Source organism: Mobula hypostoma, chromosome 1 (genome assembly GCF_963921235.1).
Source record: "Mobula hypostoma chromosome 1, sMobHyp1.1, whole genome shotgun sequence".
Lineage (NCBI taxonomy): Eukaryota > Metazoa > Chordata > Chondrichthyes > Myliobatiformes > Myliobatidae > Mobula > Mobula hypostoma.
In genome coordinates this window covers 165563779-165829860 of record NC_086097.1, presented here as the reverse complement: position 1 = coordinate 165829860, position 266082 = coordinate 165563779, and the positions used below count along the sequence as shown (strand labels likewise).

At 41.1% G+C, this 266082-nt stretch overlaps 2 protein-coding genes across 11 annotated transcripts; one reads left to right on the top strand and one right to left on the bottom strand.

Moving 5' to 3' along the window:
- Positions 1-33532: 33532 nt before the first annotated feature.
- rab31 (RAB31, member RAS oncogene family) lies at positions 33533-155406 on the bottom strand. Its single transcript, XM_063040708.1, has 7 exons — positions 155263-155406; positions 126744-126823; positions 126574-126655; positions 90730-90801; positions 82514-82620; positions 81958-82067; positions 33533-37304 (listed from the first exon to the last, which is right to left on the bottom strand). Exons 1-7 carry the CDS (start codon positions 155296-155298, stop codon positions 37207-37209), a joined length of 585 nt encoding a protein of 194 aa, XP_062896778.1. The 5' UTR covers positions 155299-155406; the 3' UTR covers positions 33533-37206.
- Positions 155407-189381: 33975 nt separating this feature from the next.
- LOC134352043 (serine/threonine-protein phosphatase 4 regulatory subunit 1-like) lies at positions 189382-265809 on the top strand. 10 transcript variants are annotated; one of them, XM_063059123.1, is made up of 22 exons: positions 189456-189461; positions 189723-189767; positions 193497-193588; positions 198216-198351; positions 205402-205508; positions 207815-207957; positions 208923-209069; positions 210373-210480; positions 210569-210634; positions 212278-212436; positions 222065-222189; positions 227401-227960; positions 236278-236456; positions 241133-241234; positions 242989-243075; positions 244461-244646; positions 245996-246157; positions 247331-247431; positions 258949-259069; positions 260938-261072; positions 261903-262044; positions 262922-265809. In XM_063059123.1, exons 3-22 carry the CDS (start codon positions 193528-193530, stop codon positions 263083-263085), a joined length of 2991 nt encoding a protein of 996 aa, XP_062915193.1. In that variant the 5' UTR covers positions 189456-189461; positions 189723-189767; positions 193497-193527; the 3' UTR covers positions 263086-265809. The 10 variants fall into 10 exon arrangements, with proteins under 10 accessions (XP_062915200.1, XP_062915263.1, XP_062915193.1 ...); XM_063059113.1 differs by lacking the exon at positions 189456-189461 and adding an exon at positions 189525-189565; XM_063059130.1 differs by lacking the exon at positions 193497-193588 and having other exon boundaries at positions 189382-189461.
- Positions 265810-266082: the final 273 nt, after the last annotated feature.

The following is a 266082-nucleotide window of genomic DNA, read 5'->3' as shown; positions in this document are numbered from 1 at the left end:
GAACTCTCCAGCAGAGGGTTCTGATTAGAGGTCGGCGAGGATCTGAAAAATTAACTTTGTTTCAGCAATAAAATCGGTCAGACAGACCGAATCTGTGAAAAGAACGACAGAACTAACGGGGTCCAGCAAAATCAATGTGAGAAATGGGACTGTCAACGTTTCAGGTCGAAATCCTGCATCATACCTTGGCAACATCTGTTTCTTGATCAAACATTTTCAAAACAATTTACCCTGATTTACTGACGCGATGGAATGATCTGTATATATAGCATACAAAACAGTTTTTTTAACTGTACCTCAGTACCTGTGACAATAATAAACCAATTTACCAATGTAACCTGTCAGAATACTCACCACAGTACCTCTGTACTATAGCTCAGCATTTAATACCATCATTCCCACAATCCTGATTGAGAAGTTGCAGAACCTGGGCCTCTGTACCTCCGTCTGCAATTTGATCCTCAACTTCCTAACCAGAAGACCACAATCGGTGAGGATTGATGATCACATATCCTCCTCGCTGATGATCAACACTGGCGTACCTCAGGGGTGTGTGCTTAACCCACTGCTCTACTCTCTGTATACATATGACTGTGTGACTGGGCATAGTTCAAATACCATCTATAAATTTGTCAATGATACAACCATCGTTGGTAGAATCTCAGGTGTTGACGAGAGGGCGTACAGGAGTGAGATATCCCAACTAGTGGAGAGGTGCCACAGCAACCACTGAACGTCAGTAAGACAAAAGAGCTGATTGTGGACTTCAGGAACGGTAAGATGAAGGAAAACTAGGGTTCCCAACTTTCTCACTCCCAAATTAGGGAAAAAAGTAGCAGTCAAATACGGCACACTTGTGTTTACCCTGAGAAAGACTACCATGACCATGAAGCCTTGTGCGGGCACCTGTGTGTACATGCATGTACGTGCAGATTTTTTTCTACAAATCGGTTTTGGCTTAATCTTCCCAATTCTGTTAAGTGAAACTACACTGTACATACATTATTTCTACTTTATATCATCATCATCATCATCATCATCAGGTGCCATGCCCAGTTTGAGCTTTGACTGCCAAGGCCCACACACTCCTGTTTCGGGCCAAGTGGATCAATTCATTGGTATTCATTTCCAATTCTCTGGCTGCTGTCTCCAGCATCATTTGTCTTTATCTTCCTCTTGCTTTCTTCCCTTCAATCTTTCCCATAATAACCGTACATTCTAACTCCTCTTTCCTAATCACATGTCCAATGAAGTTACGTTGCCTTTTCATGATCTCATACATTATTTCTCTTTTTGCGTTTGCTATGTTCATGACATCCTCGTTAGATATTCGTTTCATCCATGATATTCTTTGCATCCTCCTCAAAAACCACATCTTTGCTGCTACAATTCATTTCCTCATGTTACTAGATATTGTCCAACATTCTGAGCCATATAACATAACTGGATAAACGTAACATTTCAGTACTCTGAGGCGGGTTGTCATGCCTAGTTTAGTATTGGTCAGTATACTCTTCACTCTCGTAAAGGTGTCTTTTGCCATCCCTATTCTTCTTATGATGTCCAAGTCGCACCTGCCATCTAATGTCACCCAGCTTCCTAAGTAGCAAAAGTTCTTTACATGTTTTATGCCTTCTCCATTTATTCTCAGCCTGCAGATAGGACTCTCCTTCTTTTTGGATATCACCACACATTCTGTCTTTTTGCAATTGATAGATAGACTCATTTTTGCACTTTCTTCAACAATTATATCAATTAAGTTTTGTAGTTCTTCTTCCGTACTTGCAATTAACACAGTGTCATTTGCATATCTGAAATTATTGATGTTTTCACCGCCAACTTTGATTGAAAGGAGGGGAGGAGAAGATGGCGGCACGACACAGCGCACGCGGCCGCTCCGAAATGATATTGTATTTCTAAGTAGGATGCCATGCACAATCCTGATTTGATGGAGACAGCGGTAAGAAGCATGGAAGAACATCTGGAGAAACTTCTGAAATGCCCGCTTCGCTGCCACTGCTGTGCAATTGAGAATCTCCGGAGGGGAAGGCCCCAAATCCTCGGCTTTGCCTATTGCATGGTGCTGGGGCCGGGGTCAAAGCACTCGGCAGAGATGATGCTCAGTGCTCGGTGTCAGAGGGCTGGTCGGAGGCTCGAAGTTTTCGGACTGACTCAAGAGTCGGCTGTGGTCGGGTGCTGCATCGGCAAGTTTGTGGCGCTGGAAGCTCATGGCAGGGAGAGTTTTTCTTCCTTCATCTGCGTGAGATGATGGGAGTTTCGAGAGACTTTGAGACTTTTTTTTACCATGCCCATGGTCTGTTCTTATCAAATTACAGTATTGCTTTACACTGTTGTAACTATCTGTTATAATTATGTGGTCTTTGTCAGTTTTTCAGTCTTGTTTGTCTTGTGTTTCTGTGATATCATTCTGGAGGAATATTGTATCATTTCTTAATGCATGCATCACTAAATGACAATAAAAGAGGACTGTGTGTCCTCATAATCTGATCTAAAATAAAAGCTTTGATTCTGAAGATGTCACTTATTTTTTGTAACATTGTTTCACTGTACACATTAAATAAATCAGGGGAGAAAACACACCCTTGTCTAACACCTCTCTTGATTTTTGTAAACTGACTCACTTCTCCATCTATTCTTACAGCAGCAGTTTGTTCCCAGTACAGATTTCTGATTAGGCGAAGGTCTTTCGAATCTAGATCTAGAGTTTTCTGTAGTATTTCAAATAACTTATTGTGCTTCACTTTATCAAATGCTTTTGTGTAGTCGATAAAACAAACAAACAAATCTTTTTGCACTTGAATAGCTCGTTCTGATAGTATCCTTAACATCAATATTGTGTTTCTTGTACCTTTGTCTTTCACAAAACCACATTGTTCTTTGCCTATTTCAGCTTGTAACTTACTTTTAGTTCTTGTCATCAAAATTCTGCGAAGTATCTTGGTGATATGACTCATTAAACTTATGGTCCTGTGTAATTCACATTCTATTGCTCCAGCTTTCTTAGGAAGAGTGATAAATACTGATTTTTTCATCTCTTCTGGTATTATTCCAGTCTCATAATTGTCATTGATTAAATCAGTAAGTTTTTCAATTCCATAATCTTCAAGGACAACATTTTGTTCTATTACTAATTCATCAGGACCTGCTGCCTTTCCTTTCTTCAACTTATTTATTGCATTACAAACTTCAGATTTTAAAATACTTGGACTTACAATGTTTTTCTTAATTCCTGGTTTTTCGCCTGGATCGTCTTCAAACAATTCCTGAATATACTCAGTCCATCTGTTCATAATCTCATCTTTTTTATATAGGCTTCTTCCCCTCTGCTATCCAATTCCTAAATGGACATTGAAACCTTGGGCACTACCTCACTTTTTTAAATATATAGTACTTCTGGTTTTTGCACATTTTTAATCTATTCAATATACGTACACTGTAATTGATTTATTTATTTATTTATTATTAAGGTGTTTTTTTTTCCCCCTCCCTTCTAGATTATGTATTACATTGAATTGCTGCTATATAACTCTACTTCATATACTTTATCATATCATTCCTGCTTTTACTGTATGTTACTGTTATTTTAGGTTTTATGTGTTATTGGTGTGATTTGGTCGATTATTTTTTGGGTCTGAGAACGCACAAAAATTTTTGGCAAATAAATTAATGGTAATTGCTTCTTCGCTTTACGCCATTTCAGCTTACGAATGGCTTCATAGGAACGCTCTACCTTAGCGGGGGAAATACAGGACATGGGCGCTCCCGTATGGGACAAACCAATTTAGCCCAATATACGGGATGTCCCGGCAAATACGGGACAGTTGGCAACCCTAAGGAACACATACCAATTCTCATAGAGGGATCAGAAGTGGAGAGATTGAGCAGTCTCAAGTTCCTGGATGACAAGATCTCTGAGGATCTAGCCTGGTCCAACATATCGATGTAGTTATAAAGAAGGCAAGACAGCAGCTATACTTCATTAGGAGTTTGAAGAGATTTGGCATTTCAACAAACACACTGTAAAACTTCTATAGATGTACCATGGAGAACATTCTGACAGGATGCAGCACTGTCTGGTATGGCGGGGGTGGGGGGGGGAGAAGCGGGGGGCTACTGGACCAAAAGAAGCTGCAGAGGGTTGTAAATCTAGTCAGCTCCATCTTGGGTCCTAGCCTACAAAGTATGCAGGACAACTTCAGGGACCTGTGTCTCAGAAAGGGAGCATCTGTTATTAAGGTCCTCCAGCCCCCAGGGCATGCCCTTTTCTCACTGTACCATCAGGTAGGAGGTACAGAAGCCTGAAGGCACACACTCAGTGATTCAGGAACAACATCTTCCCCTCTGCTATCCGATTCCTAAATGGACATTGAACCCTTGGGCACTATCTCACTTTTTTTTAATATACAGTATTTCTGGTTTTTGCACATTTTTAATCTAGTCAATATACGTATAGTTTAATTGATTTACTTACTTATTTATTTATTTATTTATTATTAAGTTTTTATTTTTTTCTCTCTTCTAGATTATGTATTGCATCGAACTGCTGCTGCTAAGTTAACAATTTCATGTCACATGCCGGTGATAATAGACCTGATTTTGATTCTGTAGAAATTTGCTAGAACTCTTTGGTGACATGCCAGATCCTTAAATGCCTAATGAATTAGAGCCACTGACGTGCCTTCTTCATGATTACATCAATATTCTGGACCTAGAGCAAATCCTCCAAGATGTTGAACCCAGGAACTTAAAGCTGCTCATCCACTGCTGTCCCAACAGTGAGGTCTGGTTTTATCCCAACTTCCCCTTCCAGAAGTCCACAATCAGTTCCTTGGCCTTGCTGACGTAGAGTTTGAGGTTTTTGTTCCAACACTACGCAGCCAGCTAATTGATCACACTCGCATGTCTTTCCTCGTCACCATCTGAGATTTTACCAACAACAGAAGAATCATCAGCAAATTTATAAATGGTGTTTGAGACCACCTGGGTGAAGCAGACATTCACATGCATCTCCTCCAACACGTTTATTTCGTCCAATGCTTTCAATATGTCCTCCTCTACATAGGTGAGACCAGGTGCAGACAAGGCAACCACTTTGCCTTACCACCTGGGCTCAATCTGCTATAGTCTTCAGGTGACCCCAATGAAAAGGCATTTAAATTCTCCACCCTATTTCCACACCCACCTGTCTATCCACAGCCCCTGCCACTGCTTAGATGTGACTAAACACAAATTAGAGGAACCACACCTCATTTTCCATCTGGCTGGTCTACAACCTGACAGCTTGGATTGCTCCCAATCTGTCCAATTTCCCTTCACTCCTGATCTACCCAGTTTCTCTTACAATTACCCAGTTCCCATCACCCTGACTCTTTTCCCTCCTCCACCCTTGCCATTGGTCCATCACACACACATAGTCCTATCACTGGGTCGTCTCAATCTGCTGTTCACAACTATCTAGCTCACTTCCTTTGCTTCCATTCTTCATCTTCCTTTCATATCAGATCCTATCTGCAGCCCTTTGTTGCCTCCACCCCTCACTTCCAAGCTTCTGTCACAATTTCCATTCTTCCCTCTTCCTGTCACCTCTCCTCACCAAAATTCACCTGTTGGTTACTCCACTCCTATTCCTCATCTCTTTATACTAGATATCTCCCCCCTATTTTTCAACCCAGATGAAGGGGCTCAAACTGAAGCATCAACTGATCATTTTCCACCACAGATTCTGCTCAGCCCATTGAGTTCCTCCCTCATCTTGCTTGTTGTCATGGTCTGGGTCGACATTCCCCTTGCTTGTTGCCACAGATTCCAGTATCTTCAGTTTCTTGTGGCTCCATAAGTACTTCATCAGGTGTAAAAAGGCAGCTCTAGAGATAAGGAATCCCCAGCAGGTTCAACAGATTAGAAAATAGCAAAAATAACACCTTTGGTCAAGAAAGGAGGGATCACAGAAGTGGGGAAATGCAGATGAGGATTACGGGGAGAAGGTAGGAGACTGAGGCTGAGAAGAAAAATGGATAATCTGTGATGAAATGGTGGAGCAGAACTCGATGGGCCAAATGGCCTAATGTTCCTATATCTTATGGTCTTATGCAGTTAGCTTAATGTTCATTGTAAGGAAAATACTGAAGTCCATCACTGGATAATGCTAACAAATGACATAATTAAGCATGAAAAGGTATTATGAAAGGAAAACCATACTTGAGAAACTTATACTTGAGACCTGAGAATTTTCAAGGATTTGATTCACAGGGGAAACTGATGGGGATCATTTCAAAAGGCACTCGGTAAGGTGCCACACAAAATGTTGTTACAGAAGATTAAAGCTAATGAGATTGAATGTAATAGCACTATTCTTTAATGAACAAAATAGAATTAAACATCATGTTCAAGTCAGCAATCTGTGAATAGGTTTGTATTGCCACTAGATATACAGTACACACTGCTGTAAAGAGGGATATTGTCTTACTTTCTACCCCATCTATGCTCCTTATAATTTTGTACCGCTCTTCAGATTTCCCTTAATCTCTGATCCAAAGAAAACAAGTCCAATCTTTTTTCATTGATGAGATGATCCAATCCAAGCTTTTAGGGCATATTCTGGAAGTATGGTATATAGCAAATATTAATTTCAACAACAACCAGTCTTCAGACCTGAACATGGGTTGTAGGTTGAGTTTAAAGTGCAGCCCAGAACAATGGTGTTCTCGCAGTTGCAGACCGGGGTCGATTGCAAACGAGGAAACATTCTATTTGACCTGAAATGCTGGCATATGTATGAAAGCATCCCAGAGTCAGTGGGAAATAACATTCCCTTTTGTGGTCTGGAGGGTTGAAGATGGAGGTGTATGAAAATTATATGTATTTCAAAGGAAGCATTGTGGATGCATTGTAACTATAAAATTGTCCTTCTGTTACCTTTGATCTTTAGCATATAAGAATGTCATGTAATGTTGGGTCAGGGAGATCTCTTTTTCCAAAAGTGTCTCCAGTATGATTCCTGCTTGTTTGGCTGAATAAAGACTTCTGCATCCACCAGCTTCAGTGTCTTTCCGGTGGCTTCATTCACAGTCACAGCATCTGAGGGCTCATCCAGGATAAGTTCATCACGTGGCCAGCTATCTCAGCAGTCTAAGTGGGTGAGTAGTTTTAAGATTAGAACTCACATGGATCTGTTTGAGTCAGTGACCATGGGATTATGAAGTATCATGAGCACGGCAGAGAGCTAACTGGTAGATATACAAGTAGTGTGGTGTGTGTGTGCGTGCTTGTGTATTATGTAAGGGACTAGACATGTTTGTGTAATTTGGTGAGACAAAGCCACCAGTTGCAAAAGGTAGTTACTGACCGGTGAGAATGCCAGTGAGGTGTGTGTATATTCATTCATGGAACTGTATCATAGCAGACTCATTTGCGAGTGTTTTAAGAATAAGTCCATAACCTTGGTGTAACAGTTTTTAAAAGCAAAGGAATACAACAGGTATTTTGAGTTCAGACGTATATAGGCAGCAGATTGCAGAGTACATACTTAGTGGTTTTAGGAGTGTACTGTTTAATTGTTACCCATGATTTATATTTTATGTAGTGTGGAGATATTTGAGGGAGAGGCTATACCAGATATATCTGTCAGGAGGGCACCTATTGAGGTCAGGCAATGTCAGGTTGAGAACCGTGATGACCCTTGACCTTGATTACAACTATCCATAAGAAACAGCTGCACTCACTTAAAGTCACCTGCAAGAGTGCAGAATTCTGCCGCAAGCTCGAAGAAATTAATGAAGTTCATCAGGTGCAACCCAAAGATATACATGGTTGGTAAAAGCAAAGTGCCCGAGGAATACATGGACCAGTAAAGAAGAGGGATATCACCCCTTTAAAGGGAAATTGAGGCAGCCATTGGGGGGAGGTGAGAGTTACAGGGAGTTACAGAGAGTTAATTGTACTCTGTAATGAAGTCTGGTTGCTGAAGAAAGATGATTAGTTGCATGGCATAGAATGGAAAAAATACTGGTGAAAATTGATGGAAAGGGTTCTGCGTTACAGTGGAGACATCAGGTTGCACAACTTGAATGATGTGCAAGCCTGAGAAAGAAAAGAAATTGCACACAGCATCTGAAAGCAGTTACCCAGCCTGAATGGGGAGTGAATACAAATGAGCTGTCCCTTTCAGTGTTTGGGCCAAGGATTGAATGGATAGTTTGGAAGGGGGTGCCACGGGGTGAGGTCCTTGCAGTCATTCAAATCGAGACCTCGCCAACCCCCCCTGTATATCGATGAGAGGGTCCGAGAGACTAGTTGTCAATATTCTGACAATCTTTTTCCATGGCATGGAGTGTGAACTGTTGCCTGTGAACCTGATACATTTAGTTGTTGGTGCCCCTGATACCCACTGATAGCCACTTCTGATTTTTAGCTATTAGAGAATGAGGGGTGAAGATGAAGAAAATGATTAAATCGCAATCAGCTGGCAAGGAAGGGGGCAACAGGCATATGCATGACAAAGCTGCACTTTAAAGACTGTTAGTCAAATTTCTGGAACAATCTCTGCTTAGAGTCTTGTAGGGAGCCATTAGGGATGACAGTGTAGATGTAGATGCACATAGGGATATGATAGGTAATTGGGGAAGGGGGTCTGAAGATCAGGGCATTTTTGCTGCCCTACTTCATTAGATTCTCCTTAAGGTTTGGCTTTTCCTGGATTAAATTTATTTTTGTCCAGAAGGGCCAAGAGGAGGGACAATATTGTGACTGTGAATAAAGTCACCGGAGAGACACTGAAGCTGGTGGATGCAGAAGTCTTTATTCAGCCAAACAAGCAGGAATCATACTGAAACACTCTTGGAAGAAGAGGTCTCCTTGATCCAATATTACATGACATTTTTATATGCTAAAGATAAAAGGTAACAGCAGGACAATTCTATAGTTACAATGTATCCACAATGCAATACACCAAAATGTTGCCTGTGTTAGGGTGTAGCCTGGAGTTATGGTACATAGCAAATATTAATTTGCTGTAAACCATACCTCCAGGACGTGCCCGAACACAGGCAACATTTTGGTGTATCTTCTCTACACTATCTTCAAAACAATCACATCCAGATCACAGTACGGTGACCAGAATATTTAAAGCAGTTTCAAAAGAATTTAGACAGGTTAGGTGACTGGGCAAGAAGGGGAAGAATGCAGTATCATGTGGACAAATATAAGGTTACTTAGTGGTAAGTATGATTTCAGAAGGGATAATTCTTAAGAAAGAGAAATAATTGGATATTAGCATTCAGAAAAATGTTTGTGTCTTCTCACAACATCATAGAATGTAAATTTAAAGTGAGTTGGCTTTAGAGTGTAAGAGAAAAGTTTTCCAACACTGTACTGAAGTTGAAGAATTGAGTATATGTACAGTTTTAGCCTTCTCTGTTGAGGAATATTCTTCCTTCAAAGCAGTGCACTAAGGTTCACTTGATTGATTCCTAGAATAAGAAAATTGATTTATGAGAAAAGATTGAGTGAAGGGATATAATTGAAGTGCTGTACGTAAGATTCTGAAAGTGTTGATGGGTTAAGTGTTGAGAGGTAGCAGATTAGCTGGAATAGGTACTGAGATGATAGATATCTAAGAAACTGGATAATAATTAGGAGGCACGTCTCAGGTAAAGGTCAGCCAATAAGGCCAGAGATCAGGAGGAACTGCTTCATTCAAGTGGTTATTAGTCTTTACAATTTTCTATCCCCAGAAGGCTGTGAATAGTCTATAGGTATGTACATAATACTCAATACTTTATAAGAATTCAGGTGATTGAAGGGATGTAGGGATCAAGTAGGAAGATGGGTTTTAAGGCATACTGTAAGATCAAATGGTGGAGCAAGAATGGCCTACTTGCTTGTATTCCACATGTTCTTTGGCATTTATCTGAAATATCAATAGAAATTATAAGAAAATCTTGACAGGTCAAGCAACATAAATGAAAAGAAGCAGTCCTGCTTTTATTTCCATTGAAGTTGATGACCAGTTAAAGTACTCACAGCATTTTCTGTTTCTACTTAGTCTTGTAATGCCATGTTATGTTAACTGGAACAAAAATAATTTGAATTTTTAATATAATTCTAATGCATTAAAATATCCTAAGGCACTCTATAGGAATGTAACCAAACAAAAAAGTGACATCAGGGTGAGGGAATCTGACCAAAAGCTTGTTCAGGTTTTAAGATACAAGGAGATGCAGTAGCAGAGAGGATTAAGGAGTTAATTCAAAGTTTTAGTACAGAAGGATATTGATGTATTCAGCAAAGCAGGTAAAGGAAATTATAATAATCTTTCTTCTTCTTCTTCTTCTTCTCCATTCTGAGATGGCAAATAAGGCCAATGTGAAAACTAGAAAATCCAAGTACACAACATTAAGGGATTCTCCTAATCTATCCTGCTTGTTATTTCTTCAAAGAATTCCAGCAGATTTGTCAGTCAAGATATTCCCTTAAGGAAACCAAGTTGACTGGTTAATTCTGGTTAAATACACAACACCCGATCCAGAATAGCCAATCCCCTAGTGGGCCCAAACACAAGTTGCTCTAAAAAGCCATCTCATAGACATTCTAGAAACTCCCCCCTTGGGATCCAGCACCAACCTGATTTTCCCAATCTACCTACATATTGAAATCCCTTCGACTATTGTAACATTGCCCTTTTGGCATGCATTTTCTATCTTTTGTTGAAATTTGTAAACCACATCCTTACTACTGTTTGGAGGCCTGTAGTGTATATAACTCCCATCAGGGTCTTTTTACCCTCACAGTTCCTTTGCTCTACCAGCAATGACTCAACACCTTCCAAACCTATGTCACCTCTTTCTAATGATTTGATTTCATTTTTTTACTAACAGAGCTACACCACCATGGTCAACTGTTTCTGATTCATGGCTTTGAGGTTCACAATAACTTTCCAAACACTCATTCTTTACTTTGAACACCCATGGACTAAAGATTCCCAGAAGGAAATGGGGATGTTGCATTTCTTCAAGGAAGCCTTGAGGATGTCCTGAATGTCTTTCTTCTATTTACATGGTATTTTTTTTCCCAGAACAGAGCTCTGAACAAAGATTCCTTTTCAGAAATTCAATGAGAACAACATGTGAACAACATGTAATGTGCAAAAGAATCAGGAAGTGTGCAATCAGGGCCTGAATTCTAGGGATGTTGGTTTGGGAGAGGACACTAACATTGGTTTGTTTAATCTTCCAGTGAATTTGGATGGTTTTGCAAAGGCAACATTGGTAGTATTTGTGGACAGGTCCCTGAGATTCCTATCCAGGTCTCAGAAGCAGATTGGAGGTTGCAGATCACTGCTGCCTGCTAGATTGTAGATTGTATGCCAATTGTGAGATTTTGATTTTCAAACACCCAAAACTATGCTAGCATATTGAAGCTGGTGATGAACTTTATTATCGGCCTGCCTTTGACAAAAGGTGATTCTTGAAGTGTGACAAAAGGTCCACATTTTCCAAGGTGTCACATGTGGCTATTGGTGAATGATGTGCTACAGCAGGAGCAGATTGACAAAGAGCCTTTATCTCACAGGCAGGGTAACTGGCTTTGAGAATAAGACTCAACGTCTTCTAGCTTCAGCAAAAGCCCAGATATTTCACCTCAAACAAACTTCCAAGGCAAGGAACAAATCTTCAGAACTAAAGGGATGCGTTCAACCTACAACAACTGCACCCAGAACCAATGTTACCTAAACCTAAATTTGGGATGGAAAATATCTATCTGTTTTGTCATCCTGAAAAAATGATTTTAACAAAGTGCATTGATGAACTGGATGCCTTGTTACAGAGGGCTGGTAGTTTTTAAGTCATCTTTGCAAGCACTCTCATTTCTAAAACAAAAATCCAGAATATTTAATGAATGGACTTTAAATCTCCACGTTCTCATAGTAGAATTATTGACTACTCTGCATTGTTAGTCTAGGACTCCACATTACTGGTTCAACAATCACTAAGTAACCACTCTATGATCCCACTTATTTAATCCCTTTCCAGAGACCTGCTACAATAAATAATATGTCTGTCATAAAACTTTAAAACAAAATGCTAGGTTGTAGTTTGATCATCTGAGTTAGTCATGCAGTCAATTATTCCATTGATCACCCATGCCGCCTATGGAAGATCTGAGCGGTACTGAATAGTGCATGTGACCGTTAGTAGATTATGTTCAATGGGTCAGAGACACTTTCAGAGCCTTAATATTATGGTAGTGATAATTTCTTTCTTTCAGTAATAAGTTGTAATGGCATGTTAACAGATGCAATGTTGAGATTAGACAGAATTGTAAAGAAAAGTGGAATTGGAAAACTCCCATAAAGTAAGGATGTTTCAAAAGTCTCAAAATGACTAGTCTTGCTTTAACTTCTCTACATAATATGTCTAGATACATATATATCTATTTATTTAACTATTTATGGTTCTATTACTATTTATTATTTATGGAGCAACTGTAACGAAAACCAATCTCCCCCGGGATTAATAAAGTATGTCTATGACTATGACTATATATTACCACGCTGTCACTAGCCCAATAGGTTGCTTGATTTTATCAATGTGTTTTCTTTACAAGAGGAATCCATTGCAATGGTATTTATGAATAGTCTGAACAATGGAAGATTCAGAAAAAAATTCTCCAAAGAAATCGGTTGCTGATATCCAACAAATTACTGTCACATTAACCAAAAGAAAAAATGCAATTAGTTTTTAATGCATTGTGTGAGACAAGCTTTTCGCTGTATCTTGGTACATGTGACGGTAAAAAACCAATCGCGATGGCAATCTTTTACATATCTCACGTAACTATTGGAAAACAAAACAATTAATTTCCTTCTTAAGGGATTTCAATGTATATGAGAAGCCAGGTCTTTTAAAACCATGTTCATGTAATAAGATTGATTTCCGTTATTTTATCTGCTGAACATTGCGTAACCAGCCCCAGGTTGTATTGTGCTAAGAATAATGTCCAATGAATATTCAAATAGTTTCATCATTCTGTATATTAATTGTGTATCCAGTTTTCAGTGATTTTCTAGGTTCAAGCCTCAGATGGCTTGAAATTGATTTGATTTGATTTTTGATGTTCTACAACATTGTTGTATTTTGTGCCAAAGCCAAGCTGGTAATTTGTAAAAGAAAAAGAAAAAAATTACCAAAATCTGATCTGAAACAGTTTTATGGTAGTTTATGTATGAAAATAAATTTTAAAACTATGCAATTTGTGATGGAACATCACTCACAGTAGCACAATTCCCAACACTGCAGCAGTCAGAAAAAGCTGTCAGCCTTAAAGGCACATCCCCTGTTGCAGCACACAGTAGTAACACACGTGTTGGCTGCCGTGAAGGAACCAGAGGAGACGGATACAATTCCCACATTCATTCAGAGGGATACGCGTCTAGGTTAACATGCCAGCAAAGAAGCCCTTGGAAACCATTTATTCAACATTTTCATATGATGTAATTTGACCATTCCTAATCCTTCTTACTAACTTAAAATATATGAATACAGGAGCGGAGTTGACAACATTATTGAACGTATTCGATTTAAGATATTGGTCCAGCCTTGTTTTGTTCCGTTTGCTTTTATTCTGGGTTTTATATTTAGTTTTTTTTTGGGAGGTTTTTCTTTGTATTTTTTTTCTTTTTATTTCTTTTTTCTCTATGATTAACTATATTAAAAGTTTGGAAGTCTATTATTTGAAATCTTTTTTGTACATGTTTATCAACAATAAGATTACTGGTTTCCCCCGCCGTCCGAAGGTAGAGCATTCCTATGAAACGGTTCGTAAGCCAGAATATCGTAAAGCGAAGAAGCAATTACCATTAAGTTATATGGGAAAAATTTGTGAGCATTTGCAGACCCAAAAATAACCTACCAAATCATGCCAAATAACACATAAAACCTAAAATAACAGTAACATATAGCAAAAGCAGGAATGATATGATAAATACACAGCCTATATAAAGTAGAAATACTTTTCCACAATCATTGCCTGCACTGTTGTCCATAGCGAAAATCTAACACAAGTGCCATCGGCAGAAACACGGCGCAAGCGCTGTTGGCAAAAACACTCTCTCCAGTAACCTTTAAGCTATGAAGCTGCCAAATCATACCAAATAACATGTAAAAATACACAGCCTGTATAAAGTAGAAATAATGTATGTACAGTGTAGTATCACTTACCGGAATTGGGACAGCGCCGAGCACACTGATGATGGTGTGTTAGACTGAGTCGTCGGAGTTTGGGTGGTGCAGTGGCGCCCACCCTCCAGGCCGCTAACCGATACATTGCCGCAAAGCATGCAGTGGTACAGCGGTAGCCAGGAGGCACACAGCACATCTTTAAGAAAAAAGCCGAAATAAACAAGCTAATTAATTAGGTGCCGCCCAGCATGTAAATGTCGGCCCAGATCAGAGGCGATTGCCGATTGCGTCGCCTCTGATCTGGGCCGACATTTACATGCTGGGCAGCACCTAATTAATTAGCTTGTTTATTTCGGCTTTTTTCTTAAAGATATGCTGTGTGTCTCCCGGCTACTGCTGCATTCTCCGCGAAACGGTATCTGTCCGGGGCCTGGGTGTTGGGGTGGTGGGACACGGGGGTGCCATCTCATCGTCAATCAGGGCAGGCAGCTCATCTCTCCTATGACTGCCCGCCTCGATGTCGAAGGTCTAGGCTCGTCATCTGCTGTGGTTGATGTGGAAGGCTTGCTTGACAGCTGAGCCTCGCGCATTTTTCTATCATTTTTCTACATACCTTTTCAAAATTAAAGTCGTACTTTATCATTGCAGCGAAAATCTCACGCAGTTGCTTCACGTTCAGTTCGCAACTGCATTCGGTTTCGATTGTTATCCTTTCCTCTTCTAATTGCATCAGCTCTTCATATATCAGTTCTTGGTCATGGGATGCAAAAACCTCTTCAACATCATCTTCGTCACCTTCCACAAGCCAAACTCACTTTGTCCTTACTTCGTTCACCACGATCAAAATGCTTAATTATGTCTAGTTTTAACTAAGAGTACCACCCTTACGAGCTCGTTCAGGCTTTTCCGATACCTTAGAACTCATCTTGCTAACGGCTGCTCACAGGCACGTGTCTAAGCAATGCCGGCAAGAATGCCGTTCCGAATCCGGGAGAGAGCGGCTGCTTGGGGCACACGGCGTGCTGCTTTTTTTCGCGTGCTGCCTTTTTTGGTCACAGTGAAAACACTTTCTGTTAGCGAAAACAGGGAACTAATGTAGGTTTTTCGTAACAGCGAGGTTTCGTAAAGCGAAAGTTTGAAAAGCGGGGGACACCTGTATTCCAATCTCTCTGTATCAATATTGTTATTCTGTTTACAATTTTGGAAAATCAATAAAAAGATTTAAAAAGAAAGAAAGAAAGAAAGAAAGAAAGAAAGAAGGCCTGAATGCTCAGGAAGAGCTCAGAGAGAGGCTTTTGGCAGTTTCCCCTAGGAATGAAAATCTCTGCACAAAGCAACAGTGTGAAAAGACAATTCTTCTTATTGTTACTTACACCTTGGGGATCTGCAGACTACTGTTTATACCTGTAGAATGGGGATCCTCACAGAAAAATGTATTTTAAGTGTGGATTAAGTTCCTCAAGTGAAGTGCCCATCATGGGAAAGTACAGAAAATGTAGGCTTATTAAATAATTGGAGCAGAGATCTATGCCCCCAAAAAAAGAGAATGTATGGAATTTTTACTTTCCATCTGTGCTCCTCTGCTGGATTATTCATTTACAATGTCAAAGTCAAAAGTAAAAATTGAGTTTATTGTCGTATGCATGGCTGCAATGAAAATTTTACTTGCTCCAGCATCACAGACATATAACAATAACAGTGGTAGCAATTGAAGTGTGGATAATCTCACTTAGTTATGTTATGCTTTAAATTCTATATAAATCTTTCCAAATCCCATTTTCATTGAAGCTCCAATAGACCCATAGACTCCACTGATTAATCCTGGTCCATTCTTACGTTATGATTTTTGGCTGTACCTTGTGCTTCAAAAATAATAGCATATTCTTTTCTAAGACACAAATAACAGATTTGTGATACATATTGTGCAATAGATGGAAACAAAAAAGAATAGAAGATTGATGCGCGATGTTGCCTGAGTGTGGTGACTGATTGCAAGCTGCTCCCTGCAGATCTACTCACCATTATAATCTTTTCAAAGCATTGTGTAATGATCTGATCTGTATGAACAATATGCAAGGCAAGCTTTTTATTGTATCTTCGCCCATGTGACAATAATAAACCAACACCAATTCCAATAATTTGTGTTGGTGATTCATTCTGCTGCCTCTTTAAGAGAAAGTATCTTTCTGTTATCGAGTTACCTATAGACCACACCAAAAATGATCTCCTCCTCCCCTTAGCTGAGATATGAGACTGTCCAAACTGAGCTGTTGCTGTTTTCTTCATCCTGCCATTCCTCAGACTTAGCCTTATGGCCCTCAAGCTCCATATCTTCACTATGTTCTTCCTCTGGAGCAAGAAATAAACTGCTGGAGGAACTCAGCAGGTCAGGCAGTAACTATGGAGGGAAATTTACAACGATGCTGCTTGGACTTGAGGACCCGAGCTATACTGAATGGTTGAATAGGTTAGGACTTTATTCAGATTCATTTATTTATCACATGGGCCTCGAAGTATAAAGTGAAATGAATCATTTTTGTTAACAACTAGCACAGCCTGAGGATATGTAAGGGGCAGCCCACAAGTGTCGTCACACATCCCGGCACTAACAGAGCATGCCCTCAATGCTCGGCAGAACAACACAAAATATGACAAAACAGAACAGAACAACCAACAAAACAACAATGGCGAAACAAACCCCTTTCCTCCATGACACCCAGCCAACCATGCACACAACACACAGACTTTCCTAGTGGAATTCAGACACATAGACCCAGGCCTTTAGCCATCCCTGAAGCACAGGAGAATGAGGGCAGATCTAATAGTGGTATCCAAAAATTATGAGGGGTATAGATGGGGTGAATGCATGTAGGCTTAACCCCTCAGTCTAGAGGTCATAGGTTTAGGGTGAAAGGTGAAATAGTTAAAGGAATCAGAAGGGAAACATCTTCACTCAGAGGGTGGGGCAAGTGTGGAATCAGTTGCCAGTGGAAGTGGTAGATCTGGGATTTATTGTAACATTTAAAAGAAGTTTGGATAGTTACAATAATAAGAGGTATTTTGAGCCATATGGTCCAGGTTCAGGTAGCTGGGACTAGGCAGAAGATCAGGTCAGCATGGACTAGATGAGCCAAAGAGCCTGTTTCTGTGTTGTGTACTCTATGACTTTATGACTCCATTACAGACAACATATCAGGTCAAGACCCTTCATCTGAGAAGCCACTGCTTCACCTTTTCCATTTCCCTCCAGATGCTGCCTGACCTGTTGAGCCTCTCCTGCCATTTGTGGCTTTTGCTCCAGATTCTAGTATCTGCAATTTTTTGTCTCCTGTTCCTCCTCTGCCATAAGCTACTGGCTTTAGTCTATTGAGTTTGTACAATATTCAGTACACAACAGTGAACTTTCCACATGTACAAGGCCATTTCCCAAAATTATTCTGGCCCTTAAGTAGCTCTTTGTACCTGCACCGAGATCCGGAAATGGAGAGCCTGCTATTGTAAAGAGCCATGGAGTAAAAGTTCAAAGTTCAATGTACATTTTTTATCAAAGTATGTGTACATTATACAACCCTTACAGATTCATCTCCTTACAGGCAGGCACAAGACAAAGAAACCCAAAAGAACCCATTGAAAAAAGACCATCAAACACCCAGTGTGTAGAGAGAGAAAAGAACAATTTGTGCAAACAATAAAAGTAAGCAATTAGCATTCAGAATAAAAGTGAGTCCATAGACACGAAGCCCAGAGCAGGCCACAGTCTCAGCCTCAGTTCAGCGCCGAGCAGAGTAAACACCATGGAACAGCAAGTAGAACCGGCCTGATCCTTGCCTCCTGTCCCAACACAATGCCTTTTCAATCCATCTAGCCCGGTGTTTAAATTGTCCAAACATCTGGTCGCTCCTCACAATAGGACCTAGGCCCTGTTGCATTGATATGCTCTGGGTCTGGACCCCATTGCCATATTTCAGCCTGTGCCCAACATTTCCAAATCAGTCAGTGCTTAGATTGAGCAAATCTTGCTCTCAGTTTAGGTGGACGGGCCTCGAATATGCCTCTTCTCTGCCTCGACTTTGCTCTGCTCCAGTCACCCCAACTTTGCATCAAATATGCCTAGACCTCACCTCGACTTCACCTTGCATTCTCATGCTTTGACCCTCGACTCAGCCTCGCCTTCGCTTGCTTCTCCGTTGTTTGTGGTGATCATTTATCATAAATATTCCAAGAAGAAGTGCTATTAATAAAGTATTTAGTTGTACTCTTTGCTGCCGTAAGTAGTCGCTGGGTTTCACCAGCACCATCTTAAGCCAGCGTTTAAGGGTATCCCTTATTGTTACAGATCCATCGCTGATCTTATAAGCAACTTTCTGGTTAAAGACCCCTAGGGGGTAGTGACTACAATATGATAGAATTCCAAATGCAGTTTGAGAAAGAAAGCACCATTGGTGCATAATCAGTGTCTTCAGTCATAATGGCATGTGAGAGGACTTACCTAAGATGTTCTGGGTAAGTAAGCTAACAGATGTCAGTAGATAAACAATGGCAGATATTCAAACCCTGGTCTATAATGTTCAGCAAGAGTCTATCCCAATCAAAAACAAGGGGGAGTGAATGAGAAAGAGGCACAATTTATAGTTAACAAAGGAAGGACAGAATAATGTAACTTTTTAAAACATCTTATTAGCCTATCCTCCTACCGATAAGGAAATGTGGACAATCACACTATGGTCCACCTCTTCCTCTACTTCACCTGTATTTATTGTATATTTCATTAGTTTGTTGTATTTCCCCAGATGGATTACAAATATGTTGTTTGGGCACCTTCTCAGATTTGCTTCTCAGTGAGCAGCAATTATGCAAAGATCTGCTGTGGGCACTTGGAAAGCTGAAAGTCAACATAGTCTTGACCTCATAATGTGAGCATTCCAAACACAAGAATATAACTGTAGGTTATCTGACTAAATGTCATGTGCTACATTCTGGAATAGTTATGCCTGCAAACACATAACTCATTAGTGGTCGAGACAAAGTGCTATGTCCCTGAGAATTCCCTGAGAGTAAGTTCCTTATTGATGGGCATACTTTTGCATCTTGACCCAATGGCCCAGACCCATCACAAGCTAAAATAAAGCCTCTAGGACTGGAGTGCTGCTCATTGTGACATTATTGAAGTACTTTTTGTAAGAGTACAACAACAGAAAAGCACTCGAGAATACATTCAATGTTAACTTAAGCAACCTTGGTAGACTTTGAAAGGGGATTGAATAAGTTGTGGTCAATTCTGACACTGCTGAGTCAAATCTCCCGGTTTTTTAAACTTCTTAATTTATTTTTGAGATCACAGTGTAAGGGTAGCATTTATGTCCCATCATTGACTGCTCTTCAAATGTAGTTGGAACTTCTTGAACTGCTGCAGTTAGAGGAACAACTAATTCTGCAGACCACAACTTCAGAACTGCACCCTGGATGTTGTCTTCCCTGAAAACTTTTACTATATCTAGTATTGAATGGCAGAGTATTTGCAAGAAGTGAATGGCCTACATTGACCTCTCTTTTCATGTTTTTATATTATAAAATACAGAAGTTGTTGATCAATCTCAGCTGCTTCTTAAGTTTAATTCCTCATTCTGTTCTGTCCCTTCTCTCCCAATTCAATCTTTCATTCCTTGTCTTTATTTTGCTTTTTAAAATTTGAATTTAAATTGAATTAAATATTTTAACTTTCACTTGCTAACTCAGACTCTGTAAGTCTTATGAAAGATTCTCCAATTGATTGAAGAGGCATGCTTTTGCTTGTCCTGTTCCCAGGGGCCTCAAGTTGCCCATTGAGAGCATTGCATAATATCCAACTCCCATTGACACTACTTTGTCATGCACTTGTTCCCGAAGGGCAATGAAAGGATAATAAACTGCCAGTCACACAGTAGCACAATACCACAGCAGCTCAATGGCATAGTGGTTGGTGTAATTGCTTTATAGCCCCATCAATCATCAATTGGGGTTCAATCCCCAAGGCTGTCTGTAAGAAGTGTGTGCATTCTCCCCATGGCTATATGAGTTTTCTCCAAGTGCTCTGATTTCCTCCCACATTCCAAAGATGTATGGTTAGAGTTAGTGAGTTATGGACATGCTACATTGGTACCAGAAGCCGGCAACACTCGTGGGCTGCCCTCAGCACACTCCTCACTGATACGACTTGGTGCAAATGATGCATTTCACTACATGTTTCAATGCATCGATGTACATGTGACAAATAAAGCTAATCTTAATCAGTACCATTCATCCACTATTGAACCCAAACACAGGGTCATTGACATCAGTGCGCAGACCAACTAATTAACACTGTTCTGGATAATCTGTGTTTTAATCATGTGTATCCACTATTCAAAGAGTTGTAGATAAGAACATAGACCATAAGACATAGGAGCAGAATCAGGCCTTTCAGCCCATCGAGTCTGCTCCGCCATTCCATCATGGCTGGTTTATTATCCCCCTCAACCTGATTCTCCTGCCTTCTCCCTATAATCTTTGATGCCTTTACTGATCAAGAACCAATCAACCTCTGCCTTAAATATACTCTGTTATTTGGTCTCCACAGCAATCTGTGGCAATGAATTCCACAGATTCACCACCCTCTGGCTGAAGAAATTCCTCCTCATCTCTGTTCTGAAGGACATCCTTGTATTCTGAGTCTGGGTACTCTGGTGCTGGACTCTCCCACTTTGGGAAACATCCACTCTGTCTAGGCCTTTCAATATTTGATACGTTTCAATGAGATCCCCCACATTCTTCTGAACTCCAGAAAATTCAGGCCCAGAGCCATCAAATGCTACTCATATGTTAACCCTTTCATTCCCAGGATCATTCTTGTGAAGCTCCTCTGGACTCTCTCCAATGCCAGCACATTTTTTCTTAGCTAAGAGGCCCACACTGCACACAATACTCCAAATGCAGACCGAGTAATGCCTTATAAAGCCTCAGCATTATATCCTTGCTCTTAAATTCTAGCCCTTTCAAAATGAATGCTAACATTGCATTTACTTTTCTTACCATTGACTCAACCTGCAGGTTAAACTATAGGAAATCCTGCCCTTGGACTCACAAGTCCATTTACACCTCCGATTTCTGAATTTGCTCCTTGTTTAGAAAATAGTCTACATTTTAGTCCTTCGACCAAAACCTTACACTTCCCTACATTGTATTCCATCTGCTCATTCTCCAACCCTGTTTGAGTGCTTTTGTAGACTCCCTGCTTCTTCAACACTGTCTGCACCTCCACCTATCTTTGTATCATCTGCAAACTTGGCCACAAAGCCAACAAAAAGTCATCCAGATCATTCACAAACTATATAACATGAAAAGAAGTGATCCCAAAACCATTCCAAAATATAGTGGAGAGTCTTTGACATATTAGGAAATGAGATACTTTGCTTCACGTTCTTCAAGAATGTTGATGTTCTGAGACTTTTGGATGCTCATCCTATATAAGATCGTGGTACATTGTTCAGTCTTTCCATGCTGGAGTGAAAATTTCCTCTGACCCATAGATATAAATAGACCTGCTAGTAGTCAGTCTAATCTTCAAACTGTCTAAATCATGTTGTAGATTGTTATATATGCTTCAATAAGTAATCTAAATGGATGTGAACATGAGATGTTTGTGTAATTACCTTGATTCCTGACACAGCAGAAAGAAATCTACTGACAAATCCTATTGGAATAATTCCATATGCCAGAATGAAAATGGCACGCTGCAAAATATGTCATAAAGCAGCTTAATGAAGAGTGTTTGAAATAACTAATTAGGTTTAATTATGTCTACTTCCATAACATGGAGTGTTAATTGTATGTTGAATGTTTGCCTACTTAACAAATTTCACATCACATGCCGGTGATAATAAACCTGATTCTTAATCTGACTGTCCTATAAAACAGGAAGAGTTGACGTTAGCAACATTAGTTTATCTTTCTGAAATGCTAGGAAGGTTGATTCACAAAGGCGCATTCAAAAATTAGCTTGTTTGTAGGCAAAATAGCATTTTAATGAGCTTAAGTAGATGCCCCCATAGTAAACTTACCTAAAACCTGCTAAGGAAAGGATATGCATTCATAAAATCTGGACTCATTTACAATTTTAATGGCCAAATCACATATTATATTTTGGTATGTCACTAAAGACTCTAACAAATTTTTACAGATGTACCGTGGAGAGCATTTTGACTGATTGCATTAAAAAAGCCAAAGTAAAAGCCAATTTATTATCAAATTACGTAAATATCACCAGATACTCACTTGTGATTCATTTTCTTGCAGGGATTCATAGTAGAACTGGGAAATACAATAGAATCAATGAAAACCTAAACACAAAGACTGATAGACAACTGATGTGCAAAAGAAGATAAACTGTGTAAATAGATAAATAAGCAAACAAACAAATAGATAGCAACGCACATCAAAGTTGCTGGTGAACGCAGCAGGCCAGGCAGCATCTGTAGGAAGAGGTGCAGTCGACGTTTCAGGCCGAGACACTTCGTCAGGACTAACAGAAGGAAGAGTGAGTAAGGGATTTGAAAGTTGGAGGGGGAGGGGGAGATCCAAAATGATAGGAGAAGACAGGAGGGGGAGGGATAGAGCCAAGAGCTGGACAGGTGATAGGCAAAAGGGGATACGAGAGGATTATGGGACAGGAGGTCCGGGAAGAAAGACGGGGGGAGGGGGGACCCAGAGGATGGGCAAGAGGTATATTCAGAGGGACAGAGGGAGAAAAAAGAGAGTGAGAGAAAGAATGTGTGCATAAAAATAAGTAACAGATGGGGTACGAGGGAGAGGTGGGGCCTTAGCGGAAGTTAGAGAAGTCGATGTTCATGCCATCAGGTTGGAGGCTACCCAGACGGACTATAAGGTGTTGTTCCTCCAACCTGAGTGTGGCTTCATCTTTACAGTAGAGGAGGCCGTGGATAGACATGTCAGAATGGGAATGGGATGTGGAATTAAAATGTGTGGCCACTGGGAGATCCTGCTTTCTCTGGCGGACAGAGCGTAGATGTTCAGCAAAGCGGTCTCCCAGTCTGCGTCGGGTCTCGCCAATATATAAAAGGCCACATCGGGATCACCAGACGCAGTATATTACCCCAGTCGACTCACAGGTGAAGTGTTGCCTCACCTGGAAGAACTGTTTGGGGCCCTGAATGGTGGTAAGGGAGGAAGTGTAAGGGCATGTGTAGCACTTGTTCCGCTTACACGGATAAGTGCCAGGAGGGAGATCAGTGGGGAGGGATGGGGGGGACGAATGGACAAGGGAGTTGTCCAGTCCTTATATACTTCCATCCCCCATCAGGAAGGTCTCAAAGCTCTACGCTTCTTTTTGGATTCCAGACCTAATCAGTTCCCCTCTACCACCACTCTGCTCCGTCTAGCGGAATTAGTCCTTACTCTTAATAATTTCTCCTTTGGCTCCTCCCACTTCCTCCAAACTAAAGGTGTAGCTATGGGCACCCTTATGGGTCCTAGCTATGCCTGCCTTTTTGTTGGGTTTGTGGAACAACCTATGTTCCGTGCCTATTCTGGTATCTGTCCCCTACTTTTCCTTCGCTACATCGACGACTGCATTGGCGCTACTTCCTGCACGCATGCAGAACTCGTTGACTTTATTAACTTTGCCTCCAACTTTCACCCTGCCCTCAGGTTTACCTGGTCCATTTCCCACACCTCCCTCCCCTTTCTAGATCTTTCTGTCTCTGTCTCTGGAGACAGCTTATCCACTGATGTCTGCTATAAGCCTACTGACTCTCACAGCTATCTGGACTATTCCTCTTCTCACCCTGTCTCTTGCAAAAACGCCATCCCCTTCTCGCAATTCCTCCGTCTCCGCCGCATCTGCTCTCAGGATGAGGCTCTTCATTCTAGGACGAGGGAGATGTCTTCCTTTTTTAAAGAAAGGGGCTTCCCTTCCTCCACTATCAACTCTGCTCTTAAATGCATCTCCCCCATTTCACGTACATCTGCTCTCACTCCATCCTCCCGCCACCCCACTAGGAATAGGGTTCCCCTGGTCCTCACCTACCACCCCACCAACCTCCGGGTCCAACATATTATTCTCCGTAACTTCCGCCACCTCCAACGGGATCCCACCACTAAGCACATCTTTCCCTCCCCACCTCTCTCTGCATTCCGCAGGGATCGCTCCCTACACAACTCCCTTGTCCATTCGTACCCCCCATCCCTCCCCACTGATCTCCCTCCTGGCACTTATCCGTGTAAGCGGAACAATTGCTACACATGCCCTTACACTTCCTCCCTTACCACCATTCAGGGCCCCAAACAGTCCTTCCAGGTGAGGCAACACTTCACCTGTGAGTCGACTGGGGTGATATACTGCGTCCGGTGCTCCCGATGTGGCCTTTTATATATTGGCGAGACCCGACGCAGACTGGGAGACCGCTTTGCTGAACATCTACGCTCTGTCTGCCAGAGAAAGCAGGATCTCCCAGTGGCCACACATTTTAATTCCACATCCCATTCCCATTCTGACATGTCTATCCACGGCCTCCTCTACTGTAAAGATGAAGCCACACTCAGGTTGGAGGAACAACACCTTATATTCCGTCTGGGTAGCCTCCAACCTGATGGTATGAACATCGACTTCTCTAACTTCCGCTAAGGCCCCACCTCCCCCTCGTACTCCATCTGTTACTTATTTTTATGCACACATTCTTTCTCTCACTCTCTTTTTTCTCCCTCTGTCCCTCTGAATATACCTCTTGCCCATCCTCTGGGTCCCCCTCCACCCCCCCGTCTTTCTTCCCGGACCTCCTGTCGCATGATCCTCTCGTATCCCCTTTTGCCTATCACCTGTCCAGCTCTCGGCTCTATCCCTCCCCCTCCTGTCTTCTCCTATCATTTTGGATCTCCCCCTCCTCCTCCAACTTTCAAATCCCTTACTCACTCTTCCTTCTGTTAGTCCTGACGAAGTGTCTCGGCCTGAAACGTCGACTGCACCGCTTCCTACAGATGCTGCCTGGCCTGCTGCGTTCACCAGCAACTTTGATGTGTGTTGCTTGAATTTCCAGCATCTGCAGAATTCCCGTTGTTTGCAAACAAATAGATAGAACTGAGATCATGAATTGCAGAGTCCTTGATTAGAGAGTTAAAGCAGAGATTGATAGGTTCTTAATTAGTAAAGGTGTCAAAGGTTATGAAGAGAAGGCAGGAGAATTGGGTTGAGAGGGATAATAAATCAGCCAAGATTAAATTGTGGCCTAATTCTGCTCCTATGTCTAATGGACTTATGAAAGTGAATCCATAAATTGTGGAATCAGTTCAGAGTTGAGGTGAATGAAATTATCCACACTGGTTCAGAAGCCTGACATTGAAGGGTAGTAACTGTTCCTAAACCTGGTGGGGGGGGGGGGGAACCTAAGGCTCCTGTACATCCTTCCCAATGGCAGTAAGGAGAAGAGAGCATGGCCTGGGTGATGGGGGTCCTTGATGATGGATATGCTTTTTTATGGCAGTGCTCCTTGTAGGTGTGCGCAAAGGTGGTGAGGTCTTCGCCTGTGATGGAGTGGGCTGCATCCACCAATTTTTGTAGGCTTTTCTATTCTTAGGCGCTGGTGTGTCTGTACCAGACTGTGATAGAACTAGTCAGAATATTCTCCATTGTGTATCTATGTAAGTTTGTCATCATTTTGCAAACTCCATACCTCCTGGTACGCAAGCCGCAATGTACAAACTCCATACCTCCTGGTACGCAAGCCGCAATGTACAAACTCCATACCTCCTGGTACGCAAGCCGCAATGTACAAACTCCATACCTCCTGGTACGCAAGCCGCAATGTACAAACTCCATACCTCCTGGTACGCAAGCCGCAATGTACAAACTCCATACCTCCTGGTACGCAAGCCGCAATGTACAAACTCCATACCTCCTGGTACGCAAGCCGCAATGTACAAACTCCATACCTCCTGGTACGCAAGCCGCAATGTACAAACTCCATACCTCCTGGTACGCAAGCCGCAATGTACAAACTCCATACCTCCTGGTACGCAAGCCGCAATGTACAAACTCCATACCTCCTGGTACGCAAGCCGCAATGTACAAACTCCATACCTCCTGGTACGCAAGCCGCAATGTACAAACTCCATACCTCCTGGTACGCAAGCCGCAATGTACAAACTCCATACCTCCTGGTACGCAAGCCGCAATGTACAAACTCCATACCTCCTGGTACGCAAGCCGCAATGTACAAACTCCATACCTCCTGGTACGCAAGCCGCAATGTACAAACTCCATACCTCCTGGTACGCAAGCCGCAATGTACAAACTCCATACCTCCTGGTACGCAAGCCGCAATGTACAAACTCCATACCTCCTGGTACGCAAGCCGCAATGTACAAACTCCATACCTCCTGGTACGCAAGCCGCAATGTACAAACTCCATACCTCCTGGTACGCAAGCCGCAATGTACAAACTCCATACCTCCTGGTATGCAAGCTGCAATGTACAAACTCCATACCTCCTGGTATGCAAGCTGCAATGTACAAACTCCATACCTCCTGGTACGCAAGCCACAATGTACAAACTCCATACCTCCTGGTACGCAAGCCGCAATGTACAAACTCCATACCTCCTGGTATGCAAGCCGCAATGTACAAACTCCATACCTCCTGGTATGCAAGCTGCAATGTACAAACTCCATACCTCCTGGTATGCAAGCCGCAATGTACAAACTCCATACCTCCTGGTATGCAAGCTGCAATGTACAAACTCCATACCTCCTGATATGCAAGCTGCAATGTACAAGATCTAGAGAGGCTGCAGAGGGTTGTAGACTCAGGCAACTCCATCACGGGCATAAGCCTCCCTGCCATTAAGGACATCTTCAAAAGGTGCTGACTCAGGAAGGCAGCATCCATCATTATGGGCCTTCAAGATCCAGGATACACTCTCTTTTCAGTACCATCATCGGGGAAGAGGTACAGAGAAATGAAGACTCACACCGAATGTTTTCTTCTGCTTTGCCATCAGATTTATGAATGGTCTATGAACACTACCATGTTATTCCTCCTGTCACTTATTTTTTATATTATAACTTATTTATGTCTTGCATTGCGCTGCTGCCACAAAACAAGACCAAATATCAGAATGGTTAAGAAATGTGATCTAAGTGATTTTGACAGTGGAATGATTTTTGGTGCCAGACAAGGTGGTTTGAGCGTCTCAGAAACTACTGATCTCTTGGGATTTTTATGCACAAATGTTCTCTGGAGTTTACAGAGAATAGTGAGAAAACCAAAAAAAAAATCATCTGATGAGGGACAGATATGTGGGCATAAAATGCTTTGTTAATGAGTGAGGTCAGAAGAGAATGGCCAGACTGGTTCAAGCTGACAGGAAGGTGATAGAAACTCAAATAACCACTCGTTATAACAGTGGTGTGCAGTAGAGCATCTCTGAATGCACAACACAACAAAACTCGAAGTGGAGGGGATACAGCAGCCAAAGACTGCACTGGGTTCCACTCCTGTACCTACTAAGTGGCCACTGAGTGTCGTTCAGTGATAATAAACCTGATTCTGATTCTGACACATCAGAACCATTTTCAGCAAAGTGTATCACACCAGTGATTAATTGGAAATTAATTCAGGAGCATCCATTGTACCCAATATAACATGTTCTCAGTGTCACATACACCCCCAATGGTGCCATCACTTCTACAGTTGTCTTTTTGTGATTAGCAGAAACTGGATTTCAAAGCTGCAACCTATGGTTTAAGTTTGTTGATTAATGCTTTATATATTTAACTTTGAAGATTTAAGTGTTTAAATACACCACTCTTGTTGGCCGAATCAAAGGTTGTGAAAAATCAGCATATAGATAAGAAGATTGAAAATATGGTTCAATAGTACCACAACAACAACCTCTCACTCAACGTCAGCAAAACCAAAGAGCTGATTATCAACTACAAGAATAAGAAGCTGGATATCCATGAGCCAGTTCTCATTAGGGAATCAGAGGTAGAGAGGGTCATAGCTTCAAGTTTTATTTGGTGTCACATATCAATGCCCAGGAATGGAAAATGCTACAGAAAGTGATTAATACAGTCCAGTCCATCTTGTCCTTCGGATAAGCACATTTTCCCAATTTCCTGATCTCTTTTACGGGTCGCCTAACTTCAGTACACCATACTCAAGGACAACTTCTATCCTGCTGCTTTAAAACTATTCAACAGACATCTTGTATAAGCTGGAGTCCTGAGCTCACGATCAACCCTGTGATGGCTTGGAACTTACTGTCTGTCTGCACAGCACTTGCTGTGTAACTGTGATACTTTATTCTGCATTCTGCTCTTGTTTTCCCTTGTAATCTGTGCCAGGTGCATCGAGATGCAGCTCCTAAGGGACCGCGTTAGGGAACTGGAGCTGCAGCTCGATGACCTTCGTCTGGTCAGGGAGAGTGAGGAGGTGATAGAGAGGAGTTGCAGGCAGGTGGTCACGCCGGGGCCACGGGAGGCAGACAAGTGGGTCACGGTTAGGAGGGGAAAGGGGAAAAGTCAGGTAATAGGGAGTACCCTGGTGGCTGTGCCCCTTAACAATAGGTACTCCTGTTTGAGTACTGTTGGGGGGGACAGCTTACCCGGGGGAAGCGACAGTGGCCATTCCTCCGGCACAGAGTCTGGCCCTGTAGCTCAGAAGGGTAGGGCAAGGAAGAGGAGGGCAGTTGTGATAGGGGACTCAATAGTAAGGGAGTCAGATAGGCGATTCTGTGGACGCAGTCCAGGGACCCGGATGGTAGTTTGCCTCCCTGGTGCCAGGGTCCGAGATATTTCCGATCGTGTCCAGGATATCCTGAAGTGGGAGGATGAGGAGCCAGAGGTCGTGGTACATATAGGTACCAATGACATAGGAAGAAAAAGGGATGAGGTCCTGAAAGGAGAATATAGGGAGCTAGGAAGGGAGTTGAGAAAAAGGACCGCAAAGGTAGTAATCTCGGGATTACTGCCTGTGCCACGCGACAGTGAGAGTAGGAATGCGATGAGGTGGAGGATAAATGCGTGGCTGAGGGATTGGAGCAGGGGGCAGGGGTTCAAGTTTTTGGATTCTTGGGACCTCTTTTGGCACAGGCGTGACCTGTACAAAAAGGACGGGGTACACTTGAATCCTAGGGGGACCAATATCCTGGCAGGGAGATTAGCGGGGGCTACTGAGGTGACTTTAAACTAGAATGATTGGGGGGTGGGAATCAAATTAAAGAGGCTAGGCGTGAGGAGGTTAGTTCACAACAGGGGGATGGGAACCAGTGCAGAGAGACAGAGGGGTGTAAAGTGAGGGTAGAAGCAAAAAGTACTAAGGAGAAAAGTAAAAGTGGCAGGCTGACAAATCCAGGGCAAGCATTAAAAAGGGCCACTTTTCAACATAATTGTATAAGGGCTAAGAGAGTTGTAAAAGAGCGCCTGAAGGCTTTGTGTGTCAATGCAAGGAGCATTCGTAATAAGGTGGATGAATTGAAAGTGCAGATTGTTATTAATGATTATGGTATAGTTGGGATCACAGAGACATGGCTCCAGGGTGACCAGGGATGGGAGCTCAACGTTCAGGGATATTCAATATTCAGAAGGGATAGACATGAAGAAAGGGGAGGTGGGGTGGCGTTGCTGGTTAAAGAAGAGATTAACGCAATAGAAAGGAAGGACATAAGCCGAGAAGATGTGGAATCGATATGGGTAGAGCTGCGTAACACTAAGGGGCAGAAGACGCTGGTGGGAGTTGTGTACAGGCCACCTAACAGCAGTAGTGAGGTCGGAGATGGTATTCAACAGGAAATTAGAAATGTGTGCAATAAAGGAACAGCAGTTATAATGGGTGACTTCAATCTACATGTAGATTGGGTGAACCAAATTGGTAAAGGTGCTGAGGAAGAGGATTTCTTGGAATGTATGCGGGATGGTTTTTTGAACCAACATGTCGAGGAACCAACTAGAGAGCAGGCTATTCTGGACTGGGTTTTGAGCAATGAGGAAGGGTTAATTAGCGATCTTGTCGTGAGAGGCCCCTTGGGTAAGAGTGACCATAATATGGTGGAATTCTTCATTAAGATGGAGAGTGACATAGTTAATTCAGAAACAAAGGTTCTGAACTTAAAAAGGGGTAACTTTGAAGGTATGAGACGTGAATTAGCTAAGATAGACTGGCAAATGACACTTAAAGGATTGACGGTGGATATGCAATGGCAAGCATTTAAAGGTTGCATGGATGAACTACAACAATTGTTCATCCCAGTTTGGCAAAGGAATAAATCAAGGAAGGTAGTGCACCCGTGGCTGACAAGAGAAATTAGGGATAGTATCAATTCCAAAGAAGAAGCATACAAATTAGCCAGAGAAAGTGGCTCACCTGAGGACTGGGAGAAATTCAGAGTTCAGCAGAGGAGGACAAAGGGCTTAATTAGGAAGGGGGAAAAAGATTATGAGAGAAAACTGGCAGGGAACATAAAAACGGACTGTAAAAGCTTTTATAGATGTGTAAAAAGGAAAAGATTGGTAAAGACAAATGTAGGTCCCCTGCAGACAGAAACAGGTGAATTGATTATGGGGAGCAAGGACATGGCAGACCAATTGAATAATTACTTTGGTTCTGTCTTCACTAAGGAGGACATAAATAATCTTCCAGAAATAGTAGGGGACAGAGGGTCCACTGAGATGGAGGAACTGAGCGAAATACATGTTAGTAGGGAAGTGGTGTTAAGTAAATTGAAGGGATTGAAGGCAGATAAATCCCCAGGGCCAGATGGTCTGCATCCTAGAGTGCTTAAGGAAGTAGCCCAAGAAATAGTGGATGCATTAGTGATAATTTTTCAAAACTCGTTAGATTCTGGACTAGTTCCTGAGGATTGGAGGGTGGCTAATGTAACTCCACTTTTTAAAAAAGGGAGAGAGAAACCGGGAAATTATAGACCGGTTAGCCTAACATCAGTGGTGGGGAAACTGTTGGAGTCAGTTATCAAGGATGTGATAACAGCACATTTGGAAAGCGGTGAAATGATCGGACAAAGTCAGCATGGATTTGTGAAAGGAAAATCATGTCTGACGAATCTCATAGAATTTTTTGAGGATGTAACAAGTAGAGTGGATAGGGGAGAACCACTGGATGTGGTATATTTGGATTTTCAAAAGGCTTTTGGCAAGGTCCCACACAGGAGATTAGTGTGCAAACCTAAAGCATACGGTATTGGGGGTAAGGTATTGGTGTGGGTGGAGAATTGGTTAGCAGACAGGAAGCAAAGAGTGGGAATAAACGGGACCTTCTCAGAATGGCAGGCGGTGACTAGTGGGGTACCGCAAGGCTCAGTGCTGGGACCCCGGTTGTTTACAATTTATATTAATGACTTGGATGAGGGAATAAAATGCAGCATCTCCAAGTTTGCGGATGACACGAAGCTGGGTGGCAGTGTTAGCTGTGAGGAGGATGCTAAGAGGATGCAGGGTGACTTGGATAGGTTGGGTGAGTGGGCAAATTCATGGCAGATGCGATTTAATGTGGATAAATGTGAAGTTATCCACTTTGGTGGCAAAAATAGGAAAACAGATTATTATCTGAATGGTGGCCGATTAGGAAAAGGGGAGGTGCAACGAGACCTGGGTGTCATTATACACCAGTCATTGAAAATGGGCATGCAGGTACAGCAGGCGGTGAAAAAGGCGAATGGTATCCTGGCATTTATAGCGAGAGGATTCGAGTACAGGAGCAGGGAGGTACTACTGCAGTTGTACAAGGTCTTGGTGAGACCACACCTGGAGTATTGTGTGCAGTTTTGGTCCCCTAATCTGAGGAAAGACATCCTTGCCATAGAGGGAGTACAAAGAAGGTTCACCAGATTGATTCCTGGGATGGCAGGACTTTCATATGAAGAAAGACTGGATGAACTGGGCTTGTACTCGTTGGAATTTAGAAGATTGAGGGGGGATCTGATTGAAACGTATAAAATCCTAAAGGGATTGGACAGGCTAGATGCAGGAAGATTGTTCCCGATGTTGGGGAAGTCCAGAACGAGGGGCCACAGTTTGAGGATAGAGGGGAAGCCTTTTAGGACCGAGATTAGGAAAAACTTCTTCACACAGAGAGTGGTGAATCTGTGGAATTCTCTGCCACAGGAAACAGTTGAGGCCAGTTCATTGGCTATATTTAAGAGGGAGTTAGATATGGCCCTTGTGGCTACGGAGGTCGGGGGTATGGAGGGAAGGCTGGGGCGGGGTTCTGAGTTGGATGATCAGCCATGATCATAATAAATGGCGGTGCAGGCTCGAAGGGCCGAATGGCCTACTCCTGCACCTATTTTCTATGTTTTCTATGTTTCTATGTAATACCTCAAAGGCAGTGTGTAATGAAATTATCTCTATGGATGCCGTGCAAAACAATGTACAGGTGACAATACTAAAGCAATTGCAATTCTTCTATTTTTCTCCTTCCAAGACAGTCAAGAGTCAGTGTAATCAATCTGTTCCATTATTCCTTTGAATTGCCTCCAACAGACAATCATTTTATTTTGAAATAGGGACTGCATTGTAATCAAGGTATGGTCTGGATTTATAAATATTACAATATTTCAGGTCAGATTCAAATTCATTTATCACATGTACATCAAAACATACAGTGAAATATGCATTGACATTAATAACCATCCAAGATGTGGTGGAGTCACCCCACCAGTGTCGCCACATATACCGGTGCCAACACAGCATGCTCTCAATGTCCAGCAGAACAATACAAGCAGTAACAACAAAACAAGCACCTGTCCCTCCTTCCCATCCACTCCCACACATACAGGCCTACAGCCCAAGGACAGGCTGCCTATGAGCCTCCAGTCCTTGACCCCAGACTCTCAGACATCAGGCCTCCATCCTCAGACATACTGATCATAGGTTTGACCTTCAGGCCTCGACTTCTGGACTCATACGAACCTCCAACCCCGGTGACCTGACACGTCACTGACTTCCGCAAGTACGGATCTCCGACCCGGGAATCGCTGGTCTCCTCAGCACCTGCTGACCCGACCACCTGGATCGCTGACCTTCGACTGTGGAGTGCTCTGGCTTGGACTCTGAACACAGGCTCCTGTCCAGACTCCATGACTCTCCATTTACTGCCCCAGTCTCTAACTCTCCCTCGTCCCTAACCTGATCCTTGTGCTGTCCCCATAACGATCCCTACAAACCTAAAAAGAGACAAAGTATGATCCATGAAACAGTGGAATGATTTGCAATTTTCTTCCCTTACAATAAAGACTCGATTACCTATTGAAGGCAATGAAACAAAATGTACACTTTAGATTGTTATGAAATAATGTTTATTAAAAGGTACATTGAAACTGCTTACTTTGTGAAAAAGGCAGTATTTCTTAAGCCACATCACTATACCTATAGTCACACTATACAGTATTAGTAGAGAGTATAACAGACATTGTACCCATTCAGTTGGCTTGTTCTACATGGGGCCAGCCCAATCTAAAAATATTAAAATATACTTGGCACTAAAATGAGATACACTTGAATGACAAAATATCCAAACTGTTGCCATGGTGTCAATTCATCAAAATCAATGTTGTTCCTGTTGATGTAGATTCATGTTAAAATACACCCATAAATCACAACATTGCTATAAAGATTTTCCTTTACAATGGTAGCTACAATTTCCAATGTCATGTGGACAATATGGATTCATTTGCAGTATTTATATAATTACGATTACATCAAAACCAAAATCTAGTTGGGACATTTTTATACAGAAAGTTACACCAGACACCATAAAATGAAATAATTCAATAATCATTCTCAAAACCTATGTGATAAATGATTATGTGGTTATTAAACCAGGATAATTAAAGAAATCAATGGCAGCAGATGTTCAATAATTGCACAACAAAAGTGCCTCAGAAAAATCACTTTACTGCCCTTGAAATATCTTTGCAATCATTGTTGTAATTTAGGAAATGAGGCAACCAATTTGCATACAGGAAGCGCCTACAAACATCGTTTATAATAAACAAATAATTTGATTTGCATTAATGTTGAATGAGTCATATCAAGGTTTTTGAATAATTATAAAACTTAATTAGTTTATTTTAGCAATCTACTGTTCACCTTTCTGGTTTCTGCAGAGTAATGTTCAGGCAATGCAGGAGCACTGGAACATTTCTGTTGTGCCACTGTGGGGAGTAAAGAGATTTCTTCCTAGGTGAATTCCCAGTCAGGAGTAAGAATAACGTAGAGATATACTGTTCTACAGCTCTTCAGTTGCTAATGGGCAACAACAAATGTCTTTCCCGGAAACCTCACTCACTCATCTCTTACCCTGAAGCTTGCTCAACCTAATGAAAGCAGAAGTTAAAAATATGCTTGTCATAATTTGACAGAGCCTTAAAAGATGCACAAGGCCAAGGTAAGTTAACCATCCTATGTACGATGACAGCAAGCAGAAAAATTAATCTAGTCCCTTAGGAAAGAGCACAACATGAAGGGACTGAGATGTTAATTTGTAGGAAGCTGAGAGAGGAAAATGTAATTTGGCTTTCATTCAGAGGGTGGTAGGAACCCAGAGTTTACTTTCTGAAAGAACGATAAAGACAGAAATCTTTGTCACACTGAACTGGATGAGTAATTACAATGTGAAACTACAGAACAGAGATAATCCCAGATGGCTTGTTTATGTTTGGGTTGGACATGATGGGCTGAATGGCCCCTCTACAGTAGATGACTGATTTTGGGATGCACTGAAACTAAGTAACACAGTGAATGAAACATGTTACATGTATCATAACCAATTGCCGATTGGTTGTGTTGATTAATCTTTTTAAAGAAAGGGATAGAGGTATAGTTGGGAAATATCGAAGATGCAAGGGTATCAAAATACTTGGCCATAATTTACTGTACAAACAACTATGATATTCATAATGCTTTTTGTTATTTAGTACAAATTGAAGGACTACTTTACAAATGTGCAAAAATCTTAAGTTGTTGGCTAAGGTGTAATATTACTTAATAATCTGCACTGAAGTTACAATTGCCGTAAGACACCTTATTCAAAAATGAATAGCATGAAATATTTATCATTGAAACATGGACATAAATTCATCTTAAAAATACTAAGTGTTTTCCAATTTTGGTCTAAATATCCCTGTTAATGGCAGTTATTGCTGCCAAACAATTTCTTGAAGTCATTGAAACATTTTTGTAAGAGTAGTAAATTATTAATTTTTTTTGTTAAAAATTGTAAGTATATTGACAGCTTTTTTTCTATCATTTCCCTCTTTCCCTTCTTTATTTTAATATTAAAACATTAATAACTTCTAATGTGCACTTCCTGGTTTAGGCTTTGTGCAGTTCATTCACAAAGTATCATCAGTAAAAAAGTTCCACAATGGCTCCCAGTGATCAGATATTCTGTAGGTGGTATTACAAGTTTTTCAATCTCTGAATTGCATTGCCTGGTTAGCAAAAGCTGATGTAATTTGCAAAGAAAAGGGAGGAGAGTTTTTGCACCTTACAGTAAATATTGGTCATATATTGTACACAAAGATTTACAAACCGCTAGGTGAATGAAATTTGTTAATGAAATTAATAGATCAAGGAAGAATGATGCAAAAAAAAAGCTTACATAACTATTTGAAAGTTTCATCCAGTTTTAAATACACGTCCACAGCACATAATATCTTCATGGTTAAACACAAATTGGAAGAAAATCAGCAGAAAAACTCCACTGGTCCATAATAATGCCTCATGATGAAAATGGAAGTACAAATATAAAGACTGCCTGAACTTGGAGCATGAATTGGAAAAGCAGTATACATAATGCTTGTATACATACAGTTATTGTTTTGGCTACATTATGTAAATTAAACAGGTAAAAATTTTAATCTTAACTCTTCAGCATTAGAGTGTGCCATGTTTACATAATGATTATTTTAAACCTGAACTATTCTAGTTCTTTCAATTGTATTGTTAATTAAGACCTGGTAATTTCACACATTTGTAGAGGGACTCTTTTCATTAATATTATATTCCACCTACTCCCACCTACCCAACCTCTCTCCTGTACTCATTGATCCTTAACGGGGATTAACTAGTCATTTCTGGGCATAATCAGTGAATATGGTAAACTATTTATCCCTACAACCAGCAGAAAAGACATGGCTTTTCTTTATTCCATGAACAGGAATCAGTCACTAATGAGAAGTAAACATCCTGTCAGATTTCTTCAGTTGGCTACAAAGGTCAGTATGTTTGCTCACTCCCTGGTTGAAATCAGATAGCAGTAAATACCCCTGTTCTGTTTTTGGATCTTTCTGGACTTCATTGTCCACTGCCATAAACAATTTCTTTTTCATAAGTAATCCCCCGGGATTATTATAAAGTTTAACTTTCATATAACCATTTACATAACACATTTTAAATGTGGAACATGAAAGGAACAGTTTCTGCCTTCTACAGTTTTCCATGGGTCTTTGGTAATTAGTTCCGTACTTTCCAATCAGTTAGAAATTGATGAATGTGATATTTATCAAAGGGTCTAATTTACAGATAAAGCATTTATCTTTAGAGCTTTGGGCCAGGCAGAGAACTTGTTACAGCGAGCAAAAACATAATTTACTTCTGGACATTTGAAAAATGGTTTAAAAAATTCAATCTCTGGGTTGTTCATAAAGGAAGAATAAAGGCCAAAAAGATCAAAAGGACGAAAGAGGCTGAACAAAAATAATAACCGGTACTTTAATGTTCGCATTCATAGTAAATCTACTCTCTGTGGAGCTCCCTATTCTAATGAATTTCATGAAAGTGGAAATAGCAGTGTGTTAGAATGAAAGAGCCAGCAATCCAATAACTGAGAGGTAACCTTGAGACTATTAAGTAATTCAAACAATAACACAAAAGAAAAGTTTTGTTTTTCTTTCTTCCCCATTCTGCTACTTGGTACGAGGATGATGATTTAATACTGCTTGGCCTTGATCTCCAGCAAAACTCAGCAGCAACGCTTACTCGATTGCACCGTGTGCCTTCCAACTTTGAAAGCTCCATTGTTGTTGATCTGAGAGGGATCCAGAGGTGGAATTTGCTGACCTGAAAAAACAAGCCCAGTGAGATTATTACTGATCACTTGTGTCACACATGGCAAAAATGCATTTAACATCTCCCAGATTTTGTGTTTGCTGGAGTGACACAGCAATGATCCATGAACCCTGATGGCCAGCACATATGTAAACTGTTCATAAAGAAGCTGTAGAACAGAGCATCCTTTATTCAAGACAACAAGCTATCCACTGACGACAATTCTCTGCTGCAATGACATACAGACAGTCATAACACTTGATACACTCAGCTTAAAGGTATACTTACATACAATATTTTGAATTATTCCATTATTTTACATTCAGATTTGCTTTTTAAAGTGAGTCCATAATTTCTAATTGCTTTATAACACTGTAAAGAAGTTAAAACTTATTAAATTACCTAAATATTTGATTACTAATGGGATCCACAAAATTATAACAATATATAGATTGTGCCTGAGTGTGGTGATTCTTCTGTGTGCAACCTCAAAGGGAATCATCAAATTTTCTTGTTTAGGGATGCTATAACTGAAGTCAACAGTCACAGTCAGCTACATTAATCACACCATTGAAGTTACTGAGCAACTTCAGTAAGCAATATTGTTTTAAGATATTTTTTAAAAAACTCAACTGCCAAAACCAGATTCTGGACTGCGGACCACCCAGGTAGCAAGTGTAGTTTCCCTTAAAGAAAACACGGCCACCGGGTTTGACTGCAGGGAAGAATGAAATGCAGGAGCCTGAAGCCCCCACTCCCTACAAACCTCCTGGTTAATGTACAGTACAGAATAAGTTGAAGAACTCAGAGTAAGACTGCAGTACCAGAGACACATGAGAGATGGCTCACCCCCAGCATTCCAGACATAGCACTCCAGTCTGAGGACTTCACCTTCACCACATGGACCAAATGGCAGTGTCAGGTAAAGGCAGAGGCAGCAGTGTTTTGCTTCATGATTAACTCATCATGGTGCACAGACGTGACAATTCTGTCTCAGTCCTACTCTCCCAACCTGAAACATCTGGCGGCCAAGCGTCATCTGTTCTATCAGACAAGGAAGATTTCTGCTGTCATCCTGGTTGCAGTGTGCATTCCACCCCTGGCCAATATCAGCTTGGCACTGCCACCAAAGACTCCAGCAAATTTCTGAAGAGCATGCTGATGGGTTGAATCGCCACACAGGATCAGAAAACAATGCTTCAGAGGATTGTAGACTCAGCCAGTTTCATCACGGAATCAAGTCTCCCTACCATCAAGGGCATCATCAAAAGATGGTGCCTCGAGAAGACGATATCCATCACTGGGGACTCTTGCCATCCAGGACATGCCCTCTTCACATACTACCATCAGCAAGGCACAGCAGCCACACACTCAATGCTTTAGGAACAGCTTCTTCCTCTCTGAACAGTCCATGAACCCATGAACACTACCTCACATTATGTTCTCCTTTTGCACTAATTTACTTCTTTATATTTCTTACAATATTTTAATGCATTGCATTGTATTAATGCTGCAAAACAACAAATTTCATGATACATGTCAGTGATAATAAACCTGATTCTGAATTTGATTCGAGTGACAATGAAACCTTGTCTTGTGAAATTTTGCAAACGGGTTTCAATACAGATAAGTGTGAAGTGATGCATTTTGGAAAGTCAAACCAATGTAGGACTATGAATGTCAGGGCACTGGTGAGGTATAATAGGTCAGAGGGACCTAGGGGTACAAGTGCATTGTTCATTGAAAGCAGCATTACAGGGTGGTGAAAAGAGGCCTTCATCAGTCATGGTACAGTATAATGTCTCAATTCTTAAACCGATTATAGGAATTAGGATATTATTTTCAAGACTTAAGATTGTTTATTGTCATTTCCAGTGCACAAGTGTAAAGGAGAACATAATAATCGTTACTCCGGATCTGATGCAGCACAAAAAACCCACAAAAGATTAAAAAAACACAATATTAATAAAACACAATAAATATAAATACACAAGATAGCTGATTATACATATGTAGATTGATTGTATGTCCATAACGTAACACTAGGCTATACATAAGGTGACTGAAGGAAAGCAATAAAGTATTGGAGGAGTTAGTGGGTGAAGGTGTTGATCAGCCTTACTGCTTGGGGAAAGTAACTGTTTTTGAGTCTGGTACTCCTAGCATGGATGCTACGTAACCTCCTCTTGCAGTTCGTCAGGGTGCTCTCTACTGTGCATCTGTAGAACATAGAAACATAGAAAATAGGTGCAGGAGTAGGCCATTCGGCCCTTCAAGCCTGCACCACCATTCAGTATCATCATGGCTGATCATCCAACTCAGAACCTTGTACCTGCCTTCTCTCCATACCCGCTGATCCCTTTAGCCACAAGGGCCATATCTAACTCCCTCTTAAATATAGCCAATGAACTGGCCTCAACTGTTTCCTGTGGCAGAGAATTCCACAGATTCACTACTCTCTGTGCGAAGAAGTTTTTCCTCATCAGAACAATGCAAGTATGGATGTGCAAAGCCCAGCTCTCTTCAGCCTCTTCAGAAAGTAGAGGCATTGTAGTTACAGTTGCAAAAAAGTACAAACGTTTGTAGTTGCAGTTGTGCAAGTCATTAGTGGGGCCATACTTCAGAGTACTATGTAGACTTTTAGTCATCTATCATATGAGAGATATAGTCAAACTGGAATGAGTGCAAAAAAGATTTGCAAGGATGTTGCTAGGACGAGAGGGCCAGAGTTATAGGGAGGGGTTGGCCAGGCTAAATCTTTATTCCTTGGAATGCAGGAGGAAGACTTGTGATGCTTTAGAAATGTTTAACACTCTGAGAAGCTTAGATGAGATGGACAATAACAGTCTTTTTCCCAGGCTAGGAAAATCTAATGCTAAGGGGCAAAGATTTAGGGTAAAAGGGACCCGATGAGCAAATTTTTTCATTGGGGGTGAGGATATGGAACGAACTGCCGGAAGAAGTAGTTGAAATCTGTCCGATAGGATCATTTAAGAAGCATTTGGGAGGGGCAGGGCTTAGAGGAATCTGAGGTGAATGCAGGAAGCTGGGGCTAACTGGGTGGACACAGTGGTTAACATGGACTCATTGGGCCGAAGGGCCTGCATCCACACTTTATTGCTCTATGATTCAATGACTGAATAGGCAAGCGATGAAGTGATACAGACCCTATGCAGGGATCAGTTTAATTTGGCATCAAGGTCATTGCAGATACGTACGGTCAAGGGTGCCATGCTTTTCTTCTGTCGTCTCTGTCTACTGGCCCACTTCTTGGCAAGCATTCCCCACCCTGGACTGATGACCTTTTCTCCCATCTCCAACCCTCCTTTTCTTGGACACACTGCTCTAGTTTTCTGCCTGCTCTGGATCCTTTCATCTCTAATTGCTGATGAGACATCAACTGGCTCAGCACTCCTCTCCCTTCTTCAAAACTTAACATTTCTGAAAGTAGTGTCCTCTGTACTCCTGCAGCAATCCCAAGCTTACCATCAAACCCACAGACAAAGGGGGAGTAGTTATAGTCTGCCGGATTGACCTCTGCCTTGCTGAGGCAAGGGCATAACTCTCAGACACCTCCTCTTACTTACCCCTTGAAAAGAACCCCACTTCGGACCATCATGCCACTGTCTCCACGCCACCAGTAACCTCATCAACTCTGCTACACTGCTCATTTGTAGCTCCTACCGAAGATTCACAAGCATGACTGTGAGGGCAGGCCCGTTGTTTCTGCCTGCTGCTGCCTCACTGAGCTCATGTCTGCACACCTGAACTTCATTTTATCGCCCTTGGTTCTGTCCCTTGCTACCTATATCTGCAACACCTCACATGCTCTCGATCTCCTCAACAACTTTCAATGTCTCAATCGCATCATTTTCAGAATGGATGTCCAGTACCTATATCCAGTACCTATCCCTCATCATGAAGGCCATAAAGCTCTCTGCTTCTTTCTCAACAACAGACCCGACCAGTTCCCCACCACCACCTCTGCCTGGTGGAACTGGTCCTTCCCTTCAACAATTCCTTTCTCCAAACTCAGGGTTTAGCCGTGCGCACTCACATGGCCCCCCAGCCATGCCTGCCTTTTTGTTGGGTATGTGGAACAGTCCATGCTCCAAACCTTCCCTGGTAATGCTCTCCAATTCCTTCCTTGTTACATTTTGACAACTGCATTGATGCTGCTTCATGCACCCATGCTGAGCTTGACAATTTCATCAACTTTGCCTCCAACTTCCACCCTGCCCTTAAATTCACTTGGTCCATTTCTGATCCCTGTCACCCCTTTTTTGATCTCTCGGTCTCCATCTCTGGAGACAAACTTTCTACCAACAACTTTTATAAACCTACCCATTCCCATGGTTATCTTGACCATACCCCCTCCCACCCTATCTCCTGTAAAAATGCCATTCCCTTTTCTCACTTCCTTTATCTCTGCCGCATCTGTTTCCAGGATGAGGCTTTCCCTTTCAGGACATCAGAGATGTCTTCCTTGTTCAAAGAACAGGACACTATTGATATTGCCCTCACCCACATCTCCTCCATTTCCCACATTTCCACGCGCAGCCCATCTTCCTGCTGCCTAATAGTGATAGAGTTCCTCTTGTCCTTACCCCATGAGCCCCCGCATCCAACACATCATTCTCTGCAACTTCCGACATCTGCAAAGGGATCTTACTACCAAATACATCTTTACCTTCTCCTCACTCTCCGCTTTCTGCACAGATCACTCTCTCTATGATTCCCTTGTCCATTTGTCCCTCCTTACTAATTTCTCTCCTGCACTTAATCCTACAAGCAGCCAAAGTGATACACCTGACCATTCACCTCCTCCCTCACCTCCATTCAGGGCTCCAGACAGTCCTTCCTGGTGAGGCAACACTTCACCTGCATATCTGCTGGGGTTGGCTATTGTATCCAATGCTCGCAATGCTGCCTCATCTAAATTGATGAGATCTATCATAAATTGGGGGACCGTTTCTCGAGCACCTCAGCACCATTTGCCAAAAGGGGAACTTCCCAATGGTCAAACATTTTAATTCCAATTCTCATTCCCTTTCTGACATGTCGATCCATGGCCTCCTCTTGTGCTATGATGAAGCCACCCTCAGGATGGAGGAACAACATCTTACATTTCGTCTAGGTAGCCTCCATCTGATGGCATGAATTAGTTAAAAAAAAATTCCCTCCCCCTACCCTCTTTTATTTCCCACTCTGGTCTCTAATCTCTGCTCACCGACCTATCACCTCTTCCAGGTGCCTCTCCTCCTTCCCTTTCTTCTATGGTCCACTCTCCTCTCCTATCAGATTCCTTCCTCTCCAGCCCTTTACCTTTTTCACCAACCTAGCTTCACCTATCACCTTCTAGATATCTTCCTTGCCCTCCTCCCCGTTTTTATTTCCAGTCTTGAAGAAGAGTCTCGGTCTGAAATGTCCACTGTTTGTTCATTCCCATGGATACTACCTGATCTGCTAAGCTCATTAAGCATTTTGTATGTGTCCCCTGCTCTACTTGCTTTATACTCATCCCATAAGTGCTATTACACTTCTACTTTCTTAGAAGCTTGCATTCAGCATGTCATCTAAAACTTTGACAAACTCCTATAGCTGTGCAGTGGAGAGTACATTGACTACTTGCATCACAGCCTGATTTGCAAACACCAATGCCCTTGAATGGAAGAGCCCACTGAAAGTAACGGATAGAGCCCAATCCTCCCCACCATTGAACACATCTACATGGAGGGCTGTCACAGGAAAGCAGCATCTACCATCAAGGATCCCCACCATCCAGGCTATGCTCTCTTCTTGCTGCTGCCAAAAGGAATTAGATAAAGGAACCTCAGATTCACACTACCAGGTTCAGGTACAGTTATTACTTCTCAAGCATCAGGCTCTTGAACCAGAAGCTACCACTTCACTCACCCCATCACTGAACTGTTCCCACAACCTATGCACTCACTTTCAAGTCTCTTCATTTCATGTTCTCTATTTTTATTTCTTTGTTACTTATTATTATTAATTCAGGGACTTGGGCTATAGTATTTTTTGTGACTATGTTTTCTGCTATCAGAATCATATGTGCTCTGTGCTGTTGGTAATGTTGTTTGCTGGAGGAATCCACTTTCATTTGGATATTCATGCTATGGTTGAGTACTTAAATTTGAACTTGATTTCCTCCCCCTTTTTTTCGTATTTACAGAGTTTGTTGTCTTTTGCACATTGGTGTTTGTTAATTTTGTTGGGTGCAGTCTTTCACTGATTCTATTATGTTTCTTTGTATCTACTGTGAATGCCCACAAGAAAATGAATCTCAGGGTTATACAAGGTGACATATGTACTTTGATAATAAATGTACTTTGAACTTTGATCATAATAGAGAAATGTCGCATGTTCTCTGTAAAATCTATTTAATAAAGTACTTAGTTAACTTAAGTTACCAGTAATCTTTCCTAGGATTGGAGAAAGAGTGATGAGAAGACAAAGGTCAGGCCCATACAGTGATGACTTGATGTAGAAGGTCATTCCGAATTTGAGGAAGAAGTGTCTATTGACCCAAACAAAATAAGAATCAGGTTTATTATCACTGTTGAGAAGTTTGTTGCTTTGTGGCAGCAGTACAGTGCAAGACATTAAAAATACTATTTATTTATTTCTTATTGTAACTTAATAAAGTGCTAAAGAGGAGTAGTGAGGTAATACTCGTGGGTTCATGGACTATTCAGAAATCTGATGGCAGAGGAAAAAACTGTCCTGAAACATTGAGTGTGTATCTCCAGGCTCTTGTACCTCCTCCCCAATGGCAGTAATGAGAAGAGGGCATGTCCGGATGGTGAGAATCATTAATAATGGATGCCACCTTCTTCAGGCACCATCTTTTGAAGATGAGCTACATGGTGTGATGGCTTGTGGAGCTAGTTAAGTCTACAACTGTCAGCATTTTCTTTTTGATCCTGCGCATTGGAGCATCTGTATCAGGCAGTGATGAAACCAGTCAGAATGCTCTTCATCGTATAGTCATAGTAAAAACCCACAGGAAATGGGCTTTCCCTCTACCCCTATACATTATCAAAGGAAAGAGGTGTAATTTATCTAATATCAATCGGTATCATTTTAACAACTGTTCCAAGAACTGCTTCTGCAACAGTTTGTTTATATTTATCAGATGTAACAATACTCACTTTAAATCCATATGTAGGTTATTCCTGACCTCAGAGGGGCTTTAGCCAATCAATCACACTGATGGGTCAACAGTCTTGCATTGGCCAGACCAGTTTGAGGATGACAAATTTCCTCCCCTGAAGACATTAGGTTGCCAGATGGGTTTTTACCACAACCGAATAGTTCCAAGGTTACCAGCATTCTCTTCTTTTTTTTCAAAATTGCATGTTTATTTAATTACTATGTTTTAAATTTCCCATCTGCTGCACTAGGATTCAAATTTACAGTATATTACTGAATCAGTGATCTGGAACTCTGATTGTTTGTTCAGTAACCTAACCACAATATCACCATACCCACGGTACTGTAAGAATGCTCAGGATGAAACAACTCAGAGGCTCTCTGACTGTAGGGTAGTGGTTTCAAAAATTGCTGTATGTTCTGTACATATCTTTTTTTTTGTTTAATAAAGTACTCTGTTGGTTTGAACAACAGCCCATCCTCCAGTAATAGTGAGTGAATAAGAGAGAAAGATTCTGAGACAGTAACAAACCTCAGAGAAAACAGAAGACTAAAGTTTAAAAGAAAGGACCCATGCTTTTATTTCGCTGAATGAACAACCCACAGGCCAGTATTAATTACCAGTTCAAACCTCATCAAAGAAGAATTTAAACTCAGCTAAATAATCTGGAACAAAAATTTAGCATCAGTCATGGTGACCATAAAATACTGGATTGTTGCAAAACCCCATCTGGTCACGAATGTCTTTCAGGGAATAAATGTACAGACCTTCTCTGTGTATGTGCAATTCCACCTCATGTAAACAACTCTTACACGCCCTCTGAAAAGCCCCAGTACAGAATTTAGATGAGGTGACACATCACCAACTTGAAGGCCATTAAGGATGGTCATTGAATGCTGGCCTCACCAGCAATGGCCACTTACAATGGGCAATTCCTCATGAGGTCATGTATTTCCTCAAATAAGAAGTGGAGAGGAAGTTAGCCAGCAGAATATCCTCAAACAGGACTGTAGCATTTTAAGGTTTAATTACCTCCTTAAAAAATAGATTGCAGGATTGGCTGTCTTAAAATTCTGCACCATGAGTGCTGTGATGATCCCTGAGGAAAATGTCATCTGTCCAGCATCCCAGTGAAGTACACAACATATTACACTCCATGTGATTCCCCTGGCCAATATACTTCACAATCTAGCAAATGGTTATTACCGAACTCCATGAACCCTAACGTTAAAGAATAGTCCAACAAGTACAACGCTGCAATAGTATTATATATTGTCTGAACAATATCAAATCTTTCACATTTGAATATTAAAACAAATGGGGTGCATTGCCTTGCCTGTTGATGAAATTGTTATTCATATGGTTGAAATTTTAATTAATTTCAATAAAACTCCAAATGGCAATGGATACTATATGTAATAGGTGAGTGAACTCAATTTTAGTCCTAGATCTATTTTTGTTTTTGTCTGATATACAAGTCAGAGAACTGATTAATCTCTTGAGCCTTTAACGGACTTCAACAATCCTGGGGAATTTCATCAAAACAAAAATCACTATTTTCCATTTAAATCTCAATAAACAATCAGATACAAGGATTGAGAAAGGAACAGCCAGTCAAAATTTACACTATTGTTTTTAATCAGATGCAATCTTAACAAACAATGGCTTGTTTTCCCAATACATCTCTCAAATATGGCAGTGTTTACAGACCTAAATTACACCCAAGCTGAAGTTGGCTGAACATCTCATTGACATCAGGCAAAGGATCCTTGAAATACAAGATCCATTTGACTGATATAATGAACGGTAAACAATAAATGTAACGGACAATAACAGTGCACTTAACAAAACTTTCATCTTGTCATTTAAATATACTCCAAACTTTCCTTTATGATATTTTGTGTTTCCTGTTCTAGATCATCCACTGGTGAAATAATTGCACCTGTACAAGTAAAGAGAAAAATTTAAAGGTTGATTTCTAAGATAGAGGAAGGGGTTAGATGGTCCTGGATCAAAGATGAGCAAATGGATCTAGCTTGGGAGTAGTACCATGGCCATCATGGACAAGTTAGGCCAGTTTCCATGCTGTATGTCATCTTCTCGTCTCTAAGCTGCGCATGAACAGTTTCTTGCTGAGAGTGAACAATGAGAAGGTTCCGAATTGACTCACCAGATAGCCTATAAAATTACCCAAAGTGGTTAGGACTTGTCCATTTCAATATAAATGAAGGGTTGCCCTAACTTTTACCAAACGAAATAACTAGCATCAAAATGTTTACAAGTCTGCAGCCAGGTTGTTTCAGATTTGACAATAATTAAAGAACACAGAAATCTACAGCACATTACAGGCCCTTTGGCCCACAATGTTGTGTTGACCATGTAACCTGCTCTAGAAACTGCCTAGAATTACCCAATTTTTCTAAGCTCCATGTACCCAACTAAAGAGTCTCTTAAAAGACCCTATTGTAACTGCCTCCACCACTAGTCGCCAGCAGTGCACCTCACGCACTCACCACTATGTGTGAAAAGCTTACCCCTGACATCTCCTCTGTACTTACTTCCAAGCACCTTAAAACTGTTCCCCCTCATGTTAGCCATTCAGCCCTGGGAAAAAGCCTCCGGCTATTCCTACGATTAATGCCTCTCGTTATCCCATACACCTTTATCAGATCACCTCTCATCCTCCATTACTCCAAGGAAAAAAGCCAAATTCACTCAATCTACTCTCATAAAGCACACTCTCCAATCCAGGCAACATCCTTGTAAATCTCCTCTGCACTCTTTCTATGGGTTCCACATCCTTTCTGTAGTGAGGAGACCAGAAATGAACACAATACTCCAAATGGGGTCTGACCAAGGTCTTGTATAACTGTAACAATACCTCACGGCTCAGGAACTCAGTCCCATGGTTGATGAATGCCAACACACCATACGCCTTCTTAACAACACTGTCAACCTGCACAGCAGCTTTGAGTGTGCTATGGACGTGGATCCCAAAATCTCTCCGATACTCCACATTGTCAAGAGACTGACCATTAACACTATATTCTGTCTTCAAATTTGGCCTGCCAGAATAAACTACTTCACACTTATCTGGATTGAACTCCATCTGCCACTCCTCAGCCCAGTTCTGCATCCTATCGAAGACCCGCTGTAACCTCTGACAACCCTCCTCACTATCCACAACACCCCCAACCTTTGTGTCATCGGCAAACTTATTAACCCACCCTTCTACTTCTTCATCCAGGTCATTTATAAAAATCACAAAGAGGAGGGGTCTTAGAACAGATCCCTGCAGAACACCACTGGTCACCGACCTCCATGCAGAATACCAACCATCTACAACCATCCTTTGCCTTCTGTCTCCTTTGATCCCATACCTCCTTACTTTCTGAATGAGTCTTGCATGGGCAATTTTATGAAATGTCTTACTTAAATCTATATACACTATATCCACTGCTCTACCTTCAATATGTTTTGTTACATCCTCAAAGAATTCAATCAGGCTTGTAAGGCACAGCCTGCTCTTGACAAAGCCATGCCTACTATCCTTAATCAGATTATGTCTCTGCAAATGCTCATAAGTCCTGACCCTCAGGATCTTCTCAAACAACGCTCACCACCGAAGTAAAACTCACTGGTCTATAATTTCCTGGGATATCTCTACTCCCTTTTTTGAGCCAGGGAACAACATTTGCAACGCCCCAATCCTCCAGTACTTCTCTCGTTCCTATTGATGATGCAAAGATCATCGCTAGAGGCTCAGCAATCTCCTCCCTCGCTTCCCACAGTTCCTCATCTAACAATGCTTTTTAAAAGCTCCAACACATCCTCTTTTTTAATGCCTATGTGCTGAAGCATTTCAGTCCGCTGTAAGTCATCCTCATAATTGCCAAGGTCTTTTTCCCTGGTGAATACTGAAGCAAAGTATTCATTAAGTACCTCTGCAACCTCCTCCGACTCCATGCACACGTTTCCACCATCACACCTGATTGGTCCTATTCTCGCATGGCTCATCCTCTTGCTCTTCACATACTTATAGAATGCCTTGGGGTTTTCCTTAATCCTGCTCACCAAGGCCTTCTCATGGCCCCTTCATGAATGTTGATTTGTTAGAATATTAAAAATGAAGTCTGAATTTGGATATAGAATGATCTTTTCTCTCTCATAGTTACACATTTGAAAAACACGTTATTTATCCCAGAAAGGAACACGATTGTGAGCACTTCTGAGTTGATCTCCTTCAAGCTGGAAATCCAACTGGGTGCTTTGGACCTCATTCAGCTTTGTGAACACAATATGACTTGCGCATCACTCAGGCATGGGATGAGGTCATCCTTGTGCAATTGTTTTGCTACATTGCAGGGCTAATTGGACCAAGTTATCTTAGGAATGAGCATGCGTGGTAACTTACAGGACAACTAGGTCTTCACAATGCAGCGCTCAAGTGGGATGGCATTTAAGAAGTGGGATCCGAGAAGGCACCATCCCTTCCCTCTCTCTCTGGCTATCCATCCCGTAGGATGATGATGGTTCCTTTCAGTCAGTTAGTGGGGTTTGATATGTGCATCCTGGAGTGGCTGTACAGGCCGATCCTTGACAGGCACTGCTTGCCACATGCTTGGCAGGTGAGGCCTGGAGGGGCAACAGGGGCGGAAGCTCTGATGTGGCGCTTCCTGTGCCTTTCCACTGTTGCCTCGCTGAGCTTGTTCTCAGCAGCGTCCACACCTTTTCTGATGGCGTCCCTCCACCGTGAGCCAGATCCTCCCATGTTGAGGCTCTTGTACCGTAGTCGCTGGCCTCCTCATTTTTGGACAGTTGGCCGTACAAGATGTCCTTGGGCAGTCTTCCGTCAGGCAATCTGACATGTCCTACCCAGCGCAGTTGGGCTGACATCACCAAGGTTGAAACTGCTGGCATTCTGACTCGAGAGAGGACCTTGGTATTGGAGACCTTATCTCGCCAGGTGATCTTCAGAGAACGTAGGTGATGCTGCTGCAGTTGGTCAAGCTGGCGTAAGTGTCTCTGATATGGGCACCATGTCTCACATCCCTAATAACAAGGTTGATATGACAACGGCCCCGTATACCTTGCACTTGGTGGCCAACCTGATGTTCTGTGACCAAACTCGATTTTTCAGCTGACCAAAGGCAAAGCAGGCTTTTCTGGTTCGTGACTCAATCTCTACATCCAGAGAAGCCGAGGATGTCATTATGCTGCCCAGGTAGCAAAACTTGTTGACAGCATTGAGACGAGTGTCATCAATGAGGACAGTTGGTTCCTTGTAGCTTGAGCCAGGAGCCGGTTGGTACAAAACTTCCGTCTTTTTCAGGCTGATTGTCAGTCCGAAGCTTTTGGCTGCACTGGCAAAGCGACCACTGATCTCCTGTGAGTCTTTGAGAGAGTGGGCAACCACTGCACAGTCATCAGCAAACTGTAGCTCATGTGCCACAACGTCCCTGACTTTTGTTTTTGCTCTCAGTCTTGCGAGGTTGAGGAGCCCGCCATCAGCCCTCTTTCTCTGCTGCGCAACACATTTCTCTTGGAGCTGCCTCAGTGAAAAGATCATGTCCACTGTACTACGGCCTGTTCGAAAACCACACTGGCTTTCTGGAAGGATGTTGTCACTGATGTTGGACACCAAGCGTCTAAGGATGATCTTCGCGAGGCATTTTCCCGCAACTGACAGGAAAGAGATGCCATGATAATTATTGCAGTCTCTCTTGTCTCCCTTGTTCTTGTAGATGGTCACGACTGATGTGTCTTTGAAGTCTCGTGGTAGTTCTGCAGCTCCCCACAACTTTGTGAACAGCTGGTGCAGGCATGATGTCAGTGTGTGACCACCATACTGATAGATCTCGGCTGCGATACCATCAGGCTCTGGTGCTTTGTTGGGTTTCAGCTGTTTGATGGCTTTGATGACCTCATGAAGAGTAGGGGGAGCATCTAGATCGAACAGTATGGGTCGAGGGTGTACTCTGCCCAGTGCTTCATCGGTGATGGTTCCTGGTCTGTTCAGCAGCTTGTGGAAGTGTTCTTGCCATCTTTTCATGTGCTTTGACTTCTCAGTGAAGATGGATGTACTGTCCTTGCTCAGGAGTTGTGAGGTGCCTTGTTTTGATGGACCATACACAACCCTGATTGCTTCATAGAACCTTCTTGAGTCATTACAGTCAGCGAAGGCTTGTAACTCCCTGGCTTTGTTCACCCACCACTGGCCTTTCATAGCTCTGAGCTGCCCCTGCAAAGTTGATTTTCACTCAAAAAGGCATGTTTTTTGGAACTTGAGTTTGAGTGTGGAAGAAGATCCTGGTGTGCAGCTGCCTTAGCTCTCAGAAGCTCTTGCACAGATTGGTTGCTCTCATCAAACCAGTCCTGATGCTTGTGCTTAGCTTTCCCCAAGGTGTCCTGGGCAGAACTGTAGACCATTTCTTTAAAGGCATTCCAGTGCTCAGTATATCGTTTGGTGGATTCTCAACCAGTCTGCTTTGAGCAGTTTCCATAGAGGATTTCAGGGCATCAGCACACTCGCGATGTTTCAATTTGGTGGTATTCAGCTTTTTGGGTGGTTTGGCAGCATTCAGTCTGCATGGAGGTTTGATCGATAGACATAGATCCGACCACACCATTTGATGATCAGCTGAGCACTCAGCTCCACGCTTAACTCTGCTGATACGAATGTCAGAGATGTCTCGTTGTCGGGTGATGACATAATCAATGAGATGCCAGCTTTTAGATCGTGGATGCATCCACGTGCATTTGAGCTTGTCTGGCAATCTGAACAGTGTGTTAGTAATGCACAGTTTGAATTCTGTGCACATCGAGAGGAGCAGTAGACCGTGACCGTTACTGTTGCCAACCCCTTGGCGTCCAATCACACCAGGGCACACAGTGGACTTCTTGCCAACCCGAGCAATAAAGTCTCCCAGCAACAGCAGCTTATCGGAAGTTGCCACGCTACTAGTGGTTTTCAGTTCACTGTAGAATGCCTCCTTGACTTCACTGGGATTAGTCAGAGCTGGGGTGTAAACGTTGACTATGGCGAGGTGGCGTTCTCCTTGCCAAGGTGTACGCAAGGTCTGGATTCGGTCATTTAGAGCAACAGGCAGGGTTGGTAGCTTTGCTGCGAGGCAGTTCTTGATAGTCAAGCACACACCAGGTTCTCTTCGTTCTTCTTCGGGCCTGCCAGACCAGAAGAATGTGTACCCTCCTTTCTCTTCATAAAGTGCACCCTCTCCAGCGAGCCGGGACTCCTGGAGAGCCGCATGTCCACTCTGTAGTCCTTGAGCACACGAGCAACAAGTGCAGTGCGTCTCTCTGGGCGATCTAAGTTACCATGGGCAACGATCAGATTCTGCTTGTGATTCTTACCGCTGGAGTTGGACACCACTGAGCGCTACTTCCCTTCCCACCTACCAACCAATGTCACTCACGAACTGCAACCCACCAATCTTACTCCTGACCACTCCTTTCCAGATATGACTCACAACTACAAAATCAGCCAAGGCCCACAACTCTCCAACTGCTGTAGGTTCATAATGTAGGATTAAGTTCCAAACACGACAAGCTCCATCTACTCACCTGACCACCACTTTTGCCTCCTCACCAGCCCTGGTCCGACTTGTCAACACTTCAGCCGCACTGCAGCTTCCCGCTCTCTCTTTCCTTCACTCCGTCCCACTGAATCTAATTTTGAGTTAAGCATTTTAACTTCTCCTGGTCCAATTCTCCACTACAATATCTCAATAATTCACAATTCCAATTGAAGAGCTATTCAGGTGTTTTTTTGGTCACAGAGGTTTCAGATGTCTTGCAGAACTTCCTAAGCCTCTAATATCTCTTAATTTATTGTAGTTTGTGCAGAAAATCTGCACGCAAGCACATGCAGAGAATGGCTGGTTCTATTTGTCCAGTGCTGAAAATAACTAGCTACAAGCATCTTACTGGTCAACTAGCAGCAAATGTATCCTTGAACCTCTGCTCATTTAATTTTTCCAACCACTACTGTTTATATGTGAACTTTAGCTGTGAGTGCTTTAATGGAGGACTGTAGAAGCAGGACAGTGAGATTCAACAGAGGAGCTCAGTGGGTCAGGCAACATCTGTGGCAGCAAAAGATATACCAAGATATTGATTATCTATCCATCTCCACAGATGCTGAGTTCTTCCTTTCTTTAATGCTCCAGATTACAGGGATTGCAGTCTGTGTCTCAATCGAAGTTCAATCAGAATCAGGTTGAATATCACTAACATTATGTTGTGGCTCAACTGAGATATACCAGACGACTTCAGGATCCCAGCTACTTCGAGCATATCGTAATAGTGCACTATGAGGCAAGTCACTTGGTGGTGGCTTGTGCATGTTTATAAATCACAAATCATGCAGCGATGCATCTGTCATTTTCTTTCCATTTTCCTCTGCTGATTTAGAGGCTCTCTTCATTCACTGTAAACCATGCTACCTTCCTAGGGAACTTCACTCTGTTACCTTGGTCAATATTTACATTCTCCCTCATGCAAATGTTCAGTCTGCACAATGACTGTTGGTTGACTTGGAAAATAAATTACCCAATACTGTCATTTTTATTATGGGGAATTGTAGCCATTGTAACATGAAACATGATCTGCCCAAAGACCACCAGGTGATTAGTTGCCCCACGTGAGCACAGAACGTAAGACCACTTCTATTCCAATATAAAAAGGGCATTCTGCCATTTTCCCCAGGTTCCCCTTGGCAACTCTGACCATGCCATTGTCATGCTTGGTCCCAGCTATAAACGCAAATCAGACGGTGATGGTGTCCTGGGGCTGCTGGAAGGCTGAGAGACTGCTTAAGTTCCATGGAATGGTTGGTCATGGAAGGTTGGTGTAGCAGTATAGATGAATATGCTGACACTGTAATATCATACGTATCCTTCTGTGAAGATATATGTCTTTCTAAAAAGATCATTCCCAAGTATAACAATGACAACCTGTGGTTCACCAAGGAGTTGGGGACTCTCAGATCCGCAAAGGATCACGCCTACAGGTCTGGAAACAGAGAGGAATATAGCTCTGACAAACAGCAGTTTAGCAAAGCTCTGAAAGGAGTGAAAGCCACTTACTAGGATTGTCTAGAGAGAGAGAATTCAACAACAATAGTGAGCAGTTGAGTACCATGGACAAGACAAAAGAGATGATTGTGGACTTCAGGAAGTCTCAGGTTAACTACTCTCCATTGCACATCAATGGCTCTGCCGTGGAGAGAAAGTGAAGAGCACAAAGGTCCTTAGTGTGCACACAATGGACGATCTAACCTGAAACCATAACACCTTCTCATTAGTCAGGAAGTAACAGCTGCATCTATACTTTCTGAGGAGAATGATGCATGCTAGACTCCATGCCCCCATCCAAACAACTGCTGCAGGAGCACTATCAAGAGTATCCTGTCTGGCTGCATCGTTGTGTGGTATGGAAACTGCAAGGCATCAGACATCAAGAGAACAGTAAAAACCGCCAAGATGATCAACAGAGCCTCCCTCCCGAATATTTGTGACATTTACCGGGAGTGTTGCACACAAATAACCTGAAGCATTGTTGAAGATCACTACCACCTATCCCACAATCTCTTTGATCCATTACGATCAGGATGGAGGAAGAGGAACATCAGGATGAGGACTATGAGACTGGATAATAGCTTCTTCCCACAGACTGTGAGACTAGTGAATACCCTGCCACCACCAAAATCTTGTCTCTAGGACAACGAGCTGCTTACCAAATGCATTTTAAGTTATGTTTTATTAACTTATTTGTGGTCATATTTTGTTTTGTGTGCTGTGCGTGCTATATATACATGGGTGCACTCGGGTCTAGAAGAACACTGTCTCATTTGGTTGTATGACAATAAATTTGAACTTGTTAGTTCTTCAGGTCTGGGTTTGACCCAAAACTTGAACTCTGTTTCTCTTCTCTCAGATGTGCTGAGTACTTCCAGAGTTTTCTTTTTACATTTTAGATTTCCAGCATCCGCAATTTTTGTTTGTTTTTCCAAGACCTTCCAATACTTTTATGATCTGGATTGGGAACTCAAAACATTCATTCCCTCAGCTATGAGGCCAGTTATGATCTTTTTTGAATGTCAGCTCACATACCAGTCCTATCCCTGTCCCTTCATGCCCAAGCTGGCTCCCAACAAACTAGTCCCATTCAGAATCAGAATCAGGTTCATTATCACAAACAAAAGAAAATCTGCAGATGTTGGAAATCCAAGCAAAACACACAAAATACTGGAGGAACTCAGCAGGCAAGGCAGCATAGGCAACATACTCTTTTCCATAAGGAAAGAGTAAACAGTCAATGTTTCAGACTAAGACCCTTCATTGCGACTGTAAATAGTCAGAGTACGAAGGTGGGGGAAGGGGAGGAAGTACAAGGTGGTAGGTGATAAGTGAATCCGGGAGAGGGAGAAGAGTGAAGTAAAGAGCTGGGAAGCTGATAGTGAAAGAGATGAGGGCTGCAGAAGGGGAAATCTGATAGGAAAGACCATGGAAGAAAGTAGTGGAATGTAGATGTAGATATGTGGCCATGGCTTTGACCTCTGGAGGACAGAGGGAGAACAGATGACTTCGGAGAGGGGTGGTACCCAGTATGAGGTCGATTGCACAGTCATATGGTCTGCAAGGCAGCAGGGTGTTGGCTTTCTTTTTATTGAAGGTGATGGCCAAGTTGTGGTATTGCTGTGGGAATTTGGTGAGAAGATTCCTCCATCTCCGCAGGTTTACTGGGTGAAGTCAATTGAGGTTACAGGCAGGTGGTCCGGCAGATGAGTCCCCAACCCAGCAGTGAACCGGACAACCAGGCGAAGTGAAGGTCAAGAGTGGACAGCCAGGAGTACCCCAAGATGAGAAGAGTGTTGATTGTGTCGATGATGGACTTGCGCTGCTTTCCCATGCTCATAAGCACAGACCGGGTGCACGCCCCGACCACTCCTGACCCCAAGGGGCATCCATCATGGCTGTGATGCAGAAGGGGTGAGAGATAGGCTCGGTATGGAATCCAAGATGCGCACACAGACACAGTTCAAAAAGTTGCCTGCTGTGCAGGGATCTACCACAACCTCCTGTGTGCATAAAATCATTGAGATGTGGAGGAGGACAGAGGGAGTGAGTCAGGCTACAGTGCTGGAATGAGAGGCTGGGGGAGTTTATAGTTTACTAGAGAGAAAGCCTGTCAGCTCTACCCGGTGGTGTCATTTTCCTGAACGCAGTGGGCATTTGATGCATGGGTGGTCAGCAGCCCTGTGGAAAGCACACAAGTAATTTCCCTACCAACGATTGCACTTTACAGCCGGCGGGGGGGGGGGGGGTGGCTTAAGGAGCTCTCCCTACTGGCATGGGTTCTGGAAACATTGATGATGTGTGCCCTGCAGCCTGGAATGGTTCTGGCAATGGAACTAGGGTTCTGGCTGATGATCTGGAGGCCGTTCCATCAGACGCTTATCGATTCGGAGGGCCAGAGCGGTCAGGCTTCTCCTGGACAGACAACTGATCTTTCAAGCGCTCCAAGGTGCCATGATGGTAAAGGGGCAGCAATGCTTCTGAATTCCAGGTGCACTCCACTGTAAGGGTCCTGAGTTCCACCATGTAATCCAGCACCAAGCATGAGCCTTGAAGCAGGCGAAGTATCCAATCCACTGCCCCCTTTCACTTCCCAGATGGTTACAAACCCAGTACATCTCAGCAGTGAACTCATCATATTTATTTTAAATGCTGCTTTTATTGCCCCACAGTTAGTGGTGGCCCAGGTCAGAGCTCGCCCAGTCAGGAGAGAGATGAAGGCAATCTTAACCCACTCCACAGAATACAGAGATAGCTGAAGCTCAAAGTGTAAGACACACTGAGATAGGAAGTTGCAACATAGGGTCAGAGACCCATTGAAGCGTTCAGGCTCTGGAATCCAGGGCTCCAGGGGAGAAAGCTGACTGGCGCAGAGTTGCTGTATCAAGATGGAGAGTTGGTTGAGAGTGGCGAGCAGATGGTCAATGAGTTTCTGCTGCTTTAGGATCATGTGTTCCTGTCAACGGATGACTTCCTTTATGCAGGGATACTCTCATGGGTCAATTATCCTGTCAGGTGATGTAGAAGAGGCCAAAAGCAAAACAGTGGAGAAATTTAGCAGGAGACAATATTTTACTGATAACTTGCAAAATAACAAGCTACAAGGAGCCACAAAACAAAAGAGCAGATTCTTAGCATGATCAGTCAAGGTAACCAAAGGCTCAGAGTAACTGGTTGAGGCTGGCTGGTTCGATGGGTGTACAAAGGACAGTGGGTGAGAACTGGATTTAAATAGGCCGCAGGTCAAGAGTTGGAAATGAGTGGCAGGTGACCCCTGTTAGCTGGGTAGACACTGGGAGGTGCCTGCCTGTGCAGGCCTGACATTACCTAACCTGTGGGGCGATTTACAGTTATCAATTAATCTACCAGCATGTCTTCAGGAAGTGTGAGATACCAAAACACTTGAGGAAAACGAAAGCAGCCACAGGGAGTGTGTGAGAACCACACACACACACACAGTCCGGGGTCAGGATTGAACCGTTGCTGAGCTACATGCACTGACTCATCTCTGTATTATGCAGCTTTCAGTTCTCTTCAGCTGAACTTAAAAGCTTTTGGCCCTTTACACAGAGAACACAAGAGACTGCAGATGCTGGGATCTGGAGCGAATAAACTGCTGAAGCAACTTGACGGTTCAGGCATCCTCTGTGGAAGCAAAGGGATAGTTGGTATTTCCAGTCAAGACCCTGCATCAGTCTGAGCATGAATTGGAATTGGTCTATTATTGTGACATGTACTGATTAAGAGTATAAATCTTGTCTTGCATCAGTAAACAGTGCACTGAGACAGAACAAGTTAAAATAATAACACTGCAGAATAAAGTGTAAAACCTACAGAGAAATTGCAGCGCAGGTAAACAATAAGGTACAAGATCATAACAAGGTACATTGTAAGGTCAAGAGTCCAATTTATGTACCAGGGAACTAATTAATAATCTTATAACCATGGGGGAAGATAGCCAGTATAAAGGCGTGAGGGCCAGGGGTGAGACAGGAGATGGTTGCAATATGGGTTCAAGTGAAGATGAGTTGACTGACAGATGAAGTCCTGTGATGGAGGGAACAGTAGAGATAGTGACAAGGGCTGGAAGGTGAAAGGTGGAGATAACAAAGGCATGAAGGAAACCGATAAGAAAGGTGGTGAATGGAATCAGGTAATGCAGGGGTACTTGCCAAACTGGGAACATTCTCTGTTACTCCTTCCCCACTGGGTTCCATCTACACACCAACCACTCCTCACTTGGATCGACCTATCCTGCCTCATCACTTTGAATTTGCTCTCGCTCCTTTAATGTTTTCAGTGCTGATGCAGGATCTGGACTCAAAGTGTCAGCCATCCCATTGACCCCACAGATGCTGCCTGACCCACTGAGTTCCTCCAGCAGTTTGTTTTCAGGCCATTTTCATGATGAAAATGTGCTTCAATTATTGAGTTATCCGTTTTTTCATGGCTGAAACTAAAGTGACAGTCTCAACATCCTGATATTACTACACAGTAGCATAGCAGTTAGTGTGACGCTATTACAGCTCGAAGCACTCTGGAGTTCAGAGTTCAATTCCAGCGCTGTTCTGTAAAGAGTCCCTGTATATCTTCCCCATGGAATGCAAGGGGCTTCTCTGAGCTCTTTGGTTTGCACCCACAGTCCAAAGACGTACTGGGTAGATTAATTGGTCGTTGTAAGTTGTCCCATGATTAGACTAGGGTTAATCGGGTTTGAAGAAGGTTGCTGGCTTGGCGTGGCTGAAGGGCCTACTCTGTTCTGTACTGCTAAATAAATAAATATTTGCCAGGACACTGCCTGCATTAAAGAATGTATCTTATCAGAATAGGTTGAGTGAGCTAGGGCTCTCTTTAGAGCAAAGGATAATAGAGGTGTTTAAGATTATAAGAGGTATAGGTAGAATGGACAACCAGCACTTTTTTCTCAGGGTGGCAATGGATAATACCAGAGGACATGCTTTTAAGAACAGTGGTGGAAAGTTTAGGGGAGGTGTCAGAGGTAAGTTTTTCTCCCCCCCCCCCCCCGAAACACAGAGTGCAGTGGGTGCCTAGAATGCACTGCCAAGGGTGATGGGTTGCAGCAGATACATCAGGGACATTTATAAGATATTATAGGCACATGGATGAAGAGAAATGGAGGCTTATGGACTGTGCAGTGTGGAAGGGTTAGATTTATCATGGAGTATTTTAAAAGGTCAGCACTACATCATGGGCTGTACTGTCCTATGCTCTATGTATGTTTAAGGTTCACAGTGGTTGGTAGCAACAAGTAAAGGTGTAGTAGAGAGTAACTGTAATTGTACTAGCAGCCAGGTTCCTGGGCCACTGACCAAGAAGAACAAGTCCGAATCCCTCCACAGCAGCTGTGGAAGTTCAGAAAATCATCAGTAATAGGAACCATGAAGCTAGTGGACTGTTGTAAAAGCCCACTTGGTTCACTAATGGAAGGAAAACTGTCGTACTACCCACTTCGCTTATCCATGACATCAGCTTCACCAACATGGTTGACACTTACCTACTCCCTCACTTCAGAACTAGCTAGATATGAACTGTTAGCGAAGTCTGTATCTAAGTCAGTGAATAAATTAAAAATAATTTTGTCCACTCCCAGTGCAAATTGGACACCTGCAAGCAACAAACCAACCAGTTTCTGAGCTGCATCGCATTGGGAAGAATCATTTTCTGTCAACAGATGTTCGGTCGCATATCAGCATAGGGAAAAAAAGCCTTCAATTAGCTGTCAATGTGCAGAATCTTCAACAACAGTTGGGATATGGGGAAAGGGAGTCTGGTGAACAGTGTCAGCCATGATTTTATTGATTGCTGGAGGCCCATTTCCTTCTTTTCGTTATGTTTTTATATAACTATTATAATCAAAAAAGTGACTGGACAGTTGTCAAGTTATTTTGCCTTTCCAGCAATCTGCCTGCTTGCTGAGTCAGCACTGATTTATTGTGGTTACTGAAACTGCAGTTACTTTGTCTGGTGGAGTACGTTTTCTTTCATGTACCCATTCTGCAATGCAAAAACAGAGAGCTGGCAATGGCCAGACTTACACAATACATGAGGGACAGCAAGCCAAACTGGAATGATACCTAACCACAATAAGAAACAAACTCTGACAAATTTAAACTAGACTTCCTTGGCAGCGTAATTATCTGCAATAGTTCATACAGTATCATAGCACACAAGAACTTGGGGGATTGGACAAACTTTGGTTGGTTGTTCTGGAGTGGCAGAGGCTGAGAGGAGATCGGATACAGATTGTGAAATACTTAGATAGATAGGCAGTATATTCTTCCCAGGGTTGAAATATCTAGCAACAGTGGGCATAGATTTAAGATGAGATGGTGTAAATTCAAAGGAGCACTGCAGGGCAGGTTTTCCTTTTACACAGAGTGGTAGGTGTCTGGAATTGTGCTGCCAGTAAGAAAGTAAGTTGTAAAGTGATAAAAAGGACAGTGTATATGAAGGATTTCATGTGGTGGTGATGGAGACAAATATGATAGAGGCACTCAAGACTTTTAGATAAGTACATGAAATCCTTCATATACATCGTCTATCATTTTACAACTTATTTTCTTACCGGTCTTATGTTATTGTCAAATATGTTCAGTGCCATCACCAAAATGTAAATTGTAAGAAGTTGAAACCAGCTACCGAGCCCTGCAGAACACACTGATTACATCCTGCCCACTATCAAAGACCCAAATGTGCCTACTTCCTATTTACCATTAGCTAGCCAAAGTTCTATCCATGCCAGTGATCCCTTCCACACCATAAACATTCATTTTCCACAACGACCTTTGAGATTACATCTGACCAATGTATCCTGGAAATCTAAGTGAAGTTCTTCTACCATAGAACACAGAACAGTACAGCACACAAATAAGCCCTTTAGCCAAACATGATGCCAAATTAAACTATATCTCTTCTGTCTGTATGATTCATATCCCTCAAATGACTCCATATTCATGCATGTAATAGCCTCTCAACCTCCAGCATTGTAATAGCACTGACTCATTCGATTTCAAAGCTCCCTTGGATTGCAGCTTATAACCATGTAATAATTACAGCACGGAAACAGGCCATCTCGACCCTTCTAGTCCATGCCGAACTCTTACTCTCACCAAGTCCCACCGACCTGCACTCAGCCCATAGCCCTCCATTCCTTTCCTGTCCATATATCTATCCAATTTAACTTTAAACGACAACATCGAACCTGCCTCAACCACTTCTGCTGGAAGCTCGTTCCACACAGCTACCACTCTCTGAGTAAAGAAGTTCCCTCTCATGCTATCCCTAAACTTTTGTCCTTTAACTCTCAACTCATGTCCTCTTGTTTGAATCTCCCCCACTCTCAATGGAAAAAGCCTATCCACATCAACTCTATCAATCCCCCTCAAAATTTTAAACACCTCTATCAAGTCCCCCCTCAACCTTCCACACTCCAAAGAATAAAGACCTAATCTGTTCAACCTTTCTCTGTAACTTAGGAGATGAAACCCAGGCAACATTTTAGTAAACCTCTTCTGTACTCTCTCAATTTTATTGACATCTTTCCTATAATTCGGTGACCAGAACTGTACACAATACTCCAAATTTGGCCTTACCAATGCTTTATACAATTTCAACATTACATCCCAACTCCCATACTCAATCATGAGGAAATCTGCAGATGCTGGAAATTCAAGCAACACACATCAAAGTTGCTGGTGAACACAGCAGGCCAGGCTGCATCTCTAGGAAGAGGTACAGTCGATGTTTCAGGCTGAGACCCTTCGTCAGGACTAACTGAAAGAAGAGCTAGTAAGAGATTTGAAAGTGGGAGGGGGAGGGGGAGATCCAAAATGATAGGAGAAGACACGAGGGGGAGGGATGGAGCCAAGAACTGGACAGGTGATTGGCAAAAGGGATATGACAGGATCATGGGACAGGAGGTCTAGGGAGAAAGAAAAGGGGGAGGGGGGGGAGAAAACCCAGAGGATGGGCAAGGAGTATAGTGAGAGGGACTGAGGGAGAACAAGGAGAGAGAGAAAAAGAATATGTGTAAATAAATAAATAACAGCTGGGGTACGAGGGGGAGGTGGGGCATTAGCAGAAGTTCGAGAAGTCAATGTTCATGTTTGCTCCATTAAGGATAAACAGAGAGTGGGAGGTGGAGAGTTTCTAAAATGCATCTATCTTAATACTAGGAGCATTGTAAGAAAGGTGGATGAGCTTAGGGCATGGATTGATACCTGGAAATATGATGTTGTAGCTATTATAACGTAAGTGCCACTAACATAACTGTAGAAACCCTTTGGGTTATTTTCACCTTACTTGCCAAAGCAGCCTTGGATCTTCTTTTAGCTTTTCTAATTTCTTTCTTAAGATTCTTTTTACATTCTTTATATTCCTCGAGCACCTCATCAACTCCAAGCTGCCTATATTTATTGAAGATCCCTCTCTTTTTCCGAACCAAGTTTCCAATATCCCTTGAAAATCATGGCTCTCTCAAACTTTTAACCTTTCCTTTCATCCTAACAGGAACATAAAGATCCTGTACCCTCAAAATTTCACCTTTAAATGACCTCCATTTTTCTTAAATGACCTCATCCTTCCCATAAAACAAATTGTCCCAATCCACTCCTTCTAAATCCTTTTGCATCTCCTCAAAGTTAGCCTTTCTCCAATCAAAAATCTCAATCCTAGGTCCAATCCTATCCTTCTTCATATTTACACTGAAACTAATGGTATTGTGATCACTGGACGCGAAGGCTCCCCAACACATACCTCCGTCACCTGCCCTATCTCATTCCCTAACAGGAGATCCAACACTGCCCCTTCTCTGTTGGTACCTCTATGTATTGCTCCAAAAAACTATCTTGCACACATTTGACAAACTCCAAACCATCCAGCCCTTTTACAGAATGGGCTCCCCAGTGTATGTATGGAAAATTAAAATCTCCCACAATCACAACCTTGTGCTTACTACAAATATCTGCTATCTACTTACAAATTTGCTCCTCCAGTTCTCCGTCCCCATTAGGTGGTCTATAATACACCCCTATAAGTGTCACTACACCTTTCCCATTCCTCAATTCCACCCAAATAGCCTCCCCTAGACGAGTCCACTAATCTATCCTGCCAGAGCACCGTTGTTATATATTCTCTGACAAGCAACGCAACACCTCCCCCTCTTGCCCCTCCTATTCTATCACACCTGAAGCAACGAAATCCTAGAATATTTAGTAGCCAATCACACCCCTCCTGCAACCATGTTTCACTAATAGCTATAACATCATATTTCCAGGTATCAATCCATGCTCTAAGCTCATCCACCTCATACACTTATGTTAGTCGCTTCATTCCCCGACGTCACACGCCTGCGCAGTCCCGCCTCTCTCAACGCCAATGAAAAAAAACAAAAAATTCAAAAAAGGCTTCCTCCACACTCCCGCTCCGATTCTCAGACTTTCTTCTCCAAATTAAACTCAAATCAGGATTTGTGTCCTTTTAAATCTTCCGCGCTTCACTCCCTGACGTCACACGCCTGCGCAGTTCCGCCTCTCTCAACGCCGATGAAAGAATTCGAAAAATTCAAAAAAGGCTTCCTCCACACTCCCGCTCCAATTCTCAGCTTCTTTTCATCCTTTATCATACTCAGATTTTTCAAATGTTAGAACATAGAAATTTACAGCACATTACAGGCCCTTCGGCCCACAATGTTGTGCCAACCATGTAACCGACTCTAGAAACTGCCCAGATTTACCCTAGCGCATCGCTCTCTATTTTTCTAAGCTCCATGTACCCATCTAAGATGCTCTTAAGGGACCCGGTTGTATCCGCTTCCACCACCGCCACGGGCAGTGCATTCCATGCAACCACCACTCTCTGTGGAAAAACTTAAAAATGTTGTTGGAGGATTGTGCGTGTCTGTGCCTGTGTGAAGAACAGGGTTGTTTTGCTGTTGTTGTTGTGTTCTGTGTTGTTCTGCTGAGCGTCATGGGAATGCTATGTGAGTGCCGTAATGAGTGGCGACATTTGCAGACTGGCCCGAGCAAACCCTCAGGTGGGTTGACTGTTAATGCAAATGACACATTTCACTGCATCTTTTAATGTACAGTACACATGATATATACATTAAAATCTCAAACCATTGCAACTCCTTCCAACAGCAATTCTGGCTACTCATTCCAGGGAACTTCCATTCTCCATGTGAAAAAAAAAACTTACCTTGCACATCTTTTTAGATTTTTCCCCTTTAAACTTAAATGTATGTCTTCTAGTATTTGACATTTCTACCCTGGGAAGAAAGATCATCCAATCTATGGACAGCCAGAATCTTTCTTCCCAACCTAGTACTTTTGTAGTAAAGTACTCCATGGCTGCTGATTGACCTGCTGAGTTTTGCAGTATTTTGCTTTCTATTCCAGATACCTGCATCTGCATTCACTTTTATCTTCAAAGCTCAAGCACTTTCTTTACAAGGGTCAGTGTCGAATCATGTAGATTTATGAACAAAAGAGCTGATAGAGATGAAACAATTCAAAAGCTAAAATGGTAGATGCCACCTTGCCTTCAGTAGTCCAGGAATGGGATGATCAATTCCCATTGTTGACTTTAAGAGGGATGTGTGCATGTGGGTCATTAACATAAAATATTGTAAACGCGCCACATGTCCCAACTCATCCAAGCCAATCAAGTGGCCTTCCTGAGCTAGTTCCATTTGCCTGCATCTGGCCCATATCTCCCTAAGCCTTTCCTGCCTATGTATCAGTCTAAATATTTTTAAAATATTGTAATTGTGCTTCAGCATGACTGCGAAGAAGGTGCTGAACAGGGTGCTGAAGCACGCCTTTGGAACATAACTGATGGTGTCCACCTCCACAACAGATCGGATGGGAGCTTGTTCAGACTGTCCCGGCTGAGGGCGAAAACCAAGGTCCATGAAGTACTCATCAGGGACATGTTGTTTGCAGACGACGCAGCACTGGCAACACACTCTGAAGAGCAGCTGCAACACCAACACCTCATGGACAGCTTCTCCAGGACTTCAGCTTGACCATCAGCCTGAAGAAGACCAACATGTTGGGCCAAGGCATTGAGCACCACCCTGCCACTGCCAACAACAACTACGAGCTGGAGGTAGTTCACAAGTTTACGTACCTTGGCTCCACCATCACAGACAGCCTCTCCCTAGACCCCGAGATCAACAGACAGATCGGACGAGTAGCCTCAACATTTGCCAGGCTGACAAAGAGAGTCTGGGAGAACAAAAAGCTGACGACACACACCAAGGTTGCAATCTACAGGGCCTGCGTCCTCAGCACACTGCTTTCTGGCAGTGAGACCTGGAGCCTCTACTCCAGACGAGTGGCGTCTCAATGCCTTCCACCTTCGCAGCCTGAGACGCATCCTGGACATCAAGTGGGTTGACCGAGTCACCAACAATGAGGTCCTGGCCCGTGCCCAGATACCCAGCCTCTTCACCCTGCTCCAACAACGCCGTCTCCACTGGCTGGGCCACGTACATCGCATGTCAGACGGGAGGATCCCGAAAGACCTGCTGTACAGGGAACTGGCCTCCGGCAAGAGAGCACAAGGGCGGCCCCATCTTCATTTCAAAGATGTCTACAAGAGAGACATGAAGTCACTGAACATAAACATCGAGAGGTGGGAGGACATTGCAAGCGATCGCTCTTGCTGGAGGCTGGAACTACGCAGAGGTCTAAAAAGAGAAGAAAAGAGAAGCTGAGGCTTGCTGCTGAAGAAAAGCGCACTCGTCGGAAAAATGGCACCAAGACAACACTGAAGGACAGCACCTTCAAGTGCAGTCGCTGCAGCTAAGACTGTCACTTCAGTATGGGCCTCTACAGCCACAACAGACACTGCTCTACCAACACAGATTGAAGCAAGACTTTCCAGGCGCAGATCCATGGCCTCGCGAGACTAACGGATGCACAACAAATTGTAATTGTACTGTTTCCCTGGTAGCTCGTGACATATACCCACATTATCTGTGTGAGAAAGTTGCCCACGGGCTGCTTTCAAATGCTTGCCCTCTATCCTCAGGTTACACCCTCTGGCTTTAGACTCTGCTACCCAGCAAAAAAGACCACGGCTACTCAGCTTATCTATAATGTGAGCGCTCAGCCTCCTACTCCAAGCCAAGCCAGCCTCTTGTGAAAACTCAAGCCCTCCGGTCCTGGTAACATCCCTGTAAACCTGTTGTGCACTCTTCCCATTTTAATGGTATCCTTGCAGCCGATACAGGACAAGCAGTGAGAATGTTGCTGAATTCTCTGCAGAGAATGATGGATGGAAAATCAGGTAGCCAAGAAATTAGTATCATAACAAAGGATCAAGGCATTCAATGAGGAAAAAAATGATAAATTATTTCAGGCAGGGGTTTGCAATGATGGTTGCAAATAATTTAATAAACATGGGCTGATTTAGAATCCACCATTTAAAAATCCTTCTTTTCCCTTTCTATTGTGAGCATCTTTCAAAGAGCTTACAGCTTATGATAAAACATGACAGCTGGCAAAGGATGCAGATTTGTATTTACAATTGGCAGATGGTAACGAGTCTTAGGAGTTCGTCATTCACTACTGATTTGGCCCATCTCGCTCGTGGAAATAAAAACAAAGAGCGACAGGAAGTCTCAGAGCACTCTTGATTTTTATTCCAGACAGCTCCCCAAACTGTCTGCCAACTAGGCCTGAGTCCCGGATCCACACGCAGCTGGAACAGGGCAGAACACTGCTCCATTGCTCAACTCCATCCTGACTCCTTTGTTCGCCAACTCACCCGCCTATCCAGTAAATCCTCCTTTCTATTTCAACACATTTCCTCTTTGTATTGTAGTTCCAGCTACACCTGTTTTAGTCAGCTTTCAACAGGAAAGCAATGCTTGAACAATTCATCGAAAGGAAATTCAGCCCAACAATCCGTGATGCCCAAAGCAATAAAACCCTCATGTTATATATCCACATTGGTACATATATGTGACTTGCTTAACGTGTTAGTAATATGAGAACCACCCACAGTCTACAGCAGGGACAGTCCCACACTGAAGCAGACGACTTGGAACTGTTACGTGACTATCTTCAGCATGAGGAAGAGCAACTTTATACAGTTCCTCTGTCTGATTTGAGACTTCAGCACATTACTGAGAGAGTGCAGCACCGCTACTGGTGTCACCTTTTGACACAAAGTCCACTGGAGTGCAAAGTGGTGATAGTGTTGTTATAGTCAGTGGTTAGTGTTGTGCAGGTTTCTTCATCGACATTCGGTTTTTAAACCAACCTGCACAACCCTAATCATTACCTCAGGATAGCAGCACTATGGCCACCTTGCACTATAATTATTTTACATATCTGACTTTGTTCTTTCTTCTCTTAATTTATATTGTTAATGTATGTTTCTCTTGTGAATGTTGTGTCTCTAATGCCATGTCCCGTGATGCTGCTGTAAGTTTTTTCGTTTCACCTACGCGTTTGTGTACTTGGTGTGTACGATAATAAACTCAAATTTGACTTTGGATGAGCCATTGTCTGCTCTCTTGTATTAGCTTAAAAGATCACATACTAGCTTGAAGAGATGGGCAACGGCCCAATAACTTGGGGTGTCCTGAAAGGGACACAAAAGACCAGATATATTTATACTCAAGAATTTCTTTCACAATTTTCTTTCCTACCCACCTGTGTGCTCTCTGTAAAGAAAGCAGCAATGCCTTTTGTGTCACAGTCTGAGTCCTGAGGTGTATAAAAATCAGGAGGGGCATAAAGAGGGTGAGTGTATATGATCCCTTCCCCAGAGAAAGTACTACAAATCAAAAACTAGAGGACAAAGGTTTAAGGTGAGAGGGGAGAAATTTAAAAGGAACCTGAGGGACAAATTTTTTCATTCAGAGGGTCGTGTGTACTTGGAATGAGCTGCTGGAGGAAGTGGTTGAGTTAGATACAATAGCAATGTTTAAAATACATGAACAGGTACACAGTAGGAAAGGTTTAGAGAGATACAGACGGGACTATCTTGGATGAGATGGGCCAAAGGGCCTGCTTCTGAACTGTATGACTACGTGTTAATCCAAACACAGTTTTTGCTATTGTCCAAGTAGGTACCCTGGGATCTTGTATGCCAGTATGGGAGAGCAGACAGCAGCTCATTCAAAAGCTGACATCAGTGACAATGCAGCACTCTCAGTAATGTGCCAGCATGTCCAACCAGACAATGGAACTGTAAGAAGCTGCTCCTCTCATCTAAAGGTTGCAACATGGCTCCAGATAACCTGGTTCTGCGTTGGGCAGTCCCTGTACTGCATTGTGGGTGGTTCCCATATTACTAAACAGATTAATAAGTCCGGCATATGTTGTGATGTGAATATATTGTGTCAGGTTTTGCAGATGCCCTTAATTACTAATGTATCTGATTTTTCCAATTGTTAAGTCTGTGGAGGAATTAGTTATCTGCAGGAAAAGCCTATTTAAATGAGGGGCAGAGTGTTCAATGCCTGCTGTGCATTTATTCAACTTAACCTCATGATCAGTAAACCCAAATGTTAATTAATGAGTCACTGGACTCCAACTCCAAAGTAACAGAGACAGACTGACCTTATGCACTAATCTGGTACCTCTTGGTGCTAATGATTAGAGAAACGCATCCTGAAGGGCAAGTAAAACCAATTAGCTTTTTTGAAAATGTTTTTAAAATTCTGATTTTTTTTTTCTTTCCTCCTCCATATTATGGAAAACGAAGTTTGAAAAGCAGTTTGAATTCCTTCTTAAACACAAGAGATCCTGCAGACGCTGGAAATCCAGAGCAACACACACAAAATTCTGGTAGAACTCAGTAGATCAGGCTGCATCTATGAAAATGAAAATTTCTTCTTTTATAGAGTACAAATGTGCATTTTCTATATATTCAAAACAACTAGGATTTACATTTTCATACCATTTGGACAAGAAGCATGCCTTGGTGCTGGCTGATTCAAATTACTGAAAAGGTTTCACTTCAGAATGCAACATCTTACATCAAAAGTAGATGGCAGTACAGCACTGCATGGACCCAGAGATGTAACAGCTCTGACTTACATTAAAGATAAAATAGGCAAACTTCAAACAAAAATATACTTTAGAAAATCTGACTACAGGATATGCTATGTCTCTTTTATCATCCAATGCTTTCTTAACTATGAAATGGAATCACATTACACCCATAAGCAGAGTATAGTACAAATACAGTGGATTCTGGTTAATTGGGACACAACAGGACCAGTACTCTTTGGCCCGATTAAGCAGCTGCCTCAATTAGCCAAAATTTCATCTAAATAGTTAAAAGGTTGTGACGCCAAATCAAGCTATCGGACGATTGATGCTAATTGGAGAGATAAGAAAGACAATGGAGAAACATTCAAAATGCTAATAAGAGAGGACAGAGGGATTAACGGAAAAGAAACACAATTCAGAATATTGACAGACCGGTTACTTTGAACCTGAACTGCTTGAAGTTTGATGGACAGGTGCTACCCCAGCAGGGGAATAAAAAGAGCAGGTTCTCTAAAGCACGCGACACACCACGAGATCATGAGATAACGAGACCCTGGAAAGAGCAGTGTGCCCCCACAAGCTGGTGGGAGTTTGGAGGTCCAGTTCGCGGGAACCGACCAGAGGCTCACAGGGTGTAAAGGTACAATCGGTGGGAACCTGGTGTGTGTGTCCGCCCTTGCCTGGGTGCCGGGTTCACCACGGAAGAACGATCGTATCCAGAACAGAGGGGTCACAGTTGGTGACCACAGCGGGATAGAAGACATAAAAGGGTCCGCCCAAAAACCAACTGCGAAGACATCAAAGGTCTGCCTGAATCAAATTGCATCCCCCTCCCTCTCTCTCTCCAACAGCACAACAGCGATTACTGTGAACTGTACTAAGCTGAACTGAACTCTGCGTCACTTAAGACTGGTCATTTTACCCCTAGACTGCGATAGAGCTTGGTTGATCCCTATTACCCTAGTTCTGTGTACATGTGTGTTTTATCATTGCTAAATCTGTTGCATTTATATCCTTACGATTAGAGTACTGTGTTACTTATTTCTTTAATAAAACTTTATTAGTTCCTAGTAATCCAGACTCCAACGAGTGGTCCATTTCTGCTGGTTTGGCAACCCAGTTACAGGGTACGTAACAAGGTATAATAAAAACAAACTACCTTATAACTGAGTAACAAATTATATATTTAAATGAAATATAGAACAAATCAGAACACTACAAATGCCCATACAGTACTATAAAACTGTACTGTATTAGTTCCTAATAGTTATTGGAGGAATTCATCTACTGTGTACTTAAGAATGAGCAAAACCAGTGCAGACACAGAGCATATAATGGACTGCCTTCGTACAAAGCTTTCAATGATTTCAACCTTCAAATCTTCATTTTCATTGTAATATTCAAGATGACTGTTAATACCTTCAAATTCTTCATCATTCCCAACTTACTGAAATAGTGAAATAGTTTCATTTTCACTCTCAGACGTTTCTGGCATCTCTAAGCCTGAATGCTCGAACCCATGGTGAGCAAAACAGTTTGAGATTGTCTTACTGCTTATTTCTCACCAATTATCAGTGACAAAAGTAACTGCTTTTTGAATATAAGCACAAGCAACTGACACTATTTAAAAACTGATTACTCTAAGCACAGTGTAGTGTCTTACGGCTAAACAAGTGCATGTGACTGATGCTAGTTAGAAGCTGTTTGACAACAGGTTTGCGACCCAATTAACCAGCATAGTGTCGCAAATCAATGAAGGGAATCCCAGCTACATTCTCGATTTAGCTTCTGCCCTTTAAGAATTGTCCCAAACAAATGGCTGCCCTGATTAACCAATGGCTCAAATAATCAAAATCCATTACCAATGGAGATTTCCAACATGATTTATAAACAACCATTTAATCTGATTCTAGTTGGTAGCACTGGATTATAAACACGTTAAAAGAGGCAGCTGCTCTGATCCCATCAGATTTTGAAAAACAAGGCTCCAGAGATCAAGACAACAAAGAGACGGTCATGGGAGGCAGAGGAAGAATTACAGGATTGCTTTGAGACAGTGGACTGGGCCATGTTCAAGCACTCCTTGGAGGATCTGAGCGACTACACCAGGGTTGCAACAGACTCAATTAAAGCAGCCGTAGATGAGTGTGCCCCTATGAAATCATTCACGGTCTTCCTCAATCAGAAGCCTCAGATGAACCATTAAATCCAGGATTTGCTGAGGACCAGATCAAAGGTATTCAAGTCTGGAGATCAAGAATGCTACAAGAGGTGCAGGTATGATCTCCAGAAAGCCATCTCACGGGCAAAGTGAAGATTCTGGACCAGACTGGAATCAATGAGGGATACTCGACAGCTGTGGCAGGGTTTGAATGCTACAACCTCCTACAAAGTTAAATCAAGTGACAAGGGGAACAGCAGAGCTTCGCTTCCAGATGAGCTCAATGGCCTTCTGTGCTCACTTTGACCATCAGAATATGGAGGAACCATCACGCATCCCCACATTTCCTGATGATCCTTTGGTCTCAGTATCTGAAGATGACATGGGCTGCCTTCAAGAGAGTGAATCCAAGGAAAGCACCTGGTCCGGACAGAGTACTTGGCCAAGTACTGAAGACCTGAGCTGATGTGTTCATGGATATCTTATCCATCTCGGACCAGAGGGCAAAGCTTCATAAATGAGAGACATCCATTTAGAACACAAATGAGGAAAAATTTCTTTAGCCAGAAGATAGTGAATCTGTGGAATCTATTGCCAGAGAAGGCCGTGCAGGCCAAGTCATTGGATATATTTAAAGCAGTGGTTGATAGGTTCTTGATTAATCAGAAGATTAATCAGGACATGAAAGGTTAGCGGGAGAAGGCAGGAGAATGGGCTGAGGAAGACAATAAAGCAGCTATGATGGAGTTGCAGAGCAGACTCAATGGGTCAAATGGCCTAATTCTGCTCCTATATCTTACTGTCTTATATTTGTCAACTAGTATCTGGGATTTCTGGAGAATCATCCTGCAACACAGAGGTAAAAGCCGGCTGTTTTAGGTATCTGGATTCCCAACAAAGGAGTATGAATACTGAGAACTGGCCTTGCTAGTTAATGCATGTTACTACTGTAAATAGATAATTCTATACAACCACCTGTCCACTGAAAATGTAACTATACAACTGTATCTAATCAAATTTCATAAGACATTTCGAAGGAGTATAAAAACTCAACATACTTTGACCCGAAATTCTTCCTGCATCGCTGCTGGTGCTGAATAGCGACCTGCTACATCTACAGCTCCAGCTTCTGTGTGTCTCATTCAGACTCAAAACATTAATCTTCAGTAGTTCATATTTAATGCACAATTCAGTAGCAACTGCATGCTATATGACACTTCTGAGTTTCAGTTTCGCTGGCTTCAATTTCGAGAGTATGTTACGAAGTCACTGCAAAATTCTCTACTTAACACAATGGACAAGGATGAGTATTTACATTGCTAATCAATCATTCCCTTCTCATAGAAAAGCGGGTTAAAGCTTCTTGATATCCATAAACTTAACCTTTCACAAGCTCAAACCTCCACCTGAGCAGGTTTTAAATTCCTCTGGGAATTTTAAAGAGGGACTTTCCACATTTAATCAAAATAATTGGAATTTATGTCTCTGACTCACATCAGAATGAAACACTCAGATTGTGAAACCTCTTGAGACTGTTCAATACAGCAATGTGACTTATAAATGCAAGTATTTTACTCCACTCTGTATACCTAGTCAAAAAGAGTGGCTCAGTAACCTGCCCCTAGAAAGGGACAGTGCAATAACCATCTCGTACAGTCAAACAGAACAGGAAAAGGCCCTTCAGCCCCCCACTTCTATACCAACAATCCAATACCCATCGCTACAAATCCCATTTACCAACAGTTCTATGCCTTGTCAATGCAATTATTTGTCTAGATGCATCTTAAAAGTTGTGAGAATTGCTGCCTATACCATTCACTCAGGCAAACTCCAAGTGTACACTGAATGAAAAATAATCTTCCTCAGATCTCCTCTAAATTTCTTAGCACTTGTATGCCTTCTATGCTAATGAGAAGACCTTACTATGATGTATCATGTCTACATAGAGCAAGCGGATCTATTGAAACTGTATATACCTATCTGCTTTGCTCCCTACAGAAAAATTCCTACATGTAAGCACAAAGATACTGACAGAGGAACCTATGTGCCATACCATTAGATTTGCCAAATGATGACAGGACTAACTTTTAAAAGGGTTTAATTGTGAAGAGAAATTATACTAACCAGTAACGTGCTCACTGGGACAGAAAAAACAAACTGCTAGAGGAACTCAGAGGGCCAGGCAGAGGGACAGACCATGTCCTGAGTCAAGCCCCTGTAATCTCTTGTGTCTCAATGTATTCACTGGGATTTAGATTAAAAGCTAATATGACTGAAGTTTTCAGGGTACTAAAAAGAACTGATAGGGAAAATAGATATAAACTGCTGCTGCTGGCTGGGGAGTCCAGGATGACAAGTTTAAGATTAAAAATCAAAGGCAGGCCTTTTAGGTGTGAACACAGGAAAGTGCAAGCCCTTTTCCCCATGATGTTGTGCTGACCTTTTAAGCTATTACAAGTTTAATCACTTCTCTCCCACATATCCCCCCATTTTTCTTTCATCCTTGTGCCCATTTAAGAGTCTCTTAAATTTCTCTAATCTGTCAGCCTCTTCCACCATCCCTGGCAGTGCGCTCCATGCACTTACCACTCTCCGGGTCAAAAACCTACCTCGGGCACCCCTTCCCTCCACAATGACCTAAAATTACACTCACTCATATTAGCCATTTCTGCCCTGTGAAATAGGAACTGGCTGTCCATTCTACCTACTTCATCATCTACAATCTATCGAGTCATCTCTCATCTTCCTTTGCTCTTAAGGGAAAAGCACTAGTGCACTCAATCTTTCTCACAGGACATGCTCCCTAATTTAGGCAGCACCCTAGTAAATCTCCTCTGCACCTTCCACACCCTTCTGTTGGCCAGAAAGAACTACAATCTGCAAATCCATAAGGCAAGGGTAGTGGAAACAGACAAAACAGAAGTCTTTGTTCTTGCCATGTGTGTGCAGGAATGGAAACTGCCATTTTGTGAGATTGCTCTTGCAGTCGCAATTTAGCCAACTATTTGGTGGACTGGTTCTTGCTCAGGGATAGCTTATACAGAGCAACTGAACATGGCCATAGTTTTGCTGAGACCATTTTAAGATAAGAAGCTCTTTGTTATGTAAAATGCAGACTTGCAGGAGGAACAGCCTGATATCCGGTCCTCTGAGCCCAGTGTATGTCTGAGCTGGTTGGACTGGACTGAACCAGTCAGAGGTGGACAGAACAAAAAGACTCCGAGCAGAAGGCTGGAGGAAAGAGCCATAAACCAATACTACTTGTAGCCTTGGGCCACTTCCAATAAGAAGCTGAGACAGGCCAGTCAGACAACATGAACCAATGAAATTGAAACATCATAAAATGATCTGTTAAGGGAAAGAATAAAAAATGGAGGATTTTGGGAGTGACAGCTCTGTGGAGACCAATCTTTGCAGAAGTGGAAGACCCCACATTGGAAACTACAGCAGAATTAAGAAGAATGCCTGATCAATGTAGACTCCTTTTCCCAGGTATTATCTTTGACTGTTCATGGAGGGTCAGGGAAACCTAGTGGGTGTGCACACAGGTAATTAGTTTTGTAAATTCATGTGTTTGTTAACTGAGCTCATAAAGGTACTTGTCAGTAAATACAGACTTTCTCTGTGCCTAACTGACCATTATTATTGAGAGTTGATCCTTGTAACACTTTCTATAATGAGGTGGCTAGAACTGACACAATACTCCAAGTGTAGTCAAACCAGAGTTTTATAGAACTGCAACATTAACTTGCAGCTCAATCTCAATCCCCAACTAACGACGACCAACACACCATACTCCTTCCTAACAACCCTATCAACTTGTGCAGCATCTTAAAGGGATCTATAGATGTGGACTCCAAGATCCTGCGGTTCCTCTACAATACTTGTACTCTGTTTCAAGTTCGACCTTCCTAAGTGTATCACTTCACACTTTTCCAGATTGAACTGTATCTGCCGCTTCTCAGCCCAGCTCTGCATTAGGGAAGGTTTATACATACAGAAGTTTGGAGATATTCAGGAGGAAATACCAGTCAATTATTAAGTTTTAATCAAAGATATTAATCGTGGGTATTAAGGGAAATGGAAAAAGGGCAGGCAAATAGAAACATCGTAAATCAGTCATGACTCCACAGAAACAGTTTAATTAGCCTACTTCTGCCTTCCCCTTTATCCAAAATGGAATGTTTTTTAGCGAATTTATTCCCAGTTTGCTTACGTCACTCCCCCTAAATTTCTCCCATATCTTGCACCTATGTAGAGATTTACTTGGGGAAATCATAGCGTGCGTTACCACTGCATGTCATATGGATGGTTGAACTGAATGCACGGTTCCTGTTACTCACTTCATAAAAATATCACAAGGATTAATTAACAAGTTAAACAATACAGGCTACTACCACATCCCTGCCAACCCTTGGCACTACGGTGGGTTGCATTCTAGAAAACTCACTATATGTATCATGATTATCTGTAATCCACTTTTCTATTAGATCCCATGTGATAAGCAGAGGTGTGTTCCTTCAGGATCTTCTTCCTTCCATACTCAGCCATTTTATCAGTGATGACAAAGCGACCATTTCTTAAAGTGACCATTATTTAACCACAGGGGCCAACATTAGTCTCAGGACACAAGCGATTCTGCGGATTCTGAAAATCTTGAATAAACACACGAAACACTGGAGGAACTGGAGGAAATAAATAGTCAAAGTTTTGGCCAAGACCTTTCATCAAGAGTCTGATAAAGGGTCTTGAGGGGAACCAGAATGGGGAAAAGAGAGAAGGGGGAGAAGGAGAAATCACCAGAAATGAGAGAAGTTGATGTTCATGCTATCTACCAAGATGAAACATGAGGTGTTGCTCTTCCAACCTGCATTTGGCCTCGTGTCTTTAGACTCAGGAGATAAACAAAGCTCATGCAAAAGAAACAAACTTTTCCCAATTTTTATTTTCAGTCCCTCAGTACTGTGGGGCAACAAGTTTTGGATATAATACCACTATTGATCGCTCAACCATGTCCCACCTCCGCCACCTCTCTGCAGTCTTACAACATGTGAATAAAGTGTAACACTGCCACTCTCTTCACACGAGACACTTTCTCTGACAGGCCAGGCTTGTGAACCAGGAAAGGGTTTAGGGAATGGGGATATTAGGGAAAGAAGTGGATATGGGAATCAGGTTTTGTGGGTTAAGGCGCAGTGACAGTGGAAATGGAGTAAGGGCTCAGGGATTACTTTAAGGAGATGGCATTGGCTACTGTAGCTCCCCATTATTCAGTGCACCACAGTACATGATTCGTAGATGAAAAGCATCTGGAGCCTTAGAGAGTTTTGAGGAACAGAGGAACCTTCGAGTAGAAATCTAAGAATCCTGAAGATGGCAGCACAAGTAGAGTAGTTGGTGAAGGAGGTACACGGGATTCTTCACTTCATTAGTTGGGCACAGACTATAAGAGCAAGAAGGTTGTGGTATAACTTTACTAAACTTTGCTTTGGCCACAAATGGAGTACCGTGAATTTCTGGTCACCACATTATAAGAAGGATGTCATTGCACTGGAGACGGTGGTTGGAATCTGGAACATGCTGCCTGGGAAATGATGGAGGCAGAGAATCTCACAACATTTAAGATGTAGCTAGATAAGCATTTATTTCACCAGGCATATAAGGTAACGGGCCATGTGCTGAAAGATGAGATCTGTATAGATGAGTACTTGTACGCCGGAGTTTCTCAGCTATATGATTCACTGATTCTATAACCACTCAGTGCGTATAGCATTGGCTGCAACTTCCTTACTGTCAACCCAGCTAAGAACAGTTCATTTCAGCACAAGAATTTTTAAAAGGGAAGGTTATTGAAACAAGGCATCTTCTTTCAAGCAAATGTCAGGAATATGAAGCAAGTTATTAGCTTTCTGAAAGAAAATGTCCCTGAGGAGATCTGCCAAAGTTGTCTGCTACATATTATGTATAATATGGGTTTTGAACCTGCTTTTCTGAACTCATCTGTATGCACATATATGCTCATAGTAATGAGGATTTTCGGTTGTAGAATAAACCATTTCCTTCCACCTTCGCAGTAATGACCATGCTCAGCATTAACAGGTCAATTGGATACAGCCATCTGCCTAAATTACAGCCTTCATAGCACTCTCCTTTTCCATTTCCTGCACCATCTGCTTTATTGAGCAGAGTGAAGGTTAATCATTTTCAGGCCCACAGGGATCCTGCTGTAAGGTATTGATTTCTAAACCGAATGCTACCAGATAATATAGCAAGACATTGTTGCAATTTAAGTGGAAAATCTGAAAGCAGCAATTCATTTCTATTCCCGAGTTGTTGCCTTATCATGCTTTCCCACCAAACAACTGCTGTTTACAACACTGCATTCACTAGAACATGGCAAATCTGTGACAGGGAGAAGTGCCCCTGCCTTTCAGACAAGTAATTTCCAATATAGAGTGAATGTGAGATGCGGAAACAGCCCATCAAGTGTACACTGATGAGCAACCACTCATGTAAATTGGTCTGAATTAAACCTATTCTCCCGGTATTTCATCCATTCTCTGGATTTTTACCATTCACCAATATAGTAGCTGCAAAATGCAGTGGCCAGATACCTTACCATACATCTTTGGCATGTGGGAGGAAACCAGAGAGTCCGGAGGAAACTCACACATTCACGGGGAGAATATGCAGATTTCACACCCACAGTACCCAAGGTCAGGATTGAACCCAGGTTTCTGGCACTGTGAGGCAGCAGCGCTACTGTGCCTCTGTTGCCATGAGTTCTCTCCGACAGTAAACAAAGTGAAGAAGCTACAATGCAGCAGCCACAAATGCTGGAAATATGCAGCAGGTCAGGCAGAATCAGAACTTTCACAATAAAGGTTGTGGACTTCAAAATGTTGTCTCAGTTACACTCGCTCAGTGCTTTTAGCATTTTCCCTTTTCAATCTACATTTCCAGTCTCAGTGGGATTTTTGGAAAGCCTACATATTTTATCAGACTTTTCTATCCTTAACTCCCATTACACCAGAACCAAGTGTTTCCGGTCTAGTGTTCAGGCAGAAAAAATGTCCAAGAGGCTCCTCCCAGAGCATTATTCTGCATTTTCTCACTACTTGTATCAACCACTGCCAAGGCTTTGCAGGATGCAAGAACCAATGGAAAAACAATTTATGACAAGCATAGCAATTTGTTCCAAGATTTCTCACAGGTATTCACCATTTTCTTTCCAGTATCTTATTGTTCTGGGATTCCTCCACTTCTAGCTCTTAGTGATGCTCTCAGCCAAATGCTGCTTTCTAACACCAGTGCTCCGAACTCAAACCTCGTGATCTTGTTTCACTAAAACAGAGCAGAACCCTTAAGAAATAATGAAAACTTATCCTCAACCTGCAAAATGATCCTCTGGCTCCCTGAGTTCAATGTATGCTTAATTGAGGGATATTGATTCTAACAATAAGCAGCTCACATATTCGACAAAATAAGCAAATGGGAAGTCTCAATGATATTCCCTTGGGCCAATTTAGCCACTACACCTCATCGCTTCACTGCTGAGGCAAGTTATGATGAAGTCCCAGCCTTGGTGTTCATTGTCTGTCCCCTTTTAATATATTCAATCATATGAAGCTGAGGGAGAGAGAAATTTCTTTCCACAGAATTGGAAATCTTCGCATATCTCTACAACAGAGATGAGACATTAAATATTTTTGCATCTGAGTAAGGAATTTTTAGGACAGCCCAGGAATCAAAGACTGTACAGATCAGGCAAGTAGTCCAAAGGTCACAAAACCAGCCCTTTGGCCTATCATTATGTTCTCACTTAATTCTCCCCACATTCCAATCAACAACCCCTGATTCTACCACTCCCAAACTATTAGGAGTAATTTAGAGACAGATTAATCTGCCAACCCTCATGTCGTATATGCACACAATATAACCAAAACTGGGAATTGATATAAATAATGGATGAACTGTCCTGTGTGACCACACTGCTAATCCTAATCATGTTCTCCAAACAGTGAGCCTGTACCACAAAGTGAAAATTTAAGATCAACCTTCAAAGGAACAAGAATCTAGGACTTTCCCGGCGCATATGAGGAATAAACTCTTCTTCAGCTTCCTATTCTTCATAGGAATACTTTTAAAATATTAAAAATAAAAAAGAACTGTTTTGTAGGAAACATCTTTTTTTAATTTTCCGAGTTCTCATCATCAACAAGGAATAGGAACACAGTCTTCTGATGAATATGAAAATCTGAGGGACCTCAGAGACCACTGGCTGGAATGACACACTGTGTTCACCCCGTCCCAATGTATGCAAGTCTCAGCTTACATATTTTAGCATGGAAAAGCAAGCAGGGTTTGTTCGTGATTTGCTGCAGCCTTACAGAGGAGGAGACTGACCAACCTGAATGCACTCACCATCCAAGGCAACAGGTAGCTACGCACCACCCAGAATGTACACCTGACCCCAACTTTGAACCCAGCAATACTAGCTACATTGTCAATCTTCCTGTTACTTTAACTTATCTCCTAAAACACAGGACTTCAGGACGTAGAAAGTCACATGCATGCAAAAGTAATGCATGTGGAGGCTACCTCAGTAAATATATTTAAGACAAGATAGATTGGATCGATTTTTGCATAGGAGGGGAATTAAGGGTTTTGGGGAAAAGGCAGGAAGGTGGAGATAAGTCCATGGTCAGATCAGCCATGATCTTATTGAATGGCAGAGCAGGCACGACAGGCTTACTCCTGCTCATATTTTTTATGTTCTCACGTTCATTACATATTTGGGCAGCAGAGTGTGCAGCTAATGGAACACCAGTGACCAGGATTCAACCCTGGCTTTAGATGCTGTCTCTGAGGAGTTTGTGAGAGTTTCCTCTGGGTGCTCTGGTTTCTTGCCGCATCTCCAAGTGTGGGTTAGTAGATTAATTAGCTGCTGTAATTTACCCTTAGCATGTAGGCGACTGGTGGAATCTGGAGTATGTTGATGGGAATGTGGGGAGAATGAAAATGGAATGAATGTTGCTGCAGGGCTTCCTTCCATGTAAATAACAATGAATAAACATGGTAACTAACCAGAAACAAAGTCTGGTTCCTGATCACAGCTCTGATCACACACCAAGTGTTTCATTATTTGCTAGCGCAACATCAAATGCAATCCCTCTCACGACAAACTTGGTTCACCGCACACCCCAGGGAAGGGCTCGGGAGGAACACATAATGTTCACCACTGCTTCCATTAACAAGGATTCAGTAAATTAGTCAAAGAACTTGGCCAACATTGACTAGCGCTAACCCTCTGTGCATTTCATGTTGCTGCTGACTGGCCACCTGAAACTGCCATGGTCCTGCTGGTAATAGTACTCCTATATGGTATTGGTTGGTGAATCCCAGAACCTTATCCGGGTAGTATCTTATCTGAAAGCGCACACCTCCAATCGCACTGAACTGAGTGCTGGGCTGGATCAGGAGCTTCCTTCACCGGACTGCACTTGAATCAACACTCCTTGACTCAAGTGAACATCTTACAAGACGACCAAGCTTCACAGAGACCTATGTTAATGTGATACTAAAAATTTGCACATTGTTTTACCTGCACTGCACTTTCTCTATAACTTTAACACTCTACGCCGCATTCTGCTATTCTCCCCCCCCTCCACCCTATCGCCTTCCCATTAATTGAGAGGGCTGCACTTAGACAGTTATGAAAATATCCACTTCATGTGAAGAGGACATACCTGGGAAGTACTCCATATCACTCCATAGCTGTAAAATGGTCAGTCTGAAAGAGCCTGTCTAGGTAGGTGTCTGGATATAGTGTACAGACAGAAGATTGCAGAATTATGCTCTGATCCGCTCATTGTGGAATAAGTTGGCATTAAAAAGTTGCAGAGGCTTCACTGAATTAGCTCTTCATTGCAGGCCTGGTGGCCAAGCTAAGCTAGAATGAGGTTTAATTTCACATCCTGTTCTGTTTTGGAAGATTCCACACCATTAACTCAAAGGTACTGATACATAAATCTGCTACTGCTACTCCACAATTCACCTTAACTGTGCCCAGTTTTGGATTTCTAAGCAATAGATAAAAAATATAGAGGAACTCAGAAGGTCAAACAGCATTGATAGAGGGAAATACAGTAAATAGCCGAGATCCTTTATTAGGACCGATGTACAACTCTTGATGAAAGATCTCAGCGAAAACGCAGTTTGTCTTCTGCCTGACCTGCAAGTTCCTCCAGCATTTTTATGTGTGTTGCTCAAGATTTCCATCATCTGCAGAATCTCGTGCCTTTGGATATCTGCATTGTTTGTCCTACTTAGCAGGATGGCAAGATCACAAGCTATTGGAGGACGTCCTCAATTTTCAGAGTCCTCTGCTGTTGAATCTTTCAGAATTCAGCCATGACATTGTCTAGTTACTACTTCACGAATTACCATGCAAGGTGTCGTGGCACACAGTCTGCATTTTTGCACTGTTGATCTGGTGAGGAAAGTTCCAATTCTATTATGCAGATGGTAAACATAAATGAAATTAAATAAATACATAAAAACCAAATGGTTTAAGAACCAAATGGTTGAAGGGAAGTTAAAAACACAAACACAAGGAAATCTGCAGATGCTGGTATTTCAAGCAACACACATAAAAGTTGCTGGTGAACACAGCAGGCCAGGCAGCATCTCTAAGAAGAGGTACAGTCGACGTTTCGGGCTGAGACCCTTCGTTAGTCCTGACGAAGGGTCTCGGCCCGAAACATCGACTGTACCTCTTCCTAGAGATGCAGCCTGGCCTGCTGCATTGAAGGGAAGTAGCTGTTTTGAGCAACACACACAAAATGCTGGAGGAACTCTAAGTCAGGCAGCATCCAAGGAGAGGAATAAATAGTCAATATCTCAGGCCAAGCCACTTCATCCTAATGAACTCCTACAGCATTTTGTGCAAGTTGCTCAAGATTTCTGGTACTTGCAGAATCTCATGTTTATGACTCTTAACTGGTGTCCAATGTGGCAGTCAGTGGAAAGCCAATAAACGCGGCCATGACAGGCACCTATGACTGAGCAGAAATAATCACTTTAACTCTGGCTGTTGCTCTTGCACATTTTCTTTATATAAGGCATTAGTGGCAGGACTGCAGCCCACATGATAATTTTCTTAACCAATGACTTAATTGTAAATAAAGAAATAACTTACTGATTCTTTCAAACAGCTCAGCAACATTAATGGCATTCTTTGCACTTGTTTCAACAAAAATCGCGTTTATGAACTTAACATATTCTAAGGCGTCCTTCACTGTGACCTCTCTGGAAGAGTAAGGGAAGATCATTAGTCACACTGATTAGCAAGGGAGAGATTATAAATAACAACATCTTGAGCTCTGAGGTTGAAGAACAAGTAATTCGCCTAATTAGCAACCACACACTGTGAAATAAAAATTTTCTGATACCGGCTATTACTCATTCACACATAAGGAGTGATTTTTCTTTCTAACTGTGACCACACGATGTTGTACCTACCTTGCACTGAATGGTGGCCTGTTACAGTGAAGATAACTGGGCATCACTTCATTTATCACATGAACAATCCACTAGAATTTGCAAAACAATTAATACTGCATATTGGCAGAATAGCAAAGAACAAACCAAAGTAACATCAGTATTTTACACAGACACAATACTATGATACCAAAGGACAAAAATAATTATATTCTCATTTAAAGCAACCTCGATTTTGCAGTACAGATACCAACCTCATGTCAGCTAGGTCACACTTGTTTCCAGCAATCGCAACCACAATGTCCTCAGGCCCATGTTCCTTCAGTTCCTTTACCCATTTCTTCAAAGTGTAGAATGATTCCTGAGAGAAAATATGTAACTTGATGGAGCATGAAGTTAAAGGTTGCACCCTCACAATTCAGTAGTTTGGTTTAGAAATTTAAAAATATGACATATTGAGCTGAAATGGCAGGTTCTAATGATGTAAATTGTGATGTATGCACATAGAACTCCTGAAAACCATCTCTGCTGAAGTCTATTTCCTGCCCAGTTTGGAACTTTTTTCCAGATTTCCTTGTCCATTTGTTTATTTATATGCTGTACACTATAGTAATTTCCAGTGAGATGTGGTACTGATTTTTCTCCAAACATTTTCCCCCTCCACTTTCATGGTCACTCTTTACCTTCTTCACCTAATTGTGGTCTGTGATAACTCACTGCTGCATAGCACCAATGCATTTCACAGCACCAACTGCTTTATAACCATCATTAGTCCGGGCTTCTTTAGAATGAGTCCAGTTACATAACATCTATTCTACCACTGCATTCCACAAAGTTTCCTCTGCAATCTTTTACCCTTCAGATCACTGTAAGCAAGCCACTATTTCCTTTCAAATTTTCGAATTTCAAGGAGTAACCTTTCGTTGCTGTTTTTTTTTAACCCAGAGAATGGTTGTAATCTGGAAGATGCTCAGTGGTTAGGCAGGGGAACCAGGTACTCGAAAAGGTTTAAGAGGCATCCACACGAGCACTTGAATTGCCAAGTGCTGATAAACGGGATTAATATAATACATAATAGTTAACAAGCTCAATAGGCTAAAACTGGTTTACTCTGTGGCTCCTAAGGGAAGACCTTGATATGCAATACTCTTACAACTGGTTAACCAGAGGTTGTCATGTAAACTGGTAAATCATCAATTGAGCTTCCATCCTCCAAATTGAAATTTCTCACCATAACAGGCACCAGAACAGGAGCAGACAGATTGCTGAACTATGACAGACACCCTCTTCACAACAGGGTGGCCCTGTGGCTGGAAAAGATAAAAGATTTATTTTCTCTGCCTGGAGCTGAACATCTGGACCATCTCTAAATCAGGAATGTTGCATGTGACCGTTTTGTTCTTTCTGACCCCAAGTGCAGTCAGAAATAGAAAACATTCCGCATCGAAAGATTGCTGCTCGAGATCTTGGGACACACGTTACCTTGGTCCAGCAAACACTATGCTCAGGATGCTGAAAACTAGATTTCATCAGGCATTATCTGAAAATAATTTGTTTCTTTTTTCTGCCTTTCTTCTTGACTTCTTTTAAGCTCTACTAAATTCCATTCAATTCTGCCATTAAACAGTCCTAAGCCTGGCTGCAAAAGGAGAGCTGGGCATGGAGCTAGCAACCCCATCCCGTAAAAACTCAGTGTTACAGAACCGGCAACAAAAGCTCCACAGACTTCATCCCTGAGAGAGGAATGATGCACCAAAAACTTGGGCTACAACTAGAAAAACTCAAAAGACTAGCCCAGGAGAGAGGACTCTGGTGAGCTGCTGTCCGTGGTCTATGCTCCAGTACAGATGATGGGCTTAAAAAGAAGAAATTCCATATTCTCCTGCTGTTTACAGGAAAATATGGATTTGGGAACACTTTCAAGCCATAACCCTCTCTTTCTTTTCTCTCATTGTTTCATCCTCATTTCACAGCACATCAAGACAATTCCTCATTTCACAGCACATCAAGACAATTCTCTATCACTTGGAACCAGACACAGCACTGTAGAAAGAGGCAATTTGACATCCAGTCTTTGCCTTCTCTCTGCAAGAGGTATCAATCACTCCCCAAAATGGGATCTTTCGCCATCTATGTTATAGTAACTTTAATACAGACACCACACCCTATAAATGCATCAGCTGCAACCTTTAGCAACTTTCCCCTCTAACTTATCTTACACCACTCCGAGGTACTGACGTGTCCATCCACAGTCAGCTCTATCGCCACAACAGGGCCAAATGCCTTCTATTTTATCTGGGCGGTTTCCAATCTGATGGCATGAACCTCAATTTCTCTGATGTCCAGTAACCACTCCCCCATTTCCCACTCCCCTCAACCTTTTTTGTGTTCTCCCATTCTGGTACCTGTCTCACTCCCTCTCTCCTATCCCTGCATGACCTCCTTCTAGATCTCCACCTCCTTCCCTTTATTCCACGGTCCACTGTCATCTGCTTTCATATTTATCCTTCTTCAGTCCATTACCTCTCCACCCAGCTTCTCACATCACTCCTCCCTCCCCCACCCACCTTCCACCTCACCTGATCTCACCTATTACCTGTCAGTTCGTACTCCTCTCCCTCTCCTCACCTTCTTATTCCTGCTTCTACCTCCTTCCTCACCAGCCCAGAGCCTCAGCCTGAAACAATGACTGTTTATTCTTCTCCATAGATACTGCATGACTGGCTGAGTTCCTCCAGTACTTTGTGTGCAATGTTCAAGATTTGCAGCATCTGCAGAACCCTGTGCGTCCCAGAGATGGGTTTTAATTATCTCCTGAATTATACCAATGGGTTTCCCTCCCCTGCTGCTTGTCCTTCACCAATGTATGTTCGGCAATGTATGCTCTGCATTGGTGCATATTTGAACAACCTGCAGACCCATAACATTATTTTTCCTTTTCTCCTGCAATCGCTGTAAGTGAAGCAAATAGAATGAACAAACCTGGGGCCTCACAACAGCTCACCCTGGCACATTGTATTAACGACACTATGGAACATTTGAGAAACTAGCACTGAATGGGGTTTAGTGATGAGCAAATGGAGATTGAAGGGTGGTGCAGAAAGCACAGGCCAGGATCTAATATTGTAATGAGTTTGTCTCTAACAAGTTTTCAGTCGGCATGAATGACCTTGATCTTCATCTGTCACATTAAACCGTTCTGACCTCTGCATTGTTCCAATGATACCCAGCAAAAATTCAAGGGGCTTTCCAACAGTGAATTACAAAGAATGGTTACAAAGAGTTGTTACAAAGAAATATAATTAACCACAAGTAATATGCATAATAATTTAACAAAGTAACAGAAGTTCACAGACAAGTGAACTCTGTCTGTGTTCAGTGGTATGCCAGAAAATTGGGTCATCACCGTCGCAGTCTTTGAGACTTTAATATTGAATGTATCAATTTCTGCCAATCTCCTGTTTCATTTTTACCTTCTGACCAACCAATGTTGTGGCACTATTTGTTTCAATTCACTTCTCTCCCTCCTGATCTCCAAATGCTAGTTTTTAAAGTAATTTTAACTTTGATTACACTCTTCTCTCAACCTGAAACTTAAAATTAACCTTTATTTTCCCCTTAAATTTTCCAATTCTGCTGAAGGGCCATTCACCTGAAACTCCTAGTCTATTTCACTCCCCATTGATGAAGCTGGGCTCTCTGTAACTAATTTTGTTTTTGAATTAGATTTCCAACATCTGAGTTTTTGCTCCAAGAATTAAAGAAGCATCACACTAAACAGTCTACCAGTGATGTTTGTCAAGGTGTTGTTGTGTGAATGTATTCAGCCAAACCTAATCATAATGTATCATAATGGCAAACCTAACCATAATGTACCTTTTTGTCCTGATGAAGGGTCTTGGCTTAAAAGGTCACATGTTTATTCCCCTCCATAGATGTTACCTGACTTGCTGAGTTCTTCTGTAACTTTTTCCTGTCCTGTTAGCTGCAGGCTGGAGCATCTGTCTCAGTGACCCCAATTTGATACCTAGGTCTCAACAGCAGAAAGCTATGTTCTTTCTTTAAAATTACACCAAATTGCACTCTGAAATATGCTAAACAAACATTTTCCCTCGAGACTGAACAGATAGATCCAACGTTATCTCAAAATCCAAACCATGGTCTCTTTCCATTAACTCTGAAATATATGATGCTTCCTGCAGCTGTGAAAACATTCTTTGTCAGTTGCTACATTGAAGATTTATACCCAGTTTGGCTCTTCAGAAGTTTTAACATTTTAACCTTCCATTTAGCCTTTCTTATTGGTGTTGCTCTGAAGCAACTCCAGTTTGAGTTTACAATATTTTACTTTATATACACCTTACATCACAAAGGAGCAAAGGGGCACTGTTCAGAATCTCTCTCTTTGAAGCTTTGCAATCAATTCTGGACTTTTATCCTTCCTTTCACACCTGTTCGGAAACTTCTGAAGGAGCACCAAGTTCCGGAGAGTTCACATCACAGATGACCTCACCTGGTCCCTTAATATCACCTCCTTGAACAAGAAGGCAAGTAGTGCCTCCACTTCCCAAGAAGATTGAGGTAAACAAGGGTCCACCCCCACCCCTCAATCTTAACTGTGTTTTACAGGAGCACCATTGAAAGTGTCCCGGCAAGTTACATCTCCATCTGGTGTGGGAGCAGTCCAGCTTCAGACTAGAAGTCCCTACAAAGGACAGTGAGAACAGTTGAGAGGATCATAGGGTTCTCCCTATCATACATCGGGAACATTTATCAGGAGTGCTACATACACAGGGCCCTTAGTGTTATTAAGGATCCCACCAATCCTGCCTGCCTCCTCTTTGACTTTCTACAATCAAACAAGAACGGTCAGGATGAGAAACAGCTCCCCCTCGCCCACCAGGCCATTAGGCTTCTGAACTCCCTGCTGCATCATATTCAAAGTGTCACTGGTTAATCTGTCCTGTACCTTATTAGTGCACTTTAGTTCGTTATTTATGTGTGATTCACCTGTAGATTTTATCCTTACCTTCATAATTTATTGTGCGTTATGTGTACTACTGTGCTTTACACCCTGGTTCAGAGAAATGCTGTCTCGTTTCTATATACATTATATACAATGTATATAGTTAAATAATGATAAACTTCACTTGACTAAAGAAGTGATCTGTTCTTCAATCCTTTTTTTAAAAAAAAAGACTAAGTTCACAAACTCTCTATCTAGTTATTTCAAAGATTTGTTCCATCACTGAGATTTTCTCATCTTGTGTTGATCTGTTCCTGGAGATTTTAAGGAATATCCTTATTAACAACTTATATCTGTAAAGATTAGCAGATATGGTAGAGCTTACAGGAGCAAAGCATTTAGCATTGATACCTGAAAGCTTCAGAGATGCTGAAAGCTTCTGGTGCTACCTTCATAAAGTTTCTCATGTGAAAACCTTATGAAAACATGATGGGTGGTAGATAAACTTCCCCTAGTATACTTGAGGAACAGGAACACAAGGTGGCCCGTATGGATGGTAAGCTGGGGCTAATGGAAATGAAAAAGACAAAATTAAGATTAAATTAGGTAGTGAATAAAGTATTGGGCCAAAGGAATTGTTACTGTACTGTATGATAGTTCCATACCACCGTTAACTGAGCTCTTTGCCTTTACTCATCATAACAGCCAGAAAAGACAGATATTAATCACATAATCAGTGTGTTTCTCAAGTCACTTATTTCCTTGTTGGGATATCAGACCATTTTCTTTCCCATTTACCTTAAAGTTAATTACTCTGCAACAACTTAGGTATAGATATCAGTTCAATTATGAATCATTTACTCTTGAATATGTCAAGCATAGTTGGAAAGAGGTAATTAACCATATGAAATATACATAATAATTTTAACAAGGTAATAGAAGAATTTCACAGACCAAAGGAAAGTCTGTCTGTTCAGTAGTAAGCCAGGAAACTGGGTTATTCAAATTACGCAGTTACCTTGTACTCAACAGCGTGATCATTTCAAGAATGTTCATCATTTACTAATTGGGGCAAATCATATATGTAAAAGGAACATCTAACTATTGTCTAGAACTGTGAGCAATTCCTAACAAGCTACTGATGGAAAATAAGGTGGAAATGAATAATTTTATTGGTGGACTGGGAGCCTGTTACAAATGGAATGCCAGATGGACAGGTATTAGGAGCTGACTGTTGATAATCTATATTAAAGGTTCCTGTAAGGGGATAATGTGTGATAGTTTGCTAATGATGCTAGGCGGGTGGCAATGTGAGAAGAATGCAGCGAGGCTTCATGGGGATATGGGCAGACAAGAGAATTAGCAAGGAATGGGCAAGGTAGAACATCTGAGTTCCACTTTGGTTAAACAAAAGCTGAGTGTACATCAAGCTGTAAGAAATTCAAAGCAGTTGATGTTCAGAGGAGCCAGAGTGTCCTTGTTCAAGTCGATAGGAAGGCACCGTTCAAAGGCAGGCTCCGAAAATTTCTCTTACATTAACACTCAGCCACCCTGTTCCACCAGGTTATCTGAGACCTTGGCTTCCCCATGGATCTTCTGCCTACCAATCAGACTGATTGTGCATGAGAATTTGACAGAGGTGGGAAGGGTGAAGTCAGACCCTGCTCAGATTTAGCAAAGCTATAAGAAAGTCAGAAATACAACCATTCTTACATCATTGACACAGCTGTGACTTAAATACTGGTCTGTGCTTCAGAATTTTTTCTTCTGTTAGTGCTCTCAAGAACAAATGAGTGATGTATTACTATTGTCCATTTTATTATTGCAGAGGAGAACAGTTCTTTAATGTCAGATACAAGCTGTAAACTCTTCCACCAATCACCTGCCAGCTTTGCCGATCTTACCCCTGCCCCACTCACATTGTCCCTTGCCTGCTCTCAACAATCACCTGATAGTTGTACTTCTCCCCCACTCTTACCTTATTCTGACTGCTGTCCCCTTCCTTTCCATTTCTGCTGAAGAGTCTTGACCCAAAATGTCAACTGTTTATTTCTCTCCATAGATGCTGCCTGACCTGCTGAGTTCCTCCCGCATTTTGTGTGTTTTTCCAGATTACACTTTTTGCAGAACCTCGTGTCTTCTGCACAATATTTCTTTCAAGATTCACCACCAATTTCTCAAAATAAACTGACTATTTTACTGACAAACATTCCCACTTTCAGTTTTCATAACTCCAAATGAAGATGATGATCCAAACACAACAAAATGAAGCAGGACCAGGAGGTGGCCGCCAGGTTTCTTAAGTCTACCCTGTCACTCATTATGATCATGGCTGATCTACGCTGGCTTCAACTCATCTTCTGTGCCAGTTTCCAATAACCCTCAATTCCTTAATCTTCCAAATATTTATCAACCTCTGCCTTAATATATATCTAATGATCTGGTCTCCACCACTTTCAGGGGCAGAGAATTCCAGAGATTCACCATCCTCAGAGAAGATATCTACACTTCTCAGTCTTAAATGACCAGAAACTCGCTTTGTAGTTATGCCCCTTCGTTCGCACATCTCCACTAGTGGAAGTATCTCAACTTATATCTTGCCAAGCCACTTAGTTATAAAAGTGGGTTATAACTGCACAGGACTGTGTTAGAGACCCAATTCAGAATGCTATCTCCTTATCCAAGCAAAGGTGCTGAGTATTAACTTTACCCCAGCCTCCCTTCCATGGGCTTTGTCTATGCTTTTTGCTAAAGTAAAGCAGGTAGCATAATTAAAGACCCCACGCACTCTGGACATTCTCTCTTCTCCCCTCTCCCACCAGGCTCAAGGACAGCTTCTATTGCACTCTTATCACACTCTTGAATGTGTCTCTTGTACAACAAGATGGGTTCTTGACCTCGCAATCTACCTCATTATGAGCTTACACTTATCATTTACTGACCTTGCATGCTATCTGTAGCTTTTACACTTTATTCTGCATTGTTATTGTTTTACCTTAATGCACCGTGTAATGGTTTGATCTGTATAAGCAGTATGCAAGACAAAATTTTCACTGTGTCTTGGTACATGTGACAATAATAAACCAAAACCATTATCAAACTATTCAGCTACAAGAAGTAACACCACCAATTTCACCTCCTGCCTACTCTTCTTGGTAACTATCAAATATCATATTTTTATATGGTCTATAAGGCAACGAGATTTTGCTGATTTCAGCTCAAGGCTCTGTGGCAAGCCACAGACATCTTTCAATCTGTTATCCAGCTGAACACTAGTTAAAGCTGGAGAAGGGGCAGTGCAAAAAAAAAATCTGTTATAAAGTGAACAAAACTAAAAGCTTAACTGAAAATGTTGTTTCATAACAACATAGACCTGTGATGTTGGAAAGTTCCTTTCTCATGGAGGCAAGCGATCAGCTACTACACAAATACTTCTTAACACTTATAGTCAGATAAACTGCTTTCTCTAAGTCTAAAACAGGTTTTGCAGAGCTGGAATTTTACCTCATTGGTGATATCGTAAACTATAACAGCTGCAGCCGATCCACGGTAATACATTGGAGCCAGCGAATGGAACTAGTGGGAAAGAAAAGGCAGAGAATTAAACATGTATTTACCAAATCACAACTTGTTAATTTATAACAGTATTCCTAAAGGCCAACTAGTTTTATACACATACTTATACAGCTGAAAACCTAGAGGTTCACTGACTAACAAATAGATATAAAATTAGGCAAATTGAACTCACTTACCTTGTTTGCATATATTTTATGCCCAGATGCAGTGCAAGAAAGCACTGCGTCTTCCCATGGCAAGAGCCAATTGACCAACACGGTTAAAGATCATTAAAATACTCCCTGGGTGCGCCCAATCCACAAAAATCACCACAGCAGTTCAATTCAGTCAAACATTTAGATGCTGTTGTATTACTATCAAAATGCATTTACCACTGATAATCGGTTATTTATACTAGTCTAGGCATCATCACAGCCTCGAATTGAAACATGCTTGATAACGATGCCGCTGAAAGATGCACAAAAGAATACTGTTCCAATATGGGCAAATGAGATTAGTATAGATGGACAAAAATATCAGCTTGGACATGGTAGGGTGAAGGGTCCGTTTCAGACCTGTATAATCTATTAATCCAGAACAAAATATCAAGCATGACTGCCTCTTGTCAAAGCAGAACATGGCATCAAAGAACTGCAAGAAAATTATACATTTTGAGGCCTTGACTCGATCACTGAAACTCAGCATGTGGAGGAATGACATTCACTGTGCTTTTGTAAACCAGATGCAGATCATCAACTTCTAACTCCAAACTGAAAGCTGAACTCTGATCTGAAATTCCAATGAAACTGTTGGTCAATGATGTCATAGATTTCTGCTGACAATGTAAATTCCTCAACTCTGTTGAACCATATTCCTCCCAGAAGTGGAAGTTGTGCCCATCTATTGAATAAAAGGAACATGCAGCATTTCCAGAATTCCTGTTGTTTGATGGTGTACTAACTGATATGCTCAATGAGATGTGTTGCAAATTCTTGCCTGGAACAAATATACCACAGAGGAACTGAAACAATCCAACGGTCTAAATCACAGAACTTCCTACCCAACAGGGTGGATGTAACTTCATCAACCAACTACAGCAATTTATGGTGGAATTTTACAGTCATCTTTTCATGAGCATTGATAGCTGCTCACCAGTAATGCCTATGTCCCACATTCAGGTGAAAAGCCCCTCACCCTGTCCTGTACAGTGGTTGAGGTGATGCTGCAAAAAACAGTGGTGGTGAGAAGAGTGACCCTTCTGGGCCAATTTGCCCACTGAGTGAGGCCAGCATCGGTCAGAGTCAACCACGGATGTTGGGTCCTAGCTGTCTAGATACGCAAGCCTGGGCAGTACGATACGGACAGCAAGCTGTTGCCCATGCAGCAAGCTCCCTCTCTCCATGCATCTGATGAACCCAAAGGAACGGCAGAGACCTATACAATTTGGTACCAGCAGTGTTACAGGAGTTGTCAGTTCATGTTGAACTCACCGTAGGACTGCCTTAGGGATTCTAGCTCCGAATTTTTCCCTCAAGGTTTACTCCCGAAGCCCTCCCCATGAGTGGGTATAGCTGTAAGGCAGCGGAAGTTTGAGACCAGAGTTTTCCTTCTCCTAGAGCAGCTGCCATCACTGCCAACCAGCCCCATCTGCCCAGAGCGACTGGTTTCAAGACACCAGTAGCCTACCTTTGCCCCTTCGCCTGTCAGTAGAAACGGTTCAGCCAGGCTAAGTAGCTAAGTCACACGTGAAGGCCAGGAGTTGGACTTGGTTTTTAGAGGTGCCTGCTATTTCAGACACAGGCCATTGGGAGCATTTAATACGTAGTGAGAGTTTGTCCTCATTGCTACCCTTGGCTATACAAACTTAAAGAACCAATTTGCCCACTACACAGAATGAAAAAAATGTCTGAGAGGGAAAAGGGAAGTGAACACTGATGAAGCTGACCATTACCGTACTGGAAGACAGACCGACCCACAGCTTATACTGGTAGCAGGTGTCTGCATTACCAGGATATGGTACTGTGGTAACAAACAAACTGTTGGAGGAATTCAGCTTGCCAGGCAGCATCCGTGAAGGGAGATGGACAGGTGACATTTTGGGGTTAGACCCTTCATCTGGACTGGTACTGGTGTTGCTAAAGTGCATGGTTTCATGTAAACATGAAAGCAAAGAGCAAAGAGAGAGAATCAGTTACTTTCTGGTGCAGCCCGTCCTAATTGTAACATGAGCAAAATAACCCAGGCTTTCCTGGGTTTTATGTTCAAAATATATATATGTCATCTGAGATTAATTTTCTTGAGGGCAATCACAGTAAATACAAGAAACACAACACAATCAATGAAAGACCGCAACCAACAAATGGACAATAGCCAATGTAAAAAAAAAACAACAAACTGGGCAAATACAAAAATAAAGAGGAGAAAAAAAGAAAGAATAATTATAATAATAAAAAAAGTTGAGTCTGTAGGTTGTGGGAACAGTTCAGTGATGGTTCAAGTGAAGTTGAGTAAAGTTATCGCCTCTGGTTCAACAGCCTAATGGTTGAGGGGTAATTGCTGTTCTTGAACCTGGTGGTGGTGAGTCCTGAGGCTCCTGCACCTTCTTGTGAAGTGAGAAAAGAACATGACCTAGATGGTGGCGATCCTTGATGATGAATGGTGTTTTCCTGTGACAGCTCTCCATGTAGATGTGCTCAATGGTGGGGAGGGTTTTACCCATGATGGACTGGGCTGTATCCACTACTCTTTGTAGGCTTTTCCATTCAAGGGAACTGGTGTTTCCATACCAGGCTGTGATGCAATCAGTCAATATACTCTCCACCAGACATCTATAGACATTTGTCAAAGTTCTAGATGAGATGCTGAATCTTCACAAACTTCTAAGAAAGTAGAGGCGCCGCTGTTTTTTTTTGTAATAAGGATCTGCTGAACCCAGGACAGATCTTCTGAAATGATAACACTGAAAAATTTAAAGATGCTGACCCTCTCTCATTGACTGAGCTCTCAATCTATTATTTTTTTTAAATCAGTATTATCTCGGTCAGAATCAGCAACTCTGATACCCTAGTCATAGGTCATCATGTGGTGGTTTGCACAATTTCCCCACTGCACTAAACTCTTCTTCACACAGAACCTCTGTGAGAATTGTTCAGAATCAGAATCAGGTTTAATGTCATCAGCGTATGTCGTGAAATTTGTTGTTTTGCAGCAGCGGTACATTGCAATACCTAGTAATAAAAATTATAAATTACTTTAAGTATACATAAAAACAAAATAATTAGTACAAAAGAGAAAAGGAAAAAATGCTGAAGAAATCTGATGGTGGAGGGAAGAAGCTGCTCCTGAAACGTCGACTATTTGTCTTTAGGCTCCTGTACCACCTCCGCGATGGTAGCAATGAGAATGGGACCTGTCCCGAGGGGATGGGGGTCCTTAATGATGGATGCCTTTTTTTTTGAGGCATCAGCTTTTGAAGGTGTCCTGGATGCTGGGGAGGCTAGTGCCCATGAAGGATCTGCCTAAATTTATAACTTTCTGCAGCTTTTTCTGATCCTGTGCAGTGGCCCCTCGATACCAGATGGTGATGCAACTAGTTAGAATGCTCTCCATAGTACAGCTATAGAAATTTGTGACATTCCAATTCTCCTCAAACTCTAAATGAAATATAGCCACTGTCAGGCTTTCTTTGCTTCAATGTTGGGTCCAGGATAGATCCTCAGAGATGTTCACACCCAGGAACTTGAAACTGCAAGTTCAAGTTCTCTCCAAGTTGTCCAAGCTGGTATAATGTAAGTCCTTCCTTAACCTCTGATTTGTCCCAGTTATATTAAAACCATCAACATGAAGCATTACCTGACCTGCTGAGTATTTTCCACAATTCCCATTTTTATTTCAAGGCTCTGCGAGTCTCAACTGATTCTGCCAAAAGATGTGCCTCACTCACAAAGGCTCTAACGTGGTCATTTGAGCTTCCAGGATTTTCCCACATGTACACTTTGGATAAAATTAGCTGTGAAACTATTGTGTGATTATAGAGAAGCTCAGAATTTGCTTTTGGCGTGATATGCTGACAGAGGCACAGGAGGTTCTGAAGATACTGGAAATCTTGAGCAACACATGCAAGATGCTGGTGGAACTCAGCAGTCTGGCCACATCTATGGAACGAGTCCTGATGAAAGGTCTTGGGCTGGAATGTCAACTGTTTATTTCTCCCCAGAGATGTTGCCTGAACTGCTGAGTTCCTCCAGCATTTTGTGTGATATGCTGGCAGCACTGGTTTTGAGTCCAAATTTCCACCAGTGAAAATCCTGTCATAACAAAATTCTTCCCTGAAGTTTAAGTTGAAACAATTAATCACTGGACCAGAGTTGACCACTCACAGCTCTGGTAGCAGACTCAACCAAAACATCACAGGACAACCCTCCCCATCATTAATATCTACAGGAAGTGTGGCCGCAAGTAAACAGCTGACACCCATCAAAGGTCCCCACTATCCAGGTCAGACGGGAGGCATGGAAGTCTAAAGCGGACATCCCACCCTGCAAAAACTCATTTCAGGGAGGTAGCACCATCAATTTGCGGGGGACTTCCGGGAGAGGTGGGATGTCTGCAATACAGTAGCTCCTTAGCAGCTAGCCAGCTAGTTTAAATAACGTTAGCTACGCTAATGAACAAATGACACCTGTTAAACTCACCTCAACATGTCTTTTACAGCCTTACCCCACCATGGGCAATAGAAAAGTCACTGTTGCAAACAGTGCAGCGAGCAATACTGTCATTATTTTGACCCCTATTAGACAGGGGTACACTTTAGGGTAGTCTGGGGTGACGTACGTTTTATATTTTTCTGGAACACTCTACAATGGCGCGCTCTCTCTCTCGTGGTCGCTTGCGCGCTCTCAAGCACTCTCACTTGCTTTCGCTCTCCCTTGCCTGCTCTCTCACTTGCTTTCGCTCTCCCTTGCCCGCTCTCTCTCGCTCGCTCTCTCACTTGCTTTCGCTCTCCCTTGCCCGCTCTCTCTCACTCGTGCTCTCTCTCTCGTGGTCGCTCGCGCGCTCTCACTCTCGCTTGCTTGCTCTCTCACCCGCTCTCTCACTTGCTTTCGCTCTCCCTTGCCCACTCTCTCTCGCTCGCTCTCTCACTTGCTTTCGCTCTCTCACTTGCTTTCGCTCTCTCTCACCCACTCTCTCACTTGCTTTCGCTCTCTCTCGCCCACTCTCTCACTTGCTTTCGCTCTCCCTTGCCCGCTCTCTCACTTGCTTTCGCTCTCCCTTGCCCACTCTCTCGCTCTCTCACTTGCTTTCGCTCTCTCTCGCTCGCTCTCACTTGCTTTCGCTCCCTCTCGCCTGCTCTCTCACTTGCTTTCGCTCTCCCTTGCCCGCTCTCTCACTTGCTTTCGCTCTCCCTTGCCCGCTCTCTCACTTGCTTTCGCTCTCCCTTGCCCGCTCTCTCTCGCGCTCTCGTTCGCCTTCGCTCTCGCTGGCGTGCTCTCTCTTGCTTTCTCTCTCGCGCTCTCTCTTGCTTTTCTCTCGCTCGCTCTCAAGTAATTGATTTCCGGGACATTGTGTATAATTTGCGGGCATCAGGGAGCCACTATTAATATGCGGGAGACTCCCGGAAGTTCCGGGAGAGGTGGGATGTCTGTTAAAGTCCTACACCGCTAGGTTCTTGCTGATTACCCCCTTCCTTTCCTGCCTTGATGAAGGGTCTTGGCCCAAAAAGTCAGCTGTTTATTCCCCTCCTTAGATTCTGACTGACTTGTTGAGCTCCTTCACCATTTTCTGAGTGTTGCTCAGACTAGCTACTTTCCTTCAACCATTTAGCCGGCACAAGACTAAACAGTATAGATTAGTATTATGTTTATTTAAGATCTTGGTAAAAGTTGTTTATAGGCCTGTCATGCTGCTGCAAATAAGGTTTTCATTGCAACTCCACTTTGACTTTGAGTCTTGTGAACTGAAAATAGCACTACAATTCACCCCACCACTCTGCAGATTACTCGACAAATATTAAACCCTTCAAAAAGGCAGTTGTCTTCCAGCAGATTCCGGCAGCGTTTGAAATCCCAGACAGTGAAAACACAGAAAGCATATTATAAAAGACCACATTTCACAACTGACGCTGATGTCCACAGTTCATCCAAAAAACACAGACGAAGTCTATGTTTTATATGTACTCTAACACTCTCGCTCACCCATGTAAAAATACAAAGTGATTCATGGATTTTTTTGGCAGAGTGTCGAATAACACCAACTGTCTGAAAATCAGCTATGTTTTTAAGATTTGGCTGATTATTACTGAAGACATGGAATTTCCTTTAAATATGAAGAAGAAACAAAACTCACAGAAAATATAACCACTAGATTGACAAGAAGATGGAATCCAATACAGTTTCATATATTGTGGATGAAAATTCAGGCAAATTCATTCAGTCAATATTAGTTGATTTGATATTGACAGGGTTCCACCTTCCACATATTTCAGGGACTGTGCGTGTGTTTTGAATTCTACTTTGCAGTTTTACATCTGCCATCAATTAACATAGAAAATTGTTGACTTAAAACTAAATGGACCTGTTGATTACTGTTACCTATTACTGTTGATTGTCATCATTTTGGTTTTCGTTTTTAACATAAATAAAAATCAAATAAGCTGCAGATGCTGGAAATCTGAAAGAAAAACAGAAAGTGCTGGAAGCACTTAGTAAGTTCGATACCATCTGTGGAAAGAGAAACAATTGCTATTTCATTGGATGAAAGGTCCTGGACCTGAAACATTAACTGTTTCTCTTTCCACCGATGCTTCCTGGCCTGCTGAGTGATAGAGTCAGAGTAGTACAGCACAGAAATTGGCCTTTTGGCCCAACTAGTCCATGCCGACCAAGGTGCCCAGCTAAACTAGTGCCATTTGCCCGCGTTTGGCCCATTTCGTTCTAAACCTTTCCTAACCTACTTATCCAAATATATTTAAAATGTTAATGTTCCTGCCTCAACTACTTTCTCTGACAGCTTGTTCCATAAATGCACTACACTTTGTGTGAAAGAGTTGCCCCTCAGATCCCTTTTAAATCATTTCTCTCTCAACTTAAAAGAGAGTTTCCAGCACTTCCTGTCCTCATTGGTGTTTTAACACAACCTTGAAATAAATTCAACCAGGATATTTCAGCCTCTGTACTTCTGGCTTGTTTACTTGGTGGCCTTTGGTTAGAAAAGGTATTCTGGTCACCTTTATAATCCGGAATAAGGAGGCAGTGACCATAAAACTGGGCACACACAACTATGCGTGCAGGTAATAGTACAAGATAAACAGAACTCATGGAAGCCACCTTTTACTATGATGAGTACAGGCATATTAGTAAAGAATGCAACTTGATATTCTTTCTTCTGTTTCATCAGTATCCTAATCTTGTACATCCAACCACCCCCAGACCTCAACTGTCTTGTGGCAATATAATTGAACTACACGTAGGGCTCTCAGTATACAAGATGGACTGTTAATTGTTGATCGCTTATTACCAAAATGGCTTCTCGTAATGTTAACTGCTGAGCAAGGGGTTCTCTGTAACTGCAATGTTTGGGTTATACAGTGTGATGATAGAAATTGTATTCATTTGTTAGCCAATGGAAGTCATGTTCTGTTATCTTGTATATGTGTGCTGAGTTGAGGAGCGCGGGCTTTTTCGGGAGGCGAACAGAGAGGACAGACGTGTGAGGAACGGACGGTGGTTCCAGAGCGGCAGATACCGGACCTCGGGGGTTCGGAGGGTGGCCGGAGTCTCGGAAGGATGTTGTGGATGGAATCGGAGGCGTGAGCTCCAACGTACTAAAATATTATGTGCACAAGACTGATAAGTTACTTATGTGGTGCCTTTTCTTGTAGTTCTTTCTACTAACCCATCACCAAAAATTTGCTATAAGGTATAATTCTTTACTCGCACTTTGTATATTGTTTCATATTTGTGTCGTAGCTGATCATTGGGCGACTCACACCTTATCCGCACCAAAGCAATTGCACTGTTTGGCGGGATCAACGGCTATTCACCCTAGGCAACGGGGGTCAGTGGGGCAAAGACCGTTACATACATTTCAGATTCCACATGTACTTTGATGATACTTTACTCATTCCCGCAACGTTAGTCTTGTTCTGACTTCCAACTTTGCTTGTCAGATACATAGGAAACGAAAAACAACTTCTAACTGAAAACTGGGAAGACCAAATCTATTGTGTTTGGTCCTCCACTGTCCCCTGTTCCTTATTCCATCATCTCCCTGGCAATGTTGTGCTGAGGCAGACCGTTCACAATCTTGGAGGAGCATTTAATACAGATCAGTGTTGGACCAATAACAATTCCAATCGCTGAGGTTGCATGCATCTGTTTTAGTAATGTCTTCCCTATTAGACAATAAGACCATAAGATATAGGAGCAGAATTAGCCCATCTGGCCCATCAAATCTGCTCCGCCATTCAATCATGGCTGATCCTTTTTTCTCTCCTCCTCAATCCCAGTTCTCAGCCTTCTCCCCATAACCTTTGATGCCATGTCCAATCAAGAACTTATCATCTCTGTCTTAAATACACCAACAACCTGGCCTCCACAGCTGCATGTGGTAACAAATTCCACAAATTCGCCACCCTTTGGCTAAAGATATTTCTCCGCATCTATTTGAATGGATGCCCCTCTATCCTGAGGCAGTGCCCTCTTGTCCTAGAATCTCCCACCATGGGAAGCGTCCTTTCCACATTTACTCTGTCTAGGCCAATCAACATTCGAAAGGTTTCAATGAGATCCCTCCTCATCCTTCAGAATTCCAGCGAGTACAGACCCAGACCCATCAAACGTTCCTCGTATGATAACCCTTTCATTCCTAGAATCATCCTTGTGAACCTTCTCTGGACCCTCTCCAATGCCAGCACATCTTTTCTAAGATGAGGGGCCCAAAACTGTTCACAATACTCAAGGTGAGGCCTCACCAGTGCCTTATAAAGCTTCAGCAATATATCCTTGCTCTTGTATCCTAGACCTCTTGAAATGAATGCTAACATTGCATTTGCCTTCCTCACCACCGACTCAACCTGCAAGATAACCTGTAGGGTGTACTGCACAAGGACTCCCAAGTCCTTCTGCATCTCAGATTCCTGGATTTTCTCCCCGTTTAGAAAATAGACCGCACATTTATTTCTACTACCAAAGTGCATGACCATTCATTTTCCAACATTGTATTTCATTTGCCACTTTCTTGCCCATTCTCCTAATTTGTCTAAGTCCTTCTACATATTACTTGTTTCCTCAACACTACCTGCCCCTCCACAAGTCTTCGTAACATCTGCAAACATGGCAACAAAGCCATCTATTCTATCATCTAAATCATTTATATACAGCATAAAAAGAAGTGGTCCCAACACCGACCCCCGCGGAACACAACTAGTCACTGGCAGCCAACTAGAAAAGGATCCTTTTTTTCCCCACTCACTCACTGTCTCCTACCAATCAGCCAATCCTCTAACCATGTTAGTAACTTTCCTGTAATGCCATGGGCTCTGAACTTGGCAAGTCAGCCTCATGTGTGGCGCCTTGTAAAAGGCCTTCTGAAAGTCCAAATATACAACATCTGTTGCATCCCCTTTATCTATCCTACTTGCAATGTTCTCAAAAAATTCCAACAGATTCGTCAGGCGGGGTTTTTCCTGAAGGAAACCATGCTGACTTGGTACTAACTTTTCCTGTGTGACCAAATACTCCATCACCTCATCCTTAACAATTGACTCCAACATCTTCCCAACCACTGAGGTCAAGCCAACTGGTCTATAATTTCTTTTCTGCTGCCTTCCTCCTTTCTTAAAGAGTGGAGTAACATTTGCAATTTTCCAGTCCTCTGGCACCAGGCCACAATCCAATTATTTTTGAAAGATCATTTCTAATACCACCACAATCTCAAACGCCACCTCTTTCAGACCCTAGGATGCAGATCCTTTGGTCCGGGTGACTTGCCTTTAGGTCATTCAGCTTTTTGAGCACCTTCTCACTTGTACCAGTAATCGCACCCACTTCTCTTCCTTCACACACGACAACATCAGGCATACTGCTAGTGTCTTCCGCAGTGAAGACTGACGCAAAATACTCATTTAGTTCAGCAGCCATCTCGTTGTCCCCCATTATTATTTCTCCTGCTTCATTTTCTAGCAGTCCTATATCCATTCTCACTTCTCTTTTATTTTTAATATACTTGGAAAAAGACTTTTACTATCCACTTTGGTATTTGCTAGCTTGCTTTCATATTTCATCTTTCCCTTCTAATGATTTTTTTTTTAGCTGCTGTCTGTAGGTTTTTAAAAACTTCCCAGTCTTCTATCTTCCCACTAATTTTTGCTCTTTCTTTTGCTTTTACAAAAGCTTTGACTTTCCTTGTCAGCCACAGTTGTACTATTTTACTATTTGAGTACTTCTTCATTTTTGGAATACACATGTCCAGCACCTTCCTCAATTTTCCCAGAAACGCACGCCATTGCTGCTCTGCTGTCATCCCTGCCAGCATCTCCTTCCAGTTTACGTTGGCCAACTTCTTTCCATACCACTGTAATTTCCTTTACTCCACTGAAATACTGCTACATCAGACTTTACATTCTCCCTATCAAATTTCAAGTTCGAAACAATCATATTGCGATCACTGGTTCCTAAGGGTTCTTTTACCTTAAGCTCCCTAATCGCCTCTGGTTCATTACACAACACTCAATCCAGTACAGCTGATCCCCCAGTAGGCTCAACGACAAACTGCTCTAAAAAGTTATCGCTTAGGCATTCAACAAACTCACTCTCTTGAGATCCATTCCCAACCTGATTTTCCTCAATCAACCTGCATATTAAAATCTCCCCTGACTACCATAACATTGCCCTTTTGACTTGCCTTTTCTATTTCCTGTTGAAATCTGTGGTCCACCTCCCAGCCACTGTTGGGAGCCCTGTATATAACTGCCATCAACTTCCTTTTACTCTTGCTATTAAAGTTCATCAGCTGCTGAGTTCCTCATCTATCTTATTCTTACCTCTTGACCTAAATATTCCAGTACTCCTTGCTTGCTGTCTTTATAAATGGTGGTCCATCTGAGACATAGCCACATGAATACTAACCTAGGAGATGTTCACCAATCACCTTGTGCTCACTGATCAATTTCCTTTCCTGGTCCAGTAATATTTCAGTTTCAAATCTCTCACCTTTGGCTTCCAAACCCTCATTGACTTCATCTCTCCAATCCTCAAGGGCCTCTGCCAGTTCTACAAGCTTTCTTTTTTCTCTGTCTCTGCCAGTTCTGTCCAATTTGGTTTTTAATCACTCCCCCAAAGGACAAGTCTTCCCCTATCCTAAATCCTATTCCATGTCCTATCCCACACCTCTCTGTACTGCTGGCAATATTTCCTCTTAGCTCTCAGTGTCATACAGATTCTCAACTCAAAGCTTCAGCTTACTCTTTTTCCCTTCACAGTTGCCAATTACTGTAATCCACTGAGTTCTACTAGTGTTCTGTTTTGTGCTCCAAACTCTAGCATCTGCAGTCTCTTTTGTCCTTAAACCTACATCTCCCTCAACCCTAAGCTCTGGAATTCTATTCCTCTACCCTTTAGCATTTCTGTCTCCTAACAAAGCATTTGATCATCTCATCTGCTAACTCCTCTTCAGGACAAGTGTCACTTTTTGTTGACTTAAAGAACATAGATTTTACTTAAAGATGTTTTGTGGATGGAAGCTATTGTTGAATTTTCAGGACAGGCACACAGATTTTTAAAAATTACAGTAGGTTCAAAATAAAGTCTGTTCAAGCTATTCTTCCTCCCCTCAAGAACCACAAGTACCATGACATCATGAGCACCAAGGCCAGGAGTTAACAGATTACTAATATTGGATTCCATACTGTTATGTCAGAGACATGTTTCTTAATAACCTGGGAAATGAAATGCACAGTCTGTTCTGGGTTTAATCACAGACAGTAAAAATTCTTGAATGTTTTTCATTATATGTTTTCATTCCTTTCATCCAGAATCCAGGATCTGTAAATCAGCCTGCTCTCACAGACAAAAAAAGATGAAAATGCCTAACGGATCACAAATAAGGATATGGATTAACGACCCAGCTTTTGAACTCATTTGGCCTTTCGGTTGCCTCGGTCTGCTTCCATACCCCATCTTTAGCAATTGACATACAAATATTGTTGTTGGACATAAAAGTTTTCAAATGGTGAAGGGAAAACTCATTCCCAACTGCCTGTGGTTCTTTGGGCGACAGCAATGACTCACTTTCCTGTTGAGAAAAACTTATTTTCTTTACTGGTTAATATCGTGACCAGTGTATTTTATCAAGGTCGACAACAGAAAAAAAAATCCAGCTTTTTCTGATGCTTCGCCAAATCTGTAACATTCCCTGCTTGCTTTCTTTTCTCTTTGATCATGAGTTATGTTCTGCAGCCTGCACCCTTATGCTCAACATGTGTCTCTAACCTCCTCACAATACCAGGCAATAGTATGTATACAAACAGCGCACTCTCAACATTAGCTACAAGGAGATACTGGATGAACTTGGACTGCTTGCTCTGGAGTGTCGGAGACTGAGGGGAGACATAGCAAAATTATGAGGGGCATCGTCAGGGTAGATAGTCAGAATCTTTTCTCCCTCAGAGTGGAATGTCAAATACTAGAGGCCATAGCTTTCAGGCAAGAGGGGGATAAATTTAGAGGAGACGTGAAAGGCAAGTTTTTTCTACACAAGGAGTGATAGGCAAAAGAGATTAGTTTAAACTGGCACCATGCCTCACACAGACATTGAGCTGAAGAGCCTGTTCCTGAGCTGTGCTGTTCTTTGGTCTATGTTCAATACAGGCACATGTCCAGAACCCATTAGCTCCACATTCAACAAAATGTGGAAAATAGCAGAAGGCGGGGGGCTCTTCCTCCCTTTCAGACTATTCCACCATCAATGCCATCATCCAGTTCACTGCCTTCTTCCTGCCATCACCCCATATCCCTTGGTACCATTAGAATTAAGAAAAATACCTGTCTTCTTCCTGAATATATTTAATGACCTGGTCTCCACCACCTTCTGTGGTAGTATCAACTCAAAGAGGTGGCAGTGGACCAAGATGGCATTAATATGGATGGGTGCCCACTGGACTGGAAGGGTTGAATTGCCTGTTCCCACACTGTAAAACTGGAATAAGCTGAGCAACACACACACTCAGTTTGCCTACCACCATGGTGCAGAAGCTAATTCTGTTCCTCTGATTATCAGAATAGATAACAAGATGTCTCATGGTCCAATTAATCTGATGTTATCAAACTGAATGGACTTCACTCTGTGTAAAGTACAGCACTTCCGAGCTCTGCTGCTCAGTCCTGACTCACACCATCCATTTAGCCATTGTCCTGCTCTGACTGATGCAGAGCGGATGCCATTTTTAAGTTCTCACTCCAGAATTCATTTCCTCCAACAACCTCAACTCACTTGCTCTGCCACTTGCTCCAGGTTACAACACCCTGAGATGGTATCATAGAATCTCAAATTCACGTAGCATGGAAACAGGCACCTCAGCCTATTGAATCCGTGCTGACCATCAGCCACCATTCCTACCTATGGACCCCAAATGTCCTTGACTTCCACTCACTCGTCCCCAATCACAAAATCCATCTTCAGCTTCCTCAGCCCTAGACACTGGTTTCTCCACCATTGATTCCTCTACTGCCTTCTTCACCTTTAGTAAGTGTCAAACCCTTCTGATAAGAGTCAGAGTTCTACAGCATAGAAATAGATTCTTCAATCAATGCTGCCTAAGTCCCCATTTGCCTGCATTTAGCCCATATCCCTGTGAATCTTTCTCATCTTTGCACCTGGACAAATATTAAAAGATGTAATTATATCCACCATTGCCACTTCCTCTGGCAACTCAGTTCATCATCTACCACCCTCTGGATGAAAAGCTTGCCCCTTAGATCTCTTTAAATCTTTCTCCTCTCACCTTAAATCTATGCTCTCTAGTTTGAGGCTCCCTCACCGAGGAAAAAGAAAGTGACTGAGCTTTCAGTTGCCTGTCCTAACTAGGATTGGGGAGATTTTCAGCTTCTCATTGTGTTAGCAGAGAGCAGATGAGTCTGAGTGGCTGAATTGGTTTCTTTGAAGCACATCAGTAGAAGATTCTTTAGCCATTGTGCTACCTTGTTTTCAACGTCCCAGCCAAAAAAGTTGAGCAAGTGTGATGATGACAAAGCAAAATCTATATTCAGCCCTACTTCTGAAAAGAACATTACAAGGATGAAATGTGATGTGTGCAATAGTAAAGAATAAAGTACATTGAAAAGTTCCTAGGCAAATAACTCACCTGTACAATCTTGCTGCAAGATTGGAGGAGAACGTTGTCCATTGGAGGAGAACATTGTCCAAATATACCAAATGTGGAATTACATGAGGACACCAACAGTGTGCACAATAGGGATGGACATCATAACCTTAGTCAGTAATTGGTCAATTGCCTGCTTGTAAGCTGGCTTTCAGCTCATCGCTAGCAGCTGAAGAGAGGCTTCAAAGGACTGATGATGAAAAGGGCTCTGAGCAAAGTGTCTCTAGTTTCTCCCTCAAACAACAGGAATTCTGCAGATGCTGGAAATTCAAGCAACACACATCAAAGTTGCTGGTGAACGCAGCAGGCCAGGCAACATCTCTAGGAAGAGGTGCCGTCGACGTTTCAGGCCGAGACCCTGATGAAGGGTTTCGGCCTGAAACGTCCACTGCACCTCTTCCTAGAGATGCTGTTTGGCCTGCTGCGTTCACCAGAAACTTTTATGTGTGTTGCTCTAGTTTCTCCCTTCCCATTTAGTACCTACGTACATACTACCTTGTACCCTAATACCCATTTTTGCCTAAACAGGTACAGCAAGAGCATCTATGGTAAAGAACTTGCATATTTCAAAGGGCAAGGATGTTGAGTAAAAGCAACTCAGCATTGGTAGGAGCAGCCTGCCTCTACCTCTCTGGTGGGATGATGTATCAGGGAGATGGTCTACGAAAGTGGAAGAGTACAGACTTATACAAGTGTATGCAAATTGCTGTTTTATAACATCATAATGTTAAACTTTTGTTATATTCATCATAAATATTACTGGTGTACCGGAGTAAACCAATTCATTACTGGAGGAATAGAAAATTGCAAATGTCACTTTACTCTTCAAAGGAGAGAGGCAGAAAAAAGAAAGGAAATCTAGGCCAGTTAGTCTGACCTCAGTGGTTGGGAAGATGTTGGACTCCAAAGTCTAATCCTTGGCCTTTGGAGTATGCAAGTTCCTTACCACAAATGCATAAATCAAGGATGTGGTTTCGGGATACTTGCAGGTACTTGATAAAATAGGCCTTAATCAGCATGGTTTCCTGAAGGACTTAGATTAGGAGAATGGGGAAAGAAGTGGCAGATGGAATACAGCATCAAGAAGTGCATAGTCATGGACTTTGGTAGAAGACATAAAAGTGTAGACCATTTTCGAAATGGAGAGAAAATTCAAAATTCTGAGATGTAAATGTACTTGGGTGTCCTTGTGCAGTATTCCTAAAGGTTAATGTGCAGGTTGAGTCTGTGGTGAGAAAGGCAAATGTGATGTTAGCATTCATTTCAAGAAAACTAGAGTATAAAAGGAAGGATACAATGTTGAGGATTTAGAAAGCAATGGTGAGGCCTCACTTGGAGTATTGTGAGCAGTTCTGGGCCCCTTATCTAAGAAAGGATGTGCAGGCATTAGAAAGGGTTCAAAGGAAGTTTTAAAAAAATTATTCTGGGATTGAAATGCTTGTCATGTGAAGAGTGTTTGATGGCTCTGGGCCTGTATTCACTGGAATTCAGAAGAATGAGGAGTGACCACAGTGAAGCCTATCAAATGTTGAAAAGCCTTGATGGAGTGAAGGCGGAGAGGATGTTTCCTATGGTAGGGGAGTCCAAGACCAGATGACAGCCTCAGAATAGAGGGGTGTCCTTTTAGAATGGAGATGAGGAGGAATTTCTTTAGCAAGAGAGTAGAGATTCTGTGGAATTCATTGCCACAGGCAGCTGTGAAGGCCAAGTCATTCGGTATATTTAAGGTAGAGGTTGATAGATTCTTGATCAGTGATACAGGCAGAAGGCTGGAGATTGGAGCTGATAGGGAAAATGGATCAGCCATGATGAAATGGCGGAGCAGATTCCACAGGCCAAATGGCCCAATTCTGCTCCTATATCTCATGGTCTTATAATTTACATTACACTGAAGGAAATGAAATAGTGAGGCATGAAATGATACCAAGCAATGGGTGTGAATGCATGTGAGCACGAGACTGCCGGTCCTGGGAAGAATGAGTTGGTGTTTCTATACCAGATAATTGGACTTAGAAAGTCTAAAGTGACCTTTACCATGTGAAGAACCTCCCCTACATCCCTGCAACCAACCTGCAGTCTTCCTTTTGGATCAAATTTCTCCTGGTCTCTGACTTTCCCTCATCATCTTTTCTATTTAATACAATGTATACTGGGTCCCTGTTCCTCGAGTTCCGCCATAATTAGCATCTGCAAAGAGACACTTAGCTTCTTGGACTGGAAACATCATGTCTCGAGTAAAAGAAGTTTGCTGCCAATCATGAGGGGTGAAGGAAAATCATTCTCAAATTTTAATGCCCTGAAAAACTTGATTTTATGCCATTTCTGCTACATGCAAGCTGTAATCCTAACCAACAAGTCCACCAGAGTCCAAGTCTAGTGCGGACTGGATTCTGACGAGGTTATCATCACACATACTCTCTCCTCAAATCTTCCTCAACAAGCTCCCCTCTGGAGCAGAATTAATTTACAGGATGAATGGGAAATTATTCAATGTTCAACGTCAGCACTCCAGAACCAAGATCACTCCAAACTCAGTCTTCAACTTATAGTTCACAGACAATGTTGGTATGTGGGCACATTTGGTGGTTGGCTAATGCCTGTAAGAAAATTAATCTCAGGGTACTATATGGTGGCAAATGCATACTTTGATAATAAAGTTACTTCAAACTTTGAACTTTGATTCATTGTTGATTCTTTCAAATAATAGCATTGCCTAAACACCTGGAAAACAATGGCCTTCTACAAACCTGTCCCTCCAGTACTAAACCACACTAGGGACTCTACCACAATTTTCCGTATAGTGAAGATAGCTGTCCATATCTTGGCAGCCTCTTATCAGCAAAGACAAAGATTGATGAAGAAACTTACCATTGTCTCCAATCAGTTAGCACACCTAGAGCCAAGATGCTGGTCTACTAAGCACTCTATTATAAGCTTTGGTGACATGGATTATTGAACTGACAATTTATTATTGTCACGTGTACCAAGATACAGTGAAAATCTTTGCTTTGCAAGCCATCCATAAAGATCATTTCAAAATACAAGTACATTAAAGTAGTAGAAAGAAAAAGCAACAACAGAATGCAGATTATAGTGTCACAGGTACAGAGAAGGTCTTTGCAAGTAGACAATTAAAATGCAATGGCCATGACACAGTAGATGGAGCGATTAAGAGTTCATCCTTGTCACACAAGAAATTTGTTCAAGAGTCTTATTTACTACAGCAGGAATCAAAGCTGTACGTAGGTGCATCTTTTCAATTTCTATTGCATCTTCTGCCCTATGGAAAGAGAGAGAAGGGAGAAGGACTGGGGTGGGAAGGGACTTTGATTATAGTGGTTGTTTTCCTGAGGCAGTGGGAAGTGTAGACTGAGTTCAGGGAGGGGAGGCTGGTTTTCATAATGGACTGAACAGTGTGTCCACAACTCTGCAATTTTTTCAGAGATTTGGGTAGGGCCATTGCCATACCAAAATGTGAAGCATCCAGGTCAGATACTTTGTGTGGAGCCTCACACAAAGATCTGGCAAACAAGCCATCAGTCAACAGCCACTTATATTTGTATGAATACTGGGCAGGTAGTTTTCAAAATTCCAGGATGCACTCAAACACTCCTTGAATAGATGCAAATCCCCTTTAACTCTTGGGAAATGCTAGTCCATAACTGTTCAAAGTGGAGAAGGAACATCCATGCATCCTGAGAGGGCAGAAGCCCTGCATAAGAGGCAAAACTGGACCTCCTCATAAAATACCCATCCAGCCTACCTGTCTCCATCAGCGGGACAGTCTGCGAACCACACAATGGCCTCATCAGCCACTCACAACTCTTATATCCCAAGGACAAGAGGTTGACTAAAAAGTGATAGCAGATTCTTGGTCTGATCCAAAAGACAGAGGCTAGTTGACAGATGTTTGACAAGATATCACAGGCTTGACAAACACACTGAGTATTTTCAACCTTTTCAATTTTATTTCAGATTTACAGCATTTGGCCTTTCAATTGCTTTTTGAGCAGCAGAGAAACTTGTTTGTACTGGAGAGAATTGTATGAGGGGGTTTGCCATAAGTTAATTTTAGGACAACTGGTTTTCTTAATATTTATTAGAATCACTATCAGGTTTATTGTCACTTGATTTTTTTGTTTTGTGGCAGACATAACAAATTACTTTAACTTACGATAAAAATAAATAGATAGTGCAAAAGTGGAATAGTTCATGGACCATTCAGAAATCTGATAGCAGAGGGGAAGCAGCTGCTCCTAAAATTTTAATGAAGGGCACAATTCTATAAAGGGTACAATTGCAGAGAAATTGGAAGTAGAAGAGCTTGCTGAGAAAGTGGCTAAAAAAGTATGTGATAACCTATACTTTAAAAACAGAGGGTACAGATTTCATGCTGAACTTTACAAAACACTGGATATTGGGTCCAATTCTTGGTGCCACTTTATAGGAAAGATGGGGCAACACACATCAAAGTTGCAGGTGAACGCAGCAGGCCAGGCAGCATCTCTAGGAAGAGGTACAGTCGACTAACCTAGTCCTGACGAAGGGTCTCGGCCCAAAACGTCGACTGTACCTCTTCCTAGAGATGCTGCCTGGTCTGCTGCGTTCACCAGCAACTTTGATGTGTGTTGCTTGAATTTCCAGCATCTGCAGAATTCCTCTTGTTATAGGAAAGATGGGATGGCTTTGGATGGGTAATGGGAGAGATCGTGAAATATTCTAGAGATTAGGTACATCAGGTTTTTAGATAGCCTGGAGAAACTTGGAACAGAGAAAAGTATCTGATAAATACTATAGACTTTTTTAAAAAATACAAACTGATACCCTTCAGAAGAATTAGGGACAAGGGGAATTAGAATGAAAGCATTGGCAAAAAGAAACAAAAGTTGCATGACAAGTTCTTTGGGTCAAGAGGTTTTAGTGAAGCAGAGTAAATCGTAACTTTCATCAGGAATGTGGGTAAGTATCTGAAGGGAAACCAATTGAAGAGACTGGACAAGGGAGTAGGGCTAACTGGACTGCTTTTGCAGTGAGACTACGTGGAGCTGGTGTGCTGAATAGCCTTTTGCTCATTCTGTGATAAGGCATAGCCACATGGTGCAGAGTGGAAGGAAGGTTGCTCCAAAGAGTTGCCAATGCACACCTAGTAAGGTGTGATGCCCTGATGAGTTCCCTTGCCTTGTTGTGTTCAGAGATGCCAAGGAAGCTCATCTTCTGCAAAAACACTTATCTTCTGTGGGGACTGCCAAAATTTTCCAGTGCCAATTCTATTTCAAGCTGTTGCAGTGCGGCATTAGGAAAAGTTTTCAATGAGTATAATTATGCCTTGGATAAGCTTCTTGGCTACAACTCTGCCACATCTTTCAAGTCTCCTTGAATCTGCACCTAAATAGTCCCCTCCTCCCATCAGCAAGTCATTTAACAATGGTAGCCCAAAGCCTTGAAATGATAAACATGAAAAATCTGCAGATGCTGGAAATCCAAAGCAACACACACAAAATTGCTGGAAGAACTCAGCAGGCCAGGCAGCACCTATGGAAAAGAGTAAACAGTTGACATTTCTGGCCAAGACTCTTCATCAGGACTGGAAAGCAAGAGGATAAGTCAGATTAATAAGGTGGGGGGAAGAAGTATAAGGTGGTAGGTGATAGGTGAAACTGGGAGATTGGGAAGAGGTGAAGTAAAGAGATGGGAAGTTGATTGGTGAAAGAGATAAAGGGCTAGAGAAAGGAGGTAGGAAATGGGCAGGTGAGAGGGAAGTGGAAATGACAGAAATGGTGAAGGGGGCAATTACCAGAAGTTCTAAAAATCAATGTTCATGCCACCAGGTTGGAAGCTACCTAGAAAGAATACAAGATGTTACTCCTCCAACCTGAATGTGGCCTTATTGCAGCAGTAGAGGAGACCACGGACTGACATGTTGGAATGGGAAGTAGAAAGTAGAATTTAAATGGGTGGCTACTGGGAGATCCCGATTTTTCTGACAGATGGAGCATAGGTGCTTGGTGAATTAGTGCCCCAATCTACGCCGAGTCTCCACGATATAATGGAGGCCACACTGAGAGCACCGGATACAGTAGATGGCCCCAACAGGCTCACAGGTGAAAAGACTCTTTGGGGACCTGAATGGTCATGAGGGAAGTGGTTTGGGAGAAGGTGTGGCATTTGTTCTGCTTGCAAGGATAATTACGGGGGGGGGCGGGGGGGTTGTATCAGTGGAGGGATGTGTGAATAATGGAGTCATGTAGGGAGTGATCTTTATAGAAAGCAGAATGCTGGTGGGGGGGGAGAGGGCAGGGGGAGGGAAAGATGTGCTTGGTGATGGGATCCCATTGGAGATGGTGGAAATTATGGAGAATTAAGTGCTGGATGCGGAGGCTAGTGGAACTCTATTCCTGATGTGGCGGCGGGAGAAAGTGGTGAGGCAGACGTGCACAATATCGAGAGATGCCAGTTAGGGAAGTGTTGATGGTGGAGGAAGGGAAGCCCCTTTCTTTGAATGAGGACAACATCACAACAGTTCTGAAATGAAAAGCCACATCCTAAGAGCAGAAGGGGGTTGCATTTTCACCAGTGACAGGGTGGGAAGAGGTATAGTCCAGGTAGCTGTGAGAATCAATAGGTTTATAAGATATATCCGTAGATAGACTGTCTGCAGAGATGGGGACAAAGAGATCCAGAAAGTGAGTAAGGTGTCAGAAATGAATCAAGTAAATTTGAGAGCAGGGTGGAAGTTGGAGGTAAAGTTGGTGAAGTCAATGAGCTCAGCATGGGTGCAGGAAGCAGCGCCAATGCAGTTGTCGATGTAGCGTAGGAAGAGTTGGGAAGCGATACCGGTGTAGACTTGGAACATGGATTATTCCAACAAAAGCAGGCAGAGCTGGGACCCATGCAGGTGCCCATGGCTACACCGCTTGCTTGAAGGAAGTGGGAGGAGCCAAAGAAGAAATTATTGCGGATGAGGACTAGTTCCACCAGACAGAGGAGAGTGGTGGTGGACGGGGACTGGTTGGGTCTGGTATCCAAAAAGAAGCAGAGAACTACAAGGCCTTCTTGATGGGGGGATGGAGGTGTAGAAGGACTGGACATCCATAGTGAAAATGAGACAATTGAAGTCAGGGAACATTAAGGTCATTGAAAAGATCAAGAGTGTGGGAAGTGTCACGGATGTAGGTGAGAGGGACTGAACCAGTGGGGGGATAAAACAGAGGTGAGGTATGCAGATACAAGTTTGGTGGGGCAGGAACAAGCAGAAACACCGAGTCCACCTGGACAGGCAAGTTTGTGGATCTTGGGTAGGAGGTAAAAACGGGAGGTGCAGGGTAAGGGAACTGTGAGGTTGGTGGCTGTGGATGGGAGATCCACAGCGTTAACACTGATGATGGTGTGGGAGACAATGGCCTGTTGCTCTTTAGAGGGGTCCTGTTTGAGGGGCAAGTGAGAGGAGGTGTCTGAGAGTTGCTGCCTGGCCTCAGCAAGGTAGAAGTCAGTACGCCAGACTACTATAGCACCCATTATCTGTGGGTTTGATGGTGCTGAGAGAGCGAGAGCAGCATGATCAGAAAGAGTGAGGTTACAACTGGAGAAAGAAGGGTTAAAGTCAAGACTGTTGATGTCTCATTGGCAATTAACAATAAAAAGATTGAGAGCAAGCAGAAGACCAGAGCGGGGTGTCCTGGAAGGGTAGGAGGGTTGAAGACAGGAGAAGGGGTGATCAGTACAGGCTGGAGAGTCCTTGCCAAAGAAGTAGGCTCAGAGTCAGAGGCAACAGAAGAAGAGCTCAGCATCATGGCGGGCATGGAACTCACTGAGGTGTGGATGTAGGGGGATAAAGGTAAGGCCCTTACTGAGTACAGGACATTCTGCCTCGGAAGGGAGTAGGTCAGAGGAAATTGTGAAGACCTGGCATGGGTGAGAGCTGGGACTAGAGAGAGGAAGAGAGTTGGTAATATCTGAGAAGAGGGGAAGAGGGGAAGAGAGGGTAAAGTCTCGGCCTAGAGGTGCTGTTGATCAAGCTCCAGGCTGGAGTTGGAGTTAGAGGTTGGTCAGTAAATAGTTTGAAGGTGTCTAGGGTCCTTGGAAAATTGGGATCTCCGGGTAGCCACCCATTTCAATTCTACTTCCCAATCCCATTCCAACATGTCAGTCCATGGCCTCCTCTACTGCCACAATGAGGCCACACTCAGGTTGGAGGAGTAACACCCTGTATTCCAACTGGGTAGCCTCCAACCTGATGGTATGAACCAAACCCATCATCACCCTCTGCTGCTCCTCCTTCCTTCCCTTTCTTCTGTCCTCTCCAATCAGATTCCCCCTTCTCCAGCCCTTTATCTCTTTCACCAATCAACTTTCCAGTTGTTTACTTCACCCTCTTCCCTGGTTTCACCTATCATCTACCACCTTGTACTCCTTCCTCCCTTCAACCCACCTTCTTACACTGACTTCTCTTTCTTTCCAAGGTCTCAGCCAAAAATATTGACTTTTCACTCTTTTCCATAGATGCTGCCTGTCCTGCTGTGTGTTGCCATGCCACTCTTCTCATCCCAAAATACACTGGTACAGACTGAACTTTATAAACACAATAGATTCTGTAAATGCTGGAAGAACTGATCAGGGTAGAAATGCTAGACAGAGTGTTTCCTATAGCAGGGGAGTCTAGGACTAGAGGAAATTGCCTCAAAATACAGGGGGTGACCCTTTAGAACAGAGATGAGGAGGAATTTCTTTAGTCAGAAATTGGTGAATCTGTGGAATTTATTGCCATAGATGGCTGTGGAGGCCGACCCATTGGGTATGTTTAAAGCAGTGATAGATTTTTGATTAGTAAAGGTGTCAAAGGTTATGGGGAGAAGGCAGGAGAACAGAGTAGTGAGGGGCAACAAATCAGCCACAATGCAATGGCAGAGCAGACTCGATGGACCGACTGGCCCTCCTCTGCTCCTACGTCTTAAGGTATATCTCAGCAGGTCTGGCAGCATCTATGGAAGGGAATAAACAGTCTGCACTTTGTACATTTGGCTGCAAAGTGAACATAACATATTCAGCAAAATTTGGCAAGTAACCTACTAAATTTACAACTAGTGGCCAGAAATTTATCACCAATACTTTCCAAATAACTCTCAGCACAAATTCTCCAAAGAAAATATTTTATGAAGTCACTCAAGGACAGTGCTACAAGGGTGAGGTGTTGTTGACAAGCACCCCAGATCCTGCAGGATGTCATTGTTACCTGTCTTGCTTTCACTGGTGAGGTCGAGGAAACTCAGAAAAACCCATGCACTTTCAGTTAACATTCCACATTCCCGTTACACTCACTCTCATCAAGTGAATGCCATACTGAAATTGAAAAACAACTCTCCTGAGCTGGGGAAGGAGTTGTGTTTCCTTCAGGAAGCCTGCACACTCAGGTTAAGTGTAGAAGTCTGCAGGTTCTCATCAAGCATCCATAGCATCAGCACTACCAGCACAAAATAACAGAACAGGCCCTTCAGCCCATCACCTTGTGCCAAGCTAATTAAGCTAGTGATGCCTATTTTAACGAATCTCTTCTGCTTGCACGTGGTCCACACATCTCCACTCTGTGTATATTGATGTGCCTCTTTCATATCTGTCTCCAGTACCACCCCAGTAGCCCATTCCAGGCACCAGCACTCCCATCTCCTTTGACCTATCCCCCTCCACCTTAAAGGCATGTCACCTTCTATCAGGTCTTTCTTTAGTACTCCACCACTCTAGAGAAAACAACCCTGGCTTGTCTAACTCTCCTTGTAGCACCTGTCTTCCAATCCGGGGAGAATGCTCTTTGCATGCTCTCCAAAGTCTCCATATCCTTCCTATAACGAGGCAAACAGAACTGGATGTAATATTCCAGATGGTGACCTAGCCAGAATTTTGTTTCATAAAGCTGCTCCATAAATTCCTGACTCTTGAACTTAATGCCTTTACTAACAAAGGCAAGTAAGCTATACGCCATCTATACCACTCTATCAACTTTTGCAGCCACTTCCATGGAATTGTGGAGTTGCACCCCAAATTCCTTCTGCATGGCAATGCTGTTAATCATCCTGCCATTAACTGTGATCTTTTCCAAAGTGCAATGCATCACACTTGGCCAGATTCAACTCCTTCTGCCGTTTCTCTACTCATATCTGCAACTGATTAATATCCTGCTGTGTCCTTTGGCAATCTTCTATACTATCCACAATGCCACCATTCTTCGTACCATCTGCAGGTTTACCAGCCCACCCAAACTCATTTTCATCCAAGTCAGTTATAAGTTTTACACATTTAATGCCTCCCAACCCAATAGCTTCCAAACCCACCACTCACAGTGGGTAAACTTTTCTGCAACCTCACTGCATCAGTTTTTAATTTAATGATGCTGGTATGAACTGGGATTTCATGGCATTAACTGGAAAATGACTTCTATATTCTCTAGTTATAGTTCTGCCCCTAAGCTGATGTTTAAAGATTTTATACTTTTATGAAATACAGAAGTGAATGTTTTAAAATGCTGGTGTAAGTGCTGGTAGACAGTGTCTGCTTACAGGAAGTCCTGACTTCCTCTGTCAGTGCACATCAGGGAGAGATTAATAGGAGCAATGACTTGGCACAAAGATACTTTTCTCTGGGGAGCCACAGATGACTACTGAACCTCATTTCGAAACTGCAAACTCCATGTTCAGATATACACTGTGCCCTGTACAGGTCCTGCATTATCCTCCCACTAACAAGGACAAAATTTCAGTTGTTGAAATGAATCACTGGGAAATATACAACAGCTTTACACTTGAGGACATTAAAGATGAGACAGTTTATAACCTCGATGCCCCACCCCCTAAAGTGGCTAAATTTAACTTTCTGAACACACTCCTCCAACAAGGATCTGGAAACAGTTAACATTTTACAAATGCAAAAGCTTTAAATTATTTTGACAAGTAGATCAAAAATTTAAGTTGTGTGCCCTTCAAAATGTCAAGCATTTACATCCCATTTTTTTTCCCCAGTACAATGCAATTTTGGCTCTATTTTTTTTTGCTGGTTTGTCCTGCTTGAGTTTTATTAACAGGGTTTTGATAAAGCTTATTGACGGTAATGTGGATTCACAGATCGGAATCCAAAACAGTTTGTGATCAGTTTTCTCCTAAGTTACTACTACTTTTAATCGGATCGGCTTGAAATTGGCAAAAACCTATGTAAAAGCATTTTGGATTTTAAACGCAAATGTCTGGCATAGAGTTCCCACAATTTTTTTTGCACTGTTACAAAGCAGGATCAGTTCCAAAATGCTGGCCACGTCTCCATGATGAATCAATCATCTGGAAATGAAAACCAAAAGAATTGTAGTTACTGAAAATCCAAAACAAAAACAGAAAATGTGGGGTAAAATGTGGAGTAGAAGACCTTGCTTTATCAAGGAAGGACAGGATCTTCCGTTAAGCACCTTCAGCTGTATAACACTCCCTTGTACTGTAGCAAAATGTTCAAATCTGCACAGCAACAATTTAGTCAAATCAGGGTGTTCACTGAAAGTTTGTGTGCACTTCATAAAGCTCGGCATTTTGTATTGTAATGGACCATGAAGCCAAAAGTATGAATACCCAAACAGATATATAGTTTACCAGACAAAGGATTGAAATAGACCAAACTTAGTAAAATATTTCCCATTACTGTATTGAATCTTCACCATGGTTATAATTAAAGAAACTGGCATTTTACTTTGGTTTTAAGTACACAAGGTGTCTTCAATAAAGCTTATGGGTTCAAATCCCACTCCAGAAATGATATGTGGATACCACAGAAGATTGTTGTAGGTTACAAGGGGACATTGATAGGATGTAGAACTGGGCTAAGTGGCAGGTAGATTACAATTCACAAAAACTACGAAATCATACCCTTTGGAAGGTTGACCTTGAAGTCACAAAGTTAACGGCATGATACTGAGCAGTGTGGAGGAACAGTGGGATCCTTCAAGTTGCCATGCAAGCCGATAGGTGGTTAAAAAGGCATATGGTGTTAGTTTATTAGTTAGGAGATTGAGTTCAAGAGCCACAAGGTAATATTGCAGTTCTGGTTAGATCACACTTGGAACATTGTATTCAGTTCTGGTGGCCTCATTATAGGAATGGTGAGGAAGCTTTAGAGGGTGCAAAGGAGATATACCAGGATGCTGCCTGGATTAGACAGCATGTCTAATGCGGACAGCTCGAGCAAACTAGGGCTTTACTCTTTAGAGCGAAAGAGGATGAGAAGTGACCTGATATAGATGTACAAGATAATAAGAGGTGTTGATCGAGTGGACAGCCGGAGACCCTCTTCCCCAGGGTGTAAATGGCTAACATGAGGGGGTATAATTTAATTTGATTGGAAGTATAGGGGATGCCAGAGGTACAGTAATAAGTTTGTATATTTTTCTCAGAGTAGTGGGTGCTGGCACATTTAAGAGACTCTTAGGTGGAGATCATACGAAGTGTGTGAAGCGGATACAAAAGTTGCATGGCCAATTTGCTGCACAGGGAGGAATAATATGTGCTTTTGGATTCTGAAAGGGGGGAGAAGGATGAATATAGAAATACGGATTGGAATGATTTATTGGGTAACGATTTAGCTATACAAGACCTTGGTCAGACCTCACTTGGAGTACTGTATTCAGTTCTGGTCACCTTACTACAGGAATACTATATATGCGGATAAAGTATAAAGTATATAGAGAGAGTGCAGAGGAGATCCACAAGGATGTTGCCTGGATTGGAAGGCATACTTTATGAGAATACATTGGGCAAACTTGGCCTTTTCTCCTTGGACCGTCGGAGGATGAAAGGTGACCTGATACAGGTGTACAAGATGATGAGAGGTATTGATCATGTGGATGGCCAGAGGCTTTTTCCCAGGGCTGAAATGGCTAATACGAGGGGGCATAGTTTTAAGGTGCTTGGAAATATGTACCGAGGTGATGTGAGGGGTAAATTTTTCACACAGAGAGTGGTGGGTGCGTGGAATGCACTGCCAGTGGCAGCAGTGGATACAATAGGGTCTTTTAAGAACCTCTTAGATAGGTAGATGGAGCTTAGAAAAATAGAGGGCTATGCGTTAGGGAAATTCTAGGCAGTTTCTAGAGTAGGTTACATGGCCGGCACAACATTGTGGGCCAAAGGGCCTGTAATGTGCTGTAGATTTCTATGTTCTATGACATGGATGATAGAAAAATACAGGACTATGTAGGAGGGAAGGGTTAGATTGACACATAGTTGGCACATAGAGGCTGTACAGTGCTGGATATAAAATACCAGCAGTGGAATTAACCTCTATATTCTGGCTAGTATTTATTCCTCAATCCCTAAAACAGATTTCCTAGTTACTATCAGACAGACGTAGGCATAGTGGTTAGCATAACACTGTTACAGCAGCAGCTGTAAGGTTGGGGTTCAATTTCCACTGCTATGTGTAGAGAGTTTGTACGTTCTCCCCGTGACGGTGTGGGCTTCTTCAGGGTGCTCCGGTTTCCTCCTACGTTCCAAAGCTGTATGTGTCAGGATTAGTCAACTGCAGACATGCCACGTTGGCGCCAGAAGCGTGGCGACACTTGCGGGCTGCCCAGCACAGATCCTTGCAGACTTGATTTGATACAAACTATGTATTGCACTGTATGTTTCCTTGTTTCAATGCACATGTGGAAAAACAAAGCTCGTGTTTAATCTTTCATCAGCCTGATAACAACTAGCATACTAACAAAACAACTTAAGAGATTTTAAATCTTGCATTCTGAGGCTTTATAACGCATTAGTCAGACCACATTTGGAGTACTGTGAGCTGTTTTGGTCCCCTTTTCTAAGAAAGGATGTGTTGGCATTGGAGAGGGTCCAGAGGAGGTTCATGAGAATGGTCCCAGCAGTGAAACGGTTATGAGGAATGTCTGATTGCTGTGGACTTGTACTTGCTACAGTTTAGAAGAATGAGAGAGAGATTTCATTGAAACCTGTCGAATATTGAAAGGATGTGGAGAGGATGTTTCCAGTAGTGGGAGAGGCTAGGCCCAGAGGGCACAGCCTCAAGAGTACGAGGATATCCCTTTAGAAAAGAGATGAGGAACTTATTTAGCCACAGGGTGGTGATTCTATGGAATTCATTGCCATAGATGGCTGTCAACTTCTTTAAAGTGGATATTGATCAGTTTTGATTAGCAAGGCCATCAAAGCTTACGAGGAGGAGGCAGGAGAATGGGGTTGAGAGGGATAATAAATCAGATGTGATCAAAAGGTGGAGCAGACAATGAGCCAAATGGCCTAATTCTGCTTCTGTCTCATATGATACTCACAGGATCTTACTGTGTGCAACAAGACAGTGGTGTTTTCTGCACTTCCCTTCAGCTTTTTGGCTGTAAAGAGCTTTGGAACATCCCAAAAGCTTTGAAAACCATTACATTAATGGAAGTGTCTCATTTCATCTCATGAAGTGATTCTAAGTTTTAACACAATTGGCAAAGGAATTAAAAAGCTTTTGCCAGAAATTACATCATGAAAACTGAACCCTGTTTACAGACATTGCAAGGGAAAAAAAAAATCCAAATTTTGCAAAACTGGCAACAGACAAACAGGAATGCATGTCAGTGGTTTAAGGCCAGCTCATTCAATGTTTTACTTAGGAGCTACCCGCAAAGACAACTCTGACGTTAAATGGAGGAAAACAAAGTCACAATAAACCATGTGGTCTGTCTTTGATTGTGACTCAGATTACAATACACCAAAGATAAATAATAAACAGAATGTCTGTAACAAAACAACTTCAAGATGCAAACAACAGGAATTCTGCAGATGCTGGAAATTCAAGCAACATACATCAAAGTTGCTGGTGAATGCAGCAGGCCAAGCAGCATCTATAGGAAGAGGCGCAGTGGACGTTTCAGGGACGAAGGGTCTCGGCCTGAAACGTCCACTGCGCCTCTTCCTATAGATGCTGCTTGGCCTGCTGCGTTCACCAGCAACTTTGATGTATGTAACTTCAAGATGCAAGTTAGGTTTGGCCTAAGTGTGTGAACTACACTCTCAGTTTTTCTAAGCCCTCAATAGAAGGCTCTTAATAACGCAAAAGATACTTCATTTTAATTTTTCTCAGTACTGCTTTTGAGAAACATTGCTGAGATTTTCTTTTGAGTTGGTTGTTTAGAAATAGTGTTTTGTTTATTTCAATTCAAAATTACTGTATACCCATTGCCTTGCCACAAGAATGGGATAGCACAGATAGTCATTGATTTACAGTAAGAGTCCCATGCAAGGCTCAGTAATAACCTAGAAATTTAAAAAAAATTGTATGCAAGATAGGTTTAGGGCAAGGATGTGACCTACACTTTGTTTTACTAAAACATCAATAGAAGGCACTCCACAGACCAAAAAGTGCTGATTTTTATTTTACCCATTGAAATCTGAGTATTAGCTATTTGGTCATCCTGGTGCAAGTGCTTTTGTTCTACCAGAACCACAAAGAAGAACTGAAAATTTGTGTACCACATTTCTGCAGGAGACCAGCCATGGTTTAAACAAGTTAGATTAATATATGCCTGGAATGCCTTGTTGGAGTGGCAGTGGGGGCAAATCCAATAGAGGCATTTAAGAGGTTCATAGATAGCACAGAATGGTGGGATATGGACATTGTGTAGATAGAAGGGATTAGAAAGTAAAAACTTGGTACAATACCAAAAAAATGCCTTGGAGACTATGGTGCAGGCTGATTACAATGGCCATTTTCGGATGCTTCAGGTGGAACAGGAGAAACTTCCCTTATTAGCGACTTCTGCCCTAAGTTCACAGACAGACGTGATTGCTCTGTCATTATCAGGCGTTGCTTCTACACTTCTGATGGGTAAAAAACTGTACATTCCACACCTGCCCTTACACTTCCTCCCTTACCACCATTCAGGGCTCCAGACAGTCCTTCCAGGTGAGGCGACACTTCACCTGTGAGTCAGCTGGGGTGATATACTGCGTCTGGTGCTCCCAATGTGGCCTTCTATATATTGGCGAGACCCGACGCAGACTGGGAGATCATTTTGCTGAACACCTATGCTCTGTCCGCCAGAGAAAGCAGGATCTCCCAGTGGCTACACATTTTAATTCCACATCCCATTCCCATTCTGATATGTCTATCCACGGTTTCCTCTACTGTAAAGATGAAGCCACACTCAGGTTCGAGGAACAACACCTTATATTCTGTCTGGGTAGCCTCCAACCTGATGGCATGAACACTGACTTCTCTAACTTCCGCTAATGCTCCACCTCCCCCTCGTACCCCATCCATTATTTATTTATATACACACATTCTTTCTCTCTCTCTCCCCTTTTTCTCCCTCTGTCCCTCTGACTATACGCCTTGCCCATCCTCTGAGTTTTCCTTCCCCCCCTTTTCCTTCTCCCTGGGCCTCCTATCCTATGATCCTCTCATATCCCTTTTGCCAATCACCTGTCCAGCTCTTGGCTCCATCCCTCCCCCTCCTGTCTTCTCCTATCATTCTGGATCTCCCCCTCCCCCTCTCAAATCTCTTACTAGCTCTTTCTTCAGTTAGTCCTGACGAAGGGTCTCGGCCCGAAACGTCAACTGTACCTCTTCCTAGAGATGCTGCCTGGCTTGCTGCGTTCACCAGCAACTTTGATGTGTGTTGTTCATTCAACTTTTAAACTCGCTTTGAAATTAATAAATGTGGAGATTCCAACATATAACGTTGGTCAGGAACAGCAAAGGAGAAAATTCTAAAAGACCGTAAACAGTGTCTGCAATCGCTCACAAAGCAACCGTTGAAGCATTGTGTCAAATGTTGCAAGATCTTAGACAAGATTATAAACCAATGGGAAGTGTTAATTTAGAGCTAGTGATTTTATACCCCCTGGTCTTGAATCACTAAGAAGGCATGCCAGCAGCTATACTTCATCTGGAGTCTGAGGAGATTTGCGTCATCACCAAAGACTAGCTAATTTCTACTGAAATATGCAGCATATTCTGTCTGGTCACATCACCGCCTGTTATGGAGGCTCCAATGCACAGGATCAAAAGAGGCTACAGAGGGGTGTACGTCCAGCCAGCTCCATCATGGACACAAGCCACCCCAACATCAAGGACATGTTCAAAAGGGTATGCCTCAAGAAGGAGGCATCCATCATTAATGACCCTCACCACGTGGAGCATGCCCTTTTTTCAATAGTACCATCAGGGAGGAGGCACAGGAGCCTGAAGCCTCACATTCAACATTTCAGGAACAGCTTCTTCCCTCCCACCACCAGATTTCTGAATGAACCACGAACGTTACATCATTATTCCTCTTTTGCATTATTTTTTTATTTTCATTGCCCCTTATGCTAATTTCATACATCTTGCAGTGTACTACTGCCACAAAAACAAGTTTCATGACATAAACCAGTGATAATAAATGTGATTCTGAACAGTTTTTCAAGCTTAAGTATTTTTGTATCACTTTTATTCTGTAATCCCTACTTGATAAACCTCTCTGATCAATACTGAGCAAAGTAACAATTCAATACATTTACAGCTATCAATACTGAATTCACCTCTTAGCAGCTGCACTCACGTGCATTCCTGATTTAAAAACAGAGAATGCAGAAAATGCTCAGTAGATCAGTAGGGTTGGTGAGGGGGGTAGGGGGAAGTGGTGGAAGAAGAGAAAGAAATTCAAAGTTTTATGTCAAAGACTCTTACCAGAACTATAAGTGAGAAGGCATGCATGTTTTATGTCTCAGAGGAGTGAAAGAATGGAGAGAGTAGAAGGACAGTCTGTGATAGGATGCAGACCAAAGTTGTCAAGGTAATAATTACGACAGAATTTTGCTAATGGAGCAAATGATACAGAGACAAATTGAAACATAAAAACTTGAAACCAAGGTACAGCCACCTCTGTGAAAAGGGACTTACTTAATATGTTAAATAACTTCACGTCCCAAGAGTTTAATTGTACCCAGTCTAAGAGTGAAATTGGAACAACATTGGATCCAATGACGTGATCATAGTGGGAATGGGACAGAGAATCTAAGTGACAGCAGCTGGAAGCCTAGCAAGAAACAAACTGCTGGGGAAACTCAGCAGGTCAGGATCTGTGGAGGCAGAGGAATAGTCAATGTTTCCAGTTGAGACTTTGCATCACAGATGGAAGTTCAGAATCATCCTCCCAGACTGAATGAAGGTGTTCTCCAGGTCACTCAACCTGCAATTGGTTTCTCCATTGCAGAGGAGAACACACAGTGAGTAGCAAATGCAATACACTAAACTGAAAATAAATGCAAATGAATCACAGCTTCTTCTGGAAAGATTGTTTGGATCCTGGATGGTAAGAATTGGAGAGGGAAAAGGGCAGGTGTTGCTTTTCCTACGTTACATGGAAAAGTGCCATAAGAATAGGAGTGGTCGATGAGAGTAGAAGGGAGAACAAGGAACTATAGAGAGAAAGGTCTCATTGGAATCCTGAAAGGGGTGGAGAAGGTATGCCTGTTGATGGAATCCCTTAGATGTCCATGGAAATGATCCATTGAATGTGGAGGCTGCTGGAATGGAAGACAAGGACAAGACAAACCATATCCTTGTTCTCATTGCTAGGAAAAAGGGCAGACTATAAACTATTCAAGTTTGCTGATGACACGAAAATACACTGGAGGCAAGCCGCAACAAGGCTACCTGGACTCTGCAACAAATACACGGCTTAAGTGAGTGGGAAAATCTTGGCAAATGAAGATTAATGTGAGGAAGTTTGAGGTCATGTACAGAAGGGGCAGCTGGCAATGCTGGTCTTTGACAGAGCTTAGTGTTTAGAAATAGCTAAGTATTGTTATAACTGTATAGGAAGTAATGAGGTCACATCTGGAGCACCGTGTATAGTGTTGGTCTCTATTTTAAGAAAGAATACACTAGTGCTTGAAGCAATCCAAAAGAGATTCAGTTAGCCAACTCCTGGCATTAGAGGGTTGCCCTATCACAAGTAAACAACTAACAAACATTCTCTGAAGTTAATTTGATGAGGGGTGATCTTAATGTAGGACAGGATTAATACAAGACCCTAAAGGGGCATGGCAATGTAGATGTTAAGGTGCTTCCACTGATGGGGTGCATTCAGAATTTCTTCTTATGGAGGGTAATGAATTCCTGGAATATTCTATGCCCAAAGGGATATGGAATCTAGATCCCATTGTAGGTATTTTTGAGGAACTGAGGACCATCACTGAGGAGCCAAGTCCAAGGGTTGAATAGCCACAATCATATTAAATGGCAGTGCATGTTTAGGGGGCCAAGTAGCCAGTCCCTGCTTTTATTCCTATGACTTCTTTCCTAAACTTTAAGGGATAAAGTCCAAAAGAAGTTGTAAGGAAAAGTCTAGTAACTATATAGGCCAATCAGTTTAATTTCAGTGACAGAAATATTCTCCACGACAAGGTTAATAGCTGTGGATTGTAAAGTGGATTGCTTAAGGCAAAAACATCATAGATTTTCTAAGGATAAATCTAAAGTGGTGTACATAGACTTCTAGAGGGCTTTTGAAAAGGGGCCACATTACAGGCCAGGTTGAACCACACAGCATAGCATGGACACAAAGTTGGTTAAATAATCGGACAAGACAAAGTTGTGGAGAATTGTTCTTTCTTGGACTGAAGGCAAGTAGATAGTGGCACTTGCCCAAGGTCAGTGTTGGGGCCATTGATGGGTTCAATCTCTTTTAATAATTAGATGGGAGAACAAGCCACAACTTCTAACTTTGCAAGCAACAGAAAACGTTGTAGTGGTATGAATTGTGACAAGAGGATAGTGATAAATTGCAACCAGATATAAAGAGGCTGTTCGAACATGTAGGAACACAAAAAATGAAGTTTAATGCTGAGAAATGGGAGAAGATGCAAGGAAAAAGGAATTAAAAGTGAAAAGAGGAAAAAGATTTTATGCGGTACGTAGCTGGATCCCTTGTGACTTTCAAAGGGAATAAGATAAATACAATTTCATGCCTCAAAAGTCGGAAAGGAAGGATGGATAGAACCAGTGAGCTGCTTTGACAGAGAGTTAATGCAGACATAATGGGCTGAATAACCTCCAGCTATAACCATTCTATGATAATACTTCTTATTCACTTTTTTGTTACCCTGCCCTTTATTGGTCTTCGTAAATATTGCCAGATATAAACTATAACAAATATCAGTTGAAAATGTGCCAAGGGTGACTTCTATAGTCACTCAGTCAACACATATCACTTAAATCTTGTACTTTCTAGGATCCTATTTCTTGGACCTTCCCACACACTAAGTGTCCACCAGTTTCCCCTGCATCGCACATGAGAAGGAGACTAGTCAGCCAATCGGGTCCTTGCTGGTTCCCAAATGAGCAATCCTATCAGTCCCATTTGCCCTCTTAATTCATTCCCTTTTTTGTAAAAAACTTAAATGCCTATTAATTCCCTCTTAATATGCCTGTCACTTACTTACACAAAGAATTAATTTAAACACCAGCCAATTATCTACCAGCACATATTTGGGGAGAAAGTGGTTACAACCCACATCCCCCCACTAGGAGAAAGCCATTTGTCATAGTGAGAACATGCAAACTCCACACAGACAGTACTAGAGTTCAGGATCAGGCCTGTTGATTGGAACTGTGTGGCAGCAGTACAATGTGCCACGCCACTGTGCCAACTGCCAACCCAACAGCGATTTACACCCAAAAACATTTCAAAGCCTCTAAGTTGCTCTGGAATGTGTTGAAAAAGCTCAGCTTCTCTATGCAACTAGGAACATGCCAAGGTAAATGTATACTTAACTATTCTGATTCATGATTACATCAACAGTTATGCACCACTAGAAATGCAAACAAGACTACCATCAAACCAACCTGACTGCAAAGTGGGTAAACAAAGCTGAGCTATCTGGAAAACTTTGCAACTGTTTAACAAGGGCAAGCAACGTAAGTAGGGTGTCTCCCAAATTGTGAGACCAATTAAAACAAGGCACTCTTCCAAAAAAAAATGTCATCATGCTCGCTGTAAAATTTATTTCAGTAATTAAATCAGTGGCCAAAAATCTAAGCTTGATTGTGAGTTCTACATTCCTTGCCAAGGGAATCCACTCACCAGGAACAAAGCCACATAATGTTGATCCTTCAGTGTTGATGAAAAGGATAGAGCCATTCATTTACAACTTTCGCCAGGGTAAGAGACCAGCACCAAAAAGAATACCTTGCAGTGAAATTAAAGCTCTCACATTAGCTCAAATATGAAGCTTAAGCCTTCATCTGAAGTAAATGTTGATGTTATTGCATCAACTATTCTTACAATCCCAAAGCCTAACCTACTAATCCATAGCCAGATTTCCTTGGGCCACAGTGAAAATAAGACTTTATATATTGTTTTTCCCAACCACAAGCAGAAAATATCTACAATTACATACCCGCTCTTGTCCAGCTGTATCCCAAATCAAAAACTTATGGAGCTCATTTCCACAGCTCACAGTCTTAGTCATGAAGGACGCACTGTAAAGATCAAACAAGTCAGTTCAACAATAAAATAGGATCTCAAGTCCAGGAATGTGATAAACTCCATAAATTCATCTATACTCACCCAATTGTAGGCAGAGTATTAACATCGAAGGTGTCTTGGACGAATCGACACACTATACTCGACTTCCCAACCCCCGTATCCTAAAATCATGTAAACAGACAGAAATTCAGTGATGAGATCAGAGGAATATTCAAAAAATTCATAAAGATATAAGGGTTGAATATCCCTTATCCAAAATTCCAAAATCCATATAGCCTCTGCTGAAATCTGAAATTTTTTTTGAGCACTAACATGACATCACAAATGGAAAATTCCTCAAGGTACTGAGTAGGTGCCATGAGATGCGCAAGCCTCTGTGTACCACAGAGTTCTGAGAAGTGACCTTACATTTGTAATGAGCAGAAGTTAATGAAAAAATACTGCATCAAGCAAAAAGTGAAGATCTCAACTGGGTATTGAAAGAGTAGATTCGTCAGTGTTAAAGTGAACACATGCTGCTTAACGGCGTACTGATCATGAAGCAGCCAAAGATCTATCATAATGAACTGCAAATTGAAGGTAATAGTAAATATTCAGCAGGGTGTCTGCAGAAGTTTAAGAAAAGGTATGGCATTAAATTGTTGAAGATTTGTGGTGATAAAGCGTCTGCTGACCACGAAATAGCAGAGAAATTTATTGATGAGTTCGCCAAGATCGTCACTGATGAAAATCAAACAGGCTGAACAGCTGCTTTGGTACATATGTGTGTTGAACAACTATAAGACAAAGACTGCTTACAGATAGCACATAAATTCAGAGTCAGAAATGATGGTAATTCCAAGTTATCTCAACATACTCTATATTCCAAAATCCGAAACACTTCCAGCCCCCAGCATTTTGGATAAGAGGTGCTTAACCTTGCATTTTTTAAAAATTAGCTCACTATGTATATATAGTGAATGAATGTAAGCAATGAAAAGCAAAACATGATAAAGGCACTGGACCTGATGATGAAATTTCAGTGGAAATGATAGAAGCCCTAGAAGACCTGGGCATAGATATTCTTTTTTAACTGTTTAATGGCATATATGAGCCTGATGATCTCTTGAAATCAGTATTTATAACTCTGCCAAAAATTCCTGCAACCATTGACTGTGAAAGTTATAGAACAATCAATCTTATGAGTCACATAATAAAGATTTTGTTGAGAATTGTCCTGAGTCGAATTAAAAACAAGTTGAGGCCAGAAACTTCTAAACTGCAATATGGGTTTATTGAGGATAGAGAACCTAGGAATGCAATTTTCAAACTACGAATGCTTTCAGAAGGGGCAACTGAATATCAAAATGATGTCTTTTTATGTTTTATTGATTTCACTAAAGCATTCGACAAAGTGCAACATGAAAAATTATTTCAAATTCTTGCTAAACTAAACATTGATTGAAGGGACCAACAACTGCTTCAAAATTGATATTGGAATCAAACGGCAGCGGTAAAAATTGATGATAATATAAGCAGTTGGACTAAAATTCAGAGGAGTTAGACAGGGATGTGTTGCCTCACCAGAATTATTTAATATCTATAGTGAAATGATTCTCAGAGAAATGGAAGACCTAGATGGGATAAAAATTGGAAGCGTTAACATCAACAATATAAGATATGCAGACGATACCACCCTAATAGCAAGTGCTGCAGAAGACCTACAAATCCTCCTAGACAAAGTAGTACAAACAAGTGCAGATTTTGGTCTAACCATCAACTGTAAAAAAAAAACCAAATGTCTGGCAATATCAAAACAGCAGGATACTCCCAACTGCCAATTGTACATCGGTAACCAAGAGATTGAACAAAAGAGCAGCTTTAATTACCTTGGTAGCTTTATATCACAAGATGCTAGAAGTAGAGTAGAAATAAGAAGAAGAATTGTCATTGCCAAAACCAACTTCCAAAAAATGAAACCCATTTTTACCAACAGACACATTTCTATGACAAGGCTTAGGCTACTGAAATGTTACATCTGGTCAATCTTGCTGTATGCTTCTGAAACATGGACTGTAACACCAGAACTCCTTTCTTTCTTTTTAAATCTTTTTATTGAGTAAGTATACAAAAAAGGTAAGCCATATAAACATTAATACAATGTTAAAGTATAATAAAATTCCAAAAGATAACAATACCAAAAAGAAAATACTACAAACAATGTAATTTAAGCATAAGAAAGCAAGATAACATAATAGTATACTAGATTTTATATATATCAATGGAAAAAAAAAGAAAAAAAAAAAAAACCCACCGTGCAACTAACTAAAAGCAAAGCAAAGCAATGGGCTAACTTGAAACCAAACAGAGTTAAACTTAAAATCACGTCCTCAATCCCGACCTCCATTAAAACAGTGAAAAAAAAACAAGAAGGGTAAATATTACATTAAATGAAAATATCGAATAAAAGGTCCCCAAATCTGTTCAAATTTAAATGAAGAATCATAAAGATTACTTCTAATTTTCTCCAGATTCAAACATAAAATCGTCTGAGAAAACCAAAAAAAGGTAGTTGGAGCATTAAGCTCTTTCCAATGTTGTAAAATACATCTTTTCGCCATTAAAGTAAGAAATGCAATCATTCTACGGGCTGAAGGGGAAAGATTACTAGAAATTTTAGGTAGTCCAAAGATAGCAGTAATAGGGTGAGGAGAGATATCTATATTTAATACCTTAGAAATAATATTGAAAATATCTCTCCAAAAAGTTTCCAAAGTAGGGCAAGACCAAAACATATGAGTTAAAGAGGCTATCTGCCCCGAACATCTATCACAGAAAGGATTAATATGCGAGTAAAAACGCGCTAACTTATCTTTGGACATATGTGCTCTATGAACCACTTTAAATTGAATTAGGGAATGTTTAGCACAAATAGAGGAAGTATTAACTAATTGTAAAATCTGCCCCCAATCATCCACAGAAATGGTAAGCCCCAATTCCTGTTCCCAATCTACCCTAATCTTATCAAATGGAGCTTTCCTAAGTTTCATAATAATATTATAAATCATAGCCGATGCACCTTTCTGACATGGATTAAGGTTAATTATCGAATCTAAAATATATATAGGAGGAAGCATTGGAAAGGAAGAAAGTATAGTACTTAGGAAATTTCTAACTTGTAAATATCTAAAAAAATGTATTCTTGATAAGTTATATTTATTAGATAATTGTTCAAAAGACATAAGGGAACCATCTAAAAATAAATCCAAAAACCGTAAAATACCCTTAGTCTTCCAAGTTTGAAAAGCGCGATCCGTAAAAGAGGGAGGAAAAAATATGTTACCTAAAATAGGAATCGCTAACCCGAATTGATTAAGATCAAAAAATTTTCTGAATTGAAACCAAATGCGCAAAGCATATTTAACTATCGGGTTAGAGACCTGCTTAAGGCGTTTCGAATCAAAAGGAAGAGAGGAACCTAAAATAGAACCAAGTGTATAACCCTGAACAGATTGTAATTCCAATGCTACCCATTTAGGAATAGATAGTATGTCCCGGTCAAGTAACCAAAATTTCATATGTCGAATATTAATAGCCCAATAATAAAATCTAAAGTTAGGTAATGCTAAACCTCCATCTCTCTTAGCTTTCTGTAAATGTATTTTACCCAGTCTCGGATTCTTATTCTGCCAAATAAATGAAGAAATTTTAGAGTCAACTTTATCAAAAAAAGATTTAGGAACGAAAATTGGTAATGCCTGAAACACATATAAAAATTTTGGCAAAAAAAACATCTTAACTGCATTAATACGACCAATCAAAGTTAAATATAAGGGAAACCATTTAGATGAAAGTTGAGTAATATGGTCTATTAATGGTAAAAAGTTAGTCTTAAATAAATCTTTATGTTTACAAGTAATTTTAATCCCAAGATATGAAAAGTAATTATTAATCAATTTAAATGGAAATTTATAATATAAGGGAAGATGTTTATTAATCGGAAAAAGTTCACTCTTACTAAGATTTAATTTATAACCTGAGAAAAGACCAAATTGTGCTAATAACTCTAAAACAGCAGGAATGGATCTCTCAGGATTAGAAATATATAAAAGTAAATCATCAGCATAGAGTGATAATTTATGGGACTTTAATCCCCGAGTTATCCCAGTAATATTTGAAGATTCTCGAATAGCAATTGCAAGAGGTTCTAATGCAATATCAAATAATAGGGGACTAAGAGGACAGCCTTGTCGAGTACCACGAAAGAGAGGAAAAAAAGGTGAGTTTAAGGAGTTAGTACGAACCGAGGCTACAGGGGAGTGATATAACAGTTTAATCCAGGATATAAATTTCAAGCTAAAATTAAACATTTCAAGCACCTTAAATAAATAAGGCCATTCTACTCTATCAAAAGCTTTCTCGGCATCTAAAGAAATAACACACTCAGGAACATTTTGTGAGGGAGTATAAACGATATTTAACAATGTACGAATATTATAAAAAGAGTAACGACCTTTAATAAAACCCGTTTGGTCTTCCGAAATAATAGAAGGAAGTACTTTTTCTAGTCTATTTGCTAATAACTTAGAAAAAACTTTAGAATCAACATTTAATAAAGATATTGGTCTATAAGATGCACATTGAGCAGGGTCTTTATCCTTCTTTAGTATTAAAGAAATTGATGCTCTATTAAAAGATTCCGGAAGTTTACCAAGTTTCAAAGAAGCCTCAAAAACCTTATAGAGCCAAGGAATCAATAAAGAAGCAAAACATTTATAAAATTCAACGGTAAACCCATCAGGGCCAGGAGCTTTCCCCAGATTCATAGAAAAAATAACATTCTTAATCTCATCCATTGTAATGGAAGTATCTAATAAAGAAGACATATCCTGTGAAATCTGAGGGAAGTCTAACTATATCTAAAAAATCATTCATATATTTAGAATCTCGAGGAGACTCTGATTGATATAAAGAAGAATAAAAATCACAAAAGGTTTGATTAATCCCCACATGATCCAATATCAATCGATCATTTTGGTTATAAATCTGATTGATTTGAGATTTAACATAATTAGATTTCAATTGATTAGCCAGCAGCTTGCCAATTTTATCACTGTGAACATAAAAATCACTTCTTGTTTTCTTTAATTGGTTTACAATCGAGGACGAGAGTAGTAAACTGTGTTCCATTTGAAGTTCAGTTCTTTGTTTGTATAGCTCCTCAGAAGGAGCCATAACATATTTCTTATCAATTTCTTTAATCTTGTCCACAATTGCCATCTCCTCCTGCTTCTGTTTCTTCCTCAAAGCAACGGAATACGAAATAATCTGACCCCGAATATAGGCTTTAAAAGTGTCCCAAAGAGTGTTAACCGAAATATCTTCTGTATGGTTAATTGTAAAAAAAAGCTCAATCTGTTCATTCATAAAATTAACAAAGTCCGAGTCCTGAAGCAACAGCGAATTAAAACGCCATTGTCTATTGTTTGGTATATTGGCCATAATTTTAATAGAAAGCTTAAGTGGAGCATGATCCGAAATGGTTATAGAATCATAATCACATTTAATCACTGAAGGAATGAGACGAGAATCAATGAAAAAATAATCAATTCTTGAATAGGAATGATGAACATGTGAAAAAAAGGAAAAATCTTTTTCCTGAGGATGCAGAAAACGCCAAATGTCCGTCGACCCAGAATCAGAAAGGAAAAAATTAATCAAATTTGCAGATTTATTAGGTAAAGTCCGTAAAGGAGCCGAACGGTCCAAAGCTGGAGATAAACAGGTATTAAGATCTCCGCCCCAAATCAATGAAAACTCGTTCAAATTCGGAAACTGATCAAACAATGATTTATAAAATTCCGGACAATCCATATTAGGAGCATAAACATTAACCAAAACTACTTTTTTATTAAATAATAAACCACTAATAATCCTATTTTTTTTGTTGCTGTGTCTATTCATGAGTTTGAGGTTTATTGTGGTTTTTTTTTAATATATACTTTCCGGCTTTTGTTCTGTTCTGTGTGTATTTTAATTGAGCTAACTTTTTTTTACTTATTTTTTTACTGTTTTACAATTAGCTGATCCTTTTCATATTTATACCTTTTTTTTAGGGAGCGTATACCGGAAGTCATGGGGGTAGTTTTAGCGCTTGCTTCTTTCTGGCGGGTCTGCTTTAGATTTCGCCTTGGGGTCTTGGGGGGGGGGGGGGTGGGCGGGGCTTCACGTTTTAGTTTGTTTCTCTTTGGGCTATATACATTATTGAAGTATTGGTTGCGTCCTTTTCCCCGGTATCTTTTGTATGTTCTGTTTCCTCTCCGGGTTTGTGGGTCGCGCCTATTGTCAATCCTCCTTGTTATGGGTTGACTTTAGGATTTATGGAGTCTATTATTAATTTTGTCTCCTGGAATACTAATGGTCTTAATCATCCTATTAAAAGGAAAAAAGTTTTTAAAGTGTTCCGGAGACTTAAAGCACAAATTTTATTTTTACAAGAGACCCATGTACGGAGGGGGGACAGACTACGTTTTTTCAAATTCTGGAAGGGACAACAATTTCATTCGAACTCCAATGCTAAGATTCGAGGCGTCTCTATTTTTATAGACTCCTCAGTTACTTTTATACAACAGGATATTATCTCTGATCCGAATGGTAGATTTTTATTGGTTAGTGGTTTACTATTTAATAAAAAAGTAGTTTTGGTTAATGTTTATGCTCCTAATATGGATTGTCCGGAATTTTATAAATCATTGTTTGATCAGTTTCCGAATTTGAACGAGTTTTCAACACCAGAACTCCAAAGAAACTTAGAAGCAACAGAAATGTGGTTTCTTAGAAGAATGCTGAAAATATCATATAGAGATAGGGTAACTAATGAGACAGTACTCCAACGTGCCCATACAAAAAGACCTTTAATGAGAACATTAAATGAGGGGAAACTTAAATTCCTGGGCCATGTCATCAGAAAGGGAGAAATAGAATGCCTTACATTACAAGGCCATATGCCTGGGAAACGTGGAAGAGGAAGACAAAGAAGAAAATATATGGACACTGTGAAAGAACTAGCAGATCTAAGTGTGCGAGATATCATTGACGCTGCGAGGAATCGTTCGATGTGGAGAACCATGATCGTCCAAGCGTGTAACATGCAAGGCAGATGAAGAAGATGTATATGCATAAATGAGAAAAGTACAAGCCAGACAACCAGCGTTCCAGTCCAGTGAGGGGTCACAGTCAGATAAGGGTGGCTGAGTGCTGCTAGATAATTCAAGGGTTTTTTTTTGTTAGTCGGGCTCCATTCTCTTTGTTGCTCTTCCTTTCTCCCACTGAATCTGCTTTTGACCTAGCTGAAATAAATTAACTTCTTAAGAGTCAAATTAGTCTTCTACCATTCAATATTAGTTTTGCATTTCACCTGTCATTAAAGACCATAAGACTTAGGAACATAATTGAGCCATTCAGCTCCACCATGGCTAATATTTTTCCCTCTCAATGCCATTATCCTGCCTTCTCCACATAATCTTTGATGCCCTTACTAATCAAGAATTTATCAACTTCCATACGAACATAAGAACTACGAGCAGGAGTAGGCCACCTAGCCCGTCGAGCCTGTTCCGCCATTCAATAACACCATGGTTGATCTGACCATGGACTCATCTCCACCTACCTGCCTTTTCCCCATAACCCTTAATTTCCCAATGCAAAAATCTATCCAACCTTGATAGACTTATCTATTGTAAACATACTGAATGACACACCACCACAGCCATCTGTGGCAATGAATTCCACAGGTTCACAACCCTCTGGCTAAAGAAATTCCTCATCTCTGTTCTAAAGAGAGATTCTTCTATTCCTAGACTGTGCCCTCTGGTCCTGGACTCTCCCACTATTGGAAACATCTTCTCCACATCCACTCTATCTAGGCCATTCAATATTTGGTAGGTTTGCCTCATTCTTCTAAACTCTCGCACATACAGGCCCAGAGCCATCAACCTCTCTTTATACCTTATACTGTATGAGGAGCATTGGAGGTATCACAGTTCATATTGTATGTTCACAACAAATACTCAAAATAAACTAATTGCAACACACAAAATGCTGGAAGAACTCGGGAGTCAGGTAATATCGATGGTGGGAAATGGACAGTGATCTTTTCAGGTTGAGAACCTTCATCTGTAGTGCTCAGCTACTGCTTGACCATTGAATTCCTCAGTATTTTCTGTTGCTCTGATTCCAGCGTGTATAGACTCTTGTCTCTCCAATAAACTAATCCCTATAGAGTTTCATTAGCAGAATCAGGTTTAACATCACTGGCAGATGCCATGAAGTTTCTTGTTATGCAGCAACAGTGCACTGCAAGACATAATAATAAAAACTAAATTAAAGTATTAATTAATTTTTCAATTAAACAAATAGTGCAAAAAAAAAAGAAATAATCAGGTAGTGTTCATGTGTTCAATGTCCATTCAGAAATCTGATGGCAGAGGGGAAGAAGCTATCCCTAAATCTTTGAGTGGAAGTCTTCAGGCTCCTGTACCACCTCCTTGATGGCAGCAATAAGCAGCGGGCATGGCTTGAGTGATGGGGGTCCTTAATGATGGATGCCACCTTTTTCAGGCATCGCTCCTTGAAGATGTCCGGCATGTTGAGGAAGCTAGAGCCCAAGATAGAGCTGACTAAGTTTACAACTTCCTGCAGCTTATTTTGATCCTAGGCAGTGCCAACCCACCCCAATACCAAGTGCAGATTCAGAGAGTTAGAATAGTACATCTGTAGAAATTGTCTTTGGTAACATACCAAATCTCTTCAAACTCCTAATGAAATATAGCTGCTGTCATGCCTTCTTTGTGACTACATCAATATGTTGGGTTCAGGATAGCTCCTTAGAGATGTTGGGGCTCAGGAACTTGAAACTGTTCACTCCTTCCACTACTGATCCCTTGTGTGTGTTCCCATACCTTACCCTTTCTGAAGTCCACAATCAATACTTTGGTCTTACTGATGTTGAGTGCAAGGCTGTTGCTATGACGCCACTCAAGCAGCTGGTATATCTCGCTGCTGTACACCCACTCGTCACCATCTGAGACTCTACCAACAATGGTTGTACCTTCAGCAAACTTATAGATGTCATTTGAGCTGTGCCTAGCCACACAATCATGGGTGGAAAGAGAGTAGAGCAGTGGGCTAAACATTCATCCTTGAAGTGCGCTAGTGTTGATTATCAGCAAGGTGGAGATGTTATTTCCAATCCACACAGACTGGTCTTCTGGTGAGGAATCCGAGGATTCAGCTGCAGAGGGAGGTACAAAGGCCAAGGTTTTGGAGCTTTTTGATCAGAACTACAGGAATGATTGTGCCAAATGCCAAGCTGTAGTCGATAAACAGCAGCTTGACTCAAGTATTAATATTGTTCAGGTGATCCAGGTGAAGAGCTACTGAGATAAGATTCACTGTGGACATATAGGCAAATTGCAGCAAGAGTTGATTGTAGCCATAAACAACCTGTTAAAGCACTTCATACACCATAGATGTGAGTGCTACTGCTTGCTAGTCATTAATGCAGCTCACCCTGCTCTTCTTGGGTACTGCTATGAATGTTGCTGTCTTGAAGTAGGCAGGAACTCCCAGCTACAGCAATGAGAGATTAAAAATTTCTTTGAACACACATGTTAGTTGGTAGGTACAAATTTTCAGAGTCCTACTAGGGACACCATTGGGTTTGTCGCCTTGCGAGAGTTCACCCTCTTAAAAAATTATTCTGACATCAGTGTCCAAGACGGAGATCACAGGGTCACTGGATGCTGCAGGGATCCTCATAGCAGTAGTTTTATTCCTCCTTTCAAGCATGCATAAAAGGCACTGAGCTCATCTGGGGGTGAAGCGTCACTGCCATTCATGAAGTTAGATTTTGCTTTGTAGGAAGTAATGGCCTGCAAACCCTGCCAGAGTTGACGTGCATCCAATTCCATCTCTAACCCCAGTCGGAATTGTTCTTTTGCTTGTGAGATAGCCCTCCGTAAGTTGTACCTGGCTTTCTTGCCTCGTCCTAGATCACCAGATTTGAATGCCACAGAAGACCATGAATCACCCGGCTCATCCACAGCTTTTGATTCACATATGTACGATATGTCCTCATAGGCACACACTCATCCACACAGGTTTTAATGAAGTCAGTGACAACCGTGGTGTACTCATTCAGACTTGATGAATCCTTAAATACAGTTCAGTCCACCGACTCAAAACAGTCCTGTAAGCGCTCCTCTGCCTCGCTTGTTCATATCTTCTTGGTCTTCTCCATGGGTGCTGTGGTCTTCAGTCTCTGCCTGTACTCAGGGAGTAGAAGTACAGCCAGGTGATCAGACTTTCCAAAGTGTGAGTGTGGGATGGCAAGTGCTCACGATGGTGGTGTAACAGTGGCCCAGTGTGTTGACTCGTCTGATTTCACAAGTGACATGTTGGTGATAATTATTTAGACTTCTTCAAGCTGACTTGGTTAAAATCCCCCAAAGTCATGGCGGTGACATCAGGTGTACTGTTTCATGTCTGGTAATTCCATCACCCAGTTCGTTTAGAGCAGGGGTTCTTCATCTTTTCTATGTCAGGGACCACTTTGGCAGTCTGGTGAAGCCTATGGGTCCCTTCTCAGAATAATGTATTTAAATATATAAAATAAAATACAAATGATTACAAAAGAAACCAATTATATTGAAATACAGTTAACAAAATAATTTAAAAAACAAATCTGTGATATAGTAATATATGTGCTTCTTTATTAATGTAGAAAATAATAAGACTGTACATTTAAAATATAGGTACATTGATATTAAATTTTAATTTCGGAGTGATGAACATGTTGTAAACATGTTGAGATATTTGTAACAATTGCAATTTGATATGAAAATATCTGTGATTTCTATTGGTGACGAGGTCACAGGTACTGCTAATACTACATTGAAAGAAATGATAAATTTCGTTAAGAGGTTAGTGAAAATAAAGATGTAATTTTTTTCCCATCCAGGTTCTCGGATGTCCTAGAATCTATCTGTGGACCCCAGGTTAAGAACCCCTGGTCTAGAGCCTGTTTGACACATGTGATGCACACCACTACCAAGATAATAGCTGAAAACTCTCATGGCAGATAAAATGGACGATACTTGATCGTGAAAACGATCAAGATATAGATGTAAAGTGGAGAGCATTCTGACAGGCTGCATCACTGTCTGGTATTGGATGGGGGGGGGGGTGGTGGCTACTGCACAGGACCAAAAGAAGCTGCAGAGGGTTGTAAATTTAGTCAGCTCCATCTTGGGTACTAGCCTACAAAGTATCCAGGACATGTTGAAGGAGCAGTGTCTCAGAAAAGCAGCGTCCATTATTAAGAATCTCCAGCACCCAGGGCATGCCCTTTTCTCACTGTTATCATCAGGTAGGAGGTACAGAAGCCTGAAGGCACACACTCAGTTATTCAGGAACAGCTTCTTCCCCTTTGCCATCCGATTCCTAAATGGACATTAGACACTACCTCACTTGGAATTGGAATTGGACACTACCTCACTTTATTAATATATATTATTTCTGTTTTTGCATGATTTTTTATTCAATATACGTATACCATAATTGATTTACTTATTTATTTATTATTATTTTCTTCTTCTTCTATATTATGTATTGCATTGAACTGCTGCTGCGAAGTTAACAAATTTGACGACACATGATGGTGATAATAAACCTGATTCTGATTCCTAGTGGTGAGTCGTGAAGCCAGCGAGCTGTACTGCTGCATCTGGAATAGCAGGGGATGGCCAAGTCTCCAAGAAACAAATATCACAACAGTCCCTGATGTCCCTTTGGTAGAGCAAATTTGCCCTGAGGTCTTTAAGGTTATTGTCCAGAGACTGTACGTTTGCTTGAAGAATAGTCAGTAGTGAAAGTTCAAAACCTCTTTGTAAACAAACTTTTAATCTGGTGCAGAATCCTCTCTTCTGCTGTCTGAAAGGGGAACTGCATTTTTGACCAGAGACCACTATCCAAGATTTGTTGACTTTGAGTAATGAGATTTTTTTTTTGAACACCTTAAAATGATGTTGCTTAGTGTATTGTCCACGGCTGTAACTATGAATTTCAGCTGCTGCAATCTAAAACAGCAGTACTTCAAGATTTCCATTGGAGCTGCTCGCAAGAGTCAGCTTGATGGCACCACCAGAAGTCACTGTAGACAATGACACCGTCATCCCCTTTGTCATTTTAATTTCACCAGAGTCCAATGTGTCATAAATCTTCCCTTATGTCACCCATGCTGTCCTATGCATTATAAAGACTGCTCATTGCTATTCTTCCCAATAAAGATGAAACTTTAAATCTGTTTCTGTCCCTCTCTCACTTTAGATGCAACCTGACCTGCTAAATATCTGCAAAGGTTTTATGACAAATAAGAGAAAATCTGCGGACGCTTGAAATCCAAACAATACACACAAAATGCTGGAGGAACTCAGCAGGCTAGGCAGCATCTATGGAAAAAAAATTCCATCTATATTTCAGCCTGAAACGTCGACTGTACTTTTTTCCCCCCACAGATGCTGCCTGGCCTGCTGAGTTCCTCCAGCATTTAGAGTGTGTTGCAAAGGTTTTATGTTTTTATTTCATATTTCCAGAACCTGCAGTACTTTTGTAAAACAGTAAGATCTCAACTACACCCATCTATAGATGACGGAAAATTTACACAGAATGTTACATCATTCTGTATGATTCTGGGATCAGCGTAAGTGGGTGGCAGAGACACCGTGTACACAGGTCTCCCCACAGAATAACTCACTCCATTGACATATTCTCTCTCTTGCAGAATGTACTTATCCAGATTGTCATAAATAGCTCAGTTTTAAAGTATCAACTGCTCTGTGTGGTAACAAGTTCCACACTCTAACAAGAATTTTTGCCTGAATTCCTTATTAGATATATTGGCATCTATCTAAAAGTTCTGTATTTTTGGACAAGGCACAATGAAGTGCATGTATCCCATCCTAAGCCTATTCTTAATTTAAACAAAACTTATCTCAGTACCACAGTGATGTTCTGTGGACAAAACTTCTAAATATACCTCTCTCAAATTATGCTCACTGCAATCTGCAGTGTGTAATTTCTCTTTAAGCTAAGACCTTGGCGTCAATATCTTCTTGTGCAGTTGGATCCTCAATATCCTCACTTGCAGACCCCAGTCAGTTCAGATTGACAAGATTGACAACATCTCCTCCACGATCTCCATCAACACACGTGTACCACTAGGCTGTGTGCTTAGCCCCCTGCTCTACTTGCTTTACACTTATGACTGCATGGCCAAGCACAACTCCAATGCCATATTCAAGTTTGCTGATGACGTCACTGTCACAGGCCGAATCAAAGAAGGTGATGAATCAGCATATTGGAGGGAGATTGAAAATCTGGGTCTGACTGAGTGAGCGGTGCCACAACAACCTCTTACTCAATGTCAGCAAGACCAAGGAGCCGATTATTGACTTCAGGAAAAGGAAAACAGAGATCCATGAGCCAGTCCTCATCAGAGGAGCAGAAGTGAAGAGGATCAGCAACTTTAAAATCTTTCATGTTACTATTTTGGAGATCCCATCCTGGGCATAGCACGCAAGTGCAATTATGAAGAAAGTGCAAGAGTTTGCAAAGGTTCAGCATGACATCTAAGATGTTGACAAATTTCTATAGCTGTATCATGGAGAGTATATTGACTGGCTTTATCACAGCCTGTTGTGATCTGTACAGCACTTTGGTCAATGTGGGCTGTTTTTAAATGTGCTATATAAATAAACTTGACTTGACTTGACTGGTAAGAAATCACCAATGTCCTTGAAAGGAAAATCTTACCAAAAGTAATGAATCTGGCCTAATCCATCAAGGGTAAAGCCCACCCCGCCACAGAGCACATCTACATGGAGCATTGTTGTAGGAAAGCAGCATCCATCATCAGGGGCCCCACCACTCAGGACATGGTCTCTTCTCACTGCTGCCATCAGGAAGGGGGTACAGGAGCCCCAGGACTCACGCCACCAGGCTCAGGAACAATTATTACCTTCAACCACCAGGCTTTTGAACCAAAGGGGATAACTTCACTTAACCCGTCGTTGAAATATTCCCAAAACCAATGGACTCACTTTCAAGGACTCTTTATCTCATGTTCCCAATATTTATCGCATTTTTCTTCTTTTTGTACTTGCACAGTTTGTTCTCTTTTGCACACCGGTGTGGTCTTTCATTAATACTCTTATAGTTGTTATTCTACAGATTTTACTGAATATGCCCATAAGAAAATGAATCTCAGGGTTGTATATGATGACATACTGTATATGTATTTTGATAATAAATTTACTTTGAACTTTGAAAAAAAGTGTAGGCTATTCAATCCCATTTGAGAATTATATGGTGGCATAATCCTTGGTGTTTTTCCAAGAATTTCCCAATTATATCATCCTGATTAAATCTTCCGGAGGAATATTTTCAACCCTGACAATTACAGATATCTGCTTGAGTAAAGCTACAACCTACACAGTGTTCCCATCATAATTCATCGTGTGTCAGTACACTGGGAAAGTATCTTGTTTGCAATTGCAGACAGAATTTTTTCTTGTTGCGTGGTATTACTGTAGATGTTTTAGCCCTGCCCTTCAGTCTTTAACTTACTCAAATACAATTAATATTGCTAATGTCCTATTGATGTGCACAAGACTGAACTGAAGGTCAGCCGCAATTTGACTATTTTACTTCATACCCACTTCAAAGTCACCATCTAAATAACATGAACAACCCTCAAGGGAATTGCAAGGTCATTAGCAACAATTGAAGTATTCCCCATCTGATTTCTTTTTCTAGTCAAGATATACAGCATACCAGTTTGGTGATAATAATTTATTCCATCTAAAGCCAAGCTATCAAGAACTAAAGCCAAGGTATCCAAGATACCAGGTTCCGATTTAATCAATTAAGCTACAAAAACTGCACAATTGATAGCGGACAGAGCGCAGACTCGACACAGACTGGGAGATCATTTTGCTGAACACCTACGCTCTGTCCGCCAGAGAAAGCAGGATCTCCCAGTGGCCACACATTTTAATTCCACATCCCATTCCCATTCCGACATGTCTATCCACGGCCTCCTCTACTGTAAAGATGAAGCCACACTCAGGTTGGAGGAACAACACCTTATATTCCGTCTGGGTAGCCTCCAACCTGATGGCATGAACATCGACTTCTCAAACTTCCGCTAATGCCCCACCTCCCCCTTGTACTCCATCTGTTATTTATTTATATACACACATTCTTTCTCTCTCTCCTTTTTCTCCCTCTGTTCTTCTGACTATACCCCTTGCCCATCCTTTGGGTTTTTTTTCACCCCTCCCCCTTTTCTTTCTCCTTAGGCCTCCTGTCCCATGATCCTCTCATATCCCTTTTGCCAATCAACTGTCCAGCTCTTGGCTCCATCCCTCCCCCTCCTGTCTTCTCCTATCATTTTGGATCTCCCCCTCCCTCTCCCACTTTCAAATCTCTTACTAGTTCTTCCTTCAGTTAGTCCTGATGAAAGGTCTCAGCCCGAAACGTCGACTGTACCTCTCCCTAGAGATGCTGCCTGGCCTGCTGCGTTCACCAGCAACTTTGATGTGTGTTGCTAGTCCTAACCTATTCAATCTTTTCTTATATGGAAAGTGTATGGTTATGCACTTTGGCAGAAGAAATAAACGGGCAGACTATTATTTAAATGGGGAGAAAATTCAAAGCTCTGAGATGCAACAGGACTTGGGAGTCCTCGTGCAGGATACCCTTAAGGTTAACCTCCAGGTTGAGTCGGTGGTGAAGAAGGCGAATGCAATGTTGGCATTCATTTCTAGAGGAATAGAGTATAGGAGCAGGGATGTGATGTTGAGGCTCTATAAGGCACTGGTGAGATCTCACTTGGAGTACTGTGGGCAGTTTTGGGCTCCTTATTTAAGAAAGGATGTGCTGACATTGGAGAGGGTACAGAGAAGATTCACTAGAATGATTCCAGGAATGAGAGGATTAACGTATGAGGAACATTTGTCCGCTCTTGAGCTGTACTCCTTGGAGTAGTAGAAGAATGAGGGGGGACCTCATAGAAACATTTTGAATGTTGAAAGGCATGGACAGAGTGGATGTGGCAAAGTTGTTTCCCATGATGAGAGTCTAGTACAAGACGGCATGACTTAAGGATTGAAGGGTGCCCATTCAGAACAGAGATGCAAAGGAATTTTTTTAGCCAGAGGGTGATGAATCTATGGAATTTGTGGCCACAGGCAGCAGTGGAGGCCAAGTCATTGGGTGTATTTAAGGCAGAGATTGATAGGTATCTGAGTAGCCAGGGCATCAAAGGTTATGGTGAAAAGGCGGGGGAGTGGGACTAAATGGGAGACTGGATCAGCTCGTAATGAAATGGCGGAGCAGACTCGATGGGCCAAATGGCCAACTTCTGCTCCTTTGTCTTATGGTCTTATAAATCAGATCCTCCAGATCCAGCAACATCCTTGTAAATTTTCTCAGCACTTTTGATAGTGTTCTAATTTATTCTGTATTTCAGTTAAATACATGCTTTGTTACTCAATTAAATAGTAGTTTGTCTTTTTTTATACCCTTTTCACTATTTCCATGAAACTTTGGTTAATTAGGGCAGATGCTTAATTGGGCCAAAATGCACTGGTCTCAATGTGTCCCCATTAACTGCAATTGTCTATCCAAATCTTATATATCCGGTTCTTTAGAATACCTTCTAAAAACTTTCCTACAACTGATGTCAGACTCACCAGCCTATAATTTCCTGGTTTATGTTTATAGCCTTTTGTAAACAGAACAACATTGGCTATTCTCCAATCCTCTGGTACCTCCCCTGTTGCTAAGGATGATTTAAATATCTCTGCTAGGGCCCCAGCAATTTCCGCATCTGCCCCCCTACACTTGATATCTTTACCTTTTATTCTGACAGGCACATAGTAGCTTTGTGCTCTCAAAATTTCATTTTTAAAGGTCTCCCACTTACAAAATACACCTTTGCCAGAAAACAGCCTGTCCCAATCCACACTTGCCAGGTTATTTCTGATGCCATCAGAATTGGCCTTTCTCCAATTTAAAATCTCAATGAGTACCAGATCAATATTTTTGCATACTTACTTTGAAACTAATGGCATTGTGATCATCAGATGCAAAGTGTTCCCCTACACAAACTTCTGTCACCTGGCCTGTCTCATTCCCTAGTGGCAGATCCTGTATCACATGCTTTCTTGTTGGGACTTCTTGCATTGAAATATATGCAAATCAGGATACCAGTTGGACTATGCTCAACCTTTTGATTCCTGACTTTGTCTGAGGTCTTACCTACATTTGTCTGCACAACCACTCCGCTGTCTGTTCTGGCACTGGTTCCCATCACCCTGCTACTCTAGTTTAAACCCCACCATGCAGCCTTAACAAATCTTCCCGCTAGGATATTAGTCCCCTTCCAGTTCAGGTGCAAACCGTCCCTTCTGTACAGGTCCCACCTTCCCTAGAAGAGAGCCCAATGATTCAAAAATCTTATGCCCTCCCTCATACACCATCTCCTTAGCCAAGTGTTAAACTCTATAATATTCCTAGTTCTGGCATCACTAGCATGTGGAACAGGTAGCAATCCTGAGATCACAACCCTGGAGATCCTGCCTTTACCTTAACACCTAACTCCCAATGCAGAACCTTGTCACTCGTCCTACCCATGTCCATGATTTACATGGACCACAACCTTTGGCTGTGCACTCTCCCACTTAACAGTGCTGAGGTCTTGATCCGAGATGCTCCATAACTGGCACCCAGGAGGCAACATACCATCCGAGTATCTTATTTTCGCCCAGAGAACCTCCTGTCCATTCCCCTAACACCACAGCATCACTCTTCTCTCCCCCAACTCCACCCACTTCTGAGTCACAAAGGCGGACTCAATGCCAGAGACCCGACCACTTAGACTTTTCTCTAAACTGTTTTGTAGAAGGCTCCAGAAAAACTCCATAAAGAGCCCACGCATAAACTACAAACACTACTTGAATTCATCATGCCTCATGTATACACATGTGTATATTTTACAATAGTCTTAGCTGTTAAATTACCAAACTACACATAGGGACATAATTGAAATCAAATCTCACTTTGTGAAATAAGTAATTTCCCAAGTTTCCGTACTTGGTTCTTTTAACTTTCAAACAAGAAAATAAAATAGGAAGTGAAAACTCTGGTAAAATAAATCTGCTACTTTAGCAAGCCATTGCCATTACTCAAAATATCATCACAGATCGACTATCAAAGACAGAAACTACAAGATTGAGAAACAAATGTCAATAATACTGATTTCAAGTTTGCAGGAAACGTATATTTGGAACACCCACTGTTTTGGGATTTCAATGCTTTGAAAATAGTGGCTAATTTCTGCCCATTTTTTGTAAATTTTATTTGTGCTTTTCTTGCATTTGCCAATGTGTAATTCACAGTAATGGCATCACTTCCAGCTTCCTGCGGTTTTTCTTCTCCTCCTTGTTTTACCTTGTACATCCTTGAACTGCTTTGAACTGATTTGGGACATAACAAGTATGCATTCAAATGACATACAGATATATTTGTAAGTACAGTGGATTCCAGATAATTGGGCCATTGATTAATTGGGACAGCCACTTATTTGGGACAACTCTTAAAGAACTAAAACTAATTGAGAAAACAGCTAGGGTTATCTTAGTTTACTTGGGACACTTAATTGGGACAGGAGATTGTTGATCTACAGTTTTTAAGTAGCATCAGTCACACACACTTGCATGGCCATTAAGACACTACACCATGTTTAAAGCAAACAGTTTTTAAATAGCATCAGTTGAATGTATTTGTGTTCAGAAAGCAGTGATTTTTGTCATGGACAGTTGGTGAGAAATAAGCATTAAGACAATTCATAATTGCCTTGCTTACTGGGATTGCAAGCATTCAAGCTTGGAGATACCAGAAACGACCAGAGTGAAAATGGAACGATTTCACTATTTTAACAATGCAGGGACTACAAAAAATTTGAAGGTATCAACAATCATCTTGAATGTTATAATGAAAAAGAAGATTTGTAGGATGGAATCATCCAAAGCATTGTATGAAGGCTGTCTGTTATCTGCACAAGATGTCTACACTGATTTTGTTCATTTACAGTCAAAAGAACACAACAGTGTACACTGGATAGATAACTCCATCAATAACAATTTAAAACTAATAGCAACATACATCAAAGTTGCTGGTGAACGCAGCAGGCCAGGCAGCATCTCTAGGAAGAGGCGCAGTCGACGTTTCAGGCCGAGACCCTTCGTCAGGATTGACTTTGTCCTGACGAAGGGTCTCGGCCTGAAACGTCGACTGCGCCTCTTCCTAGAGATGCTGCCTGGCCTGCTGCGTTCACCAGCAACTTTGATGTATGTTGCTTGAATTTCCAGCATCTGCAGAATTCCTGTTGTTTGCGTTTAAATTCACTACTGCGAAGCCTCTTCCGGTGATGCCTACACCGAAGAAGTTTAGATCCTCTCTTCGACGGGAGTTCAGTGAAACCATCTCTCACTGCTCCCCATCTGTAATTTCTTCGGCTCTTCAACTTTTCGACCATACTTTGACTCAATCTCGCTATCACAGCCATATATCCTTTCTTGGAACGTGCCTCCGTCGCCAACTTACTCCAGTTGGCTTTAGGATTCGTTTCCAAGCCTCTCAATTTGGACCTTCTGAGGATCCCAGGTACTCATATTTTATTGACTCGGCCTCTCGCTGCAAGTCCTGACGAAGGGTCTCGGCCTGAAACGTTGACTGCGCCTCTTCCTAGAGATGCTGCCTGGCCTGCTGCGTTCACCAGCAACTTTGATGTATGTTGCTTGAATTTCCAGCATCTGCAGAATTCCTGTTGTTTGCGTTAAAACTAATACACCATTTTATAGCTCTGTATTAACGTTAGTAATGTTCTAATTTGTTCTATATTTCAGTTAAATACATAATTTATTACTCAGCTTTAGTTTGACTTTTTTTTTAACCTTTTCAGCTATTTCCATGAAATGTCAGTTAACTGGAGCAGCCACTTAATCGGGCCAAAATGTACTGGTCCTGATGTGTCCAATTAATTGGAGTCCACTGTACTTTTACATGTTGGGATGCTGAAGTTTGTAGTCTAAAAATAAAGGTCCATGAAATAGTTACATTATTTAGGAAGCTGACACACCACATGACTCAAAGCATAGGGCTTCAAGCTGCTAAAGAGAAGCAGAACTGAAATATTTATGCTTTTTTTTAATCCACAGATCTTGCCAGGACTGCACCTTTTCTGTAACTGCAACACTACTTTCTATCTAGTTATTGCTTTTACGTTGATGTATTGGTATGATGAAATGATCTGTATGGATGGCATGCAAAGCAAAATGTTTCCACTGTACTTTGATATGTATGAAAGTAATAAAACAATTATTACAAATATTTTCTCCTTACTTCCTCCTCTCTATACTTGAAACACAGTGTATTAACAATCTCTATGTCAGAAGGTTCAAGTCCAGCACAAAGACATGGGCATAAAAATGCAGCATTTTCTGTCTTTTAGAAAATAAATCTGAAAGACACAAATGCCCAAATTAAGTGCTGTCCATTTTACCTGCCACGGGAGATTTCTGCGATCATTTTGGTGGCGGTCTACATTCCACCTCAGATCAATGTCAAACAGGCTCTAGATGATCTGAGTAATGGAATCAACATGCATGAAACAGCACCTCCTGATGCCTTCACCATCATTTGGAGGAATTTTAACCAGGCCAGCTTGAAAAAGTCACTAAATAATTACCATCAACAAATCACTTGTAATACCAGAGGAAACAACACACTGGACCACTGTTACACCATCTTCAAGAATGACTATAGTGCTTTTCCAGGCCTACACTTCGAAAAGTCTGTACTTCTACTCCCTGAGTATAGGCAATGACTGAAGACTGCAGAATCAGTAGTGAGAACCAAGGTGGTACAGTCAAGGGAAGCACAGAAGTGCCTGCAAGACTGCTTTGAATCAGTGGACTGGACTATATTCAGGGATTCATCTTAGAATCTGGATAAGTACACCGCAGTTGTTACCGACTTCATTAAAATCTGTGTGGACAAGTGTACACCTACGAAAACTCGCTGTACATTCCCAAATCAAAGCTGTGGATGAACTAGGAGGTTCGTCCTCTGCTGAGGGCTAGATCTGTGGCAGCTAAGTCTGGTAACCCAGGCCTATACAAGAAAACCATGTTTGACTTACGGAGAGCTCTTTCAAGAGTGAAGAAACAATTTCAAGCAAGGTTGGAGTCGACATCAGATGCACATCTACTCTGGCAAGTTTTGCAGGCCATTACTTCCTACACAGTGAAAACCAATAGCATGAATCGCAGTGATGCTTCACTACTAGATGAACTCAATGTCTTCTATGCCTGCTTTGAAGGGGAGAATATAACTACAGCTGTGAAGATCCCTGCGGCACCCGGTGATCTCCGTCTCAGAGGCCGATATCAGGCTGTCTTTAATGGGGGTGAAGCTTGGCAAGGTGGCAGGCCCCAATTAAATATCTGGTAAGGCTCTGAAAACTTGTGCCAACCAACTGGCAATAGTATTCAGACATTGTCAACCTCTCACTCCTATGGTTGGAAGTTCCCACTTACTTCCAAAAGGCAGCAAGTGCCCAAGAAGAGTTGGTGAGCTGCCTTAATGACTATCATCCAGCAGCACTCACATCTACAGTGATGAAATGCTTTGAGAGGTTAGTCATAGTTAGAATGAACTCCTGCCTCATCGAGGACGTAGACCCACCGCAATTTGCCTAGTGCCACAACAGGTCTACAAAAGACACAATTTCAAAGTCTTTTCACGAGGTCTTAGATCACCTGGACAATAAAAACACCCGTGTCAGGATGCTGTTCGTTGACTATAGCTCAGCATTTAACACCACCATTCTCACAGCCCTGATCAAAAAGCCATCAAACTTGGGCCACTGTACCTCGCTCTGCAATTTGATCCTCGACTTAACTAGAAGACCAAACTGTGCAGATTGGTGATAATATCTCCTCCTCGCTGACGATCAACACCCCGGAAAGGGGTGCTTAGCCCACTGCTCTACTCTCTCCCTCTACACCCATGACTGTGCTGATGATACAACCACTGTTGGTAGAATCTCCGATGGAGACGAGAGGGCGTACATTTCTATTTTATCATATATTGCATTGTGCGGCTGCTGCTAAGTTAACAAATTTCACGACACATGATGGTGATAATAAACCTTATTCTGAGATATACAAGTGTGCAAAGGTGAATGGGTGTGGGTCAGTGAAGGAGATGCTATGGGCCCAACATTGCTTACTGTATCATGGAAGATTAAAGCTGAGCTAAATGGGATCAAAGTTGGAAGGAAATGTGTCCTGACAGACATTAGATTACTCCATCATGTTCACAATTTTCTGAAGAGATAATTAATTTTTTATTACTTCCATATAACCAAAAGGAATAATCCCCATTGATGAAGTGTAATAAATTTAACTCTAAAGCTGTCAGGTAGTGGCATCCTTCACTAAGGAAGCTCATCAGTCAAGACATGCCCTCTTCTTGTTACTACCATCAGGGAGGAGGTACAGGAGCCTGAAGACCCACATTCAATGATTCAGGAACAGCACTTCCCCTCCACCATCAGATTTCTGAATGGTCCAGGAAAATTATCTCAATATTCCCTTTTTTTTTGCACCATTTATTATTTGTAGTTTATAGTAATTTTTAATGTCTTTGCACCGCATTGCTGCCATAAAACAAATTTCGCCTCATAAGACAGTGAAAACAGAACTGAGATAAGATTAGGGACAGTGTAAGTAAGGAGGCATGGCATTTTTTGATGACTCCAATCCCTTTTCACAGAAAGCAATAACAATCAATACTGTTTCTACAGTGAAGAGGTCTTCCTCCCAGATAAGAAAAAAGTTAATTGTTTTAGACAAATTTGACATGTATATGATTGCTTTGTCTCAGCCAATAGCAATCTTGTAAGTTTGCATCTCCATTCCAAGGCGGGACAATTCAGCACAAAACTGAGGGAAAGCTGCACCAAAGCTGTCATCTTTCAGGTATTCCAGCTTTATCAGATGGGCTTAGCATAATTCCATAACACCTTTTTCCAAAGAACAGCAGAACATTTCATCCTGGCATGCTGGCTAACATTTTGCATGTGAAAGATATGCATACCTTGTATATTTTTATTTAGAGATACAGCACAGAACAGGCTCTTCTGGCCCAATGAGCTGCTCTGCCCAGCAATTCACCTATTTAACCCCAGCCTAATCACAGGAAAATTTATAATGATCAATTAACCTACTAACTGGCAAGTCTGTGAATTGTGAGAAGAAACCAGAGCATCTGGAGAAAACCCACACATTCATGATGAGAACATACAAACTCCTTGCAGAAGCCCTGAGCTGCAATGCTAACGGCTAAACTACTGTGATGCCCCTTGTTATGTTCATTTAAGGTTATGTTAACTTAATGTTTACCCTCACCTTGAAATGGACTGAGTTTCTGCAAAGATCTTATTTTTATGGCATTTAAACCCTGTGTATGTCTACAACAGTAAACTTGAACACTGGGTTTCCATCAACCAATGTAATTAAAATAAACTCTTTGACCTTTATATAATTTGTGGGAGTCTGCAATGATATGGCCACATTTCCAATGACTTAAAGCATTTCACTTTCTCTAATCTTCTCCCATCTCCTGTCTTCTCCTATCATTTCGGATCTCCCCCTCCCACTTTCAAATCTCTTACTAGCTCTTCTTTCAGTTAGTCCTGACGAAGGGTCTCAGCCCGAAACGTCGACTGTACCTCTTCCTACAGATGCTGCCTGGCCTGCTGTGTTCACCAGCAACTTTTATGTGTGTTCATTTTCTCTAAGGTGTTTTGATACATGCTGAAAAGAGCATTTATGATGCAATCTAAATCCATGTCTTGTTGGTGTGCCAAAGTGTTCACGATTTCCTCACTTAGTTGCTTAGCGGCATTGGAACTTAGCAGTGAGTTACAAGTATCTGGAACCTGAGAGTATAGGTTAAGTGTCATGACTTCAAATAATCACACCATCGGGAAGTTCAATACAATTCAATCTGTGAAGGGAAAGGAATTATCAACAATTTGGGTTGGAACTCTAGATAATTCCTTTTCCTCCACAGATGCTGCTTGGCTGACTGAGTTCCTCCAGCAATTCAATAAAAACTCATCCAGTTCACTAATTTTTCAGGGATGGAAATTTCCCCTCCTTACCTGGTCTTGCCAGGTTCCTCCAATACAATTAAATCCTAACAACATAGCAAGCTACTCATTTTAAAAGGACAGCAGGTAATGGCTTCACTTCTTACATCTAATTCCTGAGATAAAGGATGCTTACTTTCCATGTCTTTAAGCACCCTCTCTCTACCATTAAAAGTAGAATCCTACATCTTCTATGGCACAGTAATCAATGTTGGCTCCATAACATCCGCTCCACTGTCCCACCCCTTTACACAGTAGTAGATGGCCATTGCTCATAATGCAGTAGCCTTTCAATACCATGACTTCAGGAAAAGGAAGATCACCATAAACAAAGAACAGTTATATAACAAGATGAGCAGTGCATGCTCTGGTAGAAGGTGGATGCAAAATCAAAGCCATGGTCAGCACATTCATACCAATTCCTCCTTCTTGTTCCCACAATAAATTTGTTCTTCATTCTGGTTTCTGTTACAGGAACTTAACTACCAACGACTAAATCAAGTACCCTGCTATTTAATAGAACGATTTTCTCCTTGTTTCTTGAACACTGCCCAAGTATCTGGTGTCCATAGGTACAAAACCCCAGTTACTTTATATCACAGTCCCATAATTCTAGTATTTCATTCAACATTACAATAATATCCTTTTCAAAGGATATACTTATATAAATACACAAAGGAAAATAATAAATAAATTTGGCTTCCAATACCAAATAAGAATGAACCAGCATATGAAAATTTAGTGCACTAGAATAAACTATCCTAACTATCCCCTACTCACCAACAAACTTTATAAACAACAGTGAAGCAGATGTATTTTTAAAAGATATTACAAAATCTGGGAAAACAACCACTCAGGCCTTCTTAACAATGATCAGGGAGTAATAAAGGAGTTCTAAAGAAAGCTACCACTCAGTCAAGGAGAGTACATAAGCAAAAATAACCTAAGGAAGTGTGCGCACACTAGCACACGCATGCATCTGCGCAATGGATGTGGGTGAACAGGAGATGAGGAAAAACACTTACGAAATGAATTTTGTTGCAATCTACAAGGCTTGATTTCAACACCATCAAACAGATGTCTTCACTGTGATCAGCATATTATACCACCACAGAATCAGGAAAATGGCAGATAGGGTAGATAGAGGGGAAACCTTAAAGGAGATTTACAAGGCAAATTTTATTTAAAAAGTGGTGAAAACACTGGAAGCAGATATAATAGCTTATTTATTTTTTAATACATACATTTTATAAATATATTTAAGTAGTACTTAGAGAGACACATGAACAAACAGGGAAATTAGAATAAAGATCATGTGCCAGCAGATAGGATTCGTTTTAATTGGCATCGTAGTCATCAGACATCATGAGCCAAAGGGTCTGTACCATGTCCTGTGTTCAGTCTCCAAGTCCGATCTGACATTCAATGAGATCATAGATACTGAATGGCAGATAATGGAGGTAAAGGAAAATTAAATAAAAATGGAACTAGAAAAGGATTGATTTTGTTTTGTGAGTCTTTAAATTTTGGTTGACTTTTCATTAAATCATAACAAAATGATTCAAGATTCCAAGTAAGATTTCTATTGTATCTGTAAGTACATAAAATTGTGCATATAACAATAAACTTCGACTTTAATTGGGTGGAACCAACCTCTGTTGTAATTACATACACCTGATAAAGTAATCACTGAGTGTGTCCATTGAAGTGGCCAGAGTGTATGTTCATAGTCTTCTGCTGCTGTAGCCCGTCCACTTCTCTCCACATGTTGTGCATTCAGAGATGCTTTTCTACACCATTGTCGTAACACGTGGTTGCCTTCCTGTTAGCTGGAACCAGTCTGGCTATTCTCTCTGATCTCTCTAATTAACAAGGTACTTTCACCCACAGAACTGCTGCCTACCGGGCATTTTTTTTTTTTGTTTTTCACACCATTCTCTGTAAACTCTGGAGACCGTTCTGCATGAAAATCCCAGGAGATCAGCAGTTTCTGAGATCATCAAACTCTCTAATGAGGTGTACAGATGTACCTAATAAAGTGGCCACTGAGTGTAGCTATAGCTAAATGTTAGACCTTCATGGCTTTTCTCTCACAGTTCCAGATTTATCTTGACTTCACATCCAGAAGTAAACTGTATGCCAAAGCTGCCCACATTGTGCCTGATGGCGATGGTCAGCTGTGATGTCCCTCCCACAGTTTCGGAGCCCAAGGTTTGACAATGACCTCCAATCCTGTCTGTGTGGAGTTTTAACTGTTCTCCATAGCCACATGGCTTCCACAGGGTACTTCATTTTCCTCCCACATTTCAAGATGTGCTGTTAATTTGACCAGTTATTAGAAGTCATGCCACAATGTGGATAAATGGCAGATGAACCAAGGGAGAGTTGATAGGTAGATTGGAGAGACGAAATTGCAAGAACAACAGGGAAATAAGGAGGGAGAAGGGGACCAATGTGGAATCACTCAGCATGATCCTGATGGGTGCACACCTTCCTTCCACATTACAATAAATAAGTCAGTTAAGTTAACAGACAAATCCATTTCCTTTGTGTGCACTGACTAGCATTGTAGAGCATTCACTCCAGTTAACTGGGTGGCATAATCTGAGGAACATTTAATGGGGAGAAATAATTTGTATTAAAGAAGTTACTTATTTCCTCACCGCACAAGATTCATCAACCTTGTAATTCCTTTACAGCTAACAAGAACTAAACTCTCCATTGATGAACAGCGACAGCACTGCAAGGACACACAACATGGAGTTGTCTAGGTAACCAAGACCAATAATAAGAACCACTGTCAGCAGCAAAATACCACAGTCTGTGCTTAAAAAATATTTTTTTAAAAAACAATTTGGAATGTAATGAAGGTGAGCATACCAAATGCTTTTGTCACTATCCTGTCCATCTGTGACTCTACTTTCAGGGATCCATGTACCTGAACTCCGAGGTCCCTGTATTCTACAACACTCCCTAGGTCTCTACATTTTACCGGGAAAGTCCTACCTTGATTTGACTTTCCAAAAATGCAATACTTCATGCTTTGCTAGATTAAACTCCATCTGCAATTCTGCAGCCCACTCCACCAGCTGATCAAAATCCCACTGCAATTCTTAATAGCCTTCTTCACTGTCTATGAAACCACTAATTTTAGTGTGCTCGGTGATCAAGGTGGGGAATATTTTCACAGGGGTTTTTTCATGTTCAACTTTTTTGCCCCTTTTATACATTCACAGAATGCAATGATCACTGGCAATGCCATTGGTTTGTTGCCCATCCCCAATTACCACTGGACTGATGAGGCAGAAGAATGGTGTTGAGAGGGATAATAAAACAGCCAAGATCGAGCGGTGGAGCAGACTTGATGGGCCAAATGGCCTATTTCTACTCCTATTTCTTATGGTCTTATGGGTCAACCACATTGATGGGTCTGGAGTCACTTGCAGAGTAAAGGTGTGGGCACTGCCAATCAACTCCCAAGGAACATGGTGAACCAAGCAGGAGTTTAAACAATACAGTATGTTCATGTTTATCATTACTGGGAAAAGTTTTTTTGTTTCAAAATTCCAGACTTATGTCATTAAGTAAATTTAAATTCTCCAGCTGCCTAGATCTATGGTCCAGAACCATGGTATTGGTCCACATACTTTGGGCTCATCCAACCAGCACCACCCCCACTCCCAACAAACACAACCACACAAATAATTTAGTTTCAGTACTGCTGCATTGCGATGTTCAGGTAAAGGAGTTCTGTTGCACCAGAGCAGAAATGGCATTGAACCAAGTGACTGCGTGACAAGAAGCCAGTAATTCCATCTGGATAGGTTAGCAGAAGAGGAAGTTTTTTTTATAGGAACTTTGAAATATCAGATTTTACTAACTTTTTCTAGAAGAAATGAAGGAAAATAATTTTGAAAAGACAGGAAACTGGCTGTTTTCAAGAGCTGATGCTGCAGAAAATGACTGTGGAATGCCTCCTTGGAGACTCCACATTCCTGAACTCAAGCAGGCTCTCCAATTGCAACAAGCGGTACGCAGCCAGATGGAGTCTTTGAAAGCAGGGAACGGACGGATCTTGGAGAAATACAGGCTCGGATAGCTCTAAAGCACAACAAGGAGAGGCAAAGATCACAGAGATTGCACAAAGAAACACTGAAGATATAAACACATTAAACCTCTACCGGACGATTCCCCACAGCCAGCAACCAGCAAGAGGGATACGTTCTTAAAAAAAAATTCCACATAAAAGTGGGAATCAATTCTATTAATCTTACTTACCCCAAGGAGGCAGATTTTTAATTCTCTTATTGCCATTTTCGATCTATGATACTTATGTCATGCTCTTAGCAATCTGGTCTTCACAGTTCATGTATCAATGTGCGTTGTCTGCGAAGCTAACCTCCTCTCACCCTCCAACCAACTAGTTTCCTCACAGCGAACGGAAATTGCTCTGCAATAACTCTCATCAGCCAACGGTCACGTGGTACTACAACAGCGGCCACTTTCTTACTCTCTTAAATCAGTTATGTTCGGTAGAAGACATAAACTGCAAGAAAACTTATTTACGTACAGCTATATAAATAAATAAATTATGCGCATCCACTCGTCCCAACAACCGTTTTAAATTAAATTTGCTTTCAGCTATAAGCGCACGAACTATAGACGTCGAAAGACCAAATGTTCAGATGTAATTTACCCCACAATGACCGAGTTGGGATGGTCGGAGTGTAAAGAAAGAGAAACCTTAAATTTCTTTCCTTCAGACCAAAAAGAGTCAAAGGAGTGAAACTTTCAAAAATTGCAGTTGTTGGATACCCAAAATAAAACAGAAAGCATATTCAGCAGGTCAGGCCACATCTGTGCAAAGAGAAACTGAAGCAACGTTTCAGGACGAAGACCTTACCCCAGGATTGGGAAGGGGACGAAAGAAGCTTGATCGGGCTCTAGGAGGGTGGGGTGGCGGATCTCTACCATAAGATATCACCAGGGTGGCCATGAGGATAAGTCTATCTGGTCAGTGACTGAGAATATTGACAAAAAAAATTGTAGGAGCAGGAAGACAAATCTGCACTCCCAGAGACAAAATAGAAAGGGGCGGGGGAGCTAAACCACTATCACAGATGGGTGACTGATACAGACAGAAAATCCTTTCCCTCCACCCTTAAAACTTGTCCATCACCTCTTTCTGGTTCCCCGCTTCCTTGTCTTTATTACTTGGTCCACTGTCCTCTCCAATCAAATTCCTCCTCCTTCATCCCTTTACCTCTTCCACCCATTACCTCCTAGCTTCCATCGCCCCTCCCCGTCCACCTTTAACCCCACCTATCACCTACTAGCTTACACTCCTCCTTGCCCTCCCCCGCCTTCTGAGGAACTCAGCAGGTTAGGCACCATCAATGAAGGGAGATAAACAGTCAATACTTCGGGCTGTGACCCTTCATCAGGAGGATCTCAGCCCAAAACATCAACCGTTCTCCCTGATTAGATGTGGCCTGCCTGTCCTGCTCAGTTCCTCCACCATTTTGTGAGTGTTTTGATGTTCTAATTGTGTTCTTCTCGTAAAAATTGTACATAATTTATGTTTATATTTTCTTCTGAATGCTGCTTAATATGATGTTAAGTGCCTATAATACCGCTGCAAGTGTGTTTTATAATTGCATATGCGTGTACAGGTACTAGTCCAGACATAGAACAATAAATTCAACTTCAATTTGATTTCAGATTTAAAGGCTTTCATCTGGTGCTGCTTATAGGCAGAAGGAACAATATCTTGGATGAATATAGAAGATAGAATATTGAATAATACAGCACAGTAAATGGCCCTTCACCCAATGCTGAACATGATCCTAAATTGAACTGAAGCTCTCCCCCCTGAACAGCATCCATATCCTTCCATTTCCAGCACACTCATGTGTCAATCTAGGCAGTAGGCAGCCGTCGATCCCAGGAGATAATGTGTTTGCTCCTCTGGCAGACAGTGTTCTCTTCAGGGCGCAAGCCTGGGCGGAAAGATTTGAAGAACCGGCTGTTGCCCATGCAGTGGGCTCCCCCTCTCCACGACAAGGGCAAGTACTAATACAGTTTGGGATCAGTGTTGTCACAGAGGTTGCCAGAGTGAAGTTGTAAAACAACATCAAACTGCCTTAGGGACCCCAGCTCCAGATTTCTTCCTCCGGGTTTACTGCTGAAGCCTTTCCCATGGGTGAGTATGGCCGCAAGGCAGCGGAGGTTTAAAATCAGTTTTCCTTCTCCTAGGTGGGCTGCCATCTAAGGCTGATGAGCCCCACCTGCCCGATGCAACTGCTTTTGAGGCGCCAGTGCCCCTTCTCATGTCAGTAAAAACAGTTCTGCTGGGCCTAGTAGCTAGGCCACATATGAAGGCCAAGAGTTGGACTTGGTTGTCAGAGACTGTTAGAGTTGCATGTCATTTGGAGCACTTTATAGGTAGTGGGAGCTTATCCCCACTACCACCCCCGGCCAATATAGCGATTCTCAGGTGGAACAATTGATGGGGCCCTAAATCCCAAAAGGATCTTGCAGAAATGAAAAAAATTACTGAGAAAGAGAAAATATGCAGATATAGTGGATTAAAGAGGAAAATACAGAAAGTAATAATGAGAAAGGCAACTGAAAAAATGCATATTAGGATGCAGAAATTGATTGTACACCAATCTTCTCCATAGGCTCTTTCATCTGGTGCAACAGAAAGGAAACATTGAAACAACCCTTATCAATATGTACCCCACTCAAAATGCTGGAGGAACTCAGCAGGCCAGGCAACATCTATGGAAAAAAAGCAGAGTCCACGTTTTGGGTCAAAACCCTTCAACTTATCATTATATAGTTGCAATTAGGACGACCCATTCCCACACTTGGTGCAATAAGGTTTCATTTGTCATTCAAGGTCACCCAATATTAACATGGTTTGCAATGCATCAAAATGCTGCCTTATAAAGAGCAACTGTAGCTGCAGCCCTCGTCACACTGCATCAAATCTGAAAACAAGTGATGCCTACACTAATGCTCCATGATCTTTCGTAATAGCAAGTTTTGTGCAATGTACCATTCTTCCCCAATTACATCTTGGAGTTCAATGAAAACTATAAACAAGTTGATACACCCACTGCAAATGTTGCTCAGTATTTCAACATACTCCAACCACTTCAGGTTATAAGAATTAGGAAGGATTGTAGACTTGCATTATGCAACATCTTTTTACGGCTACCACCAGGCAGGAGATACAAAAGCCTGAGGCCCCAGACCACCAGGTTCAAAAACAGCTACTTCCCTTCAACCATTCAGTTCTTGAAGCAAGCTGCACAACTAATCATGACCTCAATACTGTTTCAGTCACTTCACACAAAAATGGACTTTGTTTTCGTTTTCCTTGTTCTAGCTTTGTTCCTTCTTGTAAAAATTGAGTAAAATTTATGTTTAATTTATGGTTTTCCTGATTGTGCTGCTGCAGTTAGGTTTTTCATTGCACCTGTACATAACACATAGTTGTGCATATGACAATAAGCTTGACTTTGACTTTGAGTTTGATATAAGCCATGGCAGCTAGGGCACTGGACACAATGAAGATCAATGCCCAAAGGAAAGGAGAACTTGAATTAAAACCTAATATTTCTTAACAGTCATTACGGTAGTTAGGATTTGTCAAGTGATGACAAATATCATTGAACAATTGATCAAGACCTGTGTGTAGACAAAATTGGATCCAGTTTTACTTGTGGAAGGACATTAAACCTACTTTTTTCCATTGTTCCCAAGTTGATCCCAGGTAAGGACTAAGAAATTGTGTAACTCTTTTTGATCCCCCCCCCCTCCATTGTGCGCAATGCGAAGTCATATACTGATATCATTTGAGATTTTAGCATTTTTAGTTCATAAAATAATGCCTCCTATAACCTTCTCATGATGTTAATTTCCAATTGATATAATTGACCAAATATTTTGTCTTCCCAAACAAAACACAATCTCTGACTTGACTTTGCATTGTGCACAATGCAGGGGGGGGGATCAAAAAATGTTACACAATTTCATAGTCCTTACCTGGGATCAACTTGGGAACAATGGAAAAAAGCAGGTGTAATGTCCTTCCACAAGTAAAACTGGATCCAATGTTGTCTACACACAGATCTTGATCTGAGGAAAAAGCAGTGAGATGTCAGAAACAGTTTCTTTACACTGCCTGGATTGCTTATGTTTTACATCCAGGATAATAGTCCTCAGAGCTTCACAGCACCATACTACCATCAAACATGGGACTGGACAGATGCTAGAAACAACATCAGAACCTGATTATCTTAGTTCAGATCTCCCAGGTTCCAGGTGTTCAATAAGGTTAACATAAATTTTCATTCAGTTGGTCCCTACTGGACTGACATTAATATTAAGAGAGTAGTCAATGGAAGAGAGTGTTCATTTGGAGAATTAGATGCTGCAAATTAAGCAGTGACAGAGACAGCAGTAGTGGTATTGGATGAAAACAGAAGGTATTTAAATATTGGCATTCCTCATTTTGTGCCAATGTAATGTGGCATCCACAAAATGCTGTAATTTACAGTGGCCAATTAGCTGGCCAGCCAGCACAGCACTGGGACGTTCAAGGAAACTAGAGGATGAAATGAAAACCTATGCGGTTACAATGGGCAATATAAACCCCACATTGACACTTAAATGTTTCTTAGGGAATTTGGGCTGATAAATAAAAAAGGAAAAGAGATAGTAAATCCAATTTAATGTAGAGAAGTGTGAGGTTATGTATTTCAGAATGAAGTGTAATAAGTCAACACATTCAAAGGAACAGCATGGAGTTATACAGAAGCTTAAAATGTTCCAGAGTGCTTGATATCAAATTTTGTACTCTGAAAATTTATGATACAGGACACCTGACAGCCAAATGGGCAGAGCACACTCAGTGGGCACATTATTAGGTACCTCCTGTACCTAACAAAGTGGTCACTGAGTGTACGTTTGTGGTCTTCTGCTGCTGTAGCCCATCCACGTTACGGTTTGATGTGTTGTGTATTCAGAGATACTCTTCTGCACACCACTTGTAGTAATGTGTGGTTATTTGAGTTACTGTCGCCTTCCTGTCAGCTTGAACCAGTTTGCCCATTCTCCTCTGACCTCCCTAATTAACAAGATATTTTTGCCAGCAGAACTGCAATTTATTGATTTTTTTTTTGTTTTTTGCACCATTCTCTGTAACTTCTGAATCTAGATATTGTTGTGCTTGAAAATCCAAGGAGATCAGCAGTTTCTGAGATACTCAAACCAGCCTCTGGCACCAACAATCATTCTATGGTCTAAGTTACTTAAGTCACATTTCCTTCCCACTCTGACGTTTATTCTGGACAGCAACTAAACCTCTTGACCATGCTTGCATACTTTTATGCATTGAGGTGCTGCCACATGATTGGCTGATTAAATATTCACATTAACAAGGAAGTGTGCAGATACACCTAATAAAGTGACCACTGAAGGTACATTTCTTCCTACCACAATATAGTAATGATAAGATAATCAGTTTTAATGATGTTTCTCACAGTATAAATGTTCTTCAACATACTGACATTAACTTTTTGGTTTAACAGTGCAGCATCTCTCAGTGTTGTTGTCTTTGGGATGAAACTTGAACACCAAGATCCAACAGGGCTATTAATACATTTGTAACTCACACAGTATGTAGAAAAAAAATAAGCCAAAGCAAGATACTCAGGATATTAATGCAGAAATAGAAGACGTCGGTATTCAGCAGGCCAGGCAAATTCTGAGCAGAGAAACACAAGGTTAACTTTTGAGCTTGATACCATTATGGAAGTTCATTGGCCTGAATATGAACCTTGTTTCTCTCTCTGAAGAATAAAAAAGAACTTGGGGACAGTGAGTATTTTGTTAAAAGCCTAAAATGTCCTGTTTTGCTGCCTGTTTCTTTAAATGTTTCTTCCTTTTGTCAATCAATAATAATGAAGAAATTACACGTAAAACAAATGCAAAAGTGAATGTAATGGTAACTATTTTGCATTATAATTACAGGATTTTTGTTTATATGCCTAGTACTGACATGTATACTGAGCCTAGCACATTAATTCTGATGCATTTAAAATAGTATGGCTTTAACAGTATTACATACTTGTTCTTTGCCAACAGCTTTTAACCGTTTTACCAAAAATGTGGCTTTTATTTCTTCTTAATGAACAAATTTTCAGTAACTTAAATTTTTCAGTAAGATGGAAAGTGTTCAACTTTGTAATGAACCAAAATTATAGAAATTGGTTCACTTTTTATCATAATTATTCAGGACTACAAATTATCCTCCTGTCATACTGTCACCTATCTAAACTGAATATAAGGTTTTCTATTTTGAATAATAAGCTTCAGTTAAAAATAAACCAAATTGTCAGGGAATACTTTGTGTAATAGGCAGGTAGATAAAACAAAAGTATTTCTATATACCTGTATATAATTTATTTATACACATATACAATTCATACAATAGTAGATTCATATTGAGTATTTATTTTTCCCTAATTCTCTTTGTACTTTCTTCTCCACCAGGCACAACTTACTTAGCTTTCTAAATTGCAAATTACCTGATAATGTACATGTGCTGCTCTTAAATCCCTTTATAATAAAACTACAGAATGAAGAAAACCGGTCCACCAGCAAATGTGGAAAGAAAAGTGGGTTCATATTTCAGGTCACAGGACTTCCTGCAAGCTAACTTATTAACTTACGTCAGTGGATTAGCAGTCATTGGCATTGGAAACATTGATTCAGAGTCATGAATTTGAATCCTATCAAGAGAGTTCAGAGTTTAAGATGGATAATTAAATAAATCATTTAAAAAAAAGCTTGCTTCAGCAATTGTAGCCATGGAACTACAGCAATGTCCTTTATAACCAAACGACAGTAACAGTCTTTTCCCCAGAGTAAGGGAATCTTAAACTAGAGGGCATAGATATAAGGTGAGAGGGGAAAGATCTGGGAAGATAAACTTTTCATGCCGAAGGTGGTGTGCATGTAGAATGAGCTGCCAGAGGAAGTGGCTGAGGTAGGTACAATAGCATCGTATAAGAAGTATTTCGACAGGTAGGAGCCTGGAGTCTGGGCCAAATCCAAGAAAATGGGACTAGCTAGGTGGACAACATGGTCAGCGTGGACTCATTGGGCTGAAGGGCCTTTATCTATGCTGTATTGCTCAGTGACTTTATATGACACTCGGGTCTCCTTCGGGGAAGGAGATCTGACATCCTTACCCAGCCTGGCCTAGAGGTGACTCTGGACCCACCATTGTGGCTGAGTCTTTGCTATCCAGCTTAGGTAGGCTTTTCAACCAAATTGGATAGGGTAATGAAGAAGAAATTTGGTCTGCTTACCTTCACAGGCTGAGGCACAGAGTTGGAATGCCGTAGTGCAGCATTACTAAACATTGGTCAGGGCACATTTCCAATCACCATGCTACAGGAAGGATGAGATAGCTTTAGAAAAAGTGTGGAAGTGACTCACTGGAATTTTGCCTAGACTTACTTGTAAGGATGGGATTATTCCCACCGGAATGTCGAAGGCTGAGCACCGACCTTACAGAAGCTTATAAAACATACCTTTTTTTCCTCTCTCACAACTAATAATAATGTCATTATATTTATTTTGCTGTGTGTTATGTTTAATTTATGCTAATTTAAGTTTATGTTAATTTATGTTTGTCATGTTTGTAATAGATAGTACTGCAAAAAAAGGTCACGTTGATGGCATCTATTGTATATCCTGTGTATATACAGTTGCCTATAACAGTAAACGAACTTAAAATTATGAGGAGCACAGAGAGGATAGAGAGTCAGAGTCTTTATGCTAGGGTGATGGAATCTGGAACTAGAGAGCGTAGGGGTGTGGGGGTGAAATTTAAAGGAGAGCTTTGGGCAGGTTTTTCACATGGAAGCAGGTGGTTATTTGGAATGAGCTGCCAGAGAAAGTGGTACAATAGTGGGCATTAGGGTCAGCATAGGCAAGCTCACCCAAATGCCCATCTCTGTACTATCTAACTCTACCAAAATAATAAATGCCCATCTCTGTACTATATAACTCTACCAAAATAATAAATGCCAGTGCTGTCCATATTTTCACAAATAAATAAATGAGAAAAAGTCCAGTTCTGTTTGTCGTAGTCACTTCAGCAGTCACGGCAGGAGGAAATATCACCACCTGCAGTTCCCTTACAAGTCACACGCCATTCAATCTGGAAATATATCACTAGTTCTTTATTTTCACTAGATCTAAATTATGAACAGCCTATCCACATCATTGTGAGATTATCTTAATCAAAAAGGCAGCTCATCAACACCTTCTTAAGGAGAGTTAGACAATGGCAATGTTTGTTGGCCTCGATACAACATGCAGATTCTGGAAAATGGATATAATTCATTCCCAATCTCTTCATCAAATTCAATTCACCTTAAACTTAAAGCTTTGCTTCTAATTCTTCTTTTGCTTCTCAATCCCAACCAAATCTAACGCAACCTGTGCATTTGTTGGTTCCAGTAAGTGTATTGTAGATCCCTTTTCTAAACGAAATCTAGGCATTCACACTCTTTACTACTGAGCTGTTCTTGTTCCTCCAGACTACATAAATATGAATATCTCCATCACAACCTCACTTTTCTTCATTATGCACCCGCATCATCATTGCAATGAAAAAATCTGCAGGCAGCATCTGCCAGAGCCTGAAGCTGTATACCAATTGAGTGAGTATTACGTTCACCTGTGAATAGATAAGCAGGTAATGTAGACCTGAAAGTATCCCCAGCTATATTCACACATGGATATTTTTCTATAGAATCAAAAAAAACAGAAAATACTGGAAATACTCAACAAGTCAGGCTGTATCCTGGCTTCTTCAGACTATCTTAGGGCAAAGAGGTCTTTGACCTAAGAGCAAAGGGTAAAGGATTCTTCATCCTTTGTCTTCGACCCGACTGGTGTTCTTCATTCTTGGCGTTTCCACTGTCCAGGAATGTTGACTGAAATCTCTTTGATCTGTGACAGCTCTCTTATCCTGACATTTACTTTACTTTCCTTTCCCCAGTTTCTTTGGTCTCTTGAAAAGCAGCCAGGTCTCCATGATGGCCATCAAATACCAGATTTGTTGTTCATACTCATATCTTAGGAATGCTATGCAAGGGAGCCAGAAACTTTTGCGGAAGTTTCTATCTTGACTGCTTTCCTTCTAACATCTATTTTGACATCATAGCTTGGCTGCATCTACTTCCTTGAGCCCAGTGTAATTCTATTTATTCTTACATTTAACCATTGATTTATCAATGACACATTTCCTTAAGGTCACTAAAGAATTTGTTTCCCTTCCAATTCTGTGAACATCTTGCTGATAGCTTGGCATATGTACCTCTGCCAGAAGTCACATTCAGCAAACTACAGATGAAGATCGGTTCTAGATACATTATTTGTATCAACAGAGGTGTGTGTTCCTATTGAATTTATAAACTTTTTGCTCAAGTTCCCAGGAGTATGGAACTACCTTAACCTACTGGTTTTATTCATGATCATGTTGGAAAATATCAATTACAATTTACATGAAACCTTAGAAAATGTGTCTGTGAACTTTTTAGTATCTAAGCATAATCCTACACTGCTGATGGGAATAGGTAAATTGATAACGTAAAGTTGAACCTGCCTCCATCTATATCCATACATGGATGTTCTTCAAAATAAAAACAGATAAACAGGAAATGTTGGAATGACTCAGCAGTTCAGGCAGCATACTGATTTCTTCCAAATCTTTTAGGTCAAAGAGGGACTTCAACCTAAGGTGTTAAAATTTCTCTTCCTACTCATTGAGTATTTCTTGCATTTTCTGGTTTTATTTAAAATTCTCAGCCTCTGCAGTTTTTTCATCCCAATTTTTCCCATTTGTTCTTATTTTGCAGATCACTAGAGAATGAAAACTACCATCTAACATATCTTCTCCCTGGTCCACTTGTGCTGAGACTGTACCAAACTAATTGTCATCCTGCTCCAATAAGTTGCTTCAGCACCAGGAAGAAATAAAACGGCACAAAAGCACAGCAGGAGCTGCCAATAAATCACAGCTTCCTTGATCCAGGTTCAATACCAACTCCAGTGCTGTCAATGTGGGGTTTATATTCCCCATTGTAACCGCATAGGTTTTCATTTCATCCGCTAGTTTCCTTGCACATCCCAGCGCTGTGCTGGCTGGTCAGTTAATTGGCCACTGTAAATTACAGCATTTTGTGGATGCCACATTACACTGGCACAAAATGAGGAATGCCAATATTTAAATACCTTCTGTTTTCATCCAATACCACTACTGCTGTCTCTGTCACTGCTTAATTTGCAGCATCTAATTCTCCAAATGAACACTCTCTTCCATTGACTACTCTCTTAATAGTCACAATTTCCTAAAAAATCCTTTCTCTTTCTAAACCTGCTCACTCAGAGCGTCATAGAAAAGTACAGCACAGAAACAGGCGGTTCAGCCATGAAGTCGGTGCTGGACCATTTAAACTGCCTGCTCCCATCGACCTGCACCCAGACCATACCATCCATGTACCTATCCAAACTTCTCCTAAACTTTGAAGTCAAACTCGCATGGACCACTTGTACTGGCAGTTTGTTCCACACACTCATAACCTTCTGAGTGAAGAAGTTTCCCCTCATGTTCCCCATAAACTTTTCGCCTTTCATCTTTAACATGACCTCTAATTTTATTCCCACCCAATCTCAGTGCAAAAAAAGCTTGCCTGCATTTACCCTATCTGTACCCCTCATAATTTTGCATACCTCCGTCAAATCTTGATGTCTTGTTGGCTCTTCCACGACTCTGGAATATCTAGACAGCAAAGATGCATACATCAGGATGTACTTTTTCGAACACAGCTTGGCATTTAACACCATAATCCCCTCAAAACTAAGTAAACTCCAAGACCTGGGCCTCAATAACCCCTTGTGAAATTGAATCCTGGATTTCCCCACTTGTAGACCCCAGACAATTTGGATTGGCAAAAATATCTCCTCCACAATCTCCATCAGTACAGGAGCACCGCAGGGGTGTGTGCTTAGCCCCCTGCTCTACTTGCTTTACTCCTATGACTGTGTGGCTAAGTACAGCTCCAACACCATGTACAAGTTTGCTGATGACACACTGTTGCAGGCTGTATCAAAGGGAGTGATGAAGCATACAGGAGGGAGATTGAAAACCTGGCTAAGTGGTGTAATAATAACAACCTCTCAATCAATGTCAGTAAGAGCAAGAAACTGATTGTAGACTTCAGGAGAGGGACACCAGAGGTCCATGAGCCAGTAATCATCAGAGGATCAGAGGTGGAGATGGTCAGTAACTTTAAATTCCTGGGTGTCACTATCTCAGAGGACCTGTCTTGAACACATCATATAAATATTATTGCAAAGCAAGCACAATAGCCCCACCACTTCATCCGGAGTCTGCGGAGGTTTGGCATGTTATCGAAAACGTTGGGAAATTTCTTTTGATGCATGGTGAAAAGTGTGTTGACTGGCTGCATTACAGCCTGGTACAGAACACCAAAGCCCTTGAATGGAAAATCCTACAAAAGCTAGTGCATTTTGCCCAGTACATCACGGGTAAAGCCCTCTCAACCACTGAGCACATCTACATGAAACATTACTGTAGAAAAGCAGCACCCATCATCAAAGATCCTCACCATCCAGGCCATGCTCTTTTCTCACTGCTGCCATCAGGTAGAAGGAACAGGTGCCTCGGGACTCACACCAACAGGTTCAAGAACAATCACTACCCCTCCACCATCAGGCTCAACACAAAAGGGGAGAGCTACACTCATTTAAGGACTCTGTTATATTGTTATTTCATGCCCATTATTTATTGCTATTTATATATATCTGCATTTGCACAGTTTGTTTAATATAAGACCATAAGATATAGGAGCAGAATTAGGCCATTTGGTCCATTGAGTCTGCCCCGCCATTCAATTATGGCTGATCCTTTAGCCCCACCTCAGCCCCCCCTCCCCGGCCTTCTCCCCGTAACCTTAATGCCATGTCCAATCAAACTCTGCCTTAAATACACCCAATGACCTGGCCTCCATAGATACCTGTGTTAACAAATTCCACAAAATCATCATCCTCTGGCTAAAGGAATTTCTCCACATCTCTGTTTTAAATAGATGCCCCTCAATCCTGAGTCTGTGCCCTCTTGTCCTAGACTCCCGCATCATGGGAAACACCCTTTCCCCATCTAGTCTGTTCAGGCCTTTCAACATTCATAAGGTTTCAGTGAGATCCCTTCCCCTCTCACCCTTCTGAATTCCAGTGAGTACAGACCCAGAGCCATCAAACATTCCTCATATGATAACCATTTCATTCCCGGAATCAACCCTGTGAACCTCCTCTGAACCATCTCCAATGCCAGCACATCCTTTCTGAAATGTGAAACTGTTCACAATTCTCAAGGTGAGGCCTCACCAGTGCCTTATAAAGCCCCAGCAACACATCCCTGCTCTTGTATTCTAGACCTCTTGAAATTAATGCTAACATTGCATTTGCCTTTCTCACCACCAAGTCAACCTGCAGGTTAACCTTTGGGGTATTCTGCACAAGGACTCCTAGGTCCATTTGCATCTCCAATTTTTAGATTTTCTCCCCGTTTAGAAAATAGTCTGCACATTTAAGTGCATGACCATGCATTTTCCAACATTGTATTTCATTTGCCACTTTCTTGCCCATTCTCCTAGAACATAAAACATAGAATAGTACAGCACAGTACAGACCCTTCAGCCCACAATGTTGTGCCGACCCTTAAACCCAACCTCCCATATAACCCCTCCCCCACCTTAAATTCCTCCATATACCTGTCTAGCAGTCTCTTAAATTTCACCAGTGTATCTGCCTCCACCACTGACTCAGGCAGTGCATTCCACGCACCAACCACTCTCCGAGTAAAAAACCTTCCTCTAATATCCCCCTTGAACTTCCCACCCCTTACCTTAAAGCCATGTCCTCTTGTATTGAGCAGCGGTGCCCTGGGGAAGAGGCGCTGGCTGTCCACTCTATCTATTCCTCTTAATATCTTGTATACCTCTATCATGTCTCCTCTCATCCTCCTTCTCTCCAAATAGTAAAGCCCTAGCTCCCTTAATCTCTGATCATAATCCATACTCTCTAAACCAGGCAGCATCATGGTAGATCTCTTCTGTACCCTTTCCAATGCCTCCACATCCTTCCTATAGTGAGGCGACCAGAACTGGACACAGTACTCCAAGTGTGGCCTAACCAGAGTTTTATAGAGCTGCATCATTACCCCGTGACTCTTAAACTCTATCTCTCGACTTATGGAAGCTAACACCCCATAAGCTTTCTTAACTACCCTATCCACCTGTGAGGTAATTTTCAGGGATCTGTGGACATGTACCCCCAGATCCCTCTGCTCCTCCACACTACCAAGTACCCTACCATTTACTTTGTACTCTGCCTTGGAGTTTGTCCTTCCAAAGTGTACCACCTCACATTTCTCTGGGTTGAACTCTTTCTGCCACTTCTCAGTCCACTTCTGCATCTTATCAATGTCTCTCTGCAATCTTCGACAATCCTCTACACTATCCACAACACCACCAACTTTTGTTACGTCTGCAAACTTGCCAACCCACCCTTCTACCCCCACATCCAGGTCATTAATAAAAATCACGAAAAGCAGAGGTCTCAGAACCGATCCTTATGGGACACCACTAGTCACAATCCTCCAATCTGAATGTACTCCCTCCACCACCACCCTCTGCCTTCTGCAGGCAAGCCAATTCTGAATCCACCTGGCCAAACTTCCCAGGATCCCATGCCTTCTGACTTTTTGAATAAGCCTACCGCGTGGAACCTTGTCAAATGCCTTACTAAAATCCATGTAGATCACATCCACTACACTACCCTCATCAATATGCCTGGTCACCTCCTCAAAGAACTCTATCAGGCTTGTTAGACACGATCTGCCCTTCACAAAGCCATGCTGACTGTCCCTGATCAGACCATGATTCTCTAAATGCCCATAGATCCTATCTCTAAGAATCTTTTCCAACAGCTATCCCACCACAGACGTAAGGCTCACAGGTCTATAATTACCCAGACTATCCCTACTACCTTTTGTGAACAGGGGGACAACATTCACCTCCCTCCAATCCTCCAGTACCATTCTCATGGACAATGAGGACATAAAGGTCCTAGCCAGAGGCTCAGCAATCTCTTCCCTCGTCTCATGGAGCAGCCTGGGGAATATTCCATCAGGCCCCAGGGACTTATCTGTCCAAATGTATTTTAACAACTCCAACACCTCCTCTCCCTTAATATCAACATGCTCCAGAACATCAACCTCACTCATATTGTCCTCACCTTCATCAAGTTCCCTCTCATTGGTGAATACCAAAGAGAAGTATTCATTGAGGACCTCACTCATTTCCACAACCTCCACATCTTCCCGCCTTTATCTCTAATTGGTCCTACCTTCACTCCTGTCACCATTTTATTCTTCACATAATTGAAGAATGCCTTGGGGTTTTCCTTTACCCTACTTGCCAAGGCCTTCTCATGCCCCCTTCTTGCTCTTCTCAGCTTCTTAAGCTCCTTTCTTGCTACCCTATATTCCTCAATAGACCCATCTGATCCTTGCTTCCTAAACCTCATGTATGCTGCCTTCTTCCACCTGACTAGATTTTCCACCTTACTAGTCACCCATGATTCCTTCACCCTACCACTCTTTATCTTCCTCACTGTGACAAATTTATCCCTAACATCCAGCAAGAGATCCCTAGACATCGACCACATGTCCATAGTACATTTCCCTGCAAAAACATCATCCCAATTCACACCTGCAAGTTCTAGCCTTATAGCCTCATAATTTGCCCTTCCCCAATTAAAAATTTTCCTGTCCTCTCTGATTCTATCCTTTTCCACGATAATATTAAAGGCCAGGGAGCAGTGGTCACTGTCCCCCAGATGCTCATCCACTGAGAGATCTGTGACCTGACCCGGTTCGTTTCCTAATACTAGATCTAGTATGGCATTCCCCCTACATGAGGAACTCTGCAGATGCTGGAAATTCAAGCAACGCACATCAAAGTTGCTGGTGAATGCAGCAGGCCAGGCAGCATCTCTAGGATGAGGTACAGTCGACGTTTCAGGCCGAGTCCTGACGAAGGGTTTCGGCCCGAAACGTTGACTGTACCTCATCCTAGAGATGCTGCCTGGCCTGCTGCGTTCATCAGCAACTTTGATGTGTGTTGCTGGCATTCCTCCTAGTCGGCCTGTCAACATATTGTGACAGGAATCTGTCCTGGACACACTTAACAAACTCTGCCCCGTCTAAACCATTGGAACTAATCAGGTGCCAATCAGTATTAGGGAAATTAAAGTCACCCATGATAACAACCCTGTTATTTTTGCACCTTTCCAAAAACTGCCTTCTAATCTGCTCCTCGGCATCTCTGCTGCTACCAGGGGGCCTATAGAATACTCCCAATAGAGTAACTGCTCCCTTCCTGTTCCTGACTTCTACCCATACTGACTCAAAAGAGGATCCTGCTACATTACCCACCCTTTCTGTAGCTGTAATAGTATCCCTGACCAGTAATGCCATCCCTCCTCTCCTTTTCCCCCCTCTCTATCCCTTTTTAAGCACTGAAATCCAGGAATATTGAGAATCCATTCCTGCCCTGGTGCCAGCCAAGTCTCTGTAATGGCCACTACATCATAATTCCATGTATGTATCCAAGCCCTCAGTTCATCACCTTTGTTCTTGATGCTTCTTGCATTGAAGTGCACGCACTTTAGCCCTTCTACCTTACTACCTTTACACCCTTTATTCTGCTTCTCTTTCCTCAAAGCCTCTTTATACGTTAGATCTGGCTTTACTCCATGCACTATACTTGCAGTTCTCGCATGACCTTTATCCTCCTCCACCTCACTATCTGCTCTAACACTCTGGTTCCCCTCCCCCGCAAATCTAGTTTAAACACCCCGGAGCAGCGCTAGCAAACCTTCCCTAATACCACTTTGATATTATTTGCTAGCTTGCTTTCATATTTCATCTTTTCCCTCCTAATGATTCTTCTAGTTGCTCTCTGTGGGTTTTTAAAAGCTTCCCAATCCTCTATATCTCCACTAATTTTTGCTTTGTTGTATGCCCTCTCTTTTGCTTTGACATTAGCTTTGACTTCCCTTGTCAGCCATGGTCGTACTATTTTGCAATTGGAGCTTTTTTTTTGGAATACATCTATCCTGCACCTTCCTCATTTTTCCCAGAAACTCGCGTCATTTCTGCTCTGCTGACATCCCAGCCAGCATCTCCTTCCAACTTGCTTTGGGAAACTCCTCTTTCATACCACTTTAATTTCCCTTACTTCACTGAAATACTGCTACATCAGACCTTACCTTCTCCCTATTAAATTTCAAGTTGTAACACAATCATATCCTCCAATCCTCGGGAACGTCACTTGACTCTAAGGATGATTTAAATATCTCTGTTAGAACCCCTACAATTTCTGCATTTGCCTCCCAAGGATTTGAGGGAACATCTTGTCAGTCCTTGGGAGGCAAATGCAAATGCCTTGGGGCATCCAGCCTAATTTGCCTCAAGACAGCAAACAACATCCTCTTCTATGATCTGTATAGGGTCCATGATCTTGCTGCTGCTTTGCCTCACTTCTATAGACTCTGTGTCTGTCTCCTGAGTAAATACAGATGCAAAAAAATCTGCTTACAGTATCCCCCATCTCTTTTGGCTCTTTTGGATCAGATTACCATTCTGATCTTCCAGAGGACCAATTTTGTTCCTTGCAATCCTTTTGCTCTTAACATTTCTGTAGATTCCCTTTGGATTCTCCTTCAGCTTGTCTGCTAGGGCAACCTCATGCCTTCTTTTAGTCCTCCTCCTTCCTTTCCAAAGTGTTCTTTTGCATTTCTTATACTCCATAACAACCTCATGTATTTGTTCCTTTCTATCTATACCTGCTATGCACCTCCTTTATGCACCAAGAATTGAGTATTTAAAAAGCACCTGAACAGAGCCTCAGTGCTCAATTGTAAACTCAAACAGAGATATCGTCTAGCATTTCCTTTTGTGCTCAGTTCTCAAGAGTTTTATTCCGTGTCTTGATCCTAGCCCCAGATACTGCAACATTTGGGATCAAACCTTCCTCATCTCGTCACAGTACAATTAAGACTGTATGGACCCAGCGGGGTATCAGAGTCTTTTGTCCACTGTGGCCAGCCAGGGCAAGATTTCCAGACAGAGCCTGGAGATACACAACCTCCAGCTAGCTGTTTGTCAACTTCCACAAGGAGGAAACCAGAGTTGCAAGGAGAGCCAGGACATCTTCCAAGAGCTCCAGTTCCCACAGAGGTTATTGTTCTCAAATGGCAGGTATAGACAACCATGGCTGACAAGGGAAGTTAAGGACTACACAAAGGCCAAGGAAAGGGCATATAAGGTAGCAAAAGTGGTGGGGATGTTGGATGATTGGGAAGCTTTTAAAATGCAATAAAAAGGAGCAGGAGTGAGTGCCATTGCTATTACAAAAAAAAAGTGCAAGGCAAACTGAAAGATCTTAAAGTGGATAAGTCACCTGGACCAAATGGACTACATCGCAGAGTCCTGAGAAAGGTTGCTGAAGAGTTGACGGATGCATTTTAAGAATCACTTAATTCTGGCATGGTCCCGGGAGACTGGAAAATTACAAATGTCACTCCACTCTTTAAGAAGGGAAGAAGGCAAAAGAAAGGAAATGATATGCCAGTTAGCCTAACCTCAGTGGCTGGGAAAGTGTTGGAGTCTATTATTAAGGATGGAGACTAATGATAAAATGAGTCAACATCAGCATGGTTTCCGTAAAGGGAAATCTTGCCTGACAAATCTGTTAGAGTTCTTCAAGAAAGTAACAAGTACGGTGGACAAAGGAAAGGCAGTGGATGTCATTTACTTGGATTTTCAGAAGGCATTTGTAAAGGCACCACACACGAGGCTGTTTAACAAGATATAGTGTTACAGGAAAGATACTGGCATGGAAGAGGAATGGCTGACAGGCAGGAGGCAGTGAGTGGGAATAAAGGGGACCTTTTCTGGTTGGTTGCCAGTGACTAGTGATGTTCCTCAGGGGTCAGTATTGGGACCACTACTTTTCATATTGTTTGTCAGTGTTTTTTTAATGGAATTGATAGCTTTTGGCAAAGTTTGTGGATGATACAAGGTTGGTGGAAGGGCAAGTAGTGCTGAGGAAGCAATGCGATTGCAGCAAGGTCGAAACAAATTGTTAGAATGGGCAAAAAAAGTGGCAGATGGAATCCAGTGTTCGGAAATGTATGATAGTGCGATTATCTAGATGGGGAGAAGGTTCAGACATCAGAGGTGCAGAGGGACTTAGAAGTCCTCATGCAAGACTCCCAGAAGGTTAATTTACAGGTTGAGTCTGTAGTAAAGGCAGCAAATTCAATGTTAGCGTTTATTTCAAGGGGAATATAAAAGCAAGGAGATAATTCTGAGCCTTTATAAGACATTAGTCAGGCCGCTCTTGGAGTATTGTCAACAGTTTTGGGCCCCATAGCTCAGAAAGGATATGTTGTCATTGGGAGAGAGTCCAGAGGAGGTTCATGAGGATTATTCCGGGAATGAAGGGATTAACATATGAGGAGCATTTGGCAGCTTTGGGCCTGTACTCACTGGAATTTTGAAGAATGCAAGGAGATCTTAAGGACTGGATATTGATAAGGTGGATATGGAGAAGACGTTTCCCATGGTGGGAGCAACCAGAACTGGAGGACACAGCCTCAAAAGTGAGGGGCAACCTTTCAGAACGGAGGAATTTTTGTAGCCAGAGAGTAATTAATCTGTGGGATGCTCTACCACAGACTGCGGTAGAAGCCAAGTTTGTTGGTATACAGGTGTCCCCCGCTTTTCAAACGTTCGCTTTACGAAACCTCACTGTTATGAAAGACCTACATTAGTACCCTGTTTTCACTTTCAGTAGGTGTTTTCACTGTTACGAAAAAAAATCAGCGCGCGATAAAAGGCAGCGCACCCCCGAGCAGCCACTCTCCCCGGATTCAGAACTGCATTCTCGCCGGCATTGCTTAAACATATGCCTGTGAGCAGCCGTTTGCAAGATGAGTTCTAAGGTATCGGAAAAGCCTAAAAGAGCTCGTAAGGGTGTTACACTTAGCGTAAAACTAGACATAATTAAGCGTTTTGATCGTGGTGAACGAAGTAAGGACAACATGAGTTTGGCTTGTGGAAGCTGACGAACATGATGTTGAAGAGGTTTTGGCATCCCATGACCAAGAACTGACAGATGAAGAGCTGATGCAATTGGAAGAAAAAAGGATAACAATCGAAACCGAATCAGTAATGATAAAGTACGACTTTAATTTTGAAAGGGTATGTCGGTTTAGGGGATATTTGCAGGATGGTTTGAGTCCTTACAAAGAACTGTGTGATAGAAAAATGCGTGAGGCTCAGCTGTCAAGCAAGCCTTCCACATCAGCCACAGCAGACGACGAACCTTGACCTTCGACATTGAGGCGGGCAGAGATAGAAGAAGATGAGCTGCCTGCTCTAATGGAAACAGACGATGACGAGATGACACCCCGGTGTCCCACCACCCCAACCCCCAGGCCACAGACAGATATCGATTCATGGAGAATGCAACGGTAGCCAGGAAGTACACAGCACATCTTCAAGAAAAAAGCCGAAATAAACATGCTAATTAATTAGGCGCCGCTGACACATAATTGTCGGCCCAGATCAGAGATGATGCAATCGGAAATTGGCACTGATCTGGGCCGACAATTATGTGCCGGGCGGCACCTAATTAATTAGCATGTTTATTTCGGCTTTTTTCTTAAAGATGTGCTGTGTGCCTCCCAGCTACCGCTGGACCCCTGCGTTCTTCACAGCAATGTATCGCTTGGCGGCCTGGAGGGTGGGGGCCACTGGACCACCCAAACTCCGACTCAGCCTAACACACCATCATCCGTGTGCTCAGCGCTGAACCAATTCCGGTAAGTGATACTACACTGTACATACATTATTTCTACTTTATATAGGCTGTGTATTTTTACGTGTTATTTGGTATGATTTGGCAGCTTCATAGCTTAAAGGTTACTGGAGAGCGCTTGCGCCGTGTTTTTGCCAACAGCGCTTGCGTGAGATTTTCGCTACGGAGAACAGTGCAGTAATGATTGTGGAGAAGTATTTCTACTTTATATAGGTTGTGTATTTATCATATCATTCCTGTTTTTACTATATGTTACTGTAATTTTAGGTTTTATGTGTTATTTAGCATGACTTGGTAGGTTATTTTTGGGTCTGCGAATGCTCACAGAATTTTTCCATATAAATAAATGGTAATTGCTTCTTCGCTTTACGACATTTCGGCTTATGAGCTGTTTCATAGGAACGCTCTACCTTCGGATGGCAGGGGAAACCTGTATTTAAGGTGGAAGTTGATAGTTTCCTGATTGGTCAGAGCATCAAAGGATATGGCGAGAAGTCAGGTGTATGGGGTTGAGTGGGATCTGTGATCAGCCATGATGGAATGGCAGAGCAGCTTCGATAGGCTGAATGGCCTAATTCTGCTCCTATGTCTTATGCTCTTGTGAACCCATGGAGAAGACTCTGGAGTCTGCTGAATCACCCCCACTATATGAGCCTCAGGAGTCTCCTCAGAGGATGTTCGGGGGTAATTGCAGCACCCAATTTTGTAGAAATCCCTTCCTTCAACAAGGATTTGGAAGAGGTCTTCAGCAAGGAAAGGCCTCAACTCTTCCACTGCACTGAACCTATCACTGAGCTATATATCTACTGCCTGGGACATGTCCTCATTGGGGTCGACTACATGCACTCTCAGGTCTGGAGAGCAGCGCAATGGAGGAGCTCTTGCCCTGGGATTCATTTGGCCATTCACCTCTCCAGGTGGTACTGGTTTCTTTTTTGTACAGATAAAGGGCAGGAGCCTGCAGCCATGTATTTATTATAGAGCACTGAATCGCTTAACAGTCAAAAATCATTATCTTCTTCAATGCCTGAACATGGCCTTCAAGATTCTCCAAGGGGCAAGACGATTCTTGAGGCTAGACTTGTAATTTGCATAAAGGAGGGTGACGAGTGGAAGACAGCATTCAACACATCGACAGGGCATTGTGAGTACCTGGTCATGCCCATCGTCCTTGTGAGCGCGTCAGCAGTTTTCCAGGCTTTTATAAACAACGTGCCCAGGGAGGCTCTCCGTAAGTATGGCTTCATCTACTTGGATGACAGCCTAATTTTCTCGAAGTCCATAGAGGAGATATCCTAAGGAGACTTCGTGATCATAGACTTTATGTCAAGCTGGAGAAGTCTGAATTTCACATAACCACCACTCAATTTTTAGGTTTCATCATCTCAAACGGCAATCTCAGGATAGACCCTAGTAAGGAGCAAGCAGTCAGAGATTGGCCACAACCATCCAGTGTGAAACAAGTCCAACAGTTCCAGTTCCTAGGATTTACCAACTTTTACCAAAAGTTCATCACCTGACAGCACTAACCAAGAGAACCACAGGCCCTTTTGTTTGGACTACTGAAGCGGAGGCTGCTTTTGCAGAGCTCAAACAGCAGTTCATCACAGCTCCTTTTTTGGTTGCACCTAACCCAGACCTTCCCTTCATCATGGAGGTAGACAGCTCGTAAGTTGGATTGGATGCTGAGAGGGGGTCCTGTTACAACACGCACACAACCACACCAGCCTTCCGGAGTTTAGATGCTGTAACTCTGCGGAAAATGGCTAGCTGGTGCAGCCACTATAAAGATTCAGGACCATCCTGCTAATTGACAATCATGTTTTTGGTGCCTGAAATTAAGTATTTAAAGAGCACCTGAACAGAGCCGCAGTGGTCAAATGTAAGCCCAAATGGAGATATCATCTAATGTTTTGTTTCCTGCTCAGTTCTTGACCCAGTTTTATTCCGTGTCTCAATCTTAGCCTCGGATACTCCAGCATTTGGGTCCAAAACCATCCTCGCCAAGGACTCTCGTCATGCATATGGGTGTCATAGGGGGCGTGGGTTTGTTGGGCCAGAACGGCCCGTTGCTGTGCCGTAAAGTAAGCACAAAGACCCCCATTGTCACTAGCTGCACCTGTCGCTGTTGCAGTTGCCGTTCTGCACATTTACGTCTCTGAATTGAGCAGCATCTGGGGGGGGGGGGGGATCGTCGATGTTGTCTGAAATATACCCTGCATCAACAGAGGAGAGATAGTTAGCGTAAAGATGTGAGGGGAAAGGGAGGGGCAGGTGAGGCGGAGCAATAGGGAGATGGAGGTGGGAAGAGTGGAAATAGCGGCAGAAGCTGGGAGGTGATGGGTGGAGACAAAAAAGGGCTTCAGGTATTTAATCTTATCGGAAAAGAAGGCAGAGCATAGAATCAAGTCAGGCAGGTGGGGAGGATAGACGAGAAGAGTCAGGTAAAGGGATCCAGTGGGAGGAATGTGTGGACTGTGGGCAGATGGAGGAGGAAAAAGGAACAGGGTGATGTGGGGAGGCCATGATGGTTGTAGGAGGAACTGGGTAGATCAGGAGGAGAGGGCAAAGGTACAGAGGGGGACACATTATCGGAGATTGGAGAATTCAATGTAGATGACATCAGGTTGTATCAATAGTTAGCATGTAAAGAGAAGATGCTGAAAATTTTCCTCGGGTCAAGTACAAACATCCCTACACCTGTGCTGCTGCAAAGGACTCATTCAGAACTGGAAAGGTGCCCAGACAGTTCAAATCATTTGAAAGCCCATGCGTAACTGATTAAATCAGAAACATTACACACACTTAGCACTTCCTGTGTCCAGCCAAAAGGGTTACTTGTCTGTTTAACTCTTAGAAAGATTAGAATTTTGAAACATTATATTTAATGTATTATGCATCTCCATCTGAAGAAGAACTACGCCAGATTTTCTCATACTTGGCAAAGCTTCTCACTGCAAGCCATTTATGATTGCAGTTATGCTTCTAGTGTTGGACCACTAGATGGGGTTTAGTACCAAGGAAGCTTGCAATGCATGTGAAGCTAAAAATGTGGCTGCCTCGGAAAACAGTAGATACAGAGCTTCAAGTCTACTCTGCTATTCATTAGAATAAGGCTGAACTTCTGCAACTGCACTTCCTCACTGAGTCCATATATTGCATTGTATTGAATACAGACAGTACAGGCCATTCAGCCCACAATGTTGTGTGACTTGTATAGACCTACTGCACATTCACAATCTTGGGGTGAGAGAGTGAGAGTGAGAGTGAGAGAGAGAGAGGGACTGACTAAGAGACTTCTACATTCCATCCTCTCTGCCGTGTCTGCAATAAAGGACAATGTTCCATTTGCCTTTTTTATACCTGCATGCTAACTTTCTTTGTTTCTTGCACAAGGACCCTGAACCAAGATTGAAAATAATTATGCCAAGAAAAATAATGTCAAAATATTATCTGCTAAAGCAAAATGGGTTAATGTTTTGGTATAAATATTCATGAGAAAAAAGAAAAGATGTAAGGACAAAATAGAAACAAAAGCACCTGCTCACGTTACCATCGTCCTTTTTATTGTACTGCAGGTTATGACAAGTTCAAGCTAGATATAATGCCATAGAGCAAAAACACAGGTACTTTGGATCCCTGTATCCAGATCAGTTATGATCATTTGAATGGTGATGCAGAATTAATGGGCCAGAAGGCCTGCTCCTGCTCAGTATTTTTGTTTTGTTTCTCTGCTTTCTCAAGTTGGGTTTACTGCTTTATGCACAAATACTTACTGTAAATGCACAGGTACAATGAAAAACTGACCTGCAGTAACGTCACAAGCATATACTCGACTTGCTATATCTCTACGTACACATAAGTAATTTTCTCCTTCTTTCCTGCAGAATCCCCATGTAGTTTGCCCCTTGTAAATGTTTTACCTTAAACACCTCTGAACTACACTGACCACTTTCCTACCCACCTGATCAGCATTTCTTCCAAAATCTTCTTGACTGAGGTGGAGTCACCTTTGAAATAGAAAATGTGAACACTGAATGCAGTACACACTTCAAAGTCAAAATTAATTTATTTTCAAAACACAGATATGTCATTTTCTTGCAGCATTTACAGGAAAATTAAAAAAAACAATAGAATTTATGAAAAACTGTAAATAACAAAGACTGACAAACAACCAATATGCAAAAGAAAACAAATTGTGCAAATAATTTAAAGAAGTAAATAACACTGAGAATATGAGTTGCTGAATGCCTCAAGGTCAGTCTGCACCTTGTGGATTCAGGTCAGTGTTGAAGTGAGTGAAGTTATCCACACTCGATCGTGAGCCTGATGGTTGTAGGCTAATAACTGTTCCTGAAGCTGGTGGTATAGGACCTAAGGGTTTTGTACCTCCTGCCCAATGGTAGTAACAAGGAGAGAGCATAGCCTAGTTGGTGGGGATGGTGATAATTAGTTCAGAGGTGAAAAGACCGTTTGGGTCTGTAGCTTGTGAGAAAGTAGAAGGTGAAAGAGGAGGTTTTGAATAAGAAAGGTTCATTTGATGGGGAATGGTTGCTGGAAACGGAACAGGGAGTCATCAATACAATAGATTCATTGAAAAGCCGAAAGGGAAGTATAGATCTGATCTACAGAAATATAGAATCTTATTGGAACTGTTGAAAATTGTGAAGGATGATCTGCTGGAAGTAGGATAAAAGACAAGGATTAGGGGAATTCCGCTCAAGAGGAGAGGTGGTGAAAACAGAGGTGTACAAAATAGATGAGGTATGGCCAAGGGCTTTGTCCATTATGTGGCAAGGAAGAGGCACCTGGGCCAATATCTTATCATTGCAGCAAATGTGATGGAAAGCAAAGGAACTGTGATAGTGGAATGGAGTCCAAGCAGGTTGCAGGGTGGAAAAAAAGTATGGTCAAGGTAGCATTCCAACTAATGTTTCTATTTAACTCCTGAATTTCCTACAAACATGGGACTTAATTCAAATTTTGAGGCACTGTTATTTCTATAACTGCTAAAACTGAAAATGACAATTTAATGCTTTTATGAAAAACAAACAACAGGAATTCTGCAGATGCTGGAAATTCAAGCAACACACATCAAAGTTGCTGGTGAACGCAGCAGGCCAGGCAGCATCTCTAGGAAGAGGCGCAGTCGACGTTTCAGGCCGAGACCCTTCATCAGGACTAACTGAAGGAAGAGTGAGTAAGGGATTTGAGAGGGGGAGGGGGAGATCCAAAATGATAGGAAAAGACAGGAGGGCGCGGGATAGAGCCATGAACTGGACAGGTGATAGGCAAAAGGGGATACGAGAGGATCATGGGACAGGAGGTCCGGGAAGAAAGACAAGGGCGGGGGGGACCCAGAGGATGGGCAAGAGGTATATTCAGAGGGACAGAGGGAGAAAAAGGAGAGTGAGAGAAAGAATGTGTGCATAAAAATAAGCAACAGATGGGGTACGAGGGGGAGGTGGGGCCTTAGCGGAAGTTAGAGAAGTCGATGTTCATGCCATCAGGTTGGAGGCTACCCATTCAGGGCCCCAAACAGTCCTTCCAGGTGAGGCGACACTTCACCTGTGAGTTGACTGGGGTGATATACTGCGTCCGGTGCTCCCGATGTGGCCTTTTATATATTGGCGAAACCCGACGCAGACTGGGAGACCGCTTTGCTGAACATCTACGCTCTGTCCGCCAGAGAAAGCAGGATCTCCCAGTGGCCACACATTTTAATTCCACATCCCATTCCCATTCTGACATGTCTATCCACGGCCTCCTCTACTGTAAAGATGAAGCCACACTCAGGTTGGAGGAACAACACCTTATATTCCGTCTGGGTAGCCTCCAACCTGATGGCATGAACATCGACTTCTCTAACTTCCGCTAAGGCCCCACCTCCCCCTCGTATCCCATCTGTTGCTTATTTTTATGCACACATTCTTTCTCTCACTCTCCTTTTTCTCCCTCTGTCCCTCTGAATATACCTCTTGCCCATCCTCTGGGTCCTCCCCCCCTTGTCTTTCTTCCCGGACCTCCTGTCCCATGATCCTCTCGTATCCCCTTTTGCCTATCACCTGTCCAGCTCTTGGCTCTATCCCTCCCCCTCCTGTCTTCTCCTATCATTTTGGATCTCCCCCTCCCCCTCCAACTTTCAAATCCCTTACTCACTCTTCCTTCAGTTAGTCCTGACGAAGGGTCTCGGCCTGAAACGTCGACTGCACCTCTTCCTACAGATGCTGCCTGGTCTGCTGCATTCACCAGCAACTTTGATGTGCGTTGCTAATGCTTTTATGAGTTTTCTTTTGTTAAAAGAAAAGAACATTCTTGTATTTATTCACTGCCTTTCAGAGTACAAGTTGAAGTATAGACACTGTTGTAATGTCAGAAACCAAGCAGCAGGTATTCTGCATTTTATCAAAGTTGTTAAAGCACAGAAGCAAGGTATTTAGCTTATTCATGATTGTTATAAGAAGGGTGGAATTACGAGGGGTGATTGATAAACTTGTGGCCTAAGGTAGAAAGAGTCAGTTTTAGAAAACCTAGCACATTGATTTTTCAACATAGTCCCCTCCTACATTTACACACTTAGTCCAGTGGTCGTGGAACATACGGATCCCTTCTTTGTAGAAATCAGCGTCTTGGACCTCCAGAAGTAGTCCACAGCAGGGGTGATTGATAATTTTGTGGCCTAATGTAGACAGAGATGAGTTATTAACTTCAAACTTTCTGCATAATCACTCAAAGAGTTGAACTGCACGTGCATCTAACGAGAGTTGTATAACTCATCTCCTTCTACATTAGGCCACAAACTTATCAATCACCCCTGCCGTGGACACTTTCTGGAGGTCCAAGATCCGTATGCTCCACGACCGCTGGACTAAGTGTGTAAATGTAGGAGGGGACTATGTTGAAAAATAAATGAGTTAGGTTTTCTAAAATTGACTCCTTCTACCTTAGGCCACAAACTTATCAATCACCTCTCATACTTTGTGCCAATTCAAGAATTTTTTTTCAAGCACAAGTTTGAACTCAAGCTGAAGAAATATTTTTCTTGTTGTCATAATACAGATTAGAAACAGGCTCTTTGGCTCAACATGTCTATGCTGACCAAGATGCCCAACTAAACTAAATTCGATTGCCCAGGTCTGGTCCATATCACCCTAAAACTTTCCTATCCATGTGCCTCTCCAACTATATTTAAATGATGTTCTTATACTTTGCTCAACCATTTCCTCTGACAGCATGTTTGTATGTGTATCACCCTCTGCATAATGAAGTTGCCCCTCATTCAGAGGTCATGGTTCATGTAGGTACTAATAACATAGGTAGGACAAGAGATGAGGTTCTGCAAAATAAGTTCAGGGAGTTAAATGCTAAGTTAAAGGACAGGACATCCAGGGTTATGGTCTCAGGATTGCTACCCATGACACATGCTAGTGAGGCCAGAAACATGAAGGTTATACAGCTTAACACGTTGCTGAGGAGGGAAGACGTCAGATTTTTGGATCATTAGGCTCTCTTTCAGAGAAGGTGGGACCTGTACAGAAATGTGGTATGTTAGTCGGAAGGTTTGCTAGTGTTGTGCTTCACGATGCGGGGGGGGGGGGGAGGGGCGGGTTTAAACTAGAGTTATAGAAACATAGAAAACCTACAGCACAATACAGGCCCTTCGGCCCACAGAGTTGTGCTGAACATGTCCCTACCCTAGAATTACTAGACTTACCCATAGCCCTCTATTTTTCTAAGCTCCATGTACCTATTCAATAGACTCTTGAAAGACCCTATTGTATCTGCCTCCACCACCTTTGCCGGCAGCCCATTCCACGCACTCACCACTCTCACAGTAAAAAACTTACCCCTGACATCTCCTCTGTACCTACTCCCCAGCACCTTAAACCTGTGTCCTCTTATGGCAACCATTTCAGCCCTGGGAAAAAGCCTCTGACTATCCACATGATCAATGCCTCTCATCATCTTATACACCTCTGTCAGGTCACCTCTCATCCTCCGTCGCTCCAAGGAGAAAAGGCCGCGTTCACTCAACCTATTCTCATAAGGTATGCTCCTCAATCCAGGCAACATCCTTGTAAATCTCCTCTGCACCCTTTCTATGGCTTCCACATCCTTCCTGTAGTGAGGCAACTAGAACTGAGCACGGTACTCCAAGTGTGGTCTGACCAAGGTCCTATAAACACATCCTGTAAATAGTTCGCAGAATTCCTGATGTAGTTGGTGGTTCTAGAGTTCTTGGAATGCAGATGGGAACCAGAATTCCAAAACAGATGTTGGAGAGGTTGTGGAGACAAATGTTGTTAAGACCTTTAAGTCAGGAATCAAAAGATTGAGCATGGTGCAACTAATAGCCTGTCCTGCCTATATTTTAATGCAAGAAGTATTGTAGGAAAGGCGGATGAGCTCAGGGCATGGCTCAACACATGATATTAAGATATTGTAGCCATTAGCGAGATTTGGTTGCAGGACAGGCAGTACTGGTACTCAGTATGCCAGGGTTTGTTGTTTTAGATAGGACAGAACAGGAGAGAGGAGGGGCGGCGTTACTAGTCAAGGAAACTGTCTTGTGCTCAGTCTGGACAGGCAGGAGAAATAACCTAGTGAGGCATTATGGGTGGAACTGAGTAATAAGAAAGGTATGACCATGTTGATGGGGCTATATTACAGAGCACCCAGCAGTTCCAGGGATTTAGAGGAACAAATTTGTAGAGAGATTGCAGAATGCATCAAGAAAAATAAGGTTGTTATAGTAGGTGATTTTAACTTTCCACAGATTGACTGGAACTCCTGTACTGTAAAACAACTAGAATGGATAGAGTTTGTCAACTGTGCTCAGAAAAGTTTCCTAAATCAGTACGTGGAAGTCCTCCATGAAAGCATGTGCTATACTGGATCTGCTATTCGGAAATGAGACAGACAGGTGACAGAAGTTTGTGTAGGGGAACACTTTCCATCTAGTGATTACAATGTCATTAGTTTCAAAGTAAGTACGCAAAAAGATAAGCCTAGCTTGCATGCTGAGATTCTAAGTTGGAGAAAGGCCAATTTTGATGGTATCAGAAAGGATCTGGCAAGTGTGGATTGGGACAGGCTGTTCTCCGGCAAAGGTGTACTTGGTAAATGGGAGGCCTTCCAAAGTGAAGTTTTGAGATTACAAAGCTTGTATGTGTCTGTCAAATAAAAGGTGCAGATAACAGGTGTAGGGAACCTTGGTTTTCAAGTGATATTGAGACCCTGGTTGGGAAAAAAAGGAGGTGCATTGCAGATATAGGCAGTTAAGAACAAATTAGGTACTTATGGAGTATAAGAAATGCGAGAGAACATTTAAGAAAGAAATCAGGAGGGCTAAAGGAAGGCATGAGGTTGTCCTAGCAGACAAGGTGAAGGAGAATCCCAAGGGATTCTGCAGCTATGCTAAGAGCAAAAGGATCACAAGGGTCAAAATTGGTCCTCTGGATGATCAGAACTGTAATCCATGCGTGGAGCCAAAGGAGATGGGAGAGATGATAAATGCATTTTTTTGCATCTGTGTTTACATAGGAGACGGACACAGAGTCTATAAAAGTAAGGCAAAATGACATCAACTTCATGGACTCTCTGCAGATTACAGAGGAGGGTGTTCGCTGTTTTGAGGCAAATCAGGGTGGATAAATCCCCAGGGCCTGACAATGCGTTCCCTCGGATCTGGGAGGAGGCAAGTGCAGAAATTGCTGGGACCTGAGTCTTAAGGAAAGATTGACTGGGTTAGGATTTTATTCCTTGCAACATAGAAGATTGAGAGGAGATTTGATAGAGGTATACAAAATTATGAGGGGCATGGATAGGGTAAATGCAAGCTGTTTTTTTTCCACTGAGGTTGGGAGGAACTACAACTAGAGGTCATGGTTTTAAGGGTGAAAGGTGAAAAGTTTAAAGGGAACATGAGGGGAAATTTCTTCATGCAGAAGGTCATGAGAGTGTGGAATGAGCTACCAGAGCAAGTGGTGCATACAAGCTCGATTTCAGAATTGAAGAGAAGTTTGGATAGGTACACAGATGGTAGGGGTATGAAGGGCTCTGGTCCCATTGCAGGTCAATGGGAGTAAGCAATTTAAATGATTTCTGCATAGACTGGATGGGCCAAAGTTTCTGTGCTGTACTTTTCTATGACTAAGGTCCCTTTTAAATATTTGCCTTCTTGTCTTAAACCTATATCCTCTAGTTTTTGATTCTCTTTCACTGGGAAAAAGACTGTGTGCATTCATCCTGTATATGTCCCTCATGATTTTACACAGCTCTACAAGATCGTCTCAGTCTCCTTTGCTCCAAATGATGAAGTCCTTGACTGCTCAGCCTCTCTCTATAGCTCAGGCCCTCAAGCCCTGGCAGCATATTGTAGATCTTCTTTGCACTCTTTCCAGCATAATGATGTCTTTCCTCTAAGATGATAACCAAAACTGTACACAATACTCCAGGTATGGCCTCATTAATTTCCCATATCACAAAGTTATTGTCAACTTTGCACATTTTACAGTAAGAGATAAAGTTTGTTGGATATTGTTTTATTTTCCTACCTTCCACAGTAAATATTGTAGCTTCCTTGCAGGATATTCCAAATGCAGTTCCTTACAGTTGTACCTGCCAGGGGTGGTAATGGAGTCAAGCTCCCATTGCCGATTAAATGCTCCCAATGACATGTGCCTCAAATAGCCTCTGACAACTAAGTCCAGTTCCCGGTCTTCATGTGTAGCTTAGCCACTAAGCCCGGCAGAACTGTTTCTACTGACAGGAGAAGAGGCAATGGCAGGTTACTGGTGCCTTAAAACCAGTCACTTTGGGCAGGTGGGGCTCGTTAGCCGGTTGGAAGCTCATCTAGGAGAAGGAAAACTCTGATCTCAAACTTCCACTGCCTTGCAGCTATACCCACTCATGGGGAAAGCCTTGGGAGTAAACCCAAGGAAAAACTCAGTGCTGGAGTCCCTAAGGCAGACCTACATTGAGTCTAATGTTGACTGGCAACCCCTGTGATGCTGCTGATACCAAACTATGTCAGTCTCTGCTGTTCCTTTGGGTTCATCAGATGCGCGGAGAGGGGGAGCTTGCTCTCCATATTGTACTGCCCAGGCTTGTGTATCTAAACAGGTAGGACACAATATCCATGATCAACCTTGACTGGTAGAGCCCCCCATTACAAAGGCAAAGTGGTTAGAATTGCATTCCCTCTCCCCGTCACCCTCTTTTGTTCTTCCCCCCACCATTAGGTTCTTTTTCTTTTGCTACCCGCCATCTTTTCCTTCATCCTCATTTCATTCTTGTTATGCTTAATAAACTGTAGTAAGCAACAAGTTTTGTACCTCATTCTTGACTTCCGAACAACCTTGGATCAAAAACATCAGGATCTAACATTACTGACAAAAAGGACATAAAGGTCCAAGCAGATACATGCAAGTTCCCTTCCCGAAGCCATGCACTGCTTCAATATAGAAATAAGATCACAAAGCCGTAAGAGATAGGGAAACAATTAGGTCATTCAGCCCACCAAGCGTGCTCCATCATTCAATCATGGCTGATTTATTTTACCTCTCAGCCCATTATCTACCTTCTCCTCGTAACCTCTGATGCCCTTATTAATCAAGAATCTATCAACCTCTGATTTAAATATATCCACAGCTCTCTGTGGCAATGAATTCCACAGATTCACCACCCTCTGGCTAAAGAAATGCCTCCTCATCTCTGTTCTAAAGGGATAGCTTTTCTGAGTCTGTACATCTTCTCCATGATCACTCTACCTAGGCCTTTCAATATTCGGTAGGTTTCTCTGTGATTCCCCTCATTCTTCCAAAGTACAGCGAGTACAGGCCCAGAGCCATCAAATGCTCCTCATATGTTAACCTTTCCATTCCTGGAATCATCCTCATAAACCTCCCCTCAACCCTCTCCAATGCTAGCTCATCCTTTCTTAGAAAGGGAGCCTGAAAATGCTCACAATATTTGAAATGTGATCTGAACAGTGACTTGTAAAGCCTCAGCATTACAGTACATCCTTGCTTTTTATATTCTAGTTCTCTCAAAATGAATGCTAATATTCCATTTCTCCGTAACTTCCGCCACCTCCAACGGGATCCCACCACTAAGCATATCTTTCCCTCCCCCCCTCTCTCTGCATTCCGCAGGGATCGCTCCCTACACAACTCCCTTGTCCATTCGTCCCCCCCATCCCTCCCCACTGATCTCCCTCCTGGCACTTATCCGTGTAAGCGGAACAAGTGTTACACATGCCCTTACACTTCCTCCCTTACCACCATTCAGGGCCCCAAACAGTCCTTCCAGGTGAGGCATCACTTCACCTGTGAGTCGACTGGGGTGATATACTGCGTCCGGTGCTCCCGATGTGGCCTTTTATATATTGGTGAGACCCGACGCAGACTGGGAGACCGCTTTGCTGAACATCTACGCTCTGTCCGCCAGAGAAAGCAGGATCTCCCAGTGGCCACACATTTTAATTCCACATCCCATTCCCATTCTGACATGTCTATCCACGGCCTCCTCTACTGTAAAGATGAAGCCACACTCAGGTTGGAGGAACAACACCTTATATTCCGTATGGGTAGCCTCCAACCTGATGGCATGAACATTGACTTCTCTAACTTCCGCTAGGCCCCACCTCCCCCTCGTACCCCATCTGTTACTCTTTTTTATGCACACATTCTTTCTCTCACTCTCCTTTTTCTCCCTCTGTCCCTCTGAATATACCTCTTGCCCATCCTCTGGGTCACCCCCCCCGTCTTTCTTCCCAGACCTCCTGTCCCATGATCCTCTCGTATCCCCTTCTGCCTATCACCTGTCCAGCTCTCGGCTCCATCCCTCCCCCTCCTGTCTTCTCCTATCATTTTGCATCTCCCCCTCCCCCTTTCAAATCCCTTACTCACTCTTCCTTCAGTTAGTCCTGACGAAGGGTCTCGGCCTGAAACGTCGACTGCGCCTCTTCCTATAGATGCTGCCTGGCCTGCTGCGTTCACCAGCAACTTTGATGTATGTTGCTTGAATTTCCAGCATCTGCAGAATTCCTGTTGTTTGCTAATATTCCATTTGCCTTTCTCACCACCGACTCAACCAGCAAGTTAACCTTTAGGGAATTCTGCACAATGATTCTAAGTCCCTTTGCACCTCTGATTTTTGAATTTTCTCCCCATTTAGAAAATAGTCTATGCATTTATTCCTTCTAAAAAAGTGCATGACCACACACTTCCTGGCACTGTATTCCAGCTACTCCATCTTTGCCCATTCTTCTAATCTAAGTCCTTCTGCGTAGCCTCTGCCTCCTCAACACTACCTGCCCCTCCACCTGTCCTTGTATCATCAGCAAATTTGACAACAAAGCCATCAATTCCATCATCCAGATTATTAACATACAACATGAAAAGTAGCTGACCCAACATTGACCCTTGCGGAACACCACTAAAAAAAGGTGCCCTTTATTCCCATTCTTTACTTCCTACCAGTCAGCCGGTCTTCTATCCATTCTGGTATCTTTTCTGTAATACCATGCCCTTGAATGTTGTTTGGCAGCCTCATATGTGGCAGCTTATCACAGGCCCTATAAAAATCCAAGTAAACAGCATCGACTGACTGTCCTTTTCTATCATACATGTTTTTTTTTCCTCAAAGAATTCCAACAAATTTGTCACGCAAGATTTCCCCTTAAGGAAACCATTTTGACTTCCACCCCTATTCTATTGTGTATCCCTAAACGTCATCCTTAAAGTATTACTATTGCCTTCTTTGGTTTATTCTACTCAACAACACTGTATTATCACCAGGAGGGGCCTCATTTTCTTAAGATAGGCAAAGATGGGCGACTATATAATTATCATATATAATCTCCAAAACAATTAAAATCGTTTCAATCATAGCAAACACACACAAAATGCTGGAGGAACTCAGTAGATCAGGCAGCATCTATGGCAATGAATAAACAGTCAATGCTTTGGGCTGAGACCCTTCATCAGGACTGGTTTCAATCATATTAGGATTCCTCTAATTTCACTGATTGATTCCCATAAATGTTAGCGCGAATTACAATGGGTGTTGGAAATCTGAATTCTGCTAAGCAGTTCCTGTGTTTTCTATTATTCCATGAGATATTACGACTCTTATTGGTCTATAAAAGAACTACACTGTTATCATTAGATGTTCATTAAAGTTATTCATGTTAAAAGGCTTCATATATATTTATAAAAAGGAAATATCAAATCTAATGCTCATACACCTTTCTGCTCGGCTCTGGTGCTTCAGTCCCTGGGACAGCGGGCCCTTTTCTCGGGTGCAATGTGCGTTGTCCGGCTAGTCTCGTAGAGACACACACGTTCATGTATACAACCAGGGCGTGCGGAGCGTTTTAAATGTAGGACCAGGGGGGCAAGATGGCGGGTAGGGGAGAGCTGGCTCCTATTTATTTATTTAATTAATATACTGGAAAAAATCGTCATCTGAACAAATTCAGTTTGCATGCATTTAATGTTTAATTTCGACAAGTGTGTATTGAGATTTTATTTTTTTAGTTTAAAAACGTTTTACAAGGAAAAACTTGGTTGTTAAATTTTGAGGAGTTTTTTCTCTCTCTCTACATTTCCATTTTTCCGGGCTCGATGTTTGAAATCATCTTTCTCTCCCCCGCCTGATTTGTTGCAGATTTGTCGCTGGTGCAGGAGGAGCTGCAGGAAGAACTGGACGGATGTGAGTGGGGTCTGGGCCCGGGTCCTCAGGGGCGGGGTCCGGAGGAATTGGGATAGGGGGAGGTAGGAAGGGAAGCTTAGGGTCTTGCTCCAGGCCCGGGTTTTGGCCTCCTTTCCTTGGATCCCGGGCCCAGGGGTCAGTATCCAGGGTCTGGGTTCAGGGCCGATCCCCGGGCGACTGTTCCCGTCCCCTCAGGCTTTTCCCTCCGCTCCGTTTTCGGTGAGTTCGCCCTCACGGAGTTGGCAGCAGTGCCAGAACGGGGGGTGGGGGGGGGAGTAAACCCTAAATGCCCCTTCGAAAAACACCCGACTAGATGCATGAGATACAAGATTCACCGGAGCCGGAGAGAGGCCGGAGACAGTTAAGATGTTTCCAGTGTTTGGTTTTATTGTTTTCGAGGGAATGTAGTTGCAAGAAGGTGGGGGGGGGGGGTTAGTCGGAGCTGAAGCAGAATTTCAGCCGCTAATGAATTGTCTTTTAAAAATAAATTTTAAGGAAGGAATTGGTATAAATAGTTTTTTATAATTAGTATTTTAATGTAAAAATCATTAGAAGTATTTTAAGAATGCGAGGGTTTGAAATCGGAAATGTGTTAGTTGAACCGTCTGCTGTCACTTTGTGTCTCAGTTAAAAATGTTTGGAGTACTGTTGTTTCACAGGGTTTGCCCAGGATTAAGTGCGTTGAGTTGCGCAATGAAAGTGTCAAAGTACTTGTCAGACCACTGGCGTCCAGTTGATTTTTTTTCCTCCCTCCGCTTATTTTTAAGGTGCTGTTTGACTCCATGCTGGGTTGCCGTTTTGTACCTACGGGTGCGCTCCAGTATTTAGTCCAAGTGCCCATTTTTCATGTGTGACTTGGATGGTGAGTGGTAGCAGGCTTTTCAACTGCATCATAGCCAAGGCCTGATCCTATCCTCTTTTGCTGTTGCCTGTTTCCAGTAGGTAACCAGTCAGAATTAATTTTCCTTCTTTAGCCCAAATGTTGCAGTAGTTTTCTGTTGATAGTCTGATTTATTAAAATAAAGACCTGGAAATATTGTCAACATGATTAAAATTCCAACAAGTTTTCTAGAAGCAATTTAGGAAATTAAAACCACCCTTTTATTTGTTTTTGAATTCAGTCATAAGCTGTCAAGTGGTAGCAGGAGTTTAGTCCAGTGAATATTAAAAAAGTAGGGTTTTCATGATTTATTATGGAATATTTTCATGTTTAAATTGAGCTGGAAAATAGTGCAGTTGGTCATGAAATCTCTGCATTAATCACATGTGTTCCTTTCCTATTTTGCACGTTTTAGTGATCATTGATTTTTGTCCTTCATGTTTCAACAGGCAGATTTTCTAAAATATACACCAAGACCTCACTATTTGCAAAAGATAGGACTTCCTATGGATTAAAAAAAAATGCACTTGCACCGCACCAAGGCCAGTGATATTGACGCTATGGCTGCAATCTGTCTATACTTACTGTCTCAGTAAAGCAGGCAGCATGATCAAATACGCCGCCTACCCCAGACATGCTCTCATCTCCCCTCTTGTAAATAGCAGAAGATGCACAAGGCTGAAAGCACCTCCCACCAGGCTCATGGACAGCTTCAGCCCCACTGTTCCCTCGTACAATAGATGGACTCTTGACCTCGCAATCTACTTCGTTATATCTTGAACTTGTACCTGCACTGCATTTTCTCTGTAGTTGTTGGACTTTATTCTGCAGTCTGTTATTGTTTTAGCTCAATGAACTGTGTCATGATTGGATCTATATGAACAATTTGTGAGATATGCTTTTCACTGTATCTTGGTACGTGAGAATAATGAAGCAATTCCAGTGTATAAAGCAGCCAACCCCTCCATGAATAATTTCAGCTTGTATGTTTAGCTTTACAATGCAACCCAAGTCCCAACCCTAGCTCTGACTTTGCACTTAATGCATACTATTGACTCAGATCTAGCCCTAAATCTCCCCATGTTCCTAATCAATACCTTGGCTTCGAACTGCACATTCCAATGCCTGGCTCTGACTACAAACTTGTTCACATTCCTGAGCCCTGTTGTTCCCAATTCTGGGCGCACATTGTTGATATTTCCTTACCTGTCAGCAGAAAGCATCAAAGGCATTTTAGCTCAGTAGGAGTCACTGGGCCCTGGAAAGAGGATTCTGCTGTATTTACCAAGGCAGCCAGCATTACATTGTTAAGTCGCCAGTGCACAGAACTGCAGATAATGAGGACTTTGTGTATAGTTGTAGATCTTCTGTTTCGTGTGTGTTCATTTTTGATAGTATTTATTTGCATAGCAGGTTTATGACAATGGGTGGTATTTACTTTTTTAGTGAATTCCATTAGTGTGGTGATCGATGCATCAGCAGTGGTCGTTGTAGCATGTGCACAAGTCTTTCCTGCATGTATATCCAATGTGTAGAGGAGCTGTTCATTGTGAGAATATAAGGAACCAAGCAGTTTTTGGACCAAAGGAAGGTCTATCTAATATTTTGTTACTAACCTGGTTGTTGCATGGAAGATGGTAGATGACTGTGTTTTGTATGCAATACATGGTGACATTTTTGATGTGATCCACAAGCTCAGATGTGTTACTGTATATTATGGTCATATTTTCAGCACCTTTTAATAGCTTGTTAAATGTTTAAAATATAGTACATATTGTAGAAGTGTTAAATAATGAATCATCACTGTGAGAGCTTGTGACCTAGTGGACTTCAGATTTGCATCTGATTTTTCTTTGATTTCCTGATATCATCTAAATATTCGGGAGATGCACTGTAAATTGAGGTGCCTTTGGTAAAAGGTGGATAATTTCATGTAGCTAACTTGATCTTGTTGTGCACAACACACCTTCAAGTGGCATTGGCAGAATCCTAAAATAGTTCACCTGTCTATTTTGAAGAATTTTCTACAAGATGGATTTTTAATTTTGGTTTCTGTACCCATTTGAAATATATGGGGGCTAGTGTGTTCAAAGAAGTTGGCTGCAAATTGGGATTCAATGGTTCAATTGTTAGCAATACCTTACCTTTTATGGTAGATGAGAGAAGATAGCTCATCTTAGTGTTTTGCAGAATATTTTCAGGACGTAATTCTGTAAACCTAGTTTTTGGTGTTTTATAGCATGCAATTTTTGAGTTTTTAGATCTACATCAAAACAGGGTTTTTTTTGCACAAGTACTTGAAAGATCCTGTTTGCAGTTTTTGACATGGGAGGATGGGCTAATGTGCAGATCAGCATAAGCAAAGTTTCTTTGCTGCATTGTCAGTAAGTGTCAGTTATGAAGGCTGTTATCTCTCAATTGTATATTTCCTCCAACCTTGTTCTTGTTTATTAATAATGACATGGGTAATCTGGATTCGAATATTTGAAAGGCTTTCATCACAGTTGCCAATTCATGCATTTCCTATTACCATTTTAGAATTGCAATTAACATTGTAAGCCACCCACAGTCCTAGTAAAGTAGTTTGAAATATCTTCTGTAATGTGGCTAGTAACTGCAATGTAGTGGCATGATAGCATGTTATTCATAAAATGTCTTTTAAATTTTGCTAAAGTATGTAAAGGATCCATTTCTCCCACTTATCTAAACTTCCCTATTTGACTTTTAGCTATATTTTATTTGTTACAATTTCACAGATCAATGGTGATAAAAGCAAATTTCAGCTAATGTGAAATAAAAGTAAACCCATGCACTGAATGTTATATTAATAATACCTTTGTTCATTGTAGATTGGATTCGACTTTGTTAATATTCAATCTAATGTTGTTAGTCGAATCTGATGTGAACAAATGGTATAAAACTAACGAGAGAATTTACCAGAGTAAGTAACAACGAAGTATGAGTTAAAGAGACTTGTAGATGTAAGGAAATGGGCCCTGGAAATGAGTGTCCAATAAAACCAAGGTTGATCTTAGTATTGCTTTTAGTGATGGCAGTGAGAACTAAATAGTCTTCATATTCTGATTCATTGTTTTAAATGTAGAAATGAAACAGAACATGTAGACATCCGGTAAGTTACAAATTAATGCATCTTCTGAAGAAGGATAGGGAAGAGTGTAGTAGCAGTTATACTTGGAAAGTGTATTTGAAAATATTGCTAGCATGCAGCAGATGTAATACCTTTAAACATTGAATAACAGCATGGTCATTGATAGTGGGTCAAATTGGAGTCCAAGAAAGGAAACCATCTGAACAAATCTTCCAACTTTATTAGATGTTGCCGCTGTTGCAGTAAGGGTGAAGGGGTATGGGAAACGAGAGGGAAAATGTTTGAGATAGCATTTTAAATTGTTGGCACCATCCAAAAGTGAAAAGGCTAGCTATTATAATAATGAAGCTTGATTTATTAATGAAGTTTATTTATGAATTTGCAGCACCTGTGTCCTTTGTTGTTATCCTTCCTGTAGGCTCTATACATTCCATGACACAGGTCTAATAGAAGGCATCAGAACTCTAGTGCTGATTTGCCTCTTTTCATGGGCATTTACTCCATGTTTGAGCCAATAGAGAACAGCAAATTAATTCTATGACGTAGAGTTAGTCATAGAGGAGTACACTGCAGAAGCAGCTCTTTGGCCCATCTAGTCCATGCCAAAACCATTTGGACTGCCTACCCCCTTTGACCTGCACTGGGACCATCGTCTTCCATACCGTTACCATCCATGTACATATCTAAACTTCCCTTAAAAGTTGATGTTGAGCTTGCATGCACCTCAGTCCACACTCTTGTGACCCTCTGGGTGAAGTGTTTCCCCTCGTGTTCCCCTTAAACCATGACCTCGGGTTGTAGTCCCACCCAACCTTAGTGGAAAAAGCCTGCTTGCATTTATCCTATCTATACTGCTGATAATTTTATATACCTCTATCAAATCTCGCAATCTTCTACATTCTAAGGAATACGGTCTTAACCAATTCAGCCTTCCCTGTAACTCAGGTCCTCCAGAACCGGTAACATCTTCGTAAATTTTCTCTATATGCTTTCAACCTTGTTTTCATCTTTCCTGTAGGTAGGTGACCAAAGCTGCATGCAGTGCTCCAAATTGGGCCTCACCAGAGTCTTGTACAATTCAACATAACATCCAGTCTCCTGTACTCATTACATTGATCTATGAATGCCAATGTGCCAAGAGCTTTCTTAACGACCCTATCTACATGTGCTGCCACTTTCAATGAATTATGGACCTGTATTCCCAAATTCCTTTATTCTATCATACTCCTCGGTGCCTTACCGTTCACTGTGTAAGACCTACCCTGGTTGGTCCTACTGAAGTGCAAAACCTTGCACTTGTCTGCATTAAATTCGATCTGCTATTTTTCAGCCCATTTTTCCAACTGATGATTCCTCTGCAAGCCAGAATAGCCTTCCTCCCTGTCCACTACACCCCCAATGTTGCTGCCATCTGCAAATTTGCTGATCCAGTTAATCACATTATCATCTAGATCATTGATATAGATGACAAACAACAAAGGACCTAGCACTGATCCCTGTGGCACACCACTTCCAGTCAGAGAGGCAACCTTCAACTACCACCCTCTGGCTTCTCCCACAAAGCAATGTCTAATCTAATTATCACCTCATCTTGAATGCCAAGTGACTGAACCTCCTGACCAACCTCCCATGCTGGACCTTGTCAAATGCCTTGCTAAAGTCCATTTAGATAACATCCACTTTACTGGTAACTTCCTTGAAGAACTCTATGAGATTGATTAGGCACAACCTACCACCCACTGAACCATGCCGGCTATCTTTAATTAGTCCATGTCTATCCAACTACTTGTATATCCAGTCCCTTAGAATACATTCCAATAACTTTCTTACAACTGATGTCAGACACACCAGCCTATAATTTCCTGGTTTATGTTTACAACTTCTTTATAACAGTGGAACAACATTGGCAATTCTCCAATCCTCTGGTACCTCTCATGTCGCTGAGCATGATATCAATATCTGCTAGGGCCCCACAATTTCTGCACACCTCTTGAAGGTTCCAAGGGAGCACCTTGTCAGGCCCTGGGGATTTATCCACACTGAGTTGCCTCAGGATAGCAAACACCACCTCCTCTGTAATCTGTACAGGGTCCATATATCCATCTGGTACTGATTATAATCCCTCTACGTCAATATTGAGTCTGGTCCTGTGCTTATTGCTCAACAGAATTAGTCATGCATGCAAACCACTTTAACAACTGACTGGCTCGAGGATATAAATGATTGTTCTTAATCCCATCACCTCTACTGGGACTTAGGCCATCAACAGAGTCCTCTGTCCTGGGCCTGTAGGGGTTGCTAGCCCCATTCCCAATCTTCCTCCTTTCACATCCAGGCTTGGGACCATCCAGGACAGAGTAATAAATGATTGTGGGTGTGGAATAATTAGAACTCTATGCACTACCAATGTTCATATGAGTTCACTTTTTATTTATCAGTGTAGCTTTCAGGGAGATATTTGTACTGTGTTAAAGATGTGGAGTACATGTAGAAGTTTGTAATGGGATAATTTATTGTACTAAATTGCTTGGCACGTTCCTACCAGTTTCCTCATCAGAACTCTGGTTTGGTCTTCCACTTTAACTTGATTATCTATTCTGTGTCTTAATATTGAGTTAGTTTGGAAAATTTTTAGCAATCTAAATTAAGTTTCTTAAGGATTTATTTTTTAATTTCAAAAATAAATTTGATTCATAATAAAAAGGATACAAGAATAAACATAATATATTATTTATATTCAAAGCGTTCAGTGTAACTTGATTTTTTCCCAAACCATAGCACTATTGCTAATTGTGGCCCCCAGGGGTGATGCGCCATTTCTATGTTTCGGGGCTTCTATATTTGATTTAGCCTCTATGTGTAGTATCGGAAGGAGCCTACACTGTGATCCTTCACCACAGCTTTTGTGTTGGGTGCACCAAGCTTCAGTGTGAGCCTCAGCATGTATTTCTACACCCTGGAACATGTCAGTCAACGGCAGATTTAAATAAGGCAGAAGTTGTAGCTTCTTTGCGTATCTCTTTAAACCGAAAATCGACTCCCTTTGTATCTTGGCTCAGTCAAGAATTTCATGCCCGTTTCTCGGATATTGGATGTTCTCTAAGACCATTCAAGGTTGTGTATTATTAATTCTGGCAAATTGTTTAACCAAGAGGAAATTTTGTCTCAACTGGGCAACCACCCATTTACTGCTATTATCAAATAATAATCAGGAAAGAACTTAAAATTTGATTATTTATTCCAGGTTAATTCAGCATCTCTTTGGAAAGGCTACTTGAATGCTGAATCTTCAAGAGAAAGGATTACGTTGTATTTTTCTTCTTAAATCATTTGAGGTCTCAGGATTTAACTTACTGAGGCTTCGGTTAAGCGTGTAGCAGATGTGGAGGAAGAACACTCCCTTCTAAATCAGCTGCCTGATTCTGATGTTATCAAAGCTACAATGGAACTATTGTTTGTCAGGAAACCTTGTCAAAATTGACGAAGGGACGACTGTTCTCTTCCTCCTTTCCAGTAATTTTGAGACCAGTAATTCAGCTGCATAGTAGCTTCACTTAATCATATAAGCTATGTTTTGTGTAGTTGAAAGCCTAGAAGAAGGTCTCATTAATGTGGTTATACAGTTGGCTTTGTGAAATCATTGAAGATATATTTCAGTGAGCAGTAAACAATCTATTGGAAGAACTCAGCCAGTCAAGCAGCATCTAATGGGGAAAAAGGAGTTGTGTTGCTGTTAGGAGAGGCAAGTTGGGCCTGAAGGTAAGAGATGGATTTGAGATGGTATGAGGGATGATGATATTAGAAGCAGCCAAGTAAGGGAGGGAAATGAGTGGAGTTGGGAGACAGAGGCAGGAGAGTGATGGGCAGACAAGGGCGGGGGGAAGGGATCTGATGGAGCCACGTTGGGGGTGGTGTGGGTAGTGGAGGGTGAAGGTGGAGATGGAGGATAATGAATAGGGATAAAAAGGCTACAATTGCTGGAAGCCAATAAGGAAGATGATTTTAGGAGCCATTAAAGGAGAGAGATTCCCGTGTTTTCTGTGTTACTGGTCCCTGTCTCACTCCTTTCCCTTGCTTTATATCGGACATCTCCCCTCTTCACTTTCAGTCCTGATGCAGGGTCTTAACCGGGAATGTCAGCTATTTGTTCTGAAACCACCTATAGGTGTTACTCAACATGCTGACCTTCTCCAGTAGTTTGCTTTTCATTCCATATACCAGCATTTGCAGTGTCTTGTGTTTGTAATTGTCAGTGAATTTATCAAAGTATTATAGTGGTAGAAGCAAGCAATGCTTTACAGCCTATAGCTTCTTGAGTTTTTAATATCAACTGTGATCAGGCCGGTGGTTTGAGTTTATGTGGATTTTCCAATATACCAGCACTGTATGTAAGGAATCATTCAGATTTACAGATTAAACAGGTTGCAATTGCAAATAACATTTCTGATGTCTCTGCCAGTTGGTGTGGATGACTACAGCTCAGAGTCTGATGTCCTTATTATACCTTCAGCCTTGGATTTTGTGTCTCAAGACGAGATGTTAACACCGTTGGGTCGACTGGATAAGTACATTGCTAGTGAGAACACATTTAACAGGTATGATGTGAAGAAGTGCATTTATACAGACAAATCTGAAATATTTATCTTCTATTTTACCTTCCAGAAAAATAATGTTTCAGTAATCAATTTTATAGCCCAAATTGCTGACCTGTATTGGGTGGCTAGGTGGAGTCAATTTTAAAATCCATACGGGCAAGAAAATCATCCTTTTTGTTAGTGGAACATGACAATATTACTTGGACATTTTATGATTGATTAAGATAAATTCTTACAATACAGCACTATTTGCATTTTAAACTTTTCAAGTATATTTTCACAAGTAACACTGAAATTAGTCATGATCTAATAGCATACTTTTTACTTTGCATTAAGCATTTATTATGTGAGTATCTAATTGGGGTAGCACTGAGTTGTAAGCAGGCATGTTTAAGTTTTGATATAGATTCTTTAGCTGAAGCAGTTCCTCCACCCACCCCCTTAAGATGCTGCTCAGCTTGCTCAGTTCCTCCAGCAGTTACGTTTTTTTGTTCTAGATTCCAGTATCTGCAATCTCTTCATCAGGTTCAAGTTTTGGTCTGTGCTACATTAACTGATCTTAACTTCTGTAGCTGTGAAGCCCTTTGAACTTTAGGGAAGAGCAGTTGTCAACTTTAGTTTGCAGATCCCGGCTGAGAATTGTGTATGAGTGAATATTGAGTGAAATAGCAGTTCATCCCCTGATATTGTTTTATTCAATAAACCTAAATTTCTCAGTGCTGGTTCTCATTCCCAATGAAGTTTACATGAATTAACAGCATTTGGGAGGGGAGCAGTGTTAATTGTGACTTGCTACTTAGACTATGTTTTGACAAATTTCTCATTACATCATGGCAAGCATCAATCGTAAATTGACTTAACACAACTATTTAATGATTGCATTTAAAAACTAGTTTAGAGCAGCTGCTAGTTTATTAGCAACACTTAAAAGCTTCTGAATGCAGACTGAATTTTTTTTCGGTTCTTCGGAAATAATGCATGTGATCAACATTGTGAATTGGTAGCTAGCATTGAGGCTGTATTTTTTTTTAACTCACAACCATTGATAATTTGGTATTCCAAAACTTTATGGAGAGGGAAATGATTGAATAGTTAAGTTTATGGAAAGTTGTATTGTTCAGTTTCAAGCTTTAATCAGTTCAACAGTAGCTGAAGGCACCTAGACCTAGCTGAGAGTATGTGAAAGAAGGTTTTTGTTCCTTTGCTCTTGGCAATCTGCACCTGACTTCTGGCTTTGGGTCTATGTGTCTGGTGTGCATTTAACTTGAGGAAGAACTCTATTTGCATGATCTCTGCATTGGTTGGTTAGCAAACTCTTCAATGTTACAATGGGTAAATGCCTAAAACAAAATGCCCAACACCCTTTCAGCAAAAATACAGTGAATAATCATTGCAAACCCTTGCACTTTGTGGTGTGCCATAACTGTGAGTACACTTTATTTTGCTTCACTTGAAGTCCTGTTTCGGATATTCATATCAACTTTCTTGTTTACGGTAGCTATGTCATTTGTAGGTGTGCCTTTGTCTCAGTTGCAATGATAAAATGATATAAAAATCTAAGTGAGAGCTGGAAAGGCATGCACAGCAACTTTCAATGTACAGGAGGTGGAGTTCAGTGTACTGAAACATACTAGAAAGGTGCAGCATTTCCTACTATTCTAGACTCTGCAGCACTTGCATAGAGACACAAATTTCTGAGACTAAAGCTATTCATTAATTTGATTAGATATTAGAACTGTATCTTGATTTTATGCTAATAATCTTTTGGAGCTTGAGAAAAATCCAGTTAGATTTTCGTTTTTTCCCTGTCCGTGACACAAATTATAGAGGTATCCAACACTGGCGGCTTGTGGGCAAATGTATGTGGCCTTTCTATGTGCTACCAAATTGCAACGTAGTGTTTAATTAAAGTATCAATGCAGTCATATGAATATTATAGCAAGATTAGGTGCAGATTCCACAGTGTATTTTCCAAAATGCTGGAGTACGCAGCAGGCCAAATACAGTGAATAATCAATGCAAACCCTTGTTCCTTCAGCACTTTGTGTGTGTTGCTTGGATTTCCAGCAACAACTGAATTTGTTTTGCTTGTGTGTTTTTCAAATGCAGCTATGTGATTTGTTACAAAATAAACTCTTAAGTTTTGGGGAAGGAAATGAAAATGTGTTCATGATTGTGTCATGTGTTGTGCAGTTATGGCAGGTTTAGTGCAGAAGTGATGAAAATGAGGGAAGAATTTAATGTTTTATTTATTGATGCAAGAACTGTGAAATGAGAGGTTTTGTGCAATAAAAATGGATTTGACCCGCATGAACAAGTGCATAACTTCTGATAAGTAAAGTTAGCTTTTCTTCACAGAAGGGAAACAACTATACACTTCACATGAGCTTTTCAATTAATTTTGATTATACAGAATTCTAGTAGTCCTGCAAATTGGGTTTGGGTTTTGTGAAAGATTAGTTTAGTGGAAGTTCTATAAAAGCTGTCTGCCATATTCATTAACATATAAAGTTTTTAAATCGTGGGGAGGTTTTGCTGCCCATCCTAACTGATTGCAGTCTTTTGGTCTGGAAGTCAAGGATCCAGTTGCAACGGAAGGTTTTCTGTCCCAGGTTTGGGAATTTGGAGATGGGTTTGCTTGGAACTATAGTATTGAAGGTGGAACTGTAGTCAATCCAGGCATTAGGAGCACTTAAGAGGCAGGTATAAAGAGGCAAAGGAGTAAAGTTCTTTGTAATCATCTACATGTTCACCTTGTTGGGCAGCTCCTGCTCGAATTGGCCTCCTCAATTACTTCAGAACGAATAAAATCAGGGTAGAAGTAAAGTGTCCTTGATCCTGAGATGCTTCCAGAAAAGAAGGCAAAAGCTGAAAGTGCATTTAAAAAATGTGATTTTAAATTGGCCAATAAGGCAGTACAAAATGAAATAAGACTTGTGAACAGGCTTGCATAAATTACAAAAAGCATGGATTTCATTTTTATGACCTCATGATGAGAAAATGGGTAATATTTAGGGAGTTAATATATTAATATTAACTAGATTACTGAGGAGAACATTCCTAGAAATGGTGCCATGAGGTGCTTTATGTCCGTTTGAGATAGCAGAACCGTTGCCAGTGGTAATGTTGTGCTACTAACTTTAGATTCTAATTGGTTATGACATCTTAGTGCTGTGATGGATTTTTATCAATCTAAGCTATTGCCTTTTTCAGTAAAATGCAGTCAATTCCATTTGGAACTGCTGGCATTTCCGTCTAACAAGTTCAGGATTTCCGTGTGTGTGTGTGAGGTCTTGATCCTCCTGACAGCAAGTCATTGCTGAATCTCAGATTCAGCTCTGGCTTTGTATTGTATGAGGTCTAAAGAAGTCGTAGGAATTTCCAGCAATTGACCAGTGATACGTACATTTATTAATTTCAATACAGAGGAACAGCTGTAAGGGACTGAAGTAAGTATTAGTAATGTTTGTGTGGTTTCTCCAACTTTTTTTTAAAAGGCAATTGTGTTTTTAAAGTTAATGAAATTTCAGTAATGTAATCATAGTTCAAAATAACATTTATTATCAAAGTACATATATGTCACCATATACAGCCCTGGGATTCATTTTCTTGTGGGCATACACTATAAATACAAGAAACCCAATAGAATTAATGAAAGACTGCCCCAACAGGACAGACAAACCATCAATGTGCAAAAGACAAAAAATTGTACAAAAACAAAAGGGGGAAAAATCCATAGAAGAAATAAATGTCAAGAACATGAAATGAAGAGACTTTGAAAATGAATCTATAGGCTGTGGGAACAGTTCAGTGATGGGGCGAGTGAACCCATCTGTTTTTTTTACTGCTTTGAATACAGGAAGCATTCAAAATGATTCAAAGTTTTGACAGCTGACATCTTTATGTGTGAGTGGGCCTGTCCTAATTGCATCACTTATTGGCTGTACATCACAGATGTTCCCATCAGATTGAAGGTTTTTTTTCTGCCAATGATAGAGTCGACTTCATCCAAGAGGTTTCTAATGTGGAAAGGTACAGTAGTTTGTTGCCGACTTGGTTACTCAGCCAGGAACCAGAAGGTTTAACTGATCACTTGTGTAGTTAGTTAAAACATTACCATCTATACTGAACATGTTTTCTAAAATACCATTTTTGACACATTGCTTATTCTTTGAATTAATTTTTCCCAATGTTTAGTCATTGAATATCTTGAGCTGTTGCTGATATTAAAGGAAGTCCTATGATTTTAATTATAAAATCATTTGACAAGAAAACAGCCTGTTTGGTCCATCTTGTCCACACCACCCAGTGGTCACTAACCCATTATGTTAATCCCTTCATCCAGCTCTTGGCTCATAGCCTTCTATGCCTAGGTGATTTCAATTGCTTATCTAGACTCTCTTTAAATGCTGTAAGCAACTGTTTTTTTCACTGTGTCAGTGTATTCCAGATACCACTAAGGAAAATAAAGGCCCCCTTTCATCCTTCAAATATTTCACCCCTTATCCTTGACCTATGTCCTCTAGTTTTATCTGCCTCTGATATAGAGAATAATTTCCTGCCGTCAACCCTGTCTATAATCTCAATTATATGTAGTTGTAACATGCCTTTTTTTAACTTCCTCTGCTACAAGGAATACAGACTTAGCCTTTCCATTCAATCAGTGCTGTTCTTCACCCCAGGCAATTTCCTCGTGAATTTCTGTAGCCTCTCCCATTGCCATCCTGTCTATCTAATAGTGTGCTGACTAGAAATGCATGTACTTCAGCTGAGGTCTGACTGATGTGTTATTAAGTTGGAGCTAGCTTTCCTGTTCTTGTATTCATGAAGCATAGTATCCCATATACCTTAACCTCATTATCAACCTCTTGGTGCACCTCCAAATATTTGTAAATTTGTATCTTAATGTTCCTCTGATTCTCAGCACCTTATGACCCTAACATTTGTGGTGTTCTAGCTTTATTAGTACTTCATGAGTACTCGCATTTGTCTGGATTAAACTCCATTGCTGCTACTCAGCCCATCAATATCACCCTATAGTTTAAGAACATCTTTCACACCATCAGCAACTTCACCAGATTTCACATTATGTGTGAACTTACTGATCATGCCACTTCTATTCAAATCAAATTATTTACAAACAGCAAGGATCCCAGCATTTCTCCCTTTGGAACACCACCAGTCACAGGCAACCAATGTCAAAAGTAAATCTTCATCTTCTATTGCCAAGCAGATTTTGGATCCAGTTTTTTACGCATGTATCTGGAAGTGCAACTTTAGCTTTTTGCTAGTGCAGTGTTAAAGCAAAGTGGGATTAACACAGAGCCGAGTATAAATAAAATTTGAAGAAGCAAAGTTGTTTTCAATTCCGATCCAAGCTTTTAACTTTTTGGTACATATCTGTGTTATGTAATGTATTGTGATACAAAGACAGGTACAGATTTGCATCGAGCTTCTGCTAGTAGGTATGGGATGGCACTTAGCAATAATTCTAGATATGTTTCTGTGTTCAAATAGAATAACATCCAAATATTCAAAATTTTCCTGCATGTTAGTACATTTTTAATAGCTACTCTGTATAGAAATTGGTATCTCTACTATCTGTTACTCAATGGCACAGCTTGTTGTCAGTCAGAGCTTTAACTTAGCAATGAGGAAATAGGTAAGGCACAAACTAACAGCAAAATACATACTGACGTTATGCACTGTCAATTAGAATCTGTTAAAGTACTTTGTAGAGAAATTTACCATTTTGCCAGTTTCAGAAAAACTAAATGAAATTTTCCATTTTAATGTAATTGGATTATTTTACTGCAACTAAGCCTGTGAATGCTTATCAGTTTATGTTACAGGGTAGATAGCATTGGGTATTACATTTAATGAAAAGAACAACATTTTTCTATCAAGTATAATTGATTTTCTTTACAAAGAAGTCATTCATCTAGAGTCATACAATTCATGGAGGCTGTTCATCCCATTCTAACTTGCTTGTTGTCCAATGCACATGGTCCTGCAAATTTTCCTACTTCATGAACTAATAAAATTAAACTTCAGCTTGGTTGTTTAATTCCAAATTTTAGCAATAGAAAGTTCTAAATCCAACTGACTTTTGCAGTAGCAGTGGAAGATGTATTCTCTGTAATGATGGTGGAAGTCATTCTGTAGATTGTCTGGTTACCCATTTCCCCTCCCCTACTTTGGGGACAGATTGGTCCTGGATGAAGATTTTGTTTTTTTTTCCCCCCATCAGAATTTAATAATTTATGCTGATAGCCTCCATCTAATTTAAATCATCCTTCCTGTGTTGCTAAGGTGGGTCAACAATCAATTGATGCCACTATCTTGGATCAAATCTATCAGTTTGGCTCAGAGTATTAAATAAGATTTTGGCCCTTTTTGGGTTAGTTTCACATTGAAGAATGCTGATTACTACTGAATTATTGTGGAGCCCAGCTTTTGGAGGCGAAGAAGTAGTTCAATTTTGAAAAATCCAGCTGCTTGTGGAACAATACTGTGAAACATCTGAAAATAGTCTATCAGAAGAAGGAATAGTATGACCCAAGCAAAACAGTATACAGTAGTGCTTCTGCTAGACTAAGTATCTCTTACTGCCAGGAGGGACGACATTCTTCTGTAGTTCCAATCTGAGGAAATAAAATTGACAACGTCATTGAAAACCTGAGTACTTGCTCTGCCTGTTGCTTCATTGCAAAATAAAAGGACTTTGCATGGTGTAAAGAATGTTTTTTAATGTAGCTGAGAAGACCAGCGCTTATTTCTAGGCTTCTGCCAATGCTGTCTAATTAATCATCAGAAAATTTGAGTACATGACAGGTGAATTTCGAATTAGCTTGATTTTTCTCAAAGAATAACATCTGAAATCAGAATTTGATGCAATTTTGTACCACTTGTGTGTCTTTCTGTGTGATTATAGGTGAATCAAATCTAAAGTATTCTTTGAAGTGGAGAAGAGAAAAATATAACATCTCTTTACAGAAGTATGGTGAAAGGTTGAAGTATTTTGAATTTGAATTTTATTTTCTTTAATAGACAAATGGTAGCAAGAGGTTTGCTGGACACGCTGCGGGCAGTCAGCGATGATGAAAAAGACTGCCTCGCAGTGCTCGAAAGAATAAGTAAACTAGCAGAAGATCCAGGTAATCAGCTTCTACATATAATCTATAATGTGTAGGAAAATTTTATATAGAGTTTAAAAGTTGTAATTTAGTTTTATTATATACTGCAATGTATTGCTACTGCAAAACAACAAATTTCATGACATATGCCAGTGATATTAAACCCGATTAAGAGGGTGTTGTATAAGGAGTAAAGAGAATTGGTCTTAACTGAGTTTGTTTTTCAATTACACGAACTGGTTTGTAGCCATTGCTAATTTTTCTGACATTATTGTACAGAAATGCACTCTCTAATGTGAATGCTGTACAAAAGTATTCTACTTTCAGAATATAAATGTAACGCAATTTCTGAAACAGTGCTGGATGTTGCTCCATCATATACCATGTTTAATGTTAGAGACCACAGTTGAATAAAGGAAAACTTCTTTTAAAAACCGTAATCAGTACTTTCGTACTGGATAGGCAGATTTTCTGGACTATTGACTCAGTTCACTTCTTTTAGCTGCTACATTGTTTAATATTACAATAAATTTTCCAGTGAACCTGTTAAGTCTTAAGATGGCATGGGGAAATAGAACTAGAGTAATTTCATGGAAGTGCAGATACTTGTCTCCAGTGTACTGGAGGAATTGTGGGAATTGGAGCCCTGGTGTGCTGGAGGGTATATTAATGCAGTAGGAAGTTTTACACCAAATTAAGCTTGGACTCATTTATAGGTGTGCATTTCCTTTGCCACAGCTACAGTTGCTAGAAATTATGATGTGGCAATATAATAGTGTTTGAAAATTTAGACCAATTTACTCTGATTTAATTTGCATGTTTGTTCAAAAGGCTTTGTATCTTTTTTGGATTTTTCTTGGGATGTGAGGAGGAAGACAGGATATGGTTGTGATACATGAAATATAAGTGAGGAAAGATTTGAGTGTTTATCTGAGCATTTAAGAAATAGAATTTTGTAAACAATGCAGTACATCTGTATCAATTCATTTTGAAGTGTGATTAGAATTTCATAAAATCAGTGACCAACAACATATCATAACATGCTGCTGTTAATCAGGTTTTCCGTTCAATGCATGTACTGAGCGTCACAGTAGTGTTGCCATTAGCGTAACGCTATTACAGCTTGGGTGTTGGAGTTCAGGGTTCAATCCAGGAATCGTCTGTAAGGGTTTCTATGTCCTTTCTGTGGAATGTGTGGATTTCCTGTGGGTGCTCAGGTTTCCTCCCACCAGTTAGTCCCACCCAAAGACCTACCAGTTAGTAGGTTAATTAGTCATTGTAAATTGTCCCATGATTAGGCTAGGGTTAAATCTGGGGGCTGCTGGCCACGCAGCTTGAAGGGCCGGGTGGGCCTATTCTGCACTATATCTCCTAAACCAAAAAAAAATGCTTAACACTGAACTACATATTATTTTACTGCCCATAATTAGTGATGACTAATGCAACCATTGTCAGGACTGGATTTGCTCCTAGTTACTGTAGTGCTGCATTTTTCTGCACGCTTAGTTTAAACTTGTTCCAGGAATTGAAGAGGATTTGAATAGGCAAATAACAGATTTTTTTTTTGCCTGCATTCGGGACTGTTGTTAGGTGTGCAATTTTTTTCACAGCTAAAGGGCTGGAAATTTATTTTTTTTTCATTGGCCCATGGAGGAGATGTATAGTATGTTATAAAATCTCAATGTGTCAATAAGGGAAAGTGGAATCAGGTGAGACAACATGAAGAAAAATGTATTCACCAAAAGATAATGTATACCCTTGGTGAGTTATTAAAATGTTAATTTTTGCCCTGCCTGAAGGTAAATAAGTCTCATTTGAGTTGTGGAACTTGTACTTTGACACTTTAGCAAGCAAATCAATTGATATGACACGAAGTGCATTTTAAAGGCATATTTCAGTAACTTTTATAGAGTGGTTTAGATTATTTATCAGCTCCTTAGCTTCAGAGTATGCTACAATGAAGTTTGCATGGCTGCTGCATTTGCTTGTCAATGTTTTAATGAGTCACTAATGGAATAAATTGGGAGGCTCAAGGAAGTTGTTGAAATAGAGAAATAAGCAGAGAATCAAATGTGAATGTCAAAAGCTACAAACATGGGGAAGCTGAGGAAAATAACATATCATTACCATTTTCTTAACTATAGACATTTCAAATTCATTGTAGGCCATTTAGCATTAAATGCAAGCAATTGTCCTCTTTCTGCATTTTTAAACAATTTTCTGTTCAGAATGCAGTCTAAGCTGATCTGTCATCACCTAGTAAATTATCTGAAGCTCTTAAGTTATTGTGTTTACTGCTCATTGTGATGAAACCATTCTCTTTACAGAGCCAACTGTCCGTGCGGAGTTGATGGAACAGGTGCCTCACATTGCCATATTCTGCCAGGAAAATAGGCCTTCCATTTCTTATGCTTTCTCCAAATATTTGTTGCCCTTCATGGTTAGATGCCTTGCAGACCCCAACAACCAGGTATTTTTATTTCTTCTTTCTGCAAATGGTTCACTGAATGCTTTAGTTCTCATTGAGAACATTTATTCAGAGGTTTTCTGTTTGAGTGTGAACCTATGCAAACTTCTGTCCTACCTCAAATGTAAGCTTATTAGGATGATAACCCTCTGCTGATTTATATCTTGTAATATGTCTCCATATACAAATAGCCAAGTTTGTAAACTGCTTATTTTATGTGTAATTGGTCCACAAATTAAACAATTTTTCTTGTTTCTTTCAACTCTCATCCAAGACCCTATCATGCTATATTAATTATTGATAATTGTAGAGAGCTGTCTTAGTAACTCGTTTGTGGCGAATGATTTCTGCTTTTAGGTTGAAAATGCACATTGGATCCAAGTACAAGTCCTTGCCACAGGCATACTACCTGTTATTTCCTGATTAGGATTTGGAATTTTTCCCCTGCTGACTGACTCTTTTTGTCCATCATCCTCCACAATCCTTTGGTCCATCTATCATTTACTGGTTCCTGCCTCACCCCTTCCTCCCTCTTTATTTTGGCTTTCTTCCCTTTCAACTCTCAGTCCTAATGTCGGGTCTTGACCTGAACTGTCAATGTTTTCCTTCCCACGGACCTGCTGAGTTCTTCCAGCGGTTTGTTTATTGCTTCAGATTCCAGTATTTGCAATCTCCTGTCTCCACAATTTACTTTGTTAGATTCTATTAATCTATTAATTGTGCATTTCTCAGCTTGAAGGTTGTGGCATTTGAACTTCTCCCACATCATAATTAAAACATTTTGAAATCCCTTTTATAACGATAATTGTATGACTCTGGAGAAACACCACTTGTAATAACAGTACTAGTGTTATGTATTTTTCCCACTCAACTTCCAAGTCAGTCAATTAATTAAGATGTACATATTTTGTTTGTGAAACTTGTGGTTTTGTAACCTGTCACATGATAGCTTCCTTTACTACTTGTAGGTGAGAAAGACAAGTCAGGCAGCATTGCTAGTGGTACTAGAACAAGAGATAATCGAAAGATACGATGTGGAGACCAAAGTATGTCCAGTTCTACTGGATCTAACTGCTCCAGAAAGCAATGATGATCTGAAAACAGAAGCTGTAGCAGTAAGTGAAATGACAATTATTTTAAATTAATAATTGTGAATTTAATAACATTTTAGTGAGATCTGGGCACAAAATGGTAATGACAATTTAAAATATATAAGGTAAAATGAGGAACATTGGAAAGGAATTTGTAATGGAAGTTGTCCATTTTGGTGATGAGAAAGAAAGCAGTTAAATGGTGGCAAAAAATACTAAATTTAAGATTGATAGGATTCACATGTGAAATGATGTCACAAATTTATAAAGCTTAGAGAGATGAAATATCACTTGTGAGAAAATCTCTGTGGAAATTGTCCATTGGTGTAGTAGCCAATATAGTCGTTTCAGAGTGTGTTGGCAACTATTTATGTTTTGGGCCTACCATTGCAAGCTTCAGCAATGACAAGATGTTGGTGTGAAATTTTCTGTGCATGAATGTGCTGTCATTGACTAGGTGAGGGGCCAAAGGGTGTAGGTATGGTCAGTTTATGGACCAGTGTTCAAGGTTGAGTTGGCAGTCAACATTGGGGTCTGGCAGTTGGGTCAGCAATTACGTAATTGGGCCTGGATTTGTGTGGAGAGTCCCTGAAAGGGTTTTGTACTTGGGGGAGAAAGTGAGAGGGAGATGGATGAATGAGAAGGTCAGAACCATGAAAAGTATAAGTGACCTTAGTTTGATTCTGGTTTGGTCACAAGAGAATATTGCAACCAGCTCTGGTCACCAGATTTGAGAAGGATGTGAAGGTCCTAGAAAAAATTTATTGGTATAGTTTCAGAGGTGAGGGACTTAACGTAAGCTGAAAATGGAGAAGCTGCAGCTTTCCTTGAAGGGAAGAAGTCTTAAAAGTTAATAGAGGTGAACGAGGTCATGATTGATTTGATAAAGAGTGAACTTTTCACTTGTACATATTTCAATTTTGGGGAGATCCAAGGGAAATGGGAAGAGGAACATTTTTACTTCAGAGGAATGTTAGCACCTGGAATTAAGTGGTAAAACAAAAGCAATGCCTTTTGAAAGAAAATTTGGAAAGGTACTGGATGAGGAATAATTTGCAGGGTTAGACAGAGGAAAGAGAATGGGTCTTCACAGGGATTCAATTTAATTTTGATGAGCCCAGTGGTTTCGTTGTACTCAGATTTCTGAATTTGGAAATAATTTGTGTCATCAAAGCAGTTTGATTTTGGCCAACAGAACAAAACTTCTACTGATGTTAGGATTGTTCCAATGATATCTTTTGTCTTATATTTCACTTGTAACTTTTGAAAGAATATGAAATGTCTTTTGTCTTTTTACTCACTGCATTCACTTTTTACTTAATTGTAGATAATGTGCAAAATGGCCCCCATGGTAGGGAAAGCTATCACTGAAAGATATATACTGCACCGATTCTGTGAAATGTGCTGTGATTGTCGGATGTTCCATGTTCGAAAGGTTAGTGTATATATATTCACATCTTATTGATTTCTCTGCTTGGCTTTATTTGTTTAATTGTACAAGACTATTTGACTTCCTTTCTCAGGTGTGCGCTGCCAATATTGGGGATATATCCAGTGTTGTTGGTCGCGAAGCTACTGAAGAATTGCTGGTAAGTATGCATAGGCTGATGATAACACAACATATCAACTTTGGCCATCAAGGGATGCAAAAAGGATTTTTTTTAAAATATAAAGGTATATTTGCAAATCTGCAATCAGATCTATGGTTCTTGACAATAAACAAAATGCTGGAGCAACTCAATGGGTCAGGCAGCGTCTGTGGAGAGAAATGAGCAGTTGGCATTCACCTTGAGACCCTTCATCTGGATTGATTATTATAGAGGGGAGGTAGCTAGTATAGGTGGGGCAAGCAAAAGGTGGATCCAGATGTGGAGAGTGATAGGCAAATGAAACGAGTGGAAATACCAACAGAGGCTGGGAGGTGAGAGGTGGAGGCAGCAAAGGCTGCAGGCGATGGAATTTGATGGGAAAGGAAGGTGGAGTATGGAATGAAGTAAGGCAAGTGAGGTGGGTGGATAATTCACTGGGGGAAGAGTGGGCAGATGGAGTAAGTTCCTAGGTGTAATGTTAGGATGAGCGAGTTTAGACATCATGTAAGAAGGTTAATGGTTTTGCTGAGCTTGTCAAGCACTGTACAGTACTTGATCCAACCCATGAGTAATAATTGGGGTAAATTTGCTTTCCATTCATTTGTAATAAGTACCATTTTATGTAATTGGACTGCATTTAATTATATATATTTGTACATCAACATAGTGTTATGTTTTGAAAGAAAGCACTTCAAAAACTAGTACTCCAGTACAGTACTTGTCGTGTGTTTCTATTTTGGTTCTTTTTGCACCTCTTGAGGATGTTGGCAATATCAACTATTTGCAACAGGTAGAACAAAATAGGTTTTAGTGTTTTTATTTTCATTTATTTGTTTCCTATTTCCTTCTTTTCCTCCCTTTCCCTAGAAGGCTCATCCTGGGGGTAAGGTTCAACAGATGTCGTCAGCCTTCTGGTAATTACCTAAGAACCATCCTTAATGTGTGTACTTTGGCAGTGAGTGTTAGTAGGCTATTCGAGCAAAGCAAGAGTGAGGTTATTAAAGCTGATTTTGATCCCCTCCCCAATATATGCCTTTTGTGGGTGTGAGGATATGGCAGACTTCAGATAGAACTTGTTGCCTGAAATTTTCAGGAACTGAGAGCAATTACCAGGATTGGAGAAAAAACTCAGCAGAGACCACATTTTAAGTCCTGTATATTTTAAATGTATGGAGTTCAGTTTTGAAGCATCATCTCAGTTTGCTTTTCATCTATTTCCTTCGGCTGTTGGGGATATAATCTACAGTGAATTTTGAAGTGGCAACAGTTTGAAAGTAATATCTGTGTGGACTGACTTTCTTGCCTATTTTTGTTTTGAATGACCCTTGCACAAAGCTAATTTTTAAACCTCAGATTATTTTGACCATCCCTTGTTGCTGGCACTCTCACACTGCTGTGGGACATCTTGCTCCATAAAACTTAGGAATTCCCACTTATTTACTGCTAAAGCTTTGACAATATTTTAATTTTAGTTTGAATTGTGCTTGGTTCTGTTTTTGGAAACTCAAGAGTTTGACTTTAAAATGAATACCTCCGTGTAGCTGTAACCCAGTATCTGTGAATCACATTCCTTGAATGTTACTGCCTAAAATATTCTGGCAACTATAATTGAAAATAATATTTTCTTGGGTTTTTCTGTGTAGTTACCCAGGTTCTTCCAGCTATGCTCTGATAATGTGTGGGGAGTGCGGAAAGCATGTGCCGAATGCTTTATGGGTGTTTCTTGTGCAACCTCTCAGGAAGTTCGTAGAACAAAGCTATCTTCGCTCTTCATTAATCTGATCAGCGACCCTTCACGTTGGGTAAGTTTTTTAAGAAGTTTTTTTTTAAGTTCTGAATCTTTAGTAGGTAAGGAATGAAGTGACCTCATTTGTTTTGCTATACTTGTCTCCTTCTTGCTGTCATTGTTTTGTTCAATGAATTCCATTGGTTGTTCTATTTGAGATTTTTAATATTTTATTTATTTTTTTAGAGATGCTGTAGGGCTGAGTTTGAGTTTCCGATTGTCATCAGAAAGCTTTCATAATTCCTTCCTTCCATGTTCCAGATGATTTAGGTTCATTTTATTTTAAAAGAAATTATAACACTTCAAACCTCTTTGATTATCACCAAACTGTCCCAAATTCATCATTGTGGAAACGTCTCCTAAATGGCCTACTGATTACCCGAAGGTTGACCTGGCTTGTGTGTCTTCCTTTAGCCTTGACTCCTGTTTCCTTTCAGGATTTAGTGTTAATTCAGTGTCCCAAGTTTTTAAGGTATTTTCCTTGTAAATACAGCAGTCTGTGGAAGTACAAATAGGAAAATTGCCATGCTTCATCCTTCCTGTATGCAGCAGTGTGGGACATGTCCTGTAATAGAGTTCTATCCGTTTCCTCTGAACTGTTGGCAGGTGTTAGGGCTGGAACAGTGAGAAGAGATGCCAGTAATCAGATGCAGATGTATATATCTGATGAGGCAAAATTTCAGTGACCACAAAAATTATGTGGGGAATTGGAAGAGAATAAGGCAAGAACAGTTTTTGCTTAAACTAACTAGCTATAAGCGTACAAAGTTTCAAAAGTCTGGTCCACTGTGCACTAATGTAGAAGTAGGTTGGATAATGAGGATTTAAGGCTGAAGATGGGTTTTTTAAATTAGTGTGTGTATTTGTTTAGCTAACACAAAAATAATTCAGTCAGTTTGAGCAATAAACAACAATTTTGATATTTTTCTCAATACCTTTCAATAGCTAATTATGCATTGCTAATTCATTGTTTTAACTAATTCATGCTGGCAAGTCCAGCATTTTGTTTTTTGTCTGCTATTGTCCTTCAAGGTTGTAGTGAGTCACCAGCTTGAGTGGCTGATACTCATGAGGCACCCTGTTTCCATTAAGTAAAATTGCCTCTAAATGTTTGCTTTTTACTCTGTTCCCAATCCCTATATCCACCTATTCCTAAGGAATTTTAATCAACACGCAAAATGCTGGAGGAACTCAGCAAGCCAGGCAGTATCTATGGAAAAAAAATACGGTTGACGTTTCAGGCCAAGACCCTCCAGCAGGTCACAGCCCGAAACATCGACTACTTTTTTCCATAGCTGCTGCCTGGTCTGCTGAGTTCCTCCACATTTTGTGTGTGTTGCTTGGATTTCCAGCATTTGCAGATTTTCTCTTGTTTGTGTCAGGAATTTTAATTTTAATATCTGACTGCGTAGTTTCCTAATCCCCATTGTTTTCATCCATTTCCCCAGAGTGAACAGACGAGTGATAGAAATCAATTTGATCTCTTCCTTTCTCCCCCGCCTCCACTGTATCTTCCTTTTCAGATGATCTCAAAGCTTGATGAAAGGTTTTAAGTGGCAGTCTAATGAAAATGAGGGATGTCTTTTGGGATTTCAAGAGTCTTTTGAAAGAGTGTTCATGAATCAGAATCAGGTTTAATAGCACTGGCATATGTCATGGAATTTTTTGTTTTGTGACAGCAGTACAGTGCAATACATAAACAATAAATTACAATAAGAAATATGTGTAAAAAAGAATTAGTGTAATAAGAGACCAAAAAAAAGAGGGGGGAAAGTGTGGTGGTGTGCATGGGTTTATTGTCCATTCAGAAATCTTTCTTTCTTTTTAAATCTTTTTATTGAGTAAGTATACAAAAAAGGTAAGCCATATAAACATTAATACAATGTTAAAGTATAATAAAATTCCAAAAGATAACAATACCAAAAAGAAAATACTACAAACAATGTAATTTAAGCATAAGAAACCAAGATAACATAATAGTATACTAGATTTTATATATATCAATGGAAAAAAAAAGAAAAAAAAACCCCAAAAAAAAAACCCACCGTGCAACTAACTAAAAGCAAAGCAAAGCAATGGGCTAACTTGAAACCAAACAGAGTTAAACTTAAAATCACGTCCTCAATCCCGACCTCCATTAAAACAGTGAAGAAAAAACAAGAAGGGTAAATATTACATTAAATGAAAATATCGAATAAAAGGTCCCCAAATCTGTTCAAATTTAAATGAAGAATCATAAAGGTTACTTCTAATTTTCTCCAGATTCAAACATAAAATCGTCTGAGAAAACCAAAAAAAGGTAGTTGGAGCATTAAGCTCTTTCCAATGTTGTAAAATACATCTTTTCGCCATTAAAGTAAGAAATGCAATCATTCTACGGGCTGAAGGGGAAAGATTACTAGAAATTTTAGGTAGTCCAAAGATAGCAGTAATAGGGTGAGGAGAGATATCTATATTTAATACCTTAGAAATAATATTGAAAATATCTCTCCAAAAAGTTTCCAAAGTAGGGCAAGACCAAAACATATGAGTTAAAGAGGCTATCTGCCCCGAACATCTATCACAGAAAGGATTAATATGCGAGTAAAAACGCGCTAACTTATCTTTGGACATATGTGCTCTATGAACCACTTTAAATTGAATTAGAGAATGTTTAGCACAAATAGAGGAAGTATTAACTAATTGTAAAATCTGCCCCCAATCATCCACAGAAATGGTAAGCCCCAATTCCTGTTCCCAATCTACCCTAATCTTATCAAATGGAGCTTTCCTAAGTTTCATAATAATATTATAAATCATAGCCGATGCACCTTTCTGACATGGATTAAGGTTAATTATCGAATCTAAAATATATATAGGAGGAAGCATTGGAAAGGAAGTAAGTATAGTACTTAGGAAATTTCTAACTTGTAAATATCTAAAAAAATGTATTCTTGATAAGTTATATTTATTAGATAATTGTTCAAAAGACATAAGGGAACCATCTAAAAATAAATCCAAAAACCGTAAAATACCCTTAGTCTTCCAAGTTTGAAAAGCGCGATCCGTAAAAGAGGGAGGAAAAAATATGTTACCTAAAATAGGAATCGCTAACCCGAATTGATTAAGATCAAAAAATTTTCTGAATTGAAACCAAATGCGCAAAGCATATTTAACTATCGGGTTAGAGACCTGCTTAAGACGTTTCGAATCAAAAGGAAGAGAGGAACCTAAAATAGAACCAAGTGTATAACCCTGAACAGATTGTAATTCCAATGCTACCCATTTAGGAATAAATAGTATGTCCCGGTCAAGTAACCAAAATTTCATATGTTGAATATTAATAGCCCAATAATAAAATCTAAAGTTAGGTAATGCTAAACCTCCATCTCTCTTAGCTTTCTGTAAATGTATTTTACCCAGTCTCGGATTCTTGTTCTGCCAAATAAATGAAGAAATTTTAGAGTCAACTTTATCAAAAAAAGATTTAGGAACGAAAATTGGTAATGCCTGAAACACATATAAAAATTTTGGCAAAAAAAACATCTTAACTGCATTAATACGACCAATCAAAGTTAAATATAAGGGAAACCATTTAGATGAAAGTTGAGTAATATGGTCTATTAATGGTAAAAAGTTAGTCTTAAATAAATCTTTATGTTTACAAGTAATTTTAATCCCAAGATATGAAAAGTAATTATTAATCAATTTAAATGGAAATTTATAATATAAGGGAAGATGTTTATTAATCGGAAAAAGTTCACTCTTACTAAGATTTAATTTATAACCTGAGAAAAGACCAAATTGTGCTAATAACTCTAAAACAGCAGGAATGGATCTCTCAGGATTAGAAATATATAAAAGTAAATCATCAGCATAGAGTGATAATTTATGGGACTTTAATCCCCGAGTTATCCCAGTAATATTTAAAGATTCTCGAATAGCAATTGCAAGAGGTTCTAATGCAATATCAAATAATAGGGGACTAAGAGGACAGCCTTGTCGAGTACCACGAAAGAGAGGAAAAAAAGGTGAGTTTAAGGAGTTAGTACGAACCGAGGCTACAGGGGAGTAATATAACAGTTTAATCCAGGATATAAATTTCAAGCTAAAATTAAACATTTCAAGCACCTTAAATAAATAAGGCCATTCTACTCTATCAAAAGCTTTCTCGGCATCTAAAGAAATAACACACTCAGGAACATTTTGTGAGGGAGTATAAACGATATTTAACAATGTACGAATATTATAAAAAGAGTAACGACCTTTAATAAAACCCGTTTGGTCTTCCGAAATAATAGAAGGAAGTACTTTTTCTAGTCTATTTGCTAATAACTTAGAAAAAACTTTAGAATCAACATTTAATAAAGATATTGGTCTATAAGATGCACATTGAGCAGGGTCTTTATCCTTCTTTAGTATTAAAGAAATTGATGCTCTATTAAAAGATTCCGGAAGTTTACCAAGTTTCAAAGAAGCCTCAAAAACCTTATAGAGCCAAGGAATCAATAAAGAAGCAAAACATTTATAAAATTCAACGGTAAACCCATCAGGGCCAGGAGCTTTCCCCAGATTCATAGAAAAAATAACATTCTTAATCTCATCCATTGTAATGGAAGTATCTAATAAAGAAGACATATCCTGTGAAATCAGAGGGAAGTCTAACTTATCTAAAAAATCATTCATATATTTAGAATCTCGAGGAGACTCTGATTGGTATAAAGAAGAATAAAAATCACAAAAGGTTTGATTAATCCCCACATGATCCAATATCAATCGATCATTTTGGTTATAAATCTGATTGATTTGAGATTTAACATAATTAGATTTCAATTGATTAGCCAGCAGCTTGCCAATTTTATCACTGTGAACATAAAAATCACTTCTTGTTTTCTTTAATTGGTTTACAATCGAGGACGAGAGTAGTAAACTGTGTTCCATTTGAAGTTCAGTTCTTTGTTTGTATAGCTCCTCAGAAGGAGCCATAACATATTTCTTATCAATTTCTTTAATCTTGTCCACAATTACCATCTCCTCCTGCTTCTGTTTCTTCCTCAAAGCAACGGAATACGAAATAATCTGACCCCGAATATAGGCTTTAAAAGTGTCCCAAAGAGTGTTAACCGAAATATCTTCTGTATGGTTAATTGTAAAAAAAAGCTCAATCTGTTCATTCATAAAATTAACAAAGTCCGAGTCCTGAAGCAACAGCGAATTAAAACGCCATTGTCTATTGTTTGGTATATTGGCCATAATTTTAATAGAAAGCTTAAGTGGAGCATGATCCGAAATGGTTATAGAATCATAATCACATTTAATCACTGAAGGAATGAGACGAGAATCAATGAAAAAATAATCAATTCTTGAATAGGAATGATGAACATGTGAAAAGAAGGAAAAATCTTTTTCCTGAGGATGCAGAAAACGCCAAATGTCCGTCGACCCAGAATCAGAAAGGAAAAAATTAATCAAATTTGCAGATTTATTAGGTAAAGTCCGTAAAGGATCCGAACGGTCCAAAGCTGGAGATAAACAGGTATTAAGATCTCCGCCCCAAATCAATGAAAACTCGTTCAAATTCGGAAACTGATCAAACAATGATTTATAAAATTCCGGACAATCCATATTAGGAGCATAAACATTAACCAAAACTACTTTTTTATTAAATAATAAACCACTAACCAATAAAAATCTACCATTCGGATCAGAGATAATATCCTGTTGTATAAAAGTAACTGAGGAGTCTATAAAAATAGAGACGCCTCGAATCTTAGCATTGGAGTTCGAATGAAATTGTTGTCCCTTCCAAAATTTGAAAAAACGTAGTCTGTCCCCCCTCCGTACATGGGTCTCTTGTAAAAATAAAATTTGTGCTTTAAGTCTCCGGAACACTTTAAAAACTTTTTTCCTTTTAATAGGATGATTAAGACCATTAGTATTCCAGGAGACAAAATTAATAATAGACTCCATAAATCCTAAAGTCAACCCATAACAAGGAGGATTGACAATAGGCGCGACCCACAGACCCGGAGAGGAAACAGAACATACAAAAGATACCGGGGAAAAGGACGTAACCAATACTTCAATAATGTATATAGCCCAAAGAGAAACAAACTAAAACGTGAAGCCCCTCCCACCACCCCCCACCCCAGGACCCCAAGGCGAAATCTAAAGCAGACCCGCCAGAAAGAAGCAAGCGCTAAAACTACCCCCATGACTTCCGGTATACGCTCCCTAAAAAAAAGGTATAAATATGAAAAGGATCAGCTAATTGTAAAACAGTAAAAAAAATAAGTAAAAAAAAGTTAGCTCAATTAAAATACACACAGAACAGAACAAAAGCCGGAAAGTATATATTAAAAAAAAACCACAATAAACCTCAAACTCATGAATAGACACAGCAACAAAAAAAATAGGATTATTAACATAAAATGATTATAAAAAGCAAAACAGAATAAAATTTAAAAAAAACTACAAAATTTAAGGCCGCACAGGAAATACGTAAGATGACAAAAGGGAAGTAACCACCCAGAATCCCCTGGGAAAAGAAAGAAATGACGCAGTTAAAAAGAAAGTTTAGCAGCCATATTAAGAAATCAAAAGTAAACTTTTCTGCCCAAATAGGGCACAGAAAAGTTAAAACCAACCAATTCACAGCCTCCGATCAACGGAGAAAATTAAAAAAAGGCAATTAAGATGTTGAAGATGAAAGTTGATCCAGATAACTCTGGGCATCCGATGGAGAATCAAAAAAACGAAGAGCTCCATCTAACATGCGAATCCTTAGACGTGCAGGGTACAGCAGCGCTGGTCTTAAATCCATCTTATAGAATTCCGACATCACGGATCTGTAACGGACCCGTTGGTCCCAGATTGGTTTACTGAAATCTTCCACGAATCGGAACTTAAGATCCGAAAAATCAATGAAACCTTTAGATCGAGCGAATCGAAACAGTCTCTCCTTGTCTTGAAAGTAATGAAAACGTAAGATAACATGCCTAGGTCTATCTGACCTAGACGAGTATGATGGGATTCTGTGAACACGATCCAGTAGCGGTGGTTGGTCAGGAAATACAGTAGGGAATGCATCTTTTAAAAGTTGGGAAAAATATTTCATAGGGTTGTTAGCTTCCACGGCTTCCCTGACGCCAATCATTCGTAAATTCTGCCGTCGCATTCTAGATTCCAAGTCAGAGTTTTTAAAAGTCAAAAAGTCAAGTTTCTTCTTCATTACATTAATTGTTTCTTCGACTTTCCCCATCTTAAGCTCACTTTGTTGCGCGGATTTTTGAAGACCAGATATAGCCGACTGATGTTCCGCAATACATGTTTGCATCTTATCAATTAAATCGGCAATTTTCTGGAACTTAGTTGAGATTTCCATATGAATCAGGTCTTTAACAGAGCCCATAATTTCTGTACGAATCATCTCCCTAACAGAGGTTGAAATTTCCCTCTGAATTAACTCCGATATAGCTTCCAAAGTCACCGGTGATTCAGTCGGAGGGAGATCCGTAGCTTTCGGTTTAACCGGAGGTTTACCATCCTTGCCGTCTTTCCCGTTCTTAGACATAGCCGATCTCAGTATCATCCAATTGTCAGAGAATTCAGTTTAATTCAAAGTATTGTAAAAATTGATGCCTTAATAGTTAATTAAAGTATAGCTGACCATAGAGAGAAAAAACTCAGAGGTAATGGAGCGAGTCAAGAACGCGACTTCACTCCATGAGCGCTACCGGAAGTCCCCCCAGAAATCTGATAATGGAGGGAAAGTGCGCATGCGCCGGTCGTGCATGCAGCCTGGTACAGCCGTTCCGAACTATTCTTTTACTTTCTTCTTCTTACTTTTTAATTTACGTTATTTTTGTATTTTGTTTTTCTCACGGTAACATGTCGAAGCTGCACCCTCTCTAACATGCTGGTAGAGAGAGTTTTATTTGGGTTTTCTTTAGCGCTGGAATTGGTTACATCCCGACACGCGGGACTGAAGCAAGGTCGCATTGTGTATTTCACGGACCAGCAAATCCCGGCCGGTTTAGCAAGCGGTGGACACCCCTGCTGAAATCCGGAGGAAAACACGCAGAAGGGAATCACAAAGCCGAGGAAAGAGGACCGGGTTGAGACAACAGAGACTTTTGGAGAAGAGGAGTTCGGTGGGTAATACTGTTCCGGCTGACCGGAAGTACACTGAGAGCGGTAAGCGTAAAGGAGTTTCGAGCTTACTGATCTGCTTAACAACGGATGGTGCAATCCGGAGTATATTACGATCGAGGAACGTGTTTGCAGACTGGATACTGAACTTTTTACTGTTGGACTTCGGCCACATTCCACCGTGATACAACACTGGCGGCACGGGAGGTCGTTCTTGCCTGTGGCCATCGAACGTGCAGCTCCTCCCGTGGAGGGTCAGACACCCTGGGTCAATAGACTGGTCTTATAAGTCCTGGACTTATTTTCCATCTGGCATAGTTTGCATTTTGTTGTTTGATTGTTGGGGTTTTTTGTATTGCTATATTTACGCTCTATTCTTGGTTGGTGCGGCTGTAACGAAACCAAATTTCCCTTGGGATTAATAAAGTATATCTATCTGTCTATCTATCTATCTATCTATCTATCTAAATAAGGTGTTCATAAAACATTGAGTGCCTTCAGACTCCTGTACCACTTCCGTGGAGGTATCAATGAGAAGAGGGCATGTCCTGGGTTAATGGGGGGCGGGGGGGGCTCCTTAAAGATAGATGCAACTTTTTTTGAGGCATTGCCTTTTGAAGATGTCCTCAATGCTGGGAGGCTAGTGCCCAAGTTAGCTGGCTGAGCTTGCAACTTCCTGCAGATCTTTCCAATCCTGTGCAGTGGCCCCCTCCATGCGAGATGGTTATGCAACCAGTTACAATTGCTCACCAATGTACATCTTCAGAAATTTAATAGTCTTTGGTATATCAAGTCTCCGATGACATATCAAGTCTCCTCAAATTCATAATGAAATATAGCCACTGTTGTGCCACCTTCATAACTGTGTCAAAACTTTGGGCCTAGTATAGATCTTCAGAGATATTGACACCCAGGAACCTGAAACTGCTCACCCTTTCCTCTGCTGATCCATTGATGAGGACAGGCATGTGTTCCCTCGACTTTCCCTTCTTGAAGTTCACATTGAATTCCTTGGTTTTACTGATGTTGAGTACAAGGTTATAATGACACCACTCAACTAGCTGATCTATTGACTCCTGTGTGCCTCCTCATCAGCATCTGAAATTCTGCCAACAATAGCTATCATTGATTAACAGTTGGTGAACAGAACACAATCATACTAAGTATTGCTAGCCAAAACTGCCACATATTACATCTGGTTTTAAGGATCATTGCTAGATGCCTCTTTCCCTTCTAACTGCATCCAAAAATATGGGACATCAATCAATAATTTCTCAGGTTTCAATATTTGTCAGTTTAACAGTCAGTATTGAAACTGCCTACACTCCTAAATAATTGAACGTGTGCTGTGCATCTCTCACTCTATTATTTAATATGTAAAACTACTGAATGATGTGAATGCCAGCTATTTCAAGTGGTTACTGGGAAGTAATTATATTTCTCCGGCCATATTGCAGATTGTGATTAGATATATATTTAAGATAATGTTTTATCTTGTGGTCTGATGCTCACAGGTTCGTCAAGCTGCCTTCCAGTCATTAGGCCCTTTTATCTCAACCTTTGCAAATTCTTCTGCTACTGGTCATTACTTCAAAGAGGAAGATGTATCGAAGAGCGAAGAGACAAAAAAGAATGACAGGTGTGCTGTAAATTAAGTAGCTAAATTTACCTGGTATAGTATATACATATCCGGAAATTCCCTGAACCATTTACTGGTCTCCTGCATTAATTCAGAGCAAGTTCCTTTCCTAAACCACTAAAGTGAATTGGTTAGGTTTAACATGATTCAACACAGCAACTGCATATATTGTGTGTGATTTGAGTTTGTTTCCTGGTTTATTAATTCAGTCCACTGGTGACCTAATCAAGTAAGTTGTTTAGTTACCTTGCTCTAACTAGGGATTAATTTCATTGATACTGATACGTTCCTTGGTGATAATGCAGACAACAAAATTGTTTGCAATGAGCGCTTCTTCTAAATCAAAATGCTATCTAGTGTAGGAAAAACAATGTAAGCAACACACCTTGAATTTACCCTTTCTCATTAAGAACAAAGCATTCTATAATTTTTATGGTAACAATGATTCTGATTACCAGCATCTTGCTGCAAAGTAGATTAAGTAATATAAATTTATAGTGATGGGTTTGTAATGGTAAAGCTATTTGTGTAATCATTTGAAATGAGGACTAGAAAATTTAAATTTTTCTGCATCAGATCGTACTTCCATATTAATTGGCATTGTATTATTAAGAAGAACACTCGTAACTATCATTAGTGAAATGGGAGGAGTTTCCATTAAGATTTAATTTACTTAGAAAAGAGGTAAATTTATCATAAAAGACATTACAAGGACTCGCCTTGGAATTGCATAAATAGATATGAATTATTTTTTAAAAAGACATGAATTTACATTAACTTTTGATCCTTGATGTTCCTGATCTTGTGGAAGGCAATTAGTAATTTGAAGATGAATATAACAGTTGGTTTAGAATACAGTCATATATGACAAGATGAATAATCGGGATGAGACTTTTCATTCTAAAATGAAGGAGATGTCCTCCTTTTTCAAAGAAAAGGTTTCCCTTCCTGCACATCAATGCTACCCTCAACCGCATCTCTTCCATTTCACACGTCTGCTCTTAACCCATCCTACCGCCACCCTACCAGGGATAGGGTTCCTCTTGTCCTCACCCACCACCCCATCAGCGTCCACGTCCAGCACATAATTCTCCAAAACTTCCGCCACTACCAACTGCATTCCACCACCAAACACATCTTTCCCTCCTCCTCCCACCCCCCCCCCCATTTCTGCTTTCCGTAGGGATCACTCCCTTGTCCATTCGTCCTTCCCCACTGATCTCCCTCCTGGCACTCATTCTTACAAATGGAACAAGTGCAACACCTGCCCCTACACCTTCTCCTTCACTGCCATTCAGGGCCCCAAACAGTCCTTCCAGGGGAGGTGACACTTCACCTGTGAGTCTGTTGGGGTCATATACTGTGTTCCGTGCTCCTAGTGTGGCCTCTTGTATATCAGCGAGACCTGACGTAGATTGGGAGACAACTTTGCTAGGCATCTACACTCTGTCCGCCAGAGCAAGCGGGATCTCCCAGTGGCCAGCCATTTTCATTCCACTCCCATTCCCATTCCAATATGCCAATCTATGGCCTTCTCCACTGACGGGATAAGGCCACAAGAGGGTTGGAGGAACAGCACCTTGTATTCCATTTGGCATGAACATCGATTTCTCAAACTTCCAGTAATGCCTCCTCTCCCACCCCCTCCCCTCCCCGCTTCACTATTTCCCATTCCCTTGTCCCTCTCATATTATCTCCTTGCCTGCCCATCATCTCCCTCTGGTGTTTCTCCCCCACCCCCCTTTTTTCTTTCTTCCATGGCCCCCTGTCTCTTTCACCAACCAGCTTCCTAGCTCTTTGCTTCACCCCTCCCCCTCCAAGTTTCACCTATCGTCTGGTGTTTCTCTTTCCCCTCCCCTCACCTTTCAAATCTACTTTCAGCTTTTTTTTTCTCCAGTCCTGCCAAAAAGTTTCGGCCTAAAACGTCGGCTGTACTTTTTTCCATAAATGCTGCCTGACCTGCTGAGTTCCTGCAGCATTTTGTGTGTGTTGCTCAGATTTCCAGCATCTGCAGATTTTCTCTTGTAGGTGAATAATCAAAATTGGCACTGGTGGGGAAAAACCACTTTATACCTGTAAGCAACACGGTAGGATCTTCCTGCTAAGCCTTATCAGAGAGTCCTACAGACTGGCAGCTTCTGCAGAATTCAAACCATTCTAAAGATTAGTTTGCATGTACAGTGGATTACGGTGAAAGGGTCCATCAGTGAATCAGGCTTCTGCTCATTTGGGACAACTCTTAAAGAACAAAGTCTAATTGAAAATATAAGGAATTCTCTTATTTATTTTGGACATTATGACACTTAATTTGGACAGGAGACTTGCTGAACTGTTTCTAACTAGCGTCAGTCGCATGAACTTGTGTGACTGCTAGACACAACACTATGCTTAGAACAGTTTTTTCAAAGCAGCAGTTTTCTGTATTTCAAAAAACAGTGACTTTTGTCACTGGTAGTTGGCAAGAAATAAGCAGTAAGACAATTCAGAACTGTTCACTGTGGTTTCAAGCCTTCAGGAATGGAGATGCCAGAAAATGCTGGGAGTGAAACTGAAATGATCTCACTAGTTTAACAAGTTAGCAATTATGAAGAATTTAAAGGTATTGACAATCATCTTGAATGCTACAATGAAAATGAAGATTTGAAGGATGCAGTTGTTGAAAGCATTGTATGAAGGCAGTCCATTATCTGACTTGGATGTCTGCACCAACTTTCATTTCAAAGTTCAAGAGTTCGAAGTATGAATACTATATACAACCTTAAGACTTGTCTCCTTGCAGGCAGCCATAAATATAAAAAAAAAGAACACATTTAAAAAGAAACCATCAGACACCCAATGTGTAGGAAAAATATGCAAACAATAAAAGTAAACTAATAACATTTAGAACTGAAATTCATGAAAGTGTGTCCATAGTCAAGAAGCCGGTCATCACTGCAGCCGATTCACAAACAGATTAATCGTAGGCCACAGTTCAGCACAGATGACAAAAGGTCACAGGAGAGTGAGCTGAATGCTGTCCTATCTACCATGTTCTTTTGATTTACGTCAATCAAAGGAACAGGGCACTGTATAGGTTGTCCATTGTATCTAGTGATGTCAGTGAAACCCTGTGCAGGTGAGTTTTTTTTTAAGTGGAAAAGCCATTGCATTGGGACAGTTCCACTCTCAACCTCGGAAGTCCAGGTCTGATGGTACAAGTAGACGTCACAAACTGGGGTCTTGGTTGCAGTGGATATCCGTGATTACGTCTGTGCCTTATCTTGCCCTTCCCTCTGCACAAAGCATTGCAGAACACCGTCTTGGCTGTTTGATCCACCGGAGCTGACTTTAGATACTAGGACAGTCATGTCCCTTTTTCACTGGGGTATGAGGCCTGCTGGCTACCCATGCTTGGTTTAGCTGTCTGTTGGAGCAGTGTACCAGAGGTTGGCCACTTGCTTGCAAACAGCTACTTGGAGTTTAATTTTATAAGTGAGAGCTTGGTGTCCAGCGGGGACCAAAGGTGAATGGACATGATAAGCCCCTTCAGCAGAGGTGCCATCCCCTCCCAGGACACCCCATACATGGTAGCGTACACTGGATGAATTCCTGTCAATAACTATAGGAACTCATACATAGTTTTATAATACTCCAATAGGACTGGTAGTTCTAATTTGTTCTATATATCATTTAAATACATAATTTGTTACTCAGTTAAACAGTAGTTTATCTTTTTTTAATACCTATTTTTATAACTATTTCCATGGAACTTCTGCTAATTAGGGCAGCTGTTTAATTGGATCCAGTATATTTTGGCCCTATGTGTCCCAATTAACCATAATCCACTGTATTTGGGATTTCTAATTGCAAACAATGCATTTTGTTGACCTAATAAAATTTATCGATGATTAGTTTGGAAGAGTTGATTTTAAAAACTTGATCAAAATGTGTTTTTTTTTAATGATTATCTTAAAGGGAAGAGGGGGGTAGAAAAATTTAGGGAAGAAATTCCATAGCAGCTGAACTGAATGGTTGTCAGTTGTGGGGAGAGAAAAGGAATTCAGCTGTGCAAAATTATTTGGAAGAGAATGTTAGTGTGATAAAAGATTTTAAATAAGTTTAAGTTTGAGGCATTGAGAAACTGGGAATTGGTTACGGCTAATAGATGAGTGTTAGAGATACCAGGAAGGTTTTGGGCTAGGTAACATAAAGTGAAGGATGAAAAGGCAGATTGATAATCATTGAAATAGTTAAGTCAGGAGGTGGCTATATTGTGTAAGGTTGTCTGTACCAGAAAAGCACCGGAAAAAGTTTGTGGTGTTTATTAAGCTGAAAATTGAACTTAAAACAAAAGGAGCATGCTCTTAATGATTACCTCATTACTAGACACAGGCTTTATCCTAATAAAATCAAGTGTGAGAAAGTACATTGCACTCATTGATCACAAACCTTTTTGTTACCAGTAAAGAAATATGCAATGTTATGTGAGCACATAGGTCAAATTACCTACCTTTCTCAAACTGAAGCAGTGCAGCTTTCAAACTATTGAACATTTGAATTATATCTATTATATGAACCATTGAGTATTACAATGCAAAACCCTATTTAGTTGATTGTCTAAGCAGAGTAGGCTTCGCAGCAAGAAGCAAAGCTAATGCATGAAATGTGTAGCAACACACATCGAAGTGTCGACTGTACCTCCTCCTAGAGATGCTGCCTGGCCTGCTGCGTTCACCAGCAACTTTGATGTGTGTTGCTTGAATTTCCAGCATCTGCAGAATTCCTGTTGTTTGTTGTTTGCATGAAATGTGTCATTGTTTTAATAAATTGAACCTCAAATGTAAAATCATAGATTACTTGAAATTGGAGGAAGATAAACCATAAGAAAATGCATGTCAGTCACAAATGTGTCATATCTATAATACTCATTCTAAAGGAAACTTAGTGAGCATATCTTTAATGACCAATTCAAGTTCTGAAACTGAGAATACTTCTGTATCAAATTATGATATAGTGCTGACTGTCAGCATTTAAGTGATTTTTGAAGTCTATAAGGCCTTTGTGTAGAGAATAACATTTTTATTATTAATGCTTCTCAACTAGCTATAACCAGAGAGGTTAAGATTTTGTGGATGTGCTACATTGCTTTCTCAGGAAGGGTTTAAGCACTGAAACAGTGTGCATATTTGATTTATTTGCTGCTACTTGTGAACTGTGTTTGTTTGTTCATAGTTCAAAATGTGCTACGGAACCAGAAAAAGTTACAGGTGAAGTCACGGAACTTGTTGAAACGGAACAACAAACTACAGGCTACGGCATTGTAGAATCAATGAATGATGCTGAACTCTCGCTGAAGAGTGAGCAAAACAGCAACAAAGAGTGTAGAAGTGACCTGAGTCAAGCCCAGATGGTATCACTGCAGTCACCCGATTCAAGTATATGCACTAAACATCAACCAACTGACACAAACATCATTTTCAGTGGAAGTTGTCTGCCAAACTCATGCTGCACAAATTCAGCACAATCTACACAAGAGTCTTGGTCCAGTAGGGAAAAGACTGGCATTCTAGAGGAAATGTACAACTCATTCCATTACTGGAGGACTCCTATACCTACAATAGACCTTGATCTGGAACTGGAGCCACTGAAATGTCCAGATAAGCAAGAAAGCAAAGATCCAATACAAGCTGAAGCACCATTGAACTGTTCAAGCTTTAGCACAGCTACCAGGAAAGAACTGGAAGAAATGCTGGAAAACTTGGAACCACACATAGATGACCCAGATGTAAAAGGTACAGTTTACTTATTATTTTTGTTTGTTATACCTAAGGTCGTGGGCAGGATCCAGGACAAGCTTTAATGCCTTGGCTCGTTGTACCACTGTTTTTTCACAGTTGGCCATGCATTTTGCCTAATGCTATGGATGTTTTGTGCCCATCTGAAAGGTAAACTGGGAATCGGTTTTCGCAACTTGCCCTTCAAGCGCACCTTAAAATTGTGCAACAATTCCTCTATCTTATTTATTTCATTATTGTCTAGGAATGGAGACTTCAGAAGCAGATGAAGGATGATTTGAACTGCATGGTTCTTCATATCTAACGAACAACATCAATGTATATGATAGTATACACTAAATGAGTATTGGTAGTTTAATTTGACTAGAAGTGCCAGTGCAGATAAACTAATAATGATTGTAAAAGATAGTCATGAAAATCAAAACAGATGCTGAGTGGTGAAAAGCTTAATAGAATGTTGCACGACTTTACATCTGAAAATGGAATATTGCATTGTGCAAAGAAGGCAGCATTTGAAATAGGTGTTTTGACCAAATGTTTAAGATGAAACTTTGAAAGGATGGGATTGAGTTGAACTGAGTAAACTTTGGTTCCTTTAAGATTAGAAGGTTGTAGGATCTGGGTGCTGAAAGGATTTTATCGGGTGAATTAAGAGTAGCTTTCCCTTCTCAACAAAGAATCCAGTGAAGAGGGCATGAATCCCAAAGTTTGTGCAAGTAGCACATCCAAGCCTACTGAAATGTTGGTCAAAGTGGTTATGAGCATGAGAAAACTGAGAAATTATGATAAACAATATGTGCTATGCTTAATTTCATATGTTGCGATTAGGAAAGGTATCTTCAAATCACGCAATTTAAATTTGTGTATTGAACCATGTGCAGAGGTCAACAAGAATACAAGGAGTGTGCAAGGACTTAGAAATGACTTTTAGCTTTCAGTATTATGTGAATGAGCACCTTGTCTTCCTATACAATTATAAAATTGCTGCCTACCTGAAAATGTGGAAAACCATCCAAGTATTTGGTATCCATATAACACAGGACAAATTAGTTTTGCCAACCACCGCTCGAACAGCAATGTGATAAAAGCCATAGTTATTATAATTTACATGGCAGGAGCTAAATATATACTGGAATGTTTGCCATTTGCCTGTGTGTAGCTACAGCACACAAATGGACAGCATCCAGAGTTGAGCAACCTGCTTGATTTGCACCTCATTGATTAATCTAAATATGCACCACCACTTTTATGATTGCAGTGTGTACTGAATGATTTACAGAATGTACTGCAACAACTCACTGAGCTACCTTCAGCATATCCCAGACTTTTGACTTCAACCTAAATGAAGGGTGTGTCTTTAACAGCTGTTGGAATTATCACTGTGTCCACTGTGCAAGCTATCCTCATCTGGGCATCCATTGCTTTTTTTTAGTTTTCCAGTAATAATATTGTGGAACGTGTTAAGAAAGTTGCAGAACTTGGTCATTTGTTCAGAACTGGTTATGGGGATCCTATACAAATTATTTTAGGATTGAGTAACATTGCCAAATGCTTCCTTCTCTTGGGCATAAATCAGAAGATAGCAATCCAAATGTAAAAGTTAATGGGATATCACTCTGTATGATAGTGTACAGAGATAATTAGACAAGCTCAGTAAATGCTTTCCTTGCCTGCTATGCCTGCCCATATTCCTGAAGGTAAATGTGAAGGAAAAAATATTGTCGCGGTGGTTTTCTTCTTTCAGAAGAGAACTTGCCAATTAAAATATGCCTTTCAGTTTTATGAACCGTACTCCAAGGCATTTCACTAAGTTGAGAAAGGACTATCACAAAATGTTTGTTTCAACTTATTTGTATAATGTGGCTGACGCTTACAAAGCCACTACCCTCCCCCACCAGGGACAGTCCCACCATCTTTCATTGTTTTCTGCTTCCCAAGTATAGCCCGGTCATTAAACTTTTGAAAGCCACAATGAAGACTATTAAGATCCAGCTGGAGGGTGCTGACTCTGCTCCTCAGCACCAGTTCCAGCACACAGACTGGAGCAAGTTTGCTGCCCATGCCACCACAGACTCTCAGATTAACTTGATTTATATACCAACTCTGTCCCTGAGCACACCAACAAGTGTGTAGATAGAGTGACATCACAAAAACAAATAAAAGTTTTCCCCAATCAGAAACCATGGATGAACAGAGAAGTTCGCGTCCTGCTCAAAGCCAGAGATTCAGCTTTCAGGTCTGGAGACCGGGAGGCTTACAGCTCAGCCAGGGCCAACCTGAGGAGGGGAATCTCTCAGGCTAAACACAGAGAATCGAGGAGCATTTCAACTCCTCGGACCCCCGGTGCATGTGGCATGGCATACAGGTCATTACAGACTTCAAACCACCTAGTACTGTGCCCCCTGCCAGCTCTGCTTCCCTCCCTGATGAGCCCAATTACATGATTGAACAAGATTTGCTCATTCCTCCTTGCAAAACTGTTCAAGCTGTGCCAGGTTAGTTGAGCAGCTGTAATGGACAGCAATCTTGAGGTCTGAGCAAATGGAGATGAATACTTTTGAGGGGCTAAGATTTCAACTTTTCAGTTTTTTAGTTTTCATGCTTGACAATTTTTCCTGTTTTTTTGGGCTGTACTGTGGAAAACGGAACACGTGATTCACAAACAAAATTTCTCAGTTAAATTGATCAAAGTTCCTTGTTGTAATACTCGTTAAAGTGAACAAATGGTTGGGGGTCGACCGTGGATGTTGCATCCCAACTGTCTACGTGATACACAAACCACGGCAGTATTATATGGAGAGCAAGCTGTCCCTTTCCACCCGGCGGATGAATCCAAATAATTGGCAGAGGCTGATAGAGTTTTAGCACGTTGCAGGAGTTGTCAGTCAGTTTTGAAATCACTGTAGGACTGCCTTACGGACTCCAGCTTTGGATTTTTCCTCAGAGCTTATTTCCTTATGAGGGGGTATAGCCACAAGGCAGCAGATATTGAGAACACTACAGCACTGAAACAGGCCATTTGACCCTTCTAGTCTGTGCCAAAACTTTATTCCGCTAGTCCCATTGTTCTGCACCCAGTTCATAACCCTCCAGACCGCTCCCATCCATGTATCTATCCAAAAACTTGAGTGAGCCAGCATTTACCACATCAGATGGCAGCCCGTTCCACACTCCCACCACTCTCTGGGTGAAGAAGTTCCCCCTAAACCTTTCCCCTTTCACCCTAAAGCCATGTCCTCTCGTATTTATCTCTCCTAATCTAAGTGGAAAGAGCCTATTCGCATTTACTCTGTCTATACCCCTCATAGTTTTGTAAACTTCTATCAAATCTTCCCTCATTCTTCTATGCTCCAAGGAATAAAGTCTTAACCTGGTCAATCTTTCCCTGTAACTCAACTCCTGAAGACCTGGCAACATCCTAGTAAATCTTCTCTGCACTCTTGTTTTAATCTTACTGATATCCTTCCTATTGTTAGGTGACCGGAACTGCACATAATACTCCAAACTTGACCTCACCAATGTCTTGTACAACCTTCCCATAACATCCCAACTCCTATACTCAGTACTTTGATTTATGAATGCCAGGATACCCTGTCTACCTGTGACGCCACTTTCAGGGAATTATGTATCAGAGAATTGCTGCCGTAACATCCAATCAGGCTGCCCACCAACTGATATTAAATGGTTGACCAAATAACAGGGAATGGAGGAAAAAGAAAAAGCAACATCAGGGGATAGTCAGCTATCTCGAACGGGAATAACAACTTCCCACCTCTCACCCTAGAAGAATTAAAGGATGAAGTATCACAGCTAAAGTCCAACAAAGCTGCTGGCATAGATGGGATTCTTAATGAATTCCTTAAATATCTTGGACCTAAAGCACTCCACTGGCTTCTGTCCCTTTTTAATGATCTTAGGTAACAGTTAAAGATACCTAAAAAGTAGAGAAGAACCGAAGTTGTTGCTCTCCGAAGACCCAAAAAAGACCCCAACATTCCTAAAAACTACAGACCGATTTCCTTGCTCTTCACCCTCTATAAACTCTACAAGAGACTCATACCGAAAAGAATATCCCCCTTAGTCGAAGATCTTCCAACACCAGACCAAGCCGGGTGCAGGCCAAGCCCCTTCTTGCTGTGGTCAAGTCCTGAACTTAACCCAGTATATTGAGGATGGCTTTGAAATGCGACAAATTACAGGGGCAGTAATTGTTGACTTAACAGCAGCATACGATGCTGTGAATCACGGAGGCCTTCTACGGAAATTATCTGAAATGTTAAGGAATGAAACAACAGTCAAAGTAATAAGAAGCCTCCTGGAAAATCGTAGATTTTATGTAGAAATGAATGAAATTAAGAGTAGGTGGCGTCCTCAAAAGACTGGACTACCACAGGGATCAGCCCTGACACCTCTACTATTTAATGTCTACACAAACAACCAACCAACCTTTCCAAACACACGCAGGTTTATCTATGCAGATGATCTATGCATAGCAACACAAGCTAACTCCTTCCAAGAAGTTGAAGTACAATTTACAGCAGTCCTCAAAGCAATGAAGCAGTATTATGAAAAATGGTCTCTGAACCCAGATCCATCAAAAATTCAAGTGTGTGCATTCCACCTGAGGAGCAGCTCGGAAACTCAAGATCTTCTGGTTTGGGAAGGACCCCACACCATCCAACTCCAATTTACCTGGGTGTGACACTGGATAGGACGCTCTCATTTGCCACCCACATCCAAAAACTCTGAGGGAAAGTTGGCTCTCGCAATTCTCTCTTGAAAAAATTAGCAGGCACGAAATGGGGAGCTAATGCTCACACACTTAGATCAACTGCCCTAGCACTCTGCTATGCACCTGTGTGGGGCAGATCTGTCCATGCAAAGAAAATAGACCCGTTGCTTAATGAAGCCTGCCGAATAATCACGGGCACACTGCGCCCCACACCCACTAATGTCATTTACAGACTTGCAGGCATTGCTTCCCCAGAGATCCGAGGACACATTCCACAGCACCCACTACATCATCATGTACCAGTTTCCAACCACGTAAAATCGAGGAAAAGCTTTGCTACAGTGGAGGAACTACTGCACAGAACATCCCCCCAAACATACAGGATTGACCTCTGGCAACAAACAGAAGCCAGAACCCCACCAGACAATACAGTGCAAGACCCCACAGAAATGTTACCAGACAGGGCACTGCTTGACAGACGGAAGTGGTGCACTTTCAACAAAGTGAGAGCGGGAGTTTGTAGGACGGGAGACAATATGGTAAAGTGGGGTTTAAAGACCAGCGAATCCTGTGAGTGTGGCGAAAGGGTGCAGAACATTTAACATGTTCTGCGTAACTGCCCACTCTCACCTGATTTAGCTGACACTGACCTGTTCAACGTCAACCAAACAACACTAGAGTGGCTGGCTGTCTGGTGTGACAAACTATGATGATGATGATGTATCTGAACTCCCAGATCCCTTTGTTCCTCCGCACTTCTCAGTGCCCTACCGTTTACTGTGTATGTCCTACCTTGATTTGTCCTTCCAAAACGCAACATCTCACACTTGTCTGCATTAAATTCTATCTGCCATTTTCTGGCCTATTTTTCCAGTGTGTCTGGTTCCCTCTGCAAGCCTTGAAAGCCTTTCTCGCTGTCCACAACGCCTCCAATCTTAGTGTCATCAGCAAATTTGCTGATCCAATTTACCACATTATCATCTAGATCATTGATTATAGACAACAAACAACAATGGTCCCAGCACAGATCCCTGAGGCACACCACTAGTCACAGGCCTCCAATCTGAGAAGCAATCATCCACTACCACTCTGTCTTCTCCCACACAGCCAATTTCAAATCCAGTTTACAATCTCTCCATGGATACCTAGTGTCTGAATCTTCTGAACTAACATCCCACGTGGGACCTTGCCAAAGGCCTTACTGAAGTCCATGTAGACAACATCCACAGCCTTTCCTTCATCTACTTTCTTGGTAACCTCCTCAAAAAAACTCTAGAAGATTCGTTAAACACGATCTACCACGCACAAAGCCATGCTGACTATCCTTAATTAGCCCTTGGCCGTCCAAATACTTGTATATCCGATCTCTCAGAACACCTTCCAATAATTTACCTACTACTGATGTCAGGCTCACCGACCTGTAATTACCTGGTTTACTTTTGGAGCCCTTTTTAAACAGCGGAACAACATGAGCTACCCTCCAATCCTCCGGCGCCACACCTGTGGCTAAGGACATTTTAAATATTTCTGCCAAGACCCCTGCAATTTCTACACTAGTCTCTCTCAAGGTCTGAGGAAATATCATGTCAGGCTCGGAGGATTTATCTACCTTTATTCGCTGTAAGGCAGCAAGCACCTCCTCCTCTTTAAACTCTATATGTTCCATGACACTACTGCTTGTTTCCCTTCCTTCCATATACACTCTGCCAGTTTCCTGAGTAAATACTGATGCAAAAAAACTGTTTAAGATCTCCCCCATCTCATGAGGCTCCACACATAGATGACCAGTTTGGTCTTCTAGGAGACCAGTTTTGTCCCTTACTATCCTTTAACTCTTAATGTACTTGTAGAAACCCATCGGGTTTACCTTCACATTTGAGATGAATGTTTTCCTCTGTTGAGCTGCCAACCACAGCTGACGAACCCTATCTGCCCAAAGCGGTCTGTGATAAGGCGCTGTTAACCCACCTTTGCCCCTTCTCCTGTCAGTAGAAACAGTTCCGGTCAGTTTAGTAGCTAAGCAACATGCGAAGGTCAGGAGCTGGAGTTGGTTGTCAGAGGCCATTTGAGATGCATGTCATTGGGAGCACTTAATAAGTAGGGGGAACTTGTCTCGACTGCCACCCCCAGCTATAACAAGCTTAAGGAAGCACTTAAATTAATAGTACTTATTGAATGTACATTGTTAACAACAAATTTAAGATTGAATGTGGAAAATCCAATTCCAGTTATACTTTATACTTTTTATACTTTATTGTTGCCAAACAATTGATACTAGAGCGTACAGTCATCACAGCGATACTTGATTCTGCATTTCACGCTCCCTGGAGTACAAATCGATAGTAAATATTAAAAATTTAAATTATAAATCATAAATAGAAAAGGGAAAGTAAGGTGGTGCAAAAAAACCGAGAGGCAGGTACGGCCCAGATCTGGGACAGGATCCGTTCAGCAGTCTTATCACAGTTGGAAGGAAGCTGTTCCCAAATCTGGCCATACGAGTCTTCAAGCTCCTGAGCCTTCTCCCGGAGGGAAGAGGGACGAAAAGTGTGTTGGCTGGGTGGGTCGTGTCCTTGATTATCCTGGCAGCACTGCTCCGACAGCGTGCGGTGTAAAGTGAGTCCAAGGACAGAAGATTGGTTTGTGTGATGTGCTGGGCTGTGTTCACAATCTTCTGTAGCTTCTTCCGGTCTTGGACAGGATAACTTCCATACCAGGTTGTGATGCACCCTAGAAGAATGCTTTCTACAGTGCATCTATAAAAATTAGTGAGGCTTTTAGAGTACAGGCCAAATTTCTTTAGCTTTCTCAGGAAGTAAAGGCGCTGGTGGGCCTTCTTGGCAGTGGACTCTGCTTGGATGGACCAAGTCAGGTCATTTGTGATATTGACCCCAAGGAACTTAAAGCTTTTGACCTGTTCCACTTGCGCACCACCGATGTAAATTGGGTCATGAGGTCCGCTACTCCTTCTGAAGTCAACAACCAATTCCTTCGTCTTGCTGATGTTGAGGGATAGGTTATTGTCTTTGCACCATGCCACCAGGTTCTTAACTTCCTCTGTTTACTCAAACTCATCATTACCAGAGATACGGCCTACAATTGTTGTGTCATCAGCAAACTTATATATTGAGCTTGATGGAAACTTGGCTACACAATCATGGGTGTACAGTGAGTACAGCAGGGGGCTAAGTACACAGCCCTGTGGGGCACCGGTGCTCAGAGTGATTGTAGAGGAGAGCTTGAGACAAAGTTTAAAACAAAAAGTTCTAGGGTTGAGAATGGAGAGGTGGTGAAAGTACTATTTTGAGAGAAGCCACATAATTAGCCCTTTTAGACTTGCTCACAACTTGTTGGAGAACTGCTTGCTTTCTTGGAAAAGGTAATTTGTTCTCAATTTGGTTTTATAATGATTAATGCACTTACCCAACGATATTGAAGTGTTTGAAATTGTTTACTGACAATTTTTAAGTAACCTTATTGATTGTAAAATTAATGAGGATTGTTTTGAAAGTGGAGGACATCATTCTGAAAATTGTCAACGTGATTACAAAATTTAAGTGGGAATTTTTTTTTGTCTTGCAGCACAAGTGGATGTTCTAACTGCTGCACTGCAAGCTTCGAATCTTGAGTTAAAGGAAGAAAAATCTATAGGGCCACTGTCTAACCAGACACAGTCACAAACAGAATCTGCTGCAGTTGATACCACAAATATTGACCAGGACAATGTGCCTTTAATGGCTGAAATTTCAGCTATCGTTGAGGTAGGCTAGCCAACACAGAGGCTTGGACTTTGGCATTCTTTTAAATGAATGACACTGTTGGCTAAATCTAGTGATTGGCCAAAGGTTAATTGCCATTAGTATGTGGTAGTTTATTGATTTGATTTTACAGTACACTAAAAGTAATTTTTTCATGTAAAATGACATTAAATCCAATTTGAAAATGTAGAGTTCCGACTAGATAGATACACAAGGGGGTCTATGTTCTCCGATCACCCACCAAGAAGCAACCACAATTTTCATCCAGAAACAACTTTTGATTGGTATGAAGGTCTTCCTGGTAGCGCGGGTAATAACAATAATATGGAAAATGGACGACTGATACTCTAGCATCGTGTTCATTTTTTTAAAATTCATATTCTCTGTTCACCATGTACATTCTGATATGGTGCTTATACCAAGATCATAACCTATTATAACTATGTATTTCTGACATTTTTTTGCTTTAATTTTTTTTTGTAGCTTGTTTGACTTTAGCTCCAAGTTTGCCCTTCACTCCTTTTGATCCATGTACTGCTTCACATTTTGGTTAAATTGGTACTTCATAGGATTTCATTTTAAAGTTATTTTTAAGGAAAGCAGTCCTTGATAAATGAACAATATAGGTAAAAAACGGGATGCGGTCCTACAAGGTGAATTTAGGGAGTTAGGAGATAAACTAAAAAGTAGGACCACAAAGGTAATAATCTCTGGATTACTACCAGTGCCACGTGCTAGTCAGAGTAGAGATAGGAGGATATATCAGATGAATACGTGGCTTGAAAAATGGTGCAGGGGGAGGGATTCAAATTTCTGGAGCATTGGAACCAGTTCTGGAGGAGGTGGGACCGGTACAAAGAGGATGGTCTGCACCTGGGCTGGACTTGAACCAATGTCCTAGGGGGAGCGTTTGCTACTGTTGTTCAGGAGGATTTAAACTAATGTGGCAGGGGGATGGGAACAAGTGCAGAGAGACAGAGGGGTGTAAAATGAGGGTAGAAGCAAAAAGTAGTAAGGTGAAAAGTAAAAGTGGCTGGCAGGCAAATCCAGGGCAAAAATCAAAAAGGGCTACTTTTCAACATAATTGTAAAAGGGCTAAGAGTGTTGTAAAAGCAAGGCTTTGTGTGTCAATGCAAGGAGCATCTGTAACAAGGTGGTTGAATTGAAAGTGCAGATAGTTATTAATGAATATGATATAGTTGGGATCACAGAGACGGGGCTCCGGGGTGACCAAGGATGGGAGCTCAACATTCAGGGATATTCAATATTCAGGAGGGATAGACATGAAAGAAAAGGAGGTGGGGTAGCATTGCTGGTTAGAGAGGAGATTAACACAATAGAAAGGAAGGACATTAGCCGGGAGGATGTGGAATCGATATGGGTAGAGCTGCATAACACAGAAAACGCTGGTGGGAGTTATGTACAGGCCACCTAACAGTAGTGGGGTTGGGGAAGGCATTAAACAGGAAATTAGAAATGTGTGCAATAAAGGAACAGCAGTTATAATGGGTGACTTCAATCTACATATAGACTGGGTGAACCAAATTGGTAAGAGTGCTGAGGAAGAGGATTTCTTGGAATGTATGCGGGATGGTTTTCTGAACCAGCATGTCGAGGAACCAACTAGAGAGCAGGCCATTCTAGACGAGGTATTGAGCAATGAGGAAGGGTTAGTTAGCAATCTTGTCGTGCGAGGCCCCTTGGGTAAGAGTGACCATAATATGGTGGACTTCTTCATTAAGATGGAGAGTGACATAGTTAATTCAGAAACAAAGGTTCTGAACTTAAAGAAGGGTAACTTTGAATGTATGAGACATGAATTAGCTAAGATAGAGTGGCAAATGATACTTAAAGGGTTGACAGTGGATATACAATGGCAAGCATTTAAAGATCGCATGGATGAACTACAACAATTGTTATCCTAGTTTGGCAAAAGAATAAACCAGGGAAGGTAGTGCACCCATGGCTGACAAGGGAAATTAGGGTTAGTATCAATTCCAAAGAAGGAACGTACAAATTAGCCAGAAAAAGCAGCACACCTGAGGACCGGGAGAAATTCAGAGTCCAGCAGAGGAGGACAAAGGGCTTAATTAGGAAAGGGAAAAAAGATTATGAGAGAAAGCTGGCAGGGAACATAAAAACTGACTGTAAAAGCTTTTATAGATATGTGAAAAGAGTAAGATTGGTTAATACAAATGTAGGTCCCTTACAGTCAGAAACAGGTGAATTGATGGTGGGGAACAAGGACATGGCAGATCAATTGAATAACTACTTTGGTTCTGTCTTCACTAAGGAGGACATAAATAATCTTCCGGAAATAGTAGGGGACCGAGGGTCTAATGAGATGGAGGAACTGAGGGAAATACATGTTAGTAGGGAAGTGGTGTTAGGTAAATTGAAGGGATTAAAGGCAGATAAATCCCCAGGGCCAGATGTTCTGTATCCCAGTGTGCTTCAGGAAGTAGCCCAAGAAATAGTGGATGCATTAGTGATAATTTTTCAAAACTCCTTAGATTCTGGATTACTTCCTGAGGATTGGAGGGTGGCTAATGTAACCCCGCTTTTTAAAAAGGAAGGGGGGAGAGAAACCAGGGAATTATAGACCAGTTAGCCTAACATCGGTGGTGGGGAAAATGCTAGAGTCAGTTATCAAAGATGTGTTAACAGCATATTTGGAAAGCGGTGAAATCATCGGACAAAGCATGGATTTGTGAAAGGAAAATCATGTCTGACAAATCTTATAGAATTTTTTGAGGATGTAACTGGTAGAGTGGATAGGGGAGAACCAGTGGATGTGGTATATTTGGATTTTCAAAAGGCTTTTGACAAGGTCCCATACAGGAGATTTGTGTGCAAACTTAAAGCACACGGTATTGGGGGTATGGTATTGATGTGGATAGAGAATTGGTTGGCAGACAGGAAGCAAAGCGTGGGAATAAACGGGACCTTTTCAGAATGGCAGGCGGTGACTAGTGGGGTACCGCAAGGCTCAGTGCTGGGACTCCAGTTGTTCACAATATAAATGACAGACGAGGGAATTAAATGCAGCATCTCCAAGTTTGCGGATGACACGAAGCTGGACGGCAGTTTTAGCTGTGAAGAGGATGCAGGGTGACTTGGATAGGTTAGGTGAGTGGGCAAATTCATGGCAGATGCAATTTAATGTGGATAAATGCGAGGCTATCTACTTCGGTGGCAAGAACAGGAAAACAGATTATTACCTAAATGGTGGCTGATTAGGAAAAGGGGAGGTGCAATGAGACCTGGGTGTCATTGTACACCAGTCATTGAAAGTGGGCATGCAGGTAGAGCAGGCAGTGAAAAAGGCAGATGGTATGCTGGCATTCATAGCAAGAGGATTCGAGTACAGGAGCAGGGAGGTACTACTGCAGTTGTACAAGGCCTTGGTGAGACCACACCTGGAGTATTGTGTGCAGTTTTGGTCCCCTAATCTGAGGAAAGACATTCTTGCCATAGAGGGAGTACAAAGAAGGTTCACCAGATTGATTGCTGGGATGGCAGGACTTTCATATGATGAAAGACTGGATTGACTAAGCTTATACTCACTGGAATTTAGAAGATTGAGGGGGGATCTTATTGAAACGTATGAAGTTCTAAAGGGATTGGACAGGCTAGATGCAGGAAAATTGTTCCCGATGTTGGGGAAGTCTAGAACGAGAGGCCACAGTTTAAGGATAAAGGGGAAGCCTTTTAGGACCGAGATGAGGAAAAACTTCTTCACACAGAGAGTGGTGATTCTGTGGAATTCTCTGCCACAGGAAACAGTTGAGGTCAGTTCATTGGCTATATTTAAGAGGGAGTTAGATATGGCCCTTGTGGCTAAAGGCATGAGGGGTTATGGAGAGAAGGCAGGTACAGGGTTCTGAGTTGGATGATCAGCCATGATCATACTGAATGGCCTCCTGCACCTATTTTCTATGTTTCTATGAACCATGTGATACCTAGAGACATCTTCTGAGCTAATTCCAGTGCTTGAATATCTTCCTTGGTGCTCTGCTCAGAAAACACCTCAGGAATTCTAACTAGTTTTGGTCAGAGTACTACAATATTAGGAGCACTTTCTCAGGCTAGTTCTGAACATAAAATTTTGTTTTACTTAATGACTGCACAGTCACAAATACCATGTCCTGTGTTTGTGCTTATGAATATTTGATTTTTGTATGCAGTACTCTATACATCATTTTTGAACCAAATAGTCTGATTTAGAAACTAGTTCAAAAATCATTTTGGTTTCTGAGGAAGAGTCTTAGCCCAAAATGTTGACCTCTGCATAGATGTTGTTTGACTTGTTGAATTCCTCCGGCATTTTGTTTGTTGCTCAAGATTTGCAGCATCTTCAGAGAAAAATTATTTATCATCTTTGATCAGTTGACCTGCTACATTGTGATCAAAGCTTAATGAAATTGTGATTTAGTCACTCATAATTTGGGGCAAAGCTGCTTTATTGGAAGCTAAATATAATGTGCAAATTGTAAGATATTTTTAAACATTTTTCTTAGAATAAAGATGTAGTGTTTTATATATAATATCTAATCTGCTCTCATTTCACACCTTCACAAAATAATTCATTAATTTGGGAAATGCCAATATCAGTGCTTGAATTTAGTAATAATTAAGTCAGTTTTATCAGCTTCATCTGTGTTCACCTGTATTTACAGGAAGATTGTGTTAGTGATCCAGTGCATGTCAACCAATCACCGAATGCATCGCCCTTTTCAACAATGGTAACAGATGATCGTGTATTCACCTATTTTGAGACGGTGAGATTATGAAAAATTTGTATGCAAAAATTGCATGAAAAACTTAAATATTGTGATTAAAGAACAAGGATTTGTCAATTACTGTCCTGACAAATTTGGTTACCAAGTCTGGTGTTTTGTTTATCAGAGCCACCTATTGCTGAACTTCAGATAGTTGGTGACTTCTGCATTTATTTCTCTGAGTACCTTTCTGAATTGAACTTTTTGAAGCAAGGAGAAATTGCACCAATCCATGGTGTATAGTGTGGAAAGCCAGTATTGCAAGCAGATAAAATAGTGCTGATTCTCTAACATTCAGTTATCTCGAAGCATTATGTAGCTTATTGTTCTTGGCCACATTTGAGCCCTCTGCGTCTGCTCTGCCGTTTGTTATGATCAGGGCCAGTTTTTGGCCAGATCTTCACTTTCTAGCACTCTCTGCATATCCCTTGATTTCATAAATATCCAGAAATATATTGATTTTTAAAAAAAAATAAAATTATTGAGTTTTTTCAACCTGCAGAATAGAGAATACCAAAGATTCATCACCCTTTAAAGAAGTCTGTAATAGTTTCTATGGTAATCAGTCTATTCCTTTATTCTGAGACTGACTTCTGTAGTTATAGATTGCTATGGCAGGGGAAGTTCACCCTGTTGAGCCTGGTTAGAATTTTTAGTCTCAGACTTCACTTCTTATTCTACAAACCCCAGAAAAATTAGGCCTGTTCTACCTAATCTCTCCACGTACAGCCAGCATGCTGTACCAAGACCAACCTTTGATTCTTTATTGCAAGTAATTCCTTTTTCTAGGTTTTAAGACCAAGCCCATACATAATATCAGTTTTGGCCGTGTCAGAGCCTCTGTTACTGTAGTATGACATCTTTATAAATGTATTCCAATCTTGTCATATTTAAGACCAACCCATAAACTCCCTTCCTTGCTTGCAAGTAAAGCTATTGTTTTATTCTAATATAACATAGTGGATGTCATTCATTTGGGTTTTTAAGATCATTTTCAGACTGCATCTATTTGCATAACAATCATGTGCTGTGTTTGTTTAGCTTTTGGAACACAGCATTTTGCAAAATCGTGAACATTTACTTGGAAACATGAGAAATCTGTCATCTGAGTGATCATGAGACACAATTAAAACTCAACTGTGCATCCAGCAAAGATTGGCCAGGCTGTTGCCTGAGCTGAAGTAGTTCAGTTATGCTGGAGAAGCTAGGAATGTTCTCCCTAGAGTGAAGGAGTTTAAGGTGGGATATTGAGTCTTATAAAATTGAGGGCTATAGATAAGTAAGATTACAGGAAACCTCTGCATATCATAGGTAGATAAATATAGGGTCAAGAAAGAGATTCATAGAAACATAGAAAATAGGTGCAGGAGCAGGCCATTCGGCCCTTCGAGCCTGCACCGCCATTCAGTATGATCATGGCTGATCATCCAATTCAGAGGGCTATATGTGGGGGACTTGCTTCATCTCGAAAGTGTCAAGGTTATTGGAGCATTATCGAAGGAAATGATTGAAGCAAAGTCACTGACAGCTTTTAAGTTGTGTCCAAAGTGAGCATATGAATTGCTTAGATGTAGAGAGCTGTGGACACGGAGGTTGAGAGATGGGATTAGTACAAATGAGTGGATGAGTTGGGATGAATGGGATCTTTCTATGCTGGATAATTCTGTGACTCCAATGTAGTCTCATTCTTTTGTGCTGATATGTTCAGCATCTTCAAATTCACCTGATTTACTCACTGTATTGCTTCTCTACAGAATCTGGAAGGCAGACTTCAGTTCATCCAAGGTAGTTCATGTAGACGGCAAAGCAGTTTTGATGATGATAAGAAATCTAAAATTCAGGTAATTCAAAGTAGCAGGTAAGGATTTCTCATTGTAAAAATGAAGAAGATGTGAACTCATTCACCCGGCATATTTGATGACTATTTTACAGCCAAATAGCTATACTCAAAGGTTGTAATTTGTTACTTTCCAAAACTGGGCACTGTATTGACATGTGTAATAGTGAATTATATGTTATTGGTTACAAGGCAGGAATTTAAAAAGGAGGTGGCTTTGTACTAGTGATTATGGAAACCCTCACTGTAGTAATGAGGGTGAATATCGTAGAAATCACTTTGAATAATGTATGGAGCTTAAAAACAAAAAATTAAGAACCATTTTTACTGAGTGTTTACTGTAGGCCTCCGGACAGCCTTTGCGGGATTGAGAGCTGGCAAATCATTAGAGTTGTAAAAATTATAGTATTATGGTAAGGACAATTGTCTTAGTGTCAAAGCCTTACAGAGGTGGAATTTTTAAAGTGCATTCAAGAGGATTGAGCTAATATTCGATAATTTTGCAGGAGAAGGAGCAGTACTGAACTTAATCTGAGGGAGAGCAGTTAGGCAGGTGATTGGGTGTCAGTGGTGAGTATTCAGGAGGTAGTGACTCTGTTTCAAGGGAAGTTGTGTGACTGTACCGGAAATAAAAATGTTGAATGAGGGCAAGATAGTTTTCAGTAAGTTAGAATTCAGAATTGGCAGATGTCAACTGGGAACGGTTACTTGAAAGGAGAGAGTGTTCCTGGCCAATATGCTGCTGTGAGGGCAAGGACAAGGGAACCTTGTTTGTCAATGAATTTCAAGGGTTTCATGAAAAAAGGAATTAAAAAGAATAGCAGAACTGAAAATGTGGTAGATCCACTGGCAGTGTGGGGTTTGGGAGTATTTAAAGAAAGAAATGAGTGGGCACAAATATTAGTGGCACATTAGATTAAGGCAAATTTAAGAGCACAGTTATAAGTACTGAGGCTTAACCAGGGAAAGGGTCAGTTCCATAGGATTTATGTGTGACCCAGTGAAGTAGGCAAGTTCATCTGCATTCAATAAGGAGAAGGACATTGTAGTTTGAAAATTCAGTGTGAAATTCTATTAAATTTGTTATAAAAGCAGGAGGTATTAGATGTCTGAGCAGGCTTTAAAATGAAGAAATCCCTAGGGTCTAATGAGATGTATTGCAGGTTGCTATGGAAGGTGAGTTGAGATTGCTGAGGCTCTGACAGATTATAAAACCTTGTTTTGTGCTACTGACTCTATTTTAACATCTGAGTGTGCAAGGCAAACTGAAACAAATTGAGTGTTTTCAAAACTTGTTTAAGCTTTAAATATTGGTCCTAAGCTTTACTAATATATTGCAAGAGCTAGAAGATTGATTTTCTTTTAAAATATTTTCTCTTCCTTGTCCAGGATGTTGTTCCACAAGCATTGCTAGATCAATATCTTTCAATGACTGATCCTTCACGTGCCCAGACGGTTGATACGGAGATTGCAAAGCACTGTGCCTATAGTCTCCCTGGTGTGGCGTTCACTTTAGGCAGGCAAAACTGGCATTGCCTGAAAAATACATATGAGACACTGGCCTCAGATATGCAGGTATTCCATATAATAAATTATTGAAAATAAATGGTCTGTATTTGTATATAATTCATATGTCTTAATAAAAATAATCCTCTCCAGTTCTTTTCAACTGCCCTAATGACTCACCTGCGGCAGAATGATCATAAAGGTCTGTGAGGATTTTACCTAGGCATTTGTAAATGCAGAACTTGCAGTACTCTTGCTTAAGGATACAGAAAGTGGCATGTAGTCTTTGTGTTTGAGGAGTATTGGGTTTAGCACTGAGATCCTCCATAGTACAATGCCCTTATTGTTGGATTACGTGCTTACAGCCAAAGGTAGATAAAATTGCCAGGATGGTCCCTTTATGAGCACAGGAATGGGTCCAACAAGTTTGTGTTGACCATCAACCACCCACTTACACTAATCCTTTATTTTATTCTCTGCATATTCTGATCAATTCCTCCCAGATTCATCCACTCAGCTAAACATTGGGGGAATTAGTAATGGCCAATTAAACTACCATAATGCACTTATTTAGGATGTAGGAGGAAACTGGAGCATCGAGAAGAAACTGCAGTCACAGAGAATGTGCAATCTCCACATAGACACCACCCAAGGCCAGGATCAAAGCTGGGCTTCTGTTGTGAAGCCACATCTCCTTCTTTCCTTTTGGAATCTATATCCACATTTAAAAAAACAATGTCATGTTTAATGTGATCATCCCCATTAAAGAAAATAGAATTAAAGCCAATAATTTTGAATTAGCAGTTTTTGAATTGAAACTATAACTTGATTTTTTTCATTGAAAATGTAATGATCTGTGATTAGAGTAGTTGTGATATGAAAGGATGATATTTGGCTAGGTAATGTATTTGTGAACCCTCAGACTTAAAATTTTAGCAATATTTATAATGCAGAGTGTGGAACAAAAATCAAATGTGCAACTACCAGATTGAAAGTATTTCAGCAGAGTAAAAGCAAAGTTTTGTGTGGAGTCAAATTTGGTGTACTTGATATAAAACATGTCAAAGTGTTATCAGGTTGAAACTTGCAAAAAAAAAACTGAAATTAAGTTTTGCATGTTGATGCCGTTGACCATCTTGGAGAAGGTTAAAAATCTTCTGGGTCCAGGAGTAGTCCATTTCAAGCTGAGCTTCCCATGTTTCAGTATTATCAACTTTCCTTCATGCCTTCCCATCTCTACCTGCCCTACCATTCCACCTTTAGTTTTGGATGAAAAAGTGGAAAATATCTTTCTGAAATGGGTGTTGCAAAATAAAGGTAGCTAATCAGCGTTAAAAATTGAGGTAAATGTATACATGGTAAGATGTAGCTATGTACCGTATCTACTTGTTTTAAGTATTTCTGCTTTGAATTTTCAGTGGAAAGTTCGAAGGACTCTTGCATTCTCCATTCATGAGTTGGCAGTCATTCTTGGAGATCAGTTGACCGCAGCAGATTTGGTTCCCATTTTTAATGGTTTTTTAAAAGATCTCGATGAAGTACGAATAGGAGTCTTAAAACACTTATATGACTTCTTAAAGGTAATTTCTGGGTTCAGCGATTTCAGTCTGTTAGTGGTCTCAGAATGTAAAGTGTTGTCAGGTGGTGTGGGCAGGTACAAGATTTTAATAGCCTGTATTTTTATTGTTGGAATTTGGATCTAGTACCTCCTACAGAGATTGTCTAGTAGTTTTGTTCCAGGTACCAACACCTGCAATCTCCTGTGTCTCTAATACCTCCTGTGTAATTGGGATCTTTATGTCCACAAGAATTCTTTCTGGAATTATCCTTTGGCACAAGACCACAGAATGAAAATGACCACTGAATTGATGCTGAATTGAAAATGACAATTAGAGGCAAGGAGAGAGAAGAGCACAATGAATCTAATAGAAAAGAAATTGAATATTGATGACTATCCCTCAGTTGAGCCTTACTCAAACTGGTCATTTTGACTTTGTGCTGTGCACCTTAACCACCCGTGTCTAAACCATGTACAAACCCTTTAACCCGCAATGTCCGTGTGCCAGCTGCCAGTACTTATCTCTGCTAATCTATTTTCCAGTATTTGGCTGATATGCAGTCTTCTGTGCCATGCCATTTTAATTGTTTGTTCTTAAATACTACTGTAATATAAGGGTATCTACTCCTGATCTGTCTGGGAATCCCTGTTAACATTGATAAAATTACTATTTTGTCAAGCAGCCTCACCTGGAAAACATCCATGCAATTGATGACCAGTTACAGAGGTATTCCCAGTGTTATGGGACCTGCACCACAGCAATGAACCAATTCCTTCAAAGATAGGGATGCGAAAACTTGCAGTGCAAAATAAACTGTCTGAAAAATTCAGAATTCCTCCACCTTCGAACCATGACTATTTTGTAGGCTTGAGCTGTGCTTAACTTGTATGTGCTTGTTTTGGGGACTGAGTCACCAAGGGAAAAGTGTTCAATTCATCAACAAAAAATTCACCGAATAGTAAATAAACTACTTTGATAGTTACATTAAAGTAGGTGATGGATGTGGTTGTAACTGTATATCTATCCTGTTATTCCCTAAACATTAATTTTGTAAACTTGAATATTTTATTACATAATATCTGCAGTAGTGAAATTTTCCTCATTTTTGATTCAATGTTCTGGTATACCAATATGCATTACAGGTTATCCTTTTAAAAATATTTACTATCAAATCATTTTTGCTTTGTTTTACAGTTGCTTCAAGCAGAAAAGAGAAGGGAGTATCTATCTCAGCTCCAAGAATTTATGGTAACAGATAACAGCAGGAACTGGCGCTTCAGAGCTGAGCTTTCTGAGTACGTGCTTTAATGAGCAATTTGAATATTCCACAGCTTTTCTTTTTGGCTTGAGTGGGCTAATTTTTAAATATATTCTATAGATATTTCTTGGGTATTTTTTTGCAGCAGATAAATTAATTGCTGTCTGTGCTGAAATTTTTAAAAATAATTACTTTATGTTTAAAGAACAATTTGCATTTTTAATATGTAAATAGTTCCTATTCAATTCTGCTCCAAAATCTGAACTTAAGCTTGATTTCTCTCCTGGCCACAGTTATTTTTATCCTCTCAGTTTTAAAATAATCACCATCAATTCGTGGTTTACCAACCAGTGCGTAAAAACAACTTGCTGCAGAGTATGTAATCATACCCTTCCTGATAATTAAATTGTTCTTATAACAAGATTTTTGTACATAAAGCAATTCTGTGTTGATAATACCTACCTGAATTGTAAGTAAATCTTAGTGTTTGTTTATAGCAGTCTCTGTTCACAAACCTGACTCAGAGAAAAAAACCACAATTGTATGGGCCAATTCTAGCAATTTTGGCTCATTGCCTAGAATAGTTGTCTACAATCTGTATGCACTTATTTGAACTGCATATGGATCATGTAATCGTGAAGCAGAGAAATATGCCCTTCGGCAGAGCAAGGTACCTGCCTGAGCTAATCCCATTTGCTGCATTTGGCCCCTATTCTTCTAAACCTATCCTTCTATGTACCTGTCCAAACTATTAAGTATTGTGGCTCCTGACAGCTCATTCCATACACCCACCACCCTCTTGAGAGGAAAAATATGCCCCCAAGATCCCTGTTATTTTGTCCCTCTCACTTTAAACTTATGCCTTCTGATTTTAGATTTGCCACCTCAGGGAAAAAGATGATCCACCTTACCTATGCCCCCCATGATTTTATAAACTTCACTGTGGTCAATCCTTAGCTGCCTCCTCTCTCGGGGAAAACAGATCCAGCTTATCTGATTTGTTCTGTAATTCAAGCTTCTCACTCCCAGCAGTGTTGTTGTGAATTTTTTCTGCACCCTTTCAAGTTTAATCATGCTTCCTATAATATTGCGACCAGAACCGCGCACAATATTTCAGGTATGGTCTCACCAACATCTTGTAACGTGATATCCCAACTCCCTTACTCAATGTCCCAACAGAAGGCGATTGTATCAAACACAGCTTTTACAACTGTTTTTCTCCATTCTAGAACTGTCCCCAGTGCCCTGAAATTCATGGAGTTATGTTTTCCCTGGTTTAGATTCCCAAAAAAATCACTGCACTTCTCAATTAAATTCCATCTGCCTTTTCTTTGCCCATTTTCCCAGTTGATCTAGATCCTCCCTGTTGTAACTTTGAAATCAGGTTCATTGTCACCGCCGTAAGTCGTGAAATTTGTTGTTTTGTTGCAGCAGTACAATTCAGGCATTATAAATTTCTGTAATTTACAATAATATTTTAAGTGTTAAAGAGGAATGGTGATGAGGTAGTGTCCTTAAGTTCATTGACCATTCAGAATCTGATGGCAGAGGGAAAGAAACTGTTCCTAAAATCTTTAGTGTGAATCTTCAGGATCCTGTACCTTCTCCCTGATGGTAGTAATAAAAAGAAGGCATGTCCTGGGTGGTGAGGATCCATCATGGTGGATGCCACCTTCTTAAGGCACCACCTTTTCAAGGTGACCTTGAGAGTGAGGAGGCTTGTGTCCATGATGGAGTGGCTAAGTCTACAACCTTCACTGTCCTTAACACAATCAATTTTAGTATCATCTGTCATATCACAACATTCTTATCGGGGTCTATATATGACAAAACAACAGTGGACCCAGCACAAATCCTTTATAATAAAAATCAGAAGTTTGCAAAGTACAAAGAATTTGAACAATTATGATGGTGTTTATTCAGTGACTCATTCCCTTTAATCTATCCATTTACCTTTACTGTATCTCTTTGCCTTTATTTTCAGTTCCCTTCTAGTCTATCTGTGCTTAACTATTCAATCTTTGACTACCCACTGTGAAACAAATTCTGGTTTCTCCTTCATCCTTCTACTAAAAGTTCTTGACTTGTGGCACCATTGTCTTTGGATTAATCAGGTGATAATTTTTCTCCAGTATCTCCAAACCTTTAATAATTTGTTGAATCTTTACTTGCTTGATCTTGGTTCATTCTGTTTAAGTGGGAATAGGGCAAATAATTTTATCTTATTGCAGTTGTAACTTTTCATGCAGACATGGTCAAGAGGTTAATTTGTTCTAAGCGTCAGAATGGGAAAGAAATTTTATAGACAATAGACGATAGGTGCAGGAGTAGGCCATTCGGCCCTTTGAGCCAGCACCGCCATTCACTATGATCATGGCTGATCATCCACGATCGGTATCCAGTTCCTGCCTTATCCCTATAACCTTTGATTCCACTATCTTTAAGGGCTCTATCCATCTCTTTCTTGAAAGCATCCAGAGACTTGGCCTCCACTGCCTTCTGGGGCAGAGATTCCACATATCCACCACTCTCTGGGTGAAAAAGATTTCCCTCAACTCCGTTCTAAATGGCCTACCCCTAATTCTTAAACTGTGGCCTCTGGTTCTGGACTCACCCATCAGTGGGAACATGCTTCCTGCCTCCAGTGTGTCCAATCCCTTAATAATCTTATATGTTTCAATAAGATCCCCTCTCAGCCTTCTAAATTCCGGAGTATACAAGCCCAGATGCTCCTATCTTTCGACATATAACAGTCCCGCCATCCCAGGAATTAACCTTGTGAACCTACGCTGCACTCCCTCAATAGCAAGAATGTCCTTCCTCAAATTTGGAGACCAAAACTACACGGTACTCCAGGTGTGGTCTCACCAGGGCCCTGTACAGCTGAAGTAGGACCTCTTTGCTCTTATACTCAATTTCCCTTGTTATGAAGGCTAGCATGCCATTAGCTTTCTTCACTGCCTGCTGTACTTGCATGCTTGCTTTCAGTGACTGATGTACAAGAACACCTAGATCTCATTGTACTTCTCCTTTTCCTAACTTGACTCCATTTAGATAATAATCTACCTTCCCGTTCTTACCGCCATAGTGGATAACCTCACATTTATCCACATTAAACTGCATCTGCCATGCATCTGCCCACTCACCCAGCCTGTCCAAGTCACCCTGCATTCTCATAACATCCTCCTCATATTTCACACTGCCACCCAGCTTTGTGTCATCGGCAAATTTGCTAATGTTACTTTTAATTCCCTCATCTAAATCATTAATATATATTGTAAACAACTGCGGTCCCAGCACTGAACCCTGCGGTACCCCACTAGTCACCCCCTGCCATTCCGAAAGGGACCCGTTAATCGCTACTCTTTGTTTTCTGTCAGCCAGCCAATTTTCAATCCATGTCAGTACTCTGCCCCCAATACCATGTGCCCTAATTTTGCCCACTAATCTCCTATGTGGGACTTTATCAAAGGCTTTCTGAAAATCCAGGTACACCACATCCACTGGCTCTCCCTTGTCCATTTTCATAGTTACATCCTCAAAAAATTCCAGAAGATTAGTCAAGCACGATTTCCCCTTCGTAAATCCATGCTGACTCGGACCAATCCTGTTACTACTATCCAGCTGTGTCATAATTTCATCTTTTATAATTGGCTCCAGCATCTTTCCCACTACCGACGTCAGGCTAACTGGTCTATAATTCCCTGTTTTCTCTCTTCCTCCCTTCTTGAAGAGAGGGACAACATTAGCCACCCTCCAATCCACAGGAACTGATCCTGAATCTATAGAACATTGGAAAATGATTGCCAATGCATCCACGATTTCTAAAGCCACCTCCTTAAGTACCCTGGGATGCAGACCATCAGGTCCCGGGGACTTATCAGCCTTCAGACCCAACAGCCTATCCAACACCAATTCCTGCCTAATATAAATTTCCTTCAAATTCATCTAAATGACTTTGTGGAATGATTGTTGGTGCCAGACAGGATGGTTTGAGTTTCTCAGAAATAGTTCTAGAGAACAGACAACAGTCTCAAGAACTATCAGAGAATGTTGCCAAAAAAAGAAGAGAAAACACCCAGTGAGCAGCAGTTCTTGGGCAAAGATGCCTTGTTAGTGGGAGAGGCTAGAGGAGAATGGTTCAAACTGTCAGGCAACAGTAACTCAAATAACCACACGTTACAAGAGTGATGTGCAGAAGAGCATCTCTGAATGTTCTACATGTCAAACCTTGTAGTGATTGGGCTCCAGCAGCAGTGGCCACTGAGTGTACATATAATTCTACTGGATCTTCACTGCATTACTTCAAAGGCTTTGATACTCCGCCACCCACCCACCCCACCCCATAATTTGCAAAATGTTAGCCGCAAATTATTCAGATCTGCAGCATTTTGAAGACGATTTGTGTCTGGCAGGATTTTGCTTTTTTTTTAAGTGCAGTGTTTTCTACCTTCCTTATCATTTTTATTGTTTAGTGTGCACAGTGGCATGCAAAAGTTTGGACACCCCTGGTCAAAATTTCTGTTACTGTGAATAGCTAAGCGAGTAAAAGATGAACTGATTTCCAAAAGGCATAAAGTTAAAGATGACACATTTCTTTAATATTTTAAGCAAGAAAACTTTTATTTCCATCTTTTAGAGTTTCAAAATAACAAAAAAGGAAAAGGGCCCGAAGCAAAAGTTTGGGCACCCTGCATGGTCAGTACTTAGTAACACCCCCTTTGGCAAGTATCACAGCTTGTCAACGCTTTCTGTAGCCAGCTAAGAGTCTTTCAATTCTTGTTTGGGGGTTTTTGCCCATTCTTCCTTGCAAAAGGCTTCCAGTTCTGTGAGATTCTTGACCGTCTTGCATGCACTGCTCTTTTGAGGTCTACCCACAGATTTTGGATGATGTTTGGGTCAGGGGACTGAGGGCCATAGCAAAACCTGCAGCTTGCGTCTCTTCAGGTAGTTCATTGTGAATTTTGAGGTGTGTTTAGGATCATTATCCTGTTGTAGAAGCCATCCTCTTTTCATCGTCAGCTTTTTTACAGATGGTGTGATGTTTGCTTCCAGAATTTGCTGGTATTTAATTGAATTCATTCTTCCCTCTACCAGTGAAATGTTCCCCATGCCACTGACTGCAACACAAGCCCAAAGCATGATCAATCCACCCCTGTGTGCTTAACAGTTGGAGAGGGGTTCTTTTCATGAAATTCTGCACCCTTTTTACTCCAAACATACCTTTGCTCATTGCGGCCAAAAAGTTCTATTCAAAAGGTTCAAAGGAACATCTAAACAAGCCTGACGCATTTTGGAAACAAGTCCCGTGGACTGATGAAGTTAAAATAGAACTTTTTGGCTGCAGTGTTTGGAGAAAAAAGGATGAAGAATTTCATGAAAAGAACCCCTCTCCAACTGTTAAGCACAGGGGTGGATCAATCATGCTTTGGGCTTGTGTTGCAGCCAGTGGCATGGGGAACATTTACTGGTAGCAGGAAGAATGAATTCAATTAAATACCAGCAAAATCTGGAAGCAAACATCACACCATCTGTTAAAAAGCTGACGATGAAAAGAGGATTGCTTCTACAATAGGATAATGATCCTAAATACACCTCAAAATCCACAATGGACTACCTCGAGGTGCAGACTGAAGGTTTTGCCATGGCCCTCATAGTCTCCTGACCTAAACATCATCGAAAATCTGTGGATTGACCTCAAAAGAGCAGTGCGTGCAAGACGGCCCAAGAATCTCACAGAACTGGAAGCCTTTTGTAAGGAAGAATGGGCAAAACTCCCCCAAACAAGAATTGAAAGACTCTTAGCTGGCTACAGAAAGGCGTTTAGAAGCTGTGATACTTGTTGTTACTTAGGTACTGCCATGCAGGGTGCCCAAACTTTTGCTTCAGGCCCTTTTCCTTTTTTGTTATTTTGAAACTGTAAAAGATGGAAATAAAGTTTTCTTAAAATATTAAAGAAATGTGTCATCTTTAACTTTGTCTTTTGGAAATCAGTTCATCTTTTACTTGCTTAGCTATTCATAGTAACAGAAATTTTGACTAGGGGTGCCCAAACTTTTGCATGCCACTGTAACTATCCCAGTCCCTATTCCAATACATTTATTTCCATTCAATTGCTTCTGCATGGCATAACTTCTAGAATTCATAACATTACACTATTGTGTCTGGGTTCAAATCTAGAAGGCTTATTTTCTTCATTGGCTATGAGCATTATTGACAAACCCAGCACTGTATAATTTTTTTATTATTTGGACCCAGCTGGTCGTATAGTGGCATCAGCATCAGACTTCAGTATGAAAGGTCCCGGGTTCGAATCCAGCCAGCTGGCTCCCCTGCACGCTTTCCATCGATGCTGGGTTATGAGCTGGTGATCTCTTTGGAAACTCACCTGGCAGAAGGCAATGCAAACCACTGCTCTACGTCAGAGAGGCGTGGAGGGAAATCGTCCACTAACCGGAGAAACTCTGGATGTGACGTACCTTTCCCTTTTTTTTTGGAGGTGCAGCACAGAACAGGCCCTTCCAGTCCAACAGGCCATGCTGTAACCCACCTATTCAATCCTAGCCTAGCTACAGGGCAATTTACAATGACCAATTAACATACTAACCAGTGCTGCTTTAGACTGTAAATGGAAATCAGAATACACAGAGGAATCCGACGCGTTCACAAGGAGAACATACAGACCCCTTACAGATGGCGCTGGAACTGAACTCCCAACACCCTGAGCTGTAAGAGCATTGTGCTAACCGTTATGCCACCATGGTATCCATTTGTTCTCCTCCTCTGGTCTTGAGAAAAATCACAAGTTCTGAATCATTGTGCACTGAAAGTGTGTCTGCATTGTTGTTCAGGAGAGACTTTCAGAATTCAAATGGGCAGTGATGAAGGGCAAATGTATTTCCAATTGTGAACAGGTGCGATCTAGCTGGGAGATTGCAGCTGATCTTCCCATGTCCCTGTCTTTCTTGATAAATTTGTGAGGTACTATTGTAAAACCTGTACTAGTTGCTGCATTGACCATAATATATAGGAGCAGAAAGGCCATCCGGCCCATTGAGTTTGCTCTGCCATTTGATCAAGGCAGAGTTGTTTTCCCCCTCAACCCCCATTCTCCTGCCTTCTCGCTGTAAACTTTTGTCAACCTTACTAATCGAGATCCTATCACCCTCCAGTTTAAATGTACCCAGTGACTTGGCCTGCACAGCTTTCTGTAGCAATGAAACTCCACAGATGCATTACTCTCTGGCTAAAGAAATTCCTCACCTGTTCTAAAGGGATGCCCTTCTATTGCAAGGCTATGCCCTGTGGTCCTAGACTCTTGCACAATTGAAAATATCCCCTCCATGTCCATTCTATCTAAGCCTTTCAATATCCAGTGCGTTTCAATAAGATTACCCTCCCCCCATTCTTCTGAACAAAATTAATTAAAGAGAAATGGAAGCAGCTGCCACTGTTGTGAATAATTGTCTTTGAATAGTTGTGATGGTGTAACATCTTGAAGATGTGACAGTAGCAAACAAAATCTAAGTAAATTGGTTAATGTAATTAAATTGTGTGAGCTTTCTTTTTAAGTTAGATTTTGATAATCACTTGTGTCATATATTTGGTATACATTGTGGGCAAGGCAAGCTGGTGATGGAGGAATTAGTAGTTTACAGTGGTGGCCAATAAACTACTTTGACTTAATTATGAATAGTGCTGTATGTTTGTGTTGGAGCTGCACTCCTACTCCAAGTGAGTAGAGACTATTCTAGTACTGCAGATTGCCTGCTGTTTAGGTGACAAACCATTCATTATCACCATTCACTTTCTGACCTGTTCTAATGCCAGGCTACGTGTGTGTGTGGCTGATAAGTTTGGTTTTTGACCTTGGCCATCCTCAGGATGTTGGTGATATAATGTAATTTGATGTCAAGTGGCATTAAACATTCGTGCTGGATATAATCATAATATTCTAGCACTAATTGTTGGTTACACCATATCCTTTGCCCTGAGCAATCAGGAAACAATCAACTTCCACTTTAAATATACCCACGCACTTGGTCTCCACCGCAGTCTTTGGCAGAGCATTCCATAGACTCACTAGCCTCTGGCAAAAAAAAAAATCCTCCTTATCTCTGTTCTGAAAGTTCGCCCCTCAAATTTGAGGCTGTCCCCTCTAGTTCTGGATACTCCCACCAGAGGAAACATCCTCTCCACATCCATCCTATCTAGTCCTTTCAACATTTGGTAGATTTCAGTGAGATTCCCCCCGCCCCCCCCCCACATTCTTGTAAATTCCAGTAAGTACAGACCCAATTATGCCAAATGCTTCTTGTTTGTTAACCCCTTCATTCCTGGAATCGTCCTAGTGAACCTCCTCTGGACTGTCTCCAGTGAAAACACACCCTTTCTGAGATATGGGGCCCAAAACTGTTAACAGTACTCCAAGTGTGGTCTGACTAGTGTCTTATAAAGCCTTAGCATTATCTCCTTGCTTTTATATTCTTTTCCTTTGAAATAAATGCCAACATTGCATTTGCCGCCTTTACCACAGACTCAACCTGTGAGCTAACCTTCTGGGAGTCTTGCACGTGGGCTCCTAAGTCCCCCTGAACCTCAGACTGAATTTTCTCTCCATTTAGATAATAGTCTGCACTATTGTTCCTTTTAGCAAAATGTATTATCATACGTTTCCCAACTCTGTATTCCATCTGCCACTTGTTTGCCCATTCTTCCAATTTGTCTGTCCTGCTGCAATCACATTGTTTCCTCAGCGCTACCTACCCCTCCACTTATCTTCATATCATCCAGAAACTTTGCCATAAAGTGATCAATTCCACTATCTAAATCATTGAAAAACAATGTGAAAAGTACTGACCCCTGAGGATCACCACAAGTCACTGGCAGGCAACCGGGAAAAGGCCCCCTTTATTCCCACTCACTGCCATTCCTCTATCCATGCCAGTATTTTTCCTGTAACTCCATAGGATTTTATCTTGTTCAGCAGCCTCATGTACAATACCTTATCAAATGCATTTTGAAAATCCAAATAAATGACATCCACTGCTTCTCCTTCGTCCACCCTGCTGGTTACTTCCTCAAAGAATTCTTAACGGATTTGTATGGCAAGATTTCCCTTTACAGGAACCATGCTGACTTTGACTTATTTTATCATTAGTCTCCAAGTACTTCGAAACCTCATCCTTAATGTTAGACTCCAACACTTTTCCAACCACTGAGGTTAGGCTAACTGGCCTATAATTTCCGTTCTTGTGACTTCCTCCCTAAAGTGTGGAGTGACACTTGCAATTTTTCAGTCCTCTGGGACAATACCAGAATCAAGTGATTCTTGAAAGATCATGAGCAATGCATCCATTATCTCTTCAGCAACCTCTTTCAGGACTTTGAGATGCAGTCCAGCTGGTCCAAGTGACTTATCCAATTTAAGACCTTTCAGTTTGCGTAGCACCTTTTCCTTTGTAATAGCAGATGGCATTCACACCTGCTCCCTAACACTCACGGACCACTGGTGCACTGCTAGTGTCTTCCACAGTGAAGACAGATGCAAAGTACCCATTAAGTTCATCTGCCATTTCTTTGTCCTCCATTACTACGTCACCAGCATCATTTTCTTCCAGTGATCCAATATCAACTCTCACCTCCCTTTTACTCTCTATACAACCAAAAAAACTTTTAGTATCTTGTTTTATATTGTTAGTTTGCCCTCATATTTCACCTTTTCCCTCGTAACTTTTTTAGTTGCATTTTGCTGGATTTTAAAAACTTCCCAATCATCCAACTTGCCACTCACTTTTGCTACCTTATATGCCCTTTCCTTTACTTTTATGCAGTCCTTAACTTCCCTTGTCAGCCACAGTTGCCTATCCCTGCCATTTGACAATTTCTACTTCTGTGGGGAATTTCTATCCTGTGCCTTATGAACTATTCCCAGAAACTTCAGCCATTTCTGCTCTGCCGTCATCCCCTCCAGTATCCTTCTCCAATCCACCTGGGCAAGTGTGACGAAGGCTCGTCACTGACTACGGACGGCACATGGCGCACTCGGTAAAACACTCATCCCCAGCGGTAATAGTGACTGGGTCTGAACCGGAGCTGCTGCATGGAGCTGTCTCATATCGAGGCAGCAGCAACCTGCACAGGTGTGCTGATGGTGGAGGATACCATCTTTAATTGGATAATTGAGTTAATTAGCTTTTGGTTGGTCTAAGGGGCGGGGCTTAGCAGTTATAAGCCTCAGGTTACCAAGGCTTTGGGGTTAGTTTTCTTTTGTGTTTAGTCTGAAGGTAGCTATATATATAAAGAAAAATAACAGGATGGCTTGAGTCGCAAAACTAGATTGAGGTGCTTTTATCTACCTCAAAACAAGACAAAAACAATATATATATTGTTCTTGTCTTGTTTTGAGGTAGATAAAAGCACCTCAATCTAGTTTTGCGACTCAAGCCATCCTGTTATTTTTCTTAAACAAGTGACCCACAGTTTTTTTGTGACAGCAAGCTCCTTTCTCAAGCCTCTATAAACCTCCTTATTCCATAACAGTAGTTTTATTTTTAAAAGCAATCCTGTTTGAATGTTACGGATTTTGAAGGGAATATAGTAGATTCACTAAAAGTGGATCTTTAGTTGGTGAATTAAAGTTGGTGTCAAAGATTGTTGGGGCAAACCTTCTGAGTTTGCAATGCAATCACAGCTGACAACATAAAATAATGATGCAGGTGTAGAGCTTGGAGAATTATAACAGGCTTCAAGGACAGTGGAATGAACTGAGAATATTTATTTTGTATATTTTGAGTGTCTGTTAGTGTGTGCAAGCTTCCCTGTGGATGGAGAAGAACCTGAGTACACATTGTTGCCTGTAACATACCTCATGATTCATTCCTTCATTATTAATTTGCTCTTGGCATACTGAGCATATACAGCATTTTAAGTTTTCTTTCTGAAGGTGTTATTTTTAAACTGCTCCCTTGGGATATAGAGTGGATAGTACTTGGTTTCTAAAGTTAGAACAATTGAAGCAGAGTCTTTAATTCAGAGTTGGGTTAGTGCCTGAGCAGCCTGAAAGTCTTGAAACCCTTTGTCAGCTTCTCTTTTTAATGGCAAAATGTATAACACTGGAATTAATTATTTTAAAAATTAATTCTATAAAATAAAAATTCAAGCTACTGAAAATCTTATCTATGTGTTTACCCTCGTGACAGGAGCATCTGTTACAGGTAAGACACTCCTTATGGCAGAGTTCCAGTTAAATTTTGCATAACCTTCTGGCCATTGTGAGAATCATTGCAGAGTTAAAATGGTTCACCATTGAAGGAATGCAGCCCAAGACAATTGTCTGATGTTTTCTTCAGCTCTTTTGCTATCAGCTGTTGCTATATCTTTTATTGTTTTTCTCCTTATGCTGTCACCTTATTCATACTTACTGCTAATGTTTTTTTCGTTCCTCTTTTATCCTCCCTTGCTCCCAAAACTTGATTTGCATGGTATTTGCATTTGAGTGCTTAGTTTCCTCACTACAAGCATAGTATTTGACTATTTCTCAACTTTATTTTAGGCAACTTATTTTGCTCCTAGAACTGTACAACCCCAAAGATGTATATGACTATCTACGGCCCTTATCTCTCAGCCTCTGTGCAGATAAGGTATCTTCAGTCAGATGGATTGCCTACCGACTGGTAAGTTTAGCAACTTGAGGTCTCCCTGGCAATGCAGAATGCAAGTATATGAGGGGTGATTGATAAGTTCGTGGCCTAAGGTAGAAGGAGTCAATTTTAGAAAACCTAGCACATTTATTTTTCAACATAGTCCCCTCCTACATGAACACACATAGTCCAGCGGTCATGGAGCATACGGATCCCTTCTTTGTAGAAGTGGTCCACAACTGGTGATTGATAAGTTTGTGGCCTAGGGTAGAAGGAGATGAGTAATTAACTTCAAACTTTCTGCATTATCACTCAAAGAGCTGAACTGCATGTGCATGTAAAGAGAACGTCTTGGACCTCCAGGTGGTCCACAGCAGGGATGATTGATAAGTTTGTGGCCTAAGGTAGAAGGAGATGAATTATACAGCTCTCGTTACATGCACGTGCAGTTCAACTCTGAGTGAAAATGCAGAAAGTTTGAAGTTAATAACTCATCTTCTACCGTAGGCCACATACTTATCAATCACCCCTGTTGTGGACCAGTTCTGGAGGTCCAAGACGCCGACTTCTACAAAGAAGGGATCCGTATGCTCCACAACTACTGGACTAAGTGTGTAAATGTAGGAAAAATAAATGTGCTAGGTTTTCTAAAATTGACTCCTACCTTAGGCCACAAACTTATCAATCACCCCTCGTATTTCTATCTTCAAAGAACTCTGATATCTACTCCCTGAGGAATATTTCACATTGAACAGAGTTTATATTCAAGCATTAAACAAAGACTGATTTTGATCCAGCATGCAAGTTCCCACAGTTAAATTGGGACATTTATTTTTCTGACTCTGACAAGATGTGGATGCCTTAAATCTGCAATGAAAACATCACTGCAAATGCTGCATTGTGTTTTTCAGTGTAAAGAGTTGTTGTTTCAGATCAAAGGCAGGTGGGTGCAGAAATTGTAAACTAAAGACAGAAAATGCTAAAAACCCTAAGCAGGTATAGGAGAGAATTATTTTGGGCCGATAATTCAGAATGATTTAGCTTCTTTATCAGGATTCTATGAAAGATACTGTTTCTTCATCCACAGAGGCCATCTGGCCTGAAAATTTAAATATTTTGTTTTTCTTTTCTTTGGATATTATCATTTTGAATGTTGTGGAAGACCTTGCACCCATGGATCTACACTTTAAGAAAGTGATATGACTTCTGATTATATCTTACCTTGTCATAATGCTGATATACTCCAGAGTGCATCACTCTCTACAAATAACTTTCAAGGTTAATCACCTTTATAACAAAGGTTTCAGTTATTTACCTGCGATTAATTATTGTGGTTCAACTGAGTTTTTAAAAAATAATCAGGGTACCAAAAAAAAGTGGTTCAGTTTTGAATGATAGAAAGACAAGATCTTAATGTTTAGCATTGTAGCCAGTCCAGTAATGCTGAGTCTCTTGGTGCTATATTGAAATGTGAAATTGTGCTCAGTTCTTCAACTAATGATTTAATCCTTGACAGAGGCTTGCAAACTGATATCAACTTGAGCCAAAAAAAAGAGTAGGAGATACAGTAGTAATAACTAATTTTCATTTTATTTGATGAATATGTATTCTAAAGAATGGTCTGTTTTTGTTTCCACACAAAGGCACAGTTACAAATTTTAACATCATAGCTGATCATTCCTCACATGCATTAAATTACACTTAATGCTCTTTGACATATTTCTGTCGATGTGGAAGGAAAATAACTAAATTCTGTAGTAAATGTATGAAGTATCTTGGGTTTGATGCTGCTGATTTCTAGCCAGTCATTCTTGTAAATTTGCAGCCTTGAAAAGCTTTGGAGTTGAGATTTTTTTTGCATGAAAGCTGACACAAGTTATTGATTAAGTCTCTCTTTACAGGTGAGTGAGATGATTAGAAAATTTTATGCATCTTCAACTCCTGCATTGGCAGTGGACTTGATCAATGAGCTTGTTGATAAGTTTTGCCATAGTGTGAAGTGGTCAGGTCGTCAAGCCTTTGTTTTTGTCTGCCAGGTAAAAAATTCTCATTTATTATTAACTGAACCTCTCGACATTGTATTTCTCTCATCTATGAGAGAAGTTTGCATGCAATGAAGTGCACTTTTGAGCATAATTATTAGATATAATTAAGATTTTGTGCATTTGATATGTGTACATCTTAAACGTTATTGCCCATTTTTAGATCTAAACTATTTGCTATCCAATTAACGTGGGAAGTTAGTTATAGATGTGTGCTGAATCATATAAAAGTATTTTTAAAATCCTGTAGTTACTATAGAAATGTCATGCTAGAGATATGCATTCAAAATGATAGTGGAAAGGATTAAAGGAAATTGGGTTAATTTTCTTTTGCTCAGTATGATGCATGCCTGGAACAGGCTGCTGAGGACAATGGTGTTAGCAGATATGATGACGGTGTTTCACAGTAGCGGTGATGCAAGAATATATGGAGAATGGAGGGATATGGGTCATGTAACAGCAGGAGAAAATTAGAATTCAGTATAGGGTTCAGCAGCAGTGGGCTGAAGGATTTTTCTGGCATTGGACTATTCTTAAGTGATACTCCCATGCGGTTAATGAAAACTTATGATCCCTAAACTGAGGCAATTTGGGAATGGGCAGCAAATAGCATCAGCATCAATGACATTGACATCCCATAAACAGGAAACAAGTTCCTAACTGTTCGCTGATTCCAGTGTGGTTAATTAACTAATTTGCTGTGCAGTACAAAAGATAAATGTTGTAATAAAATAACTTAATGCCATTTCTTTTGGAATTGAGCTACTTTTACATTAAATATTTGGGAATGACTTCTTTCTGTATAATTATATTTCAACTTGCAGGCTGTGATTGAAGATGATTATATCCCTATAGAGCAGTTTGCTGAGCATTTGATGCCACATTTGCTACAGCTGGCATCTGATCCTGTGCCAAACATCAGAGTGTTGCTAGCAAAAACTTTGAGGCAAACCTTGATGGAAAAAGGTGAGGTCAATTTCTACATTAACAATATCAGTGGTTGTATTTATTTTGCATTATCTTTAACTGTATTTGTTTATAATTAATATTTTAAAATATTGTGGTCTATCGTAATATTTTCCTTATTTAATGGCAAGAAGGTTGAAAATGGAAAATACTCAAAGTAGCCATCTGAAATTGGTCACTGTTAGACCTCTTCAGTTTTCCACAAATGTTGAATCTCTTGCCAATTGCTCCCAGAAGTTAAATCAGCCTCAGCAGATACTGAATTTGGATGCAGCCATTGTAAATTTTGCAAAATAGGGAGTATGTGAACATGATCGTGTATTGATACAGACTTCATCAGTGAGGGTTTGGTAATGTAGATGTCCATGTTAGCACTTGATGTTTTTAAATTTTAGTTGGTAATGCTCTTCAAAATTGGATTTATTAGCTCTGTCTTGTATGATATGAATTTTGTTACTTTGCAACAATACAGTGCAAAGACTTAAGAAAAATTACAAAATAAGTAATAACAAGGTAGTCTTAATAGATTCATGGATCATTCTGAAATCGGATGGAGGGCAAGAGGTGTTCAGGCTCCTATATCAGCTCCCTTATAGTAGTAACAGGAAGTGGGCAAGTTCTGAATAGTGAAGATCCTTAGTAAAAGGCACTGCTTCTCAAAGAACTGCTTGATTGTGCTCATAATGGAGCTAGCAGGGTCTACAATCCTCTGCAGCCTTTTGCAATCCTGTGCATTGCTGTGATGTGTTTTTTTTTTTATGTTTATGATCCCTCTAGAGTCCTTGGTAGGGAAATGATGACTTAAGGTTAGAGAAATAACTAACTGTTGTTTTACCAAACTACTAATGTTATCTATTATTGATGTTTGATTTTACAGAATACTTCCTGAATTCTAGCAGCTCTCAGCAGGAAGCCATAGAGCAAAGTGTTACAGCATTGCAGGCAGATCAAGACCGTGATGTCCGATATTTTGCCAGCGTACATCCCAGTAGCACAAAGCTTGGTGATGATGCCATGAGCACGGCCTCTTCCACATATTAAAACCAACTGATATTTTTCATCGGACTGTGCAGACTGGGAGTCACTAATGAGTGATTAAAATAAATGTATCAGCTGGAATGTGCTGAATGAGTGCTCCAGAATACAGTGAGATAACTTCTATAGACTGAACAAATGGGGTTTTACAAACACGCTGACCTGTAATGGCCCTTGATTACACTGAGATTCAGTTAGACCCTTACTAGTCGTGAATGCATGACTTCTGTTTTATGCGTTTTGACCACTGAAAAGTTCTCAGAGGATCTTACCACCGAAGCCTTAAACTCCTGTATTAAACTAGAAAACTGGAACACCTGCAGCCTTCTTAATGGAGGAGGGGATTATCCATGTTGAATCTTATCATTCCTTCCCAAAAATACTATAAGAATGTTACCAACAATTCTTCTCTAAGCAACAATTTCCTGCATTTGCAAAGAAAATGAACCAGTAAATTTAATGCATATTTATCTTAATGCTGTACTGATTCAAAAAAAAAAGTCCTTTTCAACTGTACTGGTTTGGTAAAGAGGTTGTTTTTTTTCTTAATGGATCAGTAATACCTCATTTAGTTTGAACATGGACTGTGGACTTGTTTTAGCTCCTTAAAATTATCCCATTCGTATCACAGTAAATTTCAGTCTAGCAGGTATGGAAAATATGGCTGCCACTGTTCTGCTTGGACTCTCTTTACCAACTTGTTTATTGTTCCTGTGGGTTTTGTTCTACCTACTTCGACTGTTGCACAGGACTTGACAGAAGAATTACAGAAAGAACTAAGATGAGAATTTTTGCATTACCTGCAAAGTGTTTTTTACAAATTCCTTCTACCAGCACAGAGGCACTAAGTTGCTATGCGAGCAGTTGTGGTAATTGTTTTAATATGCACCCTGCCAAATTGACCTCAATTTCATACCTCTGGCTGAGGTGCATCTGATTGACTTCAGATGTGAAATTTTTTTCTTTGGTTTGGTGTGAGCATCAGGAATCAGATTTATTTAAATTTACATACCAATCTGACTTGCTGCAAATCAAACATGGCATCTTTTTATTTCTCTTCATTCAATATATGAACAGGATTATTCACCAGCTTGGTGGAGAGGAAGGAAAGAGGTGAGTTGGCCTGAGTAAGCACCATTGGATGACTTTTACCCATGTGAGGTGGTTTTGATCTCTTAACTCTCTACCATTTATAAAATGCTATTCTTAGTTCACACTCCACCATCTTGTTTCAAGCTGGATGGTCTTTGTGCCTTAGTGGCAGCCTGCTGAGGTCTGTCTCAATTAACTTGATTCTTTGGCCTCTGGTCAGTTTTAAAGCTTGTAATTAATATCCTGAAATGACTTCCGGTAACAAAAATGCATTGAACCTGTCTTCCATCCTCGCACGTTTCTCTAAGCCAGGGGTTCCCAACCTGAAGACCATGGGCCCTTCAATTAATGGTAGAAGTCCATGGCATAAAAATGGTTGGGACTCCCTGCTCTAAGCTTTCAGGCCTGTTCTAACTTTAACATCAATTGAAAGGTTAAATTGGCTGCAAACTGTAGATGGAATAATTAATTCCCATAATCTAGGAAGTCAGACCATTCACTAAACAAGTTTCTGAAGAGAGATTGGCTAAATATGAAGTGAATATTGTCATCTTGAATAGCTCTTTGAATTTGTACAGTGGCCACCTCATGTGGTGGATTTTCTAGTGTCTACCAGAAAAAAAGTTGGTGTTTATTTGTTTATTCCACCCCCACCCCACCCTAAACATTGCTGTTGTGGCCTGAAAGTGTAATGTGGTAAGTAATTTGATATTGTTGTGCTCCAGATCATCCTACAGTTGTAAGTCTTCAGTGCCCCACCTCCCACTAGTGTTGTATTTCTGTTAGTGGAGGTTGAATATACAAAGACAAGATTGTGGATTATCAATGAGTCTCCCTTATTGTTTGAAAGAAGCTCAACCTCCACATATAAATTTCCCGCTATTTTCATCAGTCTGCCTAATCTCATGCTGATGTGGGGTGAGCTAGAAGTTAGTAGCTTAATGGGTCTTGCCTCACTTTAGTTTGAGACCTCCTATAGCTACCTTGGATAAAAGGATCTCATTCCAGTCAAATAGGCTTCTATGTTCGGCAGGATAGAGAATGTTAACTGATTTTCTGCATAGTTAACAAAGTTATTTAGGCTAATTGGCCTTATGCACCCACCCTTCCTTTGACTACCACTACTTTTAAATCACCAAGGAACAATGAGAGTTGAGCAGTACCATATGTGGATCTTGAACCTTTTTCAGAAATGAGGTGCTGCCTATGGCAAGTAATCTAATATCACATGCTGCAAAGTGTGGAAAGAGGTTAGATTTCTCTGCAAGTATAAATGTGTGCAGTTGGAACTCCCAAGGGCTCAGGCTCAGCACTAACACTACAAAGTAGTTAAATGATTTTAAAGTACAGCACATTTCTGTGTTATGCGGAATTGTCTTTTTCATGCTGGTCATGTCCTGCGGAGTATGTTTGAATTGGATTAGCACACAAGCTTTAAGTCTGAAAATTCAGGTATTTTAACTTTTTATCATGATCAGCTGAATGCTGCACCTTTTATATGTACATATCTGTGAGCACTCTGAGTGCCTGTTGTTGATCATGTCATAAAAAGAAGTTGTGATACAAGTTGTTCTGTACTTGTCCAAATAAAAATATGCAACCTTATTTCTTCCTGTTCCAAAGGTTACTGCTATTGGATTTTTATTTCATGTAGTTCTGATTTATCCAGAGCAACTAAAATCCTTATCTATAACTTGTAAAATTTTAATGCTGCAATTCAGATGTGATCAAAGGTTATGGTGAGAAGGTGGGGGAGTGGGACTAAATGGGAGAATGGATCAGCTCATGATAAAATGGCGGAGCAGACTCAATGGGCCAAATGGCTGACTTCTGCTCCTTTGTCTTATGGTCTTATGATCACCTGAACATGTGAACTCAGTTTACAATGTGGTTTTTATACAATCTAGTTTC

Coding starts and splice junctions, on each gene's coding strand:
- rab31 (XM_063040708.1), bottom strand. CDS start 155,298: ATGGCAATAAGAGAATTAAAAATCTGCCTCCTTGGG. Junction 126,656..126,743: donor AATACTCTGCCTACAATTGG/GTGAGTATAGAT, acceptor TGATCTTTACAG/TGCGTCCTTCATGACTAAGA. Junction 82,621..90,729: donor TTTACGATATCACCAATGAG/GTAAAATTCCAG, acceptor ATTTTCTCTCAG/GAATCATTCTACACTTTGAA.
- LOC134352043 (XM_063059113.1), top strand. CDS start 189,540: ATGCATTTAATGTTTAATTTCGACAA. Junction 246,158..247,330: donor ACTTATATGACTTCTTAAAG/GTAATTTCTGGG, acceptor TTTGTTTTACAG/TTGCTTCAAGCAGAAAAGAG. Junction 261,073..261,902: donor CCTTTGTTTTTGTCTGCCAG/GTAAAAAATTCT, acceptor TTCAACTTGCAG/GCTGTGATTGAAGATGATTA.